Consider the following 288,358-nt stretch of genomic DNA (forward strand, 5'->3'; position numbering starts at 1 on the left):
TCTTTTTCTAGTTGAAAAATATCTTGCAAATAAAGGCTTTTAGCCTTTAGCCTAGCTATCAGACAGTATTACATATGACTGTAGGAAAACCATTAGGTTTTTGTTTTGGGGGGTTTTTTTGTAGCCAGTTTTAATCCAGGTCAAAACCGCATGCACCAGCAAAATGAGACATCATACAAAGTCATTGAAATATCTGAAATTCACAGTGAATTCCAGTTCTCAGACAATGTAATTACATTAGAGTCATGAAAGAAGTGCTGTTTTATACTCAGGTGAGGATCTAGGTAGTTAGGGTTAAACCATAGGCCTCAGTCGTATTCTTCAGTGTGAATTCACTCCACATGTAAAGCTGACCTGTGCCAGTTTCCTCCCCACCCCCAGGATTACAGTGCCATCACAGAGACACAGTCAGCTGAGAGAAGAGGAGGAAGGAATTTCCTCACTTTCTTATCCAGACCTCTGAGTAGGTGATGCTGAGAGGGAGTGGAGAACAACAGGTGCTGTAAGTGGGGAGGCAGTATGCTATGGGATCAGGTGAAGCTGCTGAGATGTGATTAAGTTCAGATTGCCTTTTTTGTCATAGGAACTGTAATTTGGAAAGTGAAGACCAACACATAAAAAAAAAAAAAATCAAGGTCTGTTGCATGAGAATGAAATTGTTTCTCAATAAATTGAAGGGTTCTACTGCCCTCTTCACCACTCCTCTTCTTGTGCTATTGCAGAACACATGTAACCCCCTCCTTAATCTGGGTGGGAACATCCCAGGGACGAGCACAGTAGATTGGCTTTTTTCATAAACTAGTATGGGGTTCAGCTCCTTCTAGTAATAACTGCCTCTCTTCCAGACTAGCATAGGACATGACTGTTTCTCTGCTAGAGAATGTAAATTTATTAATTCTTTCCCTTCATCTAGCGCACTTATCCTGCAAAAGTATTGCTGAGTGACTCCCCTATGTTGAGACAGCACCTATTTCTCCTGCTTCCTGTGGGATATATGTCTCAAGTTCAGTACAACAGTTCCATAGTCCTGTTCATACTATCTTTGAAACCCTTCAACCCCAGAAACAAGAGTTGAATTTCTATGCCTTTCCTCTGTCATCTAACTTGGTGACTTCAGTCTTAGAAGCTCCTGTCTTCAACTCTAGACTTAACTTGTTTTCCCCTTGTATTGGTCTTTGTGTCCATCGTGACTTGCTGTTATCCCCTTGGAATCACACCTCTATTTACTTCCGCTTTCCTAATCACATATCCTTCCTTATCACTACCTTCAGACTCATCATTCCCCACTTCTCTTGCTTTGGCTTTGGTCCATTTTACTACTTGGTCATTCATATCATCCCTTGATTCTCACTCCTGCAACTTCAGTTCCTATTCAGATGCTTCCTCCTGCACTGGGATTTCCTTGCTCTAACAATGACCCTGCATCTCAGTAGAACCCCTTGTGCTTTCCCACGTAGCAGGCTGAGAGCATCTGCAGCATTCAGGAGCCTGTGCCTTCACCTCTTCATACCTACATGTTTCCTATTACAATGCACTGGCTCTTACTCTTCACTTTGTCTGCTCGAGTCAGCATTCAATGGATTACAGTACCAATGTAGCCCCTTTCATCTCCTTTAGCACACCCTCCTGCTTCCTCCCCTTCTCAGGCTCTCTTGTCAAATTATTTATAGGACATTGATTCACAGACCTGTTATGTCTAATTATATCTATTCACTTCTAATATGAATGGCAATTCTGCTAGGAGTTAAGATTGCCAAAAATGTTTTGACCTAGGAAAGAGGAGGTGGTGGCTACGTATGCAGATCAGACCCTATAAAAGTACCCTGGGATCAGTGTGTCTTGTCCTTCCTCAGAAATCTCTAAGGTAAGAGTGTCAGAGGCTTTGGACTGGGGAGGTGGGGGATGAAGGGAAACTGGCCCTGCATTCCACAAGCACCAGCACATTCCTACAGACGCTTACATTCATTCAATGGGGGACTGCCAGTGTCAGCTGGGATTCTCAGTCTGCTTTCAAGGGATCCATATGTTTTCTGTCTATAAATTTTCTCTGGAATTCTGTGAAGCAGTAAGAAGGAAGTTGCTAATTCTGTTTTACAATACTGACCAGCTTCCAGTCTGCAAGCCATTCATCTTTTCTCACAAAAGGTAAGAACTTGATTTAGTCACTCTTTAGGGACAGATAAAGATGCTCTAAGGTAGGACTTATGCTGGCAATCCCTGTATGCCTTATATTTATGTCCACTGTATAAATACAGTACGAGAATTGGGCTGGATTGCCGATATCTTTTCCACAAGATTCTCAAAGACAGCGGTCTTAAAAGTACTGATCACTGCTGCATTGCCTACATTCTCCTCCAGATTCATCTACAGAGAGCAGTTTCCTACATTAACAGACATTAGGTCCTAAGCTTAGGAGAAACTGTCCTAAGAAGAAAAACCCCATCAGGAAGTAGTTTCCAAATACTTGTCCATAAATTAAATATATTCTTGAAGGAAACGGTTATTTTTCTTTTTTTTTTTTTTTTGCATTTACATCAAACATCAAGGGTCACTGGCACTAGCTGTGAAGCAACAGGAAAAGACACACATACTTAAATAATTATAATATTATAATATATTAATATTAATATTAATTAATATTTTCTTTTTCACAGGGAAGCTTGAGGAATGGGGTTAGAAAGTTGTGTATCAAAACATAAAAGTGGTAAAGTAAAGCATTTCAGTCTGAGCTTCCTTTTATGCTTGTTTGTGCCTATGAAAATAGTGCACAACCGTGATATAATTATATAAGCAAATATTAATAATCACAGGGAAATGAAGAAAGGATGATACCTACTTGGATAACTAGAAAAAGAGAGATGGAACAGCAACTAAATTCAAAGTTTTAAATATTTACACCCAGGAAAATTAACTGTTCATATTTACTTTTTACATTAATTTATATTAACTTTGTCAAATATTGTCACTGGAATATAACACTCAAAATTATAAAATGTCAACAAGCTGTCATGTGTCAAGAATATAACTAGCATGCTTTGAATAAGTGGAGGAGAGTTAGGAGATCATTGGTTTCAGGAAAAATCATATAAAACAGTCAAAAGGAAATAGTCATCAAATACTTTAAAGAGGCAATCTACTGACATATATATATATATAATATGCTAACATAATGTATACTAACCTCCTATATATACTATACATTGTAATAATACCATAAAGATACATTGTAATAATAGCATACATCTATACAAAAATAAAATATACACTATATACGCAATATACATAATATACACTAACATACTATAATATATACTAATATATGCTAACATAGTATATACTAATATATATAATATGCTAGTATTATTCCTATTAGGAATTTTGTAAGAAAATGTGAAATATTATAGGCAATGATAAAACTGCTGGTGAAAGACCGTGTCCATTTTACAACCTTATGTAATTGTTTTGTGAAATGGTCTCATTTGATTAATAACACTTTAATGAAGTGGAAAATCACATAGTTAGAAACAAAACCATCAGTCAAGAGATTGTATTGTGTCATGAAGTCTGTCTTTGCTGGCTAAGAAGGCAAAGCAATTTTTTCACATGTAAGCAGTGGAATACTGAGTGGAATTAATTTTATAATATACAAAAATACTGTGATCATTATTAAAATATTTTTTCTTTTAGGCTGGCCATACTGCAATAATGAGGTTGCTAACTGGTAAAGGGTTCAGAAAAGAGTTTAAAAAAATATTCTAAGTTCAGAACGTCTCTCCTGCAATCAAAGTGAAACTGTATCTCAAGGAAAAGTTAACCAGTTATTTGATATTCACCTAGAGGTCTGCCATAGGTGAAAGTATTGACAGAGAAATGAGCTTCTTAATTTATTCAGAAAAGCTACACAAAATCCAAATTGTAGGTGATGAACCTAGATAAAAATAGGATAAAAAAGAAAAGGATAAACTTGGAACAGTATTAATTTGGGAACAATATAAATAAATTCCAGCTTCACAATTGCATGAAACTTCAAGACAATTGTTTGGCAATAATAAACACAGTTACTGATAATTTTTTTTTTTTAAAATAGTAGTGAATAAATGCAAGATTACTCAGTTTCTGTTACAAAAAATACCAAAGTGGAGAATATCAGCTTTGTTTGTTAGCAGATGGATCTGTGGAATAATTGAAATATTTGACAACTCAGGCTATTTCATCCCAAGGGAATGTCTTTAATGAGAAGTGCTAATAATATTAGTTCTCTGAATATCCAGTGTACTGCACCCCATCCAGTGTTTTACTGTAAACAAATCTCATAGTTTGAAAGGTGCTAAACAAAAGACATGAGAGGACTTTCATAACTCCAAACTTGGGAATATCTAGTGAGTGCAGTGTTTGGAACCTTGGAAAGGATCTGTTTATCCTGTTACTTCAACAAATGAAAAAAAAAACAAAACCAACATGGAAAGAATTTACATTCCCCTGTAAATGCAGCCGTCTAGTAGGCCTAGATATCTGACTACATAAAACAGAAATAAAGGAAAGAAAATTATAGAACAGAGCTCTGAATTAGCAGAAAAATGAGAGTCAATTCAATCAGTTGATACATACAGCAGAGCACCATCTAATCCACTATTCTGTAGCAGTGTTTCTTCCATCATGCGCTTTTGTAATGTATTTTCTACCCTCACAGATACTTGCTGCATTACTGTTAGTAAACAGCAGCCATGTCAACGGACTCTGAGATGGCCATCTTTGGGGAGGCAGCTCCCTACCTCCGAAAGTCAGAAAAAGAGAGAATTGAGGCCCAGAACAAGCCTTTCGATGCCAAGTCATCTGTCTTTGTGGTACATGCAAAGGAATCCTATGTGAAAAGCACAATCCAGAGCAAAGAAGCAGGGAAGGTCACTGTGAAGACCGAAGGTGGAGAAGTGAGTAAAAAAAATTGAAGCCTTGAGAATACAATTTAATCCTGCCGTGGGCTTTTAGATGGCAAATATTAATCTTCCTTTTCTTTGGCAGACTCTTACTGTGAAGGATGATCAAATCTTCTCCATGAACCCTCCCAAGTACGATAAAATCGAGGACATGGCCATGATGACCCACCTCCATGAACCTGCTGTGCTGTACAACCTCAAAGAGCGTTATGCAGCCTGGATGATCTACGTAAGTACCAGCAGGAGACAACTACTGCTTTTGAGGAGTTGAAGACACCCTTCAATCCCTCTGAAGAGCTTCCTGACTTCTTGCCACCTTCTTTCCTCATTTTTCTCTTTCTTCTTCATTTCTTGCATGTGTTTTCCTCTTGCTGTCTACATCCTCTCTCTCTTCTTCCTTCCTGCTTTTACCTTTCCTTGTCGTATGCTATATCTCACCCATTCTCTGATAGGTCATTCCTCCACTTTATTTTCTTTCACTACCCTGGTCTCCCCAGAACATCATTCACCTCTGCCTTATCCGCAACTCTCCTCAACTTTCCAAAATCAGCATCCTGTCTCCCTTCCTCGCAGACCTACTCGGGTCTCTTCTGCGTCACTGTCAACCCCTACAAGTGGCTGCCGGTGTACAACCCGGAGGTGGTGTTGGCCTACCGAGGCAAGAAGCGCCAGGAGGCCCCTCCACACATCTTCTCCATCTCTGACAATGCCTATCAGTTCATGCTGACTGGTGAGTGCTTGACGTCCCTCACAGCAATCTAAACCAAAAAGCCACTCTGATCTCACTGGAGCATGTGACTAGCCAGCTAAAAACACCATGAAGCTGTATGACTGAGAACTTGATCAAGTTGTGCAGGAATTAATTTCAAGTGAAACTGACCGAGAAGCATGCATGGACTGAGCACTCTGTATTATTTGCACTTTATTGTATAAAATTCTATACTCTCCTACTGCAGAAATACTATTTGACTCAGTTTGCTGCTTTTTTTCACTGATAGGTCAGAAAGAATTATTATTTCACATAACACCATATTTGGAATACAGATAGGCACTTTGATTAGAGTTCTTGATAAGAACTGTGTGAAGGGCAAGTGGGTACACAGCTTGTGCAAGGACCACATGCCTCTGACAGCTCTAAACATCCATTTCAGCTGTTGGGACCTGGAAGGGAATCAAGTAGTCTTGGACTACTACTCTTGGACTTGGGAGAAGGCACAACTTCCACTTACAGCTTTACTTCTTATTCAGCTTAGTATTACTCAGAACAACTGCTAACACTATCTTTCATTCCGCCTCCTTCACAGATCGCGAGAACCAGTCGATCCTGATCACGTATGTACACTCCCTGCTCGGGTCCACGCTGGGCTGCCCAGTGCCAGGGGACCTCCTGCCTGACCACACGCTCTCTGCCTCTGTCTTTGGTTTGACAGCGGAGAATCTGGTGCAGGGAAGACTGTGAACACAAAGCGTGTCATCCAGTACTTTGCAACAATTGCAGCGAGCGGCGATAAGAAAAAGGAAGAGCAGCAGGCTGGCAAAATGCAGGTGAGGTCCTAGGGGTAGGAACCGGCAACTGTCAGATTTATTTATGAGCTATATCATGATAATAAGATTTCTGGTTTAGGGCACACTTGAGGATCAAATCATCAGTGCCAACCCACTGCTGGAGGCTTTTGGTAATGCCAAGACGGTGAGGAACGACAACTCCTCACGCTTTGTAAGTTGTTGTCTGGGACAAAATTACTTTTTTTTGTATCAGCAGACTGACTCGAATATTCTTGCAGTCAGGATTGGTAAAATAGATCTTGAACTACTTTTCTGCTTCTTTCAGGGTAAATTCATCAGAATCCATTTTGGTGCCACGGGGAAACTGGCTTCTGCTGACATTGAAACATGTAAGTGACCCTCCTGGCCTGATCCCTTTCCTTCCAGCCTTCCTCAGTTCTTGTGCTAACTCTGTCCTACCATCCTTGCTAGATCTTCTGGAGAAGTCCAGAGTCACTTTCCAGCTCAAGGCAGAAAGAAGCTACCACATATTCTATCAGATCATGTCCAACAAGAAGCCGGAGCTAATTGGTAGGAAAGATCACTAACTTCTCCAGACAAAGGTCACGGAACAACATTTAATTCCTTTACGTGCCAATTACATTTGATCTGTATGTGTTTTGTCCTTCTTTTCAGAGATGTTACTGATCACCACCAACCCGTATGACTATCACTATGTGAGTCAAGGTGAGATCACGGTTCCCAGCATTAACGACCAGGAAGAGCTGATGGCCACGGATGTAAGTACAGCACAGAAGTTTTCTTAGGCGGACTCTGACCTTTAACAGGCATGGTACTTACTCCACTGATTCTTTTGTTAGAGTGCCATTGACATCCTGGGCTTCACTCCAGATGAGAAGACAGCCATTTACAAGCTGACAGGGGCTGTCATGCACTATGGCAACCTGAAGTTTAAGCAGAAGCAGCGTGAGGAGCAGGCAGAACCAGATGGCACAGAAGGTACCAGCGCGATATATACCGGAGCACAGTATACACCAGAACGCTCACTAATACAGGCAGTAATTCAGGGTCAGAATCATTGACTCAGCCTGCACATCTCTCCAGATGCTGGTATTGTAGAATGTAAGTGTGTCCTAACCAGAACACTTTGCTGGAAGAACACAACCCAGTGGAAAATGCAGATTATTTTGAACTATGTCAAGTATAAGGTCCAGTGAATCCTAAGGCACTGCTATACTGAATGGCAGCTTCCCAGACCTGGGACAGAACCGGGAGCCACTCTGCCCACTGACTTAGGTTTATGTACCCAGGTAGCTACTATCATTTACCATCAGCTGTAGCCACCTCCTAATGGTATTGTTTCCAGGTGACAAGAAGCCAGAATCCTGAAGCTGCTCTGCTTCAAAGCCCGTATTCTGGAGACAACTCATAATGCCTGAACTGAGAGCATTGTTCTACTTCATTTTGCATGGGGGGAGTAAAAAGGAGCATCAGTTAATACTGCAGCTGTGGCTCTTATGTTCTACATTTTCTGTAGAGTCTCAGCATAGCTCCAGGACTTCTGTTTGAAAAATAGACATCTGTCTATTGCATTTGCTTTGTCTAGAATTGTTCAAAAATGCATTCCTTTAAAAGCTCATGGAATTATTTCCATGAAACCAGAGTTATTCACATCTATCATAAACATGTACTATTACGGGCTTTTTTTCTGGAGTTGTTTTTGTGTATGTGTGGTTTGGGTTTTTTTTAGGAAAGTTAAGACATAAATGAAAATGGCTGCAAGGAATATAACTGCAATGAATCTGATAATGATGAATAGTAATAGTAGAACAGGCTACAAATAATAGCTGTAATCATTGCATGAATATAACCAAAGGAAAGAGTTATAGAAGCGTATGATAGAATTAGATGACTAATTATTAAAAAAGAACTCTACAAAATTGAAATAAAAGTTCCAATTTTGTTCTTGTTTCATACCTTAGTCTTTCTAGTGATAACTGTACACTAAATACTTAGTAGTAAATAGTATAAACAACAGAAGCAGCTCAAAATTAGCATCTGTGTATATATATTCTATAATGAGGTTTGGCTTTCTCACATTGAAGGACTCTGTAACAGTACTGGTGCTTGCTATCATCTCTGTGAGAAGATACAGGCAGCAAATTGGAAAGGCAACAGAGTAAATCCAGTGAAGAGCTGGAAAAGACCTATGTGTGTGATATTTATCCTGAGGAAGAATGTGGTCCCACTATGAAAGTTGTATGAGATATCTTATTCATACTTTTGGCATAATTCTCCACTAATCTATCTCTCTCATTAGAGTTTCACTGACTACAATTTTCAGTACAGCGTATTTCAATACCAAGCAGTTTCCTTTTCTGTGTATTCAGAAATTGTGACTTCTCTGACCTGCCATTTTCATGGCCCTTTTGTCTGTCTAGTCACTTGTTTCAAAATTTGCGTATTCATTGTAAAGGCATTTGGAAGAATCTTTACATTTACAAATCATCAAAATTAAATGGGAAAAAAAAAATCAGTAAATCAGGAAAAATTACAATATTTTAAAGTATGTGAAAAATTATATGTGGCTTCTGCAGAGACAATTCTGAATTACTACAGAATACATCTACTGGAGAGCTAATATTTGATCCTGCTGTATGCTTGTTTCCTTTAGTTGCTGATAAGGCTGCCTATTTGATGGGTCTGAACTCAGCAGATCTGCTCAAAGCCCTCTGCTACCCCCGAGTCAAGGTTGGGAATGAATATGTGACAAAGGGTCAAACTGTGCAGCAGGTAAGAAACAAGTTATGAGAGAAAACAAATGACATTAATTAAAAACCTCGAACTTCCTCTTTTGCCCTGGATGGTAACTTTTGTTTTCTTTAGGTGTACAATTCAGTGGGGGCCCTGGCAAAATCTGTCTTTGAGAAGATGTTCCTGTGGATGGTTGTTCGCATCAACCAACAGCTGGATACGAAGCAGCCCAGACAGTACTTCATTGGTGTCCTGGACATTGCTGGCTTTGAGATCTTTGATGTAAGAGGAAGATCTTCGTACAAGTTTCCTGGAGGGGGCATTAAGAAACTGGAATAGTTTGGGTTTTGGGGTATTGTTTCTTTTTTAATTATGGATTTTTTTTATTTATTGGATAATCCTGCCATTCCTGTAGGAATGGCACTCTCCTGGTTCTCATAGTAAGTATTATCCCACAAGGGCTGCAGATTTTTACAGATGTCTGTTGTTGCATCCAGAAGTGAAAACTGCATTGAAAACTGATATGAAAATGTTGAACAACTGATAGGTAATAGCTGAGACAGATTTTGAAGAAGTTAATATATGCCATCTTGAAGGAAGTTTTTGTTAATGCTGAAGCCAGATTCCCTCTGAATACTTGGGAATAGACTGGCAGTGTACACAAATGCAAGCAGATGAAAAGCTGGACATGGTCTAAGCTTTGCAACTCTTTTCAGAGCTCAGAAATATGTTGAGACAGTGCCAGCACCTGAAAGGGTAGATATACTAGAGGATGGAATATGCCAGTCACCTGTCCGCTCCCATGACTAGAAATTCAGGATCCCAGTCATGGAGACCTTAATGGGTTGAAAATAAAACCTATTGGAAGATGGAAAGTGTTCCTGGAACTGAACTTTGCAAGTAAGTAAATCTCTGCATTCTGCAGTTCAACAGCCTGGAGCAGCTGTGCATCAACTTCACCAATGAGAAACTGCAACAGTTCTTCAACCACCACATGTTCGTGCTGGAGCAGGAAGAGTACAAGAAAGAAGGAATTGAATGGGAGTTCATTGACTTTGGGATGGACCTGGCTGCCTGCATTGAACTCATTGAGAAGGTATTTGTGTAATTCACAATGTCTAATCTTTTCAGAAATGCATTAATTTTTTATATATTTATAAATGTTGCTTGAAAGGGTAAATGTGACATTGTAAATACATAAGTTCAGATTATTTTACAATTTACTCTGCTGAGCAGAACAATCCCTGAGAGAGTTTTAGTATTGTCCCACTCAGGAAGCTATTTCTTTATCTGTGATTCTTTCTGCCTTCTCACCTCTTCCTCCTTCCTTCTGCTTCTTCCAGCCCATGGGCATCTTCTCCATCCTGGAAGAGGAGTGCATGTTCCCCAAGGCAACTGACACCTCTTTCAAGAACAAGCTCTATGACCAGCACCTGGGCAAGTCCAGCAACTTCCAGAAGCCCAAGCCTGCCAAAGGCAAGGCTGAGGCCCACTTCTCCCTGGTGCACTATGCTGGCACGGTGGACTACAACATCTCTGGCTGGCTTGAGAAGAACAAAGATCCCTTGAATGAAACTGTTGTGGGGCTGTACCAGAAATCATCCCTGAAGACACTGGCCTTACTCTTTGCCTCCGTTGGTGGGGCAGAAGCAGGTGATTTCTTTGAAATCAGTTCTACTATAATCTACAGGAAAAAAAAAAAATCTTGCGATAATATTTACATTTCAAAAATTGAAACCCCAAAACAACATCTACTTTTTGGAACTCAGTCACTCAGACTAATAAAGGATATTACATTTCCCTAGAGACCTTAATAGATCTGTAAGTTTTAAGACCAGACAGCTCTACTACAACATTAACACAGGCTAGGTGGCAAACCAGATTTCTGCATTATGGGGCATTCCCAAATACTTCAGGGAATACAATCAAATGTATCAACACGCTGCTAAATTTATGCATACCCTTAGATGTAAAGATACATAAAGACTGCATTTTGTGTATTCAGTAGCAATTTAACTCCTTAAATATCTTACTATGCAAAATGTTACATTTTATTTCCTGTTTGCATTTTCCTAACTTCAGCTTGAAGCCATTAGATTTCATTCTGCTTTCATCTGAAAATATCAAGTCTCCCATTGTAACTTTAAACACTGTATGCATTTACAAATTTTGATCATATTATTACATTTTCTACTTTTTAAAGATGAACACACAAAGTTCTTCAGATTCTAACTGTGTGCTTTTGTTGTTCATTTCTTTTAAAAAAAAATATTATTGTTTAGAGAGTGGTGGCGGTGGCAAGAAGGGGAGCAAGAAGAAGGGTTCTTCTTTCCAGACTGTCTCAGCTCTTTTCCGGGTACTGTAGTATAATCATTATAAATTTTACAGCATTGTGAAGAAAATATTGAAAATGCAGTTCAGAAAAGCTTTAGATTGATCGAATGTACAAAATCATTATGTTAAGAAAGGATAAAGGCATGTGCTTCTTAATAAAGGATTCTCATTGAATCTGCCCAACAGTTCTGTAAAAAAGAAATACTGATCATGGTTTTATTGCAGTGTTTTTACTCCACCTAATATTGTGATTGTGTAAGTGACATTTTTAAACCCAAGTATTTACTCTTGCTCTTAAGGAAAATTTAAACAAGCTGATGAGCAATCTACGAAGCACACATCCCCATTTTGTGCGATGCCTTATTCCTAATGAAACAAAAACACCTGGTAAGTTGTTAAACTTCAAAGATGAGATAAATCTGTTCTTCTCTGTGCAGCACAATGAAGTACCAATTCATTATGTCATTTATTAGGTGCCATGGAACATGAGCTGGTGCTGCATCAGCTGCGATGTAACGGTGTGCTGGAAGGGATTAGAATTTGCAGGAAAGGATTCCCCAGCAGAATACTCTATGCAGACTTTAAACAGAGGTCAGATTCCGTCATCTACCCTCCACCATATCCACCAATGCTGAATAATTTGCATTTCCTAATTGTTTTAACTACTGTGGGAGTTATGGGAGGGGTTCGTTGTACCTACCTTTAGGCATACAAAAGTTAATTGTCCAAGTTAGTCATCTAGTTTCTTTCTATAGCTAACTAGAACAGGCATTTTCAAAGGGCAATTATTTATTCCTGTCCTTGATTCATAATCTGGTATGGCATAAAGCATTTTTTAATTAACTATCCAGGAATGAGGTTGATTAGCTTAGACTTAGTTAACTTAAACTAAGATGACTTGCAGCCATCAGCACAGAAATGTGAATAAAGAAACTACAAGATATTCTAGACTAACTTGTTGGAAAACCAAATAAAATAAAACTATCTTGATTCTTTTTCTGTATCAGCTGGAAAGTACTCAGATAGTATGTACTGCCAATATTGGGGATGAAGAATTGCTTCTCCTCTGCACATATTTTGTTCTTGCACACATCTTGTTCTTGCACACAAAGTTCTCATTTGGAGATAAGGCATTAGATAACAGGGCATGTAAAATATGTCAGCAGTTACCCATGGAAATCAGTACCTATTCTGTGTCAAGAATTTCTGGACTAAGCAAAGTGCAAGGTTTGTCCTAAAAACATATTTATGCATGAAAATGTGATTTCTAAACAATGGAACAGAGTTCAGTCTTATTCACCTGTCTACCACTCTTGTTCCCCCTTCAGAGAATCTTAACCATGGCATCAGTTGGTACAGGTTTGATTGAGCTTTCAGGAATCTGACCTTCTTCATATTCTATTTCCTCCCATAGGTACAAGGTGCTTAATGCAAGTGCCATCCCAGAGGGACAGTTCATTGATAGCAAGAAGGCTTCTGAGAAGCTCCTTGGATCCATCGATGTGGACCACACCCAGTACAAATTTGGCCACACCAAGGTACAATTGCTGCTTGACGGATGTACTGTGCTTGCAATACCTGACAAATATGTACTGCAACATTCTCTTTCTCAAGGTGTTCTTCAAAGCTGGGCTGCTGGGACTCCTGGAGGAAATGAGAGATGAGAAGCTGGCACAGCTCATCACCCGCACACAAGCCATGTGCAGGGGCTTCCTGATGAGAGTGGAGTTCAAGAAAATGATGGAGAGGAGGTATTTACTTGCACTTATTTGGCCTGCTGGGCCAATCCTCATCAGATAGCAACGACGTGGACAAAACTGAAAATAAGCTGCTTCTCACCAAATCTCATTTATTTCTCATTAATTCAGTTTACCAACATGGATGTATTTGGGAGTATACCCTAGCAGTAGATGAAGCAGTATAAAATTCTGATTTAGGAAATTGTCATTTTTAACTTATACCACCCTTTGTACTAATTTTTTGCTAAATTCAGTATATGGCTACATTATATGTATGTCCAAAACCCAGAAATCTAGTCTAAAGTTATTATTTTAGGTCACCATTATAATCAAAGGTAAGAAACATATACTTCTAGCACAAGAGAAGTATCCTCTTCCCTTGGGTAACTTTCATGAAAGGGACTAAGTCAACTTCTGGAGGTGTTCCTTTTCTTTGGCCATGAAAGTGAGCCAGACATCTGGACTTCAAAACTGCCCATACAGGTTGGCAGTCTACATCACACTACGGAGTTTTCTTCAGAGATATATGTATTTTATATATATATTAAATATATGAAATATTATTAATAAATATATATTTAACAATATAGAATTAATATTTTTATACACACAGATATATAGAATTATAACTATAAAGTATTATATGTAGAACTTCATATTATAGGTATTAATATATGTAATTAAATATGTATTATAAAATTAAAAATATGTAACATAATATGTTTTTTCCTACCTTTCAGAGAGTCCATCTTCTGTATCCAGTATAATGTTCGTGCATTCATGAATGTCAAGCACTGGCCTTGGATGAAGCTCTTCTTCAAAATAAAGCCCTTGCTGAAGAGTGCAGAATCTGAGAAAGAGATGGCCAACATGAAGGAAGAGTTTGAGAAAACCAAAGAAGAGCTTGCAAAGTCTGAGGCAAAGAGGAAGGAGCTGGAGGAGAAAATGGTTTCTTTGCTGCAGGAGAAAAACGATCTGCAGCTCCAAGTGCAGGCTGTGAGTATTGTTAATGTTTTTAGCTTGCAATGTCCTGGGTAAAATGATCCCAAATGTCTCAGTAACAGACACATTATCCCAAAACAGTATTTATTTCAAAAACATACACATATTTTATAAAATAGGAAGGAAAACCACCTGGAAAAGCTAAGCTGCAATCTATAAATATTAATAAATTTGCAATGAATTACTGCAGTTGGTTCCTTATACTTTTAAATCGAGAAAGAAGTAATTAATTTCCAGTTAGTAAATACTAGTTTACAGAATGACATTTTAAATCATACATGGCAACTTACAGCAGCAATTATCACGTCTTTATAAAACTTTATACACTATATAATTTTTATATGTTATCATCTGATCAATGAAGGTAGTCTGGAGATCCTATTAAAATGTTTTATTTGGAGAATCACAAGTGGATTCAGGTGGAGTAGGAGGGGCTGAGAGTGTCAGGCATTTCTCCAGCATTTATGGTCCTTGTCTCCTCAGAAAAAACAATGATGAAAGTGGAGTCCTCCCTTTTTTCCCTGGAAATAAAAAGGTAGCAACAATAATCCCCTTAAAACTGTCTTTAACAGCAAGGATTAGGATTCATCTGACCTCATTTTCATGTCTACAGTCTAAAAGTCTACATGTGAACTAGTAGCCTCAGGTTCTCTTCATCTTCAGCAACGAGAAACTCATCCCTTCAGAATATGATACAATTCATCCAAAAATGTAAATTTCTTTGGTTGAATGGACTGCATCTTGATATCATGGCAGTTATCTAAAACTACATGAGACTAACCCCAACCTAGCTATCTTGCTGAGCTATAAAAAGTCTTCTGCCTGGATGGTATCATTGTTCTTCACTAGAAGAAAGAGGAAAAGAACAAGCAGTATGTAGAAAATAAAGATTACTTCTTAGTAACTTGCATCTTAGAATGCACGCAAATTCAGGTAATTGATACTGCCCTGGTAAACAACAGTCTCCCTTCCAAACTGTTGTTCTTGACCAAAAGGGCTAGAGACATGACTGATTCAACTATTGCCTTTGAAACAGTGATCTTAACACAAAATTTTGCCAAAACTAAAAATTAAATTCATTCTCAGTAAATCTTTTGGGAAGAGTTGTAATAAGATTTTCTCAGCTGAATGTTGGAGGTTTTAGCATTCAGGTTTTAAACACTATGCTAAGAAATCTGCCTACATGGTTCTCTTCAGTAGAACTCTATGCCAGTTTCCAGTCCAGCCAAATGCAACATAAGTAAAATGATTAAAAGATACAAGGGAGATACTGTCATGATTTCAGGCACCATCTTCAAATTAATGTTGCAGTTGCATAAACAGTTAAAGGGTTTAAAAAAGAATGCTCAAAGCCTATATTTATAGTGCTATAATATATTTGAAATAATTATTTGAAAAATATTTTATTTAAATGAATCATGTGTAGGAAGCTGATGGGTTGGCTGATGCTGAGGAAAGATGTGACCAGCTCATCAAAACCAAAATCCAGCTGGAAGCCAAAATTAAGGAGCTGACAGAGAGAGCAGAAGATGAAGAAGAGATGAATGCTGAGCTGACAGCCAAGAAGAGAAAACTGGAGGATGAATGTTCAGAGCTGAAGAAAGATATTGATGACCTTGAGTTAACGCTGGCCAAAGTGGAGAAGGAAAAGCATGCCACTGAAAACAAGGTATGAGGCAGGACCTGTCACTCGCACTCCAGAGTAAGAGCACTGTGCCATTACAGGACTTCTGTATCTACTTCCTTTATTTACACTAGCTCCCTTCTTCTCAAAGGTGAAAAACCTTACAGAGGAGATGGCAGCCCTGGATGAGACCATTGCCAAGCTGACAAAAGAGAAGAAAGCCCTCCAAGAGGCCCATCAGCAGACACTGGATGACCTGCAGGCAGAAGAGGATAAAGTCAATACGCTGACCAAAGCTAAGACCAAGCTGGAGCAGCAAGTGGACGATGTAAGCACGGTTTCCAGAAGAACAGGACAGGTATGGATTTAGACCTGGCTGGTAGAACACTGATGGTCTTGTTCTGCTTAGCTGGAAGGGTCCCTGGAGCAAGAGAAGAAACTGCGCATGGACCTTGAGAGAGCTAAGAGGAAACTCGAAGGAGACCTGAAGCTGAACCAGGAATCCATAATGGATTTGGAAAACGATAGGCAGCAGCTGGATGAGAAGCTGAAGAAGTAAGTGGGGCTGTGGGGCACCTGAGTGCTGGGCTGGTGCATCTGTCTTTTTTCTTTGAGCTCTAACACGGTTTGCTTTGCCCAAAGGAAAGACTTTGAAATCAGCCAGATCCAGAGCAAAATTGAGGATGAGCAAGCCCTGGGCATGCAATTACAGAAGAAGGTCAAGGAGCTGCAGGCAAGTCTTTGTTCCTTCCCCTCTCTCACCCAGTCTCAGGTCAGGTAGGAGGAGGGCGTGGGTGTGAAGGGTCCCCTAATGTTCCCCAGGCTCGTATTGAGGAACTGGAGGAGGAAATTGAGGCTGAACGTGCCTCTCGGGCAAAAGCAGAGAAGCATCGGGCTGACCTCTCGAGGGAGCTAGAGGAGATCAGCGAGCGCCTGGAAGAAGCAGGAGGGGCTACCGCAGCTCAGATTGAGATGAACAAGAAGCGTGAGGCAGAATTTCAGAAGATGCGCCGTGACCTCGAAGAGGCCACGCTGCAGCACGAAGCCACGGCTGCCGCCCTGCGGAAGAAGCATGCGGACAGCACAGCTGAGCTTGGGGAGCAGATCGACAACCTGCAACGAGTGAAGCAGAAGCTGGAGAAGGAGAAGAGTGAGCTGAAGATGGAGATTGACGACTTGGCCAGTAACATGGAGTCTGTCTCCAAAGCCAAGGTGCTGAAATATTTCTTTGTAGTAATTCAAACATAATCAAGTATCTATATTTTAATATAGAATTTTAAGTTAGTCATACTTTTACATAAATAGTTGCATTTCACAACTTGAATTTTGGTTTATATATTTAAGTATTAGTATAATAATATATTATATCCTTTGGGTGAGAGCTAAAAAACTTCACCTGAAGCACCTAACCTAACTATAGGGTCTCATTGCTTGGCTCTGAGTATTATTATAGCGAAATGAAAGACACTGGCCTTATCAGGTTTTTAGTTTCTTCTAAAATAGGAATTAGTCCTACCCAAACTTTTCCTTTTTTTCCTATTTTTCTTTTCCTGCCTTAAATGTTTCAATGACAGAATCATTAAGAGCCAAACAGAAATTTAAAATAATCCCTCATGTTACAATGTCCCATCATCCTTTTTATCTATTGAAAAACTGGAGTGTACATTAATAAATTACACAAATGTTGGAATTAGGGATGCGAATTTCTTAGAAAGATATATCAATTAACTGAGACTTTTTGACTTTACTTCTAAATCATTGGCTTCTTTTTTTGCCCTTCATAAGACTTCAGATTCTCAGTAACTATGTGTTGAACCACCAATCACCTTTCATTCTGTTCTTCATGCAAATAGGCAAATCTGGAGAAGATGTGTCGCTCTCTAGAAGATCAACTCAGTGAGATTAAGACAAAGGAGGAGGAACAACAGCGCACAATTAATGACATTAGTGCTCAGAGAGCTCGGCTACAAACAGAATCTGGTAAGACATTTGTGGTTTTTAAGAGAACACTGTTTATGACATGGGGCTTTAAAAAAAGGGTCAAAAACACTTGGGGATCTTGGTAGAAACTCAGCTGAACATGAGCAAGAAATGTGCTCTTGTGACAAAGGCGGCCAACAGAATCCTCAGCTGCATTAGGAGAAGTGTTGCCAGCAGATTAACAGAGGGTCATCCTTCCCCCTACTCAACACAGGTGAGGCCACACCTGGAGTGCTGTGTCCAGTGCTAGGCTTCCCAGTACCAGAGAGATACAGACATCCTGGAGCAGGACCAATAACATGTTTAAGGGACTGGAAAAACCAGTCACTGGAACAACCTCCCCAGGGGTGCTGTGGAGTCCCCATCACTGGAGGTTTTCAAGACACAACTGGACAGGGTGCTAGATAATCTCATCTAGGCTCCCTTTCCTATGAAAGGTTGAATCTGATGACATTTCAAGATCCCTTCCAACCTGGACTGTTCTATGATTCTATGACTGGAGTTTCAAAGAAGAATTCATCTATCTTATAACCTAGACTTCATCCTTCTGCTTCCCAGGAGACATTCAGGAGACAACAGTGATATAACTGAGCACGTACACCATAGCGTACTCATTCTGTAAGCTCAAGGTTCAAAATGACCACTGCACTTAGTGCAAGCATATAGTAACACTAGTCAGATATTGGACAATGGGGCACAATGTGTCTCATGTTGTACCTCTGAGATAAATACTTTGGCATACTTAGAGATATGGAGAGTTATCAGTCATTAGGATTCCATGAAAGAAATAAAATTTTGTTTAATTCAAAATATTTTTACGTGCATTTAATTATCAAGGTTAACAGTTTTAAATAAGTCATAAAAAGGTTCTTTTACTCATCAATGGCTGTAAAAGGCTTGTGTATCTGCAAACTTTCCCAGGTGAATATTCACGCCAGGTGGAGGAGAAAGATGCTCTGATTTCTCAGCTGTCAAGAGGCAAGCAGGCTTTCACCCAACAAATTGAGGAACTCAAGAGGCACCTAGAGGAAGAGACAAAGGTGAGAAGGCTTTCCGAATTCTGTCTTATCCACTGGAATCCTCCTGTCTAGGAGGAGCTTCAGGTACATATGAAATCACAGAATCAACAAGGTGAGAGGGAGAGAAAAAACGCTTAGGTAATTCAGTGCAAGTCTTCCCATATTAGCTTTGCTCCCCCTTCCCTACAGTCTATCTATTAACTCTTTTACAGATTCCCGGCTCTTGCTTTCTCATTCAGTAGCTTGCCATCACCCACAGCAGAATAATCCAGTGTCCAACAACATTTCAGTCAGGAGATTTCCCAGGATATTTCCATTCATTTTCACACTACTGTTTTTTCCCCCAGGCCAAGAGCGCCCTGGCCCACGGCTTGCAGTCTGCTCGCCACGACTGTGACTTGCTCCGGGAACAATATGAGGAGGAGCAGGAAGCTAAGGGGGAGCTGCAGCGTGCCCTGTCCAAGGCCAACAGTGAAGTGGCCCAGTGGAGAACCAAATACGAGACGGACGCTATTCAGCGCACGGAGGAGCTGGAGGAGGCCAAGTATGTGAGGAATGTGGGGAAGGCCAGCAGAGACTAAAAATGGAAATTTGAGGAGACCACTGTGATATTGTCAGGAAGCAGTCAATGTTCTGCTTTGGGGTGGGGTGCTAGGAAGAGAGAAAATATAACTGAGAGCAGGTATGCATTGGGGAAAAGCAGAAGCAGCAAAGCTCTTCAGACACAGAATAGCAGACAGATGCTAGTGTGAATAGCAGAGAGTTAATTGCTGCAGCCCAGGGTTCAGACACAGAAATACAGTGGCTGGCTGGGAGAGGTCCTCCACCTCTGTGTAAGTGGGGATCACACGCTACCAAGTGGCTAAATGTGCACTTGTGAAAAACACACTGGCTGCACACCACAGAGCTCCCATTTGCTTCCTCACCTGGACCTGTGCTTACCACCTCCCAGGAAGAAGCTGGCACAGCGCCTGCAAGATGCAGAGGAACATGTAGAAGCTGTGAATGCCAAATGTGCCTCCCTGGAAAAGACAAAGCAGAGGCTGCAGAATGAAGTGGAGGACCTGATGATTGATGTGGAGCGATCAAATGCTGCCTGTGCAGCTCTGGATAAGAAGCAGAAGAACTTTGACAAGGTCTTTTGGGCTCCGGGCCTGGGGTTCCTGGGCAGAGCATCCCCTCCTGATTGCCACATCCACGCTGAGGTCCTGTTTCTCTTCAGATCCTGGCAGAATGGAAGCAGAAGTATGAGGAAACGCAGGCTGAGCTGGAAGCCTCCCAGAAGGAGTCTCGGTCTCTCAGCACAGAGCTGTTTAAGATGAAGAATGCCTATGAGGAGTCCTTGGACCACCTGGAGACCCTGAAACGTGAGAACAAGAACTTGCAGCGTAAGTCCCTGGCCCTCTGCTCCTGGCTGGGCTTTCTCACTATCCACCACTACCACCTTTCCGTATGGGTCTGTGCCTGCAGGTTGGCAAAGCTGCCTGTCACCTTGGTGTGGCAGGGCCCTTTGCATTCTGCTCTGTGCTTGACCATGCTGTTGGTCTTTGTTCCCACAGAGGAGATTGCTGACCTCACGGAGCAGATTGCTGAGGGAGGAAAGGCGATTCATGAGCTGGAGAAAGTCAAGAAGCAGATTGAGCAGGAGAAATCTGAACTCCAAGCCTCCCTGGAGGAAGCCGAGGTACACAGCATCGTTTATTGCTCTCTTACATATCTTGGATCTCTACCTCATTATAAGCGCTGTGAAGTCATTCCCAGACACAAGAGGAAAAGTGTTTGTGTAAAAGTCTAGAGATATTACCCAAGTATGGCACTAATTTTTACTCAGACCTTCAGGTTAAACATATGTCACATTAAAAGTATTCTAATTTATTATTGTCCAGGCCTCCCTAGAACATGAAGAGGGGAAGATCCTGCGCCTCCAGCTTGAGCTCAACCAGGTGAAGTCTGAGATTGACAGGAAGATAGCAGAGAAAGATGAGGAGATCGACCAGATGAAGAGAAACAACCTCCGAGTTGTGGAGTCCATGCAGAGCACCCTGGATGCTGAGATCAGGAGCAGGAATGAAGCCCTGCGTCTGAAGAAGAAGATGGAGGGGGACCTGAATGAAATAGAGATCCAGCTGAGCCATGCCAACCGCCAGGCTGCAGAGGCACAAAAGAACCTGAGAAACACACAGGCAGTGCTCAAGGTCCATTGAACAAAAGCTGACTTCAGAGAAATATCTTACCTGATATTTTCAGTGCGAAACAGCTCTTAATCTGCTTATAATTTCCTTCAATTGCTCTACAGGATACCCAGATACACTTGGACGATGCTCTCAGGACACAGGAGGACCTGAAGGAGCAGGTGGCCATGGTGGAGCGCAAAGCAAACCTGTTGCAGGCTGAAACTGAGGAGCTTCGGGCAGCACTAGAACAAACAGAGAGGTGTAGAAAGGTGGCTGAGCAGGAACTGATGGATGCAAGTGAGCGTGTGCAGCTCCTCCATACCCAGGTGAGGTCACTTGGTGAGAAATGGCACTCTTGGTAAGTAGGAGAATACTTGTATGCTTTATTCCAGTCACCATTGGAGGCTCAACTTTGGAGACTAGAGTTATCTTTTCTGAAGTAATCATCATGATACTAGAAGAGGTCTTTGCTGAAAAAGTGTGTACACTGGCTGTGCTCCCCAGTTGTATTCAATGAAACCCATGCTTCTACCTTCTTTGCATCCTAACATAATCTCCAGAGGAAAAACATTTAGTCACAGGGACCAGATTTTTTAGTTACCCATGCCAAATGGTCTGTCATCTGAGCAGTCAGAGACTGAAACTCTGAGATGACAGCAGCATTCATTTCTTGCTCAGTCGAAATGTAGCACTAGGGAATCCCCATATTCCTTCTAAAAATGTGCTGTCCACGCTAGCAAGAAAGAAGGGATCAACTCTTGGCTCTGATGCAGCCCACGTCAAGCAGACTTTGACATGAGCTACATGTCACAGCAGTCATCCAGCAGTCAAGTGCTGAAATGTATGGAAAGTGTCTGGTTTCAAATGCTGAAAAGATGCTGGAAGGAATCTATCCTATCTACATTACAAATTTTTCTCTTCAGCTGATAAGAGTGGATTACTCTTCCCTAATTACATTGAAGAGAAGGTATTTCACTGACTTCCCTCACTCTATTTTTATTACTTCCCCACACCAACCCTGATGGATGAGATGTGGCACAGATTATATTTCTAAGTATGCTTTTTCAAATTAATAAAATTAATTGTTGGAGGAAAAAAAAAAAAAGCATTATTCCCCAGTGATAAGAAATTCTACAGAAAAATCTGTGGTATAGATTTTAACATAATTATGTCTGAAATGATTCAAAATCCTGTAATGTTCTTGATTTGAAATAATGAGCTAACAAAACCAAACCTCTGATGCTTTTCAACAGAACACCAGCTTGATCAACACCAAGAAGAAGCTGGAAACAGACATTGCCCAAATTCAGGGTGAAATGGAAGAAACAGTCCAGGAAGCCCGCAATGCCGAAGAGAAGGCCAAGAAGGCCATCACAGATGTGAGTTAGGGGCTCCTCTCACTGCTGACGATGGATATATTCTCACCCAGAATGTCTCCAGCCCCCAAATGGCTTTGATCCTTTGCTCTCATCAGGCAGCCATGATGGCAGAAGAGCTGAAGAAGGAGCAGGACACCAGCGCCCACCTGGAGAGGATGAAGAAGAACCTGGACCAGACGGTGAAGGACCTGCAGCACCGTCTGGATGAAGCCGAGCAGTTGGCCCTGAAGGGAGGCAAGAAGCAAATCCAGAAGCTGGAGGCCAGAGTGCGTGGGACTTTTATTTGTGCATGAGTGAGCATGTCCCTTGGAGAGATACCAGGGAAGCTCCAAAGATGGGCTTCTTATTGCAGGTGCGGGAGCTGGAAGGGGAGGTTGATGCTGAGCAGAAGCGCAGCGCTGAAGCCATGAAGGGTGTGCGCAAGTATGAGAGGAGGGTGAAGGAGCTGACCTACCAGGTAAGGCAGGAAGCCCCTTGAGCTCACACACCCTTCTTGCAGAAAGGCAAAATGTAGTCCTTTAGGGATTTCTTTCTGTGTCCTGAGTCACACAGTTAAAAAGGAGAAGACTGAGAACATCAGAAGAAATTATCTTTCTGGTCGTGTTAGGAAGATCCATTTTATCAGCTCTGTCTTACTGGACAGCAAAGGTCTATAAGGAATGTTACTCTCTGTTTCACGTAGAGGGCGATTAAAGAGGAGGGGAAAAGAGGTGCTTCTCTTTCTTGTCCTCTTTAGTCAGAAGAAGACAGGAAGAATGTTCTTAGGCTGCAGGATCTGGTGGACAAGCTTCAAATGAAAGTGAAATCCTACAAGAGACAAGCTGAGGAGGCTGTAAGTATTGGTGTGTGCAGGGTCAGTCTCCATCCAGGTGGAGATGGAATTCTGTGTTGGTGTTTTCCCCTGCATAGCTCTGTTCAAACCCTTAACTTTTTTGTCTTTTTCTTGCTGTGCACTCAGGAATGAACAGCTGAATGGCTGTTCTGGCTGAACACCTCAGGGGTCTAGAGGGGTGTAGAATACATTTTCTGTGAGCATTATTGCATCACTGGGAAGAGCAGCGAAGGCTCAGGTCAACATTGTGGGAGTAGGTCTCTGCTTCCTTTCACTTATATTCATATTTCTGCCTAGCAGAAAAAAAAATCTTCAAAAATTGTAATACATAATTTTATAGCAGTAAATAAATGGAAAATGATTTAATGGAAATAACTATAATTATATATAATTATTCAAAAATTCCAAAGTGCTTTAACACTTCATATCTAAAGAGGGATTCCTGGTATATCTTATTAACCATCTAAGCATTTAGCATTCAAGCTATTTCTTTGGATTCCCCCTAGAAGTAGTAGAGAGAATTACATACTAACTCACAGACTTTTTTTTTTTTTCCATTATGTAAAGGCAAAATACCACAGCCTGTCCAGTGCAGTGTTACAGTAGGAACATTATTAAACATTTTAAAACCTATTTTATCTCTCTTCCCATCTCCAGGAGGAGCTGTCCAATGTCAACCTCACAAAGTTTCGCAAGATCCAGCACGAGCTGGAGGAAGCTGAGGAGCGGGCTGACATTGCAGAGTCACAGGTCAACAAGCTCCGAGCAAAGAGCCGTGAAATTGGCAAGAAGGCAGAAACTGAAGAGTAAATGCCTCCAGTGCTGCAAAGTGAAAGAGAATTGCACAAAATGTGAAATTATATGACTTTGATTTTGTAATTACTGCTTAGTCCTTCATCCATCTCTGGATCATTACTGCCTAGATAATAAAAATTGTAGAGATTTTCCCATTGAAATAATGAGAAGTTCACTGTTGTATTTTAATCATTATCCTGAATTCTTACAAGGTTTAAATTTTTTCTTACTTATTTAAATTCATTCAATTAAAAATCTTGCTTCAGGTATTTTCAAACTGTTTCAGCCACTGTTAAATTGGTCTAGTCAGACATCCTGCTTCATTCTTACCATGGAATTTCATCTAAGACTTCCTTAAGGGAGAAAATCATTATTTCTTTGCAACAGAATGTAATTATCCCTTATAACTTCTGCTTTAGGAATACAATAGATTTTAACTCAAAGGTTCTGTCCAAAGAATAAGAATTTATTGCATCTTCTATTACTATTCTATTAAATCACGTGTCTTATGTGCAAGATCTTTCTTCAGTTTCAACCTGTTCAGTCCTTCAAGCCACTTACTTTGAAACATAGTTTAAAGGACATTTAAACCTAAAATGACATCTACTTTTAACTTTCATTCATGAAAGTGATGTGCAAACCAACAGTCCAAGGGCAGCACAAACAGCTACCTCACAGTAGCTTCTGTTTGTAGTTCCTTCATTTGGCTTCTTGTGAGAGGAGTGATCTAGTCCACAACCCATATGCCATTTGGCATTGAGACACCACTGTCTCAGACTAATCTTACAGCCATTGTACTTCTCAGTGAACACAGGTTAGACTAAACAATATTGCAGGTCTCAGAACTGATCATCATTCTAAATGGTTTGCCAGTCATTCACAATCCTCTCATTTCCTCTTAAAAAAAAGTTATTAAACTTCCTAACCACCGAGTGGTTAGGAAAAGACAGAATTATGACTGGTGTTCAGTATATCACAGTCGCTTCTGATTATGTATTAGTTTATATAACCTTTAGTTGTTTTCCACAGGTCTGATTCTTAATTTAAAAGACATGAAAGACAGCATTCAGTAACTGAGAGCTATTCAGTAATTTTTTCCCTTTGTTCCCTGTTTAATGAGTATTATTCAAACCAAGTTTGAAGATAGAAATACTAAATTTCTCATAGGCTTTCCAAGGTTTTAAGATACGTGTGAAACATTACATATTAATGTATTTATGCATACATATCTGTGCGTGTATATATACACACACATATGTGTATATATATACATACATACATACACACACATATATATAAAATTTCCAAAGCTATTTTTGCAGCAGCAATCCAGTAACATGAAGATGTATGTTACTGTTTCATCACTGATAACTAATCAAGGTCAAAAGTAGTCACTATTTTTAGCATTCAGTTTCAAGGCTTTGATAAGCATTTTTACAGCTTTACATAACAGCTTCCCCTGACTGCAGACCTAGCTGAGTGTCACCATATCTCCAAACCCATTCCCAGAGTCACATGTCAGACACCTGAGAAATGAAGTCTGTGGGACTGATTGCCATCTGTGAAAAGTATTGCTACCAAGTTCCTTCTGGAGGAAGAAAAAAGATGGCAAATCAGCATGCAGACTTTATACTGTGTAGATAGCCCAGTTTTCATGTATGCCACAGAAACAAAAAAAGTAGAAAGTCTCCTTGCTCAGAAACACCCTCACCTGCCAAAGGACTGTTCAGGTTTTTGGGAGCCCTGCTTCCTACTTTTCATGATGTTTTTTTCCTGCCTCTAACTCAAGCAGATCATATTTTTCTTTCGGGGAGTGTGTGGATTTCTAACTAGATTGTAGTCTAAACAGTTATTGTCCACAGATACAAACTTTATAGGTAGTAGCTACCCTCTTTGAAAATAGCTTTGCTTGCATTCCAGTGTAAAGACAGGATTTTGCTTTTACACAGGCTTTTTCCTATCTACTTTGCAGCATATGTACAGGATGAAACCCTGGATTACAAAATGTGGACTGCAAAAGCCCTCTAAACTCTGGGATCTGTATCAGTTCACTACAGAAACCAAGGTCAACAGGTCCATTTTATCAACATAACAGGGCAGCTCAGCCATGAGGGGGAGTTTGTAAGCCCACTGGCAGCAGCAGATAACATTATTCCTGTGGGACAGACAACACCTCATCACCCATGCACGTCAGCTGGTGTGGTCACAGGGCTGTGCAATCCTGTGGCAAGTAGAGCAAACCTCTTCTGACTGTGGAGTGCTGCAGGTCATATGCACATTTCAGCTGTGTCTAACAGGCTGGCTGTGAGTAGTCAGACTCTGCAGAAGAGGCTGGGCAACAGCTTTTCCCTCTCTTTGTTAGCCTGCCACACCTTGCAGACACTGTGCAAAGACACTGGTGAGCTATGCTAACCAGAATGGTTGCAACAGATCTGATCTCTTCAGGTTCTGTACAGTATTGGGCCATTCAAGTGACAGCAGTGGCACCAGAAAAAATGTGAAACCTGTCACCTAGCCTATCTGGCATCACAACATTCACAAATGGCACAACAACATGCTGATGATGCCTCAGACATTATGCTAACACCAGTAAAAAGACCAAGTTTGACTCTTTCTGCTTCCCCTCCAAATGCATCTGTGAATTACTGCATCCTCATCTGCCCCAAATCCACGTGATCACACCATAACTGTGTGTTACCAGCCCTGCCCTCATCCCTTTTTACATGTTTGCTCACATTCTGTGTTCACAGAGCAGTGCTACCAAGCCTCTATACCCCTATAGCAGCCTGGTTCTGCCTTCTGTGTATCTGAGGTAGTCTGATAAGGGGACACTGTTTAATATCCCCTGAAGAGACTACTGCAATAGCATACTATGCCCATTACAAAGCAGTGCCTTGCTGCAGCTAAGTCTTAAACCAGCAGCAATAAAGAAAAACATCTCTGGTCTGGGCAAACATTTTCAACAACAAACATTAAATAGCTAAAACCATTCACTCACATCCATCATCCCTCAGCTAAGTTTGAAGGAAAGTGAAAGCAGTAAGTGGAAAAGGCTTAGTCCTATGCATGCTTTTATAGAAAGAAGAAAATAAAGCTTCAGTCTGGTGCAGCCATGACATTGTCTCTGCCTGGCTGACTTCTGGTGAACCTACTCAGACATGAGGCTGCACCTAGGGTGCTTCCCCACTGATATGATAGGCTGCAGAGACTGGGATTGACTGAGGAGCTAATCCCACCCCTGGAATAGCTGACACCAGCAACACCTTGGAGCAGGACAGTCACAGGAACAAATCCCAAAACATCGTGAAAGATCTGTGTGTGCCTCTTAAGGTCTCTCTTCCACCTCCTATTGCAGATGCCAGCTTGTTCCCACAGAGGAAGCCCAGCTAGCATGGAGGCAACATCTGAGTGGCCTTTGTTAGGTTATATGATAAAAACTTATCTGCACACCCACAAAGCAGCACAGAGAGACAATGGCAGGAGGGGGGCCCCAAATAACACCCCGCCCAGCTGCTCCCAGGCCCATCACAAAAGCCATCAACCTGTCAAAGGCAGTCCTCCTCCAGCCCAGGGTGCAGTAGGGACCCCCAAGGAACAGGCATCTTTGCCAGGCCCCTTTCACGGCCGTCCTGATGCAGCACAAGGCCCAGGATCCAGATGTGACACCCACCACCATGAGCCACAGGGAGCAGCTCTCCTTTTGAATTGAGGAGGATTGCTGCTGGGGGGGTTGGGGCATGTTGTGTGATGCAGGGGAAGAGCAGTCGGGATCACACAGGGCTAGTGATGGGATGTTTAAGGGAGGAACCAAAGGTGTGGAAGAGGAGGGGGTTAGGTGATCCGGGCAGGAACAAACGTAGGAAAATCGAGGGGTGAGGAGATAAAAAGGGACGATGGCATACAAATAGTGGCTGGTCAGTATGCTTGTCTGGCCGTGCCTTGTGCCTGATCGTTGCAGTCTGTCCTCCCTTGTTATTAAACTCCTTTCTAGCTCTGTCCTGGGTGAGGGCTGCCTACTCAGTGTGTATGGAGTGTGAGTGCAGCACCTGGAATCAGACAAAGGGCTGGAGGGCCTGTGTGTCCATGATGCAACAACCAGACCGAGTGCAGGTGCGCAAGCGAGTGTGTAATTGCTAATGAAGATCAAGCCAGACCGGCTGGTAAGCAGGTGAGATGGCCTGGGAGCAAGGGGTGAGTGGATCTCCAAGGGCCAGCCCTGCATGTGAGAGGGCTTGTGTCTTGAGGGGCAAGAGCCGGGGGGGGGGTCAGCTATGGGACCAAGGGAGTCCCGGTCAGCTGCATATGGGTGGAGGACGGTCTGTACCAGCAGCTGGAGTGGGGCTGAAGCCTTGGGGGCCTGTATGTCCGGATGCCAGCAACTGGGGAGACTGCGATCCAGGGGCAGCTACTAGCCAGATCAAGTGTCTCAGCCCAATTGCTGGAGGGATTTACCTTGTATGTATGTATTTATACTCTTGCTAGTAGACACCCATCCTGCTCAGCCAGAGAGGGGGGTAGGATGAGGCTGTTGGTGCTATGTTTGTGTAAGCACTCCGAGTGTCTGTTTGTGATCTGTAGGATCACTTACGTAGATAAGTATATAAGTATGTATGTATATATGTATGTATATAGAGATTTATATATGTATCAATGTATTTATATATGTAAACTCCTACACAGGGCATATACTTTTCCTCTGTGTGTTTGTGACTCATGGGAATACATCTTCAACCGTGCTACAGGGCGAATGGACCAGGGGGCATGAATCTGGAGGCACAGAGCTGCAGCAGCCTTGCCTCTCTCAGGCTGTGGGATCCAGCATGGTGTATTTTCCTTTAACATCTGGCACAGTTGGCAGGAGCCAGCTGGGCTGTGAGTATTCCCAAAATAGCAGATTCAATAGTCCCAATATGGGGAGGGAACTGATCCTTTTGCAAATGTGTTCTATCTGTTAGAATTATTTACCAAACTTTTGGAATATTGTGAGGGAAACTCCTGGACTAACCAGGGTGATGGACTAAGAAATACATACACAATATTGTGTATGTGAATACTGGTGTGTAAATTGGCTTTGCAAGTAGAGTTGGTTTCTTTTGAAAAACTGTTAGCCACCATAAACTGAGTCCTAACTATATTGACTACAAAGCAGGCAGAGACTGGAAAGCTAAGGCCAGGTTCTCTGCAAACCACTTGTTGGAAGTTGAGTTACAAAGAGGTATTGACAATTGCAAATGAGTGTCCTCAAATTACAGAGGAGTTTCTAATTTTACAAAGTCTGGTAATAGGGCTCCAGTTCATACAGGAACACTGTGGGCCTTTGGGAGTGATGAAAAGTGCAGATTTCAGCCTCACCTTCCTATTAAGGATTTTGTGCTTTTTGCCCTTTCCTTACTTCCTTTGTCTCTACACCCTGCCTTTTTAATTCTTTCAAATGAAACTTGTAGCTTTAAGTACTGTAAATATGGGGATAGTGCATGTGTGAACACTGTCAATAATGTGCAGAGTGTAGCTGTGCAATTCCCCCACGGGGGGTATACATGTGCTTTATGTGTGTCTGCCTGCTGGGAATACATCTGCAACCTCAGTACTGGTTGGACCTGAGGGCTATAAGATCCAGCATGTTACGTTTTCCTCAAAATCCTGGGCTTGCCGAATTGCTGTCACAAGAGTATCGAGGAGTTCCTTCAAATGTCTCCAGTTGAGAAGGGGAAGGAAGCTAAAAAGACTTGGTGCAGGGTCTTCCCTGTTAAATAAGGAAGAAAGGACGATACAGAGTTTTGTTTGTCTGTTTTAAAAACTAGACAATTACAGCACATTTCACAAATGCCACTGTTTCCTATATCCATCCTCCTAGATATTTTCATAGCAAGGAGAGAGTAGCAGTGCTTGAGGAAGCTGGATTCAGCTTGGATCCACAATGATGCCTTGGAGAGCAGCCTTGGACTGGATGACTAGCCAGGTAGTGCTGAGAGGCCACCAGAAAAGCAGAGTCCTGGGGTCAGCCCAGTGACCTGTGCAGCTCTGCAGCTGACTGCCGTCAAGACTACAGGAGAAAGGTGAGACTGGTATGGGGAATAGGAGTGCAATAGAGGAAACCATTCTTGACTGTGTCAGAAGGGCAATTCTCCACTCTGTCTTTACTGCCTACTTTGCATAGGAAACAGCTCAAGCAAAGCACAATGTTGATGTCCCAGATGTAGAAGATATTTTACAAAAAGCGGTGGAGTCCTTAGCACTAGGGAAGATCCTTCTGACATTCTAGTAATCATTACTCGGTACATTAAGGACTTAAAATAATGACAGCTGTTTCATAACCTGCTAGCAGGCTCTACGGAGAAGGATAGCAAGGGTATGTGGGACATTACTTAGGAGGGGTGTGAGGTTACATAAGGAGTGTGAGGACACAAGGCCCATTGAGGCAGTACTGGAGGGCTGTGCTGAGCTCTAATGCAATATATATATAAATAGAGCTGCTGGAGTGAGCTTTCCCCCAAGCTGCTCCTGGGATTTGCTTCAGATCAAGCCACTTTGGACACTCAGAGACCATCCCCAGGGACACTCATATGTCTGCAGCAATGATTATTGGCCTGTCCTTGTCCAGGATCACTTCTTGGAACTATCTCATGTAACAACACAGACACACACTTAGCTGCTTTAAGAAAGGTGATATACCTTCTCACATGGCTTTTAGATATTCCTTAAGGCAATACCAGCTGGTTCTCCCACCTATCCACCAGTTTTTGATTCTCCACTAGGTTTGTGGAATATGATTTCCCTTCAAAAACGCTGTTTTTCTCAGTATGTTATATTTTCCAGTGTGTCCTCAAATTCTACTCTTTATTAGTTTCTGCTCTTTTCCCAGTACCGACACTAGGTTTACTGGGCCACAGTTCCCTGAAATGCTTCTTGAAAATTAGCACTCTACTAGACAACTTCCAGATCTCCAAAAGCAAGGCAGTTTTTGTAAGAGCTCACACACCACAGCCAATCGTTCAGCTGTCAGATCCCCATGCCTTTTTGGAAATCTTGTGTAAATCCCATCTGGTCTTGGCCACTTGTTACTATTCATTTTGTCTATTTGGCAAGAGGCAGAATGTACAATCGTCATCATCTTATTAACTGAAAAATTCTGGCGTGGAAGTCAAGCTGGTTTATTCCCAACACTGTTTTTTTCCTCTGCTGTTACCAGATAACATCCCAAATAAGCAACATAACTTGCTCTTGTACAGGGAAATGGTACAGGTGTGAGACCAGCTCTAAGTGGGAGCAAACGATCTGTATTATTTCAATTGCTCCTGCCTCTACTTCTGTTTTTGCTGCCAGAATTCCTTGGGAAAAAAGTGGTTTGTTGCCTTCACAATGCCAAGGTACAAATGATGGCCTGGTAATAAATTGCTTTCTAGTTTGGTTGCCGCAGGAAGGGCAGAAGGAAGTAGAAGACCTGTCATTTAAGGTGAAATAGCCCCACAGTCCACACAGTAATAAATAGTTCTTGTCAGTAACTCGCACAGAATATGGATTGCTGGCAACTTTACAACTGCTGAAACAACCTGAAGGTATGATGATATCACTACTTTATGCTGGAAAAAAAGATAGAACAATAAATTTGGGGTAGAGATCACCTTTCCCCCAAAATACACATGTATATCATTGACCATTTTGCAGTATGCCGCAGTTAGCTGAAAGACATCTTCAATGCCCATGTTCCAGTATTACAACAGAAGCGCTTCTAGACTGGGGGTAGTTGACAGCTGTGAAAAAAGTTTGCAAATATATTTTTAGAAAGGAATCCCTCAAAGATTATCATTAATTCTATTTGGCCTTGGTGCAGTGTCAAACTCATGCTCAGTGATGCAGAAAATCAGCATGCAGTATCATACACTTTTGACAAGTTTAGATTAACTTTCTTTTCCCTTTACATAAATTATCTTTCAACTTTCATTAGAAAAGAGTGTCATTTAAAGTCAGGCTGAGAAGATGAACTTTTAGTACATATTTTCAAAGCTCAATACATTTGTTTCTATTAAATGCAGGAACCCTTGCTGAGTTCAAAAATGTATTTAAAGATATATCTTTCCATGAATTTGCATTTATTCTGCCATCACTGATCATTTGAGCCTAAAAATCTTTCTGTCTCATTTGAGAAGAGATATGGAGGAATTCTCACTCTTTTGCCCATGGAATAAGAGACTGTATTCCAAAAAGCTTTCAACAAACAGGACATTACCAAATGAAACTGTGGGGTTACCATGGCATTAAATTGCAATGTCACAGTTCTGCATCTTGTGGATGGTATTCCTTTTCCTCCTTTTCTCCAGAACCAGTCCCACACAACTTTGCAAACACATAATTTAAAGCACAGGGAACAGGCTTTATCCCATAATGAACACTAATAATGTATATGATAGAGTATCTTTGTGCCTTTCAGAGGCCTGCATGAACAGTTAAGGATACAGTCCAAACTTACAGAATTACTAGTGCAGATTAATGATCTTAAAGGCCAGGCAACTTTGCATCTCTGAAGATGTAATGGAAGAATCCTACATGAAGACTAAAGCCACAAAAAATTGTATTTTCAGAAGCTGTTTAAATTGATGGACAACAAGAAGTTAGTTGCCTTTCTTCCCCTTTCAGTCTTCCTGGTGTACTGCAATAACAGCAACACAATAACCTGTTAACATGAAGTGATAAAAAGTCTGAAAGGTGGATGGTATGAGGAACAAATGCGCATCTGCTTAAAGGCCTAGGAAAAGGGGGTTGGGTACGAAACATGAGCATAGCTACACTAGTTCAGACCAAAATGTCCATCTGTCCCAACAGTGTCAGACAGTTGCAGATATAGCAACTTATCAATCAGTGGTTTGGGGACTTAGTATAAGCAGGCTTACTCCACTGGCCACTTGTACTAGGAAAATTTTCTCTTCATGAGCATCCAATGGAAAAGATACTGGGTAACTCTAATAGGATCGAAGCTATTTAGTGCTATGAACAGGTGTGGTGTTGCATCCCACACTAAATGCAAGGAACTGAGGAGTCCTGCAAGAAGCATAGGAACAGAGAAAACAAACACTCTTTTATCCATAAAGAGCAAAGAACTTATAAGATAATCAAATGCACAAATTTTGCAGGTTGTGCTTTGCATGGTATCTAACCTTTTAGCTACCAATACAGGCTTACATTTACATTTTATATATTGTTTGACAAAGCCAGAATTATAAGAACTCATGAAGATGTTGTTTGTGTGATGATGCCTTGATTGATCAACCTATGTAAATAGCAGAATTTACAGAATTCTGTGAATAGCAGAATTTACAGAAATCGTGCAGATGAATCAGCTGGTACAACACGTGTATAGAAACTGACACAATAAATGTAAGGGACTTTTCTTGACAGATAAATTACTGTAAAAGACTCCAGCCATACTTATGCTTTTCATAAATTCACATCTGTGTATATCATGTGAAAATAATTATTATGAACAACAACACATTAGTCAAGCTAGACAATAGACTCATCACATCAATATCAACTCTATATCTGCATAGATATATACAATACTTCTAGAACTTGCCTGGTATGTTTACTTGGATTGACTTAAAATGTGCTTTCAACAACTCTTCCTGGTACATGATGTTTTCTGAGTCTTTACATGCAATCCATTTGGCTGATTGTTTTTCCAACTTAAATAAACTTTGAAGGTTCAGTTCATCTAACTAGAAGTGGAAATTTTTACCTGGCCACAAGAGAAGTCTTTTGTATTTCATTTGCCCAAAGGAGACATTATTCCCTCACTAATACAATGGGAAGCAAGGTAGACATCAAGACCCCGGAATCATTTAGCTCCTCAGTGCCTTACTGGGATGCCCCAAAAAGTCAGCATGCTCAATGACACACATACAACCTTTCCTTGTCTTTGTATACTCTTGTTCTTTCAATGTAATGGCCCTGCAGTCACAGGAAAGCAGGCCTATTGGACAGTTATCAACAGGGACACTTCCCTTTGGGAGTAACACTGAAGTCCACATATATCCAGGAACGTGGGAGCCCTCATAAAGGACAACTATATGCTCTGGAAAACAAAAAGAAGCAGAAATTGTGGATCTGTCTGTCTTAGCTAGAAGATAATGCTCCTCCTCAGACTGCTCCTGAATTTTTTATTGCTTCATAATATCCTGTGTAAGGTGGGTAGCCCCAAAACGTACATTCTCTTCCCACATCCTCTCATCATCATCATATCAGAGTTCCTGCAGGACCTGAACAACTCTCACCTTGGGTCACAAGAGATACTGAGAAATGCTGGGAAACCCTGCTTATGAGCTGCAAACCAGTCTCATCACACAGTCCCTCACTAGAAGTCACAAGAACAATGGGGCTGCCAGCCATCTTCTGGGGCCACAACAGAGTTTACACCCCATGCTATTCCATTCCTGAACTTTGCCGTGCTACTCTCCAGCTACTGTAGCCTACAACACCTCCAGATCACAGCTTATCCTCTTGTGGCCATTTTGGACAAATGCCTCTGCAGTCTGGCTTCTTCCCTCTCTCCCTGAGGGACTCTTCTGGTTTCCCTCTTCCTCATGCAGATTTTCAGAGAAGACTGTACTCAAGACAAAGATAGAGAAGATACAACGTGCCCTGAAAATGGTATGGACCTGACTCCACCATTCTAGTTTGGTGGAAGCAATGATGTTTTACGTTTAGTATTCCAGAGGCATCATAAATGGTGTGCAGAGGTATAGGGCTGCTTTACAGATATTTGGGATTTCCTGAGGGAGGCGGTGTCAGACATCATTACCTGTGAAGAAAAGGGAATTAATTTTTGTTAAAATAAAAGAGAGGTTCTAGTTAAAAGTTCTTTCTATCTGCTGACAGCAATCATGAATCTGGGACTGTCATCACCTATAAGGGTAGTTCTTTGTGGCTGGGGGAGATATACACAGTCTGGAGATGGTTTGCTAATATTCCTGAATCTAATCACCTGCACTACCTGCAGTCCCTTGTTTCTCATGAGCCCAGGTCCTCCCCTAATAATTTGTGAATTCCCAGCCATACTGGAAGATTTTCCTTATTGCTTCCCTTTCATTCTAGAGGTCCTCCTTTGGGGTAGCCATTTGCATTGACCCTTGCAGTCTGATGCCCTGCATAGGTGCCATCCATTATGCCTTCTGGCAATGAATTACATCTCCTTTCATCTGTTTTGAACCATCACCCTGCTATTTTCATTTGCTGTTGCATAGTTCTTACATAAAAGAGACATTGAATACATCTATGACACTCAGGATTTTTCAGATAATATAGATATATTACCTCCTCCACTGAGTCTTTTTCAAGCTGGAGAATCAAAGTCTACGTAGTAATTCCTCAGGTGGAGGTTATTCCATACCAGTCATTTCCTTCTGCACGCCTCTTCTGAAGTAACTTTTTCTGATAATCTGGCAAGCAGACACTATATTTCAAAAGAATCATTAATACTGATTTTCAATAATTCTTGAAATATTGGGGAACCCCCAGAGGGTAGATAGTAATTTAAAATTCCATAAGTATTGTAAATGTTTGTAACACTTAGTGTTGTAAATAATAGACTAATATTGATATTGATTTGAGGCAAACACTGGAATACTTGATATGCCAAACTAAATACAGTCATTTGTACTGTCTTTTTAAGGTAGCTTAAACTATGTTGATATTTATGAGTTTATATACTTTCTTGTTAAAAGTAATAATACTAATAGCACATAGATCTGTTACTGGTTTTCATTTGTATGTATTTTGGTAAGCTAGAACACCACAAAACCAGAGCAGTACATACTATATACATTAAAAATCGCTGAATTGACAGATGTCAAAATGATTCTGTGTGTGTTGGGTCACCAGTGGGTGGGTGTGCCTTTGGAAAGGATTGGTTCTTCACCATATACTGTTTTAATAAAAAAAATAACCCAGGAGAAAATGCAAAATCACTTTTACTACAAAATAATTAGATGAGTCAGATATAAAAGACAAGATAGTCTCTGACAAAGAATAACCATGGTTCCCTTATTCCTATGGTTAAGCTAAAGATGCACGTAATAAAAATGCAAATGTAAGTGCATATAGCAAATAATTAAAAATGCAGCCTGTAATATAGATGGAGTGGGTACAAAAACCAGGTCCTGAGACTGCTGAAATGTAAAAAGTGCATGCAAGTTTAGTGCTGCAACCAGCACAGCTAATTTGAATGTTTGATACATAGCAATTCATCAAAGAAAAATACAGTAACAATATTATCTCCACATCCAAGTAGTTAGCATTGTTATTTCATACAGTGTCTGTGCTCACACTTCAGGCCAGACTGTGGCAGACTGGCAACGACTTTGGTTTAAAAAAAAAAACCAAACAACATAGTAAAAGCATTGAAAAACATACTAAAAAAGACTCAAGAAGCAAGAGAAAAGGCCTAAATAGGACACATCTGAACACTGCATGTTGCAATGCCAGACTTGAAGGAGTCCTTTTTCTGTAACAGAATCCAATTTACTGTCTTAGATATCTTTACTTCCTATACAGTGTACCTAAATAGTAGTCATCATAAACATAATCCAAAACAAACAGCCAATGAGAACTGTGTAAATGCACCAAGGACATTCCCTAGATCGAGCCAAGATGAAGTGATGACAACAATGCATCTGAAAATCCATCTCCTTCCGGATAGGGACCTGGGTCAATTCTATAAAGAGGTGATAAGATTTCATGGCCTCTAAAGTTTAAATCATTTTCTGATGAATGTTTCTTCTGCCTTTAAAATAAAGAAAAGATGAGGTAATGATGACAAATCTACTTTGCCACCTCATCTCCTGTGCAAAATAATCTGATGGTAAGAGCATTTACCCAAGCTGTGAGAGACCTGAAATCAACTCTTACTGTTGCTTGAGGAATTTACATCCCAAGCTTTCGTTCCCATAGCTATATAGCTCTTAGCAAGCTCACAGCATGTATATAGGCCCGTATGGGAACAGATGAACATTCTTAACATTCCTCCTGCAGCTCTACTCTCCAAGAGTAAAAAAAAAAGAAAAAAAAGTCTACAGGAGTGCTTGGGCAGGTGGAAAAGTAGGGCTCAATTCCTAACCTACTGGTTAGGAAATCCATCTGTTTATTTCTACATGCTAAACCTTATTCAAAGGCCTGTTTGTATATTTTATAGCAAGCAGCTACTGATTAAACAGCATAAACGGACACCTCCTTGCTGGTGATCCCACAGAGCTGTGGTTATCTCTGGCTTTCTCATATTTGTTCTAACTCCAAACACTCTGAATTTTTTCTTCATATCAGAGCAGCTTCAAGAAAAAGGATGGAGAGTTTCATTCCTTGCTTTCCTCATTGTAACTATCTTGTAATTGAGTGATAAAACTGCAGACTAAATTAATAATAAATGTGAAATGATGCCCATGAGAAAAAATTAATCCCATTTTTACGCACAGAAATAGGTTCTAAGATGACCATCACTACTCAGAAGAGATCACACAGATACAATAGCTATTCCTCAGAAAACATTAGCTTCTATGCTTGGTAATGGTTCAAGAAGGGAAATAAATTGTTTTACATGTTTAGGAAAGGAATAGAGCACAAAGAGAAACTATTACCTGAGTGTATAAATACATGATGTACTCACAGCTTGAATACTGCATGCAGTTCTAGCTACATGTACTCCAAAAGGAGATGAATGAACTGGGGAAGGCTTAGAGAAGGACAACAATAGTGATCAAAGCAATGTGATTGTTTCTGAATTAAGAATTATTAAGGAATATAAAAGCATGGGTGGAAAAAGAGAGTCAATAGGAAATAATGTTTCACTGTAGATGACACCAATTAATTTTTCAGATGGATGGTTCAGAACGAATAAAAGTGGTTGCTCGTCATACATGCAATTAATGTACTAACACAGGATGTAAATGCTAAATGCTTACAGGAGTACAAAAATGACTGAATAATTTCACAGAAGAAATCCATTAAGAACTATTTCATCTAAAGGCATAACATCAGCATCAGGGATTCCTTGAACCATTAGCTTTTGCAGGCTGGGAGAGCAGTTTGGGTAAACAGCACTAAATGTGTACCCTGTTCTTACATTCTTTCCTGTACATCTGTCCTGGCCATGGCTGGGGACAGAACAATGGGTTTGAGGGACAAAATATGGCTGTTCTTATGGTTTTTTATAAAGGTTTCATGGGTAGAAGTGGCCCATGGCAGACAAAGGAATTATATCTAGGTCTCTCACTGAAGGAGAGGAAGGTGAGAGGAAGAAAGCAGCTGATTTTAGTTTTCAGTTCCACCTACTTTGGTGTGTAAGGCAATTTTGTGCTCTCTGATTAATAGCTCATATACTGAGACAAAGGAATAGAGAACAGAAATACGGCATACAATTCAAGTGACTAAAGTAGTCAACTGACACCATTTTAGACAGCTCTGTATTTGACAACAATTACTCTCAACTACACCCCCTCCCCCAGTCAAAGCTCTTAGAAAATGCTGATCTTCATTCCCTATGTGTCAACATTTATGCACCCAACATACCACTTAGACATCTACACTTAGAAGACACTGTTACTTCTACTCAACACCATCTTAATAACTTATATCCAGTAGCTACCACTGTTGCTAGTCCTGCCAGGTCAAAGATAATGCCAATGAGCACCTCCAGCAAGAGATCTTGAGAGAGTGATTAGACCGTTGCAGAAATGGCAAGCGCATACAGACTTGGGAATCAATAGTTTAAGTGGAGAGAATAGGAGACGAAAAGCAAGCAAACTTTATGACAGATTCCTAGGCTAATCTAGGGCAATAAATAGGCTAGATTAAGTAGGGACTGCAGACTGGAAACTACATAGTGCCCAGCACTAAGAACCTGAGGAGCATCAAGGGCAGCACATAGACATGGATAGTTTGGGTTAGAGATAGGTCAGGGTCAATGACCCAAAGACAGTTAGGGAGGGACTTGGGCTAGGGAGCATGGAAGGACTGCAGGTGAACATGGAGAGGGATATGAACTAGAATGAGGCTGGAGGTAGTTAAGTGTAGCAAAATCCCAACATGTTTGAAGAAGTGTACTTGCATGACTAGAGAGGATGAAAAGAGGAGTGGAGAACACCATCCTACCATAATGTTCTATCACCGCACAGCTTCTTCAAACAAATCAGTGTTGCATTTATGACCAGGTACTGCCATGTAATACCTCTTCACCTGTGACAGGCTCAGTTCACAGTATGCTGCCAGTGTTGCCATTTCCCTCAAATATGAGTTGGCTGTGCTGTCATCACACTGGTAACCACTTGTTTACCACATGGCTTACTAATGACTGCCATCAAACAGGGAGTTCAAAGGTGGACTGTCTTTGGAAGATGTGGTATGGATAGGTAGTCTGTGCAAAAGATGAAAAGGGCTTTTATTCAATGTATGAACCAAAACTTCAGAGACAACATATAAAACCAAGCATTCATACTTTCACCTTCTACCTTAGTGAGACATCCTCACTGAGGGAGATGGCAGTGGTGATAACACTTGTCCAATGGTGTGTGCTGCAGTGAAAAATGGTTATAGTGGTTCAAGAGGTCAAGGATGTAGTGGAAGGATGATGGTGAGCTCCCATTGGTGGTACCTTACTGGTATAGGTGGTGAAGTGGAAAGATCCCCCAGCAGTGTCAAAGTGTCAGTTGTGGACAGGCACCTTGGAGGGGCACGTAGTGCTTCTTCAGGGACATTCCTCCATTCCTGACAGTGGAGTTTCCTCTTCTACACTCATGACTTAGCAGGCAGCACATCCTCAACTCAAAAGCCATCACAATGTCAAACTAGAGGTTTTTTGTGAATGAGGTCTCCACCTACACACTCCTAACACAGGGAGCTGGTATCCAGCAGGGTTCCAGTAAATGCTTGTGAAAAACTTAAGCCTCCCACACATCCTCCCAAAACTATTGCACCTCTGTGATGGAGCATGCTAAGTGATGTTAGAATGCATGGCACCTCCTCCAGCCACTCCAGCCCAGTAATCCTGCCTGGCCACTGGAGCCCAGCCTGGTGCCCAGGGACCTGAGGTCTCTGCCCAGGCTGAGGGACACAGCTGCTGCTTTCCCATTTGTGGGTTCAACCAGTAGCAAAGCTAAGCACGTGTCCCAGAGACACAGAGACACACACACACAGACACAGAGACACATACACAGAGGATACTGACACAGGTGGTCACAGACTGCCACAGCCAAGGTGCTGCCATCAACAGCACGCACACAGGGTGCCATCAACAGGACCCACATCACATGAGCACAGACAGACATATCCCCTCCTCCTCTGGGACTGGCAGAGACAGGAGGTCACTAGTGCAAGCACAAACACACACTCACCAGGTTCACAAGCACATGCACATGTGTGGCTCCCTCAAGTCCAGCACAGCCCCTCTGTCTCCCCAGCACCTCTGCCCGGACCCTGGCCCTCTGACCAGCCCCACAGTTACCTACTTGCCAGCTGGTGCAGCTTGATCCTCGCAAACACGCAGCACTCACACACTCATCCCATGGGCACCCCATATTCACAAGTCTCCCTGGGCATAAAAGCATGGACCCGCCCAGCCTGGACCCAAGGCTCCCCTGCTGACCGGCTGGTTCAGCTTAAAGTTTGCTGGTGAATGCACAAGCACACACCAGCACACCAAGACTGGGGAAGTCAAAGGTGCTCAGCTGCCCCCAGCAGCCGGCACCAGGCACATGGGCTGTTAATTCTGGTCCCACTCCAGCCACTGGCACTGAGTCCTGCACTCACCTCACTCACCCTGGTGTCCCCCAGTAGCTGGTTTTAGGAACACACACTGTTCCCACCCAAGTGGCTGGAAGCTAAAGACCCCCACTCGCACCAGTAGCTGATGCTGAGAACCCACTGGCTCCAGCAGCTGACACCACAGGCCAGGGGTGCCCCCAGCCTGACTCCAGTAGCTGGCACCAATTTTTACTCACACACACACAGAGGCCTCACCAGTAGCTGGCACTTAGTCCATGCATGTGATAAGGAGTGAGATTACACAAAGTGAGAGTTAAGAAAAGATTTAATAAGAAGATGTAAGAAGACAACACAGACTGTGATGATCAGGTGCAGGGCTCAGCCAGACAAGTGCACTGACTGGCCCTGTTTTATGTGCAACTGGCCCCTTTAATACCTTTTTCTGTTTACCCCTGTCTTTGCTCCTCCCTACTCCCCCTTCCCCTGCACGTCCCCTCATGGGTTTGTACAGCTCTGTCAGTTCCTGCACCCACCCCAACCATGTCTGGGATCTCCCCTGGTTCACAGTTTTATCAGTCATGAAGTCTGGGTTGATCTCCCTGGAAGTGGCACCTGTAGTTTCTTGATAGCTCATCAATTAGTGTCACAGGTTTGTTTCATCTCATTGTCTCTATGTTTGGTTCGTCCGGTCTGTGCCTGTATATATTGTTTCTGGTTCCCCCTTTTACCTTAGTTTCCCAACTGACAAGGTCCCTGATCTGGTAACCTTGCTGGAATAAACATTTTCACACTCTCACATGCCTTCATCAAGTAGTGTGACTGACCAGGTTTGGTTCCCATCACCTCCTCCCTTACCATTTGTCAGTCAGGTTTGTGTCCTGGTATGTTCTTGGTTATGACTTTCTCCCTTTCTTACTGTCCCTTGTGGTGTCAAAAAAAGTCCTTACCAGATACTCTTAAAGGAGCAGACACTCTCTTCCACATACCCTTACAGAGCAAGTCAAAGTTATTCTGGTTTGACATTCAGCCTGCTCCATGGCATCTTCTGCAGGCTAATGGAGTGGCACAGAAACCAGGCTCCTTCCCGCAGGCTGAGACCTTGAGTATGCCTGCAGGCATCAGATATTGTAAACCTACAGGCCAGGACTGCAAGTCTGTCTTTTAGTCCATCAGCTGGCAGTTGTCTTACTCTGTCCCAAGCTTGAGGCTGGTTTCAGGCTTGCCAGCACCCCATACAGTGGTATAAAGAAATTTAATGAGAGAAAAATTCTGCCTAAGTCCTCCTCCTTCTTTATGAGCATGGACAGAGAGGATAGGATGGGATCTGTTAAAATCATAGTCCATAAAGAAATAATTGTGCACACTTAGAAAAAAACCAACCATCTTGTTGGTTAAAGCAAGCTCTTGAAGTCAGGAGCCAAGTGTTGCCTTATTTGGCATTATCAGAGCTGTCTTTGGGTTCTTCCATCCTCCATTCTGGCACAGAGCAATGTGAAAAGAACAGGTCAGTGCAGCTGACTCCATACAACCTTAAACCAATCCTGTCTCTGAGTAATTAGCAGAGAGATCAGAGCTTCAACACGTTTACAACTAAAGAGTAAATTATTATTGACCAAAAATAGAGTGCTTGAATGCTGTGTGGGCAGGAGGTTACATATAAAGAGCCACGGCTGAAGGCAACCTTATTCTTTTGTTACCTCAGCATCTCACGGTAAGTCCCATCTGCTTGCTTCATACTCTGACCATGACACTTCCACAGCTCTGCAAAGAGGTGGAATACGTAGGGGCATTTTCTTCTCAGTCCCCACTTCTAACATTCCAGGTCATGCTTTACATGCAATGTCAAGTTTATATGACCCAAACCACTCCAGTGTGGTGGCACAAGCAGAAGCAGAAGAGCCACACCATGCTGTTCCTTGGAGGGACCTTCTACAGACTTTGCTACCTCCAAGTCCTATGAAAGACACAGGAAAACTAACTCTGAAGGCAGTTGAAATTGATTGGGAAAATATATGTAACGTAGTTGAACTTTTCCTAGACATTAGATTTGTTTTCAGCAGATCACAGTGATGTGGGGAGGAACACAAGATTTTCTGTGGGACTTGGCTCTAGCTCAAGAGTTGTAAGGCTCTGTGTACAGTTCAGCTGTTGGGAGAGACTACACAAGGTGTATAAATGTTTGATACAGCATATGCTCAAGACAATGGACTGTTTTTTATTTAACTCTCTCTGTCCTTTCTTTAACCATTCCACATAGATACTGAAAGCAGATTTCCTCCTGGGCTTTCTGAAGGTAAGCGCTTAACAAATAACATGTCATTTTGCTGATTGATCCTGAGCAATGAGTGAAGCTCACCCAGACAATGGCAAGGGTAGGTGGCAAAAGACTGTGTCGTAGAACTAGGTTCACTGAAAAGGATATATGCTACTTTAATCGATATGAGCATATTAACAGTTCTTGGTAGGAAATACTTCATTTATTGGGGAAGAAAAGTGACAGATACTCAAGCTTAGCCAAGAGGACATGAGAGACAGCAACAGCAATGTCTTTTTGTGGTGTAACCTGGCATTCTGTGATTTATAGATGATTAAAATTCACCCCCTGCCATCTGCACAACCACTGGAAGCCCGAAACTGAGGTTGTATTCAGAGAGGAGGCTCAAAGTACAGTTCAAGAAGGGTCTAAGCTTATCCTGCCTTAAGTTAGTTTCCTCTGGGGTAAGGTCTAGAACATTATATGCTGACTTCGGCTTATCACATAGGTCCTGAAACCAAAACAAAGTTCAGGACAATCTTGTCTCCTTCTGATAGACAGACCTGTTTACATACAAAGAGTCACCTTCACAGAGAACTTAATATGCACCATTCTCTTCTAGGTTTTCTGGGGAAGGTTAGTGATTGAGTGACTGGGAGAGTTCACCAAAGCAACAGAAGGAACTCTCCACACATGTGCTTGCCATCCTAATATCAAAAAATGCTCACTGAAATTGAAGCTGAAAGGGATGGAAGTACAGGTTATTCTTCCAGAGAATGCCTTCTTCCCTGTTCATGAATGCGTAAAGATCTAAATTTTACAATATTTGCTATTAAAGACATTCAGTAGTTTAACAGACTGTGCCCCTCGAGAAATTTTCTGATAACCTATTGGCATTTCCTGATGCTCTGCTTAACCTTTTCATGGACACTGTGAAATAATTTCTCTCTTTCATGTTGCTTCCCTTGAACCACACAGAGACAGGATCACATAGGTAAAAATGCTGGGCTCTATATACATAGAGTACTTTCAAAGTAAGTTAAACGTTCTGGATTATGTGCTTTGAAATTCCTGGGTATTAAAAGCTCTTGAGATGCAGTACCTCTAAGTCCTGCAAGGTGCATATCCCATAGCAGATAAGTATTGCTGAGAGAGATGAGCCCTTCTACAGCAATGTGTCCAAAAGCAGCATTATAAATGCCTTCAGACTCCTTTCATCATTTTCTTGCACATAAAACCACTCCATGTTGATTGTTTCAGTACTGTGATGCCTTGGAAGTATACAACTGAGTTGTTCAATTCTGCCCCTTTATCTTTTTTAGCACCACAGAGCATCAGATAGCCCATGAAGTAACAGGAGTTTAGAATTTTTTTTTTTTTTGCTAGCCTGTACATTAGCTTGCCTGGGGAAGAACATTCTGTTTATGCTAGTTCCTGCCTACATTATTTCTGCCTGTGTTATTTCCAGATGCTCTTGAATTATCCATGCCAGTCCTTTTGACTGTAGCAACCAATAGCATCTGTTTGTGTTGAAGAATTTCTACTAGATATTGCTAAAAATGTAAAATAAAACAGAGCATAAAGCAGTTTTCTGAAATATTTCTACTAGACAGATCCCTAACTGAATGTCTGGTTCATATTGGTGCACATTAATTGTCTTTTAATGATCCATAACCAATATTACTCTATATAATATGCTAAAGCTAAAAGATACTTTGTAATTGAAATTCTTTGAGATGTTATATCAAGTACTTATTTACCTAGATAATACTATGCTATTAATTATTACCTTCAATATACATTGTATTCCCTTATTAGCTAATTTTGTCACAGATCTGAAAATGTTTTATGTTTTGTTCATATGATAAACAGGTTTGGCTTTAGATACATGATGATTGACCCTCACAATTTGTTCCAGTGCTTAGTATAGACAGAAACTAATTGAACTTTCCCTGCTGGGTATTAAAACATAGAAAACAGAAGGGTGCCAAGAATACCTCCACTTAGAAATTATGTGTGAGAGGCAATCTGCTTAACTTATGGATCTTACTTGTGTCTAAATTTTTAGATGTCTAATGAAACTATCTAAGTGGCTATGTGTATGTGGCTTTGAGAAGTATGTGGCTGTGCAGCTGTGTGAATAGCAGATAAAGATAAAGCAGGAGAAGCTTTTGAAGATTGCTAGCTTGATATTCTTTCTGGGCTCACTTGGGCACATAGGCATCCCGTTTAAGGGGGATGTCTTTAAAGACAATACACGTCTGTCTACAAAAGGAACTTTCTGTATTAGGACTACTTCAGTGGATACTTAAAATTGAGGCAGAAGTTAAGTGCCTGATGTTGATTAGTCCTCTTCTTCCTTTTAGTCATTGAGCATGACCATTTTCTAGACAAATATAAATTACAAATGCACAGGCTCTCTCAATCTTTTCTGAATCCCTCCAGAGCAACTCCAGCCATGAGTTCAGACGCAGAGATGGCAATCTTTGGAGAAGCTGCTCCCTATTTACGGAAGCCTGAGAAAGAGAGAATTGAAGCCCAGAATCGCCCATTTGACGCTAAGGCAGCCTGTTTTGTAGTGGATGAAAAGCAAATGTATGTGAAAGGTACCATACAGAGTAGAGAAGGTGGCAAAGTCACAGTTAAAACATATGATGATACTGTAAGTAATACCAACTGTTACTCGTACATGATCATCCAGTTTAGGCAGTTCCTTGGCTTAGATTTCTTCTCCTTCTGGTTTTGTCAGACTGTGACTGTAAAGAATGATGAAGTCTTTCCCATGAACCCTCCCAAATTTGACAAAATCGAGGACATGGCCATGATGACCCACCTCCACGAACCCGCTGTGCTGTACAACCTCAAAGAGCGTTATGCAGCCTGGATGATCTACGTAAGTAGCAGCAGCAGTCTTCCTCTGGGTTGCTAGGAGGAACTGCTCTGCCAGGCTAAGTGGAAGCCAGCGTGCTGTCTCCCTTCCTCGCAGACCTACTCGGGTCTCTTCTGCGTCACTGTCAACCCCTACAAGTGGCTGCCGGTGTACAACCCAGAGGTGGTGGCTGGCTACCGAGGCAAGAAGCGCCAGGAGGCCCCTCCACACATCTTCTCCATCTCTGACAATGCCTATCAGTTCATGCTGACTGGTGAGTCATTTGGCAAGAATGGGAAACCCTGATATAAGCAGGGCTGCCTGCTTGGTCAAGGAACACCTGACAGTTCAGGCATCTTAGGTGCTGTTCTACTCAGTGCCTGATGGCAACAGCTCCCATAGTCCTATGGCACAGCTCAAGATTAGACTGCCTGTGGCACCTTAATGATCTCTGTGCTGTCAGATAATGAAGGAAAGGCAGTAGCTATCTATATGGCTTTGTGCCCACTCTCCTAGTAATGAATTTAAAGAAACAGTAAAGAAGAAACACAGCAGACAATGTGATTCCGATTAAACAATATTTAAGCCAAGGTCTACATATAAAAGAAAACAAATAGTAAGTGTGAAGCCTTATAAAGAACCACTGCTTGGACTTAGATTTTGGGCTGCTCCATCCCTCTATGCACAAAAAAATCCACCTGCAGACTAATGCAGAATTTACCTTATCTGGTTACAACGTGATAAATACAGTTACAACATAGTTCTTTCCCTTCAAGTCAGTTAGTTATGTCTGAGGAACAGAAGCCCTCCACATCTCATTTGAACAGCTCTTTCTGTGACTTTGTTTTCAGATCGTAACAATCAGTCAATCCTTATCACGTGAGTATATTTTGGTATGTGTGACAAAGCTGACAGAGAAGTAAAAATGTTTCCTGTTTCCTGTAACAATGAATATTTTCATTTCAACAGTGGAGAATCCGGTGCCGGGAAGACTGTGAATACAAAGCGTGTCATCCAGTATTTTGCAACAATTGCAGTTACTGGTGAGAAGAAGAAAGACCAACAGCCTGGCAAAATGCAGGTATGTCATTGGCTCCCCCTTCTAGTGTTTGCCCAAGAATGTGCCTGCAGAGCAGAAACTATCAATGCATATTTTTGAGTTGCAGGACTATCAAAAGGCAGAAAGCGTAGCGCAACTCAGGAGACAGTTAGGATGCACAGTCTAAGCACACCTACGCTCATTAACCCCTGCTACCTGGCCTCCACCCCTCTGAACACTAGTGGAACTCTACTTAAAGAAACATTTTCTGAACACAGGAAAGGCCCAAGCTTCAGTTTCTCTCCAGTTTCCATTTACACGGGGGTAGTCTTCACCAGGGAGAGGAAGATAATATAAGACAGCAGTTTTCTCTGTGCTGACTGTCTATGTATCTATCCATTACTATCCTATGAGATCGGCCATACCCACAGCACCTGAGTGGCTGCAAGTGTAAAGAGAGCACTCGGTTCCCACCAGCACGTGATTGTGCCATTCCTATTCCTTGGTTCATTCCTATTGACAGGGGAAGTGCAGGAACTCTGGACTCCAGAGTGGTTGTGCTGAAGTTAAGAGTCATTTCAGTTGCATCAGGTAGTAGTTTCCACTGGCTTGTTCTCCTGCCTGTGGTCAACGTAACAGCCCTGAAAGGAAGCATAAGAAAAGGGGCAGATTTAGGACAGCTGAGACCACTTGCCTGATAGTTAGAAAGTAACCTCAGAAAGGATCCTTCAGGGAAGAAAGCACATGCCCTGATGCCCCTTTCTGCTGAGCAGCCCAGCTGCTGCAATCTGAGCCCACTGGTGCATTTGCAAGGCGTGGGCTTCATTCCCTAGCACAGAGCAACCAACAAACATCTTTGTGGCACAAGTGTGTGTCACCACAGTCTGTAAGATGGTATGTGCATCAAAGCGGGTGACACGTGTCAGCATGTTATTTGAGTACCCAAGGGCACAGCGGAACCTAAGGAGATTCCAAGGCTGAATATTCTTTTTGCACTCAGAGGCAGGTGTCTGTGATTGATGGGTTGTTATGGCCAAGGCAAGTTCAACACAAGCACTCTTTCCATCAGCACCATTTCAGAATCTCCTGGGCTCAGCTTTCACCAGCTGCTCACTATGCCAGGACTGATCTCAGAAAACACTTTGAGACAGCTGAGAGATGTACTGACCATGACTGATATAAGGAAAATCACCTGGCTTTCAGATGGGTAACAACCTGTTCTGCCATCTTCTCAGTTTATTCACAGAATACTCTATTTTTTTAGTATTCACAATCTCTGTAACAGTAATATGTGCCTCTTCATAAGAACATTAAATAAACCACTCAGGTTATTGTTCTGTCTAGGCCAGCATCCTATTTCAGATGCAGGCTGAAATCAGATGCCAGGCAAGGGTATATGAATAAGGGAAGCATGTAACTGCATTTCCCAGAATACTGTCAGCCTCCAGCACTTTGTCACCCAGCCTGTAGACGAGACTCCAGAATGAATTTGTGTAAAGAATTGCCATGTCTTCTTCCATGCTGTTCTCCATACACGATGCTCTCTTGTGAGTTCCCTCATCACAGCTGTGCACTAAAAAGAGGTTTAGTGTCGGTGTAGTCAGCTGCACTGACACATACATCTCTTCTCTTCTCTTAAACGAGGAATTCCATTTAGAAAGCTGAAACATACATGCGAGAGGGCATTACTCTAGGGATTTGGGATTTTTTGTTTTTAAAAAAAATTATATAGAGCTTCATATGCTACTGTGTTGCCTTAATTTTACAGGGTCTGTCTTCATGGTGGACTAATAAGAACTAATTTAAACCCCTCGTGCCATCTGCAGACAGTCTTGGGAATGGCACGCCCTCTCCATTGCAAGATGTTAAAGGCTGCACTGAAAAAACACCACGTACAAAGATGCAGCAACTTGAGCTGTGCTGCTCATCTTTCTCCTGGATAAAAACTCTTTTTTTTTTCCTTATTCTTTGTTTTCCATTTCTGTCTTGGAAATTAGCCCTGGCAACACTTTCATGCCCTGACTACATAGGGATCAATCATGACTTTGTTAAAAGCTTTGAGAAAAGCTTTGCTCTATCACTCCAAAAAAGCACATGGTGACTCTGCCTCCTGGACCATATTGCACAGAAAAGGAGACATAATGTCACAGAAGCTTCTTTCCTCCCCTATTTTTGCAGTTAACAAGAGTGATACAATACTATATCAAAACTTTACATGTTGATCATTCCTTCTGCAGTCATGCAGCAAAAAACCTCAAGGAGTTTCTGTTCTGTTTTTTTTAAGTTTGGCATTTGAGTCTCAGGCTTTGTCCATGTCCCACTCTTCTTTTCAAAGCATGTCTGGAGATGTACTTCTGCACTCTGAAAGGCTGCTGGTTGTTTGAATGCAATTGCAAAACTTTACATTCACCCTTGCTAGGTGTTTCCCACTAAAGGCTGTACCTCTGTGTGCATGTCCTGGGCTTGAGTAACCTCCAGAAAAAATCTCAGAATTTTCACATTTTCTTTAGCTGTCATGGCCTTTGTGAATGGGAATGTGGAAGCACCTCTCCCATACAGATTTCAAACTCCCTGAGCTCCACTGTAGTGACTCTGTATGTGATACCCAATATATGATAGCAGGTACAAGAAGGAAACAAAATACAGTTCTGTCTTTCAGCACTCTTCACTTTGAAACCAATGGCAATATTAAAGAGTGATGGGTGATGAGTGCTTAAAAACTCTGCTAAATTCTAGGTTAAAATCACGTATGAAGCATAAAAACGATCTGTTTGTAATATTTCCTTTGCAATTTTTATTATTAACCAGTAGTGAAGTTTGATATGAAGCTTTTTCTCCTGTAACTAGGGAACTCTGGAGGATCAGATCATCCAGGCCAACCCGTTGCTGGAGGCCTTTGGCAATGCCAAGACTGTGAGGAACGACAACTCCTCACGCTTTGTGAGTTCATTTCCGATTTGTTGGAATGCAGACATCTAATACATGTCTCACTATAACCTGTGGGTTGATCTTAACTGCTTGATAGGGAAAATTCATCCGGATTCACTTTGGAACAACTGGCAAGCTGGCCTCTGCAGATATTGAAACCTGTGAGTTGAAGCAAGTCAGTGCACGCAGAATCTGTGCATTTATGATCTCAAGTTTACCAGGAGACTAACAGCATCTCTCTTTTGGTTAGATCTTCTGGAGAAATCCAGAGTGACTTTCCAGCTGGCCAGTGAAAGGAGCTATCATATTTTTTACCAGATAATGTCCAACAAGAAGCCAGAGCTCATTGGTGAGTGCCAGCAGTGCTGGGTTTGGGTCAGTGAGTGCTTTCTCTTTCCACTGTGACCTGCCCTGGTGCCATGAAAGGTGCCCTGTATACCTGCAGATCTCCTTCTTATCTCCACCAACCCCTACGACTTCCCCTACGTGAGCCAAGGAGAAGTCACTGTTGCCAGTATTGACGACAGTGAGGAGCTGCTGGCGACGGATGTGAGTTCAGCGGAGCACCCGCGGGGTGGCCTCACAGTCAGACTGGCTGTAGCCAGGGAGGCACAGCTGGCCCCAGGGCCGTCAACCGCTGGGCTCTGCCGCCGGCAGCGGCCACAGGGCTGGCCCCGTGCTGCATGCGCTCAGTGCGGGCAAGGAGGCAGGGAGACAGGGGGAGAAACCCCACCTTCCCATCGCAGTGCACATGCCTCTTAACAGCACCTTGTGTTTCTCTCACCTTCCTCGACTTGCCTGTTGCCTCTGTAGAGCGCTGTGGACATCCTGGGCTTCAGCCCAGATGAGAAGGTGGGGATGTACAAGCTGACGGGGGCCGTCATGCATTACGGGAACATGAAGTTCAAGCAGAAGCAGCGGGAGGAGCAGGCGGAGCCGGACAGCACAGAAGGTAGCGTTGACAGCAGAGTTTGCCTGTGAACTGCACCAGGAGACAAGCTAGAAACCCTGCGCCATAAAGCGCCCAACACTTTGAGAATGATTTTCCCTTCCAGAAACTAAATTGTTTAAGTTTGTTGCAAGTTCCACAAAATCAGCGATTTAATTTATGCTCTGCAAGGAAACAGAAAGACATAAAGATGAAGCATTGCTCCAGCCCTCCAGGTGTGGAACAGGAGTGTGCTGTAGCTGAGACTCTGCCTGTGTTGGGGGAAAAACATTCTCCATGGGACTGGAGAGGAGCTTCCCTTGACAATAGGTGCATTTGAGTAGCGCCGAAAGTAGGCTCCTTGTAACAGAAACATCCTAGAGGACCAGGACACCATTCCTTGTCTCTTTTGAACTCATCTGTTGTCTCTGATCCTAGTGGCTGACAAAGCTGGCTACCTGATGGGTCTGAATTCTGCTGATTTGCTCAAGGCTTTATGCTATCCCAGAGTGAAAGTTGGGAACGAATATGTAACTAAAGGACAAAATGTCCAACAGGTACCTAGACAGCTGATCAGCTTTTCATTTTGTTCAGGCAGTTCTTTCAAGTTTAAAGCTAACTCAACTTTCATTACTGCCATGGCCATGTTTCTTACAGGTATACAATTCAGTGGGTGCATTGGCTAAATCAGTCTATGAGAAGATGTTCCTATGGATGGTTATTCGAATCAACCAACAGCTGGATACAAAGCAGCCCAGACAGCATTTCATTGGTGTCCTGGACATTGCTGGCTTTGAAATTTTTGATGTGAGTTACAGTAGGTATGCTTGCCCATTGATGACTTTTCCAAACTAAATGGCATTTTTTTATATTTTGAATTTGCAGTTCAACAGCTTGGAGCAGCTGTGCATCAACTTCACCAATGAGAAACTGCAACAGTTCTTCAACCACCACATGTTCGTGCTGGAGCAGGAAGAGTACAAGAAAGAAGGAATTGAATGGGAGTTCATTGACTTTGGGATGGACTTGGCTGCCTGCATTGAACTCATTGAGAAGGTAGAGGAAATCTTTTCATTTTAGGAGAGCACATTTCTTTCATGGTTATTTATTTTAGTCCAGTCATTCTTAATAAATTGACACATTACTGTTGAATGATGCTCTCACATAAGAGGCAGTGTATAAAACCAATGCTTTTGGAATGACAGGCTGCCTCTGCACAAACCATGATTTCCTGAGCAACATGGCTGGGGTGGAAGGGAGAGCGGGTACATGATGTTAATTTGGTGCCTTTAACAAGACTGTCTTTAACAGTAAGGTGAACCTCAAGTCTTACTCCTTGCAGTAACGGACAGAATTAAGTTCCTAGTTCTAGCAACACAACACTTTCTGGCCCCTCTGTTGCTGCCCACTGCTACTGCACTGGGGATCTTAATGGGAATTAACCCTTCACTGCTACATAACAAGCCAGTGTCCAGTGGTTGTGCACAGCACTTACACATGACGTGCAAATCCAATATGCACACACCCAAACATCTTCCTCCTCAGGAGCATACAGGTATCTGCTCCCAACTCTATCATTCATGCCCAGTGCCCAGTGATGGATTCAGCCATCCCACATGCATGTTCACTGCTTGATATTCATACCCATGGGTTAGGCCTTTGCACACGAGCCTCATGTTTCTTGCTAACCACCCACACATCCCACCACATAGCAGCATCTACAGGCAGCGCTACCATTCACAGCTAGCGCCTGTTGCCTATTGCTATATTTAACACCCAAAATCCACACTTACTGTTCAGTAACAGTAAATTACACTGTATGTAACACGTTTTGTGTTCCATATCTATGCAATAGAGTATTAGAGCCAGAGGAATCAGAACACATATGCTGACCTAATGCTGTAGTCTCTTGTAATGACAGGAAAGTAAACGACACTTCTAGGATGCAAATCATCTCCTTATAAAGTATGTTCTGTTAGTGATTCTATAAATGTCTTTATAATGCTTCCACTACAGAAGAGCAATCTGGACAGCTAACTCAGATCTAGATTCTGTTTACAGACACCTACAGTTCGGCAAGATGAATGCTAACCCCCGAGCTCTCACACAGCAGCCACACCTAGAGGGCAAAATCTTCATTCAAAACATGGCATTCCTGCCCAACATCCACCTCCTGTGGTTGCTGCCGCTCTAGAGGATCCCTGATTCTAGCTCTGGCAGCTATGTAGTTGAATTCAGATGTAAGCATCTAATAGCATCTTATTAATTAAAAAAAAAAAAGATTTATACAAAGAAGGAAATCCTAGAATTCTCTCTAGGCCAATTAATGCAGGTCACATCAGTGTCTCCAGCAAAATCAGAGGACATGTGCTTATCTGCACTATCAGAAGATACCAAATGTAGCTCAGATGAAAGCTCTGATGTCGCTGAGAATGTGCCTACATCTCTGTACTATAATACTTCCAATTTTAAATACAATTCTGAGACAAACTAAAAGTCTATCGGTAGTCTAAAGTGCCAGATTATTGCCATTTACACTCCACATAAGGTGAGGAAAATCTGATTGATCATGCACATTCACTGGAGACAGAACAGGAGTTGTTAGATATTAGTTATCTATGCACATTCATGAGGAGCCATCAAATTAAGTTCATGTTGACAGTTGCAACCTGATGGCTTGTAACAGACATAGACAACAGCATCAGTCCCTCAAACAGGACACTGACACCTACTTCCTAATGATGTAGGGTAAAGATGATTGAAACAATTAATTATAATATGTATATATAAGTATATATAGCCTTTCAAAGATGCATGTAAACAGTATTGTTGAGTTCCCATGTTTATGGGTAGTAGCTTGAGCAACACAGACTAATTATAATTTGCCTGATTATTATAGTAACTAGTGTTGTATTAAGAACTTGTGCAGTACAAATTACAGTCACTGAAACAAGCCACAAATCATATGCAATGTGACATTTTATTTACTTTTCCTCTCCCCACCACCTACTTTCTTCGTGTATTCATATTTCTCCCAGCCCATGGGCATCTTCTCCATCCTGGAAGAGGAGTGCATGTTCCCCAAGGCAACTGACACCTCTTTCAAGAACAAGCTCTATGACCAACATCTGGGCAAGTCCAACAACTTCCAGAAGCCCAAGCCTGTCAAAGGCAAGGCTGAGGCCCACTTCTCCCTGGTGCACTATGCTGGCACGGTGGACTACAACATCTCTGGCTGGCTTGACAAGAACAAGGATCCCCTGAATGAAACTGTTGTGGGGCTGTACCAGAAATCATCCTTGAAGCTGCTGTCCTTCCTTTTCTCTAACTATGCTGGTGCAGAAACAAGTAAGTGCTTTTTCAGTAATGATCAATAAGGCAAGAAACAACTAAAGTCTACTTCTGCTTCTCCTCTCTGTGGTATACTCTAGACTCTCTATCATCCCCTAATGTGACCTTGTTCTTGTGTGCACCCAGATATGCCACAACTAAGATACCAACATGCAGAACTGCTGAAAATACCACATTTATGTGGTCCAGATAAGTAAAACTCAGCAAGTCCAAAACAAAGTGGCAGGAGGTGTATGTTTCCTGACTTACTGTGTTGTGAATCATGTGCATGCTTACTCATCCTCTAGACAGGTGCCAAATATACAAGCAAAGTGCAAGCACTTTATAGTCTTTGGAGACAGTTTTGTTTCTTGAGGTGAACTGTAAGAACTAAGAGACCATGGAACTATTTCATATCCATCTGAGCAGTCCTGGAGTTGCAAGGGAAAATAAGAGAGACAGAGAATATACTTTAGAAGTCCTGTAAGGGCATCAGAGAGCAGTCCAATCTTTTGCCCTTTTTTGTGGCTGAAAACCATCAAGTTGGACAGTCAATAGGTCTGCCTTACCAAAAATGGCCACACAGATTTCTACAAAAAAACCCAATATTCTGGCAGCCTGGATGCCAGGCAAAAAGAAGAGGCAGCATACAGTAGCAGTCAACTCAGCTATCAGGCATGTGCACAGTGGGGTTCGAGGCACAAGAGAGTACTGCATGGGGACTTTCTTGCAGTTCAGTCTGACTGACATGACAACGTGTCTGAGCAAGCTCCTAGGAAACACTGGGGATGAGTCAGCTGTGGTCCTTGCAAGTATCATCAATATAAGGAAGGCGAGAAGAAAAGGTTGTGGGGATAAAATTTTGGATACGGTGTGAAGTTCGGAGCACAAAGACTCCATTTAAGTCTCAGTTTAATTGGCTTCAACAGTGCAGCAAATATGAAAAGGCACTGAGCTGCTTGCACTTGTATTCCTGAGACTATAACTTGCTTCCTGCCTTGGGGCTGTCATAACTCAGAACATTGGATTAGGAGGTTTTTCTAAAGAAGACTTCACTGCACTGATAAACAAATGTCCACTGCTGAACCACATTCTTGTGGCCTTCCACCTAATTAAAAAAAAAAAAATTAAAAAATGGGGCTATATCTATAAGTCAAAGCAATGTGACTAGTAGCAGAGAGTACACTGTTATGAAACTTATGTCAGGACATAGTGTTCCATACCACCAAAGCCATATACATTATGATGCAACCTAAATCATGCATCTGAGACCAAATATACCATACACTGATCAACAACCAGCTAGCAGCAGTTCACTAAAACTTTCATGCAGCAGTGGGTCAGTATTTACAATTAAAAATTAATTCTTTTATTGGCCCATGACCAAAGTAAGGAAGGTGAGGCCTACAAAACACACTGCTTACTCTAACCGTTCACCTCCTATCTACTTCTTCCAAGGTGATAGTGGTGGTGGCAAGAAAGGTGCTAAGAAGAAGGGGGGCTCTTTCCAGACGGTGTCTGCTGTGTTCAGGGTATGTGAATTTCCTTTTAAATGAGCCATGCTTCCACAAAAATGATCCAAGGGCTGGAACACCTCTCCTATGAAGAAAGGCTGAGAGGGGTGGGGTTGTTCAGCCTGGAGAAGAAAAGACTCTGGGGAGACCTTACTGCAGCCTTTCAATATATAAAGGGGGCTTATCAGAAAGATGGAGAAAGACTTTTTACAGGGCCTATAGTGACAGGAAAAGAGGCAATGGTTTTAAAGTGAAAGAGGGTAGGTTTAGACTGGACATAAGGAAGAAATTTTTTTACAATGAGGGTGGTGAGATGCTGGAACAAGTTGCCCAGAGATGTTGTGGCTGCCCCATCATTGGAAGTGTTCAAGGTCAGGTTGGACAGAGCTTGGAGCAACCTGATCTAGTGAAAGACGTCCCTGCCCATGGCAGGGGTGTTGGACTCAATGATCTTCAAAGGCCGCTTCCAATCCAAGCCATTCTGTGATTCTATAACTCCTTGACATTTGAATAAGAATGCAAAAGCTTTGTAGCTCAAAGCTGAAACCCATGTTTTGTTCTATCACAGGAAAATCTAAACAAGTTGATGACTAACCTGAGAAGTACCCATCCTCACTTCGTGCGTTGCCTGATTCCTAATGAGACCAAGACACCTGGTAAGTCCATCATTATACTCTGAAGACAGAGGACTGATGGGAATTGGCCTGCTTAGCTTCCACACCAATTTCTTCCAGAACAGCTCCCTTTGCATGTGAAGTTCTTGTGGGGGTTGGCCTGCAGGACAGTGCCCAAGTAAACCTTCTTGTATTGTTCACCATGCCTGTAAAATTTTGAGCATTACATGGTCCACAACACTTACTCATCTTTGCTTAATGTGTGTACAGAGCTGAAGATGATAGAGATGGGATTGATAACAGCTGATGAAATTGTCTCTTGTGGGTAACAGCATTAGCAAATCCCTAACAAATGCCTAGATTTAAGGACCACTGTGTCATTCAGAACTGTTGTGTTCAGCCCAAGACCGTTTACCAATTTCTAAATATTCAATCTTAGGATCTGATTCACTGAGCTGGAGGACTGTCAAAGAAATCGTATATAATTTGTAGAATTCCATGTACAAGCTGCTGGGTGCTGCTAGCTCTTGGAAAGCATTTTGATATGCAGTTACTTTTTTCCCTTTATTTAATTAAATATTAAACTCTCACAAAGGGTTTAGTCTCCAAGAACAGTCAAGTTTGGGAGTATTTTCATGTGGCCATTAAATTAAACTACCTGGGGAGAGACTTGCCTGGGGGGTGTTTAGGAGTCTAATCATTATGAGGCCTGATACTGGTAGAATGATAAGGTTAATACTGGTAGAATGTAGTGGATGTAATAGGAATACCAGGAAACAGGAGCTTAGCATCTGTTTAATCTGCTCAGAAAACAAAAGACCAATTTCAGAATGTTTCTTACCTTTCTTGTTTATGTGTCTCTGTGTAACCCTGAAGACCACAAGCAGGATTTAAGCAACACACATATGTATGAAATTCACATTTCAGCTATCCATCTAAACTTCTTTTATATTCAGTGGAGAGAAGCTGGCGTTTCAAGGTATGACTCATCTGGCCCCTTTTATACATCTATCTTAGGATGAGATGAATCACATTCTAGAAGAAACTGTTTCACTCCACTGACTATAAATGAAGCCCAAATGGAAGTGTCCAACACTTCATATCCTAAAGTGAAGAAAGAGGAATCCCACTGGGGTCTTGACAGTCAAGAAGGTGTAAAGGGGGAATTAAGGAAACCTACTAAAATAGAAAAGCATATCTGAACAAATGATTTTGCCAGATATGGCTGTCATTTTAATGTTCAGTTGGTTGTTTTGACAGAGGTGACTCTGAGGGAATCTTGACTTTTGCCTTCTAAGAAAAAGAAAAGTAGCACTGTGTGAGCGAAATTAAGGATGGTGAAGTGAAAGAAGAGAAACTGGACATCTGATTTTTATCTGGTTTTAGGCTCTTATGCTCAACTTTTCTAACAACTCCTTTGGGTACACCTTTATTGATTACACTGAAAAGATAAAGTTAAGGGTATGGGCCATTCTGTACTAATTAATGTCTCTAACAGCTGGTGGAAATTTCTGCATGACGAAGTGGTTCCAAGGGGGTTTTATTCTGCTAGTCGTACTTTGTTTGTAATACTTGGACATAAGACTTAGAAATACAGTTGATTATTATCCAACAGATATTTTAGGAGGAGAAAGATAATTCTTCCAATTTCAATCAACTGCCCTCTACAGGCAGACTGAGAGCTTTAAGCAACCTCCTTATCTACTCCTGTGTTGGAATCTATTTAGCTATCAAATCTAACCAAGTTTGAGTATAGTCAATGCTTGCATGGCAGATTCAAGGTAAAATCTTACATAATGTGTAGAGCTGATTGTCTAGATGGTACTACACTCTACATTGTGCCACCTCTACCTACATCCAGTGAGGATGCTGATGCTGTTGAAGATTTTTCAGCTTGTGTCCTAAAGCACCCTCTTGTCATTTTTGAGTAATGTGGCCTTATGCCTTTTGGCCATCGGTGATTCACAAGCACTGCCAGCCCTAGCATTCTTAGTAAAAGCTCAGCTCACTGAAGCAGCTCTCTTCAACTTGTATGAATTGAAGGAATGTTCTGTCTTCACTTCCTGCATCTTTAATCAAGAGCTGGTTGAATTTTATCCAAAAAAGGGAGGCCATTCTGAATGCTAATACATATGGACATTCTTTGGAAGAAAAGGAGAATCATGACGGATGTATTTTGTTTAAGGTGAAATGGACCATTATTTGGTGATGCATCAGCTGCGGTGCAATGGAGTTCTAGAAGGCATCCGAATTTGCAGGAAGGGGTTTCCAAGCAGAATCCTCTATGCAGACTTTAAGCAACGGTAGGTCTTCAGTTATTACTGTCTGTTAAGATAAGGCCTCACTCAGTAAACCCACAACTCGGGTGACAAGTCTGGTGACACCGTGGAGAGACACCCCCTGAATCAGACTAGATTAGTGGCTTTTGAGGGAACCAAGTCATTAATATTGTCTTAGGTCACTCCAGTCTTTCCCTCTTTAATCAGACCAGAGATTTCTTGATTAACCAGAACTAGTATCATTTCTAAACTGTAGTCAACGCCTGATGATTCAAAGAGAAGCAAAATGCTTGTAGCGTAATGAATTGTGGCATTATAGACTGCTCTTTGTAGGTCTCCCAGAGCATAGATACAAAAACAATACACATCATCACAGCCTCCTTACAGTGCACTGACTAAGCATTCAAAAACCCAAGGCTCTGCCAGTGCTCTGTCACTGGCCTGCATCCTGTGCCTTGTTTTCCTCATCATTAAAACAGAGACAATTAAACTGATTCATGTGAGCTCAGTTGCTATAAAGTGCTGAATCGGAACTGGCTGCTGTTATAAATAAATGTAACAGTAGCATCTTCCATGCGGAACTGGTGTGAAAAGGACCCAAGACATCTCTGAAAATGCCCTGCAACCTGATGTTCAGTAAGGCATTAGCTGGTCTCAGTTGTCAAATCATGATCTGATGTGACAGGTGAAGGAATCTATCCATAATGGCCATGGTCCAGAACCACAAAGTGCTTTATAGTTCAAAGGAAATGTGCTGAAGTTCAGGAGGAACTACAATGGAAGCCTAAAATAGAGAATAAATTCACTGCACCATTATCACTGTCTTGATTTTACATATTCTCTTTCAAGGTAGACTTGAGAATAAGAAGTGCTCCAGTGTACAGTCACAGATCCTCATTGATGTATATGAAGAAACTCCTTTAGAAGGATTAGGTGATCCTGTCCATGACACAGGATTACCTTAATCATTAAGTTACCTTGCAAAATGCTAAGACTGCTGTTAGCATTTACAGAATAATACCATGCCATTTTTAGTCCAAACTCAAGGATTCAGTGGTACAACTTGCAGAGACCGTGAGCTGTGCAAGACCTGTATTCCCTTTGGAATATAGCTGATTTTTGTTAGTAGTTTTAATTAATCCTCAACTTTAATTTGAGTAGCATTCCTCTGATTAATGAAACAAGAGAAGATGTTGACATGTTCTCACTATGTTCTTCCTAATTCCTGGACCTGCAGACACTCTTAAGTATGCACATTAATTTTGTATGTAACAACATACTGTGTTGTTACACAGCCAACAGATTACTCTGAAGAGTAGACATGTCCCCTTGTCATCACATTCTGTTCAGCCAAGACTGTCTAGATTTCAGATGGCATATTCAGCCACTTTCAGATAGCTCAGCTTCCATATATTTTATGATATATGATGGATCCTATTTTCCTCACCCTGTTTGCAACCAGTCCTTGCAACCTGTCTTACCACAGGTACAAGATTCTTAATGCCTCAGCCATTCCAGAAGGCCAATTCATTGACAGCAAAAAGGCTTCAGAAAAGCTTCTTTCCTCCATTGATGTTGACCACAACCAATACAGATTTGGCCACACCAAGGTAAAGCCCTTGTGGAAGAGTGCGTATAATTAATGGCAAAAAATTTTGTTTGTTGAAAGTATTTCTTGCGTATGAAATCAGCCTTCAGGATGATTAGAAACAAAGAACACCACTATCAAGAAGGAGTACAGAAAACTTGTCTGGTTCTGGGGGTAAGTGTGAGGGGTAGCACTCAGCCCTGGGAACACCACACTACCAGAGTGACACAGCGTGGCTGCAGCTAGAACTAGTGCTGCCCCTTTCTCCTGCCAGTTGAACTCATTTATATCAGTGCATGTTAGACAACCTCAGACAAGTTTGGACAGTCAGACTTTTAAGGGGATTTAGGCACACACACAAGTCTATCTTCCATATCCAAAGCAGTGTTAGGTGGGACACTGATTGTCTGATCAGCACAACCAAGACAGTACTATTTCTGGACAAAACCCCAATCGCCTACACTACTGAACACACATCACCATGTATGTTCTCAAGCCATCTCTAGGTCAGTTTACAGAGCAAATCTTGAGCCTGACATAGAAGGGTAGAGTACAGTGAAGAGACAGAGTAGAATATAGTACTAAGTTAAAAGTTAACTCTTTGTTTTAATAACTACTGATGAGCTAGATCTTCCCCAGCCTACGCTGGAGCAGGCATCAAATAACACTGCAATAACATGATTAGATCATACATAGAGTGACTTGTCATGAATCATAGGAACACTGAGGATATGAATACTGACACAAAATTTCTCTAGCTGTTAAACCTTTACTCTGCAGGCATTTTTCCAAAACTGCCTTGTACTACCCTGCATCAGCTGCCAATGATTGTGTACCTGCCTAAGCCTCAAACCATCTGACCCTCTTTTATGTTCTAGGTGTTCTTCAAGGCAGGTCTCCTGGGACTCCTGGAAGAGATGAGAGATGAGAAGCTTGTGAGCCTCATCACTCATACACAAGCTATGTGCAGAGGATACCTCATGAGAACTGAATTTAAAAAGATGAATGAAAGAAGGTAATATAAGAAAATACTAACAATCATACTGTGTCAGACCAAAAGTCCAGCAATGCAGTACTCTGTCTCAGGCAAAAAACTGTCCTCAGGAAAGACCCTTAGAAAGACTAGGGGAAACAGAGCAAGTACAAACTAATAGTTTCCTTGTTACAGCTTCCCAAATTCTGGCAATGGCTATTTAGCAATTGGACCATGCAGCTGGACCATGATATTTAGTATTTAACAGTGAACCTTTTCTCCAGGAATGCACTTACCATTTTCAACTTTTAAAGAAGCCTGTGACGGAGATAGCCAACTGAACAAGTGCTAAGGTTTGTCTGGTTTGGACATGTTGTCTGATAACTTCATTGGATCACACTAGTTTTGTAAGGAATGGCATATAATCACTCTTTGCTCTCCTTCTCTTTAATTTTCTTTTGTGACTACATCATCTAAAATGAACAATTCTAGCTTGTACAGAGAAGGTACTCCATACTTTCGACAATCCCATATACCCCTCCCGTTTCAGCTCTCTCCCTTTGAGATGGGATGACTCATACAAAATTTAGAGTGTAGGAGTGGCAGGACTGGGCGAGCTAGGCAAACTTTCTCAAATGTTGTTGACAAGTGAAGGGTTTAGGGGGAGCAAGGATTGCATAAATGTATAGGATGCTCTGCCAACCAGCTGCTTTTATTTGTAATACTCTGCAGTATATATTTAGCTCAGGGGCTTCCTGAGCCAGGGATAGTTTCTAAGTATTCAATAACTCTTCCTGGATTTCTCTGCAAGGAATTATCTAACCTCCCCTTCAACTATGGGCACCAACAACATCCTTTTACATTCAATACCATAAAAAGATTTCATTTTTGTTTTCAGCTTCTGTCTTAATAATTTCTAATATGGTATTTGCTAGTTTGAGTGACCCAAAAAGCATCAAGCTGCTGTTTCCACAATTGACAGTAACTCTCAGATTTGTAATCTCAGCAGCAACACTTCAAGGAGGTCAGTTTTCACTCTGGTATTCACTTGAGCACTTGCACTTTCTTTGAGACTGAGGGAAGTCTCAGAGATTCCCAGGCAACATGCCAGAGAAGTTTGTCTGTTTTGGAGTATTTCTCCCTCTTATATTCAGACATAGTTATTGTTCATGCTACTGAACCAGCAATTCTGCAATCAAGGGCCTAGAAATGACCAATAAAAGCAAGGGAGGTGAGGAAAAAAGTCTCATGCAGAAGTTCCTTGAGGAAAATGCTGCTGCTGTATGGCAAATAATCAGAGTCTGTTTCCAACCCAACTCTCACCAGCCTCATAAACTGTGTTTTCATGTGTTTTCAGAGAATCCATTTATATCATCCAATACAATGTTAGAGCATTCATGAATGTCAAGCACTGGCCCTGGATGAAGCTGTACTTCAAGATGAAGCCCTTGCTGAAGAGTGCAGAATCTGAGAAGGAGATGGCCAACATGAAGGAGGAGTTTGAGAAGACCAAGGAAGAGCTTGCAAAGTCTGAGGCAAAGAGGAAAGAGCTGGAGGAGAAAATGGTGACCCTGTTGCAAGAGAAAAATGACTTGCAGCTTCAGGTTCAATCTGTGAGTAACCTCCATTTTCAGATTCACCCCACTTCCTCTTATTCTGCTGCTCTTTCCCTTCTCTTTTCCATTGACCTTCATAAACAGACATGTAACAGGGCCAGATTTTCCACTGCTTTGTATCTGGTCTTGTCATTTACACCTAAGCAAAGTGAGTACAAAGCACGTATAAAACATTACCACCAGCAGGCATACAAGAAATTCTGACTGAGCTCACATGTAAACCCACTTCACTATTAAGCAATCACCAGTGGAAGAATCAGATGTTCCACAGTATATACAATGTGCTCCTAACAATGGTATCTGATTCTGGATGAAATACAGGCTGTGTCCACATCTGCTGAACATTATAATATGGAGCCAGGGCAGGGGTGCTTTTCTGTTAGAGACAGGACTGAAACTGTGGAACAAAGACTGATGCTTTTCTCTGGAATACTGCTGAGCAGAGACTGAAATTGCACAAGACATGAATACTGTCAGGTTTTAAAAGGTAGTAAGATACTACATGGCCAAGGGCAGTCTGGTACAAGTGGACCTGTCACTTGTTTCCATGTGCTTTCGAACCATTTGGGTTTCAACAAGAATCCTGTATTGTTTCAAGCACTGAGTCTGTAACTGCATGCTGAAGATCAGATTCATTACCTGAATCCTTTTTCAGAACTTCAACTTAACCTCAGTTTTCTCAGTTTCTTTGTACCCTTCTTAGTATTTAATGCTCTGTTCTCCAGAACCCACCTAGTTTACAACCATATAGGACTTCACTTTAACCCCTTCATGGATGGTAAGCCAAAAAAACCCAAGAAGCCCAGGTTTAACTAGGTTAACTAACTTCCAGGTTAGGATGCCTTTCAAAACACTCAGAGTTCAGATTTTAGAACATAAAAGAACTTCTAAGTATGATCATTGCCCTCAAGTGTGTCGTCTGACTCTTTCTCAACTCCCATTTTCTCAGTGTTTCAGTATTGGAGGAGTCCTTCCTGTCTTCTTGCTAAGTCCCATTTTCCTGGGGGAATTTCTATCAACCCTGCTTGAAATATTCTTCAAGCACCATCTTCTCCAAGTTTGTCCTCAGAAGATACACACTCACTAGCCATGATTTTCAGTGCAGTATGGGTTTCAGTCAGAATCTGAGAGAGAATTAAACATACCATCTTCTGTTACTGCAGTTATGGCTTTCAGCCATAACTCTTCTGGAAGGCAACAGATACCTTTTCTGGTATTCTGTGTAGAATACCTCATAGAAGCATTAATTTAGACAAAATGTTATCTGTTAATCATATGTCTCAAAATGTTAGTTATAGTAAAAGTTGCAGGCTACAGTTTAGGTCAAGCTTGACCCTGTCTTGGCTGACAGAGTGGTTAGAGAATGATGGGAGCAAGGTTAGCCTCATGTGAATAAAGTGGGATAAGTTTGTGGGGAGACAGTCTGACCTGTGTCATTAGAGTTGGAGGAGCTTATTAAAGATAGAACCATCCAACGCTCTATGAAAGATGGCTTTGAAATGCTATATATTTTACAAATCCACATCTAAGATCATGCTTCCTTGAAACCCAGTCTGCTACCCACCTATTTATCTCATTGATTCCTTGCAGGCTTCTTGTTATGACTGAACCGTTTGACTCTGTTGCATGGTATTGTAGTCAAACCATCTAACCAGCTGAAAGGAAGTGTCTCTACCATAGGATTATGGCCCACTTTCCTAGCCATAACTAAGCAGGACAATTTCCTCATGATTGAATCGTGTGTGTTACTGTGATTTGCATAGGAAATTCTGCCCTGACTTGTGTAATCAATTTCCTGGACATGGCGCTTGAACAACAGATGTTGCCTTTTGTCTTTTTTATGATAAATATAACGTGTCTTCAATATGTTCTGACAGGAAAGTGAAAATCTAGCTGATGCTGAAGAGAGATGTGAAGGACTCATCAAAAGTAAAATCCAGCTGGAAGCTAAAATTAAAGAACTAAGTGAAAGAATGGAGGATGAAGAGGAGACAAACGCTGAACTGACAGCAAAGAAGAGGAAACTTGAGGATGAGTGCTCTGAGCTGAAGAAAGATATTGATGATCTTGAACTGACTCTGGCCAAAGTGGAAAAGGAGAAGCATGCAACAGAGAATAAGGTGACAGAGGAATCAGGGAATTATTCTTCCCCAGATAGTTTTCCCAGACAGTTTTCAGTTTTGTGGAAAGTTGCGGTCATTCCTAAGTGCTCTGAATGGAAGTGATAAGTGCCCAAGGCATAGGAGAGATGTATTGCCACTTAATCACCTGTGACAGAAAATTTTCTGTTAAAATTACAACTTGCTTTTAGGAAAAATATATTTTCTGTGACAGTTCAAAAAGAGTTAAGAAGTTGTTATGGTGCTTGATGAGAATTTCCATATTTGGCTATTTGCAGTCATAAGGAACCAGTATATTTGTGTCTCCTGTGGATAATGGAGGACTAGTATGCTTGTGAGTAGCTCAGCACAGAATGGCTATGCTGGTCCTTTCTCACATGCATTGAGGAGAACTGGTTTTGCAGATGTCAAATGTTTTCTTATAATTCTCTTATACTTAAGAAGCCCAGATCTCAGCTAGGATGGACATCATTTCCTTCCATTGACTTGATGATATGATAGGAGTTCTTCCTGACTTCTAAGGTTCAGACTGTCAGTGTAGCAAGGAGGGTCTGTGTCAGGTGGTCATTAACTCATTTATCTCCCAGTAAAAGCACAGGTCTCTTCACGTACATCTCAACAATCTATGTGAAGAGACAGAATTGAGATATATATGTTAGAATTCAAAAGCCCACATCTGTGGTGACAGTGTTCAGTCCTGCTGTGGAAACAATATTAGCAGAGATGTAATTACAACCTTGAGGTTCCCTTCACTGCCATCACTGAGAAAATACTGGATCCTAATTTTGCAATTACTGATATGTTGGACATTCCTACACTAATGCTTAGAGGAAATCTAGCTCATGCCAGGTATTAGGATAAGGGAGTGTCTTATCAGATATCAGGACCATATAGCTAAAGCATTTAGCAGAGTGGACTTTCCTTATTCCTGCTGTCAGGCTTTCCCATCCAAATGAGACAAACAGGAAGCAAGGTTTAGGCAGGCTAATGCACAGTGTCTGATGCATCTGAGATAAGGTTGCTGATGTGCAATGCTCCATTGAAGTACAAGGAATAAGTTTCCAAGGTAAAGCTAGCAGCCCAGTTAGAAGCTCCTGCCCTAAATTCATGAACACCTGTTCCAAGGGCATAAGGTTCTTTGTCATATTACCATATTCCTTTCACTTTTATGGAAAACTTAACATATCTTTGGCTATGCTTGGCACAAAGAACCTCACTTGCTGAGAATTTACAGCTGTTCACCTAGCAAATATATCACATGCAGGAAATAATACATTTTTTGAGCAAAAGCAACTCAGAGACCTTTTCTAAATCCCAGTGGGAAAAGCTTGCAGAAGCAAGTGAAGATCTAGCTCATGTTCCACTACAGAATTCAGCAGGATAGGGCTGGCAGTCAAAAACAACTAAAGCAAGAATTCCTACCATTGCAGGACCAGAGAGGTGTGACTGTCAGGCATGACACTTGTTGCTACCCTCATCATGAATGACACAGACCTTCTGTGGAGAGCATTTTGACTACATCCATGCAAGATTTTGCAAGGGTGCACTCACTGTGTTCTCAGTCTGTCATTTCTCAAGGCACCCACTCATAGTATGGATGCTGGCTGTCTAACAGGTTAAGAATCTTACTGAAGAGATGGCAGCTTTGGATGAAAATATTTCTAAACTCACTAAGGAGAAAAAGGCCCTCCAGGAAGCCCACCAGCAGACACTGGATGACTTGCAAGTTGAGGAAGACAAAGTCAGCACACTCACCAAAACCAAGACCAAACTGGAGCAGCAAGTAGACGATGTAAGAAAAAGTTTTTGGGTTATGTAGGTGGATGCTCTGATGGATTAGAAGAGACTAGAAATCTGTAGCTGGGAGTATAAGCAACACCTAAAGCAGCCAAGCCAGACCTAATACTTTCAGCTAATAAATCACTGCCAGTTGTCAGGGTATTGTGGAATCCAGTACATCTTTCATCTTTCCCTGCCCATTTAAACTATGTTCATCACTGGGTATTTCAGCACTGTAGACTTTTGTGCCCCATTTTAACCAATTAGCTGGAGCAGTATATCTGTGGCAGTTTGAAGTCTGCTGCTGAGTTATTTGTGGTCTCTTACTGTGCAGTGTGGCTATACTCCAGGAAGTTATGAACACTGGGAATTTGTCAATACTTGGCAGTCTATATGCTAGGAACTGCAGCCACTGGAAAATTTTCATTTCTGTATTTTTCAAAAACTTGCATTTCAACTGTGCACAGCCAAGCTGTGGACAGCTTAGTATCTGAAACCAAACCATAATGGCAGCTCTGATCTTGCAGCAAGAGTGTAGCACAGGTGGAGATGAGAAGTACATACAGGATCTGATTGTTTTCTCTGTTCATCAGTTTCCAACCCTAGTTAGATTTTTAAATCAAGAATAGTTACTTTCAAAGTATGTTTTATGTGTTTTAGCTTGAAGGATCTCTGGAACAAGAGAAGAAACTGCGAATGGACCTTGAGAGAGCTAAGAGGAAACTGGAGGGAGATCTGAAAATGTCTCAGGATTCTATCATGGATCTGGAAAATGATAAGCAACAGATGGATGACAGGCTAAAGAAGTATTGTACTGACTTTTTATGCTCTGAATTCTAAAATTCAGATTTTATCTTAACCGTATTGAATTTGCATTCTCGTTCTTTAACAGAAAGGATTTTGAAATTAGCCAGTTGCAAAGTAAAATTGAAGATGAGCAGGCTCAAAGTTCTCAGCTGCAAAAGAAAATTAAGGAGCTTCAGGTAAAGTCTAAGAGTTACTGATATTTTTAGTAGCCGAGCACAAGTTCCTTAGAATTAATTGATATTTATTCTTAGACTCTTCTACAAAAATATTTTTCTACACATGAATAAAGCAATTAACATGGACTCTGGGTGCTGTTCCCATCTCAGGGCACTTTTACAAAAACTCTGGCCTCTAATCATATATAACAATGTAAGAAATTTCTTAAGTCAAGCTTGTGGCAGGCTTTGAAAATGGATCAGATAGATACTGAGTTACAACAGTAGTGAAGCCACTGAGAATTACTTTTCTAAGAAAACAATAAAATGTGGCATAATCTGTCATGATCAGGACAGAGATCACCTTCTAAATGCAAGGCCAGAAAGACAGGTCTCTTCAGTGCTATTATCCCATGGTTGTTCATCTCAAGGTTCCTTCCATCTTGTTTGCTGATGGAGAGAGGACACTGCTTTGTTTTGGCCTGACCTTTGGGAAATTACTAAGAAACTCGCATTCCTTTACATTTTCCAGTGACACATCCCCTATTTCTTCACAAAAGTGCAATACCAGATTCTTCATAACATAATAAATCCATTCTGAGCTATAACATAAAATGAAATACCAGATTTTACATTCACTGTTGTTCCAAAACTGAATATTGCATGTCATAGGACAAAATTCAGTGAAATTTCTAGTGGTGCGTCACGCTTTATGCTGATATAAAGGGATGTGAATGTTTGCTCTTTATTCCTTAATGATAATTTCATATCTGTCTATTCACAAGTCCTCATTTAACCAATTAACTTTCACAGGCTCGAATAGAGGAATTGGAGGAAGAAATGGAGGCTGAACGTGCAATCCGTGCAAAGACTGAAAAGCAGCGAGTTGACCTTTCCAGGGAGCTAGAGGAGATCAGCGAGCGCCTAGAAGAAGCAGGAGGGGCTACTGCAGCTCAGATCGATATGAACAAGAAGCGTGAGGCAGAATTTCAGAAGATGCGCCGTGACCTCGAAGAGGCCATGCTGCAGCACGAAGCCACAGCTGCCGCCCTGCAGAAGAAGCACGCGGACAGCACAGCTGAGCTTGGGGAGCAGATCGACAACCTGCAACGAGTGAAACAGAAGCTGGAGAAGGAGAAGAGTGAGCTGAAGATGGAGATTGACGACTTGGCCAGTAACATGGAGTCTGTCTCCAAAGCCAAGGTTGCTGCACAGGAAGAAACATTTCTCATCACTACCATTGTTCTTCTGAACAATTAGATGAGCTGAAGGATATGCTTTCTATCTCGTAACAGAGCAATCTGGAAAAGATGTGCCGAGCTCTCGAAGACCAGTTCAGTGAAGTCAGAACCAAAGATGATGAACATTTGCGACTAATTAATGATCTGAACATGCAGAAAACACGTCTACAGACTGAGAATGGTGTGTCCCCAGACGAAATGTAATAGTCCTGTGCCAAGTACTTAAATATGCTGTCTGAATGCCTGTGTATTTTGTAATATATTCATCACTGGGTGATCTGAACAGAACTCCGATGGTAGAATTTCCTTCTGGTGGCAGTCATAGAAACTCCACCCAAGGAACCATAAAACCAAACCAAAAGAAGCACTGTCAATCAAAATGAATGTGTGAATTTGTGGTCAGTTCATCCCCTTTCCTTTGATGTCAGCACAACATTTCTCTTTGATAGCTTTTTCCTACTGGTGGGAATGAAATTGATACTTTCCCTTCATTTTACCACATTATATCTTGCAATCACATTCCATATGGCTAGCTCTTCTCATTCATATGTTTTACATTTCGTATCTCTGTCTAAAAAAATAAATGTTTTCTTGATAGGTGAACTTACTCGGCAACTGGAGGAGAAGGAGTCCCTGATTTCTCAGTTGACTCGAGGCAAACATGCTTTCACTCAGCAGACTGAAGAGCTGAAGAGGCAACTAGAGGAAGAAAATAAGGTGACTTGTTTTAATTCAGACCAACAAATTATAAAATAAATCCATGAGGTAAAACAATAAATGAGATTTCTCCTCAGAGAAAGGTGGAGACATCAGAGCAGTGAAACTTTGGAACTTTGCCTTGGAGTATAACACAGAGAAGAGACATTAGAAATGAAATAAGGAAGACAGTTTAAGTGCTTCTCACCATGCTTTCTGATGTTCAAAAACATGAGAGATGTGAATGAAAATAGCTCTGTGTGCATACCTTTCTGTTACAGGAAACCCCTGAGGCAAAGAAACAGTAGCAGCCAAAAAAAGGAAAGAGAAGGGTGCAGGCGTACCTAGGGTTAGATATGACAAAACAGTTTAAAGTTTTTTCCACCTTCAGATAAACATCAAACTCTACCTGAAAAGCTTACAGGGAAACTTCTTGAGACATAATTCCCACCTTGTCTGTTGCTGGATTTCTTGTGTCTTTGTCTGAATCACTTGGTGCTGATATGTTTGAGAGGCAGCATCCCAGACAAGATGGACAAGCGCCTGATCTTGTTTAACAACATCAAGTCTGAAACACAGAGCACCTAATGTTATTCACTTTGCCCCTTCTGTTACTCTAGAAACTGTTGCACATGGGCAGTGAGATGTGAAGTTTTTATAAAAATCCAGTCACAAATTGTTAATGTTTTGACAATTTGTATAATTTTAACTACCAAGGCCAAGAACGCCCTGGCCCACGCCTTGCAGTCTGCTCGCCACGACTGTGACTTGCTCCGGGAACAATATGAGGAGGAGCAGGAAGCCAAGGGGGAGCTGCAGCGTGCCCTGTCCAAGGCCAACAGTGAAGTGGCCCAGTGGAGAACCAAATATGAAACAGATGCTATTCAGCGCACGGAGGAGCTGGAGGAGGCCAAGTACGTGGAGGGATGGTCTGGAGCAAGTAGAAGGATATTTAAGCATAAATGTGAAAAGGAACTGGAGGAAACCAGAATATGCTTGTAGTGGGAATATGCAGAGTGGTGTGCTTTGTAATGTGTCAGGAGTGAAAAGGGGAGTGAGTAGAGGCTTGGGAGTGTCTACAGAAAGGAGAATTCCAGTGCATCAACTATAGAGTTAATCATAACAGTTGAAAAATCACATTCTTTACACTGCCAATATTGAAAATGTGTTTCTGGTTCCTCTCCACATTGGTGTAGTCTACCCCTTGGGTAAGTATTCTCCCAGCCTATGCACGACTCCAGCGTGCTGTGTCATCCCAAGCTCCTATCGATGCCCTCTGTTCACACCATCATAGCTTTCCATGTTGCCCTCTCTGCCCATCTCTCCCATGCTAAACTCCCTTCCTGTCCATCTTCTGAGAATGTCAGAATTTTCTTTCTCTCAGTGCTGATTGTCTCATCCTGCAGAAAGAAGCTTGCTCAGCGCCTGCAGGAGTCAGAGGAGCAGATTGAGGCTGTCAACTCAAAGTGTGCTTCACTGGAGAAGACAAAGCAGAGGCTGCAGGGGGAAGTGGATGACCTCATGAGTGACATGGAGAGGTCGAACGCAGCCTGTGCAGCATTTGATAAAAAGCAGAAGAATTTTGACAAGGTTCATTCACAGAGCCTTCCAGATCTGAACATCATTAGACATTTTATAGGCCAGGCCAAATTCTGAAATTATGAAAGTTCTGCACTCACAGTAAGATAAATTACATTTTATCCAAAGCAAAGCTATGGTAAGGAGCATATAATGGGACATATAGTAATGATAATGTATCAGTGTGAGTAACCCAAAATGACCACAGCAAACACTAAAGTAGCTTTCTGATAGTTTTAAAAAGCATGAAGTCTTCGCAAGGGAGATTGGGAGGATCCATATCTAGTCTTTGATCAAGCAGATTGAGCAAGTATTCACATTCAAGCTAACAAGCCCTGACTTTCACCTGATGCTAGTCTGCCAGCCTTGTATTCAGGTTAGGCAAAGCCTCAAACTCCTTTACACAGTTCCAGCCTTTACTGCCTTTAATAACATTTAAAAGAATCAACACTGTTTGACCAAGTGATGTTGCACAGCCCTGTGCCTTGGCCCAGCCTTTTGTGAGTGGATTTGGTGAATGTGCTAAAAAAGATGCCCTGCAGGGCTGTGGTGTCAAACTCAGGAGACAATCAGTAGAACATGATCTTTCTTGGTGGGTTGAGTGCAAGACCACTGGCTCCTGCAATAATAAAAAGGCTCACACAGCCTCATTCAGACTAACCACATTGTGTCCAGGCTGGTGTCAAGCCAAACTCCTGCCTGAGAGCTTGGGGAATGCACTAGTGCTGGCTGAAGAGGATAATTTAAGCAGCTTCCACCAAAACAGCCAGAGTATGTATCACAGTGAATCGATTGTCACAGGCAGAGAACAGTCCAAAGCAAAAGATTATAAGACAGGCCATGCCTCTTGGGTTCTTGTCCTGTAAACATGCAAAGACAGGAGTGTTGCAGAATGGGTCATTCTTATGCTCCTGTCACTCCAGGTCCTGTCTGAATGGAAGCAGAAGTACCAGGAGAGTCAGGCTGAGCTGGAAGCTGCCCAGAAGGAGTCTCGCTCTCTTAGCACTGAGAACTTCCACATGAAGAATGCCTATGAAGAAATGCTTGACCAGGCTGAGACTATCAGACGGGAGAACAAGAACCTCCAGCGTAAGTTCAGATCTCTATCAGCTGGGATCCACCATGAGTCCTAAAATGCTTCCATGTTTCTGGGCTACCAGAGCTCTGCCTCTTCCCAGGGTTTTGTTCTTTATGATTTTCCAACAAAGCTCAGGTTAGGTGACTTTCTTTCCTGTTCAGCTGATCTCAAAGTCACCTGTAAGCACATGTCTACAGCTCATTACATTATCCTATTTCCTCATGGTATTCTGCCTCCTTCACACCACTACAATTCCATTCATGGACAGGGACCAAATTAATTGAATGGACAGAAATTATGATGAAACCAGATACTCATTTTTTTCAGATTACTTCAGTCACTGCCATTAGAGAAAATCTGAAGGGCTGTTGTCTGTGTCCTTGTAGAGAACCATGCAGCTGTGGCATAAGGGATTGGCATTTAATAAGCAAACTAACTGTATAAAGGAAACACAACTCAGTTCCTTTTTGTGAGCTGAATGATCCCTGGGGAGTATCTGAGGATAAAGAGAGCAATCAAACAGGACTGTCTCTGGAGATGTAATTTCACTATCCAGAGGAAGTTGACATTATTCTCTGACCTCACTCCCGTTGGTCCCTCTCATTTTCAGATTGCACACTGAACTGGAAATATCAGGTAATCAGAAATAAGGACTGCACATGAGACAAGACCTATTATTTCTCCTCACTGCTGCATCACATTAGACCATTATCTCTTCCATCATTCCCATTGCCAAACAGCAATTGCAGGTGCCATTGACAACATTATTTGAGTTGAGTGTGTGTTTTCTGTGTTGCAGAGGAAATTTCTGATCTGACTGAACAGATTGCTGAATCTGGAAAAGCTAAACATGGACTGGAGAAAGCAAAGAAGCAAATTGAGCAAGAAAAGTGTGACCTTCAAGCAGCATTAGAAGAAGCAGAGGCAAGTATCCTCAATAAGGGGGCTTGTTTTTACAGAGATCATGAATGGAGAAAAATTGGAGATTATATTCTCAGTCTTTCTTACTGTCTTTGGCTATCCCTCAGCTCTTCATAACTTTAAATCTTACTTTTTTCCCAATCCATGCCAGATTGCAGCTCCTTCAGTTCCCACTTGTCTGGGTTCTGCCTTTTGTTCCCTGTCTGCCCTGACTGTCTCTTGGAAAAGTTTTTATTACTTCTGTATGACCATACCTGATTCTCCACAAAATGTCTTTGAGAGCATTTCATGGTCTACCTAGGGCATAGCTCAAACACAGAGACACAGAATTAGCTTAGGTTGGAAAGGATCTCTGGAGGTCTTTAGTCCAACCTCCTGCTCAAAGCAGGGCTAACTTTAAAGTTACATTAGGTTGCTCAAAGCCTTGTGTAATTGGTCTTTATAATTTCCAAGGATGGAGATTTCATAGTATTGCTAGACAACCTTTTCCTGTGTGGCATCATTCTCACGGGAAAACATTTTTATCCTTATATGCAGTCAGGATTTCCCTTGTATCAACTTTTGAATGTTGCCTTTTGTCTTTCTGCTGTCCACCACCAAGAAGAGCCTCACCTTGTTTTCTCTGCAACTCACCTTAGGCAGAAAAAGTAAAAAACAACTGACACGTCTCTAATCTTTAGATCTCACTAGATGGGCAGTCAGTAGAAGCAAGACTTATAGTGGCCATGCAAATCCATCTGCTCTAATTTATGCATCTAAATATCATCAGTCTAATCCTGAATTAGTCGCCATTAGCTCATTCTAGACTCAAAAAGGAGAAATAGGCATCTCTGGAGGGTCTGTTCTTAAAAGGGATGCTACATCAACTGTTCCATTCTCTGGATGTGCTTATTTCTGTCCACTGGTTGTAAAGACTCAGGCTTTTAACTCCTAGACATCTGAAGCTAGATGATATGAGTATCAGAGGAAAAAGGCTGTATGGGAGGGGAACATGCCCACACAGTTACTGGGGTGGGACTAAGTGCAGAGCCCCTAAGCAGAATTCAGCATGGAGATGCAAGAGAAGGCAAGCTTCTTCTGAGCATGAGGATTGGCTGTCCTATCTTATGTTTTCACATGTTTTTGGTTATCTCTGCAGTGTCATTTGTTTATCATTTGTTTATCATTTGTTATCTCTGCAGTGTCAACATAGCCCTCAGTGCCCAGACCTTGTGGTATTGGAGGCATTCTCCTAAGGAGTCTTATTCCTAAATTACTGATTAATATCCAGCTGAGGTATAATGCCTTATGTATGGGAATAGCAGTCAGCTTCTTCAGTGCTAGGCCTTTTCTAAAGGTCCACAGTAAGGCAAATATATCTGTATTACTGGCTGCAAAATGTCAAAATTCTGCAGGGCATTTCCCAGTAATGGTCACTACAGAGACAAATGATATTATTTCAACCCTGCCAGGGCTCTTTAGAGCATGAAGAGGGAAAAATCTTATGTGTTCAGCTGGAGCTGAACCAGGTGAAGTCAGATGTTGATAGAAGGAGTGCAGAGAAAGATGAGGAAATTCACCAGCTTAAGAGGAATCACCAGAGGATATTAGAGTCTATGCAGACCATGCTGGATGCTGAGATCAGAAGCAGAAATGATGCTTTGAGGCTGAAAAAGAAGATGGAGGGAGATCTGAATGACATGGAAATACAGTTGAGCCATGCCAACTGTCAGGTAGCAGAGACACAGAAGCACCTCAAAGCCGTGCAAGGGCAACTCAAGGTAGGAACCACAAGTGCTGCTGTCCTACAGGTCTTTGCCACTCACTCTGCTTGCCTCCGAGTCTCATGGTGCTTTCACCTTCAAAGGATTCCCAGCTCCATTTGGATGATGCTTTGAGAGAGAGTGATGACCTGAAGGAGCAGCTTGCTATGGTAGAGCGTAGGAACAATCTGATGACAACAGAAATGGAGGAGATGCGAGCTGCTATGGAGCAGACAGAGCGAGCCCGGAAAGTTTCTGAGCAGGAGCTGATGGATGCCAGTGAGCGAGTGCAGCTTCTTCATTCTCAGGTATTTGATATCTCTTTTACAATAGGCACGTGGGAGTGGCATGAAATGGGGTGGGAATGACCTGTCTTCAGACTGTCCCAACAGAACACAAGCCTCCTCAACACGAAGAAGAGACTGGAAGTGGACATTACTCACTTACAGAATGAGGTCGAAGACAGCATTCAGGAAGCCAGAAATGCAGAGGAGAAAGCAAAGAAAGCTATCACAGATGTGAGTCTTCTTACTTGCCTCTTTTCCATTTTATACTACTGCAGTCACTTTTACACTTTAGAAAGGCAGCAATCAGGTGGAGGAGAACCAGTTCTTCAACAGAAAATATCAGTGACACACAATCCCTTCCACACGGGCCTCACACAGCCTCTGCCCTGTTGCTTGCCATGGGAGACCCCTTCAGTCTAGGCCCTCTACTCATGTTCTGCTAGCAGTCTGTATTGAAGAGGCATTCTGTCTCCCCTTCCTGATACCCACATTCACTTTGGCTTCCAGGATAAACATAATAGACAAGATAAAACAAATGTTGGCAACATTGTAATAGGAAAAGAGTAGTCTGAACCAAGTCCTGTTTAGACACAGCACAGAAAAACAGAAATTAAGACTAAAATCGTACGTGCTTCTTTACAAATGCTAGACATGTAAGAAATAAAAAGAGAGAATAGAAATGTTTCATTTAAACAAGGCTACACTTCCACAGCATCAGAAGAAACAAATCTTAGGACTATCTAGGAAAGGTATATGAAAATGAAACAGAAAGTGGTTACACTATTGCATCAAGTCATGGTGCACCTGGGCCTGAAGTGCTGTGTCTGGTTCTGGTTGCCCACCAGCAGCAGTGATGCAGGTTCCCCTCCACCCTCTCTGCCCTGTCACGTTGGTGACAGCTATCCATCCTGGGTCCTGAAGATCTCAGCAGGCACAAGCTTTTCATTCTAGTTTGAGATACTCAGGGTCATTTCATCAGCAAAAACTGCCTAGGTGTCTGACTCCTCGGCAAATTTAGGCAACATATGGACAGATATTCAAAATCATTTGGGAACCCAGAGATGCAGAGTGCTAGCTGGTAATACTTCAAGATGCCCCTAATTTCCACTGACTCCTAAAAAATGAAACTTTGGTACTGAGTCATTTGCATGATTTAATTATTTTTTTCTTGTTATCAACCCTGCCCGTTCCCCAAGGCAGAGTAGTTTTAGAAATACAGATACTGAGAAACAGTGATCCTCTTTATATGACAGACCCTTAGCACAGCCATGGGCACTGACTGAGCATGTGGAGAGCCATACACCAACGTGAAGCTGGGCATTGCTCCTAGGGAGAACACAGAACTGCCAGGGATGGGGAGGCATGTTCATAACATAACTATGCACTACAACCAGGCAGCCATGATGGCAGAAGAGCTGAAGAAGGAGCAGGACACCAGCGCCCACCTGGAGAGGATGAAGAGGAATCTGGAACAGACGGCGAAGGACCTGCAGCACCGTCTGGATGAAGCCGAGCAGCTGGCACTGAAGGGTGGAAAGAAGCAACTCCAGAAATTAGAGGCGAGGGTATGGTGAAGACTAGGGTAGGCTAAGGTCATGTTCCTGAGTGGGCCCTTGGTTGCTGGAACCTCTTGGGAAGGTTACAACAGGGACAACCCCAGGTATCTCCAGCAGGTGTGATGAGAGTTACACTGAGTAGTCAAACATTGCACTGTGGGTGAGGAATTTGAGAATGACCTCATAAAAACTGAGTGGGCAAAAATGGTGGCATATGAACCTCAGGGTAGACATACATGCTAACTTATCTAGGGAAAAATAATTTAAAACATGCTTACTTGGGGATGAACTTGGAACTGGCAATTACAGCTCAGCCAGGAGATCTCAGTCTCATCCATGACAAGCCTCAGAAACTGTTCAATGTGCAGTAGAAAAAAAAAACAGAAGAGAGAAAAAATTTGGGGCTTCATTAGGAAAGGCACTGAGAACAAGACAGATAGCATCACTTGCCACTATATTAAATGTACCACATGCAGTTCTGGTCTCTGCAACTCAAGAAGGACCTGACAGTTAGAGAAGCATCCAGGGAATGGCAACTGAGTGGGTGGAACCTTATGAGGTGAGACAAACAAGGCTAGGACTCTTCTGTTTGGAGAGGAGATGGCTGAGGGGGATGTAATCAGAGTTTACAGAATCATGACAGCAGTGCCCAAGATGTATTCTGAATGGTTATTCATCAAAATGCATAATATGAGAAGTAAGGACACACAATACAGATCAGGACATCTTCACCTGGAGATCAGTTTAAAAGAATTAAAAGGAAGTACTTTACGGAGTGGGCAGTGAAATTCTGGAACTTGCTGCTGTGGGAGGCTGTAGAGGCAGCTGGTAGAAAGTTCAAAAAGGGATTAGAAATCATCAGGTTTGTAGACATACTTAAAGGAACAGGCATAGATATGCCACCTTACACCTCTAATCTAATGACTGTGGAAGCTGGACAAGTGTGAGGGTATTATATAGCGGCCAGGTTTCCATGCTGTCCCTAAATGGTATATGCCGCTGCCACTCCCAGAGGCAGAGCATTGAGCTAGATGGACCATTTGCCTGACCCACTTATTGTGCTCTTCAACTGTTCCTGTTCCAAAATACAGCACAACTGACTGGGAATTAGGTGTTCTTGGCTTTGAAAGGAAATATCAACACAGAAATAAACACATTGGTGTCCAGGTTTGACTTATATACACTGGGACTATTCATGAGGATGAGCTGGATTTGAAGATACAAATGAAAGAGATTTTCCCCATTTACCTGGTGAACATTGACAGAACCCTCCCTTCCCTGTTTCAATTTCCTCTTCTCTGACAGCTTTAAGCCTGATTTTGATTATAAATGCCCCAGGTATGCACAGCTAAGTTCTGTCCATAAATAACTATGGATTCACATGCTATGTCACTACTAATATAGCACAGTGAGTAGTTTTTAGCTAGTCTAGCCCCAAGAAGCAGCTGCAGGAAGATGCCCTGCACTGCCACTTTCTCTGCAGCCTTAGTCCGCAAAACCCTGGTTCCCAGGATCCTAGAGCAGGATCAGCAGCCATTTTTGGCAGCTTGCTGTCTTCACCATGATACTGTGTTTCAGATTAATGAGTTAGAAAATGAGCTTGATGCTGAGCAGAAACGAGGAACAGAGTCACTGAAAGGTGCTCGCAAGTATGAACGAAGGCTGAAGGAGCTCACTTACCAGGTATTTCAAATCTTCTGCCCTCTTACGTGCATCACCTCAGTCCATCTTCCAAGGCTGACTTGATTTTCACTTCCCACAGTCTGAAGAGGATAAGAAAAATATTCTCCGGCTCCAGGACCTGGTGGACAAGCTGCAGTTAAAAGTGAAAGCATACAAGAAACAGGCTGACGAAGCTGTGAGTCCACAACTCTTTAAATTTTTGTGGGCCCTGGGTGGAGAATTCCAAAAGGTCTGGGCTCCCAAGTTCATTACAATAAGTGAATACTCTGTTTGATAGGGCAGCTATGGCCACTGCCTTTGAATATTCCTTACCTCATAAAGACTTACAGCTCACAACACAGCAGGCACAGCTGTAATTATCCAGGAGTTGTTGCACTTCTGGAGCCACACTAGCCAATTTTTCCTGCTGGAACTGAGCAGGACTTATTGTTCTGTCACCAGCTGAGTGCTCATGTTGTTGACAGTACTAGATAGAGTGTTGGCAATGCAGGGATGTAGCTGTGAGGCTAACTAGTAGGTGATGTTACTGTGGCGCAGCCATACGTTGTTTGGTTAATGGTAAGAAGGCAATGTCAGTTTGTGTCCATGTCACTGATGGCACTTGCATGACTTTCAGGAAGAACAGGCAAACACTAATCTCTCACGATGCCGCAAGACCCAGCACGAGCTGGAAGAGGCTGAAGAACGAGCTGATATTGCTGAATGTCAGGTTAACAAGTTACGAGCCAAAAGTCGTGATACTGGAGGACAGGTGAGTTAGAGGGCTGCAGAGAAGGACCATTCCTATGCAGGAAGTGCCATAAAGATCTCTGCCCAAAGACCTGGCAGCCACAGCTGTATTCCTCCCACTCTTGCACTGGAGTGTCCTCATAAAAGAAGGCCAGAAATTGGCACTTATTCAAAACTAGTGGGTTTTGAAAGTCCTTTTGATGCCTCCCAAGAGACAGACCAGACATGATCTAGTCTAAGAATCCAGGTCTTTCAGCAGAATTGGGAGATACGGGTTCTTTGCCAGTAGTATGGCAGAATATTTGTAATAGCCACAAACCTGAAGCAACCCCACAAATAATTCAGTTGCTCTGATAACCTCTACGTTATCTTCCTTTTTTTATATTTAGAAATCAGAGGAATGAGGTCCCTGACCAGACCTGTGGCAGGCTCCATTACAATATAGACTTCTCTGCATCCAACAGACATATTCATTACTTGCTTCATGTAACAAGGTGTGCATGTTACTAATCTTTGACCTGGTCATATTTAGCCAACTCTAAGTAGAAGCTGTGAGAAATAAAAATAAACCTGGGCGATGCTCTGGTGACTGTAAGGACTATCAATTCATTATGAGACTGACAGTAAGCCTTTGTGAATGGATGTAGCAGGTACAGCAGCGGTTCCCAAAGTCCAGGATATGTCCTATGCAGGAAAAAGTGTTGCCAGAGTAATGGGAACACACTCCTCAGTCGTCCTGCATGGTTTCAACTTTCATGCTTGAGAGAAGCTAACAGCTAAATAGGAAAAAATACAGAAAAGATCTCTATGTAAGGCTGTAACAATACCTGTGACGTGAACTGCTCTGTTCTTCTGCCTTTGCAGTCCATGGCATAACGCTGTGGGGACAGGGAGAGTGTCTCCTCCAGAAAGCGCGTGTGGAGGGGGCTCTGCCACGAGTGGAAGGAATGGGTGGGGATCGGCGCCCTACACTGCCTTCGTCCGCGTGCGCGCCCTGTGGGATGTGTCGTGTTTGTGGAAGAGAGGGAAAAGGAGGGCATCTGCTCCATGCGGGGGGGGCGGATCTGCTCCATACAGTGTGTGTATGGTGGATCTGCTCCATGCAGTGTTGGGGGGGCGGCGGATCTGCTCCATGCAGTGTGTGTGGAGGGGCTCTGCTCCATGTGGGGAGGGGGCTGCATCTGCTAATCCCCGCAGGCCGCGGCGCGGGATCGCCCGGCCCGCTCTGCCCCTCCGCCGTCCCCCGAAGCCCCTCGGCCGCGTGGCGGCGGCGGCGGGGCCTCCCGGCGGGCAGCGCTCGCGGCGGGGCCGCCGCCAGGGCGCGGGAGCCCGCCAGCGGCAGCCGTGCCTGCGACCCGGCGCGGCGGCAGGGGGCGCTGCCGCGCCGCGGCGGGAACGGCGGCGGGGACGGCGGCGGGCGGGACCCGGCCTCCCCGGCGCGCCGCGGGGCCCGAGGGGCGGGGGGCGGCGGCGGCGGCCTGAGGCCCGGAGGCGGCTCCGCTGAAAGCTGGGCCGGGCCACGGTGTTCGGGGCCGCCCGACCGGGGCCAGCAGCCCCATCCCGGAGCGGGGCCGGGAGCGGGGCCGGGGCCGAGCCCTCTGCCTGTCCCGGGAGACCCCTGCCCTGACGCGCTCTCTGCCAGCCCCAGGCTTCTCCCCTCTGAGACGCCGGGGTTTGGGCTCTTGCCCCCAAGTACCGCTCCGGGTCCCTGTGTTCCGGAGCCCTCCCTGGGGAGCAGGGTCCTCGGATGCAAAGGGGGGGGATGCTCTGGCCCGGCACAGGGCGTTGCTGACCTGCTCGTCATTGTCCAAGTGAAAAACGGGACCGCTTCAAAAGCAAAAATGCTGTGGAGCACATTAACTCCTTCAGATTTTTCATTTTAAGATGCCTGGATGTTAGCTGTCTGTAGGAGCCGGACTTTGCCGGGTGGTCGTGTTCAGCCAGGCGGTCGTGTACAAGTGACAGCCAGTGGCTCTAGCTGGTTTCCTCTGGCTGTTTTTTATCTTCAGGCACAAGTACCATCACCACCCCTCCCAAGGCTCCTGCCTCCTCCCGTTCAAGTTCAGCACTCGGTGGCCTGCTGTTCATGTGCCTCAGACGCTCCTTCCGTCCATGTCATTCCTTTCCCCTCCCATGTATTCATCTGCGTCGATGGTTCTTATACGTTGTGTTCCATTTGTCTTTCTGTCATCCTTCTCCTATGTTTTATACCTTGCCATCACTGCTGGCTGTAACCCATGTGTCTCCTGACTGGTCATCCTCCCGTTCACATTCAGGGTCCTTTGTGCCAGTCATGGCTCTCTAGTGTTTTGTCTGCTAATGCCCCATCAGATGATGATCTTCCATCACTGCCAAGCTGACAAAAATCATCTTATTGTTTCTTTTCCCCATCTCCATGGCTACCTGCCATCACTGGCTTTAGCTTGCACGTTCTTCAGCATGGCATTTTCTGTTGTCAGAGATGGATGTGGACAACCCAGTCACAAATGCAGCAGTCTGTGACTTGGAACTGTCACTGTGTCCAACCCCCCCAAACTGGCAGGTCCTGCCCACACTCTCACATGACATGGTATGGTGTTCATTGCACAGCTGTGCACATTAGGACCACGTCTGCCCCAGCCAACAAACAGTGCTGTGATAAGCACAATGCTAGCAGACAGATGAGTAGATTAGCAGGGTTTATCCTTTTGTTAAGTACAAACCTGTTCTCAATACTCTTATTTGTACATAAAGGAAGAAAAATTGAAAGAATGAGAAACAGGTCCTGCATGGGAGTTTTGTTCTGCAGGAGTGGCTTTTAAAGGCTATTTTTTCTTTAATATGATGATGGCTGCAAACATTTTTACAAAGCTGAAAGAAAGGCCTTTGTCTGAAAATTTCTTTCCACTCCCAGAAGCTTCTAGATGTGCTTTGTAGTTGTCATGAGATCTATAGAGCCCTCTGAGTCCTTTGCTTGTCCCAGTATACCAGGAAGGGAGAGGTAATGGAATGACCAGATGCATGTGCATTACCCATGAGCCAGCACTGGCTTTTTCTTGGCATGCTGGCCAGCAGTAGGAAGGATCATTTTGTGTGATCACCTGTCTCTCCACAGGAGTATTTCAGTAAAGCAGCCTGTTAGGTGTTTAGGCATACATTAGCATCATTGGATTGCTTTTGTGACCACAGAACGTGTCACCTTGCTCACTCAAGACACCTCTGGGAGAGAGGCAGAAGAGACAGAGTGAAGGTTAAAGACTCAGTCCAAATCAATGCTGCTTGCCACCTCCGCGCAGGGGCAGAGTGCACTGTCTAAGCTGATGGTTTGAACAATGCTCAGGCCAAAGGCTTGAATTGCTCTTAGGCTGATGAAAAAAAAAACAGGCCACGCCTTTAACTTAGCTATAAATGTGAAAATGACAGCAAACATCCATGTCATCTGCTCTTCAAAAATTGCTCACTGTTCAGCTAAGTATCTCCACAAAGAGAGAGCCTGAGAAGTCTGGAGAAAGGCATTGAACCTCCAGAGACTGGCAAGAACTTAAACACAGGTCTGTGCTGAGCATTCCAGTGGGCAACTCTAGACTATTCCCAGCTCAGAGATTTTTGTATTTCTGTATTTCTTTGCTTAGTTCTTGCCACTAAATTTATAAGATAGGCAGGTGCATATTAGCATTCTGAAGAAAAGCAGACGGTTTCTGGAAAATAGAAGAGGGACTGAGGGGACAAAAAAAAATCCCGCCCCCCCAAAAGCCCAGAAAGCTGGAAGGAAATTGAAATAGGATAACTGCTAGGTTTTCAAAATAAAATTTATTTATTTCTTTAAGAACTAGAAATGTACTATTTTTCATTTAGTTGAACCAGAGGTAGCATGAGATATACTTAGGAAATAAAAAAGGACAGACTCTTTCATTTAGAACAGTAACAAATAAGCTTATTAAGAGAGCTGGAGCTATGTCATACCTCAGTGTATGCTAAGAATAACCCTTACTAGTTTGCCTACCTGTGAAGTCAGAAGGAGGATTAAAATGCTGATTTAAAAACACACCATGCACACACAAAGCTCATCCCTTCTAGGCACGGTGCCTGCTTCTCCTTTGAGGTCCTGGGGGAATGGATGGAAGTGGGATTCATTCCAGTGGCCTACAAGATTCTCTTTCAAGCCTGCAGGCCCTTTTGCTAGGAAAAGGGTGAATTGTGCTGAGAGTTACAGCCCCTTTGCTTATGTCTGTGACCAACATCAGACCTTGTACAGCTCTAAGAACTTTTTTGCAGAAAACTGAGATTTCTCAGGTGTGAAACTGGGCTCCCATGTGCCACCATTGCTCCATAGTTGTATTAGCAGACAGATTAAGCACAAGAGAACTCAGGGTTTGACGCTTTTTAATCATGTGATAAATTTGGTCTAATTTACCTCATACATTTGTTCTAATTCTATGAAATAATAAATCCTCTTTATATTTTCATCCTGGGACAAAACAACTCCATGCATCAGTGCAGACTGGGGATTGACTGCTAGGGTGCAGCCCTGCAGAAAAGGCCTTGGGATTCTGGTAGAAAACAAGTTGGACCTGTGTCAGCAGTGCTCCCCTGCAGTAATAAAGCTAACCGGTCATAGGATTGCATTAGTAAGTAGCCAGTAAGTAGCCAGCAGGTCCAGGGATGTGGTTATTCCTCTCTGCCTGGCACTGGTGAGGCTGCATCTGCAATACTGTGTTCAGTTTTGGGAACTGCCCCCCCCCCCCCCTTATGTGGGAGATGTTGACATACTGGAGAGGATCCAACAAAAGGCCCTAGTATTGGTCAGCCAGAGCACATGCCATGTGAGGAGATGAGAAGGGAATTAGGTTCGTTTGGCCTGGTGAAGAGAAGACTAGCAGGGGATCTAATTGCAGACTAACACTGCTGAAAAGGAGGTTGCAAATTAAGATGCATTCAAGCTTTTCCTGCAAGTGCACAGTGAAAGGACAAGAGGCAATTGTCTCATGTTGCAAACCACGGAAATTCTTTTTCAACAAAATGAAATGTTATTTACTATGAGAGTGATGCAGCCCTGAACGGGCTGCCTAGAGTGGTTGTGGAATCTCCATCCTTGGGGAGTTCCAGGATACATTTGGACAAGGCTCTGAGCAACTTCATCTAGCTTTGAAGTTAGTCCTGCTTTGAGTAGGAGATTGGACTAAAGACCTCTGATATGCCTTCCAATCTACATTATTCACTGATTCAGTTGAACTTACTAATCCAGTAGGAAAAAAGTTGCATTCTGGTGTTTGAAGAGTGATCAATTCACTGAAAAGCCTGAGGAACACAGAACTGGTACCAGCCACAGGAAGGTCAGGAACATGCAGCTAGCAGGAAGGGTAGTGGTTGGGAAAGGATAGCATGGGAATGAGGCCTCTGTCTCAGGCACTATCCAAGTGAGCCATCGAATCACCTCCTTCAGCCTGTGAGTCCTCAGAGTGATGATTCCAGGCATAAAGTGCCAACCTCTTTTTCCCATTATATTTTTACAGCATAGATTTGTAATCTTTGTCCTTGGAGATATTCAAAAGCTGTCTGGACATGGTCCTGGGCAACCTGCTCTAGGTGGCCCTGCTTGTGAGATCACCTCCAGGGTTCCCTTCCCACCTCAACCGCTCTGTGGTTCTGATTTTATCTGTTGATTTTAACATTCTGTCCAACTCCAGCCACGCAGCTTCACTCACACTCACAGGAGCATGTTTCCTTTCATGTATTAGCACCTCTGACCCTTGCTTATCACCTAACATCCTAGAGAAATTTTAAAATCTGAGAATAAAATTTCTAATTAAAATTCTAATCCAATTGAAAAATTTTATTTATTGTGTGCATGTTTTCTGGGTATGGTCTACATATCTGGAGTTGTCTTACGATTACATTATTAGGATATGTCACCATTTGTTTTAAACTTTCTTGATCATCTTAATCTGCATCCTCAGAGACTGTTACCTGTCTGGTGCAGTGGAGAACATGAGAACCCTGTAACCTTTTCTTTCCACAGTGTTGGACAAGATGCCACAAAGCAGAATCTTCCCCACTAGCCAGAGAAGCTCACCTGATTTTCAGGAACTCTTCTTTCTGCACTCATTCTGGCCACAGAAGACTTTCTGATAAAATCTTCTGGATACTTCCTTTCTTTCAGCTATTTCCTAAGTACCCAAACCTTGCTGGATATATAAAGTGAAGATCGTAATGATTTTTTTGATACCAATATGGATCACTGCCCCAGATAGTCCCTATGGCCAACTTCACAGTCTTTTGAACAGCTCCAGGTCCAGGTGTAGCTTGCAGGGTGCTGGGAACAGTGACCCTACTTTTTCCCACTCACCCACTGCAGTTGGCAGAGATGCAGAGTAGCCTGGAAATATAAGGGAAAAGACTGGAGAGAGTCATCTGTGGGGGCTGAGAAAAATGTAAGAGGCGGAAGAGTCACTAGGTGGATCCTCATTGGAAAATGGAGTGAGGAAAAGGTTGGCCACAGTGAGCAGTGCTGTGCTGGGTCTTTGTCAGAAGCAAGTGGTGGACTTGCAGGGCCCATCTGCAGAGGCAGTTTACTGCCAACCTGTTGTTTGTAAATGTGTGTCAGCAACAGCAGATTTTATAGATTAAAGCTGTCAAGGGAAAACTAATGCTGAGTTTCCAAGAGTTTATGGGATTGAATCCTCATCTTCAATAGTACTCAGGATGAACATAGTTCTTGCCTAATTCTTAGAGACTTTCCTGTATGAGTCATTGTTCACGAGAGAATAGCAGCTTTATACACAGATGGTTGCAGAACAGAGACACCATTGAGAGGAAAACACTGAGACATCTATGTCCTGCAGATACAGGCACACACATACACACAGATCAACAACTTTATCCACAGAAAGCAGTCAGTCCTGCTCAGTGTGTTCAGGCAGAATCTCTGCTCTTTCATGACATAAGAAATCCCTGATGGAATTCAAGTAATGAGCAATTCATGCTGAAGAGGGAAGCTTAGTGTCAGTGAAATACCAATGTCCAAACTAGCAGACCCAGAGGGAGTTTGGCTAGAGGACTGCCTAGCTGGATTGCTCTTCTTAGCTGGCCAGAAGCCCAGTTCTCTGTGGGATCAAAAGAAAAGATCGGATGCTCTGGGACCCAGCAAGCTGTTGTAGATGATCTGGCAAGCCCGGATCACACCACTAAGACTGATACTAAGCCAGAGAGAAGGAGGTTTGAAGGAAGGTTTAGGTGCTTTCATCAGAGTCCTCTTGGGATGTTTTCCTGCTTTTCCAGTGCCTCTCCATGTGATCTTGGACAAATCTCTTAAGACCCTTGAACTAGGTGATTCATGTAGGTTCATGCCCACATCTCCACATGCAGGTAACTTTCAGTTCAATGGTTCAGGTTTGGACATCAGGGCAACTATAATGGTATAAAGGTCACTGTGGGTGGGTTGTGCCTCTGATTGGGGGCCAGCACTGCCTCAGATGAAACAGGCAAGGGACAGGTTCCAAAATATAGTGCCTGCACTGGAAACCCTTGCTACAGAATTATATAGGTGCCAAAAGTTTGCATGGGCTCAAAAAATAACTGCCCTAAATAATAGAAATGAGCTATTAAATACAAGATACCCCCTCTTGGGGAAGACCTGAGCTATCATTTGCTCGAAATCAAGAGGATGTTCTGCAGAAATATCTTTCTGCACCTGTCCTTTTCCCTAGACTTCTGTTATTAGATGTTGCTGGAAACAGGATAGTAAAACAGACAGACCTGTGGTCTGATCCAGAACTATTTGTCTTGTGCTGTATAACACTTAGAAGTTGAGACCCAAATGGCCACAGCTGGCTTGTTACTGGTACTGAAACTATATGATTTATGTATAATGCCTTTCTTCCCCTTCAATGGCTTTTCCATTTAGCATGAAACAGTTAAACATTCGATAAGTGAAATTGTGTGACATACTGTTTATAGAGCTGAAAGATGAGAGGACAAGGCTACAGTATCTGCTCTAATGAATAGAAATGCTTAGGAATGATTGAGGTGGTCTAGAGTCAAGCCTGTCCTCTTCTTTGTGAGCATCCTGACCATCATGAAATGCCCTGGATATGCCCTGCATATTCAGTTTACACCAAGAACAGCAGCGACGGACTGAGGGAAGCTCTTTCCTGAAATTCTGTAGCCAGCTGATTGGAGCACATTGTTGTGACAGGCTTTCCAGAGACCCAGGAAGACAGAGATGAACACTGAACTGCTGGAGAGAAGGCATGGCACCACCATTTCAGACAAGGGGTTTGTGACAACTGGCTGCTGTTGACACCTAACTCTAAGGCAAAGAGTCAGAGTTGGTCACATTTATATGACCAAATATGTGCCTGTCATGTAACAGGGTGGGACCTGCCCTGCCTCTCAGTAGGAAATATGTTGACTGGAAGTAGGCTGATGTTATCAGAACAGTTTGTTATTCTCAGCCTGCTTCCAAGAAAAGAGGTGAATGGATGCAGTCAGCTCTCCAGGTGAACTATCCTGGCAAGCAAATCCAGTTTAGTCTCAGGTGAATCACCACAAGCTGTTTGTTCATGTAATATCACTGTCCATTTATAGACAGAGACTACATTTGTTTATGTCTGACTCTAAAATAGTAGGTACAGCTCTGGGCACTGTTACGACAAAGATGACTAAACCTGCCCTGGAATATCACAAAGTTTTACAATGGCCACAGCCAGGCAGGGCACTGCATGTCTGATCTTTTCAGAACTGACCTTGTACAAGGGGAGTTCCAAGGTCAGCAGAGCCACAAGAAACACTCTAAAGGCAGAAATCAAAGGTAAAGCCATTCTGTATCATTAAGTGCATTTTTTAATTGTGTTTGAATCACATATTTGGTCATATGAACATGACTCATAACTCTGAGTCCTCTGCTTGGAATGTTTGAGGTCCTGGATGCCTAAATTTCCAAGTGTGATACTCAAGAATATCTGGCTTAGGAAATCCCTAAACCACAGTTTGGTGGATGATGGGAGAATATTCAAGGGAAGCACTGCTATGTGTTGTCCTCCTCTTTCACTCCACCCTATGCATTCTCTTTGAGTTGCAGTCAGAAAGAAGACTATAGACCAGATGAAATTTTGTTCTGAGCTCCTGTATCTATTCTTATGTCTTGGCTGTTCAAAGCATTGAGAATGGTCCCTTCTATCAAAAGCTATAGCTTTTAAGCATTTTAACAACTGGAAGTATCTTTTGTGTACAGGCTCAGAACATTTCCTCTCCAAAACCAGAACTAATTTCTGCTAGTCGTTTAGACTTCAAAGGTCATTTAAAGATCTAGTGCTACACGTGGTTTCTTTTTAGTTTCTTTTTTTCCTGGTTCTTGGCCTCAGGAGATCTCCTGTCTTGCAAACAGCTATGGCCAATCAATTATTCATGTGAATCTCAAGTCCATCATGACTATAAAACTCTCCCAGGCACCTATGCCAACCCTTTCTCATTTCGAGCTCTGCAGGATCTTTTCAGTGAAGACAGCAGGAGTAATTTAGCTCTTTTCCATGGGCTAGACAGATTGTCAGATGTTGCTTTAAACAAACAAAACATTGACCATGCTGCCTCTACAACTGTCAGATGTGAACTTTCTTCTGTTATTCCCAAGATGTTCTTAGGTCCCTCTTCAGGGAATCTGCCCATCTGTATAGGGCTTGTTTTAGTGGGGTCATTTTAAACTCCAGGTACAATCGGTAAAATCATGGAATAAATTCTCTCTGGCTGGATAACCATAACTGAGGCTCTCTGCAGCGTTACATGAAGTTGGCTCTTTCTCATTCACAGACAGCATTTCAGTGACACTAAGGTTTGTTAAAAAGTTAGATGTCTAAGACTGAGGTCATCACCCTAGACTCTTTGGTAGCAGACAGGGAGAAAAAGGTCCTTTCAAGGGGAGATTTGTCTCATCCTAATGCAGAATATGTTCATGTGACACTAATTTTAGAATTGGTTTCTCATTGCTAAGTGAGTACCCTCCCAGAACAGATGACAGAGTGAGTATGACAGTTATGATGGCACAGAAAATAAAGTCAGAGAGATCTTACAGCCAGAGAGATTGTTTAGATCATTCAGTCAGACTGGCCAGAGAACACCTGTATCCAGCCGAGATGCTTTAGCTGAACTGAAACAGATGATAGAAAACAAGGCTGAGACTGAAAGCTGACCAATTCATTCCAATGCCTGGTACACTTGAAGTTGCAAATCTGCATTGTTTCTGGGATGGCTTCTATGTCTTCCATCTAGTGACTCTGGCTCTGATATCTTAATGCTAGATAAAAAAGCTTTCTATGCTCATTAATAATTTTCCTCATAGGCAGTAAACATATCACCCTTTAACATCCTTCATGATAAAGACAATACATGATGCAGAAGCAAACATAGGTCTAAGCCTTTGATAAGACCTGCTCTCTGTGCAAGAAGTAAAGCCATTTTGCAAGTTGAGGAGAAGGACCAGACATATCTCAAGACAAACTAACCATGTAATTATCTGCACAATGAAATGAGGATTACTTATGGGACCTGTTCCAGAGGTGTGTACCTCCAGTGACTGAAAGGGATCCTTTGTCAAGAATGGAGCCCTTCTGTTTACATACTGGACATTCGTACACAAGCCAAAATGAAGTTATAGTAACAGGTTTAGAAAGAAAATGCAAAATAAGAATGAAGTTAGTGTTTACATTTGGGCTTGCCTGCTGAAAAGCTGAAGTTTATAATTGCTTCAGGAAGTGGACAACCCTATGACTAAAACCCTGCTAGAGGCTTTCTCATCAAGAATATTCATGCAAAGAAGGACAGAAGCCTGCACAAATATCAGAAAGGGAGAGAAAGAGAAAGCAAAACAAGTTGGAAGTATAAAAATAGCAGAGGAAAAGAATATCAGAGAATAAACCGAAGAAAAATATTTAAGTATTCTTGCAACATTAACCATAAGAAAAGTAAAATTTAGACTAAAATTCATTGTTGTACATTGAAGGTCTAAACTATATGGATCTGCGTTCCAACACAGGCAAAGCTGGGTTTGTATATGCTGAAGAAAAATATGGGGGTTTTTGTTCCATTTCAGTTCTTGCCATCTATAAATGGTATCATTAGAGAATACAGCTGATTGATGTACCTGGATGTGTGCCATGATACCAGGTCTGTTGCTTTTGCCAAGCAAGGCACAGCTAGTATGATAATAACGCATAATGGATCATAGTTCAATAGTTATCAGCTTAAATGCTTATCAAAAGGGGATGATATTAAGCAATTTACCACAAATTCAGAGAATCAAAAATAGAACTGTGGAAGGTAGTCGGAAAGTTGTTGAAAGAATCCTAAGAAAAAACCCTGGAGAGCTCAGCTCAGATTTCTTCTTAGCCTGTCTAAATGAAGGACATCTACATTGAAAGTCACCTTCTGAAATGTTCAGGAGAAAGGCTACAGTCAGGCTACCTGATTACTCACTTTAAAGAAAAAGGTATTGCAAATTTGTAAAACTCCAGGAAAAGAGAGAGAGAAAAATACTCTAATAAAGTGTCACCTAAATAAAAAGCCTGTGCAGCCCCAGGCCAGCCAGGAGACATACACATGATGGTACATTATGGGCAAAAAAGATGGTAGTTGTTCTGAACTTGCTCCTCACTACTGATTGCAAAACAAGAACAAATCAAAAGGAGAAATGAGAGGCTCTTCCTTAATGAAAAAAGATGGAGGAGAAAGGAATCTGAATCTTAGAAACAGGACAGGCCATACAGGAGTTAGTGGTCAGATGGGGTCTGTGAAAAGGACTGAGCTCACAGCAAACCACCACAAATTGTGCAAAACTTGGAGGCACTCACAGAAGCACCTGTGTCCTTTCTATTGGAACAGAAGTTGATGCATGTGCCTTGAAGTGCAGCACCCACACCAGCACCTGCTCCCTGAAATCATTTGTACAAGCACGTGGCTGTGCATAAACATAGAGGGCCACGGACAGGTGGAACACCTGCCTTGCACACACTGTAGAAGGTCATGTACACGCCTAAGTTGAGGAAGTTACAAATGGACAAGGAACATCACACACAGGTTGCAGTCATGTGAACACCTGCATGCCCAAATATGCAGCGTACAGGCAGGCACTCTTGTTTAGCAGACTGGGATACGCAATTGACTCGTGCACATAATCATAATCATAAGCCCGGTGGAGTTATTGACTGGAACATGGAGATAGTTTTGTAATGCACACAGGGAGAATCACACACACTGACAGAGATCTCATGCTCTCTGGAGCCTGAATACACCGTGGCTTATATATGTGCACACTATGTCTCAAACGTCCCTGAGTGGAGGATGTCACCAAACTACAGAGAAATCCAGTGTATGCCTACTGCTGTTGAGACATACACACACTGTGCTGAATCAAACCACACATCCTGAGTTCTGTGAGTTACACACATTGTGAGTTTTTGCCACATTCATGGCGGACTGTCACACACACATTGAAATTAATGATGTGTACACACACAGACGAGTGCAGTCTTACAGGCGTGCGTGTGTATTCTGGAGTCAGTCATGCACCCCTGTACTGCAGCAAGCCTCTCCTGTGGACCAACAAGGTTCTCTAACACATGCACACTGAGTTCAGTGCTCACACACTTGCACACACCTAAGGGTCTCATAAATGCACTGAAAGTAGACACGTGTTTTCCTGCTCACCCACAGACATGCAGTGCCTGGGAGACAACCAACAGAGTGAGCATCAGAGGAGACATGGACATGTCCACTGGGCACATCTGGCTCCCATCAGTCAGCGGGGAGAAGGACCCACTCATCTCATTGATGTCTGAATACAGCAGCAGGTTTGTGCCCTCCTTTCCCCTCTCCAACGACTGACTACAAAAGGATGCTGGTTGGCAGGCTTGGATACGGCTGTGGGGTGCTTGTCAGGCAGATCCAACTCCTTTTGCCTCATCCCTTCCACACACGTGCTGGCGTAATCCTGCACACACAGAAGTGAGTCTCTCCCTCTCCTCCACATGCCACACATACCACTGATGGGTACCATAGGTGCAGATCACCATGCAGCAGGTTGCACAAACATGATGAGACCCTTGTACACGTGGTGCAGTGAGTCACACCAGTCACTGATTTTTACAGGCACTCTGGAGTAAGTCTCTGGTGCACAGGCGTACACAGGCACACATACAGCCAGCTTACACACAAACACACAGCCACACACATGCAGCTGGGTCACACATGGTTGCCCCATAAGCACACATACAGGTCAGTCTCCTTTATGAGTGAGTCTCACCCATTCAGGGGGAGCCATATATACAAATGCATGGGTGTGACTCACACAGAGCTCGGCCTCAGGACACACGCTCACATGCACCCCAGTAAGTGACACTCACAGGTAAGTCTCTCACATGCACACAGGTGTCTCCTGCACAAGAAAACATACATACACCTTCCTACAAGGTTGAGTTTCACACAAGATTGAGTTTCTCACACACAGTTGTGGGAGAGTCTCATACACAAACACACACACACATCCCATAAACAACACACAAGACATAGTACAGAGTCATTCAGGTATGCATGCCCTGCCTTTCAGGTACACCCATACACACGTGGAGATCTCAAGCACTATGTGGGCGAGTCTCATATGTGCACATCCTCTCACCCCCACACACGTGCGCGCGCGTGCACACACACACACACTGAGTAGGTCAGGCAGCCTGCCCTGCAGCAAGTCACACATGCATGTATGCCTGGGCTTCATACACACACATCCACACCAGTGCTCGTACACGTACAAGCAGGTGTATATTACATATGTGCAGTGACTCAGGTGTGTGTGCGTGGACAGAGACACACAGACACATTCATACACACCTGCGTGCACAAAGACAGATGTGTCTTACACACACAGAGGAGTCACACGTGCTGGGGAGTGAGTCAGGCATGCACACCCAGAGCAAGTTGTGCACACAAAGTGGGGTGTTCATAAACAAATACACACACAGTGGTGTCTCACACAGACATATGCACGAGTGTCACATATATGAGGGTGTCACACACACACACAGTACATCTCCAACATACACAGAGGTGTCACACAGACCAGGGTGTCACATACACAGAGGTGTCTCACACAAGTGCAATTCACATGCATACTGCAGTCAGACACACACGGGGCAAGTTGTGCATTCAGCTGGGTGTTGCAGAGATACATGCACTTGAGGATGTGTCACACAGACTTGGATGTTTCATACATGCTTGGGTGTGTCACATGATGTCTTTCAGGCAAAATGGATCTCACACACTTGGGTGTGTGTCACAAATACACACAGTGTCTCAGACATACAGAGGTGTCTCACACTTACACAGACACAAGTGTCTCCAAATGTACAAACAGTGTCTCAGACACACAGGGTCATACATGCGGTGTTACAGGCACACACAGTGTCTCACACACCGTCTCTCACAGACACACAGGTGTTGCACACACACACACGGGTGTCAGACACACAGTGTCTCACATGCTTTGGACACACTTAGTATCTCACGTGGCACCTTTCACAGACACACACGGGAGTCTGTGTCACAGACATGGTGACTCTCATACACATGGGTGCCTCTCTGAAACACACACGTGGGTATCACTAACACACACAAGGGGTCACACAGTGTCTGTCCCCCACATGTGCTGTGTCACACACACACACAGAGACACACAGAGGGGTGTCGAGCACACAGGTGTCACACACCATGTCTCTCGGACACGCAGTGTCTGTCACCCCCCCCCCCCCAGTGTTTCTCGCACACACACGGCGTCTCTCCCCGCCTTGTCTCTCACGAAGACACGCGCTCTGTCTCTCAGGGTCACACGCACACGGTCTCTCTCTCTCACACGCTGTCCCGCCGACAGGAGTGCCACACGCGCGGAGCGGGCTGCGCACCCCGGTGGCCTCTCCGCCCCCCTGCCCCGCTCCCCCTCCCTCCCCTTCCCCCTCCCCTGTCCCTGTCCCGCCTCTCCCCCACCCCCCTCGAGCCGGCGGTGCCCGTGCGCGCCCGGCGCCGGGGCTGCCCCGCTCCCGCTCCCGCTCCCCCTGCCGCTGCCGCTGCCGCTGCCGCCGCCCCTGCCGCTGCTGCTGCCCCCGCCCGCGCTCGGCGCCCGCCGCGCCCCCGGAGCGGAGCGGAGCGGGGCGGGCGAGGGGCGCGGCCAGCGCGGGCCCTCCCGCAGCCCTGCGCGCCGCGGGGCGGGCAGCGGCGCCCCGGGCGGGCGCGGAGCGGCGGCCGAGGCCGGGGCGGCTGCGGGCGGAGCGCGGCCGCGTCCCTCGGCAGGATGTCGGGCTCGCGTTGCCAGACGCTGTACCCCTTCTCCGGGGAGCGGCACCGGCAGGGGCTCCGCTTCGCCGCGGGGGAGCTGATCACGGTGCTGCAGGTGCCGGACGGCGGCTGGTGGGAAGGGCAGAAGGAGGACGGGCTGCGCGGCTGGTTCCCGGCCAGCTACGTGCAGCTCCTGGAGGTAGGAGCGAGGCCGGCGCCGCGCCGAGCGGGCGGCGGGGGAGGGGGGGCGGGCGGGCGGCGGGGGAGGGGGGGCGGGCGGGCGGGAGCCGCTCGGCGGCCGGGCCGGGCCGGGCCGGGCCGGGGGAAGGAGCCGTCCCGGAGCGCCCCGCGCTCGGCTCGCTGGGCACAGCCCGGGGCCGTCCCGCCCCAGCCGCCAGCTCGGCTGGCAGCGGTGTGCCAGCAGTGCTGGGGGCGGAACGCGCGGCTGCACACCGGCGTTGCTGTCGGGGACCCACCTCCGCATCGCTCTGCCCTGTACCCAGGGCAGAGCTGGTGCCCCGGCCACCCCAGGTCTGCAGTGTGCTGGGTGCTGGGAAGAGTATGCGGCAGTCGGAGGAGGAACAGCCTGCCCGGCCCAGCTCCGGAAGCCGGAGCTTCTGGTACCCTCAGTCACAGCCATGGAGTGGCAGCGTTCAGGGTGCGTGGCAGTCTGCGGGGTTCTCTGGACACTTGTGTTTTCACAATTGCTGAACAGCAGCAGAAACCAGTGGCTGAGGTGACACAGCTCCTGTCGATCATCCATGTGGGCCAGATGCTGGGCAGGTTCCCCTCTTTCCTCTCTCTCTCCTTCTCCTCTTCCCTCTCCCTCTCATTTCCTTTCACTGAACATCACTTGGCTTTACATTGTGGAAACGGTAATTCAGATACGTCCCTTCTGTTGCAACAGTTCCCCAGCTGGCTGGAGATACCTTGCTGCTGTATATGTGGCATAGCCCCAGAGAGCCCCAGCAGAGTTAGAGTCAGTTGCCCAGACTCAAAGGTCATGGACTTTCCATCAGGATGCTGAGAAGCTCTGTTAGCTTCAGTTGTTTTCAGGGCCCTGACAGCTAGGGCAACAGTTGTATTCCCACCTCAGGACTGCTTGCATCTGAACTTATTACTTTCTCTCCTATGCAAACAAGGCACAATGCGAGTGTAAAATATACATCCATGAAGACTGCCTTCACAATCTCTGCATTTTTGAAAGTGAAATCTGAAGCATCTCACGTACCAAAGCAAGAACCTGCTGTGAGCCCATCAGTCTTTCCCTTGCTGACCATGCCCTGTTGTCTATTTGGAACTTAACCTAGGATGCGGGTATGGAAATGGTTTCCTAAAGCAGTGTCCCTGTGATGACTGGGCTAAAGTGGTTAGCAGCACAATGTTTCTCAGGTCAGCCTCTGTCCTCCAGGTTTCTAAGGGGAATCAGCCAGCCTGCTTTGCTTACATGCAAGGCAGGCACTACCTGCCCCAGGTTTTCCATGCACACCCTCTGGGGAATCCAGAGTGGCAGGACAGCCCTGAGCAGAACCGGGCCCACCAGATGCATACAGAGCAATGTCCTGTGAGCAAAAGGTTCTGTGCAAAAGGACTTTTTGCCTATAGATCTGGCATTGCCTTTTGGTTTCGCTAGTCCAAATGAATTAAAAAATCTGTGATGTTTCCACTGAGTTTCTGTTTCTCATTCTTACCTGGAAAGGCAGGAAAGAAGAAGCAAAATTTCCCCACTCAGTGCTACAACAGTGAGGCCAGGGACTTTTCTGTGCCACTGAAGCACTTTTTTTGTTAGTTTAAGAATGTGGGAGTCCTTTTGTTTGTCACTTTTGCCACCTACAAGATCATTTACTGAGATATGTGAATGTTTGTGGTTTCACAAATTGCTAAATATTTACACATCTAACCAGGAATTTAGGAATTGTTTGAGGCAACATGTATGATGAGATGAGACAAACTCTGCTCAGCAAAGGCAGTGGAAAATCACTTCTTTGTACACAATAACTTTGCTGTCTTATCATCTCCCTCTTGGAAACTCCTCTTTTCCTACTTAAGTCTGAGCAAGTTCCACTGTGCTCAGATCGGTGCCTGCAGCCCCCCAAATGTGCCCTTTTGATCCTTGGCTTATGTACCACTGACAACTTTGCTGCAGACCAGTTGTCCACACATCCTAGCCTCCTTTCTCTTGAGCAAACTTTTGGAAAGAAGGTAAGAAAGATGGCAAGTGCTGAGTGGTGTTCACTCTGGCATGTTCTCCTTTTCTCCAGAGGTGGTGCCTAATAAGGACTATGAGCCGGAGTTAATAAATATGTCAAATGAGAGCTAATTAACCAAATTAACCAAATTTATGGGACCACAAGTACTTGGCACACATTACAGTAGAGTAGATGCATGAGAGGAAGAAAGATCTGTGTGTGTTTCTCTCTCATGGCTCTGTGCAGGTAGCTTTTCCCTTGTGTGCAGGTACGCAGCTAGCTTGCTCAGGGACCTGACCTAACTGAAAGACATAATGACAGAAATACTGTCCTTCTCTGTTCTCTGATCCAAGCCCCTGTCCAACCACATTGACACTGGAGCTGGTGGGCCATGGGGCCATGAACACGATTCTTCTTTCAGTACCAACCAGTACTTATATTGGCTTTGGGTGGCCCTGGCCCTGCAGCTTTCAGTAAGGTTCAGCATTATGTTCTGAGCTGAACTTAACCACATGCTGTTGTTGAAAAACAAAGATGTTATGCCTACCCTCTGTCCTGCCCTCACTTCCCCACGCCCAGTTCACTCCAGCAGGTACCTGTGCTCCTCTCTCTGGAGCTCATTGTCCCAAAGGACAGCTGGCTGCATTTTCTGCCACAGCAGTGAATGCACGTGGCTCACAGCATTGTCCAAGGCATGCCAGGGCTGGCAGGGTTTGGCCTGCATGGCACACACCCTTTCTCCTCACAACAAAGTCTGTCAGGTGGCTGGGTGCTAGCAAAAGGAGATGGCCTTCTTCTGAAGCCTTTGTAACTTTAAGCCTGCCACTGTGTATAGACAGGCAGGCTGGATTTTCTCATTCATACAACTTCATGTTTACCATCACTGAAATCTCCTCTGACAGCACTGCTCTAAAGTCTTCACTGAGTTTTGGTCCTGAGCTGAAAGAGGGAAGCAAGAAAGGTATGAAAGACAGCAGCTGAGAGGGGACTCTCTTCCACCCTTGAGCAGTTAGTTTAGCAGCCAGTCTCCAGCATGCTGGTTCCTGCTGGACGAAAGAGGAGAAATGACTGTTTCTGATGCTATCTCTGACTTGGGAGGAACCGTGCTCTACCAACACCACCTGCGTCTCTTCACAGGCAGCCGAGCTGTGGAACTGCCAGCACTGATCATCTGCGTGCTGCCACATGGCTCTAGCTGGCTTATCCAGGAGCTGAGGATAGGGCAGGCTCTTCCTCCTTGTGTGCACTCACACTGAGAGGGAGCTCTTGGCTCTTGCAAAGAAAAACAGGTATCCATGGCTGGTGGTTAACCAGAATGGGTTTTAATGGCAAATGTGGGGTTGGACAGCTCTGAGAAAACCATGAAGGTGGCTTGTGGGAAATGAACTCCAGTGCTAGAGATGGGCATTCCTGAGGGATTGCTGCCTTTGCCTCCTGAGTTCTCTTGCTAGCAAAAACGTGTTCTCAGTTCATTCATCACAGAAGATCAAGGAAAGGACCAAAACTGTAGTAAATGTGGGGCAAGAGAGACACAGGGAGGTAAAGAGGTAAAGATGTTTGGCATACTTTTTTCCTGCTCCTGTGGTTGCTGCAAGCCCACAGTGGTGGGTTAGAAGAAAACAATGATGGCTGGAGGTTCCTGCTCATGGCAATGATGGAAACAATGAGAGCTGGAGGAGGACTTGGGAAGTGTATGATAGGGATAAGACAGAAACAAGATGTCTCTGTGAACTCTGGAGAGGATACAGTTGTCATAGAGCAAAAGGGATAGCATAAACCAAAAGACTTTCAAAAGTAGAGAGCAAAGTGAGCAAGGGAGGGTATTAGCACCGTGATGGGGTTCCAGATGGGTTCCCTGAGGGCAGGCTCATTGGCAGCAGTCGGGGAGGCTGCTGTGGTCTTGTTCACAGAATCACTGAGTTGGAAGAGACCTCTGGAGATCAGCTAGTCCAGCTTCCCTGGCCATGTCTGGTCAGGTTTTGAATATGTGCAAGAATGGAGACTCTGCAACCTTTCTGGGCAATGTGTTCCAGTGTTTGACTACCCTCACAGTTTTTTGTTGTGTTTAAAAGGGATTTCCTGTGTTTTAATGTATGCCTGTTGTGTCTCATCTTTTCACTGGATATCACTGAGAACAGTCTGTGTCTGCTTTTTTTACCGTCCCCCCCATAGGTTTTTATACACATTGATAACATCCCTCTCAAGCCTTCTTGTCTTGATGCTAAACGGTCCCAGTTCTTTCAGCCTTTCCTTGTATGACAGATGCTGCCATCCCTTAATCATCATTGTGGTCCATTGCTGGACTCGCACCAGCGTGTCCTTGTCTTCCTTGTGCTGGGAAGCCAAATATTGTTTCTTATACTGTTGTGCTCTTGGAGATAGTAGTTTAATGGAGAAACAGCCCCTAACCAATATTTCCGGAATGTGGCATCCATTGACACCAGAGGAGTCCAAAAGAGTGCTGCCAAATTCATAGGGTTTTGCTTTGAGCTTGGTCTGTAAGCAAGCAACACTTTTCTGCAAATTCAAGGGCTTGGGAAAGGAGTGATGTTGTTGCTTGTGATCCATATTCCATTGAGTAGATACACCATCAGCTTCAGCCTTCACCCCTCTGGCGATTTACAGCTATGTCAGCCATGAGACCTGAAAGTTGGGGACTAGCAGCTGCATCTTCTGACCATTTCCTCCCTCATGTGTACTCTTCTATTTTTTGCCTGACTTTTTGACCATTTGAGCAGAGCCATACCGGCACCCTCTGTACCAGACTGTTGCAGTCCCAGGTTAAGCAATTGCCCTTTCCAACCTGGTGCAAAGAGGATTCTGTGCAAATACAGGCAATGAGCAGTCCTTCAAGCCAGCACTGCCATGGTGAACACAGGTATAGAGCAAATGGAATGTGGTGTGTGATACAGTGAGGGATTTCATAACAGCTGAAGGCAACAAAATGTTTCCTACCTAGAGGCTGACTGCCTCCTCAACCCACCTGCATCAGAGATGTTTGGGATGATGATGTGTGTAGAAAGATCTATATGGCTCCAGACCTGAGAGCAACCTAGGACAAGTCCCAGGTGTGTCCCAGTTTGTCACAACCTCTATTGGTGCAGGGCAGTATAAATGTCAAGAGGCTGAGGTGGTGTTAAACCTCTAGGATATGTACTCCAGGAGGTGCTTTGCATGGGACCCTCTGGGGAAACACTGGCTGTTGCGTCTGCCTTTTCTAGAGAAGTGATTTTCAGAGGGGTAGGGAGATGTGTCATTCAGTCACATTTGCAAGTGGTTTGTTTTAAAATCTATTTCGGGCATTGCTTTTTGTATTTGTGGTTAGTTAGAATTCAGTTATATAAGCAGCAGCAGTAGCAACATATGCAAATTTGCTGAAAATTGTCAGCACTTCTTATAGCTTCAGTCATCCCACAGATGTAAGTCTCTGTACGAAGCACAGTGTGTGCTTCTAGCACGGATGGAGGTGGCTCTGGAATCTGACTGAGCTAGCTGGACTGAGTAGGACTGAGAGCTGCCACTGATCTTGTCTGCGCTTTCACAGCTTGATTTACTGGAACCGTGAGGCACTTTGGAAGGAAAGAATCGCATGCTTCTCCCTGATGCATGGTGCACGTGCAGGCATCAGACAGTAGTATACATTACTTCCACTGCTGTGTAATATTTGGGGGGGTAACTCACCTCACCTAACCCAACCTGTGACATCTGCCACAGGGACATTGAAATGTGCAAACAGGTGAGCCTGGAGGTTGTGGCACATTCAGCTGCGGGAGACATGGCATGGCATGAACTGCTTCATTCTTTGTGCCTGAGTAGTCATAGAAAAAAAGGATAAAAGGAATTCATAGAAACGATAATGCCTCTAATTTATTTTGTAATAGCAGAGAACGTGCAGAGGATTTCTGTGCCAAACTCTATCATGTTGTAAGCTGATATGATCCAAGGAGACAGTGTCCTTAAGGAGAAACTAGAACCTGCCAGCTGATGAGCAAGGAGAATTCCATTTCATGACAAAATTAAACTTCTGAACATTTATGTGAAACAGTATTATAATGAAACCCCTATTTTTAGAGAGAAAAAAATTATTGTCTATATTTCTCTTTCCTCAGGTTAGTGATGGAGAGTATTTTGACCAAGAGAAACCCTAAAACATTTTGTCAGAAAATATCCAGCCAGTCCTAGAAATGAGCATTACTGTAGCCAGTGCTACGACCTGACGGCTGTGCTGTGTGTTGCCACAGCGAGGGCTGGCACAAGCAGCTGCTGGAGCTGCTCTCTGCTATCATGGGAGCTATATAATGTGTACAATACGCTTGGAAAACAGGAGATGTTGGTACCTATTGCAACAGAGCTTTCTTTTCCTGATGACTGTAAAAAGAATAAGGTTGTGTATGGGCAGTACCTGGCTGGCTGTGAGTACCTGAGGCCTGGGCTCTTTGTATGTGGTGTCGGTACCTCCTGCATGCAGCAATGCTGCTTTGCTTTCTTAGCAGGTTCTTCAGCATCCTTGGAGTTTGTTATCACACTCCCTCGTTCCTCCATCTCCCCACTCAAAAATCAATTCAACATAAAGAGTCATAGAGAGCAACAAGGACCAAGGGGAAGTGTGGTGATCTCAGGTACAAATGTGGCTGCTACCACTGCTTTTTTCTAAGGATACTCCATGGAACAAGTAATGCTCCAATATGTAGTCTTGTGTGATGGGAGAGGAATCTGGTCTATAATCCAGTGTGATAAGGCTGTGGGTGCTGATCCCTTCTGTGGTTTTTAGGTGGCTAGGGAGTGAGCACAGCGTTGTGCTCAGGAAACCTGTATGGTGTTCAGCTTCTGATGCTGCAAGCTTAGCAGTTAAGCTACTTGGCTGAGCAACTGCCAGGCTGGAACTGGTACTCGGGTCTCCTGCCGGCCCTGCCCGGGGGTGCCTGTGGCACTGCCTTGAGCGTTCTGGCTGTTCTGCTGCCACTGAGAGATGGTGCTGGGGAGGAGCAGCAACCACGGCCGAAGAGGGGACAGCATCTCCTCCAGGTGCAGAAGGATGATTTTGATTCTCCCGGTGCAGGGATGACTCCCTTTGGAGATGTCCAAGGAAGGCAAAGGGGAGATTCGCAATGGAGGCTGCTGTGGGTGTTGTCTCAGGGGGAAGGGCAGAGTTTTCAAAATTCAGTGCTCACAGCTGCTGAGGCTGATCTGTTTGTGTGATTCAACAGCAAATCTTTGTCCAAAGTGGGGCATTTGTGGGATAGGAGTGACAATGAGAATCGTGTGGTATTGCTTTGCATTTTAGTTTCGAAGTGTCATTTTTCATATCTATGACTTTGTGTAACTGTATCTTTTCAGACTTGAAACTTCTGCTCATCTGACCATTGACATTTCTGGAAAATGTGAATGAAATGAAATAATCTATTTTCTCATATTCAAAGAGTGAGGAAATGTTTTGCTGCCAGAAGATCACTTTTTGATCAAGGTTTCTGAGGTATTTTAAAGCCCCATGAGAGTGTGAAGGAGATGTGATACTATAGTTCACAATCCCTCGCTTGTAAGAGTGCAGTCTATCATGTACCTGGTGATAAGTGTCTTGGACTGTTGAAGTTATAGATAGAATTTAAAAAGTGAATATTTGTGAAAGGAAGGATCTTACTGATGGGTGTGGCATTTTTTGTGAGCTCTTCTGTCCTCTGCACAAGTTGGGGTGTTGCAGAAGATGGACTCATGGATGCTGCACCTGTAGCAGGTGAGAACAGTCACATTGGTAGCTTTGCAGAAATTGCACAGGACAGAATTTTTAAAGATGTTTTTCTTTATCCTTAGCTAAAAGATGAAAAAACTCATGGGAGGCTTAATCTGGAAGGACCTCTTTCTGCCCATGGATTACAAAGAGAGTCTAAAAACAGTCTCGCTGCAGATGTCTGCCTTGTAGATGTTAAAGATTAAATGAGTTGCCATGCACCTGCATGTTAGGGGTGGATATACAGTGAAGATGAAAAATGTATATCATTTAAAGACTCATTTGAAGATTGTCTGGATCCCTAAATAATTGCCTGTTCATTCTGTGCTCTGAGTGGGGCATGCATCCGTAGACAGACACGGTAATGATTTCTGCAGTGTTAGGCATGGGGTACTCTAAATAGTCTCACTTTCCAGCTTCGGTGCAAAATGTACCTTCAATGTCTTGAGTGTTGCACTGCAAACAACGTGTGCTGAATGTATTACATGGTACTTTATACTGAATGTAGTTTAAAAAGACACAGTAGGAATAATGAGATGCCAGATACTCAGTATTTTCTAAAAAACTCCTTTATTTTGGCGTCCAAAATGGAAAATTTAGCTCTGAAACCAAGACCAGAAGATTCTGGCAGATTTGGTGGGGTTTGGTTTTCTCTACTTATTTCACTTTTACCTGTGTGATAATAAATGACCAGGTGGAATTAACCGGTCATTTAAATAACCAGATTAAACCTTTGTTTTATTCTCCATGATTCCTTATGTTCCATAGTTGCTTATGCCCCATGGAGCACATCACTTTAGTAATGCACCCTGCTTCTGCGTTACCAGAATCTTAAATGCCTGAGTATGTACTCAGGACTTGTTTTCATTATTTCACTGACTACTGACACCAAGTGCAATCCCAAATATAGGACATTCTTCTATTTTGGAGAAGTCCCACAATAATAGGATCAAGTATGTGGTGTTGCAGCATTGCAGATAGTATCTGCCTTTGGAAATATTTTGGACTGTTGCAGTTGTTTTCGCTGTGGCCACGCTACAACTCAGGGCAGCAAGACTGGTATTGCTCATGTTGCATGTGTTCATCCTGTTCGCACCATTGGCAGAGCATGGGGAGCCAGCCTGCTGAGCGTGGCAGGCAGGCAGCACTGCTAACTCGTGTCTTGGAATATTTGACATAAGGCACCCATATTTCTGTCTTTGATTTCTGACACTTCCAGGGAGCACTTGTTCTGTGCAGCTTTTTCAGAATCCAGCGCTTACGGGATGTGCCTCGCTTACTGTGCACACATGGCAGATTTGCTGGAAGCCTCCCAAAAGCTTGGGCCATGTTGCGGTGGCTGCTCCCTGCTGTGCACATTTCCAGTAACCGAGCATGGCTCTGCATTTGCAGACAGGGAAGGAGGACCTGGGGAAATCTGAAAGAAGCATAATGAACTTGATGGTCGACACTCTGTGCTTTGCACGCTGTCATCAGTTTACGTCAGTTTAAAGTGTCATTGGCCATGTTTAATTACATGTCACACTCCCTTTTATTGGTATGATCCACTTAGAGTGCAGAACAGAGTAAAATCAAGGCTAACAGTTTGTTCAGCCGCTGTTTTTCAAGAACAGGGTGCTTCAACAAGTGTTTGTCTTGAAAAATGTAAGTATGCTTTAGCATGGTTGGAATTTTTTATGTCACGCCGCTGTGTAAAATATTACCTATTAGGAGGACCTCGTGTAAAGGGTTGGTATGTGGCAGGAAACCTGGGCTATCAGCTCTCCAGATTTGCACTGTATCTCCAGTGCAGGCAGACAGCCTGAGCCTATGCAGCATGGGGGTTAGGCATGGGAGAGGGCTGGGCCTGCAAGAGCCCCTCGCATACCTGCCATACCAGCAAAAGTGCACTTGTTTTAGTTGAGGGGGAGAGCAGGCTGTACTCCATGACGTATAGACTTGCTGGTAGTACTCTGCCTGCTGTGGTACTTTCTCTGTACACGCTGTGGTGACCGACCTGGGAAACACTCCTTTTACAGGTGGATGTAATACCAGTGAAAGTTTTTTGCTCGTACTAGTAATCCAGTTTTCCACATTATGCTATCAAACCAGCTTTTGTACTAGCCTAGTACATCTGTGGTTTGCTTTTTTGCTGGCAAATTCCAGAAGGGGGATGCCATGGGTTACTCAGGAGCTACCACTCTGCATTTTGTAGAAGAGTGCATCTAGCAGTGGAACAGGCCAATGTCTTAACATACACCTTTTTCAGCATTTGTGAGCAGTCCCCTCAGTACTCAGTTGTTGGTATGGGCCACTTTGGAGTGAATTTAGGCTGACTGACAGGTGACTGTGGTCACTGATCTTTGAACTCGTAGACGGGTGCAGAACCAAAGGTTGAAAATCTTTCTCTGGCATCGTTTGAGATCTGTCTGGCACTTCTTCCTGTGCTCGTAGCTGGTAAGAGTAGACTGTGCAGACTGTTCTTGAGCCACAGATACTCCCACTGTGATGCTGGCAGGAAAAGCACTGTGGTCTTCCAGTGTTGGTCTAAGCACCAAGTTTGTTTACTGCACAGATCTCCCAGGGCTTTCCCAGCTCTGTGGCAGCTTGCGATAGCCCTCTGCACCTCTGCTACTGCAGTCTCCAGGGTGTATGCTAGGAACAAAATAATTTCAACATTAACTGTTTTGTCTGCTATCACTTGGTGTACCCCTGTTGATCAGTTCTGTGCCTTTCTCTTCTGCCATGTCAGTTGGTTTTCCATGGAGGAAAACAAGCCCAGTAAAAGGTAATTAAAAATAAAAAGTCTTGTGAAGACCTGGGATGTTTGTATCATAGGATGGATCCAGCCAAGGTCCATAAGGAAGGCATGCAAGTGAGTTTTCCGTGACTGTCCTACAGAGTGCTCCGAAGCAAGGAAGGCACGCAGCTGACGTGAAAGCTGCAGAGGGTCTGCCCAGCCCAGCTGTGATGCTGCTTGCTGCTGCAACACCCGATCCAGAGCTGGGCAGCATTGCTAGTGGAGCTGCCAGAGCAGGGGCAACACTGCAAGGCTTTAACACATTACATAGAGAGAAAGCAGGAGCTCCCTCTGGGCTGGATACGAAGCCTGTAACTGTCAGGCTGTCCCATTAGCACTGAATTTTAGTCTTTGAAATGCCCTGTCACACTCAGCGAGTCCAGGAACGGGTAAAAGGGAGAAAGGTGTGAGAGTGTGGAGGGAGCAGAGGCACATCACAACATAATTAAAAGTCCCCAGCTGCTCATTTTATCTTCCCATATTTGCCCCTATCTTTTACTTGAAACCCCTGTAAAATCTTCCTTAACTTTCAGAGGCAGATCTGTTAGCTCAGAGTTAAATCTGATCTCTTACTGGACCTGCAGTGTGCTTTTTGGCATTTCAGCATTGCTCATGGCCTCTGCTAGCCTTCTCACACCCATTCAGTCAGAGGCATGGTCAAGCAGCCCTAAGACTCTTGAGAAAAAATTCAGCAGTTGAATGGGGACCATGGAAGGGATTAAAACGAAGCATCTCCCCTCTCCTGAGAGCTCCCTGGGCTGCCAAAGGACCAGCTTTTGTGGAAGACAGAGGGAAGAAGCAAGGGTATTTTTGCTGGTGGACATTGGTTGGGACATGAAAGATACCTGTAGGATTCTAATTATTACCTCCATATGTAGTATTCTGCCTTTATTACTAGTGTAATTTGTTTGCTGTGATGTTACCTGTTCACTGGAGACTTACTGATGCTCTTCAGGCTTTTGCCTCATGTAAAAAATTATGTATAACTCGCACATATTTACAGCACACTTCTCACTCTCCTTTTCTTGAATTACTTGAGAAGTGAGCAGCATCATCAGGCCTTTGAGGTTCACTTTTGACTTGAGGAAGAATAACTTTTTTTGTTTCTGCTCCTTGCTCTCTGGCTTGTACATTTTTTATTTTGCACAGTAGTTCTCTCACTCCTTGACTGCTTCTTTTCTTCTGAAAGTCTTCACAGAAAGGAGTTTATGTTTTCACAAGCATGCTTGTGATAGTTGGTCTAACAGCAGACACCAGCACTCGCAAGAGTATCTAACACATATGCCGTCATGGCTATAACATTGCTATTGAGTGTATTCTGTCATTCTGCTTTTTTTTCCTCTGGTAATCTATAAGCACTTTCAGAATGTTCTTTTAAATTGGCTGGCTGGATCTGCTTTGTCTTCCTGATCCTTTCTAATTCACTTATTTAGCACTTTACTCATGTTGCCAAAACAAAACCCTGTAGTTGCTGTGTGCTCACACGCTCCTCCTTGAGCCATGTGCCACAAAGCCACAAAGCTAGACCTACAATGACAAGCTGGTGCATGACAAGCGCAGTTTCGGTTGCTGCAGAAGTGAGGCTTGGTTGTAGAAGAGGCAGCATCAAGAGCTGGCAAGTTTTTTGGTAGTGGGGGAGAAGGAATAATTAGTATGGAGGTGTTTGGAGGAGAAAAATGGAGGTTTGGAGTGACAGTTTGCAAGGGATGGCAGAGAATGAAGAATTAATGCAGTTCGAATTTGATACTGAAACGGCAAAATGCCATGCAGAAATTGCACAGAAGAGGAATTATATTTCCAAGGGGTGGGCAAATGCTTAACTCGGAAAGGAATAGCCAGAAACTGGATTGATGAATGTAGTGTATTTTGCAGTCCCGAAGAAATGTGTGGACTATCTGCAGAATTCAGTTTAAAAATCCTGCTGAGGGCTGTGTGTGTAGCACATGGCTGAGCAGTTCCAGCCCTGCCCATGTAATGAGCTGCCTGAGCAGCAGATTTGCTTCTCCTGTGCCAGCTGCTGTATAAGAGGACTAAATCATTACCCAAGGCCAAGTAATCACTCTCAATAGCAAGATTTAGAGGAGACCCTATGACTTGTCTCTGCGCTGTGAACTGCTAATTATCACAGTGATAACTGGCACCAAATGAAGACTGGAATTGAACTTCAGCCTGTTATGGGATGAAGAATAGAACTTCAGGTATTTCCAGAAAGAAATCATGTTTAAATTATCTGTGGGTCCCTTTTGGAAAATAATTTTGATCCTATCTCAGCTGCATTGCCCTGGGCTTTGCTAGACTCCCTCACTCCTGCTTCCTCCTCTGCTTTTGGCCAGCACAATTTACTAAGTCTGAATATAGATCTTTGGTGAAGGACAAAGCTTTCTCTCAGTGCTGTCCAGAGACATGATCATGGGCTCTAATTCAGCTCAAGGACAGGGCCATGGCAAATTCTTCTGATGTGCATCTTGCTGGCTGTGCTGGAAGTGGCAGGGAGGAGAGCTGGTGCAAATCACTATTCCCAGCATATTGTGATCACTGTGGCTGGTGCTCTGCGCTGCCCAATGTGTGCCAAGCAGGATGCTGCCTGCCTCATCAGTGTAGGAGGTAGGATAGAACAGGGCATCTTACAGCATATCTATGATTAACGATCCTCCGCTCTGGCATCTTGTCAGTTTTGAGGTGGGACCTGCCACATCTCAGAGGTGAGACTCTCTTCTGGAAGAGGACAGGAGGTCTTCTGGCCACATTGGAGCCCCATGGACAAGGAACCCACAGATAAAGACCACCAGCCCCAAGCAGCACATGAAAGGGGAAAGAAGCTGAGGGCTGCTGCCCTCACTGTGAATCAGAGAAACTGAATGCTGTTATCTCCAGCTACCTTTTTTACTCAAGTAGGTTGGAGAACTTGATCACAGAGCTCCAGCCAGTGATGCCCAGCAAGTTCTTATAGGCTTGCACCCATGCACTACTCCTTCTGTGTGTCCAAGGGAGGACCACTCCAGTCTGATCAGGGGAGTACGGGGACTGCCACCTCCCTGGTGACCATGACCAAATGGCACAGCGTTCCCCAGACTCCCTTCTCCAGGCCAAGAGCTGCTCCACCCGTATCTTCTGGGCTGAGAGGCTGCTAGTTTGCAACCAAGTGCAGATCATTTCAGGTACACAGATCACCTTGTTATATCATCTGCATTGATGTCAGATGGGAAGCTGCCCACATCTTGGCACTCCTGGGCCGGCAGGCTGCTGGTTTGCCTGCAGATGGGTCGCATGGAGAGCTGGGCAGGCCCAGGCAGCAGCCAGCTGCTGCCACAGCCTCAATTGCACAGAGCTCTTCTTGTGAAGGGCTCTTCTGCTTCACCATTTTTCTTTCAGTTGACCTCAGTGGACTTTGCATTAGGCTCAGTCTCTGCAGCCAATGGGTCTTACCCCTTCCTCTGAGTTGACTATGAATAGGCTTGTTCTTATGCCTTTCAGCATTTTGGCAGGACGGGGGAGGTGCTGGTGCTGACGAGCTGGGCTGATCAGAGGGGGCCAGCCGAGTGCCATGCACTGGGTCTTGTGCAAAGCAGCACTTAGAGCTGGAAGACAGTGATTTTTGTAACACAGGGAACAAAGCCGGCTGTGCTGAATGGAGTAGCTTTTTGCTGGACAAGATGTGGATCTCTGGAAATGGCTCTTTTGTGACTGTAGGATCAGAAATACACAAGCAGGAATGCCTGTAGTCCCGGGGTTAGCACTGATTAGTGCTCTGTGTGTGTGTGTGTGTGTGTGTTCCTGATTTATGCAATGCTGTTAGAGCCACATGGCTGAGTCCCCTCCTCCCTTCCCCCTCCTGCTGCCTTCTGGGGGCAAGACTGCTCCTGAGCTCAGATGCCACCGCTGGGTCAGGGTACGTGCCCTGGCAGCCAGTGAAGAGCAGCTCAGGAACTCCAGTCTGTTTCCAGCCCCAGTGTCAGCCCCTGGAGCGAACGAATCTCAACATTCATTTCTGTGGTATGGAATTTGCTTTTGCCTTCAGTGCTGGAGGATCCAATGTTTGCCTGTGGTTAGAGCGAAGAGAGCTTGAAAGCCCCTTTTCCCCTCCCCATGGGAGGGAAGTGTTTTGGGGAGGTTGATTTGAATTGCTGTGCTCACGCCTTTCCCTCCCTGTGCTGGGGTGGGATGGGTCCTCATCTCCACGAAGTGAGAGCCTCATGCAGTCTTCTGCTGTTTTTTTCTCATCTCAGAGGATTCGTGCTTCAGCCTCTGTGCACCTTCATCCTCTCTGACACACACCACCTATGGAATACTCAAAATCAATCCAAGTCATTAGACCTTTTTTTGAAAATAACGATGATGCTGACTAATAACCTTTGCCTTGCTCTGTGTGATGGAGGCCTTGTGGGTTCTTGCATTGTTTTAACAGTGCAGCTCTCAGCACCTCTTGGTGGTGCCTGCCCAGGGTGCACACCTGTACCCCTGTGGAGAAATGCAGCATTAGCATCGTCAGGACTATTTGGCTTGGATGCAACAGACAACTGTCATGAGTGGATCTGCCTGCCAGGGAGGGCACATAGCAAATATTTTTACATCATGGTTTGTAATTGTCGCTTTGCTCAGGTGGCATGCAGCTTGAAGGGCAGATGGCCTCCAGCTTCTTACAGCTTGAAATGCAGTGCAGTTAAAATCCTTAAAAAGACTTACTTTTATTTTAACAAATAAGGTTACAGCTTGTCCTCTGATAGAGCCTGTACACCTAAGATGTCTTATTCTGCTCTGCAGGGAGCGGCAATTGTCTCTCTCTCTCATGCGAAGTGTAACTGCCTCAGTTGCCTTATCAGAATATTTCCAAGCAGTAGAATTGAATCACTTGATCATTACAATGAAGGACTCAATTTTTTCTTCTGTTGTAAGCTTTTTCCTTTATTTATGATGTTGTCTTCCCTGACAGCTTCCACATTTTATTCTCAAGGTGAGAAATTTATTTATAAATAAATAAAATATATAAATTTATAAATTCTTCAGTGTTGGCTCATTTTCTCCTCTGTCTGCTAGCTTCAGCTCCAGCAGTAGGAAGGCAATTTCTTCAGTTGAAGGAGTTAAATATATCACTCCAGAAAAGAGCAAGCCAGATCTGAAAGCTGTTCCTGTAACACTAATTTTGATCTCAGCCCTGTTTCCTGTCTAAAGACTTTTCTCTTTCAGTGGAGATCATGAAATGTCACATTCATTATTTTTGCTCAGAGCATGCTGAGAAAATGGCTTTCAGCTCCAGAGATTCCCTCTCTCAGGAGCACAGTCTGAGGAACAACAACCACAAGTTACAGTGAAGTTGTAGTTCTCTGTATTTTTAAACAATATTATTCTGAAGAACAATAATACTAAGTGTGTTGCCATGGTGTAGTAGCATATGATTAATTAGACACAGATTCAATATGTTTAAGTGTGCAAGATGACTACTAGAGTCAGGCCAAAACCAGGATAACCTCCCAGATTTCCCTCAAATAAAGCAGGTTTTGTTTTTCTTCACATGGTGAGATCCTGCAGCTGTGCAGGATTCACCAGGGAAATTCCTTCTGTAATCAGACCAACTTTTCTCCCTTAATCCAGTCGATTACAGGAACTTGGGATGAACAACACAGAACTGCTGTGGCAGGAGCATCACTGCACTACTGACACGCTCTGAAGCACTGGTGAAGGTGGGGGAGATAGACACTTGTCTACAGGGCCTGCACAGGAAGGTGGCACATATACAAATGTCACAGGCACAGAGATCCTGCTGATCCTGGGTTGTCCATAAGCTTTCGCTGTTTTGGCTCAGCAACAGGCACAGCAATATTTAGAGCAATGTGAAGGATACTTAGGCTATGACAGGTGAAGACCTATGGCAAGGGTGGAGAGCTGACCTGGTCTGGCCTCCCCTTCAATCCTCCCCTGCCTCTTTAACCCCATCTGCATTCAGCAGCAGTCCCACGGTGACCTTGTTGAACCTCCCTCCACGAACTGGTCCAGCTCTCAGCAGCAGGTGACTCGCTGTTTTCCTGGGGTGGCTTCTTGCTGGGTGAGCTCTCAGGGCCACTGAGCACCAGAGTCTGTTCAAAGTGAACGTCGAGAGTGGGGATGGGAGCAGAACCCTGCTGTAAGGCAGCTCAATGCCTCCCCCGCTATTTTACCCTGTGGCTGCAGCAGCTGGGTCTCTAGGGACACTGAACACGTCCCTTGCCTCTCTGGGACTGGCGGGGGGGGGGGGGGGTGAAGCAGTTTGAGCACACAGATCACAAGGTGTTACAGATGGCACCAGAGCCAGACCTCCACCTGGTCACTAACACGTAGGTGTGCTGCTCAAGCAGGTTCTCTCTACCGTTTGAGACAGGCATTCAGCCCTTTTGTACAAGCAATGCAAGAGACGCTGGTTTCTCCAAAGGGGACTGAGTGTTGGTTTATGCTTAGCAGGAGCTCCCCAAAGCTCACCAGTGGGAAAGGCAAGGTCTTGGGGGTGGTGTGAGGAAGGGCTCCTCCTGGCAGCTGCAGTGCCTGACGTGGGGCCGTGCAGGAGGACTGTATGCTTTTGATGTCCACCGACTCGTTAAAAGCTGCAGGGAGAGGAGGGAGGCTGTTAACCACTAGCCTCCTGCAGCAGGCGAGCAGCTCGAGAGCGGGAAGTGGGAGATGTGGGTTCAGTGTTCTCTTTTTCTGTGTGGAGTCAAGCGCGCACTTCGCCGTTCCTCAGGGAGCATGTTAGCTGCCGGGCTCTGCGGTGAATGTCCTCCTGCCCCTGGGGAGGCTGCCCGTGGGCAGTCAACAGGCGGGAGAGCAAGCACGGGATGGTCAGGGGAACGGCAGGTTTCTCATAAGCTTCAAGGATTGTTTCTGCTGTGATGGTCCAATATGGACAGGCGAGAAGTCCTGGAGCAGAAACTTCTCAGTCTAACATGCAGACAGTGAAGAATAAGTTAATCTTTACTTTAGAGAGACAAAACACTCAGATTCCTTTATAGCCAACTGAGGGAGAGGTACTTCTGAGGTCAAACTCTCCTGATGCTTTTTCAGATGTCCAGGCTGAAGGAGCTGGGTCTTCTGTTTCTCCCCAGTGATCAGAGAGCACCAGCCCAACTGGCTTGGCTGTAGGCACCTGCATTTGCTCAGGTGAAGTCTGCAGTGCTGAATGGAGGCCATTGATATGCTCTGCATATTTATGTCCTTGCACTCAAAACAGGCTGTATGGCAGTCTCCATGAGGAGCTACACTGAAATGTAGTTTTCATGTCTTGCCAAACTGTTCTTCCTATTGCTAACTTAGAGAGCAGGAGCCTGGGGGTGTTGTTATCAATCTGTAATTTGAATTCAGCATCTGTTCTGCATCGTCCTGCTTCTTTCCTAGGCGTGAGGCCAAGGCTGGTGTTTGGTGTCCAGGAGGAGGTGGGACCTGCCTGCAAATGCAAGGCTGTGCTAGGGCTCCCAATTCCTTCCTCCATAAATGAAGCTGTTGCAGCAGAACAGGAAGGTGCAAATATGTTTTTTACAAGCCAGAAAGTGGCTCTTGGGTTTGAATTAAAGCAATTTTCCTAGAACTAAGTGATTTCTTTTCCCACCTGTGTCTCTCTGAACCCAACACAAGTATTCAGGCAGCTGGGTGCAGCCCCACAGATGTCACAGAGAGGTTGGCCTGTGGACTTTGCAGGAAGTTTCAGGAGGGAAGTGGTACAGACAGTGAGGTACCATGAGCAGGACAAACTCCTGACAGAGGGTACCTCTTACGAGCTTGGTTTTTTGGATATTTTCAAGAGGGTGTTTCCATGACTCCTGGATTAGCTGTAGCAAAAGTGGTGCTGCAATATTCCTCTGTTTTTTCTGCTCTCCACAGGGTAGCAGCTTGTTACCAAGAAATTTCTGACCGTTTATTTTTACATCAAGTCTAGACTACAAATAGAATTCTACATTTTTCACCAAAACAACACATGAATTAAAAATCCCATGGCTTTAAAAATCCCATCTAAAGCAGTGGGATATAATTGGCAGACTCAACAGAACTTTCTTGGTTTGCCTAGGTTCATGGTTTTTGCAGTCCCAGGCTTCAAAATACCTCAACTGCAAATGCTATTGTGGTTCACGTGCAAAAGTTCACAGCGGTTCATGTGGAGAGGGTTTATAGTCTAGGAATTAGTTCTTTGTGCCTCTTTGAGGTAATGATGTCCAGGTAATTATACATGAGACCAGAGGCAGTGCCACATGCTGAGCAGAGGAGAGTGACGTGAGAGTGCAGGGCTGCAGGATGGCACCTTTGCTGGGGTGCTGGGCTGGAGGGGGAAGCAGGCAGCTCCGTATTTCAGCCTCTCGCAGAAGCCCTCAGATGTTGCAAGCATGTGCGTGCTGCAATGCCTAAGGGCTTTGGCAGAGACCCCTGTGCCCAATGTACTTAGTATAAATCCAAGGTCATTGATCTGCAGAATCCTTTGAATAATACAGCACAGGCTTGGATCTGTGATCCTATCAACCTCTGTCTGGTTTTTACCGGGTCTTTTCAAAAACAATGACCTTGTGTCTCTGTCATTCAAGCGCATACATTTTTTACTGACATTTTTAAAGGCCTGCTGGATCAGTCCAGAAGCTTGTCTGGCTTCGTGATTCAGAGTGGGTTGGAAAAGTCCTCTTGCATTTGGCTTATGGATGGAGAATTGTCTGAATGTGAGGGGAGGATGACTGATCTGAGAAGTGATCGATGAACAAAACTGAACCTAGGCCTTCCACACCCCTTTGAAAATGGCCTGGTTTGGGTGTCTGCAGGGAGATATTACTGGTTTGGCTGGTGGTAGTTAAATGACTCGTATTTGTTCTTAAATATCAGGATCAAGGAGAGGTAAAACCCACATCATGGTGGTCTCCAGGGCCTTATTCCCAATTGCTGTCAGTCTAAATTGTTGCTCTTACAGCTGAATCTATTACCCTCGTAATAAATTCTCCCCCAGAGGACAGAAATGAGGTAGAGTTAAGCAGTTTCTCAGTAATCACATAACTCAAGCATCAGGGGCCTGTGGAAGAAAATTATTTGTAATAATATTATTAAAGATTGCATTGTGAATGCTGTCAGAAATATTACATAGTCCCCACCCCAATTCTTCTTAACTTTCAACTCCAAGTGTTGACCTTTTCTAAGTAGCATTTTCTTATATTAGATTTTGTTTTCTTTCTAATACATGATGTCATACATTAAATAATATTTCCATTTTCATATCAAGTGCATCTTTTCCAAGCCACCTCAGGGAATTTCACCATAGTGTGATCTTTGAGAACAACTGCCCAGGGTACATATGTGTATCTCATACTGTAGTCATAGGCTCACTCGTCCAAGAAAGGCTTGATAATACCTACATAATTTCTTATAAACAGTTATCTGGTCTTTTCTTAAGGGAGTCTAAGCTATACCATGGCTTCAATATCACCTCCATCCTGAACCTTTCTTCCTGCAATTTAAATCCATTTTTATCCCACCTATGATGGATGGGAAAATAAACCATCCTTCTTCTCTTTTCAGCAGCTTGGTATCTGAGACACTCCCCCCTCACTCATTCCTGCTCTGTGTTAACAACTTTCCTCTTTCCTTTCAGGTCATTTTTTCTAGATCCGTGTTTTACACTCTCTTCTGGACTAGCCAGTTTGTTCATATCTTAAAGAGTGAAGCTCAAAACTTGACATATAGCTCCAGCTGAGGTCTTACCAGGTCCATGTCTCTCAGGCGGCTCTCTCATTTTCCTTCCCAGTAAGATGTTTTTCTCTCCAGGAGAGTGTACCACTGCTGACACCTCTACGGCCCCACTTTGACCTTGGGGCTAGTGTTCAGTCACATGCAGGTGATGAAATTGGTTCAACAGCTCTATCTGTGACAAAATGGTGTGGGCTTTTAATTATATCCTTGTTGTCTGCTCAAGGTCCTTAAAAAATTGTTAAATAATTTATTCAATTACTTTTCTAGGAACTAGAGTTCAAGTGGCTGTTCCACAACTCCATTTCCTTCTTTTCCCATTTCTCCAAGCTAGACACTATGTTTTGCCTTTTCTGTGTTGCCAGAACTCTCCCTCCCTGATTTTCCATGAATTCTCAGAGGTGATTAGCAATTGCTCTGAGATTTATGAGCCAGTTCTTTAAAAGTCTTAGGATGAATCTATCAATCTCAGTGTTCTCCAACTTTTTCCTTCCCTATTGCAGGCTGAGATCTTAACCCTTTGTTGCTAGTATTAACTATGGCAGCCACTTGATCATGGATGACTTCTTTATTAACAGATGACTTTTTGTTGAAGATACTGAACATGATCATCCATGGGTAGCTCTCCTTCTCTACTGAGCTGCAACTGGTTCTTTTACTTGGTCTTCCTCTTAATACTACTGCATTTATAGAACATTTCCTGTTACTGTTAATGCTTTTCTGCTGATTTTATCTACTTTTGCGCCTACACTTCTGTACTTGTCATAAGAGTAACTGGCAGCTTATTTTCCAATTTAAAAGCAATCTTAAAAGTTCCTTTCCTTACATGCATAGCGCCAGGCACAAAGGGTTCCCAATCCCAATGACTTCTGATGTTTCCGTATTATAATTATTAAAATTCACTGCTGCAGTAAGAGGTAATTATATCCTCTGGTCATAAGAAGAAGTCTATTGAAATGCTGAATTTCATAAACAAGATTAACTTGCTGCATGTAGAACAACCAAGCAGATAGATTTTCTGTATCTGCTTTGACAGACAGTGTGGCTTGGTGATGAATCTTGAGTAAGCAGCAGGTCACAGTGTTTGGACCATGTTGGAAATGCATCCTCATTGCAGGATACTCCCAGGTATTAGGGGCCAGCCTTCCTCCAAATGAGTACATTCAGTTCTCAGCTCTGTGATAAGCTTTATCTATAATGGCAATTAAATCATACAGGCTTGGTGCCTCTGGCTTCCTTCATATAGTTGCAGTAACTCAAAGCCAAAAATCATATTTAAACTTTGTCGTTGTGGTAATAGGCAATTTCTGTACTTGCTCATTCTGTAGGTAGCATGCTCAGGCTGAAGCTTCTCTTGGACCAGCAAAAGTTGTGAATTGCACAGAAATAGTGATATTTGGGTGTGAATTCAGTGCTGAATTCTGTACTTCTGTGTCTCATCCCACGTCAAAGGGTAATAGTGTAGTCACATATTTCATCAGTGGTGCACATCACTGACTAGCAGTTCACCAACAGAACAGCTGGGCTTGAGAAAGAAAGGGAACATCTAGTGTGTCAGCATTGCAGTTTATAACCTGGTCTGCTGTTCCCAGGGCCCATGGAAGTCCTGACAGGAGCAACCACCACCTCCTAGCAAAAATTCTAAATTTCCTATGCACGTCACCCAAGTACTGGTTGACCATTGGCATAACCATGCTTTAATATTGGCCTTTTTTCTAAGAACTTCCTCCATCCTTTTTGCTGCATAAACAAATTTGAGGTGAAGCAAAAATGCATCCTCATAGACATCCTGTTGGAAGCTTGAAGTCTGGTAAAGTCCAGAAGAGCATGGAGGGTCTTAGAAGGGAAGCGTGGCAGTTTTAAAATGGGCAGTTTATTAATTTCCTCTAAACCAGTGTTAGTGGGACAGAAGAGTGACCAGGAAAAGAGCTGGGGAGGTGACCCAGTGACACTCGCTGTGTTCTTCTGAGGATGCTCAGTTACTGCGTGGGGCGAATTAAAATTAATCAATAACTGTTTCTAGGGATTTCCCTCCCACTGGCTGTTTTTTGGGCTGTTTTCTTGTACTTGCATTTTGTCCAAGCTGAATATTGTCTTGATATTTCCTGTCCGTCTTTCTGCCTGCTCTACTTTGCTGCACGCATCTGTCCCGGCTGCAGCTGATCACCTCCAACTGATGAGTCTCCATGTCTGGACCTGCCTGGCTGCAGCTGTCTCCTGGCCCTTTTCTTGAGGTCTGCCTTTGTCATCCCTTGTCTCTGCAGTGCTTTCCACCGTCTGCAGTGTGCTGGCTTAAATGTTATTCTTGTATATGTGCCATCCCAGGACTAAATGAATTTCACTGCACAAATGTGGTGACCTGGATATTCTTCTTCTTAGATGAAGTGTTTGTATGGTGGAGTTTCATTAAAAAGAGGTAAACTGGGCAAATGAGATCTGAGCACCCTTTAGCGTGCAGAGGGACAGGAGCAGTAGCTCCAAGGACAAGAAACTGAGGTTTTTCGAATGCTAAAGGTATGCCACTAATTAGAAAGTAAACATGAACAGACCCTTTCTTGTAAGTGGTGGTATGTCAGAGATAAGAGGCATCCATGTTACCAAGGACTGCCTGGTCTATTGAAATGACTGCTCGCTTTACAGTCCTGGGTAGGTGGCATGTGGGAGACACAGGTGTCCTCTGCAGGTGACCTCCTCCAAATCAGAAAGGCCAGAAGAAGGAGCGGAGCCTCTGTGCAGGAGCGCCAGAGAGGGGACAGCAACTACAGAGAGCACTTCATGCTGCCAGGATCAGTGCAAACCAGTTCGGTCCTTCCTGAGCAGCAGAAGCTGCAGGGGGGAGAGGGGAGCACATAGCTCTTGGTGGAGATCCTCTGCTGCTCTGCACACCAGAGGTCATCTTCAGAAGCAGCTGATGGTGCTGCATGACCTGTATGTCGCATTTGCACTTTTTTCCATTCCTGTGATGGGAAGAAGCTTGTAAATGAATATAGCGTATGCTGGTGCTAGCAGGCAACCCTGACACAGTTGTCCAGACCTTCCAGTGGGAGGGAGTCAAGGCACCAAGCAGAGATGCTTGTGGTCATTCATGCTCAGCATGTCCTGCCTGAGCAACCTCCAGCATCATCAAGACTGGCAGAGAAGGAGGATTTTCTTTAGTGATATCTCAGTCCTCTGTCAGGGTACAAAGGCAGTCCCACACTTTGCATTTTTAGAGAAGGGATCCCTGGAAAAATGCTGCAAATGCAGCAAGCGCTCGTGTCAACAGGGTGCTCTCTGCAGGGTGTGCCAGCTGACGCCGGCAGGAGACCTGTGTCCCACCTGCAAGGGGGGAGCAAGTATTTTGCACTGCACCATAGAGCCCTAAAGCCCCCAGTCCTCCCCTTGCCACCTTGTCCCCTCAGCAGGGATGGGCACATGGCCTCTCTCTTGCTGTCACACCAGCCCCACAGCCGGACCAGTGCCCACCCATGCTCCACCAGTGGCTGCCTGTCCGTCTGTCTGGCCGCAGCAGCATGCAGGCAGGGGTCCAGGGCGAACTGCAGCTCTGTGCGGGGGCTCCGGCAGCCTTGCTCGGCCTTGCCAAGTTGTGAGAATGGCTGCCTTCCCTTGCTTTTTTTTTGTTGTTGTTTGCTCATTTATTAAGAATTGTAGCAGCAGCAAAAATAAAAACTCAATATCGTGTGTCTGTCTGAGTGTGCTTTACTACAAAGTTACAGGCAACAGCAGTTACATTCCCCGCGCCTGAGAGAGATTATGAGGGAGGGTGCAGGAATGTGCATCTGGCAGCACTTTGTATCTTGGCCATTTCATTGTTTTCTCTGCATCTGAGGTTCCCAAAGTTTTGCTTGTGGAGGGCCATTTAATCCAGGGAATAGCAGGTCGGGGCTGCATAACAGATTTCCTCTGCAGGGAAACACCATTCAAGAAAAACTGAGGATGGTTGTAAATAAAAAGTCCCCATCCAGGCTGCCTGCAAAAGTAGCTAGGAACTTTATTTGGGGATCCTGACCTACCACAGCAACAGGGGGAAGCAAATTTCATTTTGAAGTGCAGGAAAATGTAGCTGTAATATGCCAAAACATTAATGGTTTTACTTAAGGCCTGGGGCCAGGAACAGAATCCGAATTAACTCTTCCAATTTTATTTTAATCACATAGATTTTGAGGTAATACTTATAATAAAAATATCTTACTAGAAATGCAGATCATTAACATAAGATTCTCAGGGACCTGGTCCCAACATTCTTCCTAAAAGAGAAGGGATATTTAAAGCATTTAAAAAAGTAATTAAAGATAAATACAGACAACTAACCCAGATTATTCTTTGGACAATCTCAGAATATTTATTCATTAACTTCATTTGAGAATACACCAGCTCTGGGGGTCTGACCAGAAACTCTTCTACGATGCTTTTACTTGCTTTTCTAACTTACAAATACGTTACTCACTTGCTCCAAAATGTTTTTGAAATAGCCATTTTTGGCAGATGACTGCAGCAGAGGTGGAGGTTGCTATGCCTTAGCTTTGCTGTGCATGCTTGTGTGTGCACTTGAGAGAGTCTATATAATTTAAGGGAGAATCTCTTCCTTCCTAGAAGAACAGACACTAATTATTAGCTGTTATCAAGTGATTTCATTGTGTCTGGGAAACTGCAGAACACAGCAGTAGAATCGTGCTTGTTAAAAAAAACATAGTGATGTATGAGAAATGAAGGAAGTAAAGGCATGCCCTGGCACAGACCCTTGCAAATGGCATATGTTTATGAAGGTACGTTGCATAGGTACATTGTACTCTTGAGAGAAAAATTTTCTTTCATAGTGATTTGTATATTTTTCATTATTTTATTTTTACTCATAACTTCTTTTTGCACCTTATGCATTGCTGAAGTAGAAAAGTGTCCCAGTTCCACGTGAACCACAAAAGCAAATGAGTCTGTTGCTAATAGCTCCTGCAATGGCAGTATGCTCACATCATCCCTGGGTGAAACGCTAGATGCTTCCAATCCGACTTGGAGCGGGACTATTTTGCTGCTGGGGGCAGTTCTTTTATTGTGTTCCTGCCGTGGCTGACACTGGGGTTTGTTTACCTGGCTGCTGTGCTCTGGGTCGGGCGATGCTGCTGGAAGAGAGGATGCTTGTAATTCCTGGGAGCTGTGGAGCACGCTCAAGGCGGAGAGGCTGCCAGGCTGCCGGCTGCAGCAGGGCTGGCAGAGGGGTCAGCAAACAGCTGGGCAGCCTGCAGGACCCCGCGGGGGACCGAGGGCCCCCCACCTGCACCTCCAGGAGGGATTTTGTTCTAGGGACCAGGAGGGCAATGCAAAATGTGGTGCAAGGCAGAAAGTCCATGCATGAGGTCGAGTGGACCTGAAAGAGCTGCACAGTGAGCAAGGCACAGGTTTCTTTACCACCTCTTCTTGTTTCTGCTAGGTTTCTGTTCAAGTTTTTTCCTATTTAGGCAGTTATTTCTTCACATTTGTCTTCAGATAAAACGCTGTGGCATTGTTTGGGGACGGTCATGGCAGGAGGGGGTATGGCACATCCCCACAAAGACCAGAGTGGCTTGGGGCTCCCTTCCAGGTCTTTGTGCATGCATTCTGCAGCTTGCTGCAAGTCTTGTGAAACATCCAGCCCTGACACTGCATCTAAACCCACAAAGCCGTCAGTGCTTCTTGGCCCTGGCCGGAGAGACGGGACACGTTCCCACAGGCAGGTGAGGATGGGTGGGCTTGAGGCCTTGTCCTGGCCTGGTAAGGGCGTATTGTGTTAGCATGTATAGGAGAGAGCGCTTAGCCAGGCTGAGCTTTCTTGCAGCGTACGGGCTGGAGGCCCCATATAAAAACATTTGGCATTATTCCCAGATGTTTCATTTCTCCAAAACCAGCTGCACTCACAGGGCCCTAGGAGCACAGAAGACAGGCGTGCTGCCCAGCTCCTTGCCTGCCCTCAAGCCTGCTGTTGGTGACTTCTCTGCCCTGCTTTTCCACGCAGCAGCCCAAGGAGAGGAGTCAAACCGCAAATTTAGGTGGCTATGGGAAGTTTCTTTTTTTAATGGCTTCCAGTCACCTTTCCAGTGCAGAGCACCTGGGGCAAGAAGCATGCCCCCGGCTCCCTGGCTGCCTCTTGGGCCTCTGACCATCTTGCTGGTGTGCCACTCTCTCCAGTCACTGAGAGGTGATCTGTCCTTGCAGCATGTCATTTCAAACTGGAGACAGGCAGTAATGCTGCAGCTGGCCTGACCTGGCCTTGTGACTCTCTGGGCGTATGGGGGTGACTCTTATAGTACAAGGTTTGCTCAACAATAGCCCTGTTGTCCCTGGCTGCCCAGGACAACAAAGCCCTTCAGAGTGCTTGGCCCTGGTGCTCTGGCTTGTACCAGATGCTGATGTCAGAGATGGAGTGGCACATCCCTCCTGAGCAGGGTGAGGGGAGGAGGGCTCCTGCCTCCTCCCGGGCTGTGCTGGCACAGGACATATACAGCCCAGAGCTCTCAGGAGTGCTGGCGCTGCCACATCGCCAGGCTTTTACCTTCTCCTGCCCACTTCCACCCTACCAAGCCATGGTGCGATAACTCGTGCCTGGGGAAGTCTTAGGATCCAGGAGAGCCAGCTCATGGCAGCCTGTGGCAGAGCTCCGGGTCTCAATTCCTATTGAGGGGATGGGGCTATGACTCAAGTAGCTTATGCCAAACGTTGTCATATGCTAGTGAGCCGAGTGTATGTGGCAGCGTGCAGAGCTTGGGCATAGAAACATGAAACTGTGCTACCATCAGCTCTGGATCTCTTGAGAAATCAGCTGTGTCCCAGCTGGCCACATCCTGTTATTTCAAGACATCATGGTAGGAAGACACCATGGCTTCATTTCCTAATAACAGAAAGGTAGCAAGGCAGAGTACTGAGTGCACTGCTTGTTGGTTACCCAAGCTGGCTGTATACTGGCAGATGAACCATTCTCAGACTTCCACAGCTCGTATTGGCTCTGCTAGTTAGCAAATTAGATGCCAAATGTTAACCCTCTGAACAGCAAGAAACAATGCTGCTGAAAGGAAAACAAGAGGAACAGGAGAGTGCTAACTTCTTTATTTCTCTTTGGGAAGAAGAAAAACGACTACAGGTATTTCAGAGAAACTTGACTGCTGCAGAAAAACGGACTGCTGGGAGGGATTGCTCCATCTTTGAGGGAGGCAGTTGGACACAGCTGTACTTGGGAACAAGTGAGAGGTACCAGCCTGGTCCTTCCTGGCATTCTTGTACTTGCCTTTAAACTTCTGTATGGTACATATGCCGACCCTCATGTGAGGGTCTCCAAGGCCGCAGGCTGATGCTGAGTTCTGCCTCTTTTCTCTTCAGTACGCTGTGCCTTAGAGTTTAGGCAGACATAGTGTGTGAAGGTTTTTCTTAAACTGGTGCTGCAGAGCTGAGCCTTCTGCACGAAGGCATGAACACAAGAGATATGCTGCAGTGGTCCCCCATTCCCCCAGGGCTATAACGGGACAGGCACATGTGCGGTATCTCTCTTCATCATTGCTTAGCTTTGTTTTGGACTCGGCTTATTCCACCTCAGCTAACTGGCCTCCTCATCAGCACCTGGAAAAATGAATACCAAGGGCTGGGAAGTGCATGTGCACCATGTTAGGGGCTGCTGAATTGGGTAGCCCACTAGAGGCAAGGCTGCCACAGCTCCGTATCCCCAGGTCCAGACAGCAGTGAGGCTAAGCATGTATTCCCACTAGGCATACCACACAAACTCACATGCATGGTTCTTCTATACACATACACATGGCCAGGTGCACAGATCAACACAGACAGAAACACTCAGCACTCTCACAAACGGCACCAATAGCCTCATCCCGTTCCCCTTTCTGGCTGAAAAAGGATAAAGGTCTGTTAGTGGTGAATGCATACATATATGTAATGTGGAGCCCTCCAGTAACTGGCCTGAGACAGTCTGTCCAGGAGCTGGCCCTGGATCCCAGTCTCCCCAGTTGCTGGCACCTGGTCATGCAGCCCCTGGGACCACAGCTCCACTCCAGTTGCTGGTTCGGAGACCTCCTTGCACACACCAGCACATGCACAGACACACACACACAGAACATCTTTCCAGTAACTGGATGTAGATACCCTGTCTAACTGGCAGATGAGCCATGGAGCCTTTCACCTGACACACACAGACACACATAAGCAAATGGGTCTCAGCCAACAACCAGAACTTATGATCCCTACAGTAGTTGGCTTGGATCTTCTGTTCCCTCTAGTAGCAGCTCAGAGACCCTCTGGCCTCTCCAGTATCTGGCCAAGACTTATGGTTGTTTCGATACCTGGCTAGGCCAGCTTGGTATGCATCCACATGATACACCAGTACTCCAGTGTATCCAGTTGCTGGCATTGCAAACACACCAGCCCCTATGACTTGTGGTCCCCACTCTAGTTGCTGACACTAATTAAATCTCCATGCATGCACATGCATACTGAATGGAAAATAGTTAAAATGGATTTTAATAAGAGGACAGGATGGACTGCAGTGATCAGACTCAGGGCATGGACAGACAAATGTGATGACCAGCTGCCCATTTACACATGACTAGCTCTTTTCATCCCCTTATGACTCTTGTTTTCCCACACTGGTTTCCTCCCTTCCCCCACTTTTGTTTCTTCCCCTAACTATCCCTTGTCTTGTATAATCCAAAGATGCTCTTTGCCTGCATCCTATAATGAGTCCCATACCCCTAGAGGCAGTATCCGTCTGTAAGATGATCTAGAGAGCCTTTCCCTTAACTCATTGTGGTGGTTTTCACCCCAGACAATGGGGCTGATTGATTGCTCTCATACTCGGGGCAGACTCTAGGCAGGGTATTCTGTCTATGGGATTAGGTTATCTCCTATGAGGTTCCCCACCCATCGTTGTCCCTGTGTGTTGCTGTTACTGTTCCTCTGTGCTCCACTGTGTGTGGAGTTGAGCCCTTCATCACAGCAATCATCTGCCTGGTTGACCCCTCCTTGGCCTTCCCAGGCCATGCTGGAGAAGCTCCACTTAGCAGTGCCAGTTCCTTGCTGCTGCCCCATGTAACCACTCACAGCTTCTTTCCCATCCTCACTCTGGCCATCACCTTTCCACACATAGCTTGGCTGGATAACACTAGCCGGGAGGGACTGCTCAAAGGGAATGGGACAGATTTGTCCATTAAATGGCTTTTTGTCCATTAACACAGAAAGGAAAAACAAGCGTGTATTTTCCTAGGGGGTGATTCTTGAGCTTCCTGTGGGTATATATGCATTATACTTGCAGGGATGCACATGTGCATGTGGCCATGGTCACCATGTTCTAAACAGGCTTTCTTACTCAGAGCAGACACCACTTCCATCTGGCTGTTCAGGGTCTTCGGCACCTGCTGTGAGGGTGGTACTTCGTTTCCCCTTTCTTGGTTGCTAATTCAGTGCCAGGACTCTACCCCCTTGTCAGGTAGTGCTAAATACTGTCACAGGGTAGCACTCACACTGGCTGTGAGCACACTCAAAAGGCATAGGAAAGTGATGAACTCACTTGGGAGTGTGCCGAGAGCTCAGGCAGAGCAAAAGGCGAGAAAGCCGGCAGCTGGGCTGTCCTCCTCTGCAAACCGCGCTCACCCTCCTGCCACACCTGCCGCTCCCCAAGTCAGGAGCCATCACAGGCTTTTTATTCTCTTTCTTGCTAACCACCCTCCCCAACTCAGGGCCCCGCTCCCATGCTCTTTCCCCACACTGAATCTCCCACCCCACCTTTCTTATCCTTCCTACTTACACCTGCCTAGCTTCCCTCTCCTCAGCCAAAAAAAGTTGACAGCCATTGCCAAGCACCTCCCTGAACTGCTGTTTTGCCAGGGAGTGAGCATCGTCTGTGGTAGGATCTGGGCCAGACCTGGTGCCATGGGACCCATGAGACCCACCACAGGGGACAGGCTCAGCTGCAGCTCACTGCTGTGGCTTCTTCCAGTCTGGCCCCTTACATGGCTTCGTGCATCAGGCACATATTGAGAAAGCAGAGGTCTGAGCTGCACTGGAGTTACTTGAGTTTTTCAGCTCTGGCTCAACAGCCCCTGTTTTGCAGTGGTCTAGGTGGGATTCACAGATCAGAGCATTTCTCTTCCCACCCATTTTGGTGTCACACACAGCACTGAGCCAGAAAACATCACCCAGTCTGTTTCTCTGGGTCATGTACCCTTCAGAAACAAGTTTGTTTTTCCCTAGTTTAGGGTACTGGCAGAGAAAAGTATACGAGTCCCAGAAGGCTGATTTTCTGCAAACACAGTGCTGTTCATGGATATTACCTTAAAGCAAAGTCCTGAGCACATGCCTGCACCATAGCCAGGGACCTGGGTGGGAGAGGAGGGAGGATTTTGGCAGCTGTGGATCTGGCTGGAATAGCAGGCCCTCAGTGGGGAAGGTAGAGCTGGGTGGGAAGCATGCACACTACATTTCAGAGCCAAATGGGAAATAGAGGGGTGCAGAGCTACAGGAGAGTTGGCCCCAGAGCAGAGACCCACGCACAAGGGCCACCCAGTCCTCCTCCTGGTCGCAGCTGCGGTGGGTTGGTAGGAAGGTGGCAGAGATGGCATCCAAGGAAACAGCAGCTGCATGCAGATGCTGAAGTTATTTAGGAGGAAGAAGGGATGAAGAGGGCTTTGGTGTGGCCCAGAGGAGACTTATTAGGGCAGGGAGATTTTTAAGACTAGGAAAAATGAGAGCTGTCCTGCTAGACTGGCATGTGGGGTATGTGCTGGGCATAGCTCAGCCCACGTCTCCAGCCTGGCAGCACAAGCAGAGCTCTGAGACACCCTAACACTTGGCACAGGCAAAGGGACTGTTCCTCTTTGAGGAGGAGGGCTGGTGTTGCAGAAGGTGGCCAGAGAGGAGGCATGGTGCCCGAAGAAGAGGAATGCCACAGGCCGGGCTGGGGGGGCTGGAGGGGCAGTGGCATTGGCAGTGTCTTGCTGTGTTTCTGCTGCAGAGGCGGTGCCCGCAGGGCCACCCAGGGAGGGCGACTTGTCCCCAGCAGCCATGTGCCGTCACAGTCAGACGAACGGGAGCTGTGCTGGTTGCTACGACAACCGGGACAGGTCATATGACCCGTTCCACTTTCTAAATATAAATGTGTTTCACACAGTGTATGTGACTCCATGGAAACCAAATGTTGAGCAAGAAAGATTGCATAAAAATGAACAAAATACAGAATGACTCAAAGTACTAGAGAGAAAGAGGCTGCGGGTAATGGTGGAGGGGTTCAGAGGTGCCCCAGGCATTCCCCTTTGCCAGGGTGCACGTTGGTGCGGGCACGCCTGTGCCCAGCCTGGGGAGGGTCTGCCGGGCACTTCTCAGTGCTGGTATCTTCATGCCAAACTTGGGATGGACATGAGTGTTGGTGTAGGCATCCCTGCTGCCAAGGTTCTTCTGTGGACTTCTCTCACTAACAATCCTGTTTGCAGCATCAACTGTGTTCAAACACAGACCCCACTTCTTTGACTGCACCATGTCTGCCTTACTTCTGCTTCATACCCTTGGGCTGACACACACCTTTGCTGAGTTAGGTATTTATGAAAACTGCAGTTAGACAGAACATAAACTGAGTAATGTCAGCACAGGGCAAGCTTTTCCCCACAGAACAGAGGGCTGTTCTGGTGCAGGTTCATGTTGTGGCAGTATTCCCCTGCTGTGTCCTTGCATTGCTTCTTGCAGGGAGTTTCCCCTGCACGTTTTGTCCAGCTTTCTGTCACCAGTGATCCTCCAGCACTGGGCAGGACACTGCAGGGGAGCTGCTTAGCTGGACTCTGTAGCCTTTCTTTGTGGTGTTGGGTCTGCAGCAGAAGTGCAGTGTGACTGAGCAAGTGGCAACAGCAGGTAAGAGTACTGACACTGCATTTAATTCAAACCTTTCCCACAGCAAGAGGCACCCCCTTCAGTTGCTCCAAGGCTGCATGCTCTGTTGAAATAGGATCATAAAATCATAGAAGAATTTAAATTGGAAGGGACTTCTGGAAGTCTCTGGTCCAACCCCCTGTTTGGAGTTAGATCAGGTTGCTCAGGGCCTGCATTTGCGGTTTTGGAATTGTTTTGCTTTACCTTGGGTTGTGTGTTAAGGAGAGCCCGTGGGCTGTACTCTGCTGGAGTGCAGTGCTAGCTAGCACATCTTCAGGGAGCTCGGGCTTCTAAGTGCACAGATGTTTCCTCCCTAGGATCCCTCTTTGAAGGGGAATGGGGATTTCCTGCAGTTTGAAAATGGGAAGTGATTTTCCTCTGTTGAGCAAGGCTGAACTTGTCTCAAGGGGTCAGTCAGCATGGGATAGACTGATGTGTGCGGGCCCTTCACTCCCTGTTGCCTCACTTTGCTGTGTAAAACCCCTTTTGGCTTTCTTTTTTTCCACCATTGGGAGGGGATCCCATTGCCAGGTGGTCTTCCAAAGGAACAGGATGAGTTGGGCTACTAACTTGATCAAGAAGAGCGAGAAAGAAAAGAACAAAATAGTCAGGAAGTCAGAAGAGGTGGAGTGGGAGAAGCACCCCCACTGCCTCCCTGCTGGACGTGCTGCCCTGTTCTGAGCTGGCTCAGTTAGACAGCAAGTGTCAGGGCTTCAACGTGCAGGACAGAGCTGGTGCTCTTTTTTACATGGAGCACCCAGGATGTCTGATCCAGTTGTCATTCTCTTCAGACATGCTTCTAGACAATCTGTGCTTAACAGCGCACAGATTAAACACTGTTCCCTGGTCAAGAGTGTCACCTCTGGGTAGGTTGTGATGCTGTGGGGTGGCTGTCCTGCCCACACTGGTTGTCCTCCTCTCCCTGGCATCCCTAACCCAATGCCTGTGGATGTGGGGAAAATGGGCCACAGGTAATGGTCAGGTTCATGTGCTCTGCCCTAAAAAGCACGTCCTTCTGCCTCTTGTCAGTGCTGATGTCCTGGACTAGGTGGGTTAACCCCATAGATCTGCTCTTAATTCATATGCTTGCCTTTGCTAGCTCTCTGGTGCATGGTTTGGTGCTGAAGAGCTCCAGTGCCTTCTCTGCTTTGAGATGCATTTTGCATTTGCTGCTCATTTCTGGTTCCTTTCTTCTGTGCCCATGTCAGGAGAATTCTGTCCCTGTGTTTCTCCAGACAGCAAATCAAAACTATCACCTGTTATGGAGAATGAGGCCTGTTGGGTGGCTGGCTCTTGTTGACCCCTGCATGTACCCCTGCTATATGGACTTCTGATCCTAGGAAATCTCGTAGGAGGGAAGTGCTTGTGTTCTTGGTTTTGAATGTTTCGAGAGATACTTTGATCCCTTTTCCAGGCAGCAAATACAGATGCAGGAGGATTTCACTGGGGTCACACGTTCTCTGCTCTGCTCATGTTGTTCAGATTTCCTGTTTCCTCAACGGTGTGTTGCAGACATCCTTTTCAGGTCCAGATCTGCCTGTCCACCACCATGCAGCGGCTGGTGACACTCCCAGAAATGACAGTGAGGGGAGTGGCGTGTTTCTCTCAGCTCAAAGGCACTGCCAGAGTTGCAAGACTTGGAAGGCAGACGGGATTCCTAGCCCACCCAGCCCAAGCTTCTGCACCGCTGGGTCAGGGGTTTCAGGGTCCTGTCTTTTTCTCTGATTGGAATAGAGCAGATCGTCTAGAAAGAGGCACTTAATCTTGATGGAGGAACTACAAGAAGTGCACAGCCCCCTGATAAGCCATTCCAGTCAATACTTATCCTCATGACTGGCAGATTCTTTTCAATCTGAGCCTATCTAGTTTCAACTTCCAGTCACTGCTGTTCTGTTTTTGTTGGTTCATAATGCTCTCTGCTGATACTGAAACACCCTCTCCATGTAGACAGTCCTCTGTTGTGATTTGCCATTCTCATAAACTATCCTGGCAATAATTCTAAAAGTAGGAACAAGAGATCAAAGTAATAGCACAGTCTTGCTGAGTCATCTAAGGAAGAGGTATGCAAGCAGAAGTGTCTCACTTTTCCTGTGACGTGGCTAGGCACAGGGTGTGTCCCGATCAGCGCTGGGTTTGGGAGAGGTTTGAAGCCTGCCTCGTGGTGCTGCGCCAGTTGTGGCACTGGGCTCTTGAACAGCATCCACCGGCTGCTTCCCATCTCTGTGCTGCCTCCTGGCCCCCTTCTCTGTCTTGCCTCCTCAGCAGGAATGCCTATCATTAGATGCCAGGTTAGCCCAAACTTCTCCCGTATGGGTGTGCAAGCATGGTTCCAGTTTAGCTGTTCTGATGCTAGAAGAAGGGACTACAGAGAGCCTGGCTAGGACAGGGTTGTGTCTGCTAAGAAAAATAGAGTGACAATGTCTCTCCTCTTACTCAGACCTCCTGTTTTGGCAGAGAAGGGAAGATATACTGCCACTATGGCCTCCATGGCATTCTCATTTCTGAAAGGATGCATGGCTGAGTGTGCCAAAACTATGAGATACTTAATCTGTGATGCATTATAGAGCCCAGCCCCATGTGCTACTGCCCCACACCATCTGTGCCAAAGCCTCCTGGTATCTTTGCTTCAATGAGCATAGGGTGGTGAGGAAACCTGGATGAAGCCAAGTTTCATTTCTTCTTCGACTCCTCCCCTGTGCCATTTTCAGTTCCTCTTTCATCCATAGAGTATCAGTTTCAAGCAAAGCTGCTATAGGAGTGGGAGTTCAAGTGTATGTGGGAGGGGATTGCACTGGGACCAGTTAGGGGCTCTAATACAGAAGTGGTCCCAGCACCCAGATGATCTTCCTCTGCAGTCCCCATGGGGGGATAAAGTCCTGCCCAATAGTGAGCTGTTTAGGATCACATTCCTCTGTAAAACAAAAGGACAAGATCCACACATCCATACTCCATGCACATGCAAGCAAACCATTGCCCCATTGTTTACAAGAACTTCTGCATTTGGCAGTGCTGGGGTTTCCCTTACATTCAGTCCTCTTGACCATCACTGATAGGGACTACTGTGCTCGCAACACTTCTTTATTGGCAAAATTGGAAGCAAAGGTAGAAATATTAGTAACTCAAAAATAGAATTGGCAACTGCAAAACGTAATGCTTGTGTGCTTTTTTGAAGTGATATGCATTTTGGTAGAGACTATAGCCAAAACATTGGCTTAACTTTAGTCTTTAAACTTTTTCCATCCAACATTTGCTGGTATCTGCTCTATACTGTCCACATCTGTCTCTTGGCATAGCCTTTGTTTAAGAATACAGCCATGGTACCTGTCTGTAAAAGACCTCTGCTTTTCCTGTAGTCCATCAGGGAGACCTGAAGCAACACTGAAAAAGTGACTCAAAGGATGTTGGAGCAATTGCAGAACTTCCCTTAAGCAAACCTGCGGTATCTGTCCTTGCAGGCTACTGGTGCTGACTGTATGAAATGAAGTAATATCATGGGCCCCTGAAGTGAGCTGAACCTAGTCTTGACCTACTTGGTACATGGGATACTAGAGGACCATATTAAGAAAGAGGGGTAGTGGGAATGGATAGGACTTCTGTTCCAGAAGAGAAAGAAGGTGTTAAGGACAGAAATGCCGAGTGTGCAGTAAAAATGTGTGAAATTCTGTACCTTTTAGATTCTGGAACAGAACCCAGGGTTGGATTATCCCAAATTCCGCTTTATGGGGTGATCATGCACAGCAGAGATAGTCTGGTGTAACTTTGTTTTCTTCAAGGCCAGAGATCTGTGCAGTGAGTCTAAGGGACCCAACCTGCTGCCAAATTCTTCAAGAGCTGGTACACTCCTACACTCTGGAATTTATTTTTTCTTCAGCACGCTTTTGCAAACAATAATTAACGCTGTGATGGAAAGAGTTCAGGAGCTGTCCCAGGATTTGTCCCAGCACTCTGTGCTATCCCTTGGAATATGCTGGGAGAGAGACCGGTTTAGTGGTTCAAAAAATAGCTTGGCGCTGTCATGCTTTCTCTTCTGATCTGACCTTCTCTGCATATGTTACTTGATCCTGAACCTCTGAATGCCTTTTAGCCCTGGCTTTCTCACCAGACCGACCCATGTTTTGGACAAGGACTATGTATGGGTAAAGTGCAAGGACAGCCCCTCAGGAGGTAGTCCTGGACACAGAAATCAACCAGCCTTCTTCTTAGCTGTTATTGCAATTACTGGGATGACTTCACTGGTCAGACATACTCTTTTCAATAGTTTTTTCTTCCCAGTGTTTCATTACATTAGGTGAAACTGTAGAGAGGGGTATGTGAGATGGAAAAGCTCCCCTGCATGGCAGATCACAGGAGCTGAACAGGATGAAAAGGAAGCTTGCACAAAACAGCTTTTGTTTTTAAGGTCCATGTGATAAAAGTATGTGTCAGTGCCATACACCAGTCCACTGGTCTGCATCACCTGCACAAGCAACGCAATGCTTCCAGGGACGTCATGCCTGGGAAGCCTGCAGGCTTATTTTCAGTCTCGACTGAGAGTAAAACCAAACAAAAGGATGATGCTGGATATTAGGGCCATACTGCAGGTTTCAGGGCTGTGTGAGCAAGTTTCTGGTGGTGCCAGTATGTGGCTGTAAAGAACTGGAAATGAGAACGTGGTTATTGGAGCCCTGTTAGAAGTGGCATTGCATAGTGAAACAAGACACTTCTGTAAACACCCATATCATGTTGGAGAAGAACTCAGATCACCCAAAGGTAAAACTGGGATAGCTTAATTTTTCTGTCATGTTTTCATTAGTAGGATGCAGAGCTTTCACGGAAAGCTATATGAAACAGAGAGATGTTTCGGTGGCCTGTATGGAGGGGTCCTGCCCCTGTGATCACAGAACAGGCTAGAACCCTAGCTTCACTAAGACAAGAATTTCATTTAGTGCATTTCTAGGCAATAGAATAACATTAACAATAATGAGAACATGTGCCTTTGGGCAGGCTAATGTGTAAGAGAAGTTTTCACTTGCATTGTTAGCTGAGTTCAGCAAAAAAAAAAGTAACACAAACTGTGAAAGCTTCTGCTTTCTCACATGTACAGCAGAGTGAATGGAACTGTAAATTGATTTGATTAAACCTTAGAGAGCAGAAACAGAGGGGACAGGAATAGATGGCAGAGATCCTACTGATTAATTCTGCATACCACCCTGCTAGCCATAGGCATGCAGAGCATGAGATTTGAGTCATACACCTGGTATGGTACCTTCATATCTCCCAAGCTAAATTGTTCAGTTCATGTTGGGCCAGCTGAGTCTCCCAGTCTCTATTTCTGCTCAAGGAGAGGAACTAAAATCTGAACCAGCATAGGCTCCATCTGTGCTGCAGCGGTCAGGCAGTATTCATCTCACACTGGTCTTGGGTCCATATGGCTGCCTTGCAGCCTGTGACTTGTCTGTGCAAGTACGCTTGTTGAGGCACGAACACAAGATCATTCTCAAGTTCAGTGCCTCTTGAGAGCCATTGTAATAAGAGTTTTCTGAAACTGAAAAGAAACATAAAATAGACTTTTGGCTCCAAAATCATTAAATGTCCCTTTTATTCTGGGTTGGAAGAGAGTTGGAATTTCACTCAGAGACTGAATGTGTAGGAGAAGGACACATCACAGGTTTCTTTCTGATGGTACTGTTCATATGTCTGTCAATGTTTGAACATTATATGCAGCCAGATGCTGAAACTGCCTGTCCTTTGGACATGTCTGTTTGTGAATCTAGTGCAGTCACTTCAGACCTGTCTCCCACCACGTCAGAAGGCATTTTCTGGATAGAGATTAGCTTTCATGGGATAAATAATTCCATTTCACACATTTTTCCTTGTTCTTTTGTATTTCTTCCTTTGAAGGCAGTGCAAACAAACAAACAAAAAATGAGTACATCGCATGCCTGGTTTGCCTTAGGGAATGTGGAAAGGCAAAGTGGAGCTCTCTGGATGTGAGCCAGGAGGAGGCTGTTGGGTTCATTGCCGCACACCTGTAGGGCTGCAACTGGCAATCTTTGGCTATGCATCTTATCTCTACCTTTGCCATATTCAGTGTTCCTGGTTGAAAGGATCAGACAGAGTTCATGCCTCCTTTGGTATGAAGCCCTCTTTGCCAGTCTCACATCAAGCAGCTGCTACCAAGGAACCACCAGAGCTATTTGGAAGAGGAAAATAGCCCAGGTGATGCAATGTAGTGTGGGCAATTACTTGCAGCTTCACCTCTTTCTTTTCTTTGCACCCTGAATCTGTACTGAGGCTTGCAACTGCGTTGGTGAAGAGATGTACGGCTGAGGTGGCACTTGAACCCTGATAGCAGTTCTGTGTGTGTCCCTGGAGAGCAGGTGTCAGCATGACGCTCATCTCCTGCTGTTCCTAATGATCTGGATCACTCCTAGTAATCTGAATCCTAATGATCCTGTATCTGGATGATATGGATCCAGATTACATCTAGATCAGTAATGTATGTATTGCTAATTACAGGCATTATTAGTATATAATCAGCATACTGATAAATTTACTTCAGTACACTACTTCTATAGGCAACATGGCTCTGCAAGTGTTTCTTCTTGAAAATGTCTGAAGGTGATGGTGCCCCTGTAAATTAAATTGGGGCAGCACTTCTATGGCCAGTGCTTTGACCCACCAGTATATCCACATGAAAGTAAGTGAGTGCCAGATGCATGACTTTCTTTCTCAGACACTTGATTATTTTATGCTTTGCATTTTACTGCTTAACGAGTCATTTTCTTGGACAGGTCCAGGTGCTCATGGGACATCAAATACAGAGGAGTTTCATTTCTCTCCCAAAGGATGTTCTGTGTAGCCAGTGCTCCAAGGGAAGATTGCTTCATGTTCTGGATGAAGCTAGCACAGATGAGGGGAGAAATGGACTGAAAGTCTTTGGGTGTATTGCAGTCTCTAGAATGCCAAACCACATGGTCCCTTTCCAGACGTGTGTCTGGTTAGACTTTACATTGTCTAGGTATTGACTTAATAGGTTGGGGTTTTTTTCTTTTCTCAGCAGAAACCCAGAAAGGCAACTCCTCAGATGGGAGAAGATACCTTGAACGGCCATCTTCCCCCTGGCTGGCAGAGCTATATGTCTCCTCAGGGCCGAAGGTACTATGTGAACACCTTCACGAATGGTAAGTGCGGGTGGGGGCTCCATTAAATGTGTCACCCTAGCAGTGCAGATCTGTTTCAGGAAATTGTCTGTCATGTTGATTTTGATGACAAAGTAGACCCAGAGTCAAAGGAATTAATATGACCCTGCCACCATATGAAAGAAAATAATTACAAGAAGATTTAGTCTTCTGGTCCTCTGTCATCTTAATTCTGGCCATTAGAAGACATCTGAAGCTTTTACAAAAGACAGAGAATGTAAAGTAGAAACACCCCTGCCATAAATGTTTTAGAATATAAAACACCATTAAGGATATAATTTTTACCACATTCCTTATTTGCTTTCGCTTTAGCTGGCAATATATATGTCTGTATATGTACATATATGTAAAGTAGTTTGATAGAATGTCAGGTATCACTAAAGCACTGTTAGGGAAAAACAGAAATAGTTAATTGAAAAGTTGCTCAAGTCAGAGTCAGCTTGCCCTTGGAGACGAGGGAAGAAAAACACATGTAATGGGACATTAAAGTCGGAATTTTCAGTCTACATTTGTGTGTTTTATTCACTGTTGTGCTAGTAGAGAAGCAGACAACTCAAGATCTTATCAGCTGCTCAAGACCTGTCAAACTTGTACCACTGCCAGCTTAAGACTCTGTCTACCTGCTTCTCTCATCATGAGCTCACAACAGCATTGCAAAACAGGGACTTGTGGCCAGCAAAACCAGATTTCTTTAGCAGAAAGAATGACAGAATGACAAGGGAGGAGAGGACAGCAGGAGTTCACCTTGTTCACAATGGAGTCAAAGCCATCAGGAATGACCACTGGCATTTCTCTTTCTGACTCACTGTGAGTGCAAGGAGAGCCATGGGCTGTCACAACGCACCTCACAGTCATTCAGGGACTGATGTGTTTTATTTCAGAAGCCTTTGGCCTAGAACATGGCCAAGTCATTATGTACCTGAGTTTTATGCACTGACATCTCATAAGACCCTCCAGAAGGCACATTACCATTAAACAGTGCCTTCATTTTCAAGCATGGTCAGCTCTGGCTCATGGGCAGCATCCCCTGCATGGCTGGGGAGATCAGTAGGAGTTAGATACCCCATCCCCACTGCAATTCAGGGCTGGGCGAGGAGGTGATTAGACTCAATCCTGAGCCATCATGGTGATGGACCCTTACTCACGTGCACTGGGTTGAGGTCAGATAAACCAGTAAGAGGCAGAGCATGTTTTTTCTGTGATAAAAGCTCTTGTCACAGGAACTCTACCCCAGAAAGGTAGATGGCCTGGACAGAGTTTCCTCATAATGTCAGGCAGCTTTTTACTTTCCTCACAAAAGTTACAGGCAATGTAACAAGGGCCAATAGTCACATCCTGCTTGGTAGGTCCAGGTCAGAAATCAGGAAAGCGATTTTCTCTAGGAAGGCAGGATAGCCCTGGCACAGGCTGACCAGGGAGGTACTGGAATCTCCATCCTTGGGGGATCTCAGAACCTGTCTAGACAAAGCTGTAGCTGACCTGATCTGTTGTTAGCAGTGATCCTGCTCAGAGTGAGTAGCTGGGCTGGAGACTTCCAGAGGTCACTTCCAACCAGTCTTTCTCAGGAGAATGCCCATACCACCTATGGTTGTGCTCTCAGCTACTGCAATGGGATTGCTATGCAGCAAGAAATATGGTTCTCAGAATAGCAGAATAAAAGAGAGGGTAGAAGTGGGATTTCTGTGTTCTGGTCCTTGCTTTAGGGAGCATTGATTCAAGTTCTGTTTAGATGAGAAAGCTCCTCACCAGAGTAGTCCTAAGCCCAACCGGCTTTGAAGTTAGGCTTGCTCTTGTTTCCTGTGCTGGACTCAAGAATCATGAATTTCTGAGCCTCCCGCACCTTCCATGAGGGCTATAGCCTTTTGTGAGATAACAGGATTCTCCTGCAGCATGTACAGGGGCACACTGGCCCCTCCACTCCTCCAGCTTAGCTGGTGTACCTGGCAAGCTTAGTTTCTCTCAGCCTGCTCAGTTAGAATATGCTGCTGCCTGAAAGTCTTCTAGCTGTGTAGATACTGCTTGTTGCTCGTTTATTGGTTTGATGATATTGCTTGGGGGTATTTTTGCTCTAGTTGGGTTATATTGCACTATCAGATTCACATCCCAAATGCCTGTGCTTCCTTAAAGTGGATTATGTGCCAAAGAAGTGTCACCTGTGGTGTCATCTAGGCCTCAGACAAAGCAGAAGCCGAATGCAACCTCCAGGCCTTTCTGTTGAAGTATGTGATGAAGCCTCATCCAGCCCTGGCATGAGCAGCTGTCTGGACACTGTTTTGATTTAATCTGACTGATCGGCTCTGACCTTTGTCCCTGCAAAACTGGTAGTGCAGGACTATCCATAGGCAGGTTGTCCAGTCTCCTGTTGAATATACACTTTCTTCCTTGACTGTGCTGCAAAGTCGGACCTGCTGAGCCATGCAGTCACCATAAAGTCACGTTTAGCATGCAAGGCTTGCTGTTTTAACAGTGGGATTGCACCTTGACACTCAGGAAGTATTCTTTGGCTTTGAGCCATATGATAAGTCAAAGACAATATGCTATAAAACTGCAGTCCCCATCTTTCCTATGGTAGAGCTGCATTGGTGTGGGTAATGTTTAGTGCAAGTCTCATAGACTGGACAGCTCACTGACTGCACCTGCTGCCTTGTCTTAGCTGCTTATTTGTCCTGTCATTGCTGCAGCTGCTGTTGGGCGTATCAAGATAAACATTGGCAGTGTTTGTCATGGGGACATGGTGCCAGCATACATCTCTGTCACAGGGTTTCATGGGCCTCCTTCCTGCTTTGCCTCTGTAGCACCATTGTTTCTGCAGCAGGAGCTAGATCTCTTTTCTGTCAAGGTCTTATTTGTGTAGATGTACTCCTAGGTCACTCTCTCTTTATCATAGCTATCACCAGATGATGAAAGTATGCTGGAGCTTTTGAGAGAGATATACTACTGTTTAGTGCACAAACATGGTAACTCAGAGGTCAGTGGAAGCTAGCTGGTTGGCCTTCAGTCTGATCCATCTAGTTAAAGGTCTCCTGCTCACCATTACCCACCAATAGCAGTTGATGGAAAACTCTTGGTTTGTAAGGTCATAACCATTTCTCAGATCTCCCAGGGACCAGTCATCTCTTTACTGAGATGGATGATCAGAAAGTGTTTCAAGACCTCCTCCACATTCTTCACAAATACTCTCTATTTTTTTTCTACCACGGGGAAGTCTGGGTGTTCAGCAGCTTCCACACAGTGACTCACAATGTGGCTGGCTGACTGCATGTTGACTTGCTGTAAAACCACTGTAGGGGGGACAGCTATTGCTAGAATGTACATCTGGTCTCAGCTGAAAGAGAAGGGACATTGCTAACCCATCAGGGAATACTGTAGACCCTGTGCACATTGCTTTCCCATGGTCTTTCCCCTCTGATTCCACAGCTGAGACCGTCTGAAATGATGATTTTTCTCATGCCCCACACATGCAGCAGGAGACTGTGAAGGGTCAGGGAATACTGCTTTGGGTGCTGATGGCAATAGTGCCTCTCAGGAAAGGCATGAGCACTTCTCTTGCTAGGACACTGCACATCCTGACAAACTGTATTGATAACTTCTCCTTGCTGGACAGAGGTCCAGCTTCAGTGGGGTTGATGAAATGTAGGCCTACAAGAGAAAGATGCTAGAGGTTACCCACCCAACTACTGTTGTGTCTGGTCTTAGCCAAATGCCAGCAATGCTCTACGTGTATTAATCCCATATAGATGGGTGCAACAAGTATACTTGTTAATGTACGGACTATTACAAAATACAAGATTCTGTGTAAAATACATTTCATAGTTAAACATGCCAGTGAGTCACTAGAGGGAAGAAAAGGGAACTTCTTGAGGCAACAAAGTGTTAATCAGTCAGTCAAACAGAGTAGGTCCCACCCATCTGAGGAAGAAATATTTGCATCTCCAAGGGAGTGAAGCAGTCCTTATTTTAATGAAGACAAATGTCCAAACTATCTCCTGGAAAAAGAATAACTACTGTGAGATTCAGAGTGAAAGATTAAATCTGTCTGAACCTCCTTCAAAGGGCTTGGGAAGGAGCCTTCCCCGAGCCAAAAAGCTTCTCAGAGCTGTCCAATCAGTGTACATTGTGATGCAGACATTCTCAAGGAGGGCTCTCCTTAACAGATGCAACAAAGCAAAAGGTATGCTTGGAGAAAGAAACTCTGTGTAGCAGCCTGCCAGGAGAGGATAGCAATTCAGAGCGATAAGGGAATGAGAAAGAACTTTCTGGTTATTTTTAGTCTAATTGGTTTAATGGTGGTTTTCTTTTTTTTTTCCACTTCTGTCTTTCACAAGCATCTGTACGTACTTTGCTGAAATTAGATGTTGTGAATAAAGTATTTTATTAGAATTGTACATTAACATAGCTGCACTGGAAGGTGAGTTTAAGGCAACTTGGATAACAGCAAGACACTGTTCACTGAAGGTTATGGTAGATGTTTCAGTTGGGGGACCTCAGCCAGTATACTGTCTACTCAGCCCTCCAAGGGCCTTCTGCTGCATGGAGTAGGTGGAGAGCTGGCACCAAGAGGGGTGGGCCCTCTGACATGTAGCAAAACACCAGGACACATACTTTCCAGGGACCTTGTTACACTGGGCTGCACTGAAAAATGAGTTTTTCTTCTCCATTTGGAGCCTTCTGTCAGAGAGGACCTCAGTTTTCAGTCCCAAAGTGGAAGGAGGTTCTGACTTCAGAGCAGTTTAGGCATGTCCCTGTGTATGTCTCATGTTTCCTGCTACCAGGATCTACAAAGCTTCCTATTCAACAGGAAGAAACATGAAATTGTCCTTGAAAGGCTCTGTGGTTGCTATCTGTCATTGACCAAAGGTAGGTTCCCTCCCAGGCTCCTCTGAAATGCTGTGCGGAGCTTCCTTCTGTTTCCAGGTGCAGAAGCTGGGTGTGGATCAGAATCACCATGCCAAATCAAGGGTGTCTTCTCCAGGTGCTGAAGCACCAAATTGTCTAAAGGGACTGTACAACTTCAGCTTTGTTATAGTGGATGGTACTTTATGTAGCCTTTTTTTCCTTCCTTGAAATTTTTGAATCCAAGAAGGGATTTCTATATCTCAACCACGGTCTGAGCTCTGCTTTCTGAGAGAACAAATGGTTTCAGAGGGAATAAATATGACTGGTTATTCTTCTAGATTACAGCAGGTCTCTCTGGCTGCTGTGGAGACTGGGTTCTATGCTTTTTTTCCCCCTCTTATTTTAAATTACTTAGAATACCCCTCCTATGGAAGCTTTTCTGTATTATTTGCTCTGTGCTTCTCCTACCCAGTGGGGCTGAGCCAGGCAGTGGAGCTGAAGTATAGGCAAGAGGCTGTCTACTTCTACTCAAGTATGCAGAAATTTGAGAGGAGAAACTAATAATAACTAGAAGAAGCAGAGAGCTGTTCAGTGGACAGAGTGGGAGATGCTTTCATAGGTAGTAATCTGGGAGAAAAAGTAGCCAGAAAGTGAGTGGAAGGAAGGGCAAGCTCCTCTCCATGACACACAGATCCAGGATTATACTCAGCTTTCATCAAGTGGAGCCCTGCTAGCAGTTTCTTCAAGCTCTGCCTTGCCTGTGTGCTGTGCGCACCCTGGGGACCCTGTGCAGCTGCTTCCATCCAAGGATGCAGCTGCTGAGCCTCCGCCAACAGCGTACTGCTGCAGGAGCTGTTTCTCATCCTACCTTTTCCAGAGTCCAGAGGTACCCAGACTTGGCCTGCCACTAAACTCAGCTAATTGCTAAAGTACTACGTTGTGGTTTTTCCTTCAGGGCTGATGCTAGGTAGCAAATGTAGCACTGCATTTTTGGTTGAACAGCGCTCTGCAAGGTCTCCGGTAGCCTGAAGCCCACAAATCCATGCTCTTGCTTTCTTTTTATACGTGTAACACATCCCTTAGGCATTGCTATCATGCATCCTCCCTTTGGTTGTCCCTTCCATCATGCATGAGGTAGAAGACGGTCACTTATCTCAGCTGTATGCTAAGCATATGTGGAAGCTCCAGGCACTGGGTTCACTGTCTGTTCTTTTAAATGTTGTATTTGGACATCCTCTGAGTGACATGTCCTTCTCTTGCAGCACTCCAGCTGTCCTGTGTGCCCAACCAGTTGCCCTCTCAGTCAGAGGGAGGCATATCCCAGAGCGGGGTGAGGGTATTCACCAAGCTCAGGGCTGTGGCTGAGCCCTGGGTCGGGTAAGAGCACAACAGAGCATCCCCCACCCCACTCTGGGGCCTTGCTAGCACCCACCACCTTTCTGAAGGTGGGTACTAGCAACAGCGGGCTTCCTTGGCAGGTTCATGGCAGTTTTACCGCTTCCATCCTTGACAAGCAGTGGTGGGAGGAGGTACGTGCCCTCTCATGTGGTAGGACTGTGGCTAAACATTTATACAGCCTCCAGGCAGGGCAGGTCTGTCAGCAGAGTCCCTGCATGCAGGAAAGGCAGCTCATTTACAGGAAGACAGGTCGTAAAAGCAGCAAAGGCACTTTGAAAGCTGGCTAGAGGGAAAACAAACTAAAGGGAAAGGGGACCATAGTTAAATTACAATAAGATGGTGCAAAACTGCTTGGCAGATCATACTCAGAGCATGGTAATTAATGGTCCCTTGTCAAAGGGAAGTTTGTACCGAAGGAAATCCTGCAGGGATCTGCCCGAGGCTTCGTTCTAGTCAGTATTTCCAGTAATGAATGTCATGTTGACATTGAGAGTACTTATTCAAACGTCAACTTTAACTGAAGCTGGGAGAGAACATGGTGTGCTGCACAGAACAGGCTCAGAATTCACAATCGTCCTGCAGCTGAGGGCACACGCTGGAAGAGTAGGATGCTGTTCAGTAAAGATGCACTTAAGATTGGAGATTTCATCAGAAATAATTAAGTGACAAAGCCAATGGAGCAGTTTAGAGACAAAGATGTAGGGGCTCTGGAGGATCTAAAACTGAGTGTGAGCCAGCAGTTTTGTGCTAGTACAAAACCAGCCAGCATTTTCCGTTGTATAAATAGGAATGTTTGTGAGGCATGAAGTAAGCCTCCAACTTTACAAGGAAATTATAAAGCCTCAGCTGGAATATTTTATCTTGTTTGGATTCTACACTTCAGGAAAGATGTGAGCCAGTTGGATAAAGCCCAGAAGAGAGTAGCAATAATGATAGGAGATGTGGAAAACATGGCCTGTGGGCAAATGTTAAGAGATTGGGGCTGTCTACCCTAAGAAGGCAAAGACATGGCTGGGGACATGAAAGTAGGCTTCAAGTGCATAAAATGCTGTTGCAGAGAAGACTGTTTGCAATGCCTGTCGTCACTAAAAGACACAGTAACACACTTCAGTTGCAACAAGGACAACTCTAAATCTTCCTAGTTCTCTAAGATAGTAAAGTGTGGGAGTAGGGAGTTGCCTGGGAGTCTGTATCACTGGAGGTCTCTAAGAGCAGGTTCCGCAAAACCATGAAAAATCATGTTGGCATTGCTTTGGGGCACAGCAGGGAGAAAATGACTTTTTGAAATCCCTGTCAGGCCTGTTTTTTCAGTCTGTAAAGCCTAACCTATATGAAAAATATTTATCAATGCAGAGGATGACAAATGCCTGGGACTCACATGGGAGTTGTTCTTTATTTGGTATCTTTGTGTTTCCCCAATTTTTACATACGTCACATCCAACTAGGCTGTTGTCACTCAACTGCTGGTTTGCTTTTTCTGGTTGTCTAAGTCAAAGAATCTTAATATGATTACAGAGGAACATTTACTGTGCTTCATTTCATGTGTACCCACGTGCACCTATGCTGAATATCCCCACTATGCTTTGGTACAGATCCTGCTCCTCCCTGGACAGTCCTGCCTTTCTGCTCTCCAGGGAAAGGCGGGATTAGCCAGCAACGTGCAGGGCAGCAGCAGCTGGTGGGCTCCGCACCATGCAATCAGTCTGCTGGGACGGGTACATGGGACTGGGAGCAGGGAGGGGACACAGCCTTTGAAGAAGGTCAGCAAGCAAAAGCTGTACAAGTTTTGGTGTGGTGGGGCTCTGTGCTGCTCCCCGGCTGAACCTTTTGTGTAGTTCTGCTCCCTCCTCTTGAAAACAGGAGGTGTTGGGTGACTGGTCCATCCAACAAATTGCCTTTGTGAACATGCCTGCCACTGCACCATCTCTGCTTCACCATTTGCTTCCTTCCTCACATGGTCCAGAAGCCTTTTTTTCGATTAAATAGTTTTTTTGCTCTTGGTGCTTGAGCTATTCAAAGATGGGAACTCAAGTATGCATTCCCATTCCTGGGGAGGGTAAATGGGATTTTAGGGGCAAGTAACATCTTCTGAACCTCAAAATACAACAGAACCCTCCCCCCTTGTGAGGCATTGATATTATTGTCAGCTGTTTCCAGTGGTTAGTGTCCTTCCACATTGTGATTATCTGCCTGTGCTATCCATAAATCTTATCTGACCATAATAGTATTTCCACCATTCATGTTGTTGTGTGATCTAATTTTCATTGTCTTTACATAAAAAGCACAAGGAAATTGGTTCTTAACTGGAAAGAAATAGAATTTATGAGACAGTGTTCTTATGTGGAAAAAAGATGTTAGAAAAATCTGTAATGAAAGAATTGGGGTGACTTTGTATGGAACAAACAGATTTGCACAGGTAAATGAGCCAGTCGACAAAGACAGCACATTCCTGTCTGTCTCCACTTGATGGCCCAACCAGATAAACACTCCACATTTATCATACTTTGAAACTGGTTGGACTCAATCCTGAAAACATTTTAAAGGCCTCTGACCTGTAAGAGGTCTGCAGAATGAAGCCTAGGAGAATTTCAATATACCTAAAATTTGTTTTCACAGTTTGGCCTGCTGTAGGAAGGTTGAGTCTGCATCAATTACATTACAGTCAGGATGCCTGGCATCTATCTTGTGCACCATCTAAAGACATCCAAGCATGTCATGTCAAAACATAAGAAAGAGGAGAGAGATGGCAAGCTACTCTAAAATGCCTGGAAGACCCTTCTCTGTAGCAGTCATGGTCCTTGTTTTGCATCATTATCTGTGCAAGGAGTCCTGTGCTGTCTGGGAGGACAGTCAGGATACCTCTCCTGGGATTTGGAGGGTTAAGTGCATGTTCACGCTTTCTGTTTAGAATCAGGACACCAGCAAGCAAGGATGATAAACTGGAAAGAAGCACGTGCAACGGAGTGCATGGCTGTCAGGCTGCTGCCCGTCAAGAGTCCGCAGCACTGACTGGCCTCTAGAGTGCTCACTCCTGTGCCCTTAGATAGGTTTCACCATCCCTATCGCCGTCTGAGCAGGGCACAGTTTGATTCGCCTGACAAGGTACCATCTGCAGGGTGGACAACTCCATTTGAATTGGATCTTCCGGTCTCACCATTTATCCATGAAAAGAAATAATTAACTTTACCTCTCAATTGTCTTCCTGATGTAGGTGTCTAAAATAGCTAATGTGAGCTACACCCTATAAGTGCCAGTCTCTCTTCAGACTCTAAGGAGAGCCTTGGTGACAATACTGACTCCACAGAGAGGTAAAGCTGGATATAGTGAATCTCACCGGGGACCTGAGCTTACAGCCTAGAACTGAAGGGGAACTTAAAAAAATGTCCTCAGTTTCCTTGCATGGGATTACTGCCCCTTACTACTCCATAGCAGAATGCAGCCATGATGGTGTCAGCAGGCACAGAGAGGGCTGCACAGTGAAACAGTCTATTCCCATCAGATCATATGGTGAGCACACCTCCCTTCACACCCAGAATATCCACCCTGGCTTTCTTCCCCAACAGTGCGTAGGATGCATAGGACATCTGTAAAATGCCACACCCCATTTCTACACTTAGTTCCTACAGCTGTTGCAAATACCCAGGCGTGTTCACACATGCACACAAACACACATCTGCATGTGTACTCACACTTCAGAGGGACAGCACTTTGGGGGAGATTCAGTGTCTGAAAAGCTGCAGTATTCATGGGGGTTACTTGAAGTAACAGGAGCTGGAAAGCCAGGCCAACAGCTCTGCAAATCAGACCAGGGCAAAAATAATTATCCAGGGGCAGGAAGCCTTGACGGGCTTAGGAAATATCAGAAATATCAGAAATATGACTTTTCAGCATAGCAATGGTTGAGGAAAGAAATATGTTTTTATATACCTTCATTGCACAAGTACTAAGAAGAACCTGAGAGGCCACATGGGGGCTGGCAGGAAAGGCAGGCTCTGCAAGTACATCTTCAGGGATGTCTCAGGAAGGAGAACACCTTCTCGGTAGCACACTTTGCCTCATTCAAGGTAGCCACAGCATGTGGCTTAGACCTGGCCAGAGCTGCAGCTCAGTGTTACAAAGCTGTAAGCCTCACAGAAAGCTTTTCTATGTGCTAGAAACCACTAGGTCTGAGCTGAAAAAACCTGTATTTATGTGTGCAGTACTCATGGGTTTGACTCGGCAGATGGAGGGGAAATACTTTTCTGCTGTTGGAGCAATGAATGGGAGATGAGTGGTTACTCTGAGGGTGAGAAGGTCCTTCCCAGACCTGCAGTATTGGCTGTTCCTCAGCACTCTGTCACTGTGCCCTTGAACAATACTGCTCTGCCTCGGATTTTTTTACCCATCAAGTTTTAGACATTAAAATCTCCTCTTAGCCAGTGCTTGGCTACCTCCATGCCCGTGCCTCCCCAGTTTCTCCAGCCTCAGCATTACTACCCACAGGCACACAGCACCTTGCACACTACCACAAGCCCTCTAGGACATGTGTGCAGTCTGTGTTGTCCCACACCCACTGTGTGCACCAAGGGAAGAAGAATTGGCTGTTTGAAGTGTGTAAGCAGCCCAAACCCCTTGTCCCCATCTCCTGAAGTTCCTGCTGCCCTGCAGAGGAAGTCTGGGCTGTAGCAATTGTGCTTGTGACTCTGGATGGGAAGAGCATGGTATGCAACCCACCCCTCTCTGGCCTGATCCTTCCCAGTGGCCAAGACGCGCTTGTAGGGATGGCTGCTTTTGCATCCTGGGGATGGGGAGGGTGTGGACAGCTGTGGGTGATGTCAGCTGATGGACTGAGGGAGAAAGGGGTCTGTACATCGCAAGATGGATGGGTTTAGGGGTCCTGTCTGCAGGTAAGGGGAGAAATAAGTGTGGGAGGACTGGAGAGAGTGTAAAACACCCTTGTGCACAGTTCCCATGCTTCTTCTGAATCAACCTGGCTGCCCATTGAATTCCCTTTTTTGCTTCAGAAAAAATATGAACACAGGCTTTTTGTTATTTCTTCCTCACAAGAACTGCATTGCCCTTTTTGTTGGTTTTACCTCAGCAAAGAGTGATGGGCTCCATCCCTTCAGGCCAGCTGTCCACCTGCACTTTCCTTGGGCTCATGGGTCAGCTCTGGTGTTGACCTGTTTGGAGAAACATGAAATAAGGCCTCCAGAAACCGCCAGTTATCTTGTGGCTTTCATATTTCAAGTGAGCTGGCTCAAGTCCCAGCTTGATAAATATCCCAGTGCTTTATGCACACTCCTCCAACTCTGTCTGTGACTCAGTCGAGGGGTTGTTTTGTGTGGTCTTACTGAAGAAAAGCCAGTAAGTGTTTATGTGAAGTGCTGCAGACCTCCACTGGCCCCTCAGGGCCTGTGTCCATTTCACCATTCAGCTGAGATTGCCTGCACCTGGCTGTGTAGGGAGGTATCCCTGTCCATTCCCTTCCCAAGGTACCATTACAGCAAGTCAGCGAGAAGCTCTGTTGTTCTGCTGGAATTTCAAGAAATAAATGTCCCCAGGCTGGTCTGGGTTGCAAAATCACTGTGTGTGAAGCTTTCAAAACCTTTCATGTATATGAGCTGATGGGAAGACTGTGAATAGGAAGAAACCCTGCCTGGGAGAGAGGGCGAATAGACAGAGTGCTGATATTTACATTCAACCCTGAGCACATCTGGACAACCTATGGGTCTTTTGGAGGCAGGTGCAGGTAAGGTGAAATCATTTCTGCCCTGGATATCTCCTACCTGACAGTCCCTGCCAAATAACTATGTGTATTTACTTGCTGCTGTTTTGGGGGCCTGGCAGCAGGCTTCTAGCTGGCATTTTCAGAGCCCAAAGCAAGGAAAATAGCACTGCTGTAGGCTGCTTGGCAGGGGTGGCCTTGGTGTGTTTTCTGAAAAGGGAGCCCTAGGATCAGACTGCCATGCTGAGTTCAAAAGTACCATGTGCCCAGAATGCACAGCTACTATGTGGTTAACCATATGGTTGCTCAGTGTCTTTGGGAGTGGTTTAAAACTGTGCGTGGGTGGTAGATTCAGCAGGAAAATATTTGATTATGCTGAAGAAATTTTGTGATGTGCTGCAGCTGTAATACCTCTTGCATTAGTCAAACAATAGCACTCCAGCTACCTTGTCCATCACATTAAAGATGACATATACTTATGATACAAGTATGTGTGTGGCTTGCTGCCATCTTGCATTCTCAGCTGAGGTCAGCCTTACATGGTGTGTCCTTATGTCCTGGTTTCAGCTGGGATAGAGTTAACTGTCTTCCTAGTAGCTGGTACAGTGCTATGTTTTGAGTTCAGAGCGAAGAATGTTGATAACACTGATGTTTTCAGTTGTTGCTCAGTAGTGTTTAGTCTAAAGTCAAGGATTTTTCAGCTTCTCATGCCCAGCCAGTGAGAAAGCTGGAGGGGCACAAGAAGTTGGCACAGGACACAGCCAGGGCACCTGACCCAAACTGGCCAACGGGGTATTCCATACCATGTGACGTCCCATCCAGTACAGAAACGGGGAAGTGGGGGGCAGGGATTCGCCGCTCGGGGGACTGGCTGGGTGTCGGTCGGCGGGTGGTGAGCAATTGCACTGCGTATCATTTGTACATTCCAATCCTTTCATTATTACTGTTGTCATTTTATTAGTGTTATCATTATCATTATTAGTTTCTTCTTTTCTGTTCTATTAAACCGTTCTTATCTCAACCCACGGGTTTTGCTTCTTCTCCCGATTTTCTCCCCCATCCCACTGGGTGGGGGGGAGTGAGTGAGCGGCTGCGTGGTGTTTAGTTGCTGGCTGGGGTTAAACCACGACAGTCCTTTTTGGCGCCCAACGTGGGGCACGAAGGGTTGAGATAACGACAAACCTGACCAGAGCTTGTTAAAACAAATTTGTTATAAGCATTCATTATATCGGTCTAATAGTTGCTGGTCATTATGTTGATTTATGTGTTCTTAGAGTTGTTGCTCTGGTTTTTAAAGTTCTGTTATGTATCACCTCGCTTGCTGTATGTAGTCCCTCTTCTGCTGCTTATCATCCGTGGGAGGTGGATTAAGGTTTTCGCTTTGATGTATTGTATAACACTGGTTTATGGTATGATAAAGTCGTCGGCTGTGGGATTAATCCGGTACTTGCACCCAGCATTGTCACCTTTATACTGTGGAAGCCATCTGTGGGAAACTATTAATAATTATACCATTTACCTTTCCTCCTTGGAAAACCAGTCTATGGGTGGGATACCTTTCTTCCCCTCTCCTTTCTCCTTCAGTCCAGTTACAATGGTGTTTGAGAATTTTGAAAAATTTGAATACTCTTGGGATGTTGGGACCAGCACGGTCCTAGCCCTACTGCTAGGAATTAGCATGCTTCTGAATGTGGTTCAGCTCTCATTTAAGGTTAAACAACTATTTAAGAAAATCACCCAGAGATCTGCCCCAAGGCTGGATAATTATGAGTGGCAGGGTGTGTGGGGTAGTATGGGCAAGTACCTAGAAAAGTGGGCACCTCCAGTGTTTTGGAAATTCACCCCTGAACAAGTGCAGAATCCAGAAGAACTAGTAAAATATTTGGAAAAGGTATGCTGTCACCCCGGCAGCTCCAGAGAGATACAAATTACTGCAACGTGCTGGGGCCTGGCCCATGCCTATCGAGCCCTGTTCGACACCACTCAGTACCCTCAAGGGGAAGAGAAGGTCTCTGGACCTAACAACAAAACGATGAGCACTGTGGCTATCCAAACCTCAGCGACAGGCACTGCAGCCCCTCCAGCCTCGGCAATGAGCACGGCAGCTACCCAAACCTTGGCAACAGACACTGCGGTTATCCAAGACCCGGCGAGCGGTACTGCAACTGAACCAGTGGACCAACCTGCACCAGTATCAGTTGCCCCCGTACAGAAAAAGAAATATACAAAAAAATCAGTTCGCTTAGCGAAGGATGAAGGCGAACCAGGGTCATCACGGGAACAGGAGGAAGAGGCAGAACCAGAGGTAATAACCCGGTCCCTATCCTTGAGTGAGCTGCGGGATATGCGAAAAGATTTTGGCCGCCGTATAGGTGAGCATATTATCACCTGGCTCCTCCGATGCTGGGACAATGGGGCTAATAGCTTGGAATTAGAAGGTAGGGAAGCCAAGCAGCTGGGATCGCTTGCCAGGGAAGGTGGCATTGACAAGGCAATTGGAAAAGGGACACAAGCCATCAGCCTCTGGAGGCGACTCCTGTCAAGTGTGAAGGAAAGGTACCCCTTTAAGGAAGATGTTATATGTCAATCAAGCAAGTGGACAACCATGGAAAAAGGTATCCAATATCTGAGGGAATTAGCTGTGCTAGAGACAATTCATCATGATCCGGACAACCCACAATTACCCAAAGATCCAGACGAAGTCCAATGCACACGACCCATGTGGCGGAAGTTTGTACGGAGCGCACCATCGTCCTATGCCAACTCACTGGCAATAATGACCTGGAAAGACGAAGAGGCACCGACAGTGGATGAAGTGGCTCGCCAACTCCGTCAATACGAAGAGAATCTCTCCTCCTCCCTACAAGCCTGCATTTCGGCTGTGGAGAAGCTGTCCGAGGATTTCCAGCAATTCAAAGAGGAGATGTCCTGTTGCCCACCTGTAAGGACCAATGTCTCAGCTATTAGGAGTGAGCGCTCCTCTGCCCAAGAGAAAGAATATAGAAGGTACACACCGCGAGGTGCCCTGTGGTTTTACTTATGTGATCATGGAGAGGACATGAGGAAATGGGATGGAAAACCTACCTCGGTCCTAAATGCACGGGTACGTGAGCTGCGAGGAAAAAACACCACAAAAGGGGATTCTACCAGGAAAAATGCCGCTCCGGTTTCCAAACAGAGTAGAAGGGCTGATCTTATTTCTGATCCTCTTGAAGGGACTTCTGAGCCAATTTTACGAGAAGTGAATACTGGATACTCTGACCAGAATTAGAGGGGCCCTGCCTCCAGCCAGGTGGAGGAAAGGGATAACCGGGTCTATTGGACTGTGTGGATTCGATGGCCTGGCACGTTAGACCCACAGGAGTATAAGGCTCTAGTAGACACCGGCGCACAGTGTACTTTAATGCCATCAAGTTATGAAGGGGCAGAACCCATTTCTATTTCTGGTGTGACAGGGGGATCCCAAGAGTTAACTGTATTGGAAGCTGAAGTAAGCCTAACTGGGAATGAATGGCAGAAACACCCCATTGTGACTGGTCCAGAGGCTCCGTGCATCCTTGGCATAGACTATCTCAGGAGAGGGTATTTTAAGGACCCAAAGGGGTATCGATGGGCTTTTGGTATAGCTGCCTTGGAGACGGAGGGCACGGAACAGCTGTCTACCCTGCCTGGTCTCTCTCAAGACCCTTCGATTGTGGGGTTGCTGAGGGTTGAAGAACAACAAGTACCAATTGCTACCACGACGGTGCACCGGCGGCAATATCGCACCAACCGAGACTCTCTGATTCCCATCCACAAGTTGATTCGCCAACTGGAGAGCCAAGGAGTGATCAGCAAAACTCGCTCACCTTTTAATAGTCCCATATGGCCCGTGCGAAAGTCTAATGGGGAGTGGAGACTAACAGTTGACTATCGCGGCCTGAATGAAGTTACGCCACCGCTGAGTGCTGCCGTTCCAGATATGCTAGAACTTCAATACGAACTAGAGTCAAAGGCAGCCAAGTGGTATGCTACAATTGACATTGCTAATGCGTTTTTCTCAATCCCTCTGGCAGCAGAGTGTCGTCCACAATTTGCCTTTACTTGGAGGGGTGTCCAGTACACTTGGAATCGACTGCCCCAGGGGTGGAAACACAGCCCCACCATTTGCCATGGACTAATCCAGACTGCACTGGAAAAAGGTGAAGCTCCAGAACACCTGCAATACATTGATGACATCATCGTATGGGGCAACACGGCAGAAGAAGTCTTTGAGAAAGGGAAGAAAATAATCCAAATCCTTCTGAAAGCCGGTTTTGCCATAAAAGAAGGTAAGGTCAAGGGACCTGCACGGGAGATCCAGTTTTTAGGAATAAAATGGCAAGATGGGCGTCGTCAGATCCCAATGGATGTGATTAACAAAATAGCAGCTATGTCTCCACCAACTAATAAAAAGGAAACACAGGCCTTCTTAGGTGTCGTGGGGTTTTGGAGAATGCATATTCCAAATTACAGTCTGATTGTAAGCCCTCTCTATCAAGTGACCCGAAAGAAGAATGATTTTCAATGGGGCCCTGAGCAACAACAAGCCTTTGAACAAATTAAACGGGAGATTGTTCACGCAGTAGCCCTTGGACCAGTCCGGACAGGACAAGATGTTAAAAATGTGCTCTATACTGCAGCTGGGGAGAATGGCCCTACCTGGAGCCTCTGGCAGAAAGCACCTGGGGAGACCCGAGGCCGACCCCTGGGGTTTTGGAGTCGGGGATACAGAGGATCCGAGGCTCGCTATACTCCAACTGAAAAGGAGATATTGGCAGCATATGAAGGAGTTCAAGCTGCCTCAGAAGTTGTTGGTACTGAAACACAGCTCCTCTTAGCACCCCGACTGCCAGTGCTGGGCTGGATGTTCAAAGGGAGGGTCTCCTCTACACATCACGCGACTGATGCCACGTGGAGTAAGTGGATTGCACTGATCACACAACGGGCTCGCATAGGAAACCCCAGTCGCCCAGGAATTTTGGAAGTGATCACGGACTGGCCAGAAGGCAAAGATTTTGGAATGTCGCCAGAGGAGGAGGTGGCACGTGCTGAAGAGGCCCCGCTGTATAATAAACTGCCAGAAAATGAGAGGCAATATGCCCTGTTCACTGACGGATCCTGTCGCATCGTGGGAAAGCATCGGAGGTGGAAAGCTGCCGTATGGAGTCCTACACGACAAGTTGCAGAAACTGCTGAAGGAGAAGGTGAATCGAGTCAGTTCGCAGAGGTGAAAGCCATCCAGCTAGCATTAGATATTGCTGAAAGAGAAAAGTGGCCAGTGCTCTATCTCTATACTGACTCATGGATGGTGGCAAATGCCCTGTGGGGCTGGCTACAGCAATGGAAGCAGAGCAACTGGCAGCGCAGAGGTAAACCCATCTGGGCTGCCGCACTGTGGCAAGATATTGCATCCCGGCTAGAGAATCTGGTTGTAAAAGTACGTCACGTAGATGCTCACATACCCAAGAGTCGGGCCACTGAAGAACATCAAAACAACCAACAGGTGGATCAGGCTGCCAAGATTGAAGTGGCTCAGGTGGACCTGGACTGGCAACATAAGGGTGAGCTATTTATGGCTCGGTGGGCCCATGATGCTTCAGGCCATCAGGGAAGAGATGCAACATATAGATGGGCTCGTGACCGAGGGGTGGACTTGACCATGGACACTATTGCACAGGTTATCCATGAATGTGAAACATGTGCTGCAATTAAGCAAGCCAAGCGGTTAAAGCCCCTGTGGTATGGAGGGCGATGGCTGAAATATAAATATGGAGAAGCCTGGCAGATTGACTATATCACACTCCCACAAACTCGCCAAGGCAAGCGCTATGTGCTCACGATGGTGGAAGCAACCACTGGATGGCTGGAAACATATTCTGTGCCCCATGCCACCGCCCGGAACACTATCCTGGGCCTAGAAAAGCAAGTCTTGTGGCGACATGGCACCCCAGAACGAATTGAGTCAGACAACGGGACTCATTTCCGAAACAACCTCATAGACACCTGGGCCAAAGAGCATGGCATTGAGTGGGTGTATCATATCCCCTATCATGCACCAGCCTCTGGGAAAATTGAGCGATACAATGGACTGTTAAAGACTACATTGAGAGCAATGGGGGGTGGAACTTTCAAACATTGGGATACACATTTAGCAAAAGCCACCTGGTTAGTCAACACCAGAGGATCTGCCAATCGGGGTGGCCCTGCCCAGTCGGAATTTTTACATACTGTAGAAGGGGATAAAGTCCCTGTAGTGCACATAAAAAATATGTTAGGGAAGACAGTCTGGGTTACTCCTGCCTCAGGCAAAGGTAAACCCATTCGTGGGATTGCTTTTGCTCAAGGGCCTGGGTGCACTTGGTGGGTGATGCGAAAAGATGGGGAAGTCCGATGTGTGCCTCAAGGGGATTTAATTTTAGGTGAGAACAGCCAGAATTAAACTGTATATTAGTTGCTATATAACCCTGCTACTGTATATTATCCTTACTATAATTGTTATATGCTATATCCATAGTACTATAGTAAGAATCACTTAGATCAAGCAAGAAAAGAACTGTGATAAAACTGAGCAAAGCGCAGTAGTGATGGAACCAGAACTGACTCCAGCATGCAACAATCCAACGGTGCACACCATCCTCCTGCTGCGCCAAATGTCACCTGCTTGTCACACTGCACTGAAGCCCAATTCTGCTCTACCGACTGAGAGGACTTTGCACCATCCCTCCTGCCCAGAAAGACTGGTATGACAGATGGAGCCCAGAGTCGGAAACTAAATGAACTCAATGAACATTTTATGAACATGACCCATGAACTAAAGGAATGATATCTCTGTGTGTGTATACATATATATATATATCATTGCTCATATGTCTTAAAGGGATGGAAAAGTGATGATTGATCAGGATGTAACTAAAGGTATGGGAACTGTGCATGACGTCAATGGTATAGAATAAGGGGTGGATACTGTCCTGGTTTCAGCTGGGATAGAGTTAACTGTCTTCCTAGTAGCTGGTACAGTGCTATGTTTTGAGTTCAGAGCGAAGAATGTTGATAACACTGATGTTTTCAGTTGTTGCTCAGTAGTGTTTAGTCTAAAGTCAAGGATTTTTCAGCTTCTCATGCCCAGCCAGTGAGAAAGCTGGAGGGGCACAAGAAGTTGGCACAGGACACAGCCAGGGCACCTGACCCAAACTGGCCAACGGGGTATTCCATACCATGTGACGTCCCATCCAGTACAGAAACGGGGAAGTGGGGGGCAGGGATTCGCCGCTCGGGGGACTGGCTGGGTGTCGGTCGGCGGGTGGTGAGCAATTGCACTGCGTATCATTTGTACATTCCAATCCTTTCATTATTACTGTTGTCATTTTATTAGTGTTATCATTATCATTATTAGTTTCTTCTTTTCTGTTCTATTAAACCGTTCTTATCTCAACCCACGGGTTTTGCTTCTTCTCCCGATTTTCTCCCCCATCCCACTGGGTGGGGGGGAGTGAGTGAGCGGCTGCGTGGTGTTTAGTTGCTGGCTGGGGTTAAACCACGACACCTTATTTCCAGGCTTTTCTTGTCTGTGGTGTTATGTCCTTCCCATTTACTGAACAGCTTTCTGTCTCCTGGAAAGCAGGAATTCTGCTTTCACATTATTTTGATCTTAATTAAGGTCCATATATTCTCATCATCACAATCATTAATAAAATGCCACCTGCAGCAGCAAGTTCTGGGGCATGGACTTTCAGGCAGTCCTGAAATGTGTAGCTGCAAGCAGTTGTTTCCTTGAAAGGAATGTCAAGTCCAGCACTTCAGAGTTTTAGGAAAATTTTCTTGATCTGCCTGAAAAAAATATGTATTACTTAGTATCCTCCTGGTACCACCAGCCAGCTTTTCTGTTTCTGTCCTCCTGAGTACCCTTTCCTGCTTATCTTGATTTACCCTTTGCCTTTCTTCCACTAAAGTTCCTAACTCCAAGCAAGTCTCTGGTCCAGCTTTGCAACCACTGCAACCTGCAGCCTGCCTACTGACCCCAGGAAGAGCAGAAACAACAGATTGTGCTTTTCTACCTGGCACACAAACAGTAGCTGAAAACTCAGCGCCATAAACTCATTGCATTTCCCTCACAAACCAAGTGCTTATAGACCTTAAACAACCTATGGCTAGTGAGCAGCTGGGTTCTTTCCATCCAGCGTGGTGCTGTCTTTGTCTTGCAAGTAAATTTCCCAGGGCACCAAACCAGTATCTGCTAAAACATCCTGGTCTGGGTGGTTAAGTGCTGACATGTCTAAGCCCCATTTGAATCCACAGCCGGAAACTCCACAAGTCTTCGTCCTCCTTGTGCCTTGTCTGTAGGCTGTTGTCTTGAACAGTGCCTGGCACAACATAGGCAGATGGTAACAGTGGTTGTGGTCATCTTGTATGCGACACCTTTGTCATTAGGACACTCATTGGGTCAGAGAGTACCCCCGGAAACTCAAAGGACTTCTGCGTGTTTTGAGGTTCTCCATCCTAAAATACATCATTCACTACATTTATGTCTTATAGCTTCTATGCAATGCCCAAGCTGAGAGCACTGTAACATTAGTATGTCGCAAGCTCAACTATTCTTTCCTAAGACATAATTTTTAAGCATTGTAGGCATATAAAAAGGCTTAAATTAAGAAGCACCAGGTGCAAAGGAAACCTCCCTACTGCACCATCGTACTAGACCTTAATGAAGAATATGAAAGCGATTTTAATAATGCTGCATTTCACTGAGCAATTGGAGGATGACAATAGACTAAGTAGGAGAATTTTCTACCCTGCGATCACATAGTGATATTTGCATTTTCACTGATGCTGTTGTGAGTGGGGAAGGGAACTGGGTGAATACAGAGAGTGGCCAGATCTCCAGAGTAAGATCTATCCTGGCAGTCCAAGCACAGCTTGGAATGAATCTGGCTAAGGGTGGCACTAAGGCTATTAATAACAGCTGGTCATTTTGTAACTTTACCTCCAACCTTTACCAAATCTTGAACTCTTTATTTCCAGAGAATAAATGAGACATTTTATCTTTGCTTGTTAGAAAGCAACCTCAAAGTGAGCTGAAAGCATGCCATTTCTTTGAGAGAGATGACCCAGTAGTTTGGCTAGACTGGCATATTCCTGGTGCAGCTTCCCAGCACACCCTGTCGCATCCCTGAGAGCCAGGGTGCATGTGTCAGCCTGGGGCTCAACAAAGCCAGATGGATTAGAAGGGTGCTCTCCTTGAAGACAACCAGTACTGCGATGCTGGAAAGCAGTGAGGAAGTTCACTACTTGCAGACAATTCCTGCCTCTTCTGAAGTACTTGTTAGACCCAAAGTAAGAGATCAGTGGATGGAAGGAATATAACCGTGGCCCACTCTAGTACTTCCTCTGCCTAATATTTTTCCATTTGTCTGAGTCAGTTAAGGAGCTTGGAAGGATTTAGTCTGTGGATTGAGGTTTTTCTTTCATACCTTACGAGCTACAGTCAACACCTACTCCAACTAAACTTATGAACTGCAGCTGGAATAGTAAGTCATCTGTGGAGACACCTAAGAGATGTCAAATATTTTTATTACATGTTTTATCTCGTATAGATAAAACTTTTCAGTGACAGTTTGCCTCTGATACAGGATGCCCTAGCTAAAGGGTGGTGTAGAAACCTGCCCCGGTAAAGTGGCCTAAAAGCTAGAAAAACAAAGCGTGTCTCAGAAAGTGCTGGAAATAGCATTATTATCACTACTAAACCTGCAATGAAGGGCTTGCTTTTGTCGCATGGTGTTTGCAAAAGGAGGGGCACGGTACAGGTCCCAGTGCTCATTTTGAAAGATCAAGTAAGGACTATTGTCAGCAGCTTTTCCCATGCTGTTGAGGTAGCAATAAGCACCTCTACCCTCAACACATGGACAGAAGATTTCAAGAACTCTTGGATGGTACCTGTCTCCATGGCGCTGTTTTGGGACCGAGGATAAAAGCCATGTGGCAGTCTCGGTCTCTTTTTTGTTGAACTGCATGTAGGATGGAGCTGGATTTCAGTTCTGACACTGCAACTCCTGCTGAACTAGTTCATGCACTACATGGTGCTCTGCTTTCAGCACTTGTGAGATTGAATCTCATGTTGCATGCAGGTGCAGAGAGATTTGCATATCACTTCTGCCTGCTTTTCTTGTCTCTTTTTATTAGGTACGAGGATGGAAGTAAAGGTCAGGGTCTTGGGAGGCCCGTGGAGGAGCGTGACCTTGCAATGCAATGTGAGGACACTGTAAAGGACCGTGTTGCAGTTCAGAGGCTAGTGCATGGGCTGGTTGTTTGGGCCTTTTGAGCTGATGTTGCTATAGGTGATTCATACCGGGTTCAGTACTGCAGGGCTTACTGGACCAAATCATTGGAGGACAAAGATGAAAGAGCTGCAGTGCTGATTCAGGAGAGTCCTCAGATTCTGGTCTGCAGGAGGCCAGGAGGGGAGAGCGAGGACTCTTCCTGGCCTGGAGTCAGTTCTGTGAACTGACAGAGAGGTAAGACCTCTTCATTCCAATGAAAGAAAATCTCCTTGTGCTACACGTCCTCTACGGAATAGGAGGAAAACATTTTCATTGTACTCTCATTCACCCACTCCTTCTGCTTCTAAAGTTTTGAATGGTTTACTCCAGTTTCAGGGCATTGCAAGTGATTTCCCCTCCTTACATGCACAAACCCACACGCTCCCCCTGCCTTTCCTTTGGGCTGTTTTCTCCCACACACAATATCAAGAAATGAAGTGCTATGAAACCCTTTCTGATTCATCACAAATGTGGGGAAGATCTTAGTCAGAAAGGGGAGATAAGGTGCAAGAGCACTGACAGCACTTTCAAAGCCAGCTGGAGCGTGGTGGCTTCAAGCAGCCCGGAGGTTTAGACTGGCAAGTGCAGTATTGCACTGTTAAAGAAAACCTGTTTCCAAAGCAGGGCTGTCTGCACTCCCTTCAACTCACAGGTCCAACTAATCTTTGAATTTTGGGGAGCCAGGGACAGACTGCAAACCTTGCTGAAAGCCTGCTGGAGATGCAGTGGAGCAGCAAAGGAAGGCTAGGAGGTTTGCAAACTGTCTGCACGTATGGGTGATTCTTACATGCTATTGGCAAGAGCAAAGTGAATCCAAAAAAGATAAGGTAAGACTGTGGGGCCTGTTCTATGCTACTGCAAATATCACTTCTAATTCTGCATGTTTTCAGGAACAGTTTGGGAGAAGCTTGCAGGGTTTCTACTTGTGGCATTGAGGAAGGACGTGTTCTGTTGCTGTTCTTCATCCATGTCAGAGAGACCTGTGCAGCCTGCACAGCTTCACATTATTCAGGGCAGAAACTGGGTTTGGAGCTGCTCAGCATTACAGATTTATTGCTGTTAAAATGAAAACAAACTCCAAACCTATTTATAAAGGCTTGAGATAGTACCAGTAGTTGGGTGACATGTTGTACCTGCTACAGGTCCTTAAGACCAGGGAAAATTTCTGCACGGTAAGCAGACCCTGAGGTCCTCTGGCTTGCTCTGCCCCATTCTCGTAGTTTGGCCAATGGAACTGTGGAGCATTTAGGTCCTAAAATAGCACCACAGGACACCATGCAGAGATACTAAATCCATTCCTGAAAGCAATATAAGCACAATCAGAAGGGATTATGCTAGACCTTAAAGCCCTGATGTTTGGCTGATGTTGTATGTTCAGACTGGAAAGCAGCTGCTTTGACCTCAGAGTGCTACTGGATTCACGGAGAAGGGACACAAACTTCATTCTTCACTGCTACACTTTGATCCCAAAAATACTCTGTGTCAGGACCTGCTCAGAAGCTGTGTTTCTTGACTGGCATGACATCCCAGAGTGTGTGGCTCTCTGAAGGCCTGACACATCATGTCATTTCTCATTCTGCCAAACAGATGCAAAGTGAACTTTCTTCCCCCAAACACCACAGGTTTCCGCTTTCCTTTGGGAGGAAATGTTTAACCACATCTGTGAAAACCCTTTTTGGTTCTGTTGGCACATATAGCTTGGGTCTTGTAACTATTTTTCCTCTCACTACATCATTTCAGTTTGAGCAAGTGGCTTTCTACTGGCTTGCTGTTCAGTAACTAATTTCCAGATATCTCCCAGGGCTGCAGGACTTTTTTCTGTTCACAGACTTCCTTCGCAGTCCACAGAGTGACAAGGAAACTACTGATTATTCCTTCCCCTCATTGGCTAAATGGAATAATTACATGTGGCTGATAAGGGAGGATAGAACTTGTCAGTGTTGGTCTGCCAGTGCTAAATTACACTCTTACAGAGTGAGGTTTTAGATTGACTCCAACATCCTCTCTGGAAAATTGGGTGGGATATAAAATCTTGTCTGGTATTGAATCTATTCCTAATAGCAGTGATCATTGTTTTACCACAGGGTTACAAGTAGTCTTCAGATTTTCCAAGCACCAGGATCAAAGGCTGCATTTGGTACTCCAAGACAAGACTCTGTCTTGGCTATATCAAACAAGGTTTTATCTCTCACCAAGCCTTTCTGTGAAGTTGTGGAAAAAAATCACACCCCCCACCCCACCCCCCACCCCTGCTTCACTTCTAATCATGACTAAGCTGCAGAGAAATTGGTAATGTTACAGTATTATCCTGGTAAATTTAGTTGCTTCCAGTAGATGGCATTACAGCAGTGCAGTCCTCATCGAGGTTAGTTCTTATCCCTGCTTGGGCTGCCAGAATAATCCCTCTGTTACTCTCTGCACAGAAGTGGATTTTTTTTTTCCTAGCACTCAAATGGGGTTAAAAACATTCTTGTTATTTTCATTCGCTACCCAATAAAATATGTTATTTCTATTTTATGCATTTTTATAGCTTTTTTTTGTTTTATTTTTTAATCTGCGTAACTCCACAATCACTTTATTTTAGAAAATTTGTCAAGACACTGAGTGTTTTGGGTTGTATTCAAAATATGCTAACCACCTGGCACTGCTCTTTCATGTATAAAATTTCTGCCTTCAAGTTGTGTATCTATCTGTATGGCAGAGGGGAAGAATTAGGCACTTCACACTAGCTCCACAGCAGCTAGCAGGCAAAGTAGAGACCAGTTAGAAGAAGCAGCTGGTAATTTTAACCAATTAATTACATTTCCAATATACTTGTTAGGTTTTTAGGGACATTCCTCTGTATGGTCTCAAAAATGCAAAAATATTGTAGACCGATATGCTTGCATTAAAAAAAAAAAGCTAAATATGAAGGTAACTGTTTTTACTGCTAATGTCAAAGTCAGTTCTGACAAAAACATGTTACGCCACTGATTGCGCTTGGGTATAGCAGGAGTGGACATCACAGGCCCTCCATACAGAGCCAAAAGCCATTCTTTAAAACACTTGTCTTCAAGTCAACTCAGTTACATTATTCATTAATCTACAATTTAGATTAGAAAAAAAAAATCTACCAGAAATGTGGGTAGCATATTCTATTGTTTACCTTTGCATTACAATAAATGTAAATTAGAATTTGTCTTTATTTAACCATGCACTTGTGTATTTTAAGCCAAGACAAGCTGACTCATAAAAGACAACTCTTAGCATTTGATTTTCCTTCTGTTTAGTTAAAACACATTCCAAGTCTTCCTCATTGACCTAGCATGGAATTTATTAACTTACTACCCAATTCACAAAAAGCTGAGAAAAATTTAAATATTTCCCTATGATTCATCAAAGCTTCTAGTCCACCAGGTTTTGCACTTGCAAGAAAAAAAAAAGCTTGAAGTATTTTTCTTTGCAAGCAAAACTGTGCTGTGGCTTGGGAAGAAGAGGAGAGAGAGGGAAGCAGGGTGTGTGTCTCAAGGATCTGGGCATCACAGGTCTGGGGGATGGCACCTTCCCCCATTTGGGATCCGTAATCCTGAGTCCTTTCCTGAAATAAGGAACCAAACGCAACCCTTGAGGACATCTCTCTGTGTATATATGTGCATGAATGTATATGTAAAGACAGATAAAACAGTACTCCCTTCTTTACCCACTAGGCTTTTTATGGTTCTTGAAGCATGTTAGCATCCTGTTTGTTGCTCAGATAAGCAGTCACCCAGGATAGGAGGCCTTATGTGCCCTGATGGAAGTGCTGACTGCCAACCCTAAACTGTTACCCCCAAGGGCTCTCAGCCTCTCCTGATCTTTTACCACTTGACCATGTTCATCCAGAATACTGAGAGGGATGCAGGATTTCAGGCTCTGGCAGGGTTAGAAGGCTGTTGGTTGGGATTTTGGGACTGACAGTTTCAAATGAAGTGGCCAAAGTAGTCTTTTGACTTGATTACACTAACTTGCTTATTTTCTCATTTAATATTGGCAGGCAGGCAGTATTATTTATTTGGTTTGGTACCAATATGTTTACTCAAAAGGAATGGTGGCTTGGGTTTTCTAGAAGAAGTTGCTGTTCTAACTCCACTGTCTGCTGTTTGCAACTTCTACAAAGTTTTGCACTTAAATCTTCTGTATTTAGCATGTGGTCAAAAATAATTTCCATTTCCTGAGAAAATGAGCAGAATGGTTAAACTACAGAGCAAACTGAGAGGGGAAAAGCAACAGCAGTTTTGAGTATCAAAACTGGTGTGACATACATTTGCACATCCCAGCTGCTAAAGGACCCAAGTGGAAAAAAAGGAATTTACCAGGGAAATAGCTGTTTTGAGGGAAAAAAAATGCTATGGTCTGTGTATATGTCACTAAAACCACATCTCTTGAGTCATTCACAGCTGCCTTTCAGGCAGAGAGCAGGGGCAAAGGCACTGTCACCACTTGGTCCTTGTTCCCAGGGTAAGGGCCACGACTGGCTGTGCTGCAGCTGCTGCAGCCAGGCAGGTCTCCATGTCTGCAGTGGGCTGCAGGTAGGACCCCAGCCTGGGCTTGATTTAACTACACCTGGAATAGCTGTCTGCACAGATCGTGGCAGCAGCTTACAAGCAGTGATCTGTGCTACAGCTGTATCCCTGCTTTCTTGCTGAGCACAGCCCTGGGGCAGACCTGCACTGGAAGAACCAGTGATGCAGCTCCCAATCTGCTCTGTTTCCATCCATCCCAGCTGGCTGCTAAGGGAGCCACGGCTGGAGAGCGCCATTAGAAAGAGATGGGAGGAGATGGGAAGTGCAGGGAGTTGCAGGCACCTTCCTCACAGGGTGAGAGCCTGGTTCAGAAAACACTGAGGGTCAGGCCCATTTGTACATGTGTAATAGATGTAACTCTGGTGTGTGTGCAAGGCCTCCATCACCCTTACATTGATGTTTCCCTTCAACAGAAACAACCTGGGAGCGGCCAAGCAGTGTGCCTGGGACTCCAAAGAGCCCTGTGTCACAGAAGAGTTCTGCAGGTACTGTTTGATGCTGTGCCTGACCACTGCATTGGGTGAATCTGCTTCTCTACCACTCAGTAACGGAAAATGCTGTGATTACATGGGATGTGTACTTAATGTACATGGTTATGTGAGTGTAGCAGAGTAAACATGGTGGGGCTTTCCCTTCTGATACATATTCTTGCCTGTTGTTTCCCAGCTGATGCATGTTCTGGCCAGTTGTCTGAAGTGTCTGCTTAGAGCTGAGATGGCTCCTTCCTTGGAGCCTTGAGACAGATGGTGGCCCAGCAAGCCAGCGGGGCTGTCAGCTCTGGGAGGGAAGGACAGGCTGCCTTTCCCAGTCCCGCTTTCTGCCAGGGCAGGGGAAGCAAAAAGCTGCAGAGGAACATGGGCTGGCTGTAGCTCTTCCATGCAGAGCACATGTGCACAATGAAGCGTTTTAGCATGCAGTAGCTACAGGGTTGACCACTTCACCTCTGTCCTGAGTTGAAGTTTCAGGGAATCAAGTAACAGAGAATCAGCTGCGTAACTGTACTGAAAAGCTTCGGGTACCACAGAAAGACAAAGAAAAGCAAAAATTACTCTAGAATAAAAAGCGTTACATGTAAAGGCCATTGCTGCCATTTGACTGTAAATAATGCAGTCTAGAGGATGTTTTTCATAGAATTTTTTGGAACTGATGCCCCTCTATTGGCAGAGCTGAGTGGGAAGTATGCTTGAAGGTTGCACATTTTGTTGTGACCAAAGGATTTGTGATGTAGTTATGTATCTTGTTTTAACCCTACTTTAAGCATTATTCTTTGCTCAGCATATTCAAAAAATAAAGCAACCTACAGCTGTTACAAGGCTTGCTTTCTTGACATGAAAAGCCCATGTCCATTAAATCAGTGCTTTTTACATATGTGGTGGCTTGACCTTGGCTGGATGCCAGGTGCCCACCAAAGCTGCTCTGTCACTCCCGCTCCTCAGCTGGACAGGAGGAGAAAAATACAATGAAAGGCTCGTGAGTTGAGACAAGGACAGGGAGATCACTCAGCAATTACCGTCACGGGCAAAACACACTCAACTCAGGAAAATTAATTTAACTTATTACCAATCAAATTGGAGTAGGGTAAAGAGAAATAAAAACCAAATCTTAAACCACCTTCCCCCCACCCCTCCCTTCTTCCCAGGCTCAACTCCACTCCTGATTTTCTTTCCCTCCTGCCCTCCAGCAGCACAGGCTGGGGCAGGAATGGGGGTTGGGGTCAGTTCATCACACATTGTCTCTGCCACTCCTTCCTCTTCAGTGGGAGGACTCCTCACTCTTCCCCGGCTCCAGTGTGGGGTCCCTCCCACAGGAGACTGTCCTTCATTAACTTCTCCAATGTGGGTCCTTCCCATGGCCTGCAGTTCTTTACAAACTGCTCCAGCGTGGGTTCCTTCCATAGGCTGCAGTCCTTCAGGAAGAGACGGCTCCAGCGTGGGTCCCCCACGGGGTCACAAGTCCTGCCAGAAAACCTGCTCCAGCATGGGCTCCTCTCTCCACTGGGCCACAGGTCCTGCCAGGAGCCTGCTCCAGCGCAGGCTTCCCATGGGGTCACAGCCTCCTTCAGGCATCCACCTGCTCTGGTGTGGGGTCCTCCCCGGGCTGCAGGTGGATATCTGCTCCACCATGGACCTCCATGGGTTGCAGGGGACAGCCTGCCTCACCATGGTCTTCCCCACGGGCTGCAGGGGAATCTCTGCTCCGGCACCTGGAGCACCTCCTCCCCCTCCTTCTTCACTGACTCTGGTGTCTGCAGAGTTGTTGCTCTCACATCTTCTCACTCCTCTCTCCAGCTGCCGTTTGTTGCACAGTTTTTTCCCCCCTTCTTAAATCTGTTCTCCCAGAGGTGCTACCACCGTCACTGATGGGCTCAACCTTGGCCAGTGGCAGGTCTGTCTTGGAGCTGGCTGGCATTGGCTCTGTCAGACATAGGAGAAGTTTCCAGCAGCTGCTCACAGAAGCCACCCCTGTAGCCCCCCTGCTACCAAAACCTTGCCACGCAAAGCCAATACAACATACCCTACTTCTTCAAACACATCATTTTACCAAACAGCATTATGGGAACTGTTTTGAGTTTGGGGCTCTCTTTTTCTTGGCTCTTTTCAGCTCAGTAACTCCTGTCATAACTCCTGATAAGAACCTGCTGCAGGATCCTGAGGGCAGAGTGGGCCCATGGGCTGAGCTTTTGCAGAGTCTGGTTCTGGGGTCTTCCTGGGTTGGAGCTAACATGTCATATTGCCAGGCTGTTGGGATGGGGAGAAGCATCCAGTTTCTTAGGCTGGAGGCAGTGAACACTGGTGACTCAAAAAAGGCAGTGTGATTTATATCTGTAGATTCAATTATGTGATTAGTTTTTAAAATGTGCAATTATTCATTTGCTACCAGCAGCAAGCCCAGTAACTCTCCATCTGTTCTTACAGTGAATGGCTACCACATCTCTGGGACCCCAGTACACCAGCTTGACTCTGGTCATATGAGCCTCCGAAAAGCCAGTGGGGACCCCCAGGTAAGTTTTGGGGAAAAAGCCAAACAGTGGTATCCAAGAATAAATGTGTCTTCACTTAAGTAGTTTAGGAATCCACCCAGAGCAGGAGGTCAAGAGGCATTTTCTTTTAGAAACTGTCAGATCAGACAGATTTGTTGCATCTAGAATAGTTAGTCTTTGTGTCCAACTGGTAAAACAGTATAAAATGCCAAGAAACTTCGGATTTTTTTTGTCCTATCACTCCTTTCTGAAAAATCCACCAGGACACTTCAGTCACTATTAACAACTGTACAAATTTTCCTGCCACTCCAGCCTGAAGCCTGGGCCTGTCTCCAGCACAGTCCTCTCTCTACACTTGCACAGCTGCCCATGTCTGTATCTCATTGTATTTTCTTGCAGCTCCAGCTTTCCCTCCCAAAGACAGTATTCACAAAGAATTTGTCCGAAGTTTTTTTCTCAATTACTTCATCCATTCCTGTCTCTCCTTTCACAGGCCTCCTCTGTGCCTTACGTAGCCTGTGCCTCACCCATCTCATCACCCCGGGCTAGCGTTCAAGATTCTGACCCATGGGCAGCTGGTCTCCCCTGCCTGTTTGTCCAAATTTTCAGTAAATGTCCCTGCACTTTTTCTTGCACCACTTCATGTCCTTGGGAGAGTCTTTCCTGCAGGTCTGCAGATGCAGCACAGGGCCCTCTTCCAGCTTTGCCCATGAAACTCTTCACTCCCTGCCAAAACAGCAACAGTTGAATAGCTGGTGGGTTGCACTCCTGTTCGGTTGTGCTTCCCTGCCTGCTGGCATTTTTCCCCCCGATGGTACCAGACTGGAGTTCTCTGTTTCATTTCTGTATTAAATGGTAGGTTCTTCTGCAGTGCAACTCCTCAAATGCTCCCAGTGAAATGCATGTTTGTGTGCTCCTACCACGCTGACCTGAGTTGCCTGTTGCTCTCAGTGTCCCTGTGATGTTCCCTGTTTCTTGGTCTAAACTTTGTGTTGTCTGCCAACTGTCCCTCTTTGCCTCAACCCACTTTCTTGCCCACTGCCTCCTAGGTAGTGGCCTTCAGCCTTGCCCTCGTGTGCTGTTTCAGCTACGTCAGCATTTCTGGTTTTGCTTCCCCACCAGTGGATTCATACCATCTCCCACAATACAGTCCAGCACTTTGGACTCCTTGTTCCTTCCACATCAAACATCTTGCACTTAACTGCCTGTGCTGCTTCTTCTCCAAGCAGTTTGCACAGGCTGGAGGCAGAGCATGTGGGCACCTAAACTAGGTCAAAAGCATTTTAGAAACTGATGTAATGTATTACCAGACACCCTTGTCCATATCTGCTGTGACTCCCTCAGAGAACCTGAATAAACTTGCAGACAGTGACTTTCCTTTAAAAAGAGCTATGTTAATCCTTGTGCAAAAATTTCCATTTCTCAAGGTATCTGATTCACAAATGTTTTTGCAGTTGGCTTGGTACACAAGTCAGATTAACTGACTGCCTCAGACCTTCCTTTATAACAACATTTGCCACTTTCCATTTTTATGGTGCCAGGTCTGACTCAAGTTCATAGCCACCTTTTTGTTCAAATTCACATCTGGGATACATGGGGAGTCCATTGCCATGCACTGGTTTGCTCGCTGACTCAACCATCAGACTGACAAAAATCCCTTTCATGACTTTTCTCATTCACTTCAACAGCCTCCACGACACTTTCTTTCCATTGCTTCTTTATTAGAGGTTTTTCCAAATTGAAGTCCTGGCCTAATTCCTGCTTTGAACCTATAACTAGTTTTGAATCTATAACTAGCTGCTAGTGCCATTAATTCTAAAAGCAGCTTGTGTCCACACCCGCTTGGGAGCCTGCTTTTCCTGGGAGCTGTGGCTGCTTTTGCAGAAGAGTCCTTAGTAAGGAAAACAGCTGACCATAAGCTGTTCTCCACACCCTCAAACTCCCATACACTTTGGCCAGTCCCTCTCCTCCTTGCCTGCCTTGGGCCATCCCAAGCTGCTTTGCCTTGACTGCCTCCTTGTGTGTTCTTGGCACAGGCTGTCTCCTGCTGCAAAGCAGCTTCCAGGCGTTCTCCCGGATGCTTTCTTAGACCTGGGCAGCAGCCATCACGCAAACAAACGCTGGCAAGATCCCTCAGGCAAGCCTAGCCACATTTCTTGGAAACAGGTCAAGGGGGAAAAAGCCACAACCGAGAACAACACGGAGCTGCACTGTGCTGGGAGCAGGGCCAGGCCTTGTTTACGGCTTCCTAGAGAGCAGCTACATGCTGCCCGCTCAGGTTGTCACAACTGCCACAAAGGCGGCAGCAGCCCAGGCTGGCCAGCCGGCGGCCTGCAGGCCCGCGGCGGGCCCCTGTGAAACCGCACGCGTCCGGCCCTGGGCACGTCGCTGCTGATGGGACTTCAGCCGGACGTCGAAGCTGGTCGTAGCCCAAAGGGACCGCGCTGTTCTGGGGCGCTGCACGAACACTGCCCGGCCGGGGTACGCGCCCCCCACCCCTCGCGTCCGGCCCTGCTCGTCTCCGCGGCGCCAGGGCAGGGGGACACGGGGCTGGGCTCCGCGGCACAGCCCAGCGACTGCTGCCAGGAGCGGACTCGCAGGCTGCGGATCAGCTCCCGCTGCCTCCGAGCCGGCAGCCCGCGGGGCGGCCGGGGCAGCACCGCACCGGGGCCGGAGCGCGCCCGCACCTCCCCGGCCGCGCGGCTCGGCCCCGGCCGCCCCTTGCAGCCCGGCGCTGCGGAGGCGAGAGGCGGAGCGCCGGGCCGGGGCCGCCCCGCGGGCTCGGCCGGCAGCCGGTGGGCTGGCGGCGGTGAGAGGAGGCGGCTCTACCGGACGGCGGTGCCGCCTCCAGCTCCCCCCCGAGTCGCGCCGATCCGAGCCGATCTGAGCTAAGCTGAGCTGAGCCGAGCCGACGCGAGCCGAGCCGCGCCGTGCCGACCTGAGCCGAGCCGAGCCGAGCCGAGCCGAGCCGTGCTCAGCCGTGCCCAGCCGTGCCGAGCCGCGCCGCGCCGCCGGGCCATGGGGTCCGCCTAGCGCCCGCCCCGCGCGGCCCGCGCCCGCCATGCTGGGCTCCGAGAGCGGCCGTGACGATGCGCCCCGCTTGTCTCCACAGACCCCGGGGTCCCCGGCGGCGCCGCGGCGGCAAAGCAAGGAGAGCAGCCTGACGGTGAGTCCGGCGGGGCCGGGCCGGGCGGGGCGGGGTGGGGGTGCCCGCCGGGGGTGGCGGGAGCCTCCGTGCTGGGCACCGTCGGTCGCCCGGCCAGTGGGGCTGGGGGAGGCGGGCGGGCGGGCAGAGCCTCCACCGCGAGGAATTTTGGTGTGTAAACCCTAGTAAGTCAGGGGCCCAGGGAGGCTTTGGGATCTCCGTCCTGGGCAGAATTCCGGTCTCAGTTTCCCTTTGATTCTGGCGGTTCTGGGACGAGCAGGAGGTAAGGATAGACCGAGGAAGGGGAACTCGAGTGCTCCAGAGATGCTGGCTGTGAACCAGGTGTCCTGAAAAAACTTCCTCGTCTGGTAACCATCGCCTCCCAGCAGCCTCAGTGTTTGGAGAAGCGCTGGAAGGTTAGAGCAATACAAACTGAGGAGATGGGTCGTTGCCCTATCAGGGCAGAATCTATTTTTTTCTCAAAGAGGTGTCAGGAGGTATTTTTCTGTGCCAGAGTGTCCAAGTGAAGATTTCTGATGGGAAGTACAGGCAAAGATTTTAGATTTCAGTATGAAGTTAATCTTACGTTTGCTTTTAATATTAGTAATTAAATATAGCTGACTCAGTTAAGATGTTCTCAGTATCACGTTTACAGACATTAGTATCTTTTGTATGCCTGGTGACCCCATCTGGAACACAGTTTGCATTTCTGGACTCCTCAGTGCAGGACAGATGTTTAAAAACAGGAAGGAAATCAAAACAGATTAATGAAAGTGGCTGGGAATAGAAAGGTTTATTTAAAAGGAAATAATAAAGAAGATAAATGAGCAGATAAATTAATTACAGTGATAAAGGAGGGGCAATAAACATGCTTACAGCTGCAAGTATTGGCAGGGTATAAAATCCACGAGAACAAAATGAATGATTTAACATTATACATCATTCTTAACTGTTACTACGAGGAGGAGGTTGTTGTCTACATTATCACACGCAGCCTGTTGATTTATCCGTCAGTGGGCACGATTCTCTGGGTTTCTGGTGACAGGGACAAGGGTTCGAAAGGAGCATGTACAGGGGTCTCTGACTGCAGTGCAGGTCAGTCATTGCCATGTAGGTACAGTTTTCTGGGAAAAAAAAATCGTCAGTAGTGTACTTGGTTATCAAAATCAGTCGTTATGAATACAAAATGTGTTGGTACTGTTAATTAGTTTATTGAGACAGTGGTATGTCATGAAGTAAGTATAAATGTGTTGGTTTGGGCAGATTTGCAAATGTCCTGGGGAATCAGCTGCAGGGCCTCCAGGGCCACGGTGGCTGAGGCTGGGAACACGTCTGAGCCACCTCATGCAGACCCCTGCCCACTCGGGTTGGAGGGGCAGGAGCAAACCATGGGCTGAACATCATGTCCAGAGGGACTAGACATGGTCCCAGGATGGGTTGCACTGGGTTTCAGGGTGCAGCACAGGAATGACAGCGCTTGTCTGTCTTTGCTGCTTACAGGGGTGAGGACTCAGGCTGTTCACTGAGGGTGGTTTTCACTGTTATATTTGCTGGCCTGTGTGCCATCTGGTAGCATCTGCAAAGCAAGAAAATGTTGTGTGTTATGTCAGGGTCACTGGGTGTGCATTTCTCCAGCAGAAGTCCGAAGATTTCAAGTATGATGCATCAGACAGACAAAAACAAGCTAATTTTAACAGCTGTTTACTCCAAGCCATTGCCTGCATCAAGGAGACACTGTGAAAAACAACATTCTCATACAGAGTGTAAACTGTAAAGCAATGTAATTTTTCCCCCTGCCTCCTAGGAGGTTATATTTGTTCAGTGCCACTCAAGCTGATGTTGGGATGTTCTGGTTAACAGACCTGCAGGGCACGTCCTTAGCTTGCTGTCAGATGTTTTTTCTTGGTCTGTAGCAGTGCTTAGGCAGAACCTCTTCTTGCAGAGGGGAATTTTGTGATTAACTTTGGGGCTCTTGGTCCAGCAAACCTCCCCCCAAACTGAAATCCTGTGATACGCAAACTGCGGACATCAGGTGATGTCCAACCTGACCAGTGGCTGCAGCCTAGCTGTCTGTTTCACCACTTTCAGCAGAGGGGTGGGAGTTCATTCCCACCTTCCTAGGAATGCATCTGCCTCCTGTACATCCAAATAGCCATTTGGGAACATGGCTTATGAAAATCCTGAAGGTGAGTGGGAGCTAGAGTATTTCTCATCTATAGGCACCCAACAAGAAGAAGAGTATGGTCTTTTCTCTTTGGTAAATGAATGTTACCAACACTGTGTTTGCTTTCTTTGGAAGGGAAAACCCTGCTGGGTTATATCAGAGGCTGTTAACGAAACTTGCTTGCACAAATTATTGATGCTTATTTAGGAAGCAGCAGTGCAGGTCTGTGGTCTACGGTCTGCATTGATTTTGCAGTGAGTTTCAGGGTGTACTCATTAGTTTTAGACTGGCTGGTTTGCTGCCTGATTCCTGAAGAGCTGTCTCTCTGGCCATGAGTTCCTGTGGAAGCTGAAGCTCCTTTACCATAGGTGAGGGAGAGTTAAATGGAGAATGTACGGGGGAATATCGACTCAGGGACAGAGCTGTCTCACTTGAAGAGCAGGAAACCTGTCTGATGCTATGGTATTTCTGAGTGTGGGTTTCTTTCTTAAGAATGCTCTAGTGCCTTGTCAAGATACAGCGTGACTTGGAAAATGCTGGCATTTGTATTGCATATGTTGGACACATAAATGAACATGTGCTGCACATGGGAAGAGGGGCAGCTACAAGCAGTAACTTTGTATTTTCTGCTGCTGTGCTCTGTATCTGACACAATGTGATGAACACGGTATGAGGCTGCAGGTTCAACACCATTCTCCCTTCTGCCCTAGGGCTGACTGCATGGCAGAAACTGTCAGAAATGCCCTGCTTTGGCAGGCGCTGACCAAATCATCTCTGGACCTTTCTACAGACAGACCACATAAAGAGGGCTCCTAAACACTTTTGGCAGAATGTTCCCTTTGAAATAGGAAGTGTATCAATTGACTTTGTTAACAATCAGAACTTCAGTTCTCTGTTCTCCCCTTCTGTTGTACTGTAGCTGCAGCATCACCCTGCCAGCGCTAAAACCACATGCAGACTCATGATGTTGAAGCTACCTAGACACAGTGTAGGCATTTCTGGGCTTCCCTGTATGGGTAGAGTTAAAACTGCCTGAGCCTTGTCTGTGCTTAAGCTCTTCTGAGATCTCCTCCGGCCTTTGCATTTGGCTGTTTTGCCCAAACAGCCCCATTTGGCAGATGAACTCATTGCATCTAGTGGAGTTGGCTGTTGTACTTTTTGGGTCTCAGCTGAAACTGTAAAGCAGATACTGAAGTTAGTCAATCTGGCACAGCAGTGCTGTGTTTAAGGTGCTGTGAAGGTGCAGAAATCAGGAAAAATAATCTGCATTTTTAAGTTGAAGAAATGAACGAGAATATTGCCCCGCTTTAAGTCACTTTAGTACAGTGAGCTTACCCGCTTTCTGCTCATTTATTTATATAGTGTCTTATGTAATAAACACATAGTTGATTATCTAAGCCTTGATCAAATTATTCTTGTTTTATTCATGTTGCTTGGCAATGTCTCATTTACTGGTGAGTGCTGGTAGCAACTTCAAAGCCTCCAGAGCACTCTGAAATCCATAAAATGAATGTGCATGCCCAACCCAATAATGTTTCTTGCTCCTGTGCACACTGGTCTTGTGCAAATCCTGTGCGCTCACCTGCCTCCCTGTGACTTTTCTTCTTCTGTCACCCTTTTGCATCTCAGACGTAACCAAGAGTCACCTACAACGTAAACAGCTCATTTTGCCATCACTGCCAATGTACTCATGTGAAATATGAGCTGGAATATTTAGCTGCTAAGAGTGTAATTGCTTTTGCTCATGATCAGTAAACAGGCAAAAGTATTTAAATATATTTATTGAGTTTGGCACACAGCAGGCTTGTCAAGAGAAATGAATCAATTTGTGTTGCTTGTCTGGTTTTCTTCTCCTCCCCAAGCTTTGTTGTCACCATGTTTTTCATAGCATTTCTTCTCTGACTGTGTAGCTTCTCCTAGCCTTGGTGATCCAGTGGCTCTCTCACACAGGTTTTATGGTGCTACTTGTGTCCAGTGGCAGCTGGAAGGACAGGCTGCTGTCCTCTTGCATGTGTGCTTAGCTTATACTTGGAGTATGCCTTGCTGGTGTCTTGTCATTAGTTTTGCTTTGTTGCAAGCTGACAACAGCCATTATTTTTATTAGTGAAGAGGCTGGAAGAGTACTTAGTATCGTGGTGAGGCTGATTATCACCTCAGCTGTCCCAGTGGAGTCTGTGTGAATGTCATGCCGGTCATAACGCCTTGTTTTCTCTTAAAGTTTTGTGACTCCATCATTAGCTATGTGTTTTAATTTGTTTTGTTTCTTACTGGCAATTACAGCTGTAATAGTCAGCTTTTGCACACTTCTTTTCAGGCCTTATTAACTAGTCAGTGTTGTTGAAAGAGATTAGCACTGCAGTGGTCTATGCTGTTGTTTGAATTTGGACCTTGCACATAGCCTGATCAGCTGTCAGGGCTGCGATTAGTGAGAGCAGTGGTCCCTTGCCATTAGTGACAACAGTGGGCTTTCACGCGGGGAGGGGGTGTCGCTGTCTGTGGGAGTGATAGAGCTATTTAATGCTGCTAAACATCAGGACATTATCGCAAGATGCTTTGGCTCTCTTTAGCATCTGTCAAAAAGCTCATCAGTGGGACTAAGCTGGTGAACTAGAGTGATTTTTTTTTTTTTCAGCTATCTTTGATTTTAGAAACAAGAAAAGGAGCATTTCAGAGGGAGGATTGTGGGGGGAGTGAGGTGTGGTCACTCCACTACTGGCGTGCGGCCACGTCCTCCTCAGTGCCAGCCCGTTGTTCCCCTCCCTGCTGGGAAACCCTGAGAGGTTTTAGAAATGTTTGGAAATACACATCCAAGAGCTCTTGTTTAAGTATAAGAAATCTGTGGTGATGAAAGGAAAGAAAGAGTCACAGGATTTCCTATGCAGTTGTGTATAATTTTTAGTAATATTTCTAGAGTTTTGAAAATTTTCATGCCCTCCCCAGGACTTTGTGTAGAAAACTGTAAGTTCTATTAAGTTCTGTTTACCACACAAATAATCCTTTTTTTTTTTTTTTAAGATTGCAAAAGCTTCTGCCTTTTTTTTTTTTAAATTCTGACACCATTTTCCTTTTAAATGTGATACTAGACCCAAATGGGCTCATGACTTTTTCCAGACAATTCAGCATCGTTTCTAGACAATTAAGTATAAACCTCTGAGAAGTGAAGAATGCTTGATTTATTCATAAAAATTTGAGCATGATGATACTCTTTGAGAAACACGTGAATTAACCCTACTCTCATCACTTGTTGACACGTGTACTCACTGTTACTCTTCCTGCTGCGTGCGTTGATGTGATGTGGTGCGTTTGGTCCATTGCAGTGGAACACTTTCACCAGTCCGAATGTGGGCATTTCCAGTGACTCTGTGTTTATTTCTTCAGGACATTAGTGACATAACAGAGAGTCTTAATAAGCAGCTTCCAACCAACACAGATTTAGTTTCTGTGAAAGAGGTGGCATTTTTAGCAGGGAATATGAATTTCCTTTGCAGTTACCCTTTGCAGATTTTTAAGCTGCAGGGAACAACTCGTATGCCACTCTACGTGCTGCTGCACAACACCTCTGTATCCTGGTGCGCAGTGTGATGATGCCCAGTCTTCTGGTAAAGACTACAAAATACACTTAGGAGGTGCCTATCTCCCCCTGCTTCTCATTATCCAGTGTCACAATGTTGGGCCCTAGAAATCTGCCTTGAAAACACTGCTGTCTTCATGGGAAGTGTTTGGTCCTTTCTCAGTTGAAGTAAGTAGTCTCGGGCAACACGAAACTCCACTCAGCAGTGTGTTTCCACAGGGGACCTCCTAGCCATTCTCTGCAAGACCACCAGTAAGAGGATAGGTGGAAACCAGAACAGCTTCTCCTTTCACCACTGCAGTAGTGGTGCTCCTGATGTGGAGATGTGAATCGTTTCCAGCATCCCTAAAACTTCCACGCAGTCTCTTTACCTCTTTTGCATTCTACTGCTAACTATTTTTAACTTGAGCTAAATCCCAAGTTCCTGTAGCTTGCCAGTCTGCTCTCAAGAGGCAGCACCTTATCCTGGATGCCCATGAGGTGTGTTGTGTAAGCACACATGGTAGCTGTGTACAGGGCAGTGTTTTGTGCAGGCTGCCAGGCTGGAGGGGCTGGAAGGGCTGGTGTCCAAGTGACCTGTGGCTGACACCCTCATTTTTATTCAGTGAGTGTGAAATGCAGCATCAAAGCCAAAAATCCTCAAAGCCAGAAGCTGTTTAAACCTGTCTTGATACTGCATGCCTTCACATGGTTACCTATAACATTGCTGATAATACTTTGTTTCCCCCATCTCACCTGCTCTGGGAGGATGTGCTGCAGCATTGCTCACTCACGGGAAGCAGTTGGCCCGCTATGGTACATGGCAGAGCAATTGTGCACAGGTTCTGAGGCCATCTCATTTTTTTAAGGCGAAACTACAATATATTGTGTTATTTGAGAAATAGTGTGTTGCTGTGATAGTGTAGAGGCATGCCCAGGTACCAGTGCAGCCCATGATCAGCACTGGCATGGAATTTGGTGATCTGTGAAGTGAAGCGGAGCCTTTTATCTGTCGGCCCTTGTGCGCTGGTCCAGCACTGGTCCAGGTCAGTGCTTGTTGGATACTGTCTGAAAGCAGCAATTTGGCTTAAGTTTTCTAGCTGGTCTTTTTGAGACATTTGGGCTGATCAGTTGTGAAGCTTCCTGGTGGGGGTGAGAGAAGTCTCCTAACAGGGTGTTGAGCCAGTGCACACTGGCAGCCCCTTGCGCCAGAGATCTGCAGTACCCACGAGCAGTTCTGCACACCCCTGCTTGTGCTGCCTGTGCCCAGAGGAGAGGTGCCAGCTCCTCTCCTGTGGCTGGGCTGCTTCCAGCAGATGATGGGATCTGCTCGCAGGCTTTTAGATCTGGTGGTCCCTGAATGGAGAAGGGAAGGTAACACAACCTACCTAGCAGGGCAAGATGAGCTTGCAGTGCTGTCCTGAGATAACTGAGCTGACAGGGAAGCGGCAGGAGAGGAAAACTTCAGTAGAGACAGAAGGTGTCCTCAGTGAAACATCCCTGATAGAGAGGCTTTGTGCTGGAGGCTGTGGTGGTGACAGGTGAGCACTGGCACCTCTGTCACGTGGCCATCCCACTCTGAACTGAGTTGATGTTTTATAACTGCTGATGCATGACATTTCTGATGGGGAACGTGAAGGAACAGGGAGGTGTTTTCAGCAGCTCCTGTTGTCTGTTGTTGGGACCGTGTGCCCAGTGGCGGCCGGCTGTGGCTGGAGATGCAGGCTCACCAGTGCATGACTACTGCCTGCAAAATGCCGGTGAAGTAGGAGTCCTGGTCTCCGACCTCCTGCAGATCAGATTGAAGCCCAATGGGAGCTGGAAGGGAAGATGCCGTTTAGGATCTAGCTGAGGTGACAGCCAAAGACACCATAGGTACAGGGTCCTCAGCCTGCTTTGAAATGGACTTGGCAAGCTCTGGACAGGGTGATTTTTGTGGAGAAGGGGGGTAGAGAAAGCTCTTGCCTTACATACAGGACAGCCACTTAAACTTCAGCATGGGCAGACAGCAGCAGAGCCAACGTGGGTTTGTAGGAACAGCGTTGTATCAGCTAAAGGCTTTGTCTGCTTTGCCCTAGCATGGTGGGTTTACACTGTGTCAGCACTTTGCGGTATGTTGCCGTGTCCTTTTTGATCCTCTCTGAATAGCCCAAAGGCAGATTCACTGCATGTAAGCACTACCTTTAGGTCTGCCCATGCAGCGGTACTAACCCTGCCCACAGCTTTGGTTTTGGATTTCCTGTGAATGTTAACTGATCCCCAAAAAACGCCAAACCCATACAGTTACATCTGTGAGTCTTCCATCCTCAGTTTCTGGTGGTTCCTTGATTAATACACAAGTATTAACAAGCATTAATCACCGCAGTGAACCTGCGGGTGTGCTAAGAGGGACTGCTTTTAGTGTGCCTGCCCAGCAGAAATTTTAGGTGAGCGTTATGAACTGGCAAGTAAGCTCTGACTCTTGCTGATGCTTCCCCTGAAGGGCTTAACTGCATCCAGAGTTATTCTGCAGCATGTTCTGCAGTAGCTGTCACGCTCTTTGCTTCCACTGTGCTTTTATCAGGCTACATTTTCTACTGCAATAACTTAATGAGCACTTGTACTTTTTTATGCCTTTATTTAATGACTGTGTGACGAGTCCTGTGTCACAAATTTCTGTGGTTTTTTGCACACTGAAGGCTAGCTGACTTTAGAGAGCCCCTGTTCCTTTTTGCAGGGAGCATCACTTTCATCTGAAAAGGTTTCTGGGATAGATGGAAGGGCTGTGCACTGAAAAAAATAACACCTTTTTTTGTAATCCTGTAAGAGACTAACACAGCCAAGATTTTCTGATGAGATACGCCAATAGTACCTTCAGTGCTCTCTGCTGCTCACAATATTTCTTGTGTTCAGGGTGTGCTCAGGGTGTTTCACGTCAGGATTTTTACCACAGTTTGTTAGGGATCTAGGAGAACTCCCTGTATAGGACGTTCCAAATCAAGCAGGTTTTCCTCATGTGAAATGGGTAGCTTATTTTCCTCTGAGTCGACACTCCTGCTTGCTTAGAGGAGCTTTCTGGGAATACTTAGCTGCTGTTTCCATGCAACAACCAATTTTTCTTCACTGACATGCATTCACTGTGGATTTTCTGATTGAATGTGCGTGTATATAACCTTTTGTTTGCATGTTTCTCATCAACAGCTAAATTTCATTACCTTCTAACTCTCTTTTGCCTTTTTTTACAGATAAACTGTGTGACTTTCCCCCACCCTGACGTAATGCCAGAGCAGCAGTTGCTGAAACCTTCGGAGTGGAGCTACTGTGATTATTTCTGGGTAAGTAGGCAGTCAGCCACATGCCATATTGCAGCTCCTGAGCTTCCAAAAAAGTGGAACAGCTTGATTAGTGGTACAAAGTACAAGAGAATTTGAGCTGAAATGCAGTGTGTTAGGGCAGCACCAGGGAGTCTGAGAATGCCAGTGAAGATGAGGTAGAAACCATCTAACTGGACTCAGATGTGGGCGAAGAGTGTCCAGAAAGGCAAGGTCAGCTGTCAGGAGTTGATTTTGGTCAGGAAATGGGGAGGATGTAGGACAAACTACACATCTCAGAATACCGCAGCCAAAAGGGCTGTGCAGCAGGAGGGGGGATAGCGAGGTGGCTGGCAAGGAATATTATTTCATTGTTTCCCAGAGCACGAGAGCTAGGGATACACAAGGAAGCTGAGGGTATCACATTTAAAACAAGCAGATAGTTACAAATTTTGCATTTAATTGTAAAACTCACTCCCATGGGTAAATGAGTTTTTTAAAGGATGAGGTTTGTGAAGGACAGGCCTATTAGTAGCTCTTAAATTGAGTAGTTTTAATGCAGCCTTCAGCATGGGAGGTCTGCAGTGGCTGTGTTTCTGTGTGTGCCCTCTCATGCTTAGCTCCTCTTTCAGGATCCTGAGTCATATTAAAATGATACAGTAGTCCTTCAAGTGTGGAGCTGATAGAAAAAATCTTCCACTGGAAAACTGGTTTTTTTTGGGGGGGGGGGAATACTACCTCAATAATGAAGATTTTATGAATTTCACATGTCTTTTCAGTTACCAGTTATTGAAGTCCTTTCATTAAAAAAAAAAAAAAAAAAGAGATTCACTTACAAAAAAGTGTAACTGTTGGAGGCACAGTAGCACTTCCCCTCGTGCATGCTCAGCGTTGGTGTGAGGACTAATGGCTGTAACTTGCTAGAATACACTGACATACTTGCAAATGGTCCCGTTACCAAACCGTCAAAGTTTCTTCATTTTCTTCCAGTCTTCTGATCCCAATAAGCACTAAATCATTAATGGTGTATAAGCTTATTTTTTGCCTGTGTCTTACAGATGTCCTGCTTGGTTCTTTCTGTTTAGGCTTGGCCACTGCTTGGCTCCTTGGGTTTGGTCACATCTCACCCTCAGTGAAATTCCACTTAAAGCTGCCTTTCTCCTGCAAACTTCTATCCTCCCATAGCTCCACTCCCAGGACTTTCCTCTTGTTCGGCCTTGTCATCCATGGTCTGCCCATGACTCACCCTCCTTCTTCGATCAACTCCACTCCTGTTGTTTGAGCTGCCCGGTGCCTGGTGTGGTGTCCTACAAGTCTCACACTTTGATTAATGTGGCATTTTTCTCTGTGCAAACGTGCAGCATCCAGTATATTGGAGCAAAACCTGTGGTCCTTAGGGAAGTGTTCTCTGGGCCTGTTTGTTGGAAGAGGGTAGGAAATGAAATTCTGAAACAGGGAAAAGCAGACAGAGGAGAGAGAGAGAAGAGGCAGCAGAGAGAAGACTGTGTTGGTCCTTGTAGCAACCCTGAGAGTCAGTGGAACAAAGGGTGGAAAGGACTGTGTGGGAAACAAACAGTGAAAGATGGGATATATGGCAGTAACCTATTGAACAAGTTGCTGTTTTACCCTGCTTTATAGCAGATCTCTGCAGACTGGCTGTATTTTTCTGAGTGCAAATCATGGTTGAACTTGACAGTCTATTAAAGGTTGTTTAGGGCTGCGTTACCCCCGGAAGGAGCAGCAGCGTCCTCCCATCTCCCCCAGCAGTTCCCTTGTGCTGGCTCCAGGATCCCTTCTTCTCTTTGCAGGGTGAGCTGTCAGGGCTCACGCTTGCTGGAGCCAGCCCAGAGGCATCATCAGGTATGAAAGGCCATGGGCAGAAGGGAAGGCAAGGCTGCTGCTTTGGCCCCAACATAGTCTTATGCTAGCTAAAGATAACTGTAAAATTTCCTTTTTTTAATAAAAAAAAGGAATAAGAGGAAGGGGAAAGAGAAAGTGTTGGACTATTCCTCTGAGAGGGGCTGAAGTGCTGCGACCATCAGCTGTTATCAGAGCAGGGCTCTTCGGACACCACTGCTGCCTGTTGCTCGGACTCCTTGGGCAATTGCCGCTGGGAACTGCGTGTCTGTGTTTTTGATCCCGGTGTCTTTTTGTTGAACTTCCTTTTTCCTTCTAGGCTGATAAAAAGGATTCACAAGGGAACAATACAGTGTCGGGATTTGAAATTCTTCTTCAAAAGCAACTTAAAGGGAAACAAATGCAGAAAGAAATGGCAGAGTTTGTTCGAGAAAGGTAATTAGCACTTTGCTATCAAATTAACTATTTATGACAATTTTTTTTTTCCTGATTTAAATATTCCTTCGGTACATTAATGACATAGCTTAACTGTGTAAAAGATATGCTACCAATTCTTAAAGAACATTTAATATTTCTTTAATGTCCATCCACACTCTCCAGTCTTCCCCAGCTCTCACTTGTCTCTCCTGCTGTGCTTGTCTCAGTTGTATTGCACACAGGCTGTCCGTTTAGATAGAGGGAGCCAAGAAGGTTTTAAGCTGCAGATTCAAGGTAAAAACATGGACATGGGAAAAACAGAGTAGAGGTGATATTTAGAAAGGAAATATTTTGTCTGAAAAATAGAGAAGCAATTTGTTGACTGAGGCATAGGCACAGTTTCCTAGAGGAAGATGTAAAAAGACATCACTTGGGACTTAAGCTGATTATGGAGCTAAACTACACATACAGATAATTTAGAGTGAACCCCAAGTCATAAAGGCAGATGTTGCTACCAGAAAACGCCAGAATGCTATTAATGGTCTGTTGCTCTGCTGACACGGGAAGTGCACTGAGCACCAAACAAGCAGTTGATATATGCTCAGCTCAACCATGTACAGGAGATGATGTGACATCATTACTGATAAGTAGTGTCACTGTTATTTGAAATCACTTGTCATGTGTCCAAGCCAGTGTAAATCATCTTGAGTATGATTCTCAAAACTTGAGAACTGCCCATAGGGAACAAGCAGTGTTTGCTCCCAGCAGGAAGGCAGAGCATGCTGATGGATGTTCTCTCCTGGAGGCAGTTGCACCAGTTGAAGGAGCTGCCTTCCTCTCTTAATGCCTCTATATTGGTGCTTGCTGCTGAGTTGGTATTGTCTTCCTGCTCTGCTGCTGCGGGCACAGCATGGCTGTGCTGATGTAAATCAATAGTGGTGGAAACAATTAATGGGGCAACAAACAGGCACCTGTGTAGGCGTTTGAGGGGCAGTTCAATTGGGCAGAACTTGCAGATAGTTGCTTTCATTTGTGGTTTCTTTTCTTTCTCCCTCTTGTCTTTTTTTTTTAGTATTAGGGATATGGCAGCAGTGGAGAAATGCAAAGTATAGCACAGGCAACAAAGATGGTCTGGTACAGGAGGTGCAGAGTGCCCAGCATCCACGTGTGGTTCCTACTGCCTTTGATGTAAGACAGTCCAAGAGATAGTTGCCTCTCTGATCCATGAAAAAATGTGACCAGAGGATGCAGGAAGAAGAAAGGACCAGCTGGCAAAGGAAAAATACAATTGAGAAATAGTCTTGCTAAGCTAGAAGATGAGGAGAAGGCAAGCAGAATTGTGATTGCCATGGCCAGGGAAAAGAGGAGGAAAGCTGCTCCAAAGGAAGTAATATATAATGAAATTTGACAGAAACAAAAGAAAGGAGCATTCAAGAGGGAGGGAAAGCTTGCATGAAATGAGAGAAAACAAGGAGAGAGCAGCTCTGACACTGGGAAGAGTCACGTTCGTGTCCTCAGTAGAGGAGGAAATAGGCACGTTATAGAAGAAAAGACAGAAGAGATTCACTGTGTGCTGGAAACAAGGTTTGGAATTGAGTGTGAAGAGGATCTAGATGGGAGGTATAAAAAGATGAATATATTTTTCTTCTGTTTGGACAAATGATTCAGGATTGCTCTGTGTGGAAAAGGAGGAGGATAGTGTTGAGCTGGAGAGGTTACTCATGGAAATGAGAGCTCAGGCCATCAGGGGAACCTTTACATTGCCAGCTAAGAGGGAAGAAATACTGATAAGATTTTCATGATGACCATCAGGTGGCTCAGGGAATACAAGACCACATTTACCTAGGGGTTTTCATGTCCAGAAAAATTCTCTCCATCTGTACAACCAGCCTTCTGGAGGTGAGGTTCAGACAGCTAATAAAAACAGCTTTAAATAGGAAGCTGGGATGAGACACAATAACCAGATTTCTTCATTGAATAACCAACAAGAGGCAATACTAACTGAATCTGTTTTATCAAGTAGATGCTTCTAGAGGAGCTACTTGTAAATAGCAATCTTACACTAAGCACTTATGTGTTCATTCAGTTCTTGTTGACAAAGGTAGGGTTATAATACAGACTTGGAATTTTAATAAGACAGATCTCAAGAAAGGGAGGAAAATAATTAGAAAATTGACTGAACTGAAAGATCAAGGGTGTGGGTGTGAAAGAAGGAAAAAATTACTTTAAATCAAAAGTGAAAATAAGGTCCAGCATTTGTATTCAAGTAAGCACTCCAAAATGGCCAAGAAAATCTGCAGGCTGCCCTGAATAGCATCACTCTCCAAGTATAAGAAGTAGTGTTTTTATTAGCAAAGGAACACTCTCTTAAGCTTTTGGCCACTCACTTTTTAACTGAGCTGGGCTATGCTTCACAAATTTAAAATAAATAGCAGAGTGTTTTAGTTACATGAAAAGAAACACAAGCAGGAGAAAGGCTGTAGTGAGTCTGATGAAGGTCTGTCTAGCCCACTGACTTTAATCTGACCATGGCAGTACTGAGTGCGTAAGAGGAAAAGAGCATGAGAGTCTCTGTCCTCCCAGCTTCCAATAACCAGAATTTTGGGGATTTCCAGAGCCAGAGTTTGCCTTAGGTCTGCCATGTTCAGCAGATACTTGTAAACATCTTCCACTGTTTGTCTAATCCTTTTGAGTATTTTTATATTTTTGACCACTTTGTAGAAGACTTCTGCAATTTATGCACTACAGGAAAAGTAATTATGCTTCTGTTGTCTGATAATTTCATTGTTGCCTCCTGATCTGGAGAAATAGTGTAAAAAGACTCATAGTCACTGTCTTCACACAGTGACAGTTGTGTAGATGTCTGTCAGATATCCTCTATCACCTTTTCTCTGTGTTCCCCTTGTTGTCTTAATCTGTTTAGTTTCTTCTTGCATGGTAGTCACATCAGATCATCTTTGCCTCCCTTTGTAGCTCTCTAGTTTTTCTTCATTATAACACGGTGTGACTAAAACTATTTGAGTATGGGCACACAAAGTACTTTATTTCAAAAAAAAAAAAAAAAAAAACCAAACCAACAAAGCATAAGAGAGCAGGGAATAAACATCCAAAGAGCATCTGGAACTAATAAAGTCAAGACAGTATGGGTCAAAATGCGCTTATAGTTTGTAATGCTTCTGACTACACAAGGAGTGAAATTCTGAAAGTTTTCAAACAAGTTAGTGGAAACAAGAAACGTACGGGTTTTTTGGTGTGAAGGTGGAGTAACGGCAAAACAGCCATGTGGATTTCTGGAGGTAGGCTCACAAGGCTTGGGAGTCCCTGTGTACTGATGTGTTGGTGTTTCATGGTCACCACAATCCAGAGTTTGCAGTGTGTTTAAATCGGCCAGGGCCAGGAGGCATATTTTTTTTCCCTTTTTGAGGTATATCTTCATCTTGGTTTTTAGCCTCTTTTGAGGTGTTCAAGGTGTTTTGGCCACAGATGGTGACAGGACGCCAGGCTGGGGTGGAACAATTTATGTCTTGTAATTGGGGCTCTTAAGCAATAACAAATTCACCTTTTTACTGTTACTTTTTAATTGTTATTCCTCCTTGCCAGGCAGCCTGCCCTATTAGTAGTGCCACCCACCTGCACTACAAGTAACACTTGAAATCCCAGAGCCTGGGCCAAAGTTGGGATCGGTGGGGAGTGCCTCCATCAAAGCCAGTGGCTTTGCATGTAGGGTGCCATGCTTAGGACAGGCACTGATGGTAGCAGACATAGTGTGTTTTATGTGTGATTGTGAAAATCATGAGGCTTCCTTTTGTCTTGTTGTGTTCAATCCTTCTCCAGCTACAGCAGTATCAAAGAAGGACTTCATGGGTTTTTAAATTCATTATTTTCACAGCAAACCTTTATGATGAAAGATGGTTATTGCTCTGTTCATGAGACAAAAGACCAAGACATGGATTCTGTGAGGGTCTGTCAGTATGGGCAGCTCAGAAGAGTGAGCAGACCAGCCAGCGCCTTTGCACACCTAGCATCCACAAGTAAATCACTCAAAGGCATCCTTAAGCCAAAATCCAGCAGGAATAAAGTTGCATGGTGAAGGTTGTAGACTAGAGCTTTGGTTGGGAACTCTGGTAACTGAGGCAAAAGCAGTGAGCCCTGGCTTTGGGCTGGACACTTAGGTATTTATCTCAGCTACATTTAGACATTTGCATCTTTCTTATAGTTGACCTATGCTCCCTTTGTAGTCCATAGAAATTGTCACTTCTGAGACAAGATTAGTCTCATCCTGAAGTAGGTATTTAAAGTAGGTCAGGTGAAATGTGCCCGCATAAAGCCCTTTTCATAGTGAGGTCCTAACCCCAGTGTAGCCTTTGGTGCTGGACAGCTGTATTTGTTGGTCTTGCTACAGGAGGCATGGGGAGCTGGCTGGTTTTGTTCTCATGGGAGGGGGAAGAAGAGGTCTGTAGTTGTACTGTGCCATACCAAGATGGGTATCACCTTGGGCCTCAGCCAGCTGCATCCCACAGAGTGACATTCAGATCATATTTTCAGCAGCCCAGAGTATCAGACCCCTCTTAGCTGGGCTCAAGGGACCCCTTTCGTCTCAAATGTGCCATGCGTAACTTTGCTTGCTCAATTAGCTACTGCAAATGGGCATGCCAAAAGTATCCCACCTTCTGTCTTCTCACTGGAAGGAGATGGATTTCAAACTAGGTTTTTCTCCTGCTTGTACGTAGTTAGCACAGAATCTGGAATTTCTCCACCTGGGTGCCACTCATCTGTCTCTCGGAGATGCTCTTTTGAGCAAGCTGGTTTGAAAACCAGCAAATAGCCAGTTGTTTGCCCTAGTTGGTATCAAGTATACCTTGCAGATGTTTTACTAGGAGAAGAACTCAGGGGAGGTAGAGATGGGTTTCAGGCATGATGCACGTCACCTCTGAGCCAGCAGCTGCTCCTTCCCTCCCTACTATGCAGTCAGCATTTCCCTTGTCCCCTAGCTCAACAGCTACAATTGTTCTTCTCCCTGCAGCCATTCCCACAGTGGTTGTGTGCCAACAGCTTCCCTCTTCTGCACCCCTACCACTGGCAAGCTCAGATCCTGTTCCTGGTGTGGTGCTGCTGAGTGAATAGAGAGAAGGACAGGGCAGTGGGTGGGATGGGTGAAGGGCAGGGGCTGCACCACAATGTGTCGGTGACAGTAGCCCCTGGCACATCTTCACCAGTTGATCGCCTGTAACGGAGAGCAGGAAGCACTCGGTGTCCCTAGGAAAGGTGCAGTCCAGCACCCCAAACCTCATTTGGATTTCTCCTGTATCACTGCATTCCTTCATCTTTGCTTCAAGGATGTGCGACCTCACGTTTAGCTGCAGACTGAAGCACATGCTTCTCAAGTGAGCCCAGTTTTGCAGACAGTCCGTGTTGCACAGTAGAAACACTTTGTTCTTGTTATTTGCTCTCCAGAACCGTAGCTTTTTCTTCTAATTTTATCGCACATGCTGTCCTGCATATATCCCTGCTCTTGCCACAGCATTTTTAGCATATGGAGGGGAGAGATGGATCCTGAAACTGGTGCTGCCAAGCCCTGGAGACTGAAAGGAAAATTCCTGTGGCAAGATCTGTTAAAATGCAGAGAATTTCTTTAAATTATGTGTGTGGGTTTCTGCCTTAAAGCTTACTTACTGCTGTCTTTTTATTTTCCCTGTGTGTGTGTATGTGAGTATAGGATAAAGATTGAGGAGGAATATGCTAAGAACCTGTCCAAACTGTCTCAGAATTCCTTGGCTGCTCAGGAAGAAGGGTAAGTGTATCTCTGTGACTTCTGCAGTAGACAAGAATGTTAACATAAAAGGCATTCCTCCCACGCAGGTACATGTATTTTTCCTGACCTCTCCCATTGAGTAGAGGTTTATTTAGCTTAGCATCCTGGGTGTGTTGGAGAAGTATTGGAGTATTTTTCTTTTGAAGATGTTCATGGTAAATTTTTAGGAATATGTGTATAAAACATTGCATTTCCAATAATGTGTTTATGCTATCCTTGTTCTAGCCAGAATTAGTTCCTTTAGGAATTAGCATATATAAGTAATAAAATACTTTGAATATGGAAGAATATGTGGAATATATATACTGCTGAAAGTAGATCCATTAGGTCAGACCAGTAGAACTGGAGCGGCACAGACAGAGGGAGGACAAAGAAGTCTCTTCTCATCGTGGGTCTGGCTCTCCAAGAAAAGTAGCAGGTTGTCCCTTATTTACAGCATGTTCACACTTTGGAAGTTACTAAGAAGGTATTAGGCAATGCAATTCCAGACCAGATTGCAATTTTTCAGTAATAATGAAAAGACACCACTCCTGAAGGTTTAGAAGTCGGTAGCTCTATCTGTTCCAACACAAACCCTCTAAGCACTGAAAGCCAAGGTTGGAAATTACTGTCCTCACCCTAGTTCTGACACTGTGTTTCTACTGGCAGTGAAGCTCCACAAGGTGTTTGTTCAGCTTCCAGTAGGCAAGGACAGAAATTGTAGAGGCTAACTAGGCTGTTGCTTCTCTAAGCACCTACATTGATGATGGTTTCTGTTCTTCTTTCCCCTTTAGGGGTGGGTGTTAACCTGCTCCTAGCAAAGCTAAACCCACTTTCTTCCACATCCTTCTCCCACTTTCTTCTACCCCCAATAGGAGAAGGGAGGAATGCCTGAAAAAAATGAAGGGAAAGAAAACTAGGGGAGAGTAGATCAAAAGAGAGGGAATGAGGACCAAAGCATAAAGAATGTTCAAGTAGGGAACTGAGGGGGATACGGAGCAGAGTGCAGGGAGCTAGGAACACTGCCTGGTGGTGCTCTGCCTGGGCAAGGTGAGGGAGTGGAAGGAGGTCCTGCTGGAATTTCTCCTCTTGGTGCTGTAGTAGCCAAACTGGCTAGGGCCAGGAAGAGGCTAGTGAGAAGATCCTGGGAATTGGTGAGGCCTGGGAAAGGGAAAAATTCCATTTTAAAAAGTGAGGGAGGAAAAGCAGCCAACAGGAGGATTTGAAGGAGCCAAAAGTGGGACTGCAGCCTAGCACACTCAAAGTAAACATTCGCCAGGGTCTTCCTCTCATTCCTGAGAAGGTGTGAATCGGGGGACCCCATGAGCTGCTCTGTGAACACACCAGCTACCACTGCTGGTTTCGTACTACACAGAGCATTTTCCAGCTTTGCTGTCCAGCAGTCTGTGGAATTGACACAAAGTATGGGCTGTCCCTCCAGGGTCCTATGCCCTCCTCTGGTGGTAGGAAGACCCACCATCATGTATGTGAGTGGGACATGAGGGTGATGATATGGGACCGATTTGTGGTATTGGGATGGTTCTGTCCAAGTTGCTGTGAGTACAGTGTTGCTGCACGTACACAGAAGGTGACACAATCCATGGTCATTTAAGTCATTGTAGTTGGATAAGAGATGCAAAAGATGCTTAGCAGGCTGAAATGCCTTCTTCACTTAAATAGATCAGATAAAACAGTTAGTGCCAGTGAGAACTGTACAGTGGTAGGGGACCTCAGAGTGGGACTAGGGAAGGGGAAGAGTTGGGAGCACTTACGTAGGCGAAGCAATCTCAGGTTGTTTAGCTGTGATGAACACCATACTTGAGGACTCAACTCACTGGAGTAACGCCAGAGATTACAGATCATTATTTTGAAATTGCAGATGACAGACCATTTTTCAAGCTATCAGGAAGGGGCAAATATGACTGTCTTTGAAAAGGGGTGGGGGAGAGAGAGGAGGAGCCGGGAAATTGTAGATCACTCAGCTTTATTTAACCTCTGCAAAGTGGTAGAACAAACCATCAAGCTTTCTAGAAGCACTTAGTGGCAAACTAAGGTGGTGAGCAATTATTGTGGATGCATACAGAACAAATAACCTAACTTCCTCCAGTGGTGGAGTAACAGAAGAAGTCAGCATCATAGCTCTTAATTTAGTATAGCTTTTTGCAATGGGAGATTCTTGTAAGCAGGCAAGAGAAATGTGGCCTAAATAAAGCCTAAGGTGCAAAACTAGGTAAGACATCATACCCTCTACTTACAAAAAGTAAAGTGCAGAAAGTAGCTATGGAGTGAGATCCCATAAGTTTTGTCCCACGTCCAGATTTTTTCAATGTTTTTGTTAATGACCTATGATAGAATAAATAATGGGTTTACTGTAATCAAAGATGAGACAAAGCTAGGAGGGATGGTATGTACAATTTGAAGAAAAAATTGCAATTCAGAATTATTTTGTTAAACTAGAGGAATTAACTGAAAAAAATTAAGATGCATTTCAATGAGGAGAAAGTACCAGGTTTTATATTTTCACAGGATATGAAAGATACAGTTACATAACAGTTTGCAGGAGAAGGATCTGGCTATAGTGACTCACTAGCTTATTCATCAACAAGTTCACACTGTTGTCTTAAAAAGAAATCATACTGAGATAAGTAGAAGAAAGAGTGTCTGATACGAAATAATCTGTTACCAGTTTAGCAACTGGAAGACCTCTGCTGGAAGACGATGTAGTTTTGGTTATGACGCTTTAAGAGGAATCTGTTGGAGAGGGTCTAGAGGAGCATACCTAAACTGCCATATTCTAGAAAATAATTTGTCTGAAGGAAAAAGAAGATGGAGTAATTTTCAAATACTGAATGGCTTCTCCGAGGAGAAGTAGAATAATCTGTTCACCAAAAGTAGGGTGTAAAGTAGAAGAGGCAATGGAAAAACTGCATTGGTGAAGATTTATTTTAAGGATTAGAAAAGAAAAACTTTGTTATGGTAAGGATAAGATACTGAAGTATCTTGCTTATGGAGACTGTGGCATTTCTGTAACTGGAGATCGTTATGAACAGTGTTTTCAAAGATCTGCTTCGTACAATGCCAATATAATTCTGCCTTGGTCACAGAGATTGGTTATCTTCTCAAATTTCTGCTGTCACTTTTCCATGATTTTGCTGAGCAAGATACGGTACCAAGCATTGTACCATATCTATCTGACAAATCTCGCTCGGAGGATGTGCAGAAGACAGGGCATTGATCATTGTCGCTCTGTATTCTTTCAGCACACTAGGAGAGGCTTGGGCTCAGCTAAAGAAGAGTCTAGCTGATGAAGCAGAGGTTCATCTCAAATTTTCGTCTAAGGTAATCTTTCGCAAAGATTTTTGCCCTGTAATTGATGTGGATCTCCCTTCAGTGCTTGTTAGTGGGGAAAATACACATGCATATATGGTACAAATTTAGAAGAATTAATAAGTTTGTGAACGAACTTACTGAAACTCTGTCCATTCTTCCTGCCAAAACCATAGTTTATTTGATCTACCTGATGAGTGAAAACACATCTAGCCTTAATTTTTCGTAAGAAAGAAGGAAAACTGATTCTAGAGGTTATTCACCTAGGGCTTTTAAGTTCCAGCCTGTTCAAGTAAATTTACCTACAGCTTGTACAGATTACTTCTGTAGAGAAAGAAATAAAAAATATTTGGCTTCTCAACAAGAATCTACTGTATCTGTCTGGAAGGAAGAGAATCAGGACTCTGACTTCTTTGTATTGTTAGTGTTTCTGAAAAGTGCACTGGAATCTTACTTCATGTTATTTTTGGATTTTTCTGTCAAGTGATGCCCAAGGAGATTACTTGTACAAATTATGGTATTTATCTGTTTTTTTTCCACCACATGTGACATACTCTTGCGTCCTGTTACATTATTTTAACCTCTGTGGGTGATCAAGTTCAATGCAGTGGCAGATATCTCAGCGCAACAGCCATGTTCTGGAGGAAAATTATAGCTCTGCACTGTTTGTAAGTGATTATGCAGAAGTTACTCAGGCAACCAGCTGCTGCCTTGGTAACCCGCTGCTCTGCTTCAAACTTCTACTTCAGGGCTGCAATTAGTGAAATACTTTTTGCTCCCCATTGTCCTCCTGTATTGTTTTCCAAAAGGAAGAAATGCACCCTGGAGTGGTGTGTGCATGTAGGCAGGCAATGTATAGCAGCTCTTTCATTATTTTACTTTTCCTTAAACCCTGCACAGAAACTCCTGTAGCATCCTCTGAACTCTCCCCGCTGTTCTGGTACCTGCTTTGGGAGTTCCTAGTTCCAGCTTTCTTTTATTAACAGAATATGTTTTTAAACATATTGATTATTGCTATTACTTTCAGAGAAGTTATTTTTAGAAGTAGTAATTGTATTTCTCGTTGATAGTTGAACGAAACCAGTCAGTGCTGGCACAAGCAGTCAGTGCAGTGCAGAGCACACCAAGAGTATTCAAACATAAATACCAGCCTTTAAGACACTGAACAACTTCTGTGACAGTCCTTCATGGCACTGTTACATTGGGGGTCATGAACAGATCAGAGAAGGTGACAGCACTCTCGCAGCACTTGGAACATAAAATATTATTACACTACTAATGCCTGTACAGACTGGCATGGCAGCTATAGATACATGCACACGAGGAATCCTTCAAGGCCATCACGGCACTGAACCTCTTCTCCAGCTATCTGATTATCCCTCACTGAGCTCCAGGAGGTGAGTTCTGTTGGAGGAAAAGATGCACATGTGTTGTACTAGTTGAAGTCATGGTGGGCTGGCCTGGCTGATGGTGTGTTACCAGGCATTCTGGAAATGGTGCTGGCGGAACAAGGGCAAAAATAAGTACTTGTGAAATGAGAGGAATTTTTGAAGTGTGATTTCTGATAACTCAGCTGTGTAGTTTCTCCAACATCTAATAGTATGATTAACCCTATGCCTCCGTCTTTCTGCCTAAGTCTGTACCATACTGGTACAGAGATACAGGGTCTTTGTCCTGTACCTCATAACTTTTAGCAAACTTCTTGAGATTTCAAGTCCTTTCTCACATCACACCCATTCAGTGATGGGTAAGTGTCAGAGTTGTCTGTATACGCTGGTGCTTTAAATCTCTTCATCTTAGGAAAGTAATTTATGTTTTTTTTCATCTATTGCATACATTTGAAAACCTTTTAGCAAGATCTTCTAGCAAAAAAAAAAAGAAAAAAGAATAAATATGGCCAACTATAATGCAACATTTAAAAGCCTGGGTCATTCACATGTGAGTCTATTTTGGTAGCTTATGGTACGTCTTGCAAGATGGAAGTTGAAATGGGATAATGATGCTAGAGGAAAGATGACTGCCTTCACTGAGAAGTCCACCTCTTTGATTCCCAGAACACAAAACTGGAAGAAGTAGTTGCCTTGTTTGCATTTTGAGCCTCCTGGTGGTGTGTTTCCCATCTTTATGAGGATCTCAGAATTTCCCGTCCCATTATAAACCATCTGAAATAAACAAATATCTTCACTATCTCTTAGGCAAGTAGAACTACCAGTGGCATGCCCTCCTGTTTGGTGTGTCCCTGGCCCTGGGAATTTTTATAAGGGTTTTCACAGCAATGCCTACTTATGTCAGATGAGTCAGGTTGCCACTTCTTCCACTGAGGATGACTAGCTCATGTTGGGTTGTTTACCCAGGTTAATCCAGTTATTAATAGAGCAGTCTGAAGGACACACAGACTGTTTAGCTACTTCAAACTCGGTTGGACACAGACATCTCTATCAATTGTAATATATTGCCTCTGGAGTTCACTGAAGCCATACTGAACTTCTCTCTGTTCCAGTTCTTGTTCCATTGAGCATTGACAACGCTCCTGACATAGCTATTGGTTTGTACCTCTGTTCTTGAAAGAGCTTGTGTACCCATGCTGGACCACAGAGTAGTGAACAGGTCTTTATTAGCTTGCCTGGGGCCATCCTGATGAGACTGTCATAAAAATATCGTCCAGAATTTTCTAGTCCAACCCCCCCAGTCAGAGCAGGACTATCACCCACAGTGGATCAAGTCAGCTACATCTTTGTCTGGCAAAGTCTTGAATATCTCTAAGGACAGAGATTTCACAACCTCTCTGGTCAACCTGTTCCAGTGCCTGGCTACCATTCTGGTGATTTTTTTTTTTTTTTTTTAAATGACATTCAGCCTGAATCTCCCAAAGCTCAATTGTCTGTTGTGACATTGCCTGGCCATACAAAGAAGAATTTGGCTCCATTACCCTTGCATCTGACCTTCAGATAGCTGTAGGCCATATTAGATCACTGTGGTGCCAGTCTTTGCCTGCCTAAACAAGCTCTGCTTTAGGCTTTTTTAAACTCTCTAGGATGTGTGCTGTAGGGATGTGGCTGTCTTTGTAGCCTCTCTCTGTTAGGCTGTACTGAGCCTGAATGAAGGTTCCTTCTCCATTAAAATAGCACTGGAGAAAGGCTGAAAATACTTGCTTTCAGGCACTATTTGATACTGCTGTACTGTGGGCCATGTTAAGTGATTACGGACCCAACTCACGTGCATTGGTGGAGTTTAGCATCCCCACAGGAGGGACAATAGAAAAGAATTATTTGGTTGCTGCTGGGGAGGTGAAATACCTGTATACCTTCAGAGCACATTTCCTAGATGTCAAAACTGTGTTTCAGAAGGACAAAGAGCAGTATGGCACAAACTCTATCACAGTTCAGTATTACAGACTGTTAAGTCCTGCTTGTAAGAGATAAGTCACATGTGCGGTCTTGATGGATCATTCCTGAGTTCATTTCAGTGGTTTCTTGCCACTACTTAAAGAGTTTCAACTAAATACTCAAACTTCTCTTTAGGCTCCCTTATACTTGACAGAAATAAGTAAAATGTGCCCTTATTGGATCTCTTTTCACTATACAAGAAACGCTGATGTGTCACCATGGTCCACTGACTCACCTTACTGCAGTCAGGTTAGTGGCTTTAGTAAGCAAGTTGCATCAGTTAGGCCAGAATCAGAGCACCTCAAGTAGTGCTCTGGATATTGTCTGCAGTTTGATCTTTTGTGTAAGAAGAGAGAGATGATTTAACAGGGAGAGAGGAAGACAAGATTTCTGTCCTTTTGCTCCCTTCAGTAAATACTCCCTTAACAGAGCTGTCCTGCGAAGAGTTGAGTTTTGCAGTAGCTTCACTCAGAGCTCTCTTGGGGAAGAGAAGTGTTGCTGTATGACGTTGCGTTTGGCTGTGGTGTGTGTATTGTTTCCTCTCTGCCCTGAGCTCTGCTCAGCAGAAGAGCCAGGAATTACTGCCTGGCTCCTCATTATTGCCATTTCTTCTTTTGTTTTCATTACAAGCTTCAGAGCGAGGTAGAGAAACCCCTGCTCAACTTCAGAGAGAACTTTAAGAAAGACATGAAGAAGTGTGACCACCATATTGCAGACTTACGGAAGCATCTGGCCAGCCGCTATGCAGCAGTTGAAAAGGTAGGAGCAGAGAACAAACTGGAGAGTTTGTGAGATACTGCTGGTTTGGACAGAAAAGCAGCTGCCCCATGAAAAGTTTCTGTTCTGCCACAAAGAATGACAAAAGTTTCAGCTGAGTGCTTTCTGCTCTTAGTTATGCTTTGCTAGGCCCCAGACGTTGTTTGCTGTTTAGCTGAGATTTGGGAAACTGGGGGCTACAGGCAGGGCTAACACATTACTGCTGAACTGGCTTTTTGCTTCATCCTTCCCTTCTCAGTTTGGGATGATATATTTCTAATGCATTTGGTGAAAATACTCCTTACTTGTGTGCATCTAGAAGTCACATCTATTGCCCTCAAAATTTAAAAAACCTTGCCTTAGAATAGCAGCAGGGTCAGGCCAAAGGCTCACCTGGCTCAGTATCCTCTGATGCAGTGGCCAAAAGCAGATGGCCAAGGAAGGCAGCTCAAACCTGGCATGGCAAGTCAGAAACCCTCCCCCAGTTCCCATCTCCTGCACCTCACAGCAAACATCCTCACCTGAAAAACCCAAACAGCAGCAGCACCATAGTATGAGGGGCTGTTTTAACGTGAACATCCAGTAGGTAGCTGAGGTTGTGATTAGGGAGAGTTATACCCACGAAAAGTGCTCTTTTATCAGCAGCTGGAAGGAAACAGGATACCCATGCATTGGTTGCCAAGACGCTTATGCCAAATGGTATCCTCATGCGGTTTGCTCTTGGGTGTAAGCTGGAAAGGAAAATACCATGCTCAGTCAACTCAGAAGGTTGTTTGGGCTTTCACTAAAGATCAGAGTGCACATGAGAAAGTTTGTCCGGGGACAGAATTGTTGTAGGATACACAAGGTTATTAGCCTGTATGTATGCAGGGAAGGCATTTTTCTGCAAAACAGTAAGTTCCTCACAGTCATATCTGCAAAGAAACACAGTCCTCAGTAGGGGTATTGAAAAGAATGAATTAGAATAGCCTTGAGAAGAAGGAATAAAAAAAGGAAAAAGCCGTGTCTGTAGTGTGCCTGATGAAGCACACAGCTTCTCACCAGTTTGCTTTTCTGCAGCTCCCTCTTGCGACCTGCCGAACCAAGCACAGGGTCTTTAAAACTGTAAATTGAAAAAATGCAAGTAATGCCTCAAGAGCGTTGTAACTTGCAGGCTGGTGTGACTGTAGGAAACTGCAAGGTGCTAACAAAATATATCATCCAAATTTAGTTTTAAACACTGTAACTGGGTAAAGAACAAATGTGACCTATTTTATAACAAATCTGTGCAAAACAAGTTATTTTTATTTTATGTATTTAGGCAACCTCAGCAAATGAGGTGACAGCATGCATATGTGGTAATGATGTTTATTTGTTGAGACACTTTACTAATTTGCCTGTATAAGTTCAGCAATGATACTGATAAATCAGGTTTTAAAAGCCTGAAGAACTTTAAAGTAAGGTAATTTAAATAATCAGTTGTAACCAGGTCTCAGGTTCTTGATTTCTACAGTACAAACTGCTGTTGTCATGAACCTGAATTAGTTTTTCTGAAATAAGTCCAAAAGTTCCTATTGTTAGAGTTTCTGATAAGTGTATATTGAATCCAGAAGGTACTTAAAAATAAATTTTGTAAGGTACCTGAAATTCTTTCAACAATTTAGATCCTAAGAAAAGCAAATGGAAGAGATGTCTATGTGATGCTGGTTAAGACATTTGGAAGAAGCTCCAGCTCCCCTTCCTTCCAGAAATAGTGAGAAAGTTACTAAGAAACAGGGAAGTCTGATGATGACTTTGGTACTGTGCCTTTCTAAGAACCTATGAAGAATTCAGATGCTTTTGTGATTTGTTGGTGACAACTTCTATATGGTGGTAGGACACTTCTTTGAACACCACATGGTGTCCTAAGAACTTGAATCCCAGTTTGAATCCCAGTTAGGACCCAGTTTTATGCAGAGTCCCTGACTTCTTACTGACAAATACTTGTGTGAAGGAGTCATAGATGGCTGACAGCAGCTGGCAGCTCTTTTCCTCTAAAACATGTGACTCTTTAATTACTCCAAGGCCCGGAAAGCCTTGACAGAGAGACAGAAGGATCTGGAAATGAAGACTCAGCAGCTAGAGGTGAAGCTCAGCAACAAGACAGAAGAGGAAATTAAGAAGGCGAGACGGAAGTCCACTCAGGCAGGTGAGTACCTGTGTCCATCAGTGTTGGGAGGCAAGCACAGCCCTGCGGGATGCAGCTGCCCATCCACCTGCGTGTTTCTTGTTTTTCAATATTGTAGCTACAAAGTGCTACAAATCTGTTTGGTATTAAATCCTCTGAAGAAACAAGCCCAGTTTTTCCATGTTAGTTGTCATAAAATGATGATTTTGATAATCAGGGTGAGAACAGTAAAAGGAGGGTGAATCGTCCTTTTGTTTTGTGAAAATGTGCTGAGATAACTGAATGTTTGTGAAACTTTCAAAGTCAGATTCAAAGAAGCTCAGCTGAGGATGTTTCTTCCTTAAATCATAGTTCCTTCCTTGGTTCTTTCCTAAATCACAGTCACCCACAACTATGCGGGTGCCTATTATGCTTCCTATTACTGTCTTTTTCCTTGAAAGTGAACTTTTTGTCTTTTTTCCACTGCTACTCTGTGATTAAAATGGTTTCTGTTCAAGCGTTACTGAGGATATAGTAGTGTGTGCTATACTGTACTGAGGACACAGCAACTTGATGTGAGCTATGCATGCTTTACAGAGGCTCAAACCACTTCTACAGGATCCATCAGGAACTGTCTTTCTTGAGATCTGCAAAGCTGATATGTGCAGCTCTGTTAGTACCTTTGCTGAAAATATGTTTTAACTAGGGCTTCCATGTTTCATCCTTTCATAGGTCCATTCCTGCCAGAGTGGTCCTTCATAGTTCTGAGGCTTTTAAAACTTTCAGGATAGCCTGTCTGGGTTTTGAGGAGACTGAGAAGAGTCATTCGCAGGGTTACCATGTATAGACAACCATTTGAGGAGAAACAAAAGTTATGTGTTAGCGACGGGAGGCTCCATGAGAGACGCTCTTTATCCGTCTGCAAATTCACAGCCTCTCTGTGTTCTCTTGACTACTCAGAAATTGTAATAGATATTTATTGAACAGGCAGGGGACAGCTGAAGATCAGATGGGATTAACCCAGAATTTGGTGTGAGTCTCCCCATTGCTCTCCCCAACTTTGTGCCACTGTTACAGTGCGTGGCAGGGGAGGACTTGTCCCATCCTTGCAGGTAGTGCTACCCAGCAGCCCAGCTGGGGTGCTTGCAATACGCACAGGAGCAGCATGTAGTGATCTGTCTTTGAAATGAGCCCAGCTGTAAGTGGACGATAGGACCAGAGAGCTCTAGACCAGAGCCCTTCTACGATCCCACTGGTTACTGATATGTGGCGTTGCTTTCTGCTCCCATGGATTTTTTGTTTGTTTCATTGCTTTCATGTTCCTGGCTGTACAGTGGCTCAGATTCACTCGGGTGGGTGGAGGAGAACCCCAAGTCAGATAGCTCCCAAGGAGCCTCCTGGAGTGTGGAAGTCATTAGTTCGGACTTGTCATGTCAGCCTAGGCATCCCCTGTCTGGGTGGATAAGCTTATTGTCAAGCTTTAAGCCCTCAGTCCTGCTTTCTTCGTAGAGTTTGGTAGCCACCCCAAGTTCTAAGTCCACGAGAGACTTCCAGATGCATTTACTTCTTTGACACTTGTTTGGTCTATGGAGTCCTGTTCTTAAAGCTTGATTCATTCCTGGTTAATGTATAAAGACCTTCTTGCCCCTGAAAGAACAGGATGAATTTGAGCCCTGGACCTAGGCATCAAACCATTAGGGAAAGCGTAGTTAAGCCTCGTTTAAAGAAGAAAGAGAATTTATGAGCCAGAAAGCAGTAATCTCTGAGACGTGCCTTCCAGATTTTCCACCCACCTTTCCCTCTCTGTCAGAGGTCCTGCAACAAATCAAAAATTGAAACAATCACAGCTTATTGTGTTACTGCCTTGAATATGGGAGGAAGCTAGAGCTTGACTGGAATCATGCATCTTCAGAGGCTGGAGAATGCATGAGTGTGCAACTGGGTGGAGGTTGCAAATAAGCATCCCTTGATCTCAGACAGCTTAAGCCTGATGCTTCGCTCCAGTTTTAAACAGACCTGTCTTCGAATGCAGTCTCAGCTAGAGAGTCCTACCATGCGGCTCAATAACTCATTATTATTGATTTCCCATTTTAATTATTTTATTTTTCAGATATAACTTTATGTCTATGACCATTTTTTTTAACTGAAGTAACTTGCTTTCATAGTTCTGGGCATTTTGTAAAATATTACTTAACATTCATATTTTCCTTTTAAAATCTTGTCTTTCCTACTCATTCTTTCTCTCCCAAACACTGATCTTTCACCACACATAAAGTGCATGCATTTTGTTGAAATTTTGTTGCACGTAACAAATACCATGTAACAGAACTGCCTTCAGCTCCACCAGGACTGACCTTCAAACCCTTTGGGTCTGTCTACAAAACCTGAACTGCAGTTTCCTTTGAAGCTCGTAACCCTGGCTAGAGAAGACTAATGTGTTGTTATCTTGAACTTTTCAGGAGATGACCTGATGCGCTGTGTGGATCTTTACAATCAAGCCCAGTCCAAATGGTTTGAGGAAATGGTGACCACCACTCTGGTATGTAACTCTCTGTAGCATCTTACATGGATAACACTGCAAAATTGTAATAGTGTACATCACTCATAGCTAGTTACAGTGCAAAGCAATGGGAAAAATTGGGTGATAAATCTCCCATTGTATTTCCTGTTCTCAGTTCTAAGAAAAACTCGTATCAGTAGGGGAAGGAAGAAATAATTGTTTCTTTGCAGAAGGTGTTAAACCAGTTCAGGTCTGCTTAGGGGCCAGAACACTGGAATTGTCCCCAGGAAGGATGAAGTAATGCACAAGGTAGACATGGAAAAATGTGATAAATCACTGAATCCATTTATATATTATGAATTTTTGTATTCCATGATTTTACAATTTCTTTTGAAATTTTTTGAAATTTTGAGTATTGCCAGCTTAGAAGAGGTATGCTTCAATTGCCTATTGTTCTGTTTCTCTGAAGATAACACAGCTCACAGAATACACCTTAAGGGTGTATACCTTTGGGGTTAGTCACCAGGATGCCAAGATACATCTTTGATGTGCTGTATTCCTTGAAATACCTGTACTTTGGCTTTAGGGCTCCTCCCTTGTCATTCCTTAGAGCCATTCTGGACAACAGCCAATTGCTTTCAAAAGTGGGAAATAAAAATGTCTTTTGCATGTGTTTTTCTCATTGGACAAACACAAAACTGTGAACTCCTCCTAATAAGGAGCAGGGTAATAAATTGCTCATCATTTGAAAGTGTGTCAGTGCAATGTTTTAACTGCAGTAAATAAATAAAGGCAGATGGGTGAGTAGAACACCAGAAGGCAGATACCTCCCCAAAAACAGAACAAGAGAGAAAAAGTTGGCTGTTCCTATACATAAGGCATCTGATTCTCCTCTCACCTTCACTGGTGGTTTCTCACTGATGCAAATAATACTGACCATCAGTGCCACTGTGTCCAGATACAGCCAGGTATATGTTAGCTGCACATTTGCTCCTGTAGAAGGATGACTCAGAAGTGTGCTAGTAGATAGCTCAAGAGGGAAGTCATAGCCTGCAGGCTGCACAGCAGGCTTTTCAGTTGTGAAACGCAGTCTGAGAAGGATTTGAAGGTAAGTCTTGTTATACATGAATGTAAAATCTAAATCAAGAAACAGTCTGCATCTGATCAACTCAGGTACAGATTAGTTCATATGCAATACAAAGTTGAAAGAGTCAAGTTCTGAAGACTTGTGTTTCCTTGCATACCTTCCTCCCTGAAGTTTCTAGTGCAGATACAATGCATGTTCTGCATATGGCATGCTTACTAGCACTAGCACACTGGGTTCAGTGTTCTGGTCCTGCGCATCTGTGGCCTAAGTAAGGGAGTCTGTGTTCAAAGTAGGCCATTTTTTCCATAGGGCAGTACAGAGCTTTCTAGTGATACAGCAAAGTCCGTTACAGTATATGTCTTTAAAGGCAGACTTCCATAGCATGCTGCTTCCACTGCTGCCACTCAGATAGACAAGGAGGGACTAAATGCAGATTTTGGGGTATAATATCAGAATCCAGGAGAGGAGGGAGGCAGAAAAAATCAGGAGGAAGGTTAGAAATCACCTACCTTTTCAACTGAAGTGTTGCTGGCATCTGCTTATTGCCAGCTGAACGAGGTGGAGACTTGTCCCAGCTCATCATCTGGTGAACAGATAGAACTGCTCTTATAGGTGTCTGGTTAGACCGAGGCAGTCAGAACCTCTGAGCCATACACCCCAACGTGGTCTCCTGCTTCCCCAAGGAATGACTGTAACTTCTGGAGCTAGCAACAGAACATGCAAAGCTTCTTGCAGGAAACAGATTCCCTCTTGCTTGCAGCGTCCCTGAAGACAGTCTCTCTGCCTTGGTTGTCTCAGTTTTGGAAAGGTTTTGACCTTCTTTCCTGTCATTGGGCTCAGGCTGAAGTGAATTCTGTTGCTTGCTGTCTCTGATACTCTGCAAATTGTAGGGATGTGCAACCACAGACTTCAGCTCCAAAGCATGTCCCTGGGGTAGTATCGCACTGACTGGCAACCTTTTGTGTGTCATCCTTTCTCTGGGCCTTCAAAAAAAATATGGACTTGTTTTTCTTCATGTCTAGGAGCTTGAAAGACTAGAAGTTGAAAGGGTGGAGATGATTCGGCAGCATCTTTGCCAGTATACACAGCTGCGGCATGAGACAGACATGTTCAACCAAAGCGTAAGTCTGCTTTTTGTTCAGTCCCTTTGGTCTTTACTGCACTTCAGCTGGGCAGAACAGTCCCTATACTGATCTGACTGACCTGTATCAAAAGGAGATGTGAAAAGTGTATGCGGTCAGCTTGTTAGTTTGCAGCAGTACTGTACTGCCACCTTGCAGTCCTGCTCTTCTAAGACTCTCTGATCCTGTTTACATTTCATACTGCTGGATCACAGCTTTTTGCTGGGGGAGACACAGTGAACTGAATTACATTTGGGCAGCATGAGCCATTATTAGCTCTCCCAGCATGATGCACTGCTCCTTGAGGTCATCTATTCTTGCAAGGAAGATGGTAAATAGTTTCGCTGTTGGAGGAGGGAGTACATATTTTTTCTGTATTAAAAAACTGGCTAGTTTTCAAATACTAAAATATGGGGGATGTATGCCGACCTCAGTACATGGTTGTATTTCATGTAAGGTACAGATTGCAGGACAGGAGTCAAATACCAACTGTCCAATGCTGGCATAGAAAGCCTGTCTCTGCTTGATGTTAATAGTCTGCCTCTTCTTTGCTTCCTGCTACGAGGCTTCACATTCAGATCTGGCTGTTGTCCACCGAGTCTCATGTATGTTCGGTTCTCACTTGTCTGCAAATGCAACGTAGGCGTGCCCATAGCTGCTCTACGCTTCAGAGCAATGACTGACTGTGCTTGAAATGCGCCCTTGACATTTTGATTCTTGTTTTGTTCATTTTAGACAGTAGAACTCGTGGATCAGTTGCTTCGGAAAGTGGATCCTGCCAAAGACAGGGAACTGTGGGTAAAAGAACACAAAACTGGAGATATCCGACCTGTGGACATGGAAATATAGACTGATCTATAGTTGTATGTGATGAGTCCACTGAATTAACCAGGCTAATGTTTTTGTTTTTAAGAGTCAGAAGAGCATAGGGAAAAGGTTGTTCCACTACCAGACAGCTTGTAATTTATGCCTGTACGGGCTCTCTCTGTTACATTTAGTCATTAAAATGGTCCTCATTGTGCTAAGCCTTAAGCACCAGACATTCCAGGGTGAAGAAACCAGATGTGTGCTTCCCACCAGAGGTTCCCAATTGCACGCAGCTTCCAGAAGAAATCTGCTTTCTGGTATAGAGAGAACTCTGTTCTTCAGTGACTTTGTGCTACATCCCTTGCATGACTATCTTTATACAGTATGTTAGAACAACCATGCAGTAAGCCTCTGGCCAGCAAGTAGATAACTGTTTGAACATGATGCAGGAGGCAAGGAAGTCCTGATCATGAATCCCAGGTCTGTCACTGACTGCGTTCATGGCCATAGGCAAGTCAATTAACTTTTCTGGCACCCCCATCTATAAAACACGCATATCTTGCAGCAGTGTTGTGTGAATACATTCATTTCATATAACACAGTGTCCCACCATGGCAGTGAAGTGATGGCCCTTCTCCCAAAATCTATGGAGAAGACTCCTGTTCTTCCTGTTTTATACTCCCTCTCAGGGATACATAAACCCATTATCATCATGATTTCTGTTCTAGGCCAATCAATAAGGTTGAAAGTGTTACCATCACTGTTATTTATCAGGAAAGACTTGGTTGTGCTATACCTACCTCATTAGCTGTCTGAGTGCCCTCAATGACAGAAAGAGGTTATATACCAAGGAATAAAGGAGATGTTCAAAACCTTTCCTGGTTATGCAAGATGTTTTCTCACAGAATCTCCTTAAAGACAGTCCTCAGACATTGTATTTGGGATCCAGTTTTAAATTGCCCTTTGTTGGTTCCTTCAGGTGAATATCACAGCCTTTAGGTATCTTTAATTACCATGTTTGTCCAGCTAAATTGTAGGATTTCTCTTTTTAGAGCCTGATTTTCAAAGGTGCCATGAATCTGTGATGCTAGATTGCATTAAATGTAGATGTAGGTGCCCAGCACTTCTGCAGCATCAGATTCTTAACCTTAGAGTTCTTCCTTTGTTACCCTTCCACAAACTACCAAAAATTCAACGCTGCTCTTGGCACATAGTCTTAGGTAGTTTGGAGAATGGTTTTGAAAAGGTATTAATTTTCTTCTCCTGCTGTTATTTCTGATTGATTATTCAGTGTTGCTGTTAATATATTTTTCAGCATTTCATACAATGCCAAGAATCTTAAGATTCTTGCTTTAGATCGAGCAGAAACCTTGATTCTCACCACTGTGGCCTTTACTCAGTGTTTAGTGTGGTGTTACCTACAATTTCCCAAAGCGTACTATTTCATTTGATCCACAGTTATGTTCCACTTTGTGTCATTGTTGCCATCCTTTTTTTCCCCAGCACCAAAATTGCATCCTTCTTTTGTTCTACTACTATTCTAGGTTTTTGTTCACCAGCTTCAAAGTGCTCTGATTATATCATTGAGAATTAATATTCCCCTTTACAAACTCAGGCACAGAGAAGTCTTATCTGAAAAACATTTTTAATACTGTTACAGTGATTATTTTTCTGGTTTATTTAAAACTGAATTCTGTTGCATTTTCTTATTGTTTCCTTTTTCTCAACCATCTCTTTACCAGTATAGATTAATTCCTGTCTTACAAATGCCTCCAGAACCCACTTCTCTGCTGCATCATTAACCTTTATAAACCTTTGCATGTTGGCAGGTGAAATGCCATGACCGCTGCATGCTCAGGATCACTGTTCCTGGTGTGACACCTCCTGTAGTGCACTTCATTAAACACTTCTGAATTTCTGACTACTATTTTATCTTGGTGTTGGAAGCATTCAGCACACTGTTGTCAGAGTCTCTCCTAAATTCCTGCAAAGACCATTGCAATACAAATGAAACATGGTTTGCCTAAGTGTTGCATAGTCCTTGAGCTCAGTTAGAGTATGTACGTTTCCCTAGACTCCTCTTCTGCTGCTAAAGCAGGGAAGTTTCATGATGATCTCTTTTCAGTCTTCCTATTGATTCCCTTTCTGTCCTATTAATTTTTTAAATTTTTTTTGGCATACCGATGTATACTTTTCTTATCTCTACCATGCACTTTGGAGGACAGGCACTTTTTCTTTTTTTTTTTTTTATTAACCACAGGTGCAGGGTGAGCTTTCAAAAGTTCAATGGCCAAAAATAACTGGAGTACTTAAGAGCTGCATCTCAGGTCAAGCCCTGTATTCTAAGCTGTATTGTAAATTAAAGTGAGCAGTCTCGATGACACCTCACCACATTCTTGTTTTGATTGCAAAACCAAGCTAGTTGTGCACTTTATACAGTATTCTCCTTAATAAATATCTGAAATAATCTGTTAGCAATTACACTTTATTTTTCCTCTTTCTTTAAAGATGTTTATTATTTTATCCATTTTGGACTGGAAATATTGTCCATTAGCACAGGTTTCTCTGAGGACTGAAATGTATTTTGGTTCCTCTACTAACGTGTATTTAAGCTGCTCTCAATTCTCAGTTGTATTTTCTGGTAAATTTTTTTTCCCCTTTTGTTTTATTTCCAGACGGTTTTCCTACTTCTAGTTTTTGGTCCATTTGAAATGTTGCAGGAATGTGTGAGCTGCACAGAATGATAATTCTCTTGATGGAGTCTGTATCTCTTTTTCACTTTGATAAACTGAGGAGAGCACTTGTACCCGCCTGTTAATCTTTACCAGGCCCAGCAAACTCTCGCCCAGTGCTGCTCCGCAATGGGTAAGATGCTTCCTCTACGAGACTTTAATGACTGGAAGTGTTAGGGAAGTTTTGCTGTTGCTTGTAGACAGTTTCCAGCTTATTTCCTGCAAAAGATGATACTCCCTTGAGATACAACATTGCAGACAGTGGGATCAGTGTCACCTGGCTCATTCACTTCTCTGGCTGATGGATCCTGGACAGTGTGATCCCTTACAAGTCAGGGAGTGCTGGAGCGCCTGTGCTTCTGAACGGACAGCGTCTTCAAAGAAGGTAGTGGCATGTTTGAAGGGAAGCATGGACGCCTGCCCTCGTGTTCGTTCCTAACAAGGTAACTTTGGGAGTTTCAGCATTGCTCTATTCATGTTCCATTGAGTTGCAAAAATGAAGTTGAACCCAGTCTTTCCTCATGCAATAGCTCATCCTAAACAGCTTCTTCTCCAGAGCACGATCAAGCTTCATGTTATGTTAAAATAGCTAGCACATGAAAAGCATGATGATGTTGCAATGTAACTGATTGATAGGAATAGCAAAGTAAGTCCCTTGCCTCCATAGGTACTGAGCTTAAGGGTCATCTCGTTTCGTCTGGCAGGTGGGCTCACACACATGATGCAAGTTTTTACTATTTTAGTCACTACAGGTATCAGTCTTTTTTTGTTGAGTGACAAGGCTGTCTTACATCTTCATACGGCTCTGTGGTCACAGAGCAGAATGTGAGCTTTTGATTAGTACTGTTTGGTTTCACCCGAAGAGGTACAATTAGTGCGAATTTGCCTCTGGTTCTTATCTGGTAGCTCTGCTTGCCCGGGTCTTTGTTGAAGCTGCCTCTGTTTCAGGAGTCCTGCAGCTCCTGTGGAGCTCCCTCTTTGCCTAAGTGATGCTGTCACATACTTGTCTTGTGCTGTCAAGCCTCTGGCTCCCTGGCGATCTCTGCTTCAGCCAAAGCCTTTTGGCCCTTGTCTGAGCTCAAGGCCTTCATGAATTCCTATGGCTTTGAATCCTTTGAGTGTCCTGACTCTGGAGCCAGAGCTGGTGAGGTGCTTACCAGCTGTAACCTCAGCTACTGCACAGAATGAGAACATTTTATTCATCATCCATACCAGTCCACCTATGTCTTCAAAGCCATCTTCTGGCATAGTTTACTCAACAGAGAGTCCCTGTTGGAAGTCTTTCTCTAAGGTATTCTTTCAGCTTATTTTCTAACAGAACTCATTCTGGATCCAGTGCTGTTGGCTGATTCCTGTTGGAGTTAATGAGCTGAAAGCGATGAGTCCTTTACCACGTGGGCCAAGTGCAATCTTCTCTCATCACTGGCAAGATTCCAGTTGCTTTCACAGAGCAACATCCAAAAAGGTGTAATTCTCAGATTTCCAATCTGCTCCAGATTCACTCATGTCTATAACTCAAATTTGTTCATCACTTCTATGTGTTGAACATCTTTTGAAAGACTTCACTTGTTCCCTTATAGGAACGTTATTTCATTATTTGACACTGGGACCTTTAGTGATAGCTTTAATTTTTTTTTAAAAGAAGTTAAAATACTGTAACAGCAGTGAAAGTCATATGGAAATCCCTCTTACATTTCTAGAATACTTTTCGCCCTTCTGCAGCCCTGCCTGAGCTGCTGTGGGATAGCTGTGCTCCCCTCATGTTGCACAGTTATTGTAAACACTGAAATTGTTCTTCCTTTTGTGCACAACAGGTGGCATGCAAACTTGTGCTCTGGTTCTCTTTACCCTTTATGCATCTACGCAGTTTTGTGTTGCAGAATTAGTTGCTTTTTGTTTAACTGACAGCCCTATGCTGTAATGTCAGCATGTGTAGCTGTCTTGTGACAGTGAACTGCACTCAGATCACCTCTTTTTTTGGTTGGTTTTTTTTTGGCAGGGGGGGTCCTAACAGGAATTTTCTGTAAAGCATTCAAAGGAAACTCTTATATGCTCAGTAGCAGTCATAATTTCTCAGACCTCAGAACCTCTTCAAATTTGTCCCTGTTTTTAATGTCATTATTTAAATATTTGCTGCAAGTCAGACTCTATGTAGAAATGTGCACTATTCTTTTCACTTGCTCTTTGGAAGTGCTTGGAACTCAGAGATTTCTTGGAATACAACAGGGAGCATGTACGCGATAAGAGACTTTGAAAATCAGGCTAACAAATAGGCACAAGCCTCTTTTATCCTTAGTCGTTGAGTACATGTATAAGGTAAACATTAAGAAATGAGAACCTCAAATACTTAAATGTATAAGTCCTAGCTGCTATATGTGCAGTTCCCAGCAGCTCCACGAGTGACCCTGTGTCAGGCTGTGGTAGGAGCGCAGCTCTAGAGCATGGGCTTACAGCTCACCTTCTGATGCAGCTGTAAAAACCCAAATCCAAAATTAAGTGAAAAAGTAGCTCTGCCCATCTATTTCTTCAGTCGCACACAGGGAGAAAAAGAGCACTGCTTACCCAGGTGGGTCCTTCGCTATCAAGCACCTTAAGAAATCCAGACCAGCACCTTGAAGGTCCCCATGGAATGAGTAGATGTGACTCCTTGGTGTGATCAATTGATTGTTTCCTTCTGAATTGAAAACATATATGCTATTTTATAGGAGCCAGTGTGCTCTTTTGCACTAGTACAGCCTGCTGGGTCTGTTCCAGAGATGGCAGAGTCTGATGTCCTGGAGGCAGTCCTGGTCACCCTTACATTTCTGCTTTGCAAGAACTAGCTCTTCAAAAGACAGTGTCAAAAAGGCAGTTTTCAAAATAATGAGCTTTCCTGATCACAGACCTTTCTGGAAAGTCTGTAGGCTTTTTGCTACCCAGCATGTGTTGAAGTAGGAGAATGAGGTCCCAGAGGTTGCCAAAGCATTGCTGTGAATGGTTCTTGCTGTGTGGGCATTACTCCCATACTCGTACAGTGGTAGGGAATGGCTGACGGCTGTCCTTTGCACAGCAGAGGTGTCTGACATTTTACCAGAGGAGCCTGCTAGTCACATTTAACTTAACCAGGTGGGCAATAGTCACAGGCAGATTCAAATTAAAAACAGACACATAGGGCAGGAAAATATTTAGCTGCCCCAGTGGCATTTGAGCTTCTCAACATGAGGTACTCGTCCTCCTCAGACCCTGACGGGGACAGTAACAGGCTCATCACTCTCCGAATTCTGCTTACTTAGCACATGAAAATCAGCGATGAAACGTTCCCTTGTATCTATTGCTTGGTACAGGGCTCTCAGACTAGCACCTGGTTGTGCCAGTGGGAGATGGGTATGTGGCAATGCCACACTGATGACTACAGAATGTTTTTTGGCATTTGGCAGCGCTGTGATGTCCTGCACCCTTGCACTGAACTGACTGTAAGTCAGGTGGAAATCTGTCAAGCCTGGTGTGCAGGTATTCTCCAGGAGCTTGGCGCACACAGTCTTTCTGTTGCATAACAGTGATGAAGCCTTTCCCGTCAGCAAATCCTTGTCTTTTCCTGAGAAGCACTATTGTATAAATAATATTCATTACTTGTCTTACAATAATCTTATTCATATAAATGTGCATCTTTCAATTCTTATTTTTCCCTCTTCATTGTTACTGTAGCCCACCTTCCATCACTGAGATACACCAGTTTTCAGGATCTTTTCTTTAATTTTGAATTTTCATAGAATGTCTCTGTTGCTTTAATGTGCTGACCAAGCTTCATGCTTTTGGATATTTTCTGAGAGTGGTAAGTGCATGCTTTTTGGAGAGGTTATTTTGGGGTTTGTTTTGGATTTTTCTTATCAGCCACCAGGTTTGGAAGTGCAATGACTCCTTTTTGTGCTAGTCACAGTTTATTTTTTCTTCCTGGACATTTTTTCTGAAGGGACCAACACATAGCACAATTTAACTTGAATCTCTAATCCCATGCATTCCTCAAGGCAGAAACCTTTTGTGCCTAATGATGCATCTGATTCTAAAAATTGTACATGGATAAAATCTTTCATAGACCAATAAAAAATAAGTCTTAGGTTAACCACATAATAATTACAGAAAAAAATATATAAATTTGAAACATTCAAATGCAATTCCCTCAACTTACATTAAGTTGAACTATTTCAGGTGCGTCGTAAGAGACAAACTCAGTGGATATTCAGAACAAAAGCTTTTCAGCTGCTGTATTCAGGTTCAGTGAGTGGACAAGACTATGATTTTGAATATATGCAGTCTTTCAGGGCTACTGGTTTAACAAGTAACTGAGTAATGGCTTGTATCACAACCCTATTAAAATTCTGCTAGTAGTTCCCCTTGAAGTGCCTCTTTAAATTGTATCTGCTACAAGCATGTAAAATACACAGATTCACTCTAAAAATTCCCAAAACTCAGGAGCAGCCAGTATGCACAGATCTGTGCAGGATTCCTAACCCTCCTTCCTTGCTCTGCACTGTGCACTCTTTTAGGACATCCACATATCCAGTAGACCTGCCTTTGTCTCACTCATCATTTACTGTCCAGCACAGTCATCCTAAATTCTCAGTGCTGAAAATGGTGTAGAAAATGTTAGACTTAAAAGCAACTGCATTGAAGGAGCGTTGCTAACCTAATCTTCTGACGCATCCATCAGTATAGGGGTCTCAGTAGAATAAGCAGGGAATTCTGCATAAAAATAGTTGAGTAAGTGGCATTTGGGGCCTAAGTAGGCCTTTATTGTGTAAAATAAAAAAAAAATTATTCTTTTTTTAAAGCAGTTGCTGAGAAGAAATTTTCTGGTACTGGAGGTCTAAAGCTGAATAGTAATTTCAGGGATCTCACATCTGCATGACCTGACAATCTTAGTCATTTGAATTTGGGAACACTTCACCTGAAATTCCTTGTTCTTTTGGAGTTTTTTGATGTGACGGCTGAGATTTTCAGAATAGCCTAAGGAATTTGGATGTCCATTTAGCACTCTTTTACTCCAGCAGGTCAAAAACACTCCTTGGGGACAGCAACCTCTATCCATTATGAAAAAAGCAGGTACTAGTATTGGACAAGTATTTTCTTCTCCTCCTTAGATGGTTTCCTTTCTTTTGTCAGCCCAAGACAGTGTGAAAAATCCACCAAACAGTTCTGCAGACATTCTTAACAGCAGGGATTCAAAGGCAGGCCAGATCACCAGTCATACACTAAAACAGTTTTCTACTAAAATAAAGTCGCTTATTTGGTCCTTTTTGTGTACTTTTGCTAAATACTTCTAAATTTCTAGGAAAGTTGTCTTTTGCCAGTACTAATGACTTATTTTTAAAGATGTTTAATCAAAATTTTATAACTTTCCATAAATTTTGGCTGAATAGACCCCTTAAATAAGTTTATGTATCATGCAGCCTCTGTCTGGGTAACTAGTAAATCTTGGATCATTGTGAAAATTGTAGGATGGCTTTTGTTCCATACGGATACATGAAGGAATCACTTACTGATCTTAAGAAGTCAAATGCAGAAAAGATTTAAGGGGCAGATCTTCAGCTCGGGTAAACTGGCGGAGTTTGGTGGAAGCTACTTAATGTCAGCTGTGGATCTTGTCCTTCAGTGTTGAAGGCATTTCCTATACATAATTTTTCTGTCTTACTGTAAAACAATTTCATATGGTTAAACTGTATTTTCCTATATTGTTCTTCAAGTTTATATGCACCACAGTGCTCATCTCATCTCCTGTAAAATAAACTGTACAGAGACACATTGAGCATGGAATTGTCTTTACCCAATTGCTTTTTCTTCTACCAAAGCCACACATCTTTTGAATGCAGTATCATCAAAGAACACTTGGGGTGCCGTATGCACGTGTACTGCTTTGTTGATACCAGCTTAATGCGGCATGAATTTACAATCACATCACTTGGGTGTAATCTACTTGTACTTATCCTTTTCAGATCTTTGCATGATACTCAGATGAGTACCGTCCCTAAAATGTCATTTTTATTAGAAAATCAATTTAAGAAACACCTGTAGTTACATGGGTTTTTTTCTTAAACAAGCAGGCAAGCTGACCATAATCAGTCTGAAAGCAGCTGCCGTGAAATGGGCATTCTTTAAATGATTTGTAAGTCTTCTACACCTGGTCAGTCCTTTACCTGGAAGTTCCATGTGCATCTTGTAGCTTAATTGAAGAGAAAACACTGTTGTAAAATGTTGTTGTTAATAAATTGTTCTACTTTGAATATTTGAGTTAACATGCATGGTGGCAGGTTTTCTGACAAAGTCAAAATCAGCCTTGCCAAAATCCTGTCAAACCCAACAACTGTCTTCAAAAGTGACCAGCATGGGATACTGCTATAGAAGCAGAGCTCAGAGCAAGCGGGTGTTGCAGTTCTGCAGAACATGAGCCCACCTTCCCAGCAATGTGTGACTCGGCAGCCTTGGAGGTAACGGCATTATTCACACATCTCATAAACCTCAGTGGAGCTTTCTTCTAAGGATTTGTCCAGTTTTGAACTCATGTAAAAATTCAGTTTCTGCAACCACCTGCAGAATGGCATCCCACAGCTCCGTGGTGTGTTTGTACATTGATGTGGTAAGTAGTTGCAGAGGTGTGCACACTCTTCTCAGAAAAGGAGAAGAAAGGTAAGGCACTAAAAAAGTTCCAGGTGGAAGCTTGGTTTTCACAGCAGAGTCTTTGCACCTTGCCCAAAGTAGCCTAAATCTGTTAAAAAATCTCAGAATGCTGTTTCAGATGTTGGTGCATGGTATAGACCATCTTAGTGAATACTTAACAATTCTCCACGTACTGTGGTACATTTAACCGCAACTTACCAGCAAAAAGCATTTTCAGTTGTAGAGGACTTTGATACAACTTTGAAATCCAAGATGGGGAGTTACTGTACAAGCCATGGCACTTATTTGCTATGCTGGTGTAGTGCCAGCACTCAGAAAACATAACAGTGAAAGGACCAGAGTGGATGGTGGAAGTAGCAGGGTGGCCCCCTCGCAGTCTGTGACATTTAGATGTACGAAGCAGGAGGTTTTACTCCATTCTGCACAGGAATACCTGTGCTAGACTTTTGCAATCAAAATAATTAAAAAATCAGCTTGGATTCCACTGTGCAATTAAGCCTTTGACCCTCTCACATTCTGCAGAAGTGGGAAGAAAGCTGAAAGGGCATCAGTGAGGAGATTTTATTTTGGACTGCTTTGGGGACTAAGAAGTAGACATGCTTTGTGCCTCAAGCTGTTATCTAACACTTCAGAAGTTCCTGTTAAGTATAAAGTCTGCGTCTTCTGCTGTTTCCCTGATCAGCAATATGATCCTGAAATCTCCAGATAAATACACGTTTTCTATATGGTGAACTGGACAGTATGTTAGGAGTATACTAACTTCTACTTTATTGCAAATATTAAGTATTAGTGGAAATCGGAGGCTGTGTGCACACCATCGCATTGGATCAGATCCCATTTTGCTCTGGATGCTGTTCCTCACAGCATCCATGCTGCATTTGTGCTGTGTCCCCCCCTGCCTTCCAGGGTGGAATAACTCAGTCTTGTTGAAGGCAGTATTTGGGAGTGATTCAGTGGTTAAAGTGACTGGAGAACTGCTGTGAGAGGTAGGCTCTTGATTGCACACTGCGAAACGGTGCTGCAGCCCTGCACTGACAAGCCTTGGTACCCACATGCTCTTCCCCTGCCCCTGTGTGCACTGATGCAGCTCCAGCTTCAGGGAAGAGGTGCAGTAGACTGCTGAGGAATGTTGCAAAGAAATACTAAATCCCCAAGAAGCACAACAAACTGTTAAAATTCCTCCCACTTGAGGAGGGGCTGGGACATGTTGGGGTGGATTTGCATGAATCGCAGTTCTGAGCAGCATTTTCAAAAGTAAAGAGCTGGATTGCTGTGATAAATTACTGCTTTGCTTTTCAGTGCTGAACCTATTGGAAAGCCCTGGCAGGGTGCAGCCCTGCCTGCTGTTAGGGTGGGTGGGAGGTGGTGGGGATTCCTTGGCTGTTTTGAAAAGCTGGACTTTTCTGAGAAGAGCACTGGTGACTGGTAACCCTACTTAGGTAGTCTTTCAGACAATTCAGGGCTGGGAGAGGTGCTGCTCTGGAAGTGCTTTGGATGAGGTGCAGCTGTGAAGAGTGGTTCGGGCATACACAAAACAACATCTTGCCTGTGTTGCTGTTCTTGGACATGTGCCATGGGTAGAATGCATATAGCCCCTTCCCAAGTCCCTTAACAGGCAGATTCTGAACTGATGGCCCCATCAACAGGAAGAAGACCCAACAGGAGCCTGGGAAAAACATGAGCTGACCCCTGCAACTCAAAGAAAAATGCTTTAATCAGCATAGGTTCTGTTTGTGACAGTCCTGAAAACTGCAGTGAATGCAGGCTGCACTGTGTCAAATGGCACCTGCCCAGACTTGGCCAGATCCTTTCTTATTCTGGCTGTTGTGCAAGGGGACTGCTGCCACAGGGGCATCCCACTTCAGTGGTCAAATTATATAGGCACGTAATCAGTCTGATGGCTGAATGAAGGTTTTATACAGAGCATTTCAGGTCTAGGCATCTGCTTTGTTTGCTGCAGATAGAACCCTGCATTTGTCATGCTGTTGAAGCTAAGTGTTGACTTTTGATATGGTATACTATATTTCAATTATTGATTTTGGACTGTCATGCAACTTGTGGAAAAATGCAGCATTTCAGGCATACCTGTTTCAGGTGTAAGACTGTACTCTGCAGTGACCTCCTATGCAATAAAAGCCCCATGAATTGATTTGAGGAAAATCTTGTAATTTTTAATTTATTTTTTTATTTCAGACAGGGACTTCCTGCAACCAGCATACATTGTCGGTGGATGTTTAATATAACCCATGAGCCTTGAAAGGCTTGCAACCTGTTAGAACCATTTAGAACTGACCCTTTTGAGACAAACCCAACACTTTGTCACCTAAGATGAAATGTTTGTTTGGCATTTCTGCAAGTTTTTCTCATATGCTGATTCATACTGTCCCACAGTTCCCAAATAAGAAAGTCTTGAGACTGTCTAGAGCCCCAACTTTGCTCCTGTTGTGATAAAAGCGAAGTTAGTCTTTTATCAACAGTCGCCTGCTCTACCTAAGAGAAAGCATCGCCCTGTGGTGCTTATATAGGCCTGGACTCTGGAGAGTGTCTTTTGTTGCACTGCCCAGTAATTACTTCCTCCTTTGAAGGAAGTGCCCTCCAGTCCTTCATGAGGTGTACCTCTTTCTTAACTTATGTCTGATAAAAACCCACTAGTTAGTAGGTTAGTAAAACTTAACAGGTTCCAAGGAACATTTAATTAACTGTTTCCTATTTGTAAGAGAAAACCTTCCGTCAGTCTTGTGTTTGGCAAATGAACACCTCTTTCCATGTTCAGAGTTTGGGGTTTTGCATGGGGGCTTATGTCCAAGAAGCTAAAGGCTCATTTTAAATTGCCACTCCTAACTTATCTGAAGTCCAAGGGTGTGAAGCCTTCCTCTCAACAGCCTTCTACATCTTTTCCCAGCCTGTATTTCTCTTTTTTTTTCGTACCCTGCTGTTGTGGGTCCCCCCTCTCTCACCTGAAGTTGAAACAAGCCAGGAAAGCTCTTTTCTTCATAAATCCCTCCTGCTAGAAACATTTACATTCACAAAAAAAAAAGAGCAAAATATGATAATTCCTCTCAGACTGCACAGTCAAGATGCAAATTCTTATGCTGAGGATGTCAGAAGTTTGCGTAACTCCAACAGGTTTGGGCTGTTGGGAGAAAGATTTTATTCCAAGCACTGCTGGAGCCAGAGATTCAGCCTCTGGTGGCAGAAGGTCCTGCAGCTGTATGGACTATGGCAGAAGTTTGAGGGAAGGAACACCAAGCATGTGCCTGTCTGTGCACTCTTCCCTGGCTGTATGGGGATTTCCACCACTTGAGACAGAACAAAGCAGCAAAAAATTCGAGTTTCAAGAACGTGTCAAGGTTCCTCATAGGCTCAGATTTGCTTGGGTTTTGTGGTTAAAACAGAACATGCTCCAGCAAGCCCCTGCACTCTTCTGCTTCTGCCATATGGGTGAACTTGGCAGTCTTGTTATGAGTACATGCATTTATACCTGATCTGTGCTGATTTGGTTTACACTGGAGATACAAAGAGTTCAGATTGAGAGGCTCCAGCTCTGTTCTGGTTACAGACAAGAAACATACCAGGTGCTTGACAAAAGCATAATTAAAAGACCAGTCATTGAAACAGAGAAATAAGCAATCTAATCAGTAGCGTGATTAAATCTACTTATCACAATAAAAATATCTGCTAAAAATAGCACTGAAAATGACTCTACAGGTTCTCCTGAACACAGGGTAAACTGCTTCTAGGTGTTTATTTTTAAAATATAGGAGATGATATTACATCAGGCATAGCTTTTCCATGTATTTTTCTCTTTAAGCAACTTGCTGCCTGAGGAGAAACTCTAGGATTATTTGCCAGTGCCCTTTCGCCCTCCTGCAGTTCAAAGCCATTTCTGCGTTTTACAATGCAGTTTTTTGAGTGCATGTTTCAATCTTTTACACTAGGTGTCAGTGTGCTTCCCTTTTTGCCTTAGAGGGCTTCAGACTAGGATGTCTTTAGAGAACTGCAGCTGTGTCAGTTGAAAATTGCAACGTGTGTTACCAGGACTGGTTATGGACCAAGTGCAGGCACAGACCCAACAGCATAGAAATCCATCACCTTGGTCACAAATGTGAAAGCCATCTGCTTTTAAAAATCTGGCTTTATTGCCATAATTTACTCATTCTTGCTCATTGTCAGTCTACAGTGCCTCAATGTATCCCAATTTGGAACAGTACAAGGAAAGAGCAGGTGACAGGCCATGTCCAGTGATGTGCCATGTGACATATTTCTAACTGCATCATTTTCCTTGCATATGACCTTGATGTATGGTCAGCAAAGGACGACACCACATCTGTAGCCACATTACATACCTTACTTCAAGCATTACTGCTTAACCCTAATCTGAAATCTTTGATGAGATTTCAGGGAAAAGCCTTGCACTTACTTAAAGCATTCTTCTAGGGCAGAGCAGTGGTGGTGCATCACAAGATGACTTGCTCAAGGAGTAGGGCATAACTTGCAGCTAGAAAGAAGTGATACTGAATCTTTATACCATGGGGCGCTACAATCTTGGAATCACAAAAGCACTTAGCACCTCCACCTGCCAGGTGGATGACAGGGTGCCAAGTTTGGAAAGGGACCACATAATCCTCTACTGAACAGTTCTTTTTCCTGATACCACCCTAGTGGTGTTGCTTCTATCTTCTAGTGTTTCACATGTATCCATCACAAATAGTCATGTTTCCTGATGAAAATGTGCTGAGCAATGGTGTCAGGAAGCAGCAGGAGGCAGGGTTGCTCCATGAGGGTGGAACAAACCAGGAGCTAAGTGACCACAGCACAGGCAGAGCCCTCACTGACCAGGGACACAGGTCTGAAAAGTGTGGAAAAAGCAGGATGCTGGTAATGGGGTGCACTGACATCCTAAGACAAGGTGAGGTGATGAACCATGTTCATCCATGGAATTTTGTCAGGAGCAATAGATGATGACACAGACACAGTACTAAGAGACAAGGCTACAACAAAGGTGTGAGGCCATCCAAGAAGCAAAGCTGGAGATAGCTGCACCTACAACATAGCTTAGACACCTACAACGTAGCTCAGGCCTGAACTTAAATAGTGCTCCTGGAATCATGGGCAGAAGGTGTGGGTGGAAGCCTCAGGTCAGGCTGGTGAGAGCAGTTAAGTCCTATTGGTGATCTGTTGGACCTGTCTGCATCTGTGTTGGCCACTGTACAAACACAAGAAGACAAAATTCTGCTTTTCAGGGCTTAGGATGAACAGAGAACCAGGTTGCAGAACGTCAAAGATGCTCATGATGATTTGCACTGTTCATGGATGATTCATACAAGACCATTGAACAGGAGCAGTCATAACTACTGCTGTAAGTCAAATGAAGAAGTTAAACTTACTCTACAAGCTGAATGGGCTGAAAGTGTTTTTGAACCCTCACAGGTCATTGTGACATATGTGACATATGTCCTTCATGAAGCCTTTAAAAGCAAAGCTATGTGCAAAGTTGAAGCAATTTGTTTAACTTAGCTCTTGTAATCTTTCCTGGTTTGCTACACAGTTGTAAACTACCATTTCTCTCATGTGGTTTCATTGAATACAATGGCAATTTCTGAACTGATGGTCAAGACAAAAATGGCCCAAGGAATGCTGTTTGCACACCTTATATTGAACTAACCTCACACACAAGTGAAGTTTCGACAGTCAGGATCTTCTATCTTGACTCAAACCACAGAAATACTAATGGCACATTTCTTACTCAAAGAATCTTGCTTGTATAAATTACTGTCTCAGTCCTTATACAAACAAAAAAAATTACAAACATGCACTAGTGAAGTATTTATTGTAGGGACAAACAGTCCAGCCTCACTGGTTAATGCCACATGCTCTGTTTGCAGTGTTTTTTTCACAAGTCCCTGAAAGTAGAGGATGAGAACATCTAGCTCTGATTTTATTTTGACTTCCTGTTTTATAAAGTAGAAAACCAAACACTCAGTCTCCTGGAGCTACAGTATAAGTTCCAGTCTTTTTATTTACAGAGCTATGATTTTGTTTGTAGACTTAGCAAATGCTTTAAAACTGTATCATTTCTCTCTGCTTGTTTGCTCAAAGAGACTAGGACTCTCTTTTTATGTTAGCTGCTTAGATGTCTTTAAGCTGACTTCTCCAACATGGTAACAATCATGGGTCTCTGCTCCAGGCTTCAGGAGCTCTTCTCACTGCCCATTCACTTTCTGGCAAGTCTATTTAAAAGCGAGAAAGACTGCTGGATGGCGCTGTGGTTAACGTGGAAACATGGGAGTCAAGTCAGGACAACCTCTTAGCACTGCTCACAATTCTCAGGAATCTTTCATGTTGGCTCACATTATCATGAAAATGCCTGCAAATGTGTTACAGTTGTATGCTTAAGAGTATAATTAACTGCCTGGTTGCTGTGGTGCTTACATATATTAAAGGAAGACGAGTAGTGAATGCCTTTTTTTGTCCTTTGTTGCTTTATGCTTTTCCTCAGTCTTCTCTGTTGCTGAAACAAATTCATTTCTTACCTCCCAAGCCTATGAAAAGCAAGAATTTGGGTTAGGCCAAAGGCCCATATAGTCCAGTATCCTGGCATGGACAGTGACCAGTAAGTACCAGTTTCTTAGGGAGGGGTGGGAGAAGAAAGCTTTGTAATGAAATACATTGTGATTCATCCCTAGATTACACTTTGAGCCCCTGGTGATCCCTGCTCAGGCACTCTCTTCCCCAACAGTGGCAGTGTTGTATTTAAACAGCACTTGACAGATATTTTTTCTCCCATGAACTGCTTTTGGAATGCATATAAACTTCCCATAACATTATGTAGAAAACAGCTGCACAGCACAGTGATGTACAATATGAAGCATCTCTTTCTGCTTCCTACTAATCTGCACCTCTCCAGGTTAATTTGTTGTCTTAATTCTTGCATGGGAAGAGACAGCTACTTGACTTCTGTAGTCAACACATGATCTGACAGCTCACCATCATATTCCTTCCCTCCTGCCCCAATCATTTTTTGTTCAGGGTGAGCAGTTCTGATCCCAAATCCTCCTGCGATGTGCCTGATCTAGCTCTGCTCTGTCCTCCCCAGGTGGGACAAAGAGAACTACACAAGGTATTTAAGATGTAGGCTCACTGAGGATAACATAATGCTGAGTGGCTATTTCTTTCCTAATGTGGTGGGTTGACCCTAGCTGGATGCCAGGTGCCCACCAAAGCCATTCTATCACTCCCCCTGCCTCAGCTGGACAGGGGAGAGAAAATATAACAAAGGGCTCATGAGTTGAGATAAGGACAGGGAGAGATCACTCAACCAATTACTATCATGGGCAAAACAGACTCGACTTGGGAAAAATTAACTTAATTTATTGCCAATCCAACCATAGTAGGGTAATAAGAAATAAAACCAAATCTTAAAACACCTTCCCCCCCCCCCCCCCTTCTTGTGGGCTCCTCTCTCCAGGGGGCCACAGGTCCTGCCAGGACCCTGCTCCAGCACAGGGTTCCCACAGGGTCACAGCCTCCTTCGGGCATCCACCTGCTCTGGTGTGGGGTCCTCCCTGGGCTGCAGATGGATATCTGCTCCACTGTGGACCTCCATGGGCTGCAGGGGACAGCCTGCCTCACCATGGTCTTCCCCACGGGCTGCAGGGGAATCTCTGCTCTGGCGCCTGGAGCACCTCCTCCCCCTCCTTCTTCACTGACCTTGGTGTCTGCAGGGTTGTTTCTCTTACATGGTCTCATTCCCCTCTCCAGCTGCAGTTTCTGTGCCCCCGCAACTTTTTTTTCCCTTCTTAAATATGTTATCACAGAGGCGCTACCACTGTTGCTCATGGGCTCAGTCTTGGCTAGCGGCAGGTCTGTCTTGGATCCAGCTGGCATTGGCTCTGTCAGACATAAGGGAAGCTTCTAGCAGCTTCTTACAGAAGCCACCCCTGTAGCCCCCCTGCTACCAAAACCTTGCCACGCAAACCCTATACATCTAATAATCCATAGCACTTTTAAATTTATGTTGCTTTTTCTCCTGACAGTTTCTGTGCTCTGAAACTCCTTGCCTCAGAGTGTTCCGGATGGAGCCATATACTTCACTCATAAGAGAGGAGCAACAATATACTTTATTGATATAAAACAATGAGTTAACAAAGTTTGATAGTAAATGCAACTGGTTTAACAAGATTCGATGGCAAGGTACACTTGACTGTTTACTGCACAGAGGACAGTCAGACAACACTGTCAAGGAGACCCTCCTGTTGAGTCATGAGGTTTAGAATGGAGCCCCTTGCTTTCTGAACTCCTCAGAGAGGAGTCTAGGTGTGGCTAGATCCACTCCTAGTCCCAGACTTGGTCAACAGTTTATGTCTAAAGGATTATATATGCACAATCAATCCTTTATATCACCTAGCTAAGATTTCAAAGTTTAGTATGCAATTAAGCACTTACCGAGAATCTGTTGTGGCAAGGAATCTCTCAACCTTGAGAGGTAACATTGAGAAGTGTCCCTACTCAAGGGGAGATCCTGGCATGCAGCCCACTGCTGTGCAGGAGAGCTCAAAGGGCCCCGGGCTGTCCACTATAAAGTAACACGCTTGACTTATAGTCCTATTTGCATACCAGCAAATATGGTAGCCCTTGGCTACCATGTTGCCATCCATCCCCCAAAGTCCAGAGTAAGCTGGATGCAGCCATCACAACCCCACTGGTGGTTATGGCTTAAGCCGGGGAAGGGGGGGAGCACACCACCACACTCCACCCTGTGACTATAGTCAATTCATCTTACCTTCACAGAGTGGTGGTACGGTCACCTCTTGCCTCTGTGCCATAAATAGTATATTGATAGTTTGTGTGCTTATAGATCCACGGTAAGTAGATGGTGAAGCACTGCTGTTTGGTATTTGTTAATTTGTATGTTTTGGGTGGTTGAAGTTGGGTTATTTGTTTTATGTACCAAACCTTTATATACAATATAATTATAAGCAATAAACGTATTATAGTCAGCAAAATCACAACTGGGTGAAGCACAAGATTCCTGTTGCTGTTGGTGACCATCCAAGAAGAGTTTCCCACCAATGGTGTTCTTCACTCTTTCCAAGACATGGTGTATCTCTTCTGTATCATGATGAACAGTGATTAGAGTTTTGTGTCCATTGTTTCGGATGCATTGTAGCAGTTGATACAGGTCATTGTGTTGTAGTAGTTTCTTCACCAATATAAGATTCATTCTGATGGGGCTAGGCAATAAATCTTGACTCAATGTATAATTGTAACAATTGATAAGATGTAACAGGAGCTGAATAATTGAAGTCGCATGCCACAACTTTAGTAAAGTTACAAACACAAATATTTGAGTGATTGCTTGTATCTACAGTAATGTTATCTACAAATATAAAAATCACAAAGGGTTCTCATACAAACACATCCTTTTCCAATGTATACAAGGACAGTTTCAGGGGTTTCATTAGGATGTATTTCAAATGACAAACATTTTGTTCCGTGTGAAGACAAATGTCTTGGGCTTTGATGGTGTTACTCTCACAAATAAATCCTTGTTGTTCCCATACAATGCCTATGTTAACATCAATAGTTTGCCATTTGTTTCTGTTTCATTGGGCCCGTACTCTATGTTCTAATGGATAGAGTATAGCTCTATTGTGATTTAATCCTAATGCAATGATTGGTTATATGGTATATACCAAAGAATTGTGTACTGTTAAGACAAAAGCTGTGACCTTATTGTTGATGAGGTCATAAGTGAAATTGACTAAATACCACCAAGACTGGAATTCTTTTTCAAATTTACTTGCATAGTCCCCAAATACCTTTCAAATTTCAGTGGGTAAGGTGGCACCTTCACCTTCTCTTCCAATTGCTGCTACCATAGATTGCACCCACAGCTGAGCTTGGATACAACTAAAAGCCAGAGAAACATTATTTTGGGCTGCACCAAGTGCATCCACAATCAATTGGTGGTGTCTTTCACTAATTCTTTCCCATTGAGGCAGTATATCAGATTAAGAGACATTGGTTAGTTCCCAATGCTAATAGAGAAGACTGCAATGGGTGTTCTAATTTATTTAAATCACTTGTTGTAGTGCTCAGTTTATTTATGAGTACTTTGGCATCTATACTATTTAAGACTCCCAATCCTGTACCTAGGATACTGTTCGCATCTCTCCTTGTTCACCTGGGAGAGGTGAGGGTTCACCCATGTAACCATGCTAACCATCCTACATAGGACATATTTATGAATGGTGAGCAGATCAATTTGATTGTGGGGATATTAATTTGCATCAATAGTTCTACTTGTTTAAGAGACCATGATGGATTAAATAACACTCATTGTTGAGCTGCATTTTTGATCACATACGGTCCAATTTGAGAAATTTGAGGGGATAGAGTTTTTTTATCCTTTACAATCGGGGCTGATGTTGTTATACTAGGCTCAGTAATGTCTATTTCAAATTTAAATGATAGTCCCACACTACTACTACAAAAACAGGCTGTACTAAGGTAAAGTTGTACCAACAGTCCAATCTTTCAGAGGTGCAAAATTTCATATCTTTTGCTATTGAGTTTGATATAATGTTGTACACAGAAATCTGATGCCTTCTCATGGGTAGACCTGTTGATCATCCAACATCCTATTTTAATTCCTTTCCCTGCTGTTCCCCGAAGTTGGGGAACTTTATAACCAGCTTCATCTTTATTCCAGCTCCATTCGTTTTCTAAGTATACTTCAGTTCTGTGCATGATCACAGTGGAAAGCTTTAAATGTCCCTTACTAGAGTGTATTCCCACACTCCTGGTATACTTAACACAAGCTTGAGACTATGGCCACTCTAGGGTTCTTTGGCCACAGGTTAGGAGAAGCAGCATTGTTAGGGTTTGGAATACTAACATGAACACAGCATTTCTGTTTGTCATCCTGCAGGGTGCTGTAAGAGAAAATAGAGACTTGTTTCAGCAGAAAGAGTCTGAACACGTTACCCCATTAAGAAGAAGGAAAAATCCATCATGCACTAATTCTATGTATTTCCCATGCAAATGCGCCACAAGCTTTAGTTAAGGTCATAGGCACAGTACTGATGGATGGTAGATTGACCATCACAGGCTGTCCTGGCTGTAATGTTGTCAGGATACTCTCTTTTCCAAGTAAGTGGAACACTAAGCTCAGTTTTTACAAAGAATGCCGGGCTTACAGGATAGATATGCCCAGATTGATTATTTAATTGATGGAGTACTTTGGGAAGTCTTGTATCCCATTGAGCCTCATGTGGTGTCGTGGTTTCAGCCCAGCCGGTAACAAAGGACCACGCAGCCGCTCGCTCACTCCTCCCGCCCCCCTCCAGTGGGATAGGGAGGAGACGGAGGAGAGAAAAGAAAAAAAACCTGGAACCTCGAGGGTTGAGACAAGGGCAGTTTACTGGGACAACACAAAAAAAGGTTACAACAACAACAACGGTACTAATGAAAGAATATACAAAAAGAGTGATGCACAGTGCAACTGCTCACCACCCGGAACCCGACGCTCCGCCACCGAAAGTCGAGAGCCCTCCCCCCGGCCCGCTCCCCATTTATATACTGAGCGTGATGTCACATGGTATGGAATAGCTCCTTGGCTAGTTCAGGTCGGCTGCCCCGGCTATGCCCCCCCACCTCCCAGGTTCCTGTAAAAATTAACTCTATCCCAGCTGAACCCAGGACATGTGGTTTGAGATTGCTTTTCAATAAGCCATTAGCTCTTTCTACCATCCCATTTGATTGAGGGTAGTATGGGATGTGGAATACCCATTTAATTCCCTCTTGTTTTGCCCAAACTTGCACTTCCTTACACAAAAAAAAGTGAGCCATTATCACTTTGGATAACATCAGGAGGGTAGATTTGAGAACCAAAATGATAGCCCTCGCACTGTATTTTGCTCATTGGCTTTCCAACACTTAGTCACCACAAGCAAGCTGGAGACTACTTCCACTCCTGTGAGGATGTATCGATATCCCACAGAGGATTTGAATGGCCCGATATAATCAATTTGCCCTATAGACCATAAAGTTTTCCCTTCACTGATGAATAGAGGTGATGCTTTAGCGGGGTGATCTGCTTGTAATTTCAATCTACACTGGTGAAATTCTGTAAGAATAGTTTCACAAGGTTTTCTGTTTGTAGGCCAGCCTTTACTCTGTGCAGCAAAATAAAGTGCTTCTTTACCTGTGTGGCCTGGGTTTTGATGTGACCATTCTCCCAGTCAATACCACTCAGGATTTAAGGTGATTTTCCTAATTTTACTTAGCTTATCTACCTTTTCATTCCACTTTGTGGCTGTTTGATTATCCTTAGAATGAGCTTTTACCCATCCCATCTTGAAAGGTGTTTTCCTGGCTATATCCAGTAAAAATTGCCAATCTTTGTTACTCCAAACTGGGGATCTATTTACTTCTCAATTCAAGGTTTCCCATTGACAGAGCCACTGTGTGGCACCGGCTGACACAACGTAAGAGTCTACATATATAATTTTTGCTCCATCCTGCGCTGCCAAAACAACTGCTCTTATTTCTCCTACTTGTGCACTGCCTCCACCTTCTTCTATTACTTGTTTGCTGGTGGTAATATCTAATGCAGCAGCCTTATATTGCCATTTACCCTTTTTGCTGAAGCATCTGTAAACCAAATGTTGTCTGTTTGTATACCCTCAGTGAGGGGTGGTGCATCCAGAATGGGTGAAGGTTTAAAAGGTTGTTGTGACACTAAAGAGTCTGTGTTTATGGGCATCTGCAATTTGGAAATCTTAGTGTGTCCTTCAATTAATTGCATATTTTCTGCAACACCTGTTAGGTAGGCATACCATTTTCTGATAGTGGGTTTTTGTACAACGCCTTCTGGGGGGAGCAGTCCCCTTTAGGATTGCTTCTAGTAAATTAAATGGTCCTCTGGCTTGCACAGGTTGTCCCTGATGTATTTTCTCAACCTGTTTAACTGCTCAGACTGAAGATAAAAGTTCCTTTTCCCATTCAGAGTATCGTTGTTCTGTTTCTTTAAAAGTGGTTGAGCTAAACAATAAAGGTCTTTTTGGCCCATCGGGGCGAGTTTAGAACAAGTTACAGTAAATAGCATGTTTGGTGAAACCCCATTCATCTATAATAGTGTCACGGGGGTGTACTGGTCCCAGTGACTGATATGTTTTTAATTCCTCCATTAGAGTTTTGACTGCCTCTTTACGTTCTAATTTCCACTCCCAGGGTTTGCCTTTCCGTAAGAGTGAGTATAATGGATGGGAAATTATAGAAAATCCAGGTACATGCTTCCTCCAATATTCTAAAGTTCCCATTTATTGTTGTAACAACTCCTTCCTTGATTGGAACATTTGCAGCTTTCTGATTTTTCTTAAGGTATCCGGAGGAATCACTGCACTGCCTGCTATCCACTAAGTATCTCAAAACTTTACTTCTTTACTTGGTCCCTGACATTTTCTGGGTGCAGTCTCAATTTCTGCTTTATTTAGTGCCTGCCATACTGCTGCTGCTGCTTCCCCTACCTTTTCAGGGGAAGTTCCTCCAATCAGAATATCATCTATATATTGGTACAGTTTCACATCTTGGGGGAGTGTGACTGTCTGTAAAAGTTCAGCTACAGACACCTCATGGGCCACATAAAACAGCACAGATGACAAGGCTGACCAAGCGCTCCTGGCTTCCTCTCCTCATTTGTGTTCAAGGGTTGGTGCTTAGGTCTGGCTCTGTGTAATGCTTTGGGATTGCAGTGTGTCCTACTGCAGAGTCCTCTCTTCAGGCAGATGGTGAGGCTAACACCACCTAGAAGAACTAAAGAAAGTAAGTAACAAAAAAAGAAAATTGCACTAGGTCTAATTCTTCAGCTTTTTCCTGCCTCCTTTGTCTCACAACACCATATTCAGCAGGTAGCCAGAGTTTAGGGGTGAGAGGAAGCAAATGGCATTTCCACTTAAAGCTGCCAGTATATGGCTTAAGCACACTCACATTTGAATTTCATGGACACAATGAACAGAGAACTGGGACTCAGGATGTTTAAATTTTACACAGGATGACTTCTACCTTCCTGGGTAGCTTTATAAAAGTCGTGTCAGCTCCATGTATTTCAATTTCCTCTTTGTGAAACAAAGGTGATAGTAATGAGTGGTTGTTCAAAGCAAGGGAGTAATGGGTTCATTATTATTATTATTTATTACTTAAATCCAAAATGTCAAAGATTCAGACAAGAAATATAAAAGTCCAAAGACAGGCTAAAATATAATACTTTGATTTTTTTTTTTTAAATTTTTTCCTCTAAATCTTGTTATTTCCAGACCAATCCCCTGCTTTAGGTGGTGTGATGCATTTGTATTAGCATTCTTCCAGTAGCATCCTTAAAGTCAGGAAGGGGGAGGTGGGTTGGTAATGGCTCAGGATTACAGCTATGGGGAGCAGTAAGGCAGCAGGAAAGACATAGCACAAGTCTTTTTATTTGTACCTTATAAGGAATACGTAATGTACCTAAAGCCTTAAGCTTTGAGGATTTGGGGAGATAGATAGACAGACAAAAATCTGAGAGATGTCTCCACAGATCTATTGGCAGCTGCATGCTCTGAATACTGCAAAGCAGGACTCTTAGCTCTGATCCCTAGAATAGCTGTATAGGATGGGAAGGAGCACCAAGGAGTTGTGTAACCTAAATGATTTCCCCCCATTTTTCAGACATTTGAGTATCACTGAACTCAAAATTCCACAAAAGAAAAAAAATCTGTGTGGTGGTTAAAAATCTGTGTCTGTGGTTAGGGGTACACATCATGTGAAGTCATCTCTCCACATTCAAGCAGGCCCAAACTCCCTGCAAATTGGGCCATTTTCTGGCAATCATATGGTCCTCCAGGCAGGGAAACTGTGACACTGTGAGGGAAGGACCCATGCGGAACATGGTAAAATCAAACAGGATTTTGGCATCTGGGTAGACAGACATGGCATGCTGGGTAGGCAGGACTCTCAGCCCCAGAGGGACTTGGATACACATGTGGAGGAGGACAGCCTCTGGGAGAGGGTGAACAGCCCAAGACTGCTGCTCAGCAGTGTCTGCAGAGATGCTGCTGGGCTTAAAATCAGAGCTGACTCCAGAGAAGGCAAAGAAACAAGCTGAACAGCAAACAGGGAGAGCAGTGAGAATTTGGCTGTGATGGGAGAAAATAATTACAATGTGATGAACATGATACACAGGGAAACTGAGCCTTCACGCCTTTGAGGCCTGGTTATGTGGTAGCTCCACTTTAATTTCCTGGAGCTAATTGCAATGACACAGTTTACAAGCAGCAGCTTCTCACTGTAGTTCTGCATGGCTTCAGGACTGACTGCAAAGATACCTAAACACAACATGACATTTAGCACAGCAAATAGTTTGTGAGATTTGGAATGGCAGGTGAAAAGAAATAATTAAAAATCCAGAATTGTGGTTGCTATGAAAGCTGAAAAATATGTCAGTAAAATAGTCTTGATTTAAAAAAAAAAAAAAAGTACTAATGTCAGGAAGAATTTTATAGATCACAGAGTTCCTCTTACTGGGAGCTGAGACTGATGGGAAAAAGTAAGAAAATTCCTGAAGCAAATGAAAGGAAGAAGCTGTATCCTGAAAGGAAGGACAGTTCCTACAAAGCTGAGGCATGCATGCAGCCTGCCTAAAACCTGGTACTCTGGCCAAACAATAAGCCAGTATAGCAATGGCAGATGGGAATGCTGGGGTAGCTACGAAAGTGAGAAGTGCTATGGGTGACCCAAAGATGGTAACAGCTGGTGAAATGAGGACACCACAAGTCCCTAAATGCAGCTTCTGCCATCAGACTGTTGTGGAAGTGCCAGTAGAGAAGCTTGGACTGTTGTAGTGGGGCCTGCCAGCAATATCAGATGCTGATGCTAGAGGGATATCAGAAGATTGGACTAAGAGACAGGTTGCAAAACACAGATGCAGTCAAGTGGAAGTAGTTTGCTCTATTGTGCAGGTGAAGAAGCTGACATCAGCCTGGGGTGAGGGGATTATGCCCAGGAAGTTGTAGCCTACAGCCTCCTGAGGAGGCATGTCAGGGTTTGGCATTTCTCATCCTGCTGCTGTCTCACACACTCAAGGTTGTCTTCAATTTCCACTGAAGACTGAGCACTCACAAAGGTCAAGACTGCTGAAGAAGTTATGTGCCTGCTGGTAGGACTTCCCTTCCTCCATTTCTGGTATCAGGCACAGGTGTATGGGACATCCAAATAGACCCAGAGGTGCAGCATCACCTTTTTCATCTCCTGTACTTGTAAGGTGTAAGGATACCATTGGTACCATACCATACCAACGGTGTAAGGATACTATTACTATGCAATAATTTGGTCAGGAACTAAGATAGACCTCCTCCCATCCCAACCTCAACATCCTAGAGGGAAGATGACTGTAGTTTAAGAACAAGTTGTCATAGGATACTTTGTATATCTATTTTATTGAAGTTGTCTTTTCTCTCTTTTAAAAAAGAGGTTGTTATATTAATTCAGGTTTGCACTGGAACAAAACAGAATATTAGCACTGGAGTGTCTCCCAGACATCCAACCTTCCCAAACTTGTCTTTTTCATTGGATTCAATGAGACAGCACATGTGACTCTCTGCCTTGCTTCACTTCTATTTGGTGCCTTGGGAAGTGAGCACATCAAACATGACAGAACTGGCACATCTCTCTTAATCTACTGGATTTATTCCATATTTTAACAAATACAAACCAATATTATTGATTCCAAGGCATAATTGTCAGAGAGCTCTCCACACTAGAGTATTTGTGCTTTACTATTTGAGCCTTTGAGGCACAGACCCTGGTATGTAGAAGCAGTATATTTAAACAAAGAATGTAAGTACACATTAATAATTAGCATATAGTTGACATCTCTGACCATAGAAGGAGCCATTATGTCTGGAAGGTTGTGCTTTATGCGTAGTAAAACATAAAAATTTATAGCATGTCTCACAGCAGATTATTAAGATTGCGTAAACCTTGTTCGTACAAGTCAGATCAGTTATCACACTACGTCTAATGGGAAAGCTCTGTTGAATCCCACAAGCTATTTTGGGCTAGAAATTCTATTTTTTTGTCATACAAGTTTTAATTGAAAGCAAAATCCTTGGCAAAGACAACTTCAAAGCTGTGGGAGTCAGGTTTTAGCGTGGGTTGTCTCTGATGTCCTGAGCACCTTGTCTACTTAATGGACTGCCTCAGCAGAGACCAAACTCGCCAGCACCATGGGAGGATGAGCTCTCTCATCAAGAGGTAAGAAGCCTTTAGCTCACACCAGTCTCTCTCATAAGGTGAAGGCAGTAGAAATCTGGGGAGTAAAGGTGTGCAATTGACCAGTAAGGAGAAAAATCCTGTTACTAGGTCTACACAAGCATAAAACCCTGGGCTAACAAAGTTTTTGTTGGCTGATAATTATCTATGTACAAATTGGATAAGTAATTTACACAAAATATCACTTGCAAACAAAAACCGATTTGGGTCGATCTGTCTCCTCCACCTCTTGTTTCTTCAGAGCAAGATCCTGTTTCTTGTCCTTTCTCCCAACTGTTTCTGTCTATCCAGTCTGTGGACTTGTAGGAACCCTGGCAAGTTGTCTGGCTTCTGTCTCACATCTCAGGGACCTGCTGCAGCTTTTCTTACCACATCCTCTGGCTGCAATGTCCCTCATGCAGCCCTGGGGCTCCACAAAGGGCGGAAGGAAAATCCCGGGAGGATACCTAGCTGCAGACCTTAACCTTCCTAGGAGTAGAGTCAGCTATTTTTGCTGACTCTTTTTGCAGCTATTTTCGCTGACTCTACTAACATGTTTGAATTGTTGAGTCTGCTGCTGTCTTCTAGACTGCTTAATATTTTATTTAGAACTGAGGAGCTTGTAATATTTCTGTAAAGATACATCATGCATGTGGCCACCCAGATTTCACAACTTCTGTACTTTGGTGAGATAATAAATAATGCTATATTTTTTTGATGGAACTTACTGATTTGTCTACTTACAAACATGCTTTCTGAAGGAATGCATGTGATGATTGTTTTTATCAAGACTTCAGGGTCTGCTTATATAAAAAAAATTGATTTTTATAAACTGAAAGAGGCAAAAAGACCATACACATAGTAAAGAGGGGAAAATGCACCTAGCAGGGACTGCTTTTGAGAGCACAGAAAATTGGTTTCTTGACCATTTGAAATACTTTAAAATGCAATCAAAAAGTAAACTATTTTACTGAGATACAGTAAAATCTTATAATTTTCACATTTTAGCACCCAAGTAAAACACATTCTAAACCACTTCAGGCTTTTTAATATTTTAAAAATCAGTCTTTTTAAATTGGAGAAGACATGGTCAACAGATTCGTAATGTCTGGTGCTTGTAATGGGTGGTGGAGATATTCTCTGCAGTAAAATGCTATATAAGCAGAATGCAGAGTCTGGTAAAAAGCCTTTTAAAACTGCAGATATACTTTAAAATGGATGAAATAGTTACATTTTATTAATATTTTATAAAAATATGAAACCTTTTACTGATTAAATAGGTTAAGTTCTTAACACTGATAGAACTGTAAAAGAAATACCTTTTGGAAAGTACCAGAAATGTGATAGTTCAAATGTGCTCTTGGCCTATTGCAAGTCAATTAATTTACCTGTTCTTTGCAAGAAAACAGTATATCACAACTGGTAAAGTTTACATGTCTAAACATTTGTAGACTGATAAATAATTTTTAAAAGCATTGGTAAGTTATATAAGCTGCATAAACTTAGTCTGCTCAAACAACACATTGAAGATATAGGCAACCTGTCTCAAAAAAGTGCCAGTTATATAGCTGGCAGCAGGGGTCTAAGGACAAAGGCACCCGATGCGGAGATGTAGAAGCAGGGAAAGCCAGAAGGGCAGGCACAGTGTTGGCACCTGGCAGAGAGAAGATGCGTGAATAGAGCCCACGAGCAGCCCTGAAAATTTTTATTTGTCATACAGTGTTTTCACAGAATCACAAACTGGTTGAGGTTGACAAGGACCTCCAGAGGTCTCCTGGTCCAACCCCCCTGCTCAAGAAGGGCCACGTAAAGCCAGTTGCCCAGGATACGTTTTATTACATTTGCAGGCATTTAGGTTAATATAGAGTGCTTACCAGTAAAGTACAGGAAAAATTCATAACGAATGCTATGTAACCAGCTGCAGGCTAGATAGTTACACATGTGTGTGCCTGGTATATGCATTTATATTGCAGATAAATATTGCCCACTAATCTGCAGGCCTTTTTCTTTTTTCCTTTCAGTATGCCAATTGGCTCATGTTTGCAAGTTTGGAAACTGGCTCATAGAATATTAACAAACTTAATTTCATATGTCTCTGGGTGAGCTGTATGTGACAATTAAAATTTCATCATGGTTCTTGTTAAATGCTGGAAGAAGGATTTCACAATATTCTTTTGGTGCTGTCACAATCCCATGTCATTATCCATTTTGGGTCCCCTGGGAGGAAAGTGGAAGCAGCACTTATCACTGATCTATTTTGTCATTTGGGCCACAGCTAAGACAAAGCTACAGATGCATCAGAATGTGTGGCTTGTGTCAAAAGAATAGTGAAAACAAAAATGAGCAAACAAAAATTGTATCAAAACATTTCATTTGGGCACTTTCAAAAGAAAACATTTTGTTCTTTCATTTCATAATGACATTTCTGGCACTAAACTTTAAGTGAAGATGCTCAAAAATGCAAGCAAAAGTTTGTTTCTTCCCAAGGTTTTTTTTTTTTTTTTTTTTTTTTTTTTTTTTTTTTAATATATATAAAAATCCTTTTGTTTTGCTTAAACAAAATTTGTCTGGTTTGGCCTGAAACTGTTTTTTTGAGATGGGGGATGATTCTGGTCTGCTGAGAGAAGAGTCTTCTACACACATATGTCTATTTATGAAACACACCTATGAAAGAGAAAAACAAAAAATTTCTCTATTATGTAAGTAGAATGGCAGTCAAGCATGGATAAAGCTACTGGGACACAACGTGTGTGTCCAAAGTCTACTCATTTCCAAAGTACATCCTGCTCCCCTGTGTACATCTATTTCAGTATCAGTTATCTTCCAGACTGGTCAACTCAAAGCATTTTTTGATCCAGCAAACCTCTTCTACCCCAGCCACACAGGTTAGCAACATCCAGATCAACATTTTTCTCAGATTAAGAAAACTGGGACAATTGGGATATTAACTGCTTCCTCCTTGCATTGCACAACCCAGAGATCTGTACAGTCTGGAGGTGAGAGAAGATCTTTCAAAATATGTGGCTTTTGGAAAGTGCTGTCATAGTGGACATCTTTCTAAATCTCACTTTCTTCAAAGACTTCCTCAGTTGTCTCTCCAGTGGTGACTTCTCCTTCGCTGCTGTCTGACATGCTTGCCCGTGGATGAGACGGGAGAGCACAGCCTGGCTCTGGGCTGAGATCTGTCCTCTGCTGCACTAGCACCTGCTGGAGCTGCATGCCCCACGGCTCGCTTGCCTCCAGGCACAAGTGGTGTTTGCTGCCGAGGTGCTGGTTTTTTCGTTTCTGTGAACATTTCCTCAGGTATTTTATGTTTTCCCCAAGAAAGCAGGGTTTACAGCCAAAGGGGTCTGCCAGCAGGAAGCGGGACCACTGCTTCTGGAGCTCTGCTTTCACCTGGAGGGAGAAGAAAACAGTCTGTCCACAGTGATGTCTTGTGACTACCCTGCAGTCCGCTAGCCCAAATGCTAGCTGTAAATGAGAGGGACTGTGGAAGTGCTGAGCTTCCTGCCCCTTTGGGGTGCACCTCACACCTGGTGAGGTCCTTGTAGGGTAGAAACAAACTTGTTTGCCAAGTTGAAGTTAAGGGTCCACCCTCTTCACTCTAACTTAGGAAAGTTTTTCCTAGCCCCTGAATCTCTGATACACTGTGATCCTAATGCATATGTGTGGGAGAGCTCAAGTGACTTTCATGTTTACAGCCTGATGAAGTGAGGAGGAGAAAAGCCCAAGGGCTGTGGAAATGAGGACCATGCAGCTTTGCTGGACTGTTGTGCTTGAGTATCTGGTTTGTTTTGTTAAAGCTTTTTATCTGGCACCCTGCCTTAAATCCTCAGCACTGAGTGTCCTGCTGCCTGCATCACCTGAGCCAGTGCTGCAGATAGAGGGCAGGCTCCAGGCCCACACAGAGGCACAGGATGTGCCCTTGCTCTAACCAGCAGGCCCTTTGGCCTGAAAGCTCAGCTGGACCAGGAGGTACAAGGCCAAAAGAGTAACTTTTAACTGCTAATGAGAGATGCTAGCAGTTCTGTGCCCTTCATAAATGTTAGACAAGTACTCCTGTACTGCAGACAAATGCCAGCTCTCTTTTTTATTTAAGTAGTTCTGAAATTGCTCCAGGTTTCCTTGTTAAATATTAGGAACATATGGCCTACCTTTTGTATAAAGCCCATGTTGTTTGTTTCACTGGTGCCTTTAAGAAGGTGTCCAAATTCATGTACCTGTGTCAGTGTAGTGTGTACCATGCCAGCTGGCTGTGCCAGGCTCTTAAGTGCTACTGACGCTGGATATGTGTCTTTATTGCAAGTAGTGGAGGTTTGCACCCGGACCAAATATAAGTGAGCTACAGACAGTGAGATTCAACTTAGAAAACATTTAAAATTAAGTGAGATTAATTCCACAGCCTACATAGCATCATTTTCTGAGGTAGCTTGTAGCAAGTCAATAAGGCAAAGGCAGCATACAGCTGTGATGGTGATGAAGACACTGGGTTGTATGGGCAGGAGCAGAGCCAGTAGATCAAGAGAAGTGATTGTTCTCCTTTGCTCAGTAACTGTTAGACTACCTCTGAACACTGCATCTAATTTTGGGCCCCCAGTACAAATTGTGTTGATAAGCTTGAACTTAGCAGCAGAGATCAGGACTGGAGCACTTGCCCTATCAGGAGAGCTGAGTGAATGGGGCTCGTTCACGCTGAAGGCCTAAATACTGCCTATGAGGAGATCATGGAGGATACAGAGCCAGGAGCTCTACAGAGGTGTTTGGTAGGGACACAAGGGACAGTGATCATAAATTGAAATAAATAGAGGAACTTCTAACAGAATATATGGAAAAGATGTTTCCTCCTGAGTACAGTGAAGCACTGGAACAGAAGACCAGAGAGGTGGTGGAACCTCTGTCCTTGCTAGGGTTCAATGCTCAGCTGGACAAAACCCCAAGCAACTTGATCTGAATTCAGTCTTCACCCTACATTGGTCAGGAGGTTAGCTTTCTCTGCTGTCATCTCCTTGCGTAAGAGTCGTCACTGATCTGCCTAAATCTGGGCATAGAGCAAACTGAACCCCCAGCTGTCCCTTGAGGCATAGCAGGAGACAACTTCCAGACAAGGAATCCCCTCATACCAATTTTAGGGATGTCCTGAGCAGTGCATGCATGAAATTATTTTTTCAACATGTTGCTGTCTAAGATATTAAAGTACCCCAAATTCATGTCCTTCACATGGACTTTAGGGGTAAACTAAGAGAGGGTTTAGCCTGGCCAAACATGAAGTCTGGGATTCCAGCTGATTAAAAGAGTGGGGTTTAGGTGGCTGACCATAAGCCTCTACTGGTATTTCAGTCACCCCTGGGTATCCATACCTCCACAGTGCTATAGCCACTCAGGCTTCAGTGGAAACACTTTGCATTTCAGTCCCAAATCTGTGAGACGCCTTGCTGTTCTCTTCATAAAAAACAGTTATACCTGTTCAAAAGAATGCACACGTGCTCTCGAATAAGCAGAGCTAATCAGTGTGTTCATCCTTCTTGGTGTCATTGATATACTTTTTACTAATCAACTAAAAACTTTTCTCATAGCATTGTCTCTTACCTCTCCGTTAGCAAAGCAATATAAAACTGCTACAAAAAAACCCTGTAAGAGAAAGACAGTAAGAGGAAAAAGTTAGAGTGTACAGGAAATAACCTGAAGTTTTAGTTTAAAGATGACATTAACGTTAAAGCCATAAGTATAAGCAATGTTTCTTACTTTCCAAAAAGGAAAGTAGTTGCCTGTATGTACTTATTATTGAAGTACCCATTAACTTGTTTCATATGGTGCCTTAGCAAATGTGGGGCACATTTGGTGCAGATGCTGAAGAACAGAGACTATACAACCCAGTTTCATCTTCCATGTTATCTTCATTTTGCTACCACATAATATTTTTTTTCAAACTACTGCAGTTTTACCGTGACTGCTGCTATTTCTAAATATGGTAAAACAAAAAAAATGCAACTTGGGGTTTCATATTATCCATGTACTTGTTTGAATTTGTGAATGAGACTGCTGAGAAGGATCTCATTTGGGTGCTTTTTAAAAATTAGTGATGTATTAAGTGATTAGTGCTATTTTAAGTCTCAGCTGTATCGTTATGGCTATTTTGAATTGCCATTTTTCCTTTGAAATTGATTTCAATAAACACCTTTTTAAAAAAAAATTAAATCCTAGAGATGAAACTTGTTTTAAATGAACCACAAAATTACTCTTTCCATTTTCCTCCTCTCTGCCTGTATTTGATCTCAGATAAAAACAGCTTACATTCCTGCACCTCAGCCTAACAGTCTGGCACAGATATGCAGATTTATTACCATTGCTTCAGGAAATGCATTGCTCTGGTATGTCTAAAAACATCTATGACACAAGTTCTGATGAAGAGAATAAATACTGTTGACTATCAGTCCCAAGGCAATGTTCGTATCACAAGTAAAAAAGTGTCATAACTATATATAATACAGCTGACATAATTCAATTGTTTTCACACTCATACTTTTCCAGAAATGTTTCTGGGTTTCTCAGACAAAAGCTTAAAAATAAATTCACATACACAGCAGCTTCAGTATTTTTTATTGTATCTAGCATTAACCAACAGCATTTTGAGCCTACTGTTAATTTTCTAGCAATCTTGAAAGGTTTGAAGCCATTAATTCCTTAAGCATATGTGCAGCAAGTATGAAAAAGAACAGTTTATCTGCCACACCAGTGGAAATGGGGGCAGGAGAAATAGCAATCACAACTGCTTTTTCCATATACTTTGTTTCTACTGTATTTCATGCTTTACTTGGGTTATGGTTGCAAGATATAGGTAATTTTGATATGTCATTTATCAATGTAACTTTTAAATAATACTCTGCATCTGAATTATTTTACAGAGATATGCAAAAAATGTCACAAAAAGTTGTGTTCATTAGAGTTCATAATAGATGATATTTTATTACGGGGATAAATTTTAGAATAGTAGTTACAGAAGATTCAGAAACCATGGAGAGAGGTTCTGATGGATAAATAGAAATTTAATAGCTTAAAAAGCAGCTTTTTATGCAGAACCACTTCTGCACCTGGAGATAGTTCTCTTTTTCAGGTAGAAAGTCCATGAAAATGTCTCTACTAGGTGGTTTTTTTGTGTTCTGAGCATGAGCTCTAAATTTGGTCTCACAGGCACCACAAGCAGAAATAGGATCAAAACTACACGGTGCTGTTAAGTCCTGTGACTGCTAAGCCTGATGATACCCCCTGCCAGAAATGTAGAAAGTGACCAGATTAGGCGAGGACTTTGTGAATACTAGTGGCACCCCCTCGTTGAATGTAAGTAAGTTTGTAAATCCCTATGTGAATTTAGTTCACTGCTGCTGCAAGATCAGAACAGGCAGTGACAGGCAGAAACACTAAAATCACACCAGAAGATGGAAAATTCAGTTGATTATTCATGTTTGTTGTTCATTTTATATTCTGATTTCTTTAATGCTTCCTAATATTCACTTTTTTTTGCAATACATGGAACTTAATACTTAGAAATCTTTCCTGTATGCCATTACTTCTAAGACATACATTTTTTAAATTATGACAGGAAAAAGAAGAACCAGAAATTCAGAACAAATGTTCATTAGCATAATAACCAATAGGAAAGAATAGATGCATGTGTAAGCCTCACAACTGTTCTTCAGTTCTATTGACAATGGCAACATGATAAATTACTCATTTAATAACTGGATTTTATTCACCAGAAACCTGTATTTTTCCTGTGGCTAACAGTTTGCATGCAGCAGTGAGCCAAGATCTTTAGATTGCTTCACTTTCTAAAGTAAAGAAGCATCATATCTACAGCAGAACTCATATTTAGAATTTGATTGTGTGCTCCTTGAAAATGTTTGAGTTAAAACCTCCAGATGAGATCCCAGAAGTAATTGTTTTTCTTTAACAGAACAGTTTAACTGCTTTTTAAAACTACAGAGAAGATTTACAGACTAAACAAATGTAGTTGTGTACAGTTTACATGCTTTTTTGCTAATCCCTTCACAAATAATGCTGTAGCTAAAAAAGAGAATCTGCAATAAACATTGTCTAAGATCTTTGAGTATTTTGAAAAGAAGTTTTGCTTCTAAAGCATGCCATGTAGCTGAGCGTGTGCATGTTCCTTTAAAAGGAATGAAGTTTGTGTTTTCTAGCAGGGATGAGTCTATATCAGATTTCTTTGTGCAAGCCAGTAAATAAAATTTTCACTTAAAATGATTCTGCATTTCTTAAAATAACATCTAGTGACTGCAACCTCTCCAAGTAAGGATATGTCTAACTGAGGAACATGTAACTCAACACCACGTCAGCAGTCCCCCTTAGGGTGGTGGCTCTGCATGAACTCCTTTCTGCCTGCCTGGGCATTTCTCCCCTCAAGCTGTAGTGGAAATTTTTAATTGGAGCCTCACTAACAGTGTCAAAGCACTGATGCATACATACGCCAGAGCACTGGTGCATACAGACAGGTTAAAAACAAGGATCACCATAAATTGTGGGAAAAGTGCAACAATGCTTTGATGAATTTACGTCTCAGACTGTAGAAGAGGGCAGACATGTGTCAAAGTAGTGAGTTAGTGAGTAGTAAGGACTTCTAGCCAGAGATATTGCTGGGTACCTCATTAAAGAAAGGAGACCTGGAAACTGCTGTCCTGTCTCACCAAGAAGGTCAAGGCAGGAAGATAAGGGTAAAGGACAACTTTGCTAAGCAGGTAGTTTAACAGGAGTACTACCTGAAAGAGTCATTACTCAGCAACTTCAGGACACACATTGAAGGAGACAGCAGTGCTTTGTGCCTGCAGAATGACTGGCGTGTCCAGTTCTTAATCTTTGTAAACTGGAGAGTAAATAGTTACAGTGAAAAACATGTATACTTGTGCATAAGCAGCTATGGGAAAATCACCATTTAGTTTCAGTAACAGCTCGCTGTGGAATTTGGACTATTTAGGATTGACCATCATAATGGACTGTGGCTCCTTCACACCTTCATACCTGCAGCCAAGATATGAAGGCACAGACCTGCCAGAGCTGCACTCTCATTCTGTCACTACCTCAAGTTTCTGCCTACTTACACGCTACTAAGGCAGGGTGACAGAAGGGGAGTCAAGTGCATAAACATCTCTAAAACACTCTGCTGACTGTATAGGTGAGAAACTTCTTTTCCACCTGCAGATGCTAGTCCATCTATCTGTTCCACCCAAGTGAGTGCTCTGACAAGTTTTCTCTTAGCTCTAGAAATTTGTTCATGAGTACAGTACTTTTTGTGAGTGCACATGTAGGAGGCCATAGTGTCACTTTGCAGATACGGTGAATGAGCACTTTCTTTAGGGAAATGGAGCCCAATGATTACCAGGAGGAAAAACAGCTCCCTGTAGAGATACGGGAGTAGGTATGAAACACGGGTTTACAGGTCTTGACCTTGCCAGACTTAAATCTCAGGAACCACGGGAGGAAAATGTGGAGATGATCTTTTTATTGCTGGGAAAAAATACCAAAAAGTCCTTTAACCAGTAGGAACATGGCAAAGAGAAGAATTTAAGGGTTAGGAAACTATATTCAGTGGGGACCTAAATGCTGTGACCCAAGGTTGAATACTCAGGCCTACACAAGTGCAATTTTTCTCAAGTGTCAAGTGCTAAGCTCCTGTATATACTGAATAGTGTGGATGATGGGGCACTGGGCACCTAGACTGGGATACACAATAGCCCAGTAACTGGAAGCTGAAATGCAAAGCAACAAAGAAAAAAAATGACAAAGCAGAAAATGCAACTGCTTCAGTTATTCCTTGCATGAACTTAGGCATCTGTGTTAAGGACCCAGCTATAGTCAGTGGGTCAATGCGCTTTTCTTCAAAGGAGGAGAAGCTGGCTGTTGTGATATATCCCATATTTTCCTCAACAACCTGGAAGTATGAGAAATACCTAGTGCCTCACCACAGGCACAGCCATGCCCTAAAGTAGTCACCCTGCTACCAGCCTCTCTGGGTAGAGGTATATGTGCGCCTTCTCTTGAATCAAGGCAGGTTAATATCGACTACTGCAATGTCTCATGAGGCCATGAGTGGAAGTAAAGGATGCATAAGGCAAGTGCAGAGATGTTCTACTCCCTGCTCCTCTGATTACTTTAATTTTCTGTTACCTTTTTAAATCTATAGTTATTTAATGTAAATGGTATTAACACTCAGGGGCAGGTGCCGAGGCCTCAAAGTGTCCCTTTCCCAGCCAGCTGCTCTAACCACTAAGCCACAGATTTAGATTCTCTTTCATCCTCCTTCCTCTCATTTCATTTTGCATCTTTGGTTGCTGGCTTACACAGCTTTGTTTGGGCACTTCCCTGGAACAGGTTAAACCACCTCCTAGCTGGGGCCTGTGTTGTCTCCGTTTCCCAGAACAGTGCACTAACCAGGGGCCTAGTGTGAAAAAGTGGAGTTTTTAACTCGTGCCTTTTCACCGAATTCATGGTGGATTTCTATGTTTCACTTCTGATGCATTAAGTGCTTTGTTAAATTTATACTTAAACCCATGAAAGAGACAGAAGCCCCAAACCAAAATCCTCAAAAGGGTATCTCAGATGACATCTTTGATGCCTATATGTGAACTATGGAGGCCTGAAGTATGTAGGTGTGATTTTGGCATAAAAAATGTCTTTGAGTTTTTCTCTACGCTTGCATGGAAGTACCTCTGTTACAACTGCTGAACAGCACACAACTGAGGTGAGTCACGGCCCTGACTAAGTTTTTGTACAAGATGTGTCTTCATTGCACTTGCTCGAGGGTGTTAGTCTGGTTGGTGTACCCAGAGTGTGTCCTCTAGGCTGGAACCGCACACAAAGCAGTTCCTGTTTATCCTTCACATGCTTCTCCTCACAACAAATGTTTTAATTCTCCTTGTTGTTCTCACAGTATTCAGACCTACATCTCCTTTCATCAAACTTCCCCAAATGCCATGTAGTCTACATTCAACTCCTTTTGGAAAAAGTCCTAAAAGGTAAGGACTGCCCCACAGGCCCGCTGTGTCAGTGATGTATCAGTCATGAACTGACTGCACCAACTACCCAAGCTAAAGTGAAGCTGATCCTTGTATCTCCTGGTATAGAGTCTTGATTGTTTTTTGTTTGTACAGTGGCACGACAACAAGGTCACCGTGGTGTGTTTGAAGTATGCTGGGCATGTACTATGCACTGAAAAAGGTGAGTCCAGAACCAACTCTCTCCTCAGTGTGACTGCAAAGTCAACAGATCACCTGAAAATCTTATTTTAAAAAGCCATCCAGTGCTTCATAGGAATTAACTTATGTGAAACACATATTTTGAATAGACCACTTTAATTCTGTTTTCAGAACAGGGTTCTGTGACGAACTGTCACCCAGTACCAGAGAACACAGGACACACTGTTTCTGAAGAAGTCAGACTCCTTTTTTGTTCTTTGAGACTACCATATTTTGAATATGCAGTTTGTGAATGTTTTATCTTGTCACTGTAGTGGTGTATTTAGAGACATTATAGATTGGAGCATAATATTAAGTAAGAATATTGTATATCTGTGGTATCTATAGGTGAGCAACATATATATGTGGATCTATGACCCCTAAAACCAGTACTTGCAAAACAGTACTTACATGAAATGAGCTCATTGTCAGCTGAATGAAAACTCTTATATGTCTTGAAAGTCCTTCCACCTGTTCATCAGTGATGAAGGTAAATACAAATTCATGGATCCCCAACAATGGAATCAGCACAAGTGTAGATCTTGCCAATCTTAAAAAGAAAATGTTTGATTCTAGTATTTTTTCAACATCCTTGGTGCAAAAATCAAAAATTCAGCTACAGACAAATCATTCCAGAAATATTCCCTTAATATTCTGACTCTGGAATGGGCAAATTTTCAGATATGAATTTTGGAACACACTATCAGAAAAGTCTGTACAGGAAGAAATCTTGGCTTTGGGTTTAAGGCGAAAAGTTAGGGACAAGAAATTAAGCAGGAAGGTCACTATCATCAAACTTATGCTGCTAGGTAACAGAAAAATATTTATATAGCTAAATATGAGTGATCTCTTAACAGGATTCTTAGACTTCCTATCACTGCTGAAAACTCTATGTAGCTGCATAGAAATTTTCTGCAGTACTGTCAGCAGTTGTCTACTTTTTAAAAGATACAACCAGAATAATTTTTATGGAAGAGAATCTTCTTTAACAAGTCTGGGAACATGTTTGCATGGATGAAAGAAAACATCTCAAAAGAAAGTGAGTTCTGAGGAAGACTTACAATGTGAGCAATAGCTTGAATCTTTGAAAGTTTAGCAAAATTATAAGCAGTAGAAAAGAGAATATAACACAAAACATTAGCCAGTGTTATATACAGGCACTGCTGTCTTTGACTATCATCACAACAATCTTCTTATAGCAATCTGGAGAATATAGCTGAGATCTTTTGGACCTTGAATGTTGAAGGAAAATGGAAACACGCTTCTTGTTAGGGATTTAATACAGTCCTGTTAGACAATAAAATAATTCATCTTAGTAAGGCAGGACCGTAGTAGCAGACAGGGATTCACAATGCTTTGATTAAAGATACTAAGAACTGGAAAGAACTGGGATGTGGAAAGCAGTTAACAAATCCTCAGGTTTCCATTGATTTAAGTCCAGTTTTCACTGCACATTTAGCTCCTTGCAGAGCAGCCTGCCCTTGCTGTTCCCACAAAGTGGGAAGATGTTTCTGCAAAGGCCAACTCCAGGACTTTACGTAAGACATGATGTACCATTAAGACTCTGGCCAAGAGAGCCCACACCAGGGCCTGGAAGACTGCAGGCTAAGAATAGTTTTCTGATTTGGGTTCACAAGAAGACCAGGGACATTCTTGAGTCAACAGTGTCTGTGTCTGTGAAAAAAGGCAGATCATAAATGCTAATGTCACTTATGAATGTCCCACAAATCTTCTACACCTTCTTTTCTTTTGGGGACCTTTTGTCACACTCAAGGAAAAAATGGTTCACAGCAGTAGAGGCCACAGCTGTACAGTGAGGATTCCTGAGAGCAGTGATCTTACCACATTGCAAATCCTTGAGAAAATGCCCATAATACTCAGCACACAGGCACTGACCTGCCTTTACCTCTCAGATAAGAAAATGTTTGTGGAGCCTGTTTCCCCAGATGGCTTTTCTATAGCATACTCTGAGTATCTGTTACACCTGGTGGTGGTAGGTAAATGTATAATCTGCAAGGGCACACTGGCAGCCTTCTGATGTTGCAAGAAAAAAAGAAAGGGCTAGGACTTCTTTTTTATTTATTACATACCTGTATTTGTAGTCATGAAAGCTCATTTGCTGAGCTTTTAGTTTGGAAATCAGCATCCTGAGAATTTTTAGGAAGATGCCAAAGTTAACCTTGAAAGAAAATATATATGGGTTACTTACAATAAATGCTATGACGTTACTCATATAGCTATTAAAGAAATGCAAAATTGATATTAAACTCTTGTAAAACCTGTCACCAAATAAGCAGAATGCAGTTGTCATCAGGTCGGAGCAGAAGCAGGTTATTACCACAGCTGCAGCAGAGAGCACAGAGCAGCAGTGACAGACTGCTGGTATGAGCTCTCTTCAAATGAGGCAGTTAACAGAGTTTATACACCTTTAGGCCACACAACTCTTCACCAAACCATGACAGGTAAGCAGGATGTGGTAAAAACCAGCAGTGATTACAATTCTTCAGATAAAGAGGCTCTAGACAGCCAGACAAGGAAGCCCTGGGCATTCTTTTATGAATAATTCACTCCTTTGTTAATTAAATTGTGCTGACTTGGCCAAGACCAATCTGCAAATATTTCTTTTACTGAGGCCTGCAAATGCCTATGAGTTGTTAACTATTTCACTTCCGCAAACCAAAAGCACTATGCAAAAAAGTTATTTAGGTTGCAAAGCTGAGAAACAGCATTGCTTTATTCAGCCTGATTTACGTATACATTATAATACATGATCTTCCAATACAAAATTACATTCTAATTTTAACACAGAACACTGCTTCCTAATTTTGAGGATGAACAATTATTCAGGACTACTTTTCCTGTCTTCTTTTGATGCATAGGTATTACTGCTGGAACCCTAGTTCTTGTTCTGTGTAAAGAATCAAACACTTTTCATGCTGTTCTCCTCAAATGTGCACAGATGTATCTTTAAAACATCACAGGGTGATAAGTGGATATTATTCCTTTAAAAAAGCCTCCAAAACCAAAAAAACAAAGCATAGGTAGATGGAGGTACAAAGTGTAAGATCTCACCAGTTAGAGGTGCTTTGATTTGATTTTGCAGAGCAATTAGCATCAAGATTATGTTACTGAGAGTATCATAGTTGTTACTGTAGCTGCAACTGGAAGTGCTCAACCCTTACCCCATTGGCTGTCTGGACATTCAGAAAGCAAAAACCAGAAGACAGTAGCCAGTTGTGATATTTTGCCTAGCATTGTGTATGAACTTCGGGACAGAGTTGGAAAGCAATTTTCTGAGGCAGCATTGAATTACCTTAAGCTCAGGATCATCCTTTTTCCTCATGAAGCACCCTCTTGTCATTTACACATCTCTGTTACTAAAGTGCGTGTCTTGCAGACTGTACTCTCCTGTTTTATTCTGCAGCAATAGTTCATCTTGTGGTCATCTCTTTGGACAAGTTAGGGGAGATATAGATATGCATATGTACAAGAGGGGGTCAGTTACCTTTAAATGGATGACTCTACAGGTCTTTCCTAACTTTTAGAATTTGACTTCTCCTTTTACTATAATTTTTTGGGTTTACAAATACAAAGAATTCATCATAGTCAACACTGTAAGGTTCTTCAAAAGTAGAGCTAGTGAACATTTTCCATCCAAACTTACTTTTGTCTGGAACATTTGGTTTATTCTAAAAATGATTTTCCATTATGAACTTCTGCTTTTCACAGAAAACACTAAAACCTCATTGAAAATGACTGATATAAGATTGAAATATTTTTACTCTTGATGTTTCATAGAAAAGACAGAATTTTCACTAGAACATGAAGCTAAATCACAAAAATCACAGAATGGTTAAGGTTGGCAAGGACCTCTGGAGGTCACCTTGTCCAACCCTCCTGCTCAAGCAGAGCCACCTAGAGCAGGTTTGCCAGGACCATGTCCAGATGGCTTTTGAATAACTCCAAGGATGGAGATTCCACAACCTCTCCAGGCAATCTGTGCCAGTGCTTGGTCAACCTCACAGTGAAAAAGCATTTCCTGATATTCAGAGGAAACCTCCTGTTTCAGTTTGTGCCCATTGCGTCTGGTCCTGTCACTGGGCACCACTGAAAAGAGCCTGACTCCATCCTCTTTGCACCCTCCCTTCAGGTATTTATGTACATTGATGAGATCTCCTTGAGCCTTTTCTTCTCCAGGCTGAACAGTCCTGGCTCTCTCAGCCTTTCCTCATGGGAGAGATGCTCCAGTCCCTTAGTTATCCTTGTGGCCCTTTGCTGGTCTCTCCCCAGTATGTCTATGTCTTTCTTGTACTGGAAAGCCTAGAAATGAACACAGCACCCTAGGTGTGGCCTCACCAGTGCTGAGCAGAAGGGAAGGATCACCTCTCTCGACCTGCTGGCAATGCTTTGCCCAAGGCAGCCCAGGATACCATTCACCTTCTTTCCTCCACAAGGGCACATTGTTGGCTTATGGTCAACTTGGTGTTTGCCAGGACCCCCAGGTCCTTTTCTGCAAGGCTGCTTCCCAGCTGGGCAGACCCCAGCATATACTGGTGCCTGGGATTGTACCTCCTCAGCTGCAGGACTTTGCACTGTTCCATGTTGAAATTCATGAGGTTCCTGTCAGCTCATTTCTCCAGTCTGGAAAGGTCATTCTGGATGGCAGCACAACCCTCTGGCATGTCAGCCACTCCAAGTTTGGTGTCACCTGCAAACTTGCTGAGGGTACACTCTGCCCCATTGTCCAGATCATCAATGAAGATGTTAGATAGGATCAGACCCAGCACTGGGTGCACTGCTAGTTACTGGCCTCCAACTAGACTTCGTGCCACCTTCTGGGCCTGGCCATTCAGCCAATTTTCAGTCCACCTCATTGTCTGCTCATCCAACCCATACATTGAATTGATCGTTACAATGGCTATGCCATGGTCCCTAAGTCAGCGCTTTTGAAGGTCTAAACAGGGTGATCCTATCATAAGTACTGATATTATGAAAATTATCTCCTACCCCACATTAAAAATGTAAAACTATTTAGTAGCAACCTGGGATTACAGCTAGAAACAGCCATTTCAATATAAAATCTAAAATGTTAGCTATGTCAAGAACTCTAGTACTTAATTTCTTACCTAATGTGGGACAAAGAAACCAAAATGGTACATGGAGTTTTTAAGATCAGGGTTAAGAACTACATCTGTCATAGTCTCTTCCAGTTCTCCACCACCAAACTCAGATAATGACTATTTTTTTGAAGTACTCTGAAATTTCTGGATGGCAATAATATATATAAAACTGAGGTGCCATCATTATTTTCCAGGCTGTCTATGGATGAGTAGAGCTGCTCAGGAAATAGCAATGTACAAGCTAGCATGGTGCTTTCTTCATGACTCTTTTCATTATATTTTAAACAAAACAGGACTGTAGAATAAGGTTCAATAAGATCAAAAAAGGAAATACGAACTTTGCATTTCTGATGTTTCACAAGAAAAAGGTTAGGAAGTTTTGGCCTGTACACCAACTTATACCCTATGAGGACAAGGTCCAGCTGCAGTACCTGGCTTTTATAATCCATGCATAACCATCATTAGGTAGTGCTGACGCACATTTCACCAATGAATTTTAGGTAAGTTTGCTGAATTATATTCAAGAACAGGATATTGAGAACATCCTGTCTGGTTATTACATGATCTCGCTCTGGGTCTCTAACCCCTTCATTTCTGCCCACTATGTATTTCTCTTGCCTCCATACTGTGTCTGTCCCTCTATTCAATTAATCTTGCTGAGCATCCTCTTAATTCCTCTTCACCACTCTTTGCTCCTTCTTCTTCCCCATTTGTAGTCACATCTGATGTTCCATTATCTTGAAATCTGATATCATCCCTTTTGCTTAACCTTTCAATTTCTGTTCTCATTGATTCCTTCCCTGCCTTTCCCATAGTATCAGTGGTGGAGTCACACTGACACTGATCAAGCCACAGAAGGAATCTCCCCACATTCAGCTCCACTGCTGGCCACTGTCATGTACACTGGCAAACTGGATTCTGTGATATCAGGTCTGCACATATATTTCCTGTTTGCCTTAGGAGTAATTTCCAAGTAAAGGTCACTCAGTATGATCCTGAGGAACAATCACAGACAGAATGTTCTGCAATGTAACAGCAATGGGATGTCTTAGTGACAGTTATTCAGAAAGTTTACAGCCCCTTCTAAAATGAGTGTTGGTATCAAAACACACAAGAAGCAATGGGTGAAGATATGTGAGTTCCTTCACCACTTCAAGGACTCAATACTACAAGACTCAACAGACAGGCAATTAGGTTTAAGAAAGCCATCCCAGGAAGAAGCTGAGCCTGGTCCTCTATACACATTGCTGGGAGGTGAAACAGCTTCAACCGTCCTCTAGGTGCTGCTTGTTCTTCTGTAGAAAGATGTCCATGAAGTCTAACTGATAATGCTGTATCTTTTAGACTTTTTCTGTATTTTCTAATACTTAATGACTATAAGCACTGGTAATGATCAGAGGCTACATGCTTAGAATAAATTAAACTGCTGGGGCTATTTGTATCTGTGAAATAACACCAAGGCAGAAGATTCCCAAATGTAATATAAAAAAGCAGGGATTAAAAATTATGTTAGAGGAATAACATATATGTGTGTCTATCTATTTACATATAAACCTAAGGTGACCTCTCTTTTTGCCAACTTTAGTTAGAGGGATTTTTGAACAAAAGTTTATCCTTTCTGTCACTTTATGTCCACCTTGATATTTCTGTGCATTGGTCTGTAGTAGGAAACTATATCTTACTTGTTCCCAAATGTCAAAGGACAAAAATGTCACTAATTACAATGAAAAAATGAAGGAAAAAAAACCCCAGGAAAACGTATTTTCCCCTAGTTTTGGGTGATGATGACAGGAGCTCTCCAAGTAGTGACACAAACATCTGAATTAAGGTTAGAAAGTTATCTTTAGAAACTTCTTTATATCTAGTCTGAACTTCATATGTTACAGCTTTTGTCTATTTTTTACCATCCTTTTGCTGTACCCTTCTGGCCCCATATGCCCCCATTGTTATTGCTACTGAAGACAGCAATTGGATCCCCTATTAGCCTTCTCTTCTTAAGTCTGAACAAACCAAGTTCTCTCAGTCTCTTCTTGTACATCATGTGCTCCAGGTCCCAATAGTCTTGATGGCCTCTGCTGGACTGTCTCTAGTATGCTAACGTCTTAAAAATGGATATAATATTCCAGATGGGCTTTCACAAGTGCTGAACAGAGATGAATAATCACTTCCTCTAACATGCTGTGTTCTTGTAACATGCAATCTTGACATTACTTCTCTTGCTAAAAACAGTGGTTCACATCCTCAGTTCTTTGCACTGATTTACACCAGCAAAGTTTATGCCCTATTGGGTCACTGGCTAAAAGGAAATTGTGCAGAAATAGCTTAATTAAAAGGTATTTTTAAATTACTGATTGTCTCCACCCAGTCCTAGTCTTCAAATTACTTTGGAATGCATTCCTGGCTCTTAGGTCTGTTTAATTTCCTATTACTTAGAGGACTTGCTCTGAGTTGAGCATACTAACATCAGTGAACTTAATATTCTTACAACAAAAGGAAAACACTTGATCTCTTTGATGTAACAGAAATGCTATTATTTGTTTCTGCTGGTCATGTTCTACTAGCTGTGTATTTTCTGCTCAGGCCCTCAAAAAGTAAACTAAAGATTGAGTCTTTTTTCAGAATTAGACATATCCAGGAAGAAATTTGTTCAGATCCCCTCAGGTCTGGACTTCATCCATCTTGACCGTTCCCTCAGTTTTGAGACAGTTTCAGTCTTTCTTAATGCTTTCTTTTGGCTTTTGCCTCCTCTCACCTCTCAGGCCTTTTTGCTTTCTTTTCTGGCTCTTCTTTCCGCTGCAGTGTTTTGTTGTTTTGGTTTTTTTTGATAGAGAGTTCTTCATTGTCCTTCTAATTATTTACTTTTTTTGACGGCTAATAAGTGTGTTTCTCTGTTTCACAGCTCAGTTCCAACTATGCCCACTTTCTCTCTCACACTGTTCTCTCCAACTCAGCAGCAGCAAAACAAAGTCCATTATTTCTTCTCTAAAGTTTTAATTTCCAGATCTTTTCTCAGTGTGACAGAAACCAATACCCCCCTTTCCAATTGATGCATGGAATGTATCAATTCCTCAATATTACACTTCGAGCAATCCTTCTTTTACTTCCCATACACAGTAGCATGAGTAAGGTACATTTCTCCTCTACAACATTTGCTGTCTGTCTAGCTAACAAAATCACTTATTCCTCTAATCCTTTTATGCCTTGCTGACTGTGTGGGAATATAAGGTATTCTGGACACAAACCATAGCCCCACCTATCAAAATTCTGTGTTCATAATTATGTCCTCATCAGTTGTTTTGATCATGCTATTTCTGTCTCTTCATTATCACCGCATTTCAGGTGTATGCTTTTTTGCATTTGTTTAAGAAAAAAAATTCATAACTCAGTCTTGTCATGCTATGCTTCATTTTTTTTCATTAGATGAATGTTTTCTACTCCTAACCATCAGTACATATGTTGCTACTTCTCTTCATCCTTGTTATCATAAGATCTTCCTCTATAGAGAATTAGGAGCTTTCTAGTGGTGCTCACCACATGGTAGCACTCTCCTAAGTAACCTGCTTACTGAGAAAATGAGGGTAAAAATATAAGTAAAATATATGAGAAGCAAAAGGCTCCATCTTTTATACAGATGGAGCTGTGCAGAATTTACTGCACAGATAAACAGCAGTGTTTTGAGAGGCTGACACTGAAATCTTTGCTGTTTGTAGACAGACAGAAAGGAAGCTACACCCATCCACCCACAGTAAGAAACTTCATTTACAATTTTTTCTGTCTCATCTTTTCTAATCCAAGAATTGGATTATACCTGGAGAAAGGGTCACAAAAGACAATCACACTTGTGCATGATATTAGGAACAGATGAAATAATTCTTACTGCAATAGAGAACAACACTGGTCCTCGGATGATCCACCAGATTCCCATGTGTTCATTTGTTGCCCAGCACCTGAAGAATAATTTAAAGTATAATTACATTATTTTCATAGATAAAAATTAGAAAGCTTACATAACCTATATATATATTTCAAAAGGAAGTTGACAAAGTTCAACTTTTTCAGGTAGCACTCAGGAGAAATTGAATGAAACTAGGAAGAGTCTCATCAACAACTGTAATTGTATTTATTTTGAAGATCTTTCCACCAGAATGTTGAGAGAGGTTTCCCTAGACTGCAAACTTCAGAACTATCTGGCAAACTCAGTCTTTCAATCCACACAACTGTACATGGCACCAAACCTTCATAATGGAATTCATCTTACTCAAATTTATCTGTCTGAAACTGGAAGCTCAAAATGGGTAAACTATGAATTGTGACCATGGTTCTTGACCTGCTAAAAAGTATGGATACTGTTTCCTTGAAGCTGTCTCCTTTTCTCCTGCTCTAACCTTCTAATTTGTCCTATGCACATGTTCCTTCTTGCTAATTAGCCTGAAACTCTGTAGGTCTTGGCTTGTCATTTACTGTCTATATAACATCTAACTCTATGAAACTGTAATTATGATTTGGTTCCTGATGTTGTTGCTTAATAACTATATTGGTGTTCCAAACAAAACTCTCTAGGAACCATGAATAATAAAGAGGAAGAAAAGAAATCATACATAAACCCCAAAGTTTATGTGATGCCATTAACAGCATCATTGAAGACCAGAAGACTGGAAAACTGATGCTTACTAGTGCAAGTTACTCTGATTCATTCACTGAATACTGAACACAATCATTTAATCTCAGCTTTTATTGAATATCAGTTTTTGTCATTATCCTACATAACAAAATTTTTTTTTCAAAATGGCAGTGAATACTAATTAAACTCAAAGTGTAGATGGTCTCCAAGGAAAGCACTGGTCTCCTTTTCTTACTAACAAGATGCTCTCCGTGAAGATGTTTGTGCTGAAAATTTGTTCATGTAAGTTGATGAACATTGGATGCAATAGCTTTCATTTCAGGAACAGTGAATGTTCATTCTACTTCTTGATTTATGCATAAGTAAATCTAAGAATTCCTAGAAGTAGCTTAATGTAAAAGTACTAAAATTAACCTAGAAAATGTAACAAATATTAATAGGTGCTGTATAATCTTAATATAATCTAGTAGTGAATACTTGTAAATTACTGTCAAGGGCTTCCAGAAAAATTAAGCAAACAGAAAGCCAGTATTCTAAGGCACATTTTATTCAGTAACCTACCCTGTGTTCTCCAGTTTTGATCTGCTTATTCCCCAAGGGCCAACAAACAGGATAGGAACAACTGAAGAGAAAAGGAGTCAATTACAGCCAAGCTTGCAGAATGGTTCATACAAAACACAGATATGTTACAGTAGTGTGTGGTGCCAAGACACATGCTTTTCGGTCTTCTATTTAAAATTGTGCAAAAATCAACCTGATCCTGGCTTTCCCCATTTGTAAGTCTAATACAAAATGAAACATCATTGTATAGTTGAATCTTGCATTTTCAGACTGATATATACATATATATACACACATACACTGCTGACCTGTCCAAATCTTCCAAATTCCTGATCCTGAGAATTCAAAATAATTGGCACTTGAGGCCTCACAGACTGCCTAAGGCACCAGTTGTTAACATTTTTATTTGTTGAACCTTAAAGAGTTTTCAGTGGAGGCATGGATCTCTGTCTAGTTAATTAAAACAACAGACAAAGGCTCGTTTACCTGGCTTACCTTTCTTGGACGCCTTAAATATAGTCCATGGTCCCCATTGCCCTATTGTTGCTCCCCCTCTGGGAGATCATAGACTGCAGACTGACCCCCCCCCCCCCCCCGAAATAAAGGATTACTACACTATTCCAGTGGTCTACAAATGTGCAGACACAAGCTTCAATCGCAAGCACAAGGCACGTAAGCTACAAAAGGCAGGTGTTTGACTGGATTCTCAGCCCAATAACACACAGGAGATTTTCTGGTGGATGAGGAAAGGAGATGTGGGTCACTGGGGCCAGAACAGGATCTATTCAGGATTCTGGGACACTAGCTAGGGTCATGGCGACAGTTGGAATGTGGCAATACAGGGAAAGGCCCAGAATCAATATAGTCTCAGAGATAATAGACCTCTGAATGGGTAAAATGAGGAAAGAGAAAGGGTCTCACTTGGGTGGGAGATGGCATTGGTGCAACAAGTAAGTCTGAGAGAACAAAAAAGGCATGGATCACTAGGGAAGGGAGCTACACATCCAGGGGAATATGAGGTTGTCCCATGGGGAAAGATGACACCAAGGAGGATGAGGTAATGTTATCAAGTGCAGTTTCTGGACAGTAGCTGAGGAACTGTGTCTCAGTAGGTGTAAGCGTGGTTCTCCCCTGCTGGGTCAGCAGCAGCAGTACTACAAATATCTGTAAGATAGGTGCCGGATGTCCCATCTTAGTAGTAATTCCAATAAATATGAATAAGAAATTAAGCTAAATAGTGGGAAAAGGCCTTTAGGAAATCGGTGAATATGACACATATGAATATGAGAGCAATGAAGGGGACTGACAGGGAGATGATCATTATTATTTATGCTCTTACAGTAGCAAGCAAACTTCTGAACAGACTTGTCCTACTGCAGTTTGAAGAAGGAATAAAATGATTAGTCCCTGTTCCAACAATCCGGTGATCAAAGCAACAAATGGATTTAGAAAGGTGGGAAGAGTGAGGAAGCAAGGAGACAACACTAACCAGAGTGAAAGACACTGGTCTTGGTGTGTCAGAAGCCTGTATGCTAATACAACCATATTAATATAGCACAAGGGATCTTTAAAGAGGATTGTGAGAGGGAACAGAGAAATCAAGGCATGGATGGTGAGAAGGACCCTCTAAAGTGTAAGGTGCAGCAGAGGAGAAATCCCAGAGGCTTGGCAATGGGCAATAAAATGTGGTGTTATGCTTTTACAGAAACTTTTAATAGATGAGGAAGGATCGGAATGAGTGTAAAAGTGAAGGAAAGTAATTAATGCCTAATAAGGAAGAAGCACAAGAGGAAAAGGAGGGATGTCAAAAATGGGATAGCATGTTCAAAACTTCAAGCCTGAAAAATAATCTTTACAGCAGCATAGTGGATGAATACAGGTAAAGCCAGAAAAAAAGGATGCTGTAGAAAAAAAGGCAAGTTCCGATGTGACTATATCTAGAGATGCATGAAAGGGTTAAGGTAATATCCTACTTCTCTTAAACATTGAAATAATTCACTCTTCAAATGTACTTTTCTTCCTTTGGTTCTAGAAAGAGTCTCAATATTAGTTACCTAATATTTAACCTTGTTGGAGAAAATGAATCCCCTCCTCCATCAAGTAGACTAAACTAAAGATTTAAGCACTACCTGATTGTAAGAAACCACAGGAAGTCTGATATGAAAACACCACTCAGAGCACTCAATAAACACAGCATACTGGGAGAGCAGAGGAATGACAGAGGTTGGGAGATGGCATGAGGAAGAAAAAAATTAATGGAGCCTGACTTCATAGTTAAATAATCAGGAAAGTGTTAATTTTTTTAATATTAACTACTTGATTTCCCTGTAAACATAAAGAAGTTGGTCTGGAATACTTGGGACTCATCATTGACTGTGCAGAAAAGGGTATAGGAATGTATTTTAGCTTCTTTTTTATCAAGATCCTTTACCCTGAGAAACTAGACTTGTTTTGGGACAAGAACAATTTTCTGAAACAATTCTAACCAGCAAATTTCTATCAAGGTACGAAAATGCAATTATTTGAATAGTCCAGTTTCTGTTTTGTATTTGTCCTGACAAAATATTACCCTCCACAGAGATGTCGCAATATGTACCTAGATTAGTCACCATATCTGAGCTGTAATATACTGGCATATATGTACATGTCCTTCTCAGCTTAAATGTGTGAGTGGATTTGGTGAAAAAAGATTTCATATGTGGAATTTCACATCTGCCTTGGAACCTGAAAGAACTGCATTTGAGTATCTAGTATTGACTTTGAGGTACCGTGTTACAGATTATCAATGACTAGTTTGTTTAGGCTTTCCTTATCTCTTCATCATAGGTACTGATTTCCAACAAATTACTATGTTAACTTGTTGAAGTTAAACTTCAACTTGACTTGAAGATCAATGCTTCTGTTTCAGATGTGAAAAAAAACCAACTGTTTTTTCCAAGTATTCAATAAAACATGCCTTTCCCCATTGTACATGCTTCCTCGGTTAAAAGCAATGATTTTCCTGAAGCTCCTTTCTGATCTGATATCAAAATGTCAGGTTATGCTATACAATGAAATAATTTTGGTTTAAAAAAATAGATCAACCTTTTTGTTTTAAACATGAGAAATTAAACCTTCCAAAGGTTACAGCACTTGCTTTGTATGCATGGACTGACATTTCTGAAGACATGTGTGTTTCCATTGCAAACACCTCTGTCTAATCCTTGTTCTGTACTCTCAGCTCTTTCCATATTATTAAATTGTTGTCATGTTGCTCAGTAGCGAAGGCTCTGCATTTATCATCAGGGCCTCAGAACTCCTCAGTTTCTTATGAGCCTTGACTAAAACAGCCTGAATTTCTTAACTTCTGGAAATATGCTAGTTTTTATCTGGTCTTTAAAGAACTAAGAGGTGTGAGGTGCTAAACAGTCTGTTAGAGTTTTTCTGTTGTTACAGGAAGCTAAATAAAATCTTGGTTTGGATTTAAAACTGTAAAACAAGAAGAAAAGAGCATAGGTGTTCTTATCGTTAACAAAAGGAAAAAATGTCAACTATGAGTTTTACATTCACTTGTAACTGACTTAATACTCCAAAATTAAATGTGTCACTGAAAAAATTACTGGGTCTGAGTACTTTTTTATTGACCTCTGATAACAAGATTACACAATGTACAAAGTGAAGCAATCTGTTGTACTGACATCTTCAGAACAATACATACAATACTGTCTCATGCATATTCAAAATCTGCTTCAAATGCTATAAGAGGCAAAAGTCAGATATCTTTTAATCTTGTCAGTAGTAGTAAACACAAGCCATTTCTATAAAAGAGAGTTAAGGTTTCTGGGTTCTTTAATGGACCTTTGTTCTTTCAGACCAGATAGTTTTGCCCTAAATTAAGTTATCTTGTGTACTTCAACAGGGTTTTATATTACGCTTTTGAAACTTTTTTGCTCATGTTTCCCCCATGTGGTATTTTAGATGTTGAAGTCCTGTTTCAGATCTTGCTTTAAGCATTGACATTTTTCTACAGCAATGGTTCTTTGTTAATAAATTAATACAGTCAATATTAGAAAAGCATGAAAAATGACCTCATCTGAAATTCATTTAATTCTCGAAATTTCTCCAGTAGGCTTTTTTTTTTAGATGCTATCCAATTCCCATTTAAAATTCAAGAGGTAAGGTAGACGTCAAAGAGAAGTAAAGTGAACTGTCTTCATTCCCTGTGATTGTTACAGAAGCTGGTACAACTTTTAGACAACTAAAACTGAATTACATGAGTTACTGTCAAACTGACAGGGAATTTGCCACAGCCTTGATAACAATAACCAAAAATTTCCTTTAAACATGTAAATATTGTAGCATTCCAACTGTAAGGTTTATAATTTCAATCTCAGCTGCCATTTGCTTCAGCTATTTATGTTTGAGTTTAAACACCTCTTTAAAATCATACCTCATCCTCAGTAGATAATTTTAGCACAGTGCAGCACAGCAAATGTGGAATAATATATTTACAACTACATAATCATCCACCACAATAAAATCCTTCTAAAAATCACTTTTCCTTTTTTTTTTTTTTTTGTGGGCTATACACTATAGTCCCACAGTCCTGGATACACGATTTTATATTTGACAATATAGTTCAGTAGACATAGATGTGGTGATAGTGAACCAGCTTGTAAAACCATACATTGATAAAAGTTTTACAGCCAGAAGTTCTTATGACCATCCACCCTATCATCCTCCTCCTTAACTCAGGCCACTGGGTTTGAATCAATAAGTCTTGCAACAAACCTACATACTGTCTAAGAGTACATTTCTTATCTTCATTTAAAACCTCCAAAGGCCTCCAAGTTGTACAGATAGCTTTTGGATGATTATTGGGAATTGGGAAACCTTGATTTTCTCCTTTGTCCAGGCAAGATGCAGAATTATGCTGAGTAAGCAATAAACATAATTGTCAGATTACATAACATAATCTACACAAAATTGTTCAAGTGCATGTAACTAAATTTGCATTGTCTTTATTCCATGAAAAATGCCTGAAATACAGGACCTGAATCATGCAATGTTTCAGATTGTTCTCTAACTTAAAGCACACTTTAGAACTTTAAGGTGAGCTAGGAAGGTGAACACAAAAAAGAAAATTGTTAATGTTTAGACATCTTTGCTATGTAGGTGCTCTATTACAAAGGAAGAAAATGAAGTGGCTGATAGTACCATAGTATTCAGTGGTGACAGAAAATACGGCCAAATACAGTCAACTCCTGTCCACTAGGCTACTGTTTTCTTATGAAACAATTCACCCATTTCCTGTATCTGCAGGTCAAGCTGAACTGCAATGAATGTATCACTGCTGGTATACCTTTATTGACAATTGCTGAGTTCAAAACAAAGAAACAAAAAAGAGTTCAGATTTTTTCTTTCATCATTACAAACTATCCACCACTGACTCAAAAAAGTACCACAGAATCAAGAACTTGCAAATTATTATGTACTTACCCCATCCTATCACAATATATGTCTGTAGCAGTTGTCTTTCAGAAAGTACAGCAGTTATCAGTAACGTATGCAGATAAATTCCTTCTACTAATAGCCAAAAATAATTTGCCCCAACAAAGTAATGCATGAAAAACTGTGCAGTCCTGCAAATGATTACAATCTGTAGAAATGAGAGACCAGGGATCATTGTTAATATATAAAAGCTCTGACAAATTCTGGTTTTCTCTTGTTACTTTAGCAACCATTTTGAAACTAGCACATGATCGTGATATAACTGTGGTTCAGTCACATACCTCACAAGACTCTCCTTGCTGCTTGGAATAGGCTGGAGGGGAGTGCAACTATTTAAAGGATTCTACATTGTCAGAGAGTTTGAGTGGAGGTGACAAGTAGGAAAAGACAGTAACAGTGTAGGCTAGGGTATGTGTTCTTGGTCATGATCTGCACATTAGAATTTTTACTGATGAGCTATTAAAATAATAGTCACCATTAACATCTTGCAGGTAATTTTGCTTGTTGACGTGGGCAAACTATATTCATACACCATCATGCAAGTATAATTTATCCACAGTAGTCGCAAATGAGAGATATTTTCATTCCATTATCTAAACAAGTATAAGAAAATTACATTTTCCTAGTACAGAAAAGCTTTTAAACTATTTTTTTCTTAGTGCTTTTTCACAGCAAATACATTGTTTGATAACATTATCTTAAAAGCAAGATTTGTGTGCATTGCAATGTGCTATGCATAACAAGAGTGAATAAATATAGTGTTATGTAAGTGCCAAATAAATGTGTCGATTTCTTCCTAAAAACTACAAGTGTAAGTTGTTTTGCTTAATTGGATGTTTCTAAATATAACTATTGATTATTTTATTGTTTCTATACAAGGCTTCATATAAAATCAATCTATTACAATTATTCAATTCAGAATTTTTTTCTTGATTACCCCAAGCTTTATCAGCAAATTTTCAGCATTCAAAGCTCAACTAACAAACACCTCAAAACTTGCTGCCGTATAGCAAACTTTCAAAACCTGTAACTGTTATGGCCCCTAGCAGCACACTTTTACTATTAGCAATGAACTAACAAGTTACCTCAGGACTGAGGTATAATATCCATCCAGTTTCATCATTTGGTCTTTTGGAGTAAATATTGTAGTATACAGTGTCTTTTATAAGAACTGCTGTGGCGCGCAAGATAAAAGATGCAAATAAATTCATATGGATGTAGTTTCTTGTGCAGTGAAGTCTTCTGTGGGAGAAAAAATAATGTATGAATCCCCTGGAACATATATAATTTGCAGAAATAAAAAAAATAGTTGTATTCATATTGTTGCTGCCAATGGATTTTGCTTAGGAATTGCTTTTATAATGCTTATTAGGAAAATACAAGTTATTTACATCGGAAGCTAAGCAATAAATTCAATTACATGAAAAAAAGAATGTGTATACTGGGGTCTGTACTTTTAAAATGCAACAGAAATTTGTACTAACCTGAGTAAAGAAAGTATAAGGAGAGCTAATACAAGTGAGATGAGAGAAAAATAATATCCTATAGTGTACAACAGCTGTAATGTGGTAAGTAATTTATGTTCTTCTTCCTAGGAACAAAGAAGAAAAATGTGTTATACATGCAGGTGTTGAAGATTAACCTAAAAACGTGAAATGATCTGTTTCTTTCTATGCAAGATGTTCTTTGTACGTATATTAAGCTGACAGTCTAAAGACACTTAATCATTTGTATCAGAAAAGAAAACAGCTAGCATTCTTTAATCAAGGGCATCCTGGAGTAATTGGGCCTTGAAGAACCTCAAAGAAGAATTAAAAAACAGTTAAGAAGGAAACATCCCACCCTAGAAGGCGCTGAAAGTTGAGTAATTGATAATGGGCATGAAGTCAGTGGACATCTGCGGTAACAGGGAAAGGTAGAGTCAGCAGGAGGAGATCACGACCACCGACTCAATTCAAGACCTAGAAGACTTATTCCTTGCCACTCCTTGAGCATGCGCTGTAGAATAACAGAACACTGTATTTTTAATGTGAAGCGGAGAAAACCTTAGCCCAATAGATACAGTAGCAGATAAGTGACTACCAATAAAGATTTGGGGGAAGGACTTTGGAAACTAAGTGGGTGAATCTAAAACTGTATAAATTGCTTGCTTGTTTAACTGCAGGGTGTGCTAGCTTTGTGGAATTACCACCCAGCACCCATCTTTGCACAAATATGAAATAAATAAAGTCTCTCCTGAGAGTGTGATTATTGGCTCGTTGCACACCAGGTGATGAATCTGCTTTTCAGACAACACAGGCAAGTGGGCAGAACACAAACACAGCTCAGAAACTTTTGAGTCCAACTTCTTTGTGTTGCAAGGTAGCCAGGGGAGGTTTCTTATGCCTGCTCCCTGCACTGCCTCATGAAATCATTGCGTGATAGACACAGTTGCAGACAGCCTTAGTTTCTTTTTAAATTCGAAGGTACTCACGGTCTCATTTCCAGATCGCTCCTGCACAAACACCATTCGTAGTCTGATTTACAGCTAATCATTGCCATGATTACATGCACCAAATGGATCCTGGTGGTTTAATAACTGCAGAGATCGACTCACTCAACCTGTACACACAAGTGCAATTACTATGTGCGTGGCCTGGGGAGACAGTTACACATCAGTTGTGTCTGTGCAGTTTTGGGAGTCAGCTCTATCTCGAGTGATTGAAATAGGATGACTTCTACCACGAGTTCAAAGAAAAATATCAAAATTATTAGAGTTGTCTAGAATGTCTTTGAATGATGGATAAGACCTCAGAGGAGGAAGGGGGGCACTCACGCTTTCTTTCCACTTTGCTTCATTTAACATTTCTTCTTGCTAAGTTTTTCCATTTAGCTGCTTATGTCTACCTCTCATCTCTTCATATTGCTTTTCTAGCTCAAGAAAAGCTTCTTTGCAGAGGGGACATAGAAATACAGCATATGTGACTTTCATAATCCATATTTGGCCTGCAAAGATTTTCTTGGAACCTGTGTCTTTTCCTCAGTGATTTCGCTGGTTTTGTTGTGAATTGTCTTACTGCTCAGCACCAGGGATTTTAGAACTGTCTCCCTGCCAGTAGTTGTCTCTAATCAGTTTATGCTAACAAGTACTCTCTGGATAGCATGGGTGAGCTGTGCCTGCTGGTAAAAACTGTCTTGGAGAGGGTGAAAGTGCCCAGGGAGAGCAGTGTGGGTGCAGGAGATTCCCATAGCACAGCCATTAGTCACTCCACACCATGAAAACAAACAGGCGTGAACCTAATAAGAAGCATGAGTTATCATCTTGGCTGTACCAGTTTTGCAACACCAAAGCAAATGAAGTCAAGCTGACTCCTCCGATGTGTGCGGATACTAGCTCTGGGTTATTTCTAACATCTTGGGGCTTTCCACTAAATGTAACAAACAGGTACAAAACCACATGTAGTGTTGGTAGGAAAGCTGGTTAAGCTTTCAGAGAAATCATCTGCTGTCACACAAGATAAATTAATGCATCTCCCACCTGCAAGTTTGCCATCCAGAATGGACACCAAACCATGGAAAACTCTCAGTACTTATGGATATTTATCACACTTGTATAAATAAACTGTAAGTTTGGAAGTTCAAGTACTCACTATATAAAGAGTTTAGTAAAAACTTTGTAGTACATGGCGTTCCTGAACTAATAGTGTTGTCCCACAAATGGGGTTCATTTACCCAGTGTGCAAGCCAATAACACACAGAGTCGAGGTATTTTCAAATTAATTTCATTGATGTGCATGAATGGGTGCCTGTCTCAAGACAGTGCACCCTTGTCTCAAAAATCCTCACATTTATACACTTAACTAATACATATTCATTGTTATTTTCCTTAATGATTGGTTCTTTCTTCTTCACCCCTCATGTAAATTAGACTCTGTCTTCTTCCTTCATTGTCTTCTTTTGAGCAGGTGATATCATTTGAGTAGGTGGTCAATGAGTTGGTGATTGCAATCTCCCCCTGTAGGAATTACCTTTTACCTACTTCTTCCCTAATCTTGGCAGTTCCAAGTGGTTCTTCAAGGTACATTGACCAGACCATAATCCATTACCTTTTCTGACATAAACATAAAGCCCCATTGTCTAGTAGTTAGTTCCTAAACCCTAAATCATGTCTAGTTATTGTTTCCCTATTTTAAATATTAACTGATGGGGTCTGTACACGGGACTTTAGCAGCTCCCTGTTTATTTCAATCATATTATACATATTAATTGATAATAAAAGTGTTTAATAAAGTAATCCATAAAGTAATGTTACTCAATAAAGTAATGAACAGTGCTCACCCAATAAAGTACTAAAAAGTAAAAAATAATCAACAGTAATATTGCTTACCTAAGAGACTTAATTTTGACATCAGCTAAGCTGAACTCTATGGCAAAAGAAGTAACAAGAAGCTGAAACCAGATAAGCTGCATGCTTTACTGTTATCTGAAACTCTGCTGCATTCGTTGCAATTCATTGCTCAGTTGTGCAAGCAGGCAAGAGGATCAGATCCCTGTTTCACTGCTTGAACTGTCCCTTACGTTAAACATAATTCGGGTGGTGGAAATGAGCTTGCTTGGTTGCAAACTGCCTTCTCACAGAGAACACGAGCCAGGCTTCTTTGCAGACACAGAGCGAGAGAGCGCGATTCCCAGCTTCACAAACCAAAGCTGATCAGTAATTGTTTTCATTTTATCTTCAGTACAAAGAGCTGAGCGCTGTCGGGTTGAGAGTATCTAGTTTGCTCTTTATTCGGCTCGGGAGAGCCATTCCCTCCTGCTGACAAAAACCAACGCTTGGGCTGCATGCTGTATCAGGCCAGGAAGGATTGTACTTACAGACTGAAGGATTCATCATAATGCGACTAGCTAAATATGAAAGGACCAGTTAACGGCTCATTAAATGCTAAAAGGCTCAGGAAGCGGCAGGGAATTAAGTTGTCCGGTCTTAGCAGACTACAGCGATTTGGGGCAGATGATGGGATGCTTTGGATTTAAATTATTTGCTTGTCAAGTTACAGTCTTTTTCAATTTTATTAGGAGAAATTCAGCACGTGTGAACACTGGACTCTGAACAGAAAATAATTTGTGGCATCTAAAGCAGGAATCCCCCTCCTTAATCTTTCCTCCTCTGCTTATTCTAAATAAAATAACAGGTTTCCATTTGGTAATCTAAATGAAATCTGAACATCTTTTGCAGGTATTCAGTGGAAATGTTTTATCAGTTACTCAAGAAGGGATTACGAAGATTAAAGTATTAAACCATAATATAAAGCATACTTACATTTTTTTTGAAATTATTTTTCTCAAAACATTCTGAACTATCACGCCAAATGTCTGTGGAGTTTTCCTTTGTTTGCCAAGTCCCTTCATCCAAGCAGACTCTGTATACATTTCCTACACTTCCTGAAAGTAAACAGAGGTTTAGTCTGAAAGGTCAGAATAAAGATTTCATTTATCATAGACATTTTAAATATTTCTCCCTTACACCACAGCAATAGACACCACACCACCCCCACTCAAAAAAGGAATAAAAACCCCTTTTCTTTTGTCTTTGACAATGTATTTTTCATATTTACATAGGACAAAGTAGGAATACAATCTAGCAGAAATAAATTCCCAGAACGTACCTGGTATTTACAAAAAATACATAGTTACTACATCCAGAAGAAAAGCCTACCTCTCACTTTATTCCTTTTTTCCTCAGTAAGCTCACAAGTTCCATCAAGTATGGGTAGCATATTGCCCAGGCTGTGCATTCAAAATTGTAGGAGGAAGAGTATGGTTTGACTAGGGAATGATCTTTCTCTGAAACACCTGTGGCTGGTGTTCTATTTACATGTTTTGGGGCCCAATCAGCAGGTGGTGTGAACCAGTGAAGCTTTCTTGGCTTTCACTGAATTGTCCTAGGACCCTGGTTGATGTTTGTTTGATGTTGTCCTCAACAGCTGCTTTCCATTTATTTCTAATCAGACCTGAGCTTTTGCATTCATTTTTGAATTAGAAAGTGTTTAAGGGTTGCAGCAACAACCAGAATATCCCATTTCGCTCTGGATAACTGGAACTGATAGAACTACTTTGGGAGCATAGTTTGCTGTGATGAAGCAGGAGCTCTGTGTGGAGACTAGACTCTGAAAAAAATCTGAAGGCATCTATGAAATATGATGAGAAGTCTCATTTCTAGACTACCCTAAGTTTTCAGTGCTCAGGCTTGGCAATGATGACAAACCACAATAAATTTACCTTAAGCTTCCAAGCATTTCTGGTCCAAGTCCATCAGTGTCCCAGAACAGACACAGCTATGCCTTGGAAATGGGACCAGCAATGGAAATGGGGGCCACAAGCAACCCTAATGCCAGTCCCACAAAATCTCTAGAACAAACAGACAGCTGAGCTGTCTCTAACGCCTCTTCTCCTAAAGTGCTGTGGCATGGATGAGAAGGCCAGATGATGCTGTAACAGAACAGCCCCACTGTGTTCCCCACTGTGAACACAATTAAAAGCTTCATAACCAGGTGCAAAGTCTTACATCTTGCTTTTGTAGAAATTTAGACAAAAAAAGAGTTGCCATTACATAGAGGGAAGGAAGATGCGTTTATGTTTATTATGAAGAGCTGAATTTGTTCTAAATGGCTGGCAGAAGAAGTTGTTTGGGAGACTAGATAGAAGCTGGATCTCTTTCTGTTTAGCAGCACAAAAAAGGACAAATTATGACATTACAGAACAAACAATGTGTTGGGTGGGCTGGAGAAAGCTAGGGTAAGAAGCCTGTAGTAGTCTCCCACAAACTGAAGGACTTGGACACAATTGGTCGGTCCTTCCAAGTGGTATTAGAAATGCAGCTAAGCAAGCCACATGTAGCTAAGAATGGTTGTGTGGCAGGATTCAGAAATGCTAGGCTGTGGTGGTAGGAATGTCCTTTCATTTCTTTAGGAGAAAGGGAATGTTGTTTGCTTTTAGACAGTTTTGCTCCTGCAGATGTTACTCTTTTTCCTTTCCTGAGAGCCTTCCTGCTTCACTCCCTCCAGGAAAAGGCTGCTTGGAAATCCTGTTTTTTTCACCACACCACTTGCTGGTGGTGCAGTATGTCCTACTGGAGGGCTGACTGTTTGGACTGCTCCTTTGTTTGGCTATTCCAGTTTTCTGGGACAGTCCTTCAAGCCTGGGGTCACTGGGGTCCCCAGAGGTTGAACCTCAGAACCTGAACCCCAAATCTGTTACTGCCAATAAAGGCGTTGCAGTACAGTTACAAAATCTTGGAAATGCTGCTTTATAGCAGACAATATGGAGCTGAAACAAGCACGGATGGAGAAAAAGAGTAAATAATTAAATATTGACAACAATTTTGTGCCTCAATTCAGAAAAGAGGTGAAAAGAGCTGAGACAAGAAAGCCCTCAGACACTTCAAAAGACACTGGGAGAAGAGAGACTAGCACCATCTGTCCTTTAGCTGGATTCCCAGCATAAACTTGAAGAGAAGTTACCATTTCTCATTACCATTTTCCAACCATGGCAAATATGAAGGACAAGGAACAGAGACATTTCCTGGGGGTGAGTAAGGCCAGCAAACAAACTGATCAAATGTCCCATTACAATGTATTCCTGGGGAGAGAAGCAAATAGAAGTTTTACAAAAAGTTGTTCAGACAATGGACAATCATGAAAACCATTGTATGCTGTTCCAGGTAACCTGCAAGCTATTCCAGAGTATTTACAAGATATAGCAGGTAAACTTTGTGCATTCACTGTGCAATGCTTAATGCACAGTGCAGAAATGGCTGCTACCCTTCTTCCCTGGATCTACACAACAGCAGAAGTTTTTACATGCTTCGTAATGAGATAAGTGTATTGCTCAAAATCATCCTGAGGCCTCTGTTGTCCACATGTAACAGACAGATTCCAGCCACATTCTCGCTCACTGTTTTTGGTACGTGCTGCAGATTTTTTGTTGGTAAATGGAGGATATTCCACCTTTCATGACCCCTGTGACATAGGTTCTCAGCTCAGACCACTGCCAGCTTCTCAGATAGTGAGTCGTCTTAGTCTTTGGGTAATAGAGGTTAGGGAGCTGGTAATATCTCAGATTAAGTTTTAAGCTTCACAGGTATCACATCACTCACAGGACTTAAGGTTAAGATAAAACATTTGATAATGCAGAACTGACATTGCACAATCAGGTTACAGTAAGATAACATAAAATGCATTAATAGCCATTAGTGCACTAGTGTCTTGGTCAGTTTCTGTCTTTCTTCTAGGATAAGCTGAACTTCTCTTGTCTTAACTGGAAAGGTTTTTCCAATCCAAAGCTAGAAGAACATCTCCTGCTGTTTTCCATAATACTTAGCAATACTTTGAGAAGCTTGTATTGGAAGAAGAATACAGGGAGCAACAAAGATAGCTGTGTGCTATCTTACCAGCATCTTTTTGGGGTGCTTCTGCTAAAATACAGAGCACAGTATGTGCATTCTTAGTAATTCCCTTGTTCCTTTGAGGCTGAACATCTGTGGCCCCATCTGCCTTATGACCTGTCTAGCTGTTAACATTTATAGCTGCATTTTTATTGTTCCTTTCCCTGATACCTGACCAAGGTTTGTTCATGTGTGGCTTGGGGTAGGCTGCCAGGAGAAAACTAATTTCTTGTCCATTTCATGAAAACTGGAGTTCTGAGTTCCTGTAGTTCTCCTGATCACTTGCTACAAACTACTGCCCTCTAGTATCTTGCCATGTGTCACTGCTTTTGGCCTCCTGGGTCATCTGGCTTAGTTCTAATTGCCAACAAAAGCCACCATTCTCTGCCTTCCCACCATAATACATTCTTCTTTTGCATCATGCTAAGGGTTTCTGCACACCAGGTTTTCACCACAGGTCATTGATCCCTAGCTTCTCACTACTGTTTCTCTTTCTTTCTTGTCAGCTTTAGTTGTAAGCTATCCTGCAGGTGTACTGGCTGGGCTGATCTGTGCTTTGCTTCCCTTGTCTTTCCAGAAAAACTTTGTCCCCTCTGCAATCCTCATCATTCTGTCTTCTTGCCTCTCTGAATGTATCACATAGCCTGTAATTTTTGGCAGCTTCTTTGTCTGACCTTTCTGTGTTTTCTCTTTCCTTATTTGCTACAGCCAAAGTAAGCAGAAAAAGAAAAGGAAAGGAAAGGAAAGGAAAGGAAAGGAAAGGAAAGGAAAGGAAAGGAAAGGAAAGGAAAGGAAAGGAAAGGAAAGGAAAGGAAAGGAAAGGAAAGGAAAGGAAAGGAAAGGAAAGGAAAGGAAAGGAAAGGAAAGGAAAGGAAAGGAAAGGAAAGGAAAGAAAAGCATTTCCAAAATGTCAAAGGACAACAAAAAGCAAAACTCTGGGTGAGAGTTCATACTCTTCTTGGTATTTGTGTCCTACTACTAGAAAGCACATGCCTAGGGATGATCAGGCATCCTAGAAGGTGGATTTTACTGAACCTAAGAGTAACTCAGCTTTGTTATCATACTGGCCATTCATGCTGTTCTGATGACCCCTGTGTCACAAATACACCTTTCTTTCTGAGAAAGTCTGCTTAACATTTCTACTGCATATCTTCATTAGTACTTTTCTGACTTCTGGTCATTCATCTTTGAAACCTTGAAGTCAGATAAAGATTTACACAACACAGAAGGAAAACATATAATTAGATTGTTGGCATCTAGCAACAAGTAGTATTTTATCATGACATAAAAATCTAGCATAATGAAGTGGACAATGAAGAACTAGATAACTGAATGCTTCAGCTGAGTGACACCCTGACCCTTCCTGCATGTGCTCTTGGTACAGTGACTCTCCTACATGGTAACATCCTGCATGGTAACCAGAACAGTTAGTTGCTTGCTTCCAAGGGAACAAATCCAAAACCTGCCTACCTGGGGCTTTTGGAGACCTGAGACAGCCCAGGTACAACACACTTCTGGCAGACATTTCATTATGTGCTCAAATTGACACTGTGTTGTACTAGAAGCATAACAGTTTTGACAGAGTTAACTGCCTGGTTTTCCTGCCTCAAACTGCTTAGGACTCATAAATGATGTGCCATCCATGCAAGTCCCTAAACTATGGAGATTCCCAGATTCTAAGTTCTCAGCATGGAAATGGATACTGGAAGAACTGGCTTTAAATATTGTTGATGTTTTTCCCCTTTGCATAGTAATGGCTGGAAAACTCCAGGACATTCATATAATCTTTATTACCCTCTTGTAAGTTGGTGGAAGATGAATCCAGAACCTCTATGTCCCCAGAGACTGGAAAGCACAAGTTCCACACCCCAGATTACTTCTGTTTTCATCCAGTGTTTGTCCATAAAAAATACGTAAACATCACAAAGAACTGGGACTGGAACTCCTATTTTCCCCTTACTGCTGTCACTGCTGGATACATAGTGGGTCAACCTGAACAAGGGTTATCCTATCTCCTTCAGCACCACTAGTGGCCCAGTGGTTAGCATGCTTTCCTGAAATACCATAGAATCATAGAACAGCCCAGGTTGGAAGGGACCTCGAAAGATCATCTGGTCCAACCTTTCATGGGAAAGGGAGCCTAGCTGAGATTATCTAGCACCCTGTTCAATTGCAACTTGAAAACCTCCAGTGATGGGGACTCCACCACATCCCTGGGGAGGTGTCCTAGTTTCAGCTGGGATGGAGTTAATTGTCTTCCTAGTAGCTGGTACAGTGCTATGTTTTTGAGTTAGGTATGAGAAGACAAATCTCTACCCAGAAGATGTCAGGGTTGGAGAAGCCAAGGTTGTGGCTAGACAAGTCCCAGCATAAAACTCAAAGAAACAGGATAAATCCCACTGGGGGGCAGGGAGTGAGTGAGCAGCTACATGGTACTTAGTTGCTAGCTGGGGTTAAACCATGACAGGAGGTTGTTACAGTGAATGATTGTTCTCACTGTAAAAAATGTCTTTCTTATATCAAGGAGAAACCTCTCCTGGTTTCTCCCTGTCCTCTCCATGTGGCTTTTTGTGAAGAGAGAGCCTTCATCCTCTTTGTAGCTGCCTTTTACTTTGATGAGGTCCCCCCTGCACCTTCTGTTCTCCAGGGAGAAAAGACCTAACTCCTTCAGTCTTTCCTCACAGGGCAGGTTCTCCAGCCCTTCGATCATCTCCATGGCCCTCCTTTGGACCCTCTTCAGTCTGTCTGCGTCTTTCTTGAGTTGCGGGGACCAGAACTGGACACAGTACTCCACATGCAGCCTGACAAGCGCTGAGTGGAGTTGGATGATCACTTCTCTATCTCTGCTAGTAATGCCCCTGAGGATGTAGCCCAGGATCTGATTTGCTTTTGCTGAGGCAGCAGTGCACTGCTGACTTATGTTCAGCTTGTTGTCCATGAGGACCCCCAAATCCCTTTCATCCAGGCTGCTCCCCAGCCACACAGATCCTAGCCTATACTGAGCTCTTTTGTTCTGTCTTTGTTATACTTCATATGGTTCTTGCTAGCCCACTCTTCCAGCCTGCCCAGGTGTCTCTGTAAGATGGCTTTGCCTTCTGATGTGTCTACCTCACCACACACTTTGGTGTCATCAGCAAACTTGGTGAGGGTTCTTTCAATGCCATTGTGCCCAAATCATTTATGAAGATGTTGAACAGCGTGGGGCTCGGTATTGATCCCTGGGGGACCCCACTTGCGACAGGCTGCCAGCCTGAGTCAAAACCATTTTTTACCACTGTTTGAGTGTGGCTTGTTAGCCAGTTTGCTACCCATTTTGCAACCCTCCATCCAATCTGTACCTTGCCAGCTTGTCCAGGAGAAGGCTGTGGGAAGCAGTTTCAAATGCTTTGCCAAAGTCCAAGTAAACAACATCCACTGCTCTCCCCATGTTGACAGCAGATGTTACCTTGTTGTAGAAGGTGATCAGGTTAGTCAGGCTTGATTTGCTTTTGGTAAATCCTTGCTGGCTTTTCCCAGTCACCTGCTTCATTTGGTTAGGAACAGTTTCTAGAGGACTTGTTCCATCACTTTCCCAGGGACTGAAGTAATACTAATGGGCATGTAGTTTCCTGGCTCCTCCTTTGTTAGTGACTAGTTTCCCTGCCCTGTTTAGTAATGAGCCTATGTCTTCTCTGTGCATCCGCTCATGTACATTGTTGTTCTTGACATCTTTGGACAATTTCAGTTCTAGATGAGCCTTAGGTCCTGACCGTATCTCTGCATGCCCTAGCAAAGTTCTGGTAGTCCTTGATGGGTATTTGGCTGCCTTTGCATAGCTGGTGTGCTTCTTTTTTGCTTTTAAGCACACCTAAAATCTCAGGAACAATGAGTGGGCATTACCTGCCCCACGTACACTATGAAAGTTGAACGAAGTTCTTGATAGAGTTAGAGGTCAGAAATGAGAATGGGGTCTTGCTTTGTTTCCCCAGCTGTTAGAATTGGAATTCCTAAGGCAATTAGCTCATGCTGTTGCAGCTACCAGAGGCTGCAGCTGCCTCTGGAGCATGTCAGTGATGAAGGCTGGACAGCATGAGGATTCATTCCTTTAGCATGCTGCCATGCCCAAGCAGGACTGCTTATTTTCAGCAACTTCTAATTCAGCTGAAAGAAGAAAAGGTCTGTTATTGAGTGTGATGACAAAAAATAGTTTCCTTGACTCACAGGGTATATCCTCCCTTTTGCTCTTCAAAGGCCTGTGAAAGTTAGAGATTTCTTTTTAAACTTTTAGGAAAAGTTTAAGGAACTTCAAAAGATAAAATATTACATAACATAGGCTTGAAAACCTCTCTTTTTTTGTTTTTTTTTTCTGCTGTTTTAAATTCCCACACCAATGCATTGCATTGATTTCCAACTTCTAAATGCATTTTGCATGATGAAAAATACACATATTGATCTTAATCAGACCATATGTTCTGGCTGACAAAGTTGCACACTACAATGTCATAAATGCAGCTTTCTACCACTGGCAAAGTGAGTCAGAGCTCATAATATCATCTTGGAGTCTCCCTGTGCAGCTGATGGGGTGAGGTAGCCACCAAGCAGGATGACCATGAGTGTATCACTTGCACACAGGAGCAGAGAGCTGCCTATAGCCAGTGAGTACAAAACATAGAGCACAGTTTAACTCTGTGCTTGTTGACTATCTACCCTTGGTGACTGCAGTGACCTCTCTCCCAGCTACTTCTTGAACTTCTCCAACTACTCAAACCAAGCCTGTGTCATCCTTTCCTGAAGACAAACATCTAGCTGAGCTGAGTTTGTACTTTTAAGAGTGAAATAATTACAGATTGTAAGCTTTCCTTTTGCCAAACAGCATAAAACTTAGAGCACTCAACTAGAGGTAGGAGGTATGGACTCAGTTCCTCCCTCTGCCACTTTTCAGGAGAAGACACTGTCCTCTGAAGCTATGCTGCTTTTCAGCCAAGAATCCAAAAGCCTTGGAGGCAGCAGAATAAATAAGGGACATTAAGCCGATTGTTGTAAGTGTCAGGTGAACATGGGGCAATCTTGTCTCCGTGTCTTAGCTTATTAATCTGATGACTGCATCTCAAAATGCAAAAGCAGTCCTGTGAGAAGAGACTAGCTCTCCAGCTGCCTTGACTATGCAGAAACCAGACTCTGTCTTGCCTCATGTGTTTTGGGTTCTTGTCTGCCATGTCTCAGTTTCTAAAGTATAGAAATGGGAGACAACTTTTTTTCCCTGGATGGTCTGTTCTCGTGTGGTTGGCATAATTTCCAGGAATATGGGTTTGAATTCCTTCACCCTGAAAAGGGAAGTGAAAACTGGTCTCCTTCATCGAAAGGACGTGGTTCTTACCAATAATGGGTAGCAGCTACCTCCTGACCAGGCACTCAGTGCTGCACCACAGTGGTAGCTCAGCATCAGCTCTTCAATGGTTAATTTCTGTATATGATCTGGTTTTACATATAGGAACCTAGTATGTTTCAGGACAAAGTAAGCCATTAACTTCGTAATTGCATGTTTGCATGTCTTGTTACAGCTGATTGTTCTACATTTAGAACTTATAAACAGACACACACTTCTGCAAAGCAAGTAAAAGAGTATTTGCATATTCATCAATGTTACTTAACATATTGCTTTATTGTGCTGTTTGTTTCCTTACCTGTATCTACAGTTGATTCTTGCAGCATTTTCAAGCATTCTTGTTTATATTTGTTCCATTCAGCAGTGGTTTTTTCCAGCAGAGATCCTTTGGCCTGTGAGTGAAAATACTGAACGTGAGGAAAATTGGTTAGAACCTTGTGGTCTTTTAGTGGCAAGTTTCTTTCTATTAAAAGAAATTTAAGCGGAGAGGAGAGAAGAGGAGAGGAGAATGGAGGAATGCTAGGTAAGCAGGGAGGTAAGGACAGGTCCCTTCCTTCTCCAGGAAACTGTTAGTGAAATTTCTTCAGTTGCTGTCTTTGCCTAAGCAAGAAATGTATTGCCATGGTGCTATATTACCACAGAAATCTATTCAACTTATGTAAAGTCCCTTTTAAAAAATCGGCACTGCTATTTAATTGCTAGGGCCTGTGAGGGTGCCTTTCATTCTCCATTGTAGAAAATGCATGCTTACCTTCTCAAATTTTACATTTTCCAGGCTTTTTACAGTCAATTTATACCAAGGCCAGCTATACTTCTCATGTATTTATGTTTCTGCTAGATTAATTTAGGAATCTGATGATAATTTTGAGGTCTGTTTAGTTTTAGAGTATTTTTAAAGATAATCAAGCACACATGGTTGAGTAGCACAGTAAAAAACTGAATAAAAGGGTAATGAAAAAGCAATACTATTTAGCTACTAACACCTTTTCACCAGTGCATTCTGTACTCCTGCCCAGCACTTTAAAGACCACTTCTTTCTCCAACAGCTGCAACTGTGCTATAGATATCTTTCTTTTCTTCTTTTTTTTTTTTTTTTTGAGAAAACACAATTGTAAATCTTAGTTTTACTTGCTCATCTGCACCAACTATGTTGCCCTTTTTGCCTGGACAGGGCACAGTTTTGCTGTCCTCTCTTGTCCACAGGGGAGAAGAGTCTTTGCCCTCAAGATTTCTCATACAGTGAAATGGAGCATTATTTTTACCCATGCCAAAATCTTCTCTATATAAAACATCTCACACAAATGGATTTTTATGTCCTGAGCTTTCGTAGGTACATTTATTTTGGTTTTTGTTTTGTTTTCGGTATTTTCAAAGCTGGTTTTGCCTAGGCCTTCCTGTTATATTGACGACCTCAGAGGAGATCAAGAATTCCTTTCAATTGTGAAAAGCTAGATTTCTGGAGAGAATATCATCTGGAACCACTGCGTTAATGTGATTTGTTTAGAGAGAATAGAAATAAAAGTACTTCAAGGACAATCTCCCTTTTATTAGTGTAGCCTTGAAGACAGGCTCAACTTTGGATTTAGTCAGTTTAATGACAGCATATTCAGCGGAGTCCCCTCTGGTGTCTGGAAATCAACCATCCTGTGATTACAAGAGCTGCTTGCTCCTTTTGGCTGCTCCTACGCTGCAGGCTTCTGCCTCCTTTCTCTGGCTCTTTCTCTTTGCTTGCTCACCCTGTGCTGTGTTCTGGAAACTTCTGTCCCCAAATGCATTTAGCTGCTCCTAAAAGCAAGAACAATCCACCCTCAAACCACAGGGTCCTACCGGACCTATCACTTTCTGGGTGACGATAGGCTGAGAACACAAATCAAGCAAAAAATTATGTCGGTGTCTAAATGGGCACTTGCTCTGATGGACAAATTCTGGCAGGTTATATGGGAGAGGATTGCTGCATTTATAAGCTATGGATGGCACTGTGGCTGCAGAAACACACAGAAGAAACACAGAGGTTGAGGGGATTGTCAGTGGTGTTCAAAAAAGGAATGAGAGAAGAAGCTTAGGAGCCCTGCTTGGACATGCTGACCTTGAGTCGCTCTGTTGGCACTGGGAAGGAGATAAGCAGAAAGGGGAGAGACCTAGATGTTAGCAAGAAAGGGTGAGATCAGGGATGTAGATCAACAGTTGTTAGCTGTTGAACAGAGAAGATAATTAAATTTGTGTCTACTGATAAAATTACTCTTAGGATAAAATCTGCTCTGCTGTTAAAAAAAATAAAAATTCCCAGCTATAGACAGATTTTAATAATGATTTTATATATAGTGACTGCTGCGTTTAGGATGTGGTGGATATCTGTGGCATACACCTTATTAATATAAGGGTGGCAACTTTCCCAAGGGGACTGTCATATTTTAAATTGCTCTGTGTAAATATCCATATTTCTGACACAACTTTATCACACAACACTCTGGCTGCAGAGGCCTTTAAGAGAGCCATAGCTGATAATTACTGTTTAGGAAAGGAATGGCTAAAAATAGAAGAGTTAAATGCAAAATTGATTGGTGTTGTGTTAGACTTGGGTTGTTGAAGAAATGTCCAATTAGGAGCAAAGCAGTAGAAAAAGGATAATGCTAGATACTGCTTACAGTTCAGTACCAGCATGATGACTTGATCATTATTTATCCAGGGAAAAGAACATCAGCCTAAGCAGTCTCTGTGTAATATGCCAGCTGGTGTCCTGAAACCAGGGCTTTGACAGGCCAGAGGCAGGCAAGTAGTCAAAGAACACTGTCACTGTAAGTCACCAAAAATGAAGAATTCACTCCTGGTTGAACACGTTACCAATTGTAAATACCAAATTTTGGAGAGCAGACTAAATATGAGTTTTCTAAAAAAAAACATTCCTTATATCAAAGGATGCTTTTCAGCTCTCCAGGGAAAATGAATTTCCTTTTGTCTGGACTAGAGGCTTTCTGGAAACTGCCTTTCACATGTGTGGTTGTCCTGAGCTTGTCTGAGCTTGGTGATGTGCCAAGGGCTGAGATAAATAACCAGGATAATGTATGGCTGTGAATTTCACCTGTATCTTTTTCTTTGAACCTATGTTTGTTGGAAAAATAAAAAAAATAGTATTTATTTACTTGCAAAACAAGAACAGTGGAGACTATTATCTAGCTGTTACATGAGACCACTCTTTAATGCATGTTTTTGCTGTGTAAAATTTTGCCTGCCCAATACTCTGCTTTTAGTCTCTCAGCTAATTTCCAGACACCCTACTTTAAATTCCACGGAGTAGAAGGACTATAATTATTCTTCTTCTGATGGGCTTGCAAGATAAAGAGAGAATATTTACAGCAGCCATGAGAAAGGAATGCATGTTTCCAAAATAAAAAGTATCTTGACATTGCCCTCATGTAGGCCTTAAAATGCTGGGAGCCAGGGAAGATTCTTCAGACACTCCCAGGTCAGTGAACCTCATTTGAAGAGGCAAAGACATGGAGATGACGCATCTGTAGAAAAGACTGCTTGATTTAAGGGATACCACTTCAGTTTCTAATAAACAAATGCATTAAACAGCCAAGGAAATACAAGGAAAGCCTCACAGCAGCTACCTGGCTGCTTGTTTGGTTCCATTCCTGGAGAAGAGGTTGACATACAGTTATGAAGGAGTTCACTTAACAAGAGTAAGGAGCATTTTAGGCATAAATGACAGTTTCACATCACTTCCTTATGTAATTGTGAATTTCTACAAAGTTGCAGGCGGAGTCAGATAGATAGGCAATATCTGGTCACTATTAGTGTAAATAGCTGTGAGATGCTTGGTTTTGTACAATAAGACTTTCTGATAAAAAAACAAATCAAGTCTATATAAAATCAGAGCTGCACCTGACAAAAAAATTACAAGCTGTCAGCTGACCTCAAAAATTAATTTGAAATATAGTTCAAAGAACATATAAAATAATCTAAATTTTTAATCAAAAAATGTGCAGATGATTGGAAATTAACAGGGGAGCAGACAATGACCAGTTAACAAGGGCCATTTAGATCACAGAGAAACATGAACCCCTCTGCAGAGCAAGCACTGTGATAGTCTTAATGCAACAGTTTACTCCTAGAAGCCACAGCTGGAGGACGTATGTCAGGACTTTTTGAGAATTTATGTTTACTTGTAGAAATGAAATTACATGAGCCACCTGTAGACAATGTTGCAGTACAGGATACCACTGACATTTCTGGAGTTGTAGATGCAAGGGAGGGTATTGAAAAGGAGTACAAGACAATATTAATGAGTAGTATTTTTCCCTGGTGTAACTCTGCCTGGGTAGTATGACTAACTTTGATGGTCATACCTCAAAAGAGATGACAATAAATTTGCAAGTTGTAAGGAAAGTGCTGGAGTGGCCTTAAACATTAAACTAAAAGACTAAGAAATCCCCATATATTTATCTTACCAAAGATTTTATTAGTTCACCACCCGCTGACCGACACCCAGCCAGTCCCTGAGCGGCGAATCCCTGCCCCCCACTTCCCCGTTCCTATACTGGATGGGACGTCACATGGTATGGAATACCCCGTTGGCCAGTTTGGGTCAGGTGCCCTGGCTGTGTCCTGTGCCAACTTCTTGTGCCCCTCCAGCTTTCTCACTGGCTGGGCATGAGAAGCTGAAAAATCCTTGACATTAGTCTAAACACTACTGAGCAACAACTGAAAACATCAGTGTTATCAACATTCTTCGCTCTGAACTCAAAACATAGCACTGTACCAGCTACTAGGAAGACAGTTAACTCTATCCCAGCTGAAACCAGGACAACAAGATATTCAACGGCAAACCATGATGACTTGAATGGCAGCAACTTGTGAATTGATCATCAGCTACTTACACAGGGACTAGCAAAAGCAGCTAAAAAAAGCAAGCTTGCTGTTCGTATGTGACTATTCAGTCTGCAATGGTCTCCACTCTTTCTGGGGAAAATCTGTAAGGACATATGTATAGAGAAGGGCTGAAGAGTGCTGGCAGTGCCTTGAAATAAGGAAAATCAGCTTTCTTTCCCTTCTTGGCTTGAAAGGGATTGATGCAGGTGCCCCAGACAGAAGACTTCAGTGTTTTCTGCAGTGGGACATCCTGTTAAGACTCTTCTGCATTAAGTGCACTACAGAGCTATTCACTGTCCAGTGAGAAGACAGACTGTGTGGGCCTGGAATAAGGCACTAGGCTTAAGAGGGAAGGGAAAATTCAGGAAGTCAGACACCTTGATGTCATATGTCTGTTTAACTAAGTGAAAAGGATTCAACAAAAAAATCAGAGACAGGCTTGCCTCTGTGTCTTACATCCATGTTGCTATTATTCTTCAGAGGCGGGCGCAGGTTCCCTCTGAAAGAGGAGGGTCTGCAGTGTGGGTCAATGTGAGGAGCACAGCAATCACTGCTGAGATCGCAGGGGCTTTTCCTGCTTTTTCCATGCGTAGGAGAAGGCCCAGTCCTGTGGGCATGTTCTGAGAAGAACCAACAAATTGCTCTCTGCATCTGACATGGGTCTGTGATTACAGATCCCAGAGGGGTTTTATTATGATCTAAGTTTTAGGCTACTCAGTGCTATCAAAATTTAAATACAATGCATGCTCAGTGGTAGAAATACAAGCTTTCAAGTATATTTATCATGGTCTCAAGCAGTGGCAACATGCAACTCAGCATGGCTTTTGATCTCAGTTTTATGCTTCAGTTGACATTCAGCCACTAGCATTTAAACAGGACTTCCAACTCAGAAGAAATTAAACTCCAATGTCCAAGACAGAAGCTCAGAAAATCTGTGACCTTTTGCCCTACACTGGACATTTCTTCACTTCAGGCTATCTGAAGTTTTGCTGGTAGCAAATGAACTGCCTCAGCACGTGAGCCTGGTACCCTGCTCACACCGAAGTTCACCCATACTGCAATTTAATCAACCTTCCCTGGAAGGGTCTTTCAATTAATTTTGTTTGCTCAGAGCCCACAGACGGCACCAAGATGACACCACTGTTTAAAAATATGTTGGATGCAGCAGAAAACACTGCCTGAAGCTCTCTCTTAGGAAGTGGATTATAATAATAAACCTCCTAGGTCGCAAACACACTGGTTTGAATTAATTTTTTTCATAACTGACTACAGTATAATCAGGATTTTACCGTTTTAATTTCTTATACAAAGCTAACAGTGAAAGGAAATGTTTCTGTTTATTCAGACTATGCTATTATGGACAGAAAAAAACTTCAATTTAGGTATAAACTAGAAATAAGAGTGTAAATATTTACTTATTCTTTCAGCCATGATCTTGGTTTATTCAGATTGATATTTTTCATATCCATAGAGGTGTTTGCTAGAAAATATGGATATAGTGATTTATTATTGTTATTTCTTTAAATTTTTCTTTCTTATTAAATAAAATATAAAGAAATACAACACATATTTCTTTAAACAAGTTACAAGAATCACTATGACAAAGTAATTCACTGCGATTTATAGTCTTGTAAAGTTTTGATCTCATAGAAGTAATTGGGAGATTTTCTGATAGCATTGATGGAACCAGTGCTTTGGTCAAGATTTCCTACACATTTAAGGTGTCTCACAAACATGAGAGTTGTTTCAGTTCTATATTCATTTATGTGAGAGAAGCTCTAAATTTGAATTATACAAAAGTATTAGGAATATTTTCTATTAAAAAAAAAAACAGACTATGTGTCTCCTGGTAACTTTTTCTTAATAAAAAAGCTAGGAACACAATTACGGTCTCTACAACACACACACATGCAAACCCTCTTCCTTAGTAACCCAGCTAAATGGAGGACGAGTGGATAGAAATACCTTATTACTTCAAGTTTAAAGTAAGCCTGTCAATTACACTTATTCTCATGTACACTTATTTCATAGAAATGTACCCTAAATCTATATATGAATTTTATTCAGATGAATTGAAATTTACTACATCTTAGTAAATTATTTTTTAAGGTTGATATTAATAAATAAATAATAATGATTAAAAACATAAGTGAAAATTTCCTTGAAGTGAATTATACTGAGATATTTTGTCATTAAATACCTAAAACTCTTTCAAATTAAAAGACAATATAGACAAAGAAGCAAGCTTTCAGATTTTTTTATAGATTTAGAATAAAAAGAAGTGAATAGTTTAGTAGCTCTCTACAAGAAATAAAAGTAGAAATCGCATACAGATTTATTAGCCTTCTGTAAGAAGCTGAGGTGCAGAATGAAACCAATAACACCAGATTTCACAAATGTGAGATTCAATGCTCACCCCTCGTACAAGTCAAAGGCTAAAAGACAGTGCTAGAAACAAAGCAAAGCTGTTTTTAGAACAGAGGAAAAGCGGTAGAAAATAAACATTATTCGCAATAGTATTGATATCTGGTAGGAAAACTGAAAAATAAATATAATTCAATAGTGATCAATACTGCTATGAAAAGAGATTGTATAAATGGATGTAAACACAATTTATTCACTGTTTGAATGAACAATAGAAGAAAACTGTAATAAATGACCTAGAGTGAGTTCTAATACAAAACTCTACAGCTTCTCAGTCAACATTTCTCATGACTAATTTTTAATAAACATAAATTGCTATGTCAAAACTATTTTTGAAACAAACATGCTGTTTGTGAAGGTTAAAATGTTACGTGCTAGGAATCCACTTTTATGCTGTCCATTATTAATTATTGAATTAGCTTACCTGTTTCACTAGAAACAATATCATGACACAGCTAGCCGGTGTGGGAGATATTCTGGACAAGAGTCCCATGCTGGAACAGAGACCAAGAAGTGTCACCATGCCCGTTCTAATAAATTTGTCCCCAATATGCTGCTATTTCACAATGTTATAGATCAATTATATCACCGTGTCCTGTGAAAAAAGTAAAAATGTCTTCTTTTATATGCGCAACTGTCTCATGAATCTTCTTACAAATAAGTGAGGAAGTCTACTAAAGTGTCTAGGCTTGCTAGACTCCAACTACATTTTGTTTTTTCTGATTAAAGGCAGAGAGAATTTACTCTAAACTTCACAGAAAGTCTGCTTATTGTAGCTTGACCTTTAGCCAATAAGAAGTCAGAAAACTATTAAAACATTAAGGGGCTGATCCTGTTCCCTTGAAACTCCATGGGAATTCTGCCAGTGGTTTTGCAAGAATGCAATCCAGCTTCATAAATATATATATATATTTATATACACCTCATGAAACCATTAAAAATGCCTTAGAACACAGAAAAACTTTGTGGAGGAAGCTTGCTGAATCCAGTTGGCTGTTAGGAAGCAGCTCAGTAATAGCTGAATTTTATCCTTTCTGATCATATTTTGTCAAATCTGCACAGTCAGCACAGGATTGGGGACAATCTAAATATGCAAAAGATGATGTTACCAGCAATTAAAGTTTTACTACAGTTCTTGTGACATTCAGTGTTTTTTTCACAGCTTCAGCTGCAAGGTTGGAGAAACTGTCAATGAATTTCAGCTTTAATTTTAAAAAAATTGTAACTTTTCTAGTGGCAGAGAAAAGCCTGAAAACATTAATAAATCTATGTGTTATGCAGGCTCAGGGAATAAAACCATCTATACTATAATAATTTTAGGGTCTAGCTTACGATTGTCATGCTTTGAGTTGGCAATATGGAGAGTAAAGAAGATGTTGCCTCCTCCATTTCCAAGAGAAATGAAACTTGCAGCTATTCATACTAGAGGATAGCTCATGCTCTTTCCAGAATTCACAGGCATCCTGAGCAGCTAAGCTGGAGAACAGACAGAGGTGCAATACTGGGACTGTGGAGGCCACCAGTAGCCCTGTTTTCAATGCCAGACATAGGCTAAACCCAAACTGTGTTTAGCACACCCCATCAACCTGGCCAGCAGTGTGACCTGACTCCCCCTCTACACACGTGCTAAAACTTTCTCTAGAGGAATCCAGGAGGTGGAAGGGCATAACATATACCCATATCTCGTCTTTACATAAAGTCTGTTTGTGGTAAAAAGGAGTACTGGGACATGGGGTATAGAAGTGGTCTGGGGACAAGTATTTCAGGGTGCAAATGCATCCAGCCAACTCTAGAGTCTTGACAATAAGGGCACTGCTGCTCCGCACTACTGTGCCTCCTGGGTTGATTTGTCAGTATACGCATTCCTCCCTGCCACACCTAAGGGCAGCTCTGGGGACCAGGGAGAGGCACTTCAAAGACCCTGTAGCAACTGCTCATCTGTGTATTGCTACAAGGGATAGAAGCACATTTTATATTGGCCATATGAGTAAGATCAGCTCTGTATCAGGTTAAAACCAGGAGACCTGAATAGTGCTCTGGCACTGGAGCTGTTCTGAGATCACCATGAAAAATGTCCTAATACTCAAGAAACCCTGAGGTCTGTCTAGACCCTAGATGAGCAGATCCACAGGGTGTCCTGTGGTACATCCTCACTATTGCTCAGTAGTATGTAAGTCCTCTCATCTTCTCTACTGATAGCTAGCACCCAGCAGCTGAGGCTCTGTTTTCAGTTTTTGACTTCTACAAGTTGTTAGTTTTTACTTGCTCACTTTTAAAAATCATCTGAAGTTTATACTTGAATGACCTCTGTGGTCCCTCTCTAGACTTAATGCTACCCAGGACTAGGCCAGTGCAGGAGACCCACATTAAAGTATCCCCATATTGTAATTGCGCTAATAAACTGTGGCACTATGTGGTAAAGACAGAATGCAGTGCTGAAGTTTGAATTTCTGGGTTACTGTTCAGAGTTTTTACTAGAACAATGTAAATCAGGAAGGTCATAATGCTGAACACTAGCCACAGCTGTCCACCCTCATTCACTCTCAACTTTACTCCAGCAAAGATCACTGAATATAACACTTTGTTTGAAGGAAGACCCAGCTAATCTATTTGCTCCTCTTTTATATTCTTTCTTTTTTCACAGTATGACAGGTCTAACCAATAAATGCTTATGCAATACATTTCTCCTATTCTTACATGGCAAACTGATTTAAAAGTTTGTGGTACCAGCATTGATAGGGCATAAGCAGAAAACTGGCTCAGTGAAAAATCTCAGACTGCAGTTGTCAACCAGAATATATCAACTGACAGAGCTTGTTCTGAAGTCTTCTGAGACTGATTCAGAGTCTAGTACAAGGTCTATTTAGTCAAAGATGACAACAATGCTATGACATTTATGGTGGTTAAATTTTATAATGGGCATAAAACCGTAAAGTTTGTACATATTGAAGAGGTGTCAGTGTTATTCCCAAGTGAACTCAACTGCCTTGAGTCAGTGGTTCCACAGCGCTCAAAATATGTTTGAATACAGCCATATGCAGATTACTCCTGGGAAGAGGAATATAGATAAGTATTTAATCCTTAGAATGACTTCCCTCCCTCCCACCAATCCTGTTCTCAGACTTGCTGGGCAGTTGGTAATGCTGTCCAGAAGCAGTGTCAATGCACAGAGGCTTCAAGTGGAGTACAAGAGTGCTACATCCTTGTGAAAATACAGTAACACAAAGCTGTAGGAAAAAATAACTCCTGGCTCAAGCTACAGTCTGCCTTTCAGGTTGGGAGTTTTGCTCTGCCTTTTTAGTCCAGATAACTGCTTGATCTTTCACTCTGTTGCTGGGCAGCTCTTCAAGCTCAGATCTTCATAACAGTCTAAAGCAGGCATTTATCCTGTTTCTTTGAGTTTTATGCTGGGACTTGTCTAGCCACAACCTTGGCTTCTCCAACCCTGACATCTTCTGGGTAGAGATTTGTCTTAAAAATCAGAATGATTTTCATTAAAAGATACATATGTGACTTCAGTGTCTGTCCTGTGGTATCAGTCTCCCTTAGGGCATGTGTTTTGACCTTACAGTTGTAAAATGAAGCAGTCATTTACTAACACTTCTGCTCCTTCTGGTTCTTTGCATCACTTACTTGTATTATCAAACATGCAGAAAAAGCAACATATATAACATGTCAAGGTGGGAAATGTTTCTTAGAGGAAGGAAAAAGCTATTTACAGAGAGAACAGATGGACAAACCAAATGAAGATAATTCAGCTTTTTCTCTACTGTTTCACCTAACTTGGGCAAGACTTCTCATATGTCTTCATGGAGGCAGACTGCATGGTGCTCAGAAGCCCATCAATAGCAGTGTCATGTAACTTACGGCTTTCATTTGTCACTGGTGGAATTTCAACAGATGCAATCACCTTCCCAGTGGTCTTGGGAAGTGCTGTAATGCTGTGAAATACTCTAATTTAGCAACTGGTTTTATCTCAAGAATTTCTTTATAGTAAGATTCACAACTGTATTTGATTTAATCAGTGTTCAGTGTAACAGAAGCATTTGGAACTGCAAGTTTTTGTTTGTTTCTTAGTTGAGAAATGGAGAAGTTCCATCAGTCTGACTCCACCTGCTGATCAAGGTAAATATGCATATTTTGTTTGTAGAAATAAAACTTTTCTGATCTCATAGTGGGGTACTTCCAATGCTTTTGTGTTCTGTGTATCTTTACTCCTGTGATTCATGGGGCAAACTATAATTTATTGTCCCACCTCCTCATATTTCTTTCGCAAGACATTGCTGCCAAACAACACTGTCCTATATTCTTAATCTCTCCTGCCACATGATTTCTGCTCATGCCCATATCTCTGCTTTCTCTCTTAACTACTAAGGTGGTACAATTTTCTGAGAAGAATGAAGAATGGGATGGTAAATACAGGCAGGTGTTTCACCAGGAAGATATATACATAGCTTTGTAAAAGGTTGTTTCTAGAATAATTGATAGTGCAGTCCTGGAGGATGCCAGTTTCAGTCCCAGCTGCAGACAGACGGCAGAGAGCCTCAGCAGCATTTTCTTTCAGTTTTCTCTCTTTAGTCTTCTCTATTACAGCATTCAGTAGCAGTTACTGGTGTGAAGGGACGAGAAAAGTTGCCAAACCTTTCTGTACAGGACAGAGCAAAGGGGGTCACTGCATCCGCTTTAATAGTCCTGATGCCAGCAACAGCAATGCTGTGCAGTATATTTGGGAGACAGGAGATGACAAGTTCATTGACCGAAAGTTTCATGCTGGGATTTGGTATTCCTGTGAAGAAATTATAGATGAAGAAGGTGAGTAAAACCATGTAAATTTACTTAAGAAATTAATTAGGGTTCTTCCTACTTATTTGGTGTCATTTTCCTCTTTGCTGCAATATCGTGTATGTATTTTAAAGGAAAAAGTATCCTTAAAAAATTGCTCTTCTCTGGGAAGGGGGATCTTAGAGGGTACTATCTAGTCAATTCCTAAAAAAATCCTAATAAATTCTGCAAAGAACTTTAGAGTGATAGGTTGTAGTACAGACGAAGGGTTTTTTTCATTCTTCTAACCAGAGCAGCAAGTTAAGTTACTTTAACAGGAAAGTGTTTTATTTTTCTGATATTTTTAGTCCCTTAGGGAAAAATGCCCATATTTGCCTTATGATTACTTACGATCCCCTATGGCAACATAAAAAGCCCAATGTGATTTTTTTGTTTTAAAAATTGTTTAAGCAATTAAATCGGTGAGATCTAAGTTATTTAATGGATTTCCTCTTAAGCACAGGTATTTCTACTTTCTTACTGTGATCTCACCTTTCATAAATCAAAGCAGAAGAAGATTAGTTTCACCCTGCTAAAACATAATTTGGAGACTTACTAGTCATGAGTGGTGGCATTTAATTGAGTTTCACTCTTGAGTATGTAAATGTCAGTAGAATGAAATTAGCTTGCCATTAAAGAAAGCTTCTGGTTAATTTTGGATGTTTGTATAAGGGAATTGCTTAGCTGGTTCAAGAAATAGGGCATTTATTGTAAATCCAGATCAAAACTAAGTTTTTCCCCTTATTGTCCTGATCAGTTTACAAATGACAACTAGAACAAAACTTCAGAGAAATCAAATCAGCTGTCATCTGTGCTACAAAATGCAAAGGTTTTTGCAGTCACCTGCCCTGAAAGTCCAGTTCTACCAGAAGGTCTTGTAAATTATGCAATTTCAAGGGGGTGAATGTTGAAGATGAGAGCAAAATACATGTCCAAAAGACATCTTTCAGGTGGTGATTGCTATCGATACCAGGGTTGCTTAATTTGTGCATCTGCTATGGCAGTTCTTGTTTTCCTACTTGGTGCAGTTAGTAGCTAAAAAAACCCCACCCTGTATTTTCAGAGCAAAGCAGAATTAATTCCAAGAGCTTTGTTCACAGCATCTGTGTGGGGGTCAGGAGGTCACATGGGTTTGAAAATCAAAGCTTACAGAAAGAAATTGTAATCAAGCTTAGAAGAAATTTGTGTGAGCAGCAGCCTTGTTGCTGTAAGGAGAGCAGGTCTTCCTTCATAGGGAAGATAGTATACAGGCTGCCAGTCTTTCAAAGGAATTTATTGTTTTCCCATTCTGACTTTCACAACTACAACCTTTTGGAAATCAATTCATAGCCTTTCTCTAAATCTCCCAGACTCTGATTCTGCCTTGAAAAAGTCTGGAAGGATTCTCCAGCTAAGTCCCAGGAGCAGGTTCATGTACCAGGGACTCTGTGTGTACAAACATACATCAGAAACAGTTGCTCCTGATCATCTCAGTTTGCGCCTTTATGATAGATTTTGCATTTTCTTCTTTCTAGTAATCTCTTTCTTTAGATCATTACAGAATACAAAATAATCCTGAATTTTATTTTAAAGTAATTTTTTTTTTTAAGGTGAGAAATGTAGAAGCTTCATCAGTCTGACTCCAGCTGCTGATCGAGGTAGTTATGCATATTTTGTTTGTGTAGATAAAACTTCCCTGATCACATTTACCAGTATAAATTTTCTGTATTTTGATATCAAGAATGCTTGCTTTAATCCCACACAGTTTTTTGTCCTTTATTTAGTTTTTCAACTTCCAAATGAAGTCCACATGACTTAAAATATGAATCTATGTATGTTGAAAACACTTCATTTGAATACAAATGTTTTTTAAAATTACTTTGAATATGGGTACTGGAAGTCAAGATCTGTAAGTTTTTGCTCCCTCTCTCCTTATACCTCCATATTCACAGTCAGGAATTTTGTGGCTTGCACCATGTGGCTGGGAGAGGGTAGAGGGACAGGCAGTGTGTGAACAAGGGCAGGCAGTATGCTGAGGGGACTTGGGGGAGATGTGTTGTGGACCAACCCAATATTGATGGCAGTCTGAATCCCCTCCCTGTGCCTTACGCAGAGATGTAAGGAGGCATTTCCATTCTCCTGAAAGCAGAGTTGCCCTCTTTCTTTCAAAGAATGGTTCACATTCCTATAGAACATGCCTGCAGATGCTGTTGAGTACCCCCACTCCGATGTAAACTCTATTACTGATATGGTTAGACGAATCACTTTGCAAGTGGCTAATCCAGGAAAAAAAGTCTTCCTTCATCCCCAGGGCATTGAAATTGCCTGTCCAGGATACTGGGACTGGAGTACTTTCCTGGATACACAATTTCAGCCCCTTGGGGAAGAAGAAAGACTTAGTATCTGAAGGCCAGTCCTCCTGCCCTCTATTGCAGCTTGTCACTGTGCACAAGTAATTCAAGATTTTTATAGCGTGAGAAAAAAATGTAAATGAGATTTGGTTCTTAGTCACACAGACGCAGTCCTCGGAAAGGAAGGGTGGACTATGGGCCCTGCCCTGAGTGCTTCTCACATGTGAAACCACTGGTGGACATAGTGCTGAAACTAACTCTGTGAACAGCATCAGCAAATGCCACAGACACCTGCAGGTCAGATCAAGACAGCTAAGACAGCATCTAGGGACCTGATAACCACAATGGGAAGCTATCCCTGGGTAGCGAAATCCTGTGTGGAAATAGACTCCTGCCCTGCACAGGAGAAGAGCAAGTTTGTGTTCTGCACATGCATACGGCTGCTATGTGCACAAAACGCAGGATGTGTCAGGCTTACCTCTCCTGAATTTATCATTCCTAGGCATCATACACAGGCATTATCACAGTTGTTCAGTGCATATGTAAGATGCAAGCTCTGATTGCTGGAGTAGCCAATACTGTTGGGCAAAGTAACATCTGGAGTTGCTGAGCAAAACCAGAATATTTTACTGAGACAAAGATTTGCTGGAGAAATAAACTTTGCCCAGGAAGCCCCACACATTGCCTGGTCCAAGAATTTAATGTCTAAATGGCCTTTGAATCAGACAAGTCCCACAGACACTGTCAGAGCCTGCCGTAGGGGTTGTTTACCACACAAACATTGTTTACTGTTATATGTAGTGTTTAGTAATCAATGACATGTCTTAGCAGTATTTCTATTTTTAAGTTATGATTGTTAGTATATACCTTCACATGAAATCACTATTTGAATGTGCAACCAGGTGTCTCAGGACACACTTACTTTTTTTTAAAAAGGTTTGGGAAGGTTGCTGTCCAGTTCTTGCTATTATCCGGACACAAGAAGACCTCCTGCTCCTGACTGTGGGACATTAGCATGCTAATAGTAAAACAGCAGGCTGAGAAACTTTAATGGGAAGATTAACTTCTTGTGTAAGATGTAATTAACAGATATCCAGAAAGAGATGAATTAGCAGATAACCAGAGAAATGAATCTCAGTGAAACCTGGAGAGTGTTTGGGCTCATGAAGGCTTCTCTGTCCAAAAAAATCAAGATCCTGTTTGGTGGAAAATTAAGTCCACGGGGAAGATTTTATTTAATGACTGCACCCTCAGGCCATGGGGCTGTGTGCATGGCCTTGCAGTTTGTTAACTGGGTAACATGGTCTTCTGTTTTGGTACACTTCTCTCTGGACTCAGCAACCGTGATGTCAACAACTAGATAATTGGATAGTAATTCTTCTTTTTATATTAACTTTAGTTCATGGTAATTTTAGTGTAGCTACTGAGTATAAAACCATGCTGCTCCACCTTGTACTGTAAGCTTTTTAAGTGTATAGCAAGAATGTGCAAGCGCTCTTCCACTAAATGGCCAAATCAGTAGAGGGAATTATAATTTAGGGTGTCCGTTGACCTTGAAGTCTTCCTATAGATGTTATAATCACATCCTTACATCCTTTGAGCTTTTGTTTAATGTTGTGTAAAAAATATAAATGAATAAGAACGAAACAGTGAAAATACTAAATGACTGCTTATAATATCAGTGCTATTGATTTGGTTTTCCAGGGGTTTTATGGCTGTCTATTGTAGCAGAGCTTCTCTACATCATTTTGCTTCTGACTGGAGCTATTCTTATGTCAGTAGAAATGTGCTACTACAGTACTGTCATTGATGGGCTAAAGATCAACGCCTTTTCTGCAGTAGTCACCGTATTAGCAGGTACAGGATCTCGATTTATTACATTCAGCAAATGCAACATTGATAGACTTCCACCTGAAAATTAATAACAGTGTCTAAGTTTCAAAACTATTACAATACCTATGGAGACACTAACAATACAAGATGCAGCAAAATTTTATGTAAAATTTATTTTCAATCAATTATTTCTTAATGTGATTATTTTTATATTTTATATTTATAGTTTTTGCTATTTTTAACTTCATTATTTTAGTTTTATAATTTTTAATTTCATTGTGAGGTTGGTTTTCAAACATAAAAAAATAACATATGCTTCCAAATAACTTGATTTTTTTATTTCTAACATGCTAAGTATAAAATTAGGAATAGCTGAATTAAAATAGCACTTTTAAGAGGGAATAAAATGTAATTGGATAATTGTTAGTACAGAATTGTCATCAAAATTGTCTTTCATTTTCTGCATATTACTTCTTAATCCAGTGCTATTTAATAGCATCCTAGGCAAATTCAGTTTGGAAGAAACTTCAGAGTGTCCCTAGTCCAGTCTGAGGAATCTGGTCTGAATTCAGTATTGACTGTGTGCTGAGTGGGAGGAGGTTGGACCAGACACTTCTGAAGGTGTCTTACAGCCTGAAGTATTCTCTGATTCTGTCTATGTTATAGAATTGTTACTGAGGAATGTTGCAGTAAAAACAGCAATTATGGACAACATGAACAATGTTTCATAGAGTTATTAGGTTTAGAGCCAGAAGCAATCATACTGTTTATTTATTATAATTTCTTGTGGAACACATGCCACTGTGCTTCATATTGGTTAGGACTGTTCAGAGCCCAAAGTGACTTATACTTGGTGAAAGCATCTCTTTTAGAATGGCATCTAACTGCAAGTCAAACACCTGGCAGAAGGCAAAGAATTAATCTCAAGATTGTCTTTCTCTGTCCAAATTCTGGACTTTGATCCTAATCCTAATGTTTCTGGATTTAGTACTCATGCGTTTGTAATTGTTGTGCCTTTCTTCATGAATTAAAGATTTTTTATTGCACTTTTTCCTCTTAAAGATAATCACACATATAATTCATTTGCCAATCTCAGTTTTGTTGGCTAAATAAATCAAGTTTATTAAATGTCTGACCGTGATAATGGGGAAGAAATAATTTTCTTCCTTTCTGCAGAAGCCTTTGTGTAGTTGAAGACAATTATCACATCTCTCCTTCATCTTCTCCAAAAGAAATGACTGAGAATCATGTCATATGACTTCACCACCTGTATTTCTAAGACCTTTGATCACTCTTGTTGCTCTAGTCTTTCTCTAGCCCAGTTTCTGCACAATCTTCCTGGAGGCCAGTACTAAATGTGGACACCAGGCTGAACCTCCAAGGACTTTAACTTTATATTCCAGATGATGACTTCTGAAACGCTCCAGTTTTGCTTAATTTTACAGAAATATAAAACTTCTAGGGACCCATCACTCTGCCCTGAGTTAGGGCCAACTCTCCTAAACCTTTCCTGACAGATATTTGTCTAGCCCCATCTTAAAAAAATCCCCAAGCCCCCAACAACAGCAACAACTCAATGGTCCCTCTTTGGTACTAAAGTTTCTGTCACCTTCTTAGGAAATGTAATCCAATTCATACCGTTCTAAAGATTTTCTTCATGTCTAATCCAAAGCCCTGGCTGCTGTAATTGTTTACAGCATTTCTTTTAGGATACCCACCTGCAACAGAGCGTAGATGATTCCTTCCTCTTTGCAGTTAAATTTTACACGTTTGAAGATTGCTATCTCAGCTCCCTGTAGTCCAGAGAGCAGTCCCCAAACTCTGCTGCCTATGAACTCTGAGAACCTGCTGGAATATCTCCTTTCTTCTGAATGACTTTCTTCAAAGATGTCCAACTAGTTAAAAATCTCTATTACCACCAGTTCTACTAACTGCTCAAAAAAAAGCCCCATTTCTCCTGTATCTCACCAAACCTCATGATCCACTGTCATGTCTATTTCCAAAGAAAGAGTAGTGAACTTCATTCAACTCTTTAGGCAGTTTTGCCCACTACTAGCAGCTTTCCCCTCTCCCAATAATCATAAATATTCACTTTTATTAATATTCATTTTGGTTTTGGCATGTACAGTATTAAGGAGGCTTACACAGTAAGCAGCAGGCTTTTCCTGGACATTCTGTTTACTTCCACTAGTAAAATTTATTGAAATATTAAAAAGTGGAAGAGCATCTGTCCTAGCTGTTAAACTTATGTATAAATCCTTTGTAGATATAAACCAAATCTAGTTGCCCTAATCTGTAATGAAGATGCAATTTCTTGTACAAACATGGTCTCGATTCTAACAGAAAAATGCAAATTAAAATTCAGCTACTGGAAACAGTAGCTGCATAATTCTAGCTATATTGAAAACACACATTTAAAAAACCCCACTGTTACAGTATTTAACCATTGAAAAAAACACATTAAAGCTAGTGTTCGGTTTCTCAGTTCTCTCAGTCTTCAGCTCAGACTGAATAAAATCCTAAAATGTATGTTATAACTTGTGCAGAACACGGTGACTTAAAAGAAGAATCACAGTGTGAATTTTTCTGACCATAGGTATGTAGGTTTATAATGTCCCACATGCAGCTCTTGACTTTACAGAAATTATTATTCTAATTTGTGAGGGTTTTCTCTTAAATACTTGTGCACTGCTGGTTGACTCCACTGCTATGAAATACACATTGATACCACTGTCCTGTAGCCCTCAGTGGCCTTTGATGAAAATGAACATTGACAGGCACCCTTATATGAATACTCTTGCCTTTTATCTAATTAGTTAAATTTTCACCATTTCTCAGGCACCAAACTGCCCTGATGCCACAGATGAAATGTTGAGCCTGGCTCAGAATTTAATCCTTGTACAAGAGCTGAGAGCTCCAGCATAGAAGCTCATGTTCACACTCCAGTTATATGCATTTCTAGGCAGCCAGACTGGAGGATTCAGGACAGACATTCATGTAACTCAAAAATGGCTATGACATATCACCTCTCTGGTGAGAGATGGACAACTGGTCTCTGTTCTCTAATAGCCACATTGACAGTCAAACAACTTTCTCCAAAGAGTTTATTAAGGAATGTGCTATCAGGGTGCCAGCTAAACACCAAATGCTGTGTTTCACAGCATGAAGCCTCTTGGCTCTGTGCCACATAAAAGCGCGCTCCTAATTGCCTGTTGATGGTGTTTCAGGCAATAACAGTATTTCAGGGAAGACCATTTCCCAGTGATTACTGAAGCCAGGTCATTGTCAGCACTGACTTGTTATGCCCAAGGACATGTGTCCTAGACTGAGATACTGTGTGCTAGCTAGCTAGTTTGTTAAGAATTCATGAAACAGACCTACTTTAGGAAAACCTAACAAATTGGGTCTTGTGAGTTTGGTGGGGGACCATCTGCTCTGAGAAGCTAACATGTTTTAGACAGTGGGATAGTTGATACTGCAAGGGTATTGATGGATTTGTAAATGAAGCTGGAAACAAAAACATAGATGTTCACAGGGAAGTTCACTGCTGGAAGACAAAATGCTAAGGGAAAACAGATACCCTTAGGTTTAAGCAGCAGCCTAGTAGTAATTTTGAAAATTAAATTATTAAATATAAGCCCCTTTCATAAACTAGACTTTCAGTGCTTTTTACTGGCCATTAAGTGTTTGTTCACTTTTTCATTCACCTACATAACTTTGATAAATCTGGCTGCATTTGAGGCACTGGGAAAGGGCATATGACTGCACATCTTTGAAAAATCTTTCCACTGAATGATAGGAAACTGTGGGAAATGTGTCCTGAGCAATGCAACTGAGCGATACTTTGTTGTGATGGTAGATCCCTCCTCAAGGTTGAATTACTAAGAAGTTTTCAGAGGATAAGAGCCAATCAACTTGTTTCCTTTTAAAATCTATGGGCTACATGCCCCATTGCTCCCCTAGATTCCTCTAGCACACAGAGTAGGTGTCAAGGGACTGTTACTAGTGATTGTATTGGCAAATACATGATACATAAATACCTTTAGATTATAATGTCCAGTATTTTTGAGTGATTTATGGAATTTAGATACTTCATAAAATATTCTTCAGGAAGTCAAGGGACAACTGCAAAAAGGTGACAAAGAAAAATGTCCTCAATTTACATTCTCTAATGTTATTATGATATTTTATTTTTTAGGTCTTCTGGGCATGGTTGCTCACATGATGTACACAACTGTATTTCAAATGACTGTAAATCTTGGTCCTGAAGACTGGAGACCTCACACATGGGATTATGGCTGGTCCTATTGGTACCTATTGGTTTATGTTTGGTTCTTCCATTACATTTCAGTCACTTCACCCTATGTTCAAGGAATGTATACCTAATTTATAAGGAATGGGTCTAGCTTATTTCACTCCTGGGGATGCAGTTCAGTAACCAGCTGTTTTTCTCCGAATTCAGTTGTCAGATTATTGCATAGAATGTATAAACTTGTGAGGTTTGCATTTGCCATCCTTTAGTCAGTACAGAGACCTCCAACTGCTCTGCACGAAGCAGAGGTTCTTCTCCATACACATCAGACCCAGATTTAGCACCTTCATCTCCCAGGACAAGTGCCTTACATAATTTGTTTAAAACTCTTCCAGCTTTAGCCATTTAGGCTGAATTTTTCCTTATCAGATATATGCTTCAGGTATTTGGAACATTTCAGACAAGATGGTTCAAATTTTTGAAAACAGGCTTAGATAAAATCACATTATTTTGGCCCTGTAAATAATTGCAATATATCCTCTGAGGAGATCTAGTGAATTTATTAAGAAAAAGGGCTGTTCAGAGGATTTTTGCTATAGAGAGGTGTCTTTGAAAATCCATCAAATCTGATCAATAGCAAGAATTTGAACGTTCAGGTGTTGGAAACTGCTATTTCCGCAACTGTGGCTGGGAAAAAGAGTAGGAACAGCTGTATTGGGTTAAATCAAAAGTCAGTCAGGACCAATATTTTGGGTCAGTAGACAGAGCTCAGGCTGTTTGTCTCCTTCATACGTGCTCTGACAGCAGAGATCACAGCTCATTGTTACTCATTCTTGTTGCTCTTTCTACTTTTATTGTACCATTATTGAACAAGAGCTTATAGCTGTATGCAGCCTTTACAATGCAGACTCACTAGGGATTTTTGCAGTGAAATAAGGGTTTCTGCTCTCTTTTGTTCTGTTACTTTTCACCTTCCTAATAACTTAAATCTCATTTGAAGGTCACTGTACATTGCTCTGCATCTTTCCAGGAGCCTGTTTCCCAAGCAGATGCAGTATGTTTGAAGCTATTGCTATATGTGTATAAATGGAGATGTTTCTCTAGTGCTTTCAGTGCACTGAAGGATGGGCCTGGTCAGTAGTCCCAAGCTGAAGATTAGCCAAATCATGACAAATGGTGTATCTTATCCTGTTTGTCCAGCAGATGATGTGGTCCACTTGCTCAAAGTGGAAAGGGTGATTCCCCTTCTGCCAGGAAGAACTGGTCTGAGAAGGTCCAATACCAAGTATCCAAACAACACCCTGGACAATGTCCAAGGGCTACTTGGATACCCTCAACAGGTATCACAGGAGCTGTGCAGGATCCTCAAAT

General features: G+C 43.2%; 5 protein-coding genes across 8 annotated transcripts in view; 4 read left to right on the forward strand and 1 right to left on the reverse strand.

The window, feature by feature from the left end:
- Positions 1–4,709: 4,709 nt before the first annotated feature.
- LOC128150608 (myosin-1B) lies at positions 4,710–24,214 on the forward strand. The gene is made up of 38 exons (XM_052806948.1): positions 4,710–4,928; positions 5,020–5,163; positions 5,508–5,664; positions 6,239–6,266; positions 6,365–6,479; positions 6,559–6,651; positions 6,766–6,829; positions 6,912–7,010; positions 7,116–7,219; positions 7,301–7,439; positions 9,115–9,233; positions 9,327–9,476; positions 10,120–10,290; positions 10,538–10,847; positions 11,477–11,550; positions 11,828–11,915; positions 12,002–12,119; positions 12,943–13,066; positions 13,143–13,279; positions 14,008–14,263; positions 15,696–15,938; positions 16,045–16,221; positions 16,303–16,448; positions 16,536–16,626; positions 16,716–17,105; positions 17,747–17,873; positions 18,795–18,913; positions 19,240–19,436; positions 19,845–20,028; positions 20,115–20,280; positions 20,452–20,576; positions 20,779–21,087; positions 21,189–21,392; positions 22,320–22,445; positions 22,541–22,711; positions 22,798–22,902; positions 23,182–23,277; positions 23,935–24,214. The coding sequence occupies exons 1-38, from the start codon at positions 4,725–4,727 to the stop codon at positions 24,085–24,087; spliced, it is 5,823 nt and encodes a 1,940-aa protein (XP_052662908.1). The 5' UTR covers positions 4,710–4,724; the 3' UTR covers positions 24,088–24,214.
- Positions 24,215–43,056: 18,842 nt separating this feature from the next.
- Positions 43,057–79,776, forward strand: LOC128150603 (myosin-13). Its single transcript, XM_052806939.1, has 40 exons — positions 43,057–43,108; positions 45,515–45,731; positions 45,819–45,962; positions 46,056–46,212; positions 46,790–46,817; positions 46,908–47,019; positions 49,825–49,917; positions 50,003–50,066; positions 50,156–50,254; positions 50,351–50,454; positions 50,719–50,857; positions 51,272–51,390; positions 51,491–51,640; positions 51,719–51,889; positions 53,872–54,181; positions 55,622–55,695; positions 56,246–56,333; positions 58,477–58,594; positions 60,057–60,180; positions 61,037–61,173; positions 62,489–62,744; positions 64,625–64,867; positions 66,483–66,659; positions 67,307–67,452; positions 67,539–67,629; positions 68,422–68,811; positions 68,904–69,030; positions 69,448–69,566; positions 70,263–70,459; positions 70,952–71,135; positions 72,047–72,212; positions 73,001–73,125; positions 74,574–74,882; positions 74,969–75,172; positions 75,257–75,382; positions 76,546–76,716; positions 78,286–78,390; positions 78,470–78,565; positions 79,007–79,141; positions 79,509–79,776. Exons 2-40 carry the CDS (start codon positions 45,528–45,530, stop codon positions 79,521–79,523), a joined length of 5,817 nt encoding a protein of 1,938 aa, XP_052662899.1. The 5' UTR covers positions 43,057–43,108; positions 45,515–45,527; the 3' UTR covers positions 79,524–79,776.
- A 14,568-nt stretch (positions 79,777–94,344) lies between these two features.
- On the forward strand, positions 94,345–207,953 carry GAS7 (growth arrest specific 7). 4 transcript variants are annotated; one of them, XR_008238172.1, is made up of 15 exons: positions 94,345–94,609; positions 133,704–133,827; positions 161,075–161,146; positions 163,577–163,662; positions 166,754–166,807; positions 175,725–175,814; positions 177,967–178,082; positions 183,781–183,855; positions 187,116–187,194; positions 191,199–191,327; positions 193,368–193,491; positions 195,909–195,988; positions 198,059–198,157; positions 198,893–203,219; positions 203,256–207,953. XR_008238172.1 is itself a non-coding variant. In XM_052807304.1 (14 exons), the coding sequence occupies exons 1-14, from the start codon at positions 94,427–94,429 to the stop codon at positions 199,004–199,006; spliced, it is 1,425 nt and encodes a 474-aa protein (XP_052663264.1). In that variant the 5' UTR covers positions 94,345–94,426; the 3' UTR covers positions 199,007–207,953. The 4 variants fall into 4 exon arrangements, 3 of the variants coding, with proteins under 3 accessions (XP_052663264.1, XP_052663265.1, XP_052663266.1); XM_052807304.1 differs by having other exon boundaries at positions 198,893–207,953; XM_052807305.1 differs by having other exon boundaries at positions 133,707–133,827; positions 198,893–207,953.
- A 19,486-nt stretch (positions 207,954–227,439) lies between these two features.
- Positions 227,440–274,290, reverse strand: GLP2R (glucagon like peptide 2 receptor). Its single transcript, XM_052807999.1, has 13 exons — positions 274,176–274,290; positions 266,754–266,847; positions 260,181–260,285; positions 257,964–258,089; positions 254,153–254,255; positions 253,754–253,910; positions 252,657–252,816; positions 247,179–247,239; positions 245,874–245,943; positions 238,967–239,055; positions 237,288–237,426; positions 231,220–231,261; positions 227,440–229,029 (listed from the first exon to the last, which is right to left on the reverse strand). Exons 1-13 carry the CDS (start codon positions 274,272–274,274, stop codon positions 228,691–228,693), a joined length of 1,584 nt encoding a protein of 527 aa, XP_052663959.1. The 5' UTR covers positions 274,275–274,290; the 3' UTR covers positions 227,440–228,690.
- A 3,910-nt stretch (positions 274,291–278,200) lies between these two features.
- GSG1L2 (GSG1 like 2) overlaps positions 278,201–288,358 on the forward strand; it is a 13,993-nt gene continuing 3,835 nt past the window's right edge. The window contains exons 1-4 of the mRNA XM_052808002.1: positions 278,201–278,563; positions 280,162–280,209; positions 282,607–282,759; positions 286,934–287,045. Of these exons, the coding sequence (XP_052663962.1) occupies positions 278,254–278,563; positions 280,162–280,209; positions 282,607–282,759; positions 286,934–287,045 (623 nt within the window). The 5' untranslated portion in view covers positions 278,201–278,253. The remainder of the gene's footprint in view (positions 278,564–280,161; positions 280,210–282,606; positions 282,760–286,933; positions 287,046–288,358) is intronic.

This window comes from Harpia harpyja, chromosome 14, assembly GCF_026419915.1.
Source record: "Harpia harpyja isolate bHarHar1 chromosome 14, bHarHar1 primary haplotype, whole genome shotgun sequence".
Taxonomy (NCBI): Eukaryota; Metazoa; Chordata; class Aves; order Accipitriformes; family Accipitridae; genus Harpia; species Harpia harpyja.

Bases quoted from the DNA above. Each gene is read 5' to 3' on its own strand.
- LOC128150603 (XM_052806939.1), top strand. From the start codon at position 45,528: ATGAGTTCAGACGCAGAGATGGCAATCTTTGGAGAAGCTGCTCCCTAT. The intron at 50,455-50,718 runs GTGAGTTCAGCG...TTGCCTCTGTAG, and splicing joins AGGAGCTGCTGGCGACGGAT to AGCGCTGTGGACATCCTGGG. The intron at 50,858-51,271 runs GTAGCGTTGACA...CTCTGATCCTAG, and splicing joins GGAGCCGGACAGCACAGAAG to TGGCTGACAAAGCTGGCTAC.
- GLP2R (XM_052807999.1), bottom strand. From the start codon at position 274,274: ATGGTGACACTTCTTGGTCTCTGTTCCAGCATGGGACTCTTGTCCAGA. The intron at 252,817-253,753 runs GTAACTTGTTAG...TCATTTCTACAG, and splicing joins TATTATACCTCAGTCCTGAG to ATTGTAATCATTTGCAGGAC. The intron at 237,427-238,966 runs GTATGTAATAAA...TTTCTTTTTAAG, and splicing joins TTTCATGACTACAAATACAG to ATTGGCAAGATCTACACTTG.
- LOC128150608 (XM_052806948.1), top strand. From the start codon at position 4,725: ATGTCAACGGACTCTGAGATGGCCATCTTTGGGGAGGCAGCTCCCTAC. The intron at 16,222-16,302 runs GTAAGCACGGTT...TGTTCTGCTTAG, and splicing joins TGGAGCAGCAAGTGGACGAT to CTGGAAGGGTCCCTGGAGCA. The intron at 17,106-17,746 runs GTGCTGAAATAT...TCATGCAAATAG, and splicing joins AGTCTGTCTCCAAAGCCAAG to GCAAATCTGGAGAAGATGTG.
- GAS7 (XM_052807304.1), top strand. From the start codon at position 94,427: ATGTCGGGCTCGCGTTGCCAGACGCTGTACCCCTTCTCCGGGGAGCGG. The intron at 187,195-191,198 runs GTAATCTTTCGC...TTTCATTACAAG, and splicing joins ATCTCAAATTTTCGTCTAAG to CTTCAGAGCGAGGTAGAGAA. The intron at 195,989-198,058 runs GTATGTAACTCT...CTTCATGTCTAG, and splicing joins AAATGGTGACCACCACTCTG to GAGCTTGAAAGACTAGAAGT.